At 48.4% G+C, this 225,223-nt stretch overlaps 3 protein-coding genes and 1 long non-coding RNA gene across 6 annotated transcripts; 2 read left to right on the top strand and 2 right to left on the bottom strand.

Moving 5' to 3' along the window:
* Positions 1–5,232: 5,232 nt before the first annotated feature.
* Rpl26l1 (ribosomal protein L26 like 1) lies at positions 5,233–11,979 on the bottom strand. Of its 2 annotated transcripts, none has more exons than XM_020183582.2 (4): positions 11,871–11,979; positions 11,341–11,517; positions 6,443–6,583; positions 5,233–5,554 (listed from the first exon to the last, which is right to left on the bottom strand). In XM_020183582.2, exons 2-4 carry the CDS (start codon positions 11,506–11,508, stop codon positions 5,426–5,428), a joined length of 438 nt encoding a protein of 145 aa, XP_020039171.1. In that variant the 5' UTR covers positions 11,509–11,517; positions 11,871–11,979; the 3' UTR covers positions 5,233–5,425. The 2 variants fall into 2 exon arrangements, with proteins under 2 accessions (XP_020039171.1, XP_073914706.1); XM_074058605.1 differs by having other exon boundaries at positions 11,875–11,931.
* A 6,243-nt stretch (positions 11,980–18,222) lies between these two features.
* Ergic1 (endoplasmic reticulum-golgi intermediate compartment 1) lies at positions 18,223–125,902 on the bottom strand. 2 transcript variants are annotated; one of them, XM_074058603.1, is made up of 10 exons: positions 125,774–125,902; positions 72,659–72,720; positions 66,858–66,930; positions 55,890–55,984; positions 51,896–52,020; positions 42,733–42,837; positions 39,098–39,158; positions 34,368–34,468; positions 30,784–30,906; positions 18,223–20,155 (listed from the first exon to the last, which is right to left on the bottom strand). In XM_074058603.1, exons 1-10 carry the CDS (start codon positions 125,791–125,793, stop codon positions 20,048–20,050), a joined length of 873 nt encoding a protein of 290 aa, XP_073914704.1. In that variant the 5' UTR covers positions 125,794–125,902; the 3' UTR covers positions 18,223–20,047. The 2 variants fall into 2 exon arrangements, with proteins under 2 accessions (XP_073914704.1, XP_073914703.1); XM_074058602.1 differs by lacking the exon at positions 125,774–125,902 and adding an exon at positions 103,248–103,469.
* LOC141418161 (uncharacterized) lies at positions 124,434–169,588 on the top strand. Its single transcript, XR_012442870.1, has 4 exons — positions 124,434–124,795; positions 147,699–147,820; positions 166,263–166,294; positions 168,240–169,588. It is a non-coding gene; the product is annotated as an uncharacterized lncRNA (long non-coding RNA).
* Positions 169,589–177,054: 7,466 nt separating this feature from the next.
* Dusp1 (dual specificity phosphatase 1) lies at positions 177,055–179,924 on the top strand. The gene is made up of 4 exons (XM_020176933.2): positions 177,055–177,672; positions 177,936–178,081; positions 178,354–178,573; positions 178,964–179,924. The coding sequence occupies exons 1-4, from the start codon at positions 177,306–177,308 to the stop codon at positions 179,332–179,334; spliced, it is 1,104 nt and encodes a 367-aa protein (XP_020032522.1). The 5' UTR covers positions 177,055–177,305; the 3' UTR covers positions 179,335–179,924.
* The last annotated feature ends 45,299 nt before the right edge of the window (positions 179,925–225,223 follow it).

Here is a 225,223-nt window from a genome sequence, read left to right as displayed (position 1 = left end):
ATAACCCATATACATGTAAGCTGGCTGGGTCCTCAATAATTTTTTTATTTAATCTAATTTATTTATATTGGCTGTACTGGGGTTTGGACTCTTTTAATTTTTTTGGTGGTACTAGGGTTTAAACTCAGGGCCTGTGCTTGGTAGGCAGGCACTTTACCACTTGAGCTGTGCTCTGGGTACTGGAATTTGAACTCAGGACCTTGCAGTTGCCAGGCAGGGGCTGTACCACTTCAGCCATGACCCTAGTCCAACCTCAATAACTTTCTTTTTAAAAATTCCTTCCTTCCTTCCTTCCTCCCTCCCTCCCTCCCTCCTTCCTTCCTTCCTTCTTTCTTTCTTTTTTTTGGTAGTACTGGGGTTTAAACTCAAGGGTCTACACCTTGAGCCACTCCACCAGCCCTTTTTTTGTGATAGGGTTTTTCAAGATAAGGTCTCTTGAATTATTTGCCCAGGTGGCTTTGAACCATGGTCTCCCTGATCTCTGCTTCCTGGGTAGCTACGACTACAGGGTGTGAGCCACTGGCACCCAGCCTCAATAATTTTTCAATATGCAAACAAGTCTTGGGAGCAAAATGTTTGAGAAACCTGCTAGAGGAAAAGCCCCGGAAGCAATCCCAACAGTATGGCGTGCACAAGAGCTGGAGAGAACACTACCCCAGGCTGCTGAGGAGTCCCTCTTTCCTAAGCCCAGTCCTGTAAACAAACACAGAGCAAGGAATAAACAAATATATCAATAAAAGAAAAACTTAAACAAAAAAACCCAGGCATGCAGAGTCAGAAAGCTATGGAGTCATAAAACTCCTTTCCAAGCTAATCTGAAATCTTAGAAGTTTCTAGAGAAGCTGAAAACTTGAGGATTCATTACTCAGCTGGGCGCTGGTGGCTCACGCCTGTAATCCTAGCTACTCAGGAGGCAGTGATCAGGAGGATCTCGGTTCCAAGCCAGCTTAGATTTGAGAGACCCTTTCTTGAAAATATTCAACGTAAAATAGGGCTGGTAGAGTGGTTCAAGTGGTAGAGCGCCTGCAAGTAAGTGTGAGGCTCTGAGTTCAAACTCCAGTACCACAAAAAAAAGTTCATTCCTCATTAGTCCAGTACATATACACAGAACATGCTCAGTAGGCCACTGAGACAGCAGTTATCACTTTTTTCCTCTCTCTCTTTTAAAATTTATCTTTTATTTAGTTTAGCAGTACTGGAGCTTGAACCCAGAGCCTTGTGCATGCTAGGCCCCCAGCCCATGTTTGTATTTTGTTTGTGTGCTTGTTTTTGAGATGGGGTCTCATGACCTTTGCCTGCAACTCACCTCCAACTTGCACTCCCCCTGCTTCACCTACCTAGTAGCTGGGATTAGAGGCATGCCCACTATGCCTGGCAGCAGCTATCAGTTAAGTCCCTGGCCTATGCTATCCACTGGACCAAGCGCTTTACATTACCTGCACTATTGATATTATTAATTCCATTTTACAAATGAGGAAGAGGCTCTGATTTGTGACTTACCCTAAGTGTAGCTAAATAGAGCTGGAATCTGAGTGGGTTTTCCAGCTGGTAGAGTGACTCAGGTGGTAAGCACCTGCCTAGGGAGTGTGAGGCCCTGAGTTCAAATTCCAGTGCCGCCAAAAAAATAAGAAAAAGAAAAATGAATGTGGGTCTTCATATTCCTGTTCTCCCCACTTCAAGTAATAAGTGAGCATATAAAAACCCTACATTAGGGCTGGCGGAGTGACTCAAGTGGCAGAGCACCTGTCTAGCAAGCATGAGGCGCTGAGTTTAAGCCCCAGTACAGCCAAAAAAAAAATATATATATATATACATATATGTGTATATATATATATATGTATATATATATATTTACACACAAACTCCAAATTATATATCACTTTACAGGAGTCATCTGTTGCCTTCAGTGGGACCTTTGAAAGACTGTTGTAGAATGAGCTGCCCTTGGAGCTGGGGGTATAGATCTGTGGTAGAACACTTAACTAGCATGTGGGAGGCCCTGGGTTCCATCCCCAGCACTTGGGTTGGGGGGAGCAGAGGGAAGAACAAGAACAAAATCTATAGTAAGCTGCCTCCCTAGGGATAAGCTGGGCTGAGCTTAATTCACTTATTTCTGATGGACAAACAATGTTTGGTTTCCCATTTGTGCATGTTTACATTGTAATTACAGTGTTCACGCAATAAATCAACTTTATATATCCATTTAATTAGATTTTGATGACCTCCTTTCTCATGAAGATGTCTTATGGATCAAATTTTCACTAAAAATCCAATTGTATAAGCATACAATATTTCCGGAAGGATACAAATGAAAGATTAGTAGCCATACTGGTGGTTAAGCTACGAATGTCTCAAAAAATAAAAAAAAGTGGATTAATGACTGTCCCTGGAGGGAACTGAGTGACCAAAAGTCAATGTGATAAAGAAATTTGCTTTTCGCTATCTACCTTTTGTACTTTTAAATTTTTGTATTACTTATTTTTGCAGTTCTGGGAATTGAATCCTGGACCCCATACATACCAGGTAAAGTGCTCTGTCATGGAACTATACCACTTATTTTAAATGCTGTAATTTAAAGTAATGAGCAAAGACCCAAGCCAACACCAGGTGGGAACTGCTCAAAGCCCACAGCATTGGCTGAGAATAGTGGATTCCTGGTGAATAGAATTCTATCTGGCTCCTGCAGAACTCCAATTATTTGCCTACCCAACTCCTACCCAGAGCTCTGTGGCTGAACATCTCATATCTAAGTGTGATCAGAAAACAGACATCCAAAAGCAGTTCTCTTCAGTTTGAAAGTTGGGGTCCTTGTTGGTTGCCGATGGCCCATGACTGTAATCCTAGATACTTGCGAGGCTGGTACTAGGATTATGGATCCAGGCCAGCTGCCTTTAACTTTTTCATTTGAGAACCACGCTTTCAGGGCTGGAAGAGTAGCTCAAGTGATAGAGTGAGCGCCTGCCTACTCAAGTGAGAGGCCTTGAGTTCAAACCCCAGGACTGCCGAAAAAACAAAACAAAACAAAAAACGGTATTTGTCTGCATTCCCTTGAGTAAAACGTCCCTCTACAAATGTTAATCAAATCATTGCCCATCTTCTTTAAAAGACAACAGGTGTTCTGAGCTCTCTGCTTTTTGCACAGTATCCTGAATAAGAAGCCTGGCAACCCTATAAGGGAGGTACTAGTTTTATCTTCATCCTATAAATAACAACTGTGAGACCCAGAGTTGTTGAGTAGTTTGCTCAAGGTCACACAGGTAGGAAATGAACAAGCTGGGACTGGAATTCAGTTTGCGGCTCTTAATCACCTAGCTCAGCATTAGTGGTCAGGTGATTTGGATGCCTGTGGAGGGATCACAGCTCTCAAAAAGCTCTTGCCTATTATGTGGATTGCAGTCAGTGGTAGAAACAAGCCAAATCTAGAAGACATCATGATTGAAATTCACTGATGAGCATAACGATTGGAGCCCCGGGCTCTGACCCGGTAATAGAATTACAGTGAGGGGTTGGAAAGTTAGCCCACCCTGAAATTTGACTTTTATGCAGCTTTTGGAGCTCTAGACCATGTGCTGTTGAGAATGAGGACAAAACTCAAACTAAAAAACAGTAACTACAGACCTTACTGGTTAACCTACTCATTGTACTCATTAGACATAGCATGTTAATAGTTACATAGCTGTCATGTGACAGGCAACCCCTCTGTTTTATAATCTACATTTACCTTACGTACATATTCATCTAGTTTTCCAAATTTATGTTAAGAAACATACAAAGTTCATGTGAGGTGCCTGAGCACACACACACACACAACCTCTTATGATACAGAATCTCTCTCTGCAATATAGAAACCTCTAGACAAAAGGGTGAGAACTAAATTGCAGGCATCAAAGCCACTCACAAGATCAAGCAAGCCTGGTGGGCTGCTACTCAGTTTTCACAACTTAAAGATAAGTATGGTTGGGCATGGTTAATCCCAGCACTCAGGAGCCTAAATCAATAGTATTTTGAGTTGGAGGGAGCGGGGCTACATAGCAAGATCTTGTTTCAAAAAACTAAAGGGCTGGTGGAGTAGCTCAAGTTGTAGAGCACCTACGTAGCAAGCATGAAGCCCTGAGTTTAAATCCCAGTACTGCCAAAAAAAAAACCCAAACAAACTAAAAACAAGCTTGGAGCCAGTGGCTTATGCCTGTAATACTAGCTACTTGGGAAGTTGGGATCAGGATCGAGGTTCAAGGCCAGCCTGAACAAATAGTTCATAAGATCACATCTGCAAAATAACCAGAGCAAAATGGGCTGGAGGAGTGGGTCAAGTGGCTTGATTTGCAAGCACAAAGCCTGAGTTCAAACCCCAATCCCACCAAAAACAAAACGCAAAACCATTTCTAGCTTCTTATATACATACATACAGAGCAGAAAATCACAAAAAAACCATGGGCTAAGGGTTTGGCTCAGTAGTAAAGCACTTGCTTAGCCTGTACAGAACCTGGGTTCCATCTCTAGCACCACAGAAAAGAAAGGCTGTTTGGTGCACTTTAATCAGTAAGATGATTTTTTCCACGGGCAGGAGGATTTTAGATGTGATTTTGGAGTAAGTCTTGAAGTCACACCTGCAACCTAAAACTCAGATGCCAGTGGGGGCTGGATAAGGACGCAGGTGGGCGGTGCCAGCTCCTAGCTCCACCCCCTGCACAGGAGGAATAGAGCCCTGCACAGCCAGGATCCTCTGTAGAGCACATATCTTAAATGATGTGGAAATTTGTAAAAACTACAAAAATATAAGGACAAACAAAATCTGAGTCAAACCTTGCCACAGGCTGCTAGTTTTCTGAGTCAGTTCCAGAAGACAGCCATTTCAGTTACATGGAAAAGGTACTTGTGAATTCAAGACCTTGGGAAGGAGAGCCTGGCCAGGGAGCTTATAAGAGATTTGGTTTGATTAGTGTGACAAAGAGGAAGCTGGGTAGTACAAGTCAGGAGGCCAGAGATGTGAGTACAAACAGCACCAGGAGCTTAGCAGGCCTTGAGGGTGCCAGTTCCTGTCATGACAATACCTACTGGGGCAAACCTCTGGCTCAGGGACCAAGCCCTGCCATTTCCACTTGGTGGGCATATGGGTACAGGCAGGGGCAGGGCTGCTCTAATCCTCCACTGCTATTGTGCTGCTCCACACATATGAAAGACTGGCAAAGAGGATGGAGAAGATGGATCATGTATAAAACCATGCAAATACCATTTAGAATCAGGAAATAGTTCCAATTTTTATTCACAAAATTATTAATTGAAATTGCAAAACTAGACTTAGAGTTACAGATAATAACAAAACAGGTGGTCAATAAAACATTCCAGAGACACCTTGAAAAGTTCCAAAACACCACAGGCTAGGCTAGAGTTCCCCACATAACCTGTGGTTGCATGCAGTTTCCATTCACTCTTGCATTTTCTCAATGAGTTCCTCCTTATATTTGCCTTTTTCTTTCCCAACCTGTCGAGACTTGGCTTTGCGTTCAAGAATTTTTTTTCTGTCTTTGTCCAGTTTTAGCCTGGTGATTACCACCTGTTTCAAGAAAACAAACAGATCTTTATTTTTTTAAGTGGGAATAAGTTATAACCACCATCATCCTGAATAGAGCTTCCTTACACAGTAAAGAGCAGCTTAGGTCCCTTTCCTCTAGCCAGCCTCCTGTCCAGGAATTCCCTAAGATCTCAGGAAATCATTTAGATAGTTCAGTGATATGTTATTTGGGTTGGAAATTTTGTTCATTATCCCTGACAAGAAGCATTGCTTAAAAAAAAAAAAAAAAGTCTGCATTGCAGAGACCATAAAGGTAAGTTAACACCTAGCCATTCTGCCTTTAAGGATCTGAAACTCAGTAAAGAGAGAAAGACCCTGCAACACAATACAAAATGATAATGCAAAGGCAGAGCAGTGTATCCTATTGGGTGGGTATGAGGGCCCTTCTCCCCCGGGACACTGTGCAGAAATGATCCTGGAATACCTAGAGTACTTTTGCCACCAGCAAGAGGACAGAACAATCATCAAGAATGGCAAATGAGACAAGGGCCAAGATTCTTTTTAAATTTTTGGTGGGACTGGGATTTGAACTCAGGGCTTTGCGCTTGCAGTTGCTCTACCACTTGAGTAACACTTCCAGTTATCTCAGTTTTCTCTGGTTATTTTTTTTTGGAGACAGGGTCTCAGGAACTATTTCTCTGAGCTGGCCCCAAACCTTGATCCTCCTGATCTCAACCTCTCAAGTAGCCAGAATTACAGGTATGAGCCATCAGTGCCTGACTAAGAGCCAGAATTCCTGATGTCAAGCTTGCCTAACCTACTTCTACGTCCTTCCCTCAGTCACCTACGCAAACAGTGGCAACATATCAACAACTCTAACAGTAATGCTACACTACACGGCTGCTGCCACCACATAGTCAGGGACCTTACCTTGCTTGGGTGAATGCCCACGTGGACAGTTGTGCCATTGGCCTTCTCACGCTGCACCCGCTCGATGTATATGACATATTTCTTTCTGTATACCTGGACTACCTTGCCAATTTGCTGACCTTTGTAGTGTCCTCGAACCACCTACAACAAATTACAGAAGAGGATCTCCCCAGTTTTAATTCATGACCATCAGGAGGAAGCTAATTGTCAGGAACACATAGAGTAAATATGTAACTTTTTGTCCAAAAGCAAGGTAATCTTAGTAATCAAAAGCCATATGCCATTTTTATTATGCTAGGCTGGCTGGAAAATTTTCACCTATTTCTTTTCTTCTTACAAAAACAAAACAAAACAAATATAAAAAACTAACCTCCATGGGCTATGATAGTCATCACAGAACAAGTCTCAAGAATAAGAAACTAATCCATTTCAAGATCTAAATACAAAAGAATCGTTAAAGAAATTATACTGACAGTGCCAGGCAATCATTCAAAAACCCATGTTTTCAAAAAAATATTTTAGGGCTGGGGACATAGCTCAGTGGAGGGAGTGCTTATCTAGCAAGTGCAAGGCTCTGGGTTCCATCCCTAACACTCCATTAAAAAAATATATATAACCTGTAAAAATTATCCAGATAAGCACTTTAAAGAGAAAAGTAGAAAGCTATACACACTCTGAATTAGATGGGCATAGATGAGACTGATATATGGAGGATGGAAATATATATGTAAATATTGACAAAAGCTGTCTAATTAGGCAGGCAGAAAATAGCCTCAGAGATCACAATCAAATTAAAATCTCATGGGCTGCTTTCCTGTACTAAAGATCTGATTTGCTTAAAAGAAACAAAAAACAAAACAAAACAGAAAAACAAACTAGAGGGCTGGCAGAGTGATTCAAATGGTAGAGGACCTGCCTAACAAGCATGAAGTCCTGAGTTCAAACCCCCGTACTGCCAAAAACAAACAAAGAAAAACTATGGTTTTCTTGAAGGTCCAATAAACAGCAGATATAACATATAACTGATTGACAAGTACAGAGGAAATTCCACAAAGAACCCAAAAGCCTGCAAACTCCTGCATTGTCTACCTAGATCATTCAGCTCACTTTTCAAGGTGATTTTCAGACTGAAGAGGACAGCCATGCATGCCTCATTGAAAACACCACCGGACACGTTTGGATGGTCATGCCTTCCCAGAGGCATGGAGCACAGGGAAGGAAACAGATTTCAGAGGGAAAGCTTTACGTTTGGAACATGTTGGATTTAAAGCATCTGGTGTCATACTAGTGGAGAATTGGATACACTGGTGGAAGGCCACATGGGTCAGCAGTAGACATGGGAATCACCCGGAAATGTAATTCAAAGCCTAGTTTTGCTCAGGGAGCTGGTGGTGTGAGAAGTGACAGAATGCAGAAACATGAAAAAGCCAACATCTTGGAAGACTTTAAAGGAGAAACCACAGTGGCTCGAGAGAAAAGGAAATCACAGGAGTGTGGTGTTACAATAGCCAGGAAAAGAATATCAAATGCTGTGGAACCACTGAGTGCAAGATCAGGTATTCAACATGCTTGACAAGGCAGTCACGGGTGGAGTAGTGGGGGTGGAAGCTGTCCACAGGACAGTAATGAGTACACCATGAGAGAAGGCAAGGTGAGAGAGGAGGTGAGATTCAGAAGATAATACGAAAAAGCTGGGTGTGGTGGTGTGTGTATTAGTCTCTATTATTTAATCTGAGTTTCAGTTTCTTGCTGTCTATAAAGGAAGCAACAACTGATACCTCGTGGGCATTCAAAAATGGCATCTTGCTGGTGGAGTAGCTCAAGTGGTATGAGCGTATGTCTGGCAAGTGTAAGGCCCTGAGTTCAAACCCTGGTACTGCAACAATGGTGTCTTTATTTCTCCTTCCAGTCAATACTTTTTCATTTATTTTACAAGTACTTACTGATTCCCTGCTGAGTGCCAGGCTCTACACTGACGTGAGGCAACAGACAAGACAAATATTCTGGCCTTGTGGAGCTAAGTCTGAAGGATAGTAGGCAGTTAACAATAAATATGCTAACATGTAATCTAACTGGAATAGGGGACATAAGAACTTACCGGGATGACTAAAAATAACCTCTACTGTGACTAAGGTAACGGCTACCTGGTTTTTATCTGCCAAAACTGACCTGTGAGTTTTACTATATGTAAATCATGCTTGTTTTTTTTCTTTCTCCTAAAATGACCTCAAATGATGTTCATTGCTATGAAGAAAAATAAAGGATGTAACGCTATACTACTGATTAAAGGATCTGAGAAGGCTCTCTGAGTAACTGACATTTAAGATGAGATCTGAAATCACTGGCATGAACTGTAGATAGAGCATGGGGTTAGTAGATGAGACTGAAGAGGTAGGCCAGCACGAGATCACATAGGGCCTACAGCCAACAATTTTAGATTTTTAGATTTTATAGTATGCACATCAAAACGTGTGGATAGAAGACTGATTTGATCTTCCAGATGACTCCACTTTGAGAATGGTCAAGGCTAACAGTGGAAGCTGAAATGGCTTGAACTAAACTGCGAACAGTGGGACTCTCGACTTATTTTGGAGACAGAATCAATAAGACGTGGTAGTAGATTAGAAGAGGGAGAATGAGGAGAGTTATTAAAGGTAACCTAGCCTGGTGCCAGTGGCTCACAGCTATAATCCTAGCTACTCAGGAGGCAGAGATCAGGAAGATCGCAGTTCAAAGCCAGCCCTGAGCGAATAGTTCAGGAGACCCTATTGTGAAAAAATTCATCACAAAAAAGGGCTGGTAGAGTGGCTCAAATGGTAAGAGCAACAGTCTACCAAGCAGGAGGACCTAAGTTCAAACCCCACAGCGATGCCAAAAATGGAAAAAAAAAAAAGATAACCTAAAGGTTTATGGTATATGCAATGCAACTGTGAAAACATAAGTATCATTTACTGAGATGTGGAAGATGAAGGAGAATCAGATTTTGGAAGCAGTGTGAGTGTTAGGATGAAGAGTGTTCTTTAATAGGAAACTGGAGATGTCTACAAAGGATCTAAATAGAGATTTCAGCAGGTAATTAGATCTGTAGGTCAGTGCTCAGAAGTGATTAGGCCAGCATATATAAGAGGAGTTGCCAGCATAGAGCACACATTTACAGTTTTGAGAATAGAACATCACCTATTATTGTATACAATACTTAGGTAGAAAACACAGAGCTGGAGATGTTAGACCAGGCTCTGATGAACTCCAAGGTTAGGCAACAGAGAGGACATATTGCCAGTAAAGGATGTTGAGAAATTGGAAGTAAACTGTGAGCATGAAGTGTCAAGGAAACCAAACAGACCATTTTAACTGGGGTGGTGCCACCCATACCAAATGCTGTTGAAAAGTCAAGTGTAATGATGAGACCAAGAGTGTCCTCTGAATTTAGCCAGAAAAAGGTCATTGGTGACTTCAACCAATAAAGTAGTAAGGACAGGGATGATACTGGAGGCCAAGAGTTAATGGGAGGTAAAGTGTAGACAACTGTGTTGAGCTTAGCTATGAAATGAGGAACAGAGAGTAGTGGCTGGAAGGGAATGTGCAGCTGAGGAAGACAATCTGAATTTTTCATTTCTTTTGCAAAATTAAAGAATCTAACATTGAGTTTGCATTTCCTAGGCTGAAATGGGCTTAGGCACATGACTCTCCTTTAAATGAGGCATGTACTTTCCAGGTTGACATTTTCTTATCAACTCATCTTTCTTACTTAATTTGCCTACCTAGTCCCTATAGGCATTTGCCATTCCCCTATTCTAGAACACATCTGATGGGAAGGATCCAGAAGAGGTTCAAGCCATTGATCACACCTTTGAACTCTTCCCATTTACTCCTGTCACGTTCTCAGCCTAAACTTACCCTTAACACATCCCTCAACCGTCAGTGCTGAGTCCCAGAAGACACATCAAACCACTTCAACTTTTTTCTGTAATGAAAGTGACACTAAAGCTTATTAGGAAAGGAATACACTGTTAAGAGACTGAAAGTGGTTGTCTCCAGAGTGGGAAGGAGAATGAAGGAACTCCTTCATTTTAATTCATTTAATTCTCAACTGGGAAAGGGAGACCCAATGTTATATCCCAGGGCACATACGGTAGTATGTGGAAATATATTTGCTTGCCACAATGACAAAAGGGACTATTTAGTATTACTGCCATCTAGTAGAGAGACTAGGGATGCTGCTAAACATTCTACAAAGCACAGGACAGCTCCACAACAATGACCAGGTTCAAGGTGCCAACGGCTGAGAAGGTGCAAACCACACTGAGATTAAGATGCCCTACCCAAAATGTGAGCTCCACCCGAACAGGGGTTTTATAAGTTTTGCTCACGGCTGTGTCTAGAACAATGCCTGGTAAGTGCTCAATAAATATTCCTTCCAGGGGTGAATCATTTGCCCCCACTCCGCTTTCCCTCCCACACATCCCAAACTTCAGTTACAGAGAACAGAGGGCTGATACCCACATGGTAACTAAGGGCTCCAGTATTTCATAATTTTGCACCTGACTTGCTGCTGCTTCTCCATATTCCCTGCCAACCCCTGTCCATCAATCCCACTAAACTCCGAGACACCAAAACGCTACTTACTCTCATACTGGTTCAAAGGGCCACCCCCAAGCAATGCCTGGCAAACAAAAAGCCGTGAGTTAACCGAAAGCAGATTGTATTACTGTTGTTAAAGCAGGCACTGTCTGGCCTTCATCTCCGATCTAGCACAGCTGCAGCCACAGGCCTGCGGGGCCTCGAGGGCCTAAGTCTCTAAGTCCTCCAGGACCAGGGTCATAGGATGCACTCAAGCAGAGGCGGCGGCCGGACGGCCCACACTAGGTAACAAGGAGGCGAGGAAGTAGCGCACACACCTGGACCTCGTCGTCCTTGCGGATGGGCATGGAGCGCACGTTGTACTTCTGCCGCAGCTCCTTGGAGAGCGGAGAAGACATGATCTTCCTGCGCACGTGCGAGGGGGCATTGAAGTGGCGTTTGCGGTTTTTGCTGCGGTCCGAGGTCACGAAGGGGTTGAACTTCATGGTGGCCGTCTGCAAAGAGCAGGGAGGGAGGGGCGCTCAGTGGGGTACAGGTGCCTCTTCGCCACCCAAGACACTGCTCCCCATCCCCGCGCAAGCGCCCAAGGAGGAGTCGTGGCCTCGGAGATGGAGAACAGGGCACGTGAGTGGCCTGGGTGTCACAGAGTAGGACCGTGCTGGGGAGCACATGCCTGATCACAGGGGCTGGGGGAGGCACGGCGCCGGGGCGCTGAACGAGGGAGGCTAGGGCCGGGGATCGCGCAGAGAGACCGCTGCGGGTAGTGCGTGTTCCCACCGCACGCTGGGGAAGGGTGGCACGGGGCGGTGGGCTTCAGAATTCACGAAAATCACAAGCATCAACTCACCTACCCCGCGCCGGCGAGCTCAGAATGCGCAGGGCCGGAAGTGACGTTTACTTGCCGGCGAAAGCACAGAAAGATAAGAATGCTCCGTTCCTGCAGGACAAAAGTAGAATGGCACCCCCTGCTGCATGGGGTGAAATCGCAGCGCCATCATGGGGAGCCCGACTGGCCATCAGTCTGGAAAGCCAGAGTTGGGATCTCTGTCTGGTGTTAAAGACCTGTTTTTACCTATTTCTTGATTTTTTTTTGGTTTTGAGGATTAATCCAGGACCCTCGTGCATGGTAATGACCCGCTCTGCGAGCTACACCCAGCCATCACTTACTGACGTCCTTTTAATAGGCATGGCCATAGTCTCTCACCTACCCAAACCCTTTTTTTTTTAAATTTTTCCCGTTACCCACCAGAAGTCGTGGATATGTACTGTACAGCTGTCCTTAGTATTCTGGGGGACTGGTTCCAGCCCCCCCATACCAAAATCCAAGGATATTTAAATCTCTTCTATAAAATGGCATATTTGCATATAACCTACATACATCCTTTAGTCAACTTTAAATCATCTCTAGATTACTTATACAATTACACCTAATATAATGCAAATAGTTGCTATATTATATTGCTTAGGGAATAATGACAAGAACAATAAACCTTCACATGTTCAGCACAGATGAAAAAAAAAATCCAAATATTTTCCATCTGTGTCTGGTGGAAGTGAAACCTACCCAGGCAGAGAGCTGACTGTATATGGTTCAAGTGCTTTAAACACCATGATGCTCCTTCCAAATGCCATCTGCGACTGGCCCCCAAGTTTGGGGGCCCTACCACCATCCTACAAAACCACACAGTAGGGCTGGAGTGTTCAAGTGGTACAACGCCTGCTCCACAAGTGTGAGGCTCTGAGTTCAAACTGCATACTTCAAAAACAAACAGGCAGGGTTCTGGTGGCTCACTCCTGTAATCCTAGCCACTCACACAAGATTAGGAGGATCTCAGTTTGAGGCCAGCCCAGGCAAACGGTTCAAGAGACCCTATCTTGAAAATACCCAATATCAAAAATGGCTGGTGGAATAGAGCACCTGCCCAGCTAGCATGAGGCCCTGAGTTCAAACCCCAATACCACCCAAAACAAACACCCATGCAGTGGCAAGCCTGGGTTAAACCTGAGTTAATTAAAAATAAATTGAATTAAATTATTTATTGGGGCTTGAATTGAACCCAGGGCTTCACACATATTGCACTTGATGGAACTTTATAATAAGGAACTTGGTCTCATCAGCTTTATTTTCTGAACCATCACTGTTATCAATGTTGGCTTTTTCTCTGAAGCTTCACTTCTTATCTCACTGATAAATTCTGAGAGCCAGGAGAGAGCTGAGATTCCAAGCATGGACTTGAGATTCGGGGAGACCGGACTTCAAATCCCAGTTCTATTTATTGGGATTTGAATAATTCTACTGAATGACACTCCCTGCCCCTCACATTTGAATTTAAAGCAAGCACTTTCTCCCTTCCCAGAGATTTTAAGAAGCACCAATGTTTGAGGATCGATTTGAATCAAACACCTGGCCTTTGCACACCTGCGTCCTGGTTGTTTAGTCCTGGGGTTGTGGAGTCAAACCTGGACCCAAGTGTCTCTTCCTACTGCTGAATTTTGGGAAGCTGCCTGTCTCAGTTTCTCATCTGTAAAATGGGGATGGTCTTAGTAGGCACCTTGGATTGTTGTTCTGGCGATTGAATGAGTTCATCCATTTAGAGTGTTTAGAGCAGTGTTGGCACACAACCCTGAATTACAACCAGACTTTTTTTTTTTTCCGTACTGGGGTTTGAACTCGGGGCCTACACCTTGAGCTACTCCATCAGCCCTTTTTTGTGATGGGTTTTTTTTGAGATAAGGGCTTGTGAACTATTTCCCCGGGCTGACTTCAACCACGATCCTCCTGATCTCTGCCTCTTGAGTAGCTAGGACGACAGGCGTGGGCTACCGGCGCCCGGCTCAGACATTATTTCTAATAAAAGCGGAGGCTTACGTTTGGGGCTTGCTCCAGGATAATCCTAAAGCCATCCCTCACATTCCTGCTTTGATCATTAATCCCGATGATGCAAACTGTTAGCTTTCTGTATTTGATGTAAAAATGTGCGATGAGCCACAGTGGCTGGATCACGGATCACGAAATATGCTACCCTCACTTTCCTTTTTTTTTTTGACAGAACTGGGGTTTGAACTCAGGGCCTGACGCTTGCCAGGCAGGCGCTCTCACTGCTTAAGACACTCCACCAGCCCAATGGTGAGAGTTTTGGAATGGGCCTACTCGGGTTGCTGGGACTAGCCGGCCACCGCTCCCGCCTTCTCGCAGGCCCCGCCCATCCCCGCCCCGCCCACTGGGCCTCTCGGCCCCGCCCCGCCCGGGTTTTGAGCTCCCTGTAGGCAGGAAGTCAGCCGCATGCGCTGAGGCCATTCCTGGCTGGTCAGATGGATAACCCGCGTGGTCCCTGGGCGTGAAAAGTCTCCCTCCGGCTGCAGTGCTGTCCACCATGGGGGTGCCCAGGCTGCAAGGGTTGCGGGGGGGTGGGGCGGGGAGGCAGTCACTTTCCATGGCAGCCCAGGAGCAGCTGCTAGCGTGTGTGTGTGTGTGTGTGTGCATCCATTCATATTCTCACCTGCTCCGCTATGCATTGACTCGTCCACAGCACATTCACTTACTAAGTCCTTCACCTACTCAGCCGCTCACATGTTCATCCATTTGCCTTCACCTTTTTTGATATCTACATGGAGCCAGGTACAGGGCTTGATTAAAAAGATCTGGGGATGACTCTGCCACTGACCCCCAGTTTGTCACAGGTCATTTTAAAGGGGGTGGGGATTTCCCCTCCAGCTCTGATCCTTCCCTCTTCCTAGTTCCAGTTTTCTTTTTAGACACAGGCTACATGATCTTGGGACTGAGGAGGAACCACTGGAGTCAGACAGACCTGGGTTGGAATTCCAACTTTACCATCTGCTGACCAGTATGAGTTATTAAGTCCGTTTCTCCCTTCCTAAAAAGGAGATAATACCTACCTGTAGCAAGAATTAAAAAATTATTTATGACAAATGGAAATAAAAAACCACAGTTCTCATTTGATCCCTATTGCTATATCTTTTTTTTGTTGTTTTTTGTTTTTTGGTGGCACTGGGGTTTGAATTCAGGGTCTCATGCTTGTTACAGAGATGCTCTACCACTTGAGCCACTTCGATAGCCTTTTTTGTGTTGGGTGTTTTTGAGACAGGATCAAATGATCTATTTGTCTAGGACTGGTTTCAAACTGAAATCCTCCTGATCTCTGCCTCATGAGTAGCTAGGATTACAGGCATGAGCCTCCAGCACCTGGCTTCCATCCCATTTCTTCCCAAGTTTCACTCTGTCTGTGATTCCCCCCACCCCAAGCAAGATGGGCTTTGACACTTGAGCTTGTCTCTTTGTGACACACTGCTCCACCCCAGGAGAGGGGGAAGTCATTTTGCCCAGGTTACCAGCAATCAACCCAGTTCTCTATGGGTTCTCTATAATCCTTTATTTAAAAATCTTCCTACATGAAACCACTGTGATCCACATTGGGGTAGATAATGGGAGAAGTATATTGAAAGGAGAAATCATAATTTTACCCTTTCAATGCTGTATGTCAACTTAAAACTCAGCTACCAGTCTTTTGACCCTCTGCCAGGCTTTCTTGTGGAGAAATCTCCATTTTCCTGGCAGAAACCATATCTGGACATACACCAACTTAACTTTTCCTGTTTTTGGCTTCTCTAATGCAGAGAGGTCGGACACTTACAATGTGAATAGCGAGTACAGAGGCCTCCAGCACTGTCAAGTCTTTTCCTGTGGTCATGTTCATACCTTATTGAGGGGCATTTTGAGGAGGAGGTGACAACTTTGTCAGTTTCTCCAGGACATTTAACTTAGGGTTCCCCCATCAATCATATTTCATTGGCTTAACTAGAATCTCCTTAAATCACATTATGACAGCATGGAGCACAGCTGGTATAAACAGGTGTGGAAACATGCATAACTGAAGACTGGAACTTTGAAATCAGGAACTTATGACATGGCCAGGCACCAGTTACTCACACCTAAAATCATAGCTACTCTAGAGACAGAGACCAGGAAGCTCAAAATTCAAAGCCAGCCCAGGCAAATACTTCAAGAGACCCTATCTCAAAAATGCTCACCACATAAAAGGGCTGGCAGAGGGGCTCAAGTGGTAGAGTGCCTGCTTAGCAGTACCACAAACCACAGCCACTTTCATGTATGGAGTCTTCGGCTTGAAGCTAAACATGCCTGTGTTCTGGAGAAGATTCTATTTTTTGTGGGAATCCCAATATGGAACAATCGCCATTTCTGAAAAGTTACCATGGAGCAGGAACATGTTTCCTGCATACACCGCTTTGTTCTGACGCATTATTTCTTGCACATATTACGTGTACATGTTATTTCCACAGAAGCCCTACAGTTAATGGTGCTGGTACAGTCTGGGATCAGAAGACTTCCAAATTCTTTGTGTCCCACCGGGAAGAGTCCACGGCAGGACACGTGGGTGTAAAGGGAGTTTATCAAAGGTTAGGAAAGGAATATACAAATGGGAGCGTGGTGGGCACAGGTAGAGTCTGCTGAAAAAGCGTGCTTCTGTTCTTCAGGTGCTTTAAATCCTACATAACCTATGGGACGGGGAGATCCAGGTGATTCCCATGCAATAATCAATGAGTGGGGTGGGGCATGGGTGTTCCCTGCCAGGTGAGGGCAGTTCCTAAACCAAAGCATGGTTAATCTAAGATGTAGTATTTTTCTATGAGTCCTGAACTTTCCCTACTTTAGCCTACCTCACTATGAAGTAGTTTTGTTACTGTCCCCATCTTTACCCCAGGAAACTGAGGCACTAAGAGACTAAAGACCCTGACTGAGGCTACAGTTAGAATGCAGCAAGGTTCTGCAGGGGTTCAATAAGGATCAGCTTAATCCAGAGTGTCCTGGCTTTCTGAGCATGCTCACAGATCACCCCGCAGCCCACTCCCAATCAGAGTGCTCAACATACAACATAATCGCAAACATTTGGAAGTGCAAAAGAGAAGGTAGTTGGCCAGGGTGTGACTCGGTGGTAGACCTTGCCTAGCAAGTAGAAGGTCCTCGGTTTGATCCTCAGTATTGAAGAAAAATGAGAGAAAATAGGGCTTAAGTACAAGTGGGAGACACAATTCTTTTGGTTTTCATAAATGCTTGAACACATTTTGGGTCCTACAAGTGTCTGGACTATTGGTCTGCACAATAGGACTGTAAGAGGTGCTCAAGTTGCTTTTGCTGAAAAGCACTCCTTACCTGAGCCCACAAATTAACTAAAAACAGGAAAAGCCTGGCATCTTTGCCTCCATGTTTTATCTGTCTTTGCTGTAAGCCATTCTCTTTACAGTCACTTTATAATCACTTTGGATTCCAAAAAGGACAAAACTGATAATATCTTTATGACAATGAACTGAAGCCACCTGGAGCTGCCACCCTCCAGTGAGGACAGTTATCCCCAAAATCCTCTAAACAGTAACCTGATTGCTCCCTCCAGGTGATAACTTTTCAAAACTGGATCAGACCACCTGCCTGACCAAGATTGCTGGCCCCGACAGTCAAGAGACCAACCAGACTGTTTATGCATACCTCTGTCCCCTGCCCCAGTTCTTTTGTCTGTTTAAACCTATAGCTCATGTCTGAATCCCAAAGATGGCTAAAGATTAGCTGAGTGCTTACTCTGCCTCTTCCCATAGCATGTCCTGAGCCGTTTAATAAACCTCCTTTCTCTGCCTTCACCATGCCTTTTTATTTGGCATTTAAAGGTGGGTGGCCAGAACTGGCATATGGAATCTCAGGAGTTTGGGCCTTGGGTCCAAACTCCAGTTTTAGGATTACCTTACCCATAGACCTTCAATGACATTATGATCCTCTCTCTGCCAATAATAAATATATGGAATTAGGGTGCCAATGGTCAAACATGATGACAATGAACCCCTTTTCTAGAGCCTTCCTCAGCCCTCCATAGACATGATCCATATAGAACACAGACAACTGGAATTTCCTGAAGGTCAATGGTTTCTAACAGTTAAGTATCCTACGTGATTCCTTCAGTTCTCAACAGACCTTCTTTTCAAGATTTTCAGCATCTGCCCTCACTCAAGAATCAAATTCCATTCTCATTCTTTTTTGCAGTACTAGGGTTTGAACTTAGGGCCTCATGCTTGCTAGGCAGGCGCTCTACCACTTGAGCTATTCCTCCAAGCCTCCATTCTCATTTTGATTCTAGCTTCCAAGCACAACCAAAGCAGAAAGAATCACACAGCAATCCTTCTGAAAATCAGCTTTTTAATCTATTTGAACTCAACAAGTGGGGAAAAACTGAAATATTTTTTCCCCTTGAGATTCTGTTTACAAGAATGGGTCAGAGGTGTCTCTTCCATGGGAAACTGACATCCCCTATGTCCTCAGGTTTTATTTTTAAAATGCCTAAAAGTGGGATTTCAACTCATGTGCATGCCACACATTTCCTGCCGCCACCCCACCCTGCCCCACCCTCTACAGGTGCACATATTCACACACCAAAGGGACTCCTTCTGTAAGTGGGGAACAGAATGTAAAAAAAAATTCCATCCAAGTTGCCACAGACACCAGAAATAACCAAAGGCAGTCCATGAGCGCATCACTCAACTCATATGCAAAAAAGGAAGCTTTGCTAATTGGAATTCAAGCCAAAAATTACAAATGGCAGAGATGTGAGCTGTCCATATAGATAGTTTTAAAAAATCCTTCTACTGGAAACTCCCCTTCATTACAAAAGTATGCAAACAATCTTGATCTAAATGAAAAACAGGCAGGTGGCTCTCTCCATGGGACGTGAGGGCATAGCTAAAATTCCCTGGGTGGAATTCATGCCTGGACCACTGGCTCTCCCTTTTAGGACAAAAAGGGAAGGATGAGGGGGAGCAGCAGAGTAGGGACCCACCTGGGGAGCAAGTGGGGACACACTGGAGCCCCCTAGTGGGCTGGGAATGTGTTGGTGTGTGATTAGCCAATGGGAAATCTATGTCAAGTGGGCCAAAATGGGCTGCAGAGACGGTCAAATGCTCAGAGCCCCTGCGGAGTCTGGAAGGCAAAAGTCTAAAGAGAAGGGCAGGTCCATTTGCTCCACACAGCTAAGGCCTTGGGACCGATGGTAGCTGTCTGGGAGAAGCCCAGCCATGATTTTTGAGGGTTACGGAGAAGGATAGTTCCATGTGGACATTCAGTACACAGTTCATGTCTATGTGGCCCTCCAGGGATTGTTTCCAGTTACACAACTCCCACCCCTGCCCTTGCAGAGCCCACAGAGTGGTGGGAAGGCCTGGAGTGGGAGCCAGCCTCTCCACCAAGAAATGCTGTTGCCACACAGCACAGCAGCCGAGGCACATTGGTGTGTGTGGGGCGGGGGGGAGTTTGTTCAGAGGAATAAGGACAAGAAAGGAAGGGGTATCTGAGACCTGCCTCCTGACTGGTGGGCAGATCTGAATCTCCACCACTGTTGCCAAGCTACTGGGTATCTGCTTCTTGGAAGAATAGGATGGGTGGGGACAAGGAACATGAGGCCTGGGCTCTAGGATGGGCAGGAAGGGATGGGGCAGAAGTGAGAGTTGCAGCCACAGTGGCAAATCTCAGGGGCTTGCCTGGGAAGTACCATCCTTTGTTGAAGGCGCCAGGTGGAAGTGAGATCCTGATGCTGGGACCTCAAACTGGCTACCCGGGGAGAAACCAAGTGGGGACTGTGTCCAAATGGCAGGGGCTGCGAGATTGTCAAAGCCTGGGTGGGAGCTGGCAGTTGGGGACTCTGGACTGTTTCCCAAGAGGGGATTGCTGCCCTCCCAGGAAAGGTCCCCAGTATCCCTGGAGTAACCCTCTGTACCTGACTCTGGGGCTTCCCAGGGAAAGGAACACTATAGGTTCAGGTGGTTTAATTTATCTAAAATTAAACATGGGGAAAAAGAGGTAGCTGAGGAACCCGAGCCACCCCTGCCCCCCCACCTCCCACACACACTTTGGGATGCAGCCAGATCCTAGGCCTGAGGGCAGAGGGAGACAGGGCGCCGGAGCAGGGCAGGTGGTCTCCCTGGGTGCTCGGCCATTGGCAGGGCAGGATGTCAGTGCATCTTGCCCAGCTGGATCTTCTTCCAGGCCTCTGAGGCTGTGAAGATGCACGAGTCCAGAATGCCCGCCACAGTGAAGGTCCCGCCTATGATGGCACAGATCTGAAAGAGGGTGGGGGAGGGAACAAGTCAGTGCTGGAGGGAGCATCAGGCCACACCTCTCCAGCATCACAAGATGAACGAGCTCTGTATGTGCAGACACATTACCCCATGATGCCCACCATGCCTGCCACCTGGTAACAAACGGCCTGGAAGGTATGTAGGGCTCAAAGAAAACCACTTGTTGGATGATGACTTTAATAATAATAAAAGTAATTATCACCAATATCGGCTCCTTTAATTCCCATAGGAACTCTGAATGAAGAAGAAGACTATTAGACCACTTGACGGGTAAGGGAAGTTCCAAAGTTCACCAAGTAAGTAGCAGAGCTGTGACTTGAACTCAGGTATGTCTTGACATTGGAGCCTGGGGTTTCAACCTCTATTTCAAGATTGTCAACTGTTTATGATCGCATTTGCAGATGAAGGGATGGAGGGTCTGAAAGGCCATGCCACTGGCCCAAGGTCATACATAGTCAGGCAATCCTGGGACTTGAATCTGGGTCTGACAGATCCAGGCCCAGTGCTGCCTGTGACTGAGATCTGCAGTGGGCTCAATTGGCTGGCCTGGCCTGGATGGCCTGGGACTGGAAACAAAGCCCTCACACACAGGGGCTTACACTGTATGGTGGGATAGGCAGCAAGCCAATATACCAAAGATTGCAGGATTACAACGATGGCAACCACTACAGAGCAGTGGGAGGCCTACAGAGCTGTCAGAAAGCTTCTATTAAGGACAAAGTTCCTAATAGCACTCATGACATTTGGGTCATAGTCATAGGGGCCTTGTACCTTGGAGGATGTTCTGAGGCATCCCTGGCCTCTACCAATGAGATAATAGTACTATCCACCCCCTCTTGTGACAACCAAAGTGTCACCAGACATGGCTAAATGTTCCCTGGAGGTCAAAATTGCAGCTGCTGAGAACAGCTATACAAGAAGAATGATGAATGTGGCCTGTGTGTCTGTACCTTATGAAGTACAGAAATTATGACTTTCTGTTACGTCATAACAACAACAAGAGCACTCTCTCTGTGGACATGGTCCGAAGTGCTCAGGTCTACCCTAGGATGTTGGTACTACTGTATTGCTAACGAAACTGAGTCACAAGAGACCCCAAACCACTTGTCCAACACCACAGCAAGTGGATGAACTAGGGTTCTTCTTCTTCTTTTTGTTTTTTTGAGACAGGCTTTGTGTAGATCAGGCTTCCCTCGAACTTAAGATTCTCCTACTTCACAAACTGGGGTTTGAAATGTTGGAGTCTGTGCTGTGATCTTAACATGACACCTTCCTGCATCTTAGGCATGAAATGCCTCATCTAGTTGAATTACATATGGTCAAAACTTGGAATATTCAATTTTACTGTGTTTCACTTTTAGTACAGTATTCAATAAATTCCAGGAGATAGTCCAATGCTTCACCATAAAACAGGCCTAACTGCAGGCTACCATAAGTGTTCTGATTATGTTTAAGGTAGGATGGGCTAAACCATGGTGATGGTTAGTTTAGGAGCATTAGTGTAAATTTTTTTTGTTTTGTTTTATATTTTTGTTTTCTGAAACCATGTCTAGCTGCATAGCGCAGGCCAGCCTCAAACTCACCATCTTCCTGCCTCAGCCTCTGGAGTGCTGGGATTACAGATGTGTACCACCATGCCTGGCTGTAAGTGCATTTCTGACTCGTGATACTTTCAGCTGATGACAGATTTATTGGAACATAACTGAATCTTAAGTTGAGCAAGCCTCTGTACTAACTTTACTTCGAAATTGTCAAAACTCCATTTGTAACTTAATCAAACTAATGTTTTTTTACAGAAAAAAATTTTTATGTTGGTTACTATTCTGATATCTATTATACAGGCCTGGAGGCACTGTGGGTGGACAGCCAGCTACTGACACACAACGCTGCAGGACTCTGGGAAGTGGGAATGCCTCAGGAGATAATTGGTGCCAGGAGTGGGAGGCCAGGAGACCCAGTGAAGGCAAGAGGGAAGGGCAAGCCAAACTGGCATTTATTTTTAAAATGATATTTCCATGAGATGAGGTAAGCAGAGGCTTGCAAGGCCCAAGAAAGACAGAAGGCCTGTGTGGATGGGTCGTAAGTGGAGCAGCTGGCATTCCAGTAATAACAGCCCAAGAAACTGGAGCAGTCCCTGGGGAGTGGAGAGGCTTGGGGACGCTGGGGGGATTAGGATGGAGTGTTTTCAAGCAGGCCAGGCCTCTCCCTGCTACCTCAGCGCATGACACAGGGCCACTTTTCAGGGAAGGTGACAGCAGGGGAGCTGGTTTATTTCGGTACAGTGATCAGATGATGGGAGATTTTATACCACAAAATGCTTTTAGAGCTTGGATCAGAGGAGAGGAAAATGTGACTTAAGTGCAAGGGAGCAAGAAAAAAAAATAAACACACACACACACACATACACACACACACAATCTTTATTCATCTCCATACAACTTGGAACCCCAGGCTTATGACTCACATACACCTGGCACCCAGTCTGAAGACTTCTTTTACTGGGCTGGCCCAGGGCAGAGGGGGACAACACAGGCATTAGGGGTATGCAAGAAAACACAGCCTGTGGGGAAACTGAGGCCCTGGGAGCAAAAAGCTGCTAAGTGACTGGCCCAATAACTGAAGAATTACGGTCAGCCTTAAGGCTGAGGGGGCCACTGTAGTGAGCCTCCTCATGTTTACTGATGTCACTCAACCCAGCAACATGTCCCCCATCATTCTGCATCTGTTGAAGGGGCTGGCTTCTGGTGGACAGCAGAGGTGTGTGTAGGGTGAATCCTAGTACATTCCAGGGGGCCTCAAGGCTGAGAGAATTTTAGCAGCCTGCCTCATGCTACCATGGTGCCTTGCTTTCATGACAGCAGGCCCCCTTGCCCTCAGGAGATACATTCCAAGACCCCCAGTGGCTGCCTAAAGCCACTGAGTACCCTATATGTATTGTTTTTCTGATACATATGTACCTGTAATGTTTCATTTATAAATCAGGCACAGTAAGCAATAATAATAAAATAGAAAAATAATATACTGTAATAAGTTATTTAAAAATGTATGAGCCACTTATTTCTGGAAAATTCCTAACTGTAGGTCACTGAAATCGTGGATGAGGGGGACCACAGTATTTTATCTTTAACCTGCTGCCCCCCCATCCGTGAGGGTCATGACAAGAGGGTCCTAGGGGGCTTGAGGCATGGAGATCCCTGACACATTAAGCAGAGGACAAATCAGTTCATGGAAGGACAGGACAGCAAGATTTTTGGCAGACTTTGCAGTTGCCCTGCACTTAAGCCCTCTGGGGCCCCTGCACTTAGCAGCCCATGGGTCAGAGAGGTGGCTATGGCCTCAGGTAAGGACCAGGACTGATATGATGAGGAACCTCCCTCTGGAGCACAGTCCCTTAGGCCACTGTTTCAGGAGCTCCTGGCATCTCACCCATACCTGATTGCTTAAACTCTCCTAACCCTGAAAGCTCAAGGGAGAGAAGACAATAGAAGTAAATGGTATTCAGTAGGTGCTCAAGATGTGCTTGCTGAATAAATAGAAGAGATGGTGAACAAGAGGTAAAGAATGAATGAGGAAGGCTTAATGAGTGACAGTGAGTGAATGAATTATGTGCTTTGAAGAGAATTCCACACTCAGGACTGAGGCAGAGATGACTCCCCCATGGGTGTCATCTGGAAGCTGGGGAGGCAGGGCTGATGCAAAGGTGGGCATGGAGGAGGCTCAGGATGGGTCCAGCAGGAGGCATCTTCCCCACCTTATGGCCACCTTCAGCCCTGCACCTAGGCATTGGAGCCTAGAATGCAGGAAGTACTGTGATGCCATGGGACACCTGGCTTCAGAGTCTGGCTGAGCTCAGCTTGGACCCCTCCGATCTGTGTACCTGTATGCAATCCTGTGCCTCAGTTTCCTTACTTTTAAAAACTGGAAGCTTACTCCTCACCTCTTAGGGTTAGTGTGACACACATCCATAGCAATGTCTGTGCCCTCCTCTCTCCCCATTCAGCCCCCAAAGCAGGGGGACCAGCTGGGGTGAGAGGAGCTCCCTCTGGGGGAAAGTAAGCAAAACTGCTGACCCAGAAGGGCCACTGCAGCCACTGCCTGCAACCCTGCTCTGGTCAGCAGCCCCAGCCTCAGAATCAAAAGCAGGACGATTGGATATCCAGGCCCCAGCAAGTCTGGGAGAAGCACATTTACTGGTATTCATCAAAAGTCATCAATAACACTCCCTTTATTCTGACCCAGCAACTTCCTTTCTGTGATTCTTCCAACTTCCCGACCTTCTACTGTGACTAGGATGAAGTCACTCATCTAATTTGAGTTGTAGTGTTTTGTTTTTGCCATGCTGGGGGCATGGGAACCCAGGACCTAGTGCTTGCCAGGCAAGTGCTCTACTCCAGCCTAACTTTAAAAGGGGTGTGTGTGGGGCTGGGGTGGGGCTCAAGTGGTAGAGCACCTGCCTAGCAAGTGCAAGGCCCCAGCGCCATCACCAGGCACGTACACACGTGTCTCGTTTACAGTTTAATTATGGCCCTCAATTCCTTATACTATGGCTGCATTCCAAGCACACTGGCTAGTGAGCTGAATTCCTGTGTTTTTCCACCAGCACTAGTGTCTTCCCTAGGCTGTGACCACTCCCCAGCCACCGTTCATTCCCCTGAGGCACAGTGATCACGCACATCACTGTAGAAAGGGCAGTCCAGGCTATGGGACAAACACTCCTGAGGTGGAAGCTAGCTCTGTGACCTCAGCCAGAAACTGAGCCTCAGTTTTTCCCACCTATGAAATGGGGCTGTGGGGGACTTTGTTGTCCAGGTACCTGTGGGACCACAAGTGCCAGGAACTGCTTACCCCTTTCCTCATCCAGTCAGCCAGCCCGTGGCTTTCAAGGCTTGTGGAAAAGGCACAGTCAGAGAAATAAATAATGAATCGCTGGTTCATCAGATGCCGCTGGCGGCAGACAGACTGGAGCCGCAGATGAGAACACCCAAGTCGTAGGGGCAGTGGCGGGAGGGAAGCCAATGTCGGTCAGAGAGCTTGCGGTGGAGGAGGGGCGGGGTGGTGGTCTCCAACCACCTTGTCATGCCTGCCAGGCCCCCTCACGCTTACCCTTAGCTCAGGAGCCTGGGGGAGAGCAGGGTCCCCTTTCCATTATTTTTATAATGGCTTCAGCTGCAAAAACATCCCCCAGCCCTTCAAAAAAGTCCACATTGGTTGACTGTGTACAGACCTAGGGTGGGACTCTCCCTTTTCATTAAGTCCTTGTGATAAGGTGACAGAGGCTCATACAGGGAAAGACTGGTCCAAGGTCACATGGCTACCAAGGACTGAGGGGTCACTAAATCCAGGTTTGGGAGGCTACAGAGGGTCTGCTTTTGCTGAGACCACCCTGTCTCGCTTCCATCCTAAAGCCTGCCCTTTATGCCTTTCCTCATGTCCCAAGAGCTGCTAGGTATGATGCTTGCTTTTTCCATTCTGCTATAAAGAGGTTTACATGACAATTATCCTGAAATAAGGATTTCCTGAGTTTATGAAGAAGTTGTGCAGTTTTAAAAACAAGCCTTGTAGAGGGCAATCCCCAGGGGCTCATGCCTATAATTTTAGCTACTTGGAAGGCTGAGATCGGGAAGATCATGATTTGAGACCTGCCTGAGCAAATAGTTTCTGAGACCCTCATTTCCAAAATAACCAGAGCAAAAGAGACTGGAGGTGTGGTTCAAGCAGCAGAGTGCCTGCTTTGTGAGTGCAAAGCCCTGAGTTCAAACCCCAGTCCCACCAAACAATGAAAAAAACAAAAACAAGAAAGCCTCATTTGCACAGTGAAGCTCACTCTGTCTTAATTCACTTTTCTCCTCAGAGCTCACCTTAGAAAAGCAAGCACCAAGCGAGCGAGCGTCTCTGTTCAAACCCAGGTGGATCAATCTGTCTCCATCACACCACCTTCTGATCTTCTCCAAAGTGTTTTGCATGTTTCCAGACCTGAATCGCCAAGCTCGTAATTTGGGTTGTGTCATAGCCCTTGGATAACAGAAATTACCTTGGAGAAGGAGGACCAAGGTACACACCCTCCATCTGTTCATTTGTTGTTTAGCACCTATTTATTATCTGCATGTGCTACCCCAGGTCTGGAGACCAGAGATGACTGAGACATGGCCTTCCTAGAGCCCCCAGTCATAGGAAGAGAAACACAGGCAGAAGAAAGAATCCAGGTTGTCCATAAAAGGCTTTGAAATGTCCCCATTCCAGTGGCAAGGTGGTCCTTTTTCAGCTCACACAATCTTAGTGGGTAAAAGCTTCTAGTTTTCTTTTTTTGTGCTAGGGTTGGAACCCAGGACTTCTTGCATGCTGAGCACATTTGTGGTTCTGGGGTGTGAACTCAGGGTCTCACACACATCTAGGAAGCCACACCCCAGCTCTTTTTGCTTAGCTGTATTTTTCAGATAGGGTCTCCCTTTTGCATGGGTGGCCTCAGATCTTCCTACCTCCACTTTCCATGTAGCTGGAATTATAGATGTGCATCACTGTGCCTGGCTCCTCTTGCTCAAATTTTAGTTTGTCTCCAGACATTTATTAAGGCCTCCTCGCTACCCTGGTTCCCTCCCCTTGCTATCTTTTGTTTCTGGCAAGTATATGCAGAAATTCAAATAGAAGGACCAAAGAGAATCGGATTTGGGCAAGAAAACTTGCAAACTGTCAGCCACTCAGCTTAGGCAGACAGTTGGCTTCTTTTTATGGTTTGCATGTGTGTGGCTGTGATTTTACAATATCATTTTGTTTCCTGCTATGGTATCTCTGTCCCAGGATGGAAGTCACTGTATCAAATGATCCTGGTATCCTGTATCAAGGGCTCCATGACTTTTGAGGCCTCCATGCTGCAATACCCTTGATAGCCCTTGTTTTGGAAGATGACTTGAAGTAGTGGAGGGAAAGGGATGTTGCAGAGGCAGACATGGGGATCATTTGCCAGCTGTGTGAGCTTGGATGAATTTCTTTACCTCTCTGAGCCTCAAGTGGATTCATATATAAAACATTAACAGTATTATCTACTTAGAGAGCTCCTGGAAGGATTACAGGGGGTGATTGTAAGATTTTCTGATATACAGTAGATCTTAATAAGGGTAGTTCTATTTCTTTTTTTTTTTTTGCAGCACTGGGCTTTGAACTCAGGACCTCATACTTGCTAGGTAGATGCTCTTACCACTTGAACCACTCTGCCAGCGCACTTTTGTAATGGGTTTTTTCGAGATACAGTCTCTTGAACTATTTGCCTGGGGCTGATGTTGAACCACGAAATCCTCCTCATTTCTGCCTCCTGAGTGAGTAGCTAGGATTACAGGCATGAGACACCAGTGCCTGTCTCTATGATCACTTCTTTAAGCAGCTGTGCCTTATTCTTCTGTAAACACCCACGTCCAGGCCAGGCCCTATGTTGGATGCTAAGGATACAGAGGTAAATTGGATCCGGAAGTCTTAATTGGACCCATCTCTATGAAGTACAGTCTAAAGTTTGAGGGGCTGTTTCACAGATAAGCAAAGTTGGGGGGAGGGTGGCAGAGAGAAGCACAGGTGGGTGGGCTCACTAGAGCAGGACCCCCTCATTCCCAGGGCCCCACACTGCTCGTCAGTGTAATGAGCTGCCCAGCCTCGAAGCACACGAGGTTTTGAACATTATCATACAGGAGGACGTCACTGGCACCCGGTACTTTTTGGTGGGCAACGATTGTCACAGCCATACCAGCCCAATCTGGCACTTCATGACTTCTGGGTATTCCCCCAAAATAAATCACGAAAGGAAAGTGATACGACATCTCTGAACCCATCCAATCTGTCATCACAATCCACTTGAAGGCCATCTCAAAAAAAGTTTCGTCAAGTGGCAAGGCAGTAGACAAATCTGTGTGGTGGGAGAGGGAAAGGGAGGGGCTTGCATGCCGTCAAGTACAACCTGTTAATTCCTTCCATGGAGGAATTTTCTGGTAAGAGCACAAAACACAGGTCTGAGCAAGGTGCCTTGGGGGCCTAGAGAGAGGTTTACACTAGCGGGTGGAAGACTTCTAGAGGGGAAATTGCTCAGGGTCAGGATTAATAAAGCCACTGTGAGTGACAAGGCCCTGGAAGGCATCCCAGAGTGAGTCAGGTATTCTATACTTGGAAAAGCATCCGGGCGGCCCCACCTGTCTCCCCTGCCCATCTGCAGAGCACCCACAGCTGCTCCTTCAGCCCTGCAGTGACACATGACGACATCCTGGCCTAAGCCCCACTTTATCAGCAGCCCTTCCCAGGGACTATTTGCAGAGGGCCCCCCCACTTGGAGTTTGACATTTCACACACAAGTGTTCAACTTTAAAAAGAGAAGGGGAAGCTAGGGCAGGTGCCTGCACTCCACCCAGCCCACCCACCTCCTGCAGGCTCCCGGGGTCTTTGTGCTGTGTGTGTATGTGTGCATCTGAGTACAGCATCAGCCCCACATCTGCGGCCTCATGACAAGAAGCTTTGAAGCGCTACAATGACGCCATCTGCCAGAGACAACCAGCTGGCTTAGAAGCTGACCCCTCTGTTGCCATGGCAACCAAAATGTGGGGTGGCAGTGGCGCAGGCCTTCAGGAAACCTACCAGGCTAATGATGTCAGGAGGCTCCCTAGCCTGCAAGTTCAGGGCCTTGTGGTCCATACTCAGGTGGAGGTAGATGGGACAGAGATGGTGGCCAGGCTGGTAGCCAAAGGGAGAAGGGAAAGGAATCATGGTGGTATCTCTGGATTGTAAAGGAAGGGTCTTCCCCTGTGGCTTCATGGAAAAGTTCTCCCAAAGTCAATGGCTCACCTGGACCTGAGGAGCAGGCCACACCTGCCCGGAAGCACCAGGGCAACTGCGTGTATCTTAGTGTCTGGCTTACTCTAGGTATGCAGTAGGAGCAGGGTAAGAGTATGAATCAGCACATAGCTGCACTTGGGGTGTGCTACCTTGAGGGATCTTGGGTAAAATCACTCGCTCACAAATTCCTTGATTTGGGGGCCAAAAGGTTTATACATCTTCCTGTAGAGTGCTGGACCAATTTACCTGTGTGCCAGTAGTGTATGTGAGTTCCTCAGCTTTACTTCTTCCCAGTCTGTGTTGTGAGTGACAGGTTTTTCATTTCAGCGGTCTGAGAGGATTGACTTGGGCCTTGTCCTTTTCAATCTTATTTTTCAATTGCACGTGAACTTGATCTTTTCACTGTCTCCTCTGTGAACAGTTTGGTCCTTAACCCTTTTTGGTTAAGTTCTTGCTGATTTGTAGTTCTGTATATATAATTCTAAAGATGATCCCTTCTCCTGTGTGTGATAACTATTTTTTTCCAATCTCTATGTGGCACTTTTGCTTTATGTTAGGCACCAAAAAGAAGTTTCTAATTTTTCTGTAGTCAAAGAATGGCAAAAAGCTGTTGAGGCTTATATAAGCAGACTTATGACACCCTCTGTATCCACCTGACTTTTTATATATGCAACAATCTTCTTCTATGATTTCCTTTGAGTCTCACAAGGCCCTGGGAGGTAGCCAGGCAAGGCCCATTAGTCTTATGTCCTAAGTTAGAAGATGGTCTTGTCTGATTGCTTTGCCACCCAGTGCCCACTCTTTCCTCTCTGAGTAACTGGCTGGATTTTTCTCTTGAGGAATATCACCCTTCACAATCTTTGTCTCTGTGGTCTGGATTGGGTTGGCTTTGGAGGGGGCACAAGACCTAGGCCTGGTCAACCACAGGACTCCATTTTTCAAGCCACAAGGATGGCCCGGGACCTGAGAACACTATCTTTTCCAGGATTTGAGGTGGGATTACTGAAGAAGTGGTAACTTCTGCTAAATTCTGTTTAAGAATAAAGCCAGTAGAGATGAGGGCAGATCAGAAAGTCTGAGGAGGAAGGGGCAGAGAAGCATAAGGGCTTGCCAGTGCTGTTCTTGTCTATGAGCTCAGTTTTTCACTCTGAAAGGTAGGATAAGAATCACCCTGCCTCTTCCTCCTCCGCTGACTCTGGCTGACCCAGTGTCTCCTAAGCCTCTTGGCTGGAACAGGGCACTATGGCCCTCCTGTTCTGTCCCCAAGGCCCTTCTGAATGGAAGACCAGGAAACTGTAAGCTTGATAGATATAGTCAGCACAGAAGAAAACCGACAACAGCCTGAGTTTGCCCAGAGGGAACTGGACGAGATCCAGACAGCCAAAAACAAGAAGAGAGCAAGCAGAAAGCAGAAAGAAAAAAAACCTGACTCTATGAGCAGTTAATAAGACATGAAAAAATGAGTTAAATCTTCACTGTAAAATTTACACATAAAAGGATAAATCCTGCTAAGAATGATTTCTTTAGAAAAAAAAAAAACCTGAGCAAATCATCATTTCTCCTGGGGCCATAGGGAAATTTGTTTTGAAAATTAAATAGACTCAGTGGTAGTCCCCTGGAAAATATTGTCTAGGTGAAATGCCATGGACACTGATGTGTTTCTGATGACATTTCTTAACATCCTTGAGGTCAAAGCCTTCTATGTTCAGCTGGGGCTCAGCAGATTCTATCCGGTTTTGAACAGGTAAAGGCCACCACAGGAAGGGGGGTGCGTGGTGGCTAGCCATGTGTCCCTGGCTACTCACTGTGGTGATGAACCTGTACAGTGGCTGCCGTCTCTCTGTGTACTTGACCGTGATGGGGCTGAGGTCATAGCGGAACCAGATGGCAGGGATGATGCGGCCTGTGTGGCTATAGGCGACATACTCCTGGAGTAAAGGAAAAGAGGGGGATGTGAGAGCCAGAAGCACAAACCAGGCCTCCCAGTGGGTGGAGGATAGATTGCAGAGGCAGCCCTGGAGGAAGGGTCCAGCATTGGAGCCAACATCCTCTCATACCCCTTCTTCTGAGGCCTTTGTTTCTGCTGTCAGCACCCTGATGGGCACACATGGCTGGAGGCATTTTTGACCCCTTTAATTATCGGGCAACTGACTAACCTGGAAGGAGCACCAGAATCAAACATACATCTACAAGCAGAGATATGCAAGGAAGAGCGTGAACAAAGGTCTATTCACTTTCCAACTCCTGGGCCACACAAAGCCCATCCATCAGTTTATTCAGTGGTCTTTCTGCTGGGGGGCAAGGGGCAAGTTAGCTTGAAGGAGGCAGATATAACACCATCCTCAACATGGCAATATGTGTGTAGGACAGAGGGACATGGAGTGCTGAGGGGGGCATGAACAAATGGCCAGGTTTCCCAAGGGGAATCTGAAAGACTCACTCAGAAGGGGATATTCTGAGCCACACATGACAGATAAACAGAAGTTCTAACTGTTATGCATGTGTGTGTGTGTGTGTGTGTGTGTGTGCGTGTGCACGCACATGTGCATAAAGACCTTGTGGGAGTAGAGTTAGTGTCCTCAAAGGAAAATCAATCCCACAGGGATCTGGAGAGCCAGAGGGCTGTGTTCCACTTCTCCCCTATGTCTCATGGCCATGAGTTCCAATCTCCATGATCTATAGAATTTCTTCAGAGTGCTGAAAACTCCAGTGTCATTCTTACTTGTCACAACAAATGGGGACCAACCCTAGGCATCCCAATCCCAAATGCTGAGCCTGAGCAGCTCAGGACAACACTGAGCTGACATTCCTACAGGCTGGCTACTTTTTGCTCATAGGGCAGGCTGGGGCCAAAGCCACAGAGAATGCTGAGCAAGCTGTCCTGGCCACCTGGGCCCTCGCCAAAGTCTTGAGGAAGAAACCTGAAGCAAAGGAAGCTCAGCTTTCTCTAGGAAGAGCTGAGGGGCAGAGTGACTGTGTGCATCACAGTCCAGAGCTGAGGGGCAGAGACAAAGTGTGAAAAAATAGCAGTAGTGTCACCCAAAACTTTGTGGCTGAGCAATTTGAAAACACGGCCTCATCAAGGGAAGGAAACCAAAAACTTGAATGAGATTGATGTGCTCACTGTACAGGAATGAATATAGAAATTTTAAACTAGCCGGGGCCACATGGGAAGGGGATTAGGAAGGAGTGAAGAGGACTGGAAAAGGCAAATCAATTGCAGCTGTAATACACATATGCATGGGAACAATGCAAGGAAACTCCCTGTGTAGCTAACTTTATCTCAAACTAGCAAAACATCATGTTTCTTGTTTTATCGTTTATGTTTTTTTCTTCTGAAAAACTGGAGGACAGGAGGGCGGAACAGGTTCTGCCTGGGGTGGGAGTGTGGTTGGCACTGGTGGGAGGGGGAGGTGGCAGGGAAAAGGGTTGGAGGGTGAATATAGTGCAAACAATGTATACACATGTGTGTAAATACAAAAATGAGACCTGTTGAAACTACTCCAGGAATCAGGAGAGGGGGGATGAAAGAGAGCAGTGCAGGAGTGGGGGCTGGTGGGGGGAATTCAAGTATGACATATTTGAAACATTGTAAGAACCTTTGTAAATGCTACAATGTATCCCCACCCAGCACAATAATAAAAAAAAGAAAACACAGCCTCATTTGACAGCAATCTTAGGAAGAAGGTACCATGCTACAAATGAGTAAACTGAGGCCCAAAATGCTGTATGGTGTGGCCCAGGTCCATAGCTAGTGATGACTGAGCTGGGATGTGACATGTGCAGTGGGTCCAGAGCCCACGCAACTCCTGCTTAGGTCACATCTGATCATGATAAGCCGTCTGGTAATTGCCCTCAGCACTTGAGGGTTACAATGAGAGGCTTGCTAGGGTTTGAATGTCCCCACAAGGTCTGTTTCTCTGTTTATTTTTTGTAGTTCTAGGGACTGAACCAGGAACGTGAGTGCTCACACGTTCCTTGTGAGCATGCCACACAGTGCTTTCCCATAGAGTTACACTCCCAGCCCTAAACCCCTGTGCTAATTGTATTTGGAGGTAGGGTCTTTGGGAGGTTATTAAGGTACATGAGGTCATGAGGGTAGGGCCCCAGGGTACCATGGCTTTACAAGAAGTGGAAGGGAGACCTGAGGTAGCATACTTGTTCTATGGGATGCCCTCTGCTACGTCATGATGTAGCAAGGTTCTCACCAGATTCTGATAGATACTGGGGCCGTGCTTTTGGACCGCCCAGCCTACAGAACTATGAGACAAATCGACTTCTATTCTTTGTACATTACCTGCTCTCAGGTATTTTGTTATAGCAACAGAAAACAAACTAAGAAAGATGCTCTCTGTGAAATGATGAATAAGGCATAGGAGTTCCTTGGAGAGTTATGCCGGACCAGGAATATAATGTGAATCAGAGTCAGAGTGACTTAGGGACCCTAATCACTGACAGAGAGCAGCTCCCAGGATGGCAGACTGCATGGCTCCCTTATTCGGCCTGAGAGGGTGACATGAAGAGGCCAGGCTCTGGAGCCCAAGGAGAGCCTGTTCTAACCCTGCACTCGTGTGGCTCTGTGGCCACCTCTCAGTGCCTGGTGGCCAAATTTGTAAAATGGGCATAATAACAGCTCCAGCATCAGAGCTGTTGTGAGAACTGAAAACAATGACAGCAGGAGAGAGTTTGGCATGTCAGCCATAGAAAGCACTCAATACACAGTGGCTCCTCCTCCTGTGGTTGCTATTATTATTATTGTTAATTGAGCTAAACAATGCATCACTTGTAAAGGGCCCACCCTGGAACAGCAGAAAAAGGAGAGCCCTTATGTAAGTGAGAAAAATCATCCATTAGGGCTTGGCAGAGCCTTTCCACAAACAGGCTTCAGACATCATGGCCAGGCCTCTGCAGAGGCCTCAGGCTGACCTGGCTTGAAATCACTAATTGATGGTCAACCTGTTCTGTTCCTCTGTCACCCTCTGCTTCCCTCTGAGACCTGCCTACTTCCCTATGACTTTTAGCGCTGGGGTCCTGGGACACATCAATGGCCAAAGAATCTACAGCAGGCCTCGTGTGAGTTCTCAGCCTTGGGATTTTGGATAAAGGGATTCTGCCCCAAAAGTGGACACATCATCCCATGCAGATCAATCAGGCAGTGAAGGACCAGAAGACCTTGAGGAAGACCTTGAGGCATTGGCAACCCCTGAGACCTTAGCAGCAGCCCCTGCCTGCTCTTTCTCATCCAAGAGACAGAGCCTGGCCACAGCCACCCCAGCCCACAGGCCTGAAAGGAATCAGCAGAAATTGCCAGGCAAGTCACTTGTCACTTCTACTCTCCGCCAGCAGAGGGCACAGCTGCACAGGCTTAGCCCGGCCTCTGCCCACGCACCTTGTTGGCCACCGTGTACTGGTAGGAGTACCGCTGCTTGCCATTCTTGTCCTCGTACACTGTAGGCACGATCTTCAGGATGTAGTCGTGGGACGCCAGGGCTGCAGGAAGGACACAGCAAGATGAAGCAGAGCATGGGCACTGCTTGGCTGACAACTCTTTCTATGATATTTCAGCCTTAATCCCAAACCCTCTTGGTATTGCAGGGGATTCTTTCCCTCTTTTCATTTCCAAATGACCTCTCTTCATCTTCTTCCCATGGATGCCAGGAAACAAGAAGCTCCTCCTGTTAGGATTTTTATTTCTGCATACCCAACATTAAAATTCTGGAAATAACCCAAAATCTCTTAAATAGGGCAACCATTACAGAGCCAGGGACTCATGCATGTAATCCTAGCTACTCAGGAGGCAGAGATCAAGGAGGACCACAGTTCAAGGCCAGCCCAGTCAAATAGTTTGTGAGACACCAATTCAAAAAAAAAAAATACCCATCACAAAAAAGGGCTGGCAGAGTGGCTCAAGGTATAGGCCCTGAGTTCAAACTCCAGTAATGAAGAAAGAAAGAAAGAAAAAAAGAGTGAAAGGAACCAAGTTACAGCCAGTGTGTACCGAAGGCTCCCACAGACTCTCTAACGTGTGTGACTATGTAGAAGGATAAGTTAGAAAGATCCCTAGGACACACTGACCTTCAGTCTCTGGGGAAGAAGGCAGGATTTGAGAAAGATCTCATTTCATTGTGGGTACTATTTGGCTAGTTTTACTTTTAAAATAAACTGCTTTCAGTTTCAGAAAGAAAGAGCCTACTAACAGAAAAACTACATCTACAAAGAACTGAGAGGTTTCTTTTCTCTTTGTCAGTGAATGGTCACCACTTCTACCTCCACTCAGCCCTGTGATATCTCAACATAACTCTCACTGCCTCTCTTCAGCCTGGAGGGCGGAGGCTGCTGAGGACAGGGACTATGTCTTACTCATCTCCCTGTCCCCAGAGCCCTGTGCAGGGTCTGGTACGGAGAGGATGGTGGCAAATGCTGACTGAATGAATGAACAGATGGAAGGATGACTGGACAAAGGTATGAATGAAGAACAGATGAATCAGCTATTGATAAGCATGAGGTAACCGGAACCGGACACTAGGCCAATAGAAGGCCAGCCCAGAGCTGCCAGAGCTCACCCGGGAATTCAGGGATGCTGAGAAAGGCCCAAGCATCATTGATTATGCCTTCTAGAATGTGGAAGGGAACCACAGAGCTAAAACAGCAGGGAAATTTAGTCCTGTGGGCTCTAACGCTGTTCTCATCCAGCTAGTCCTGTTCTTGGACTCACCTGTAAGAGGGTAAGGATGCACACTTTGGGTTCCCCACATATTCCCTCTCTAGCTCCTCCTGTTTCTGCTGTGTCACCTAAGGAAATGGACAGGGCTTCTGGAATCCAGCTGGGAAAACCTGGGACTGGCCCTGTAGCCTCAGAGGTCAGGGCCAGGAAGGTCCCAACACTCCTTGTTCACCCCATAATGGTTCTTGAGAGGCCAAGCACCAGGATCACCTGGGATGAAAAGCAGACACTAGGCCTCGTCCCTGAGGAGTCCCTCTCAGTGGGTCTGGGGTGAGCTTAGCATCTGTGTTTAAATCAGGAGTGCAATGACTCCCTTGACGTGAGGTGTCCCAAACCCCAGGTGTTTAACTCCAGGGTTAAAACCTAAATGAAAGAATGACTGCATTACCAAAATCACACCTGTAATATTTTTGTTAGAATTTGTACTAAACACAGGTAGACACAAAGAAAATATAAAAGTCACCCTTATATCCACCATATGCAGAAAATTGTGCACGTCCTCCTCACAAACATACTGCCTGACACGTGTTCCCATGTGTGCTCATGTTTTCCTCCAGCATGACCAAATCATGAACACCATGAACGCACGTCTGTTTCTCTGAGTCACCTCCACAGCCCCCAGTGCCAATAGTGTCTGGCACACAGCAGTTACTCAATACACATTTGGTGCCTGACTTGTGAGGTCCTGACAGGTCACCCATATTCCATGATGAGGGTTCAATGACTTACCCAGTCAGCCCCTATGGGTGACGGCGATGCGGTTTTTCCTTTTCACTCTTATAAACAATGACCCATAGATACTATTTTCCTAGAACTTTGTACTCTCGGGGTTATTTCCTTAGATTACTGTTCTATGAGTAGAACTGATGATTCAAGGCAACAACCACTTTTATGCCTTTGATGCAACTTGCCAAATGTCCACTGGAGACACAGCACTAAGTCACACCACATACATCCCGGGTTAGTTGACCATTCCCAGAGACTGATGGCACTGGCTGGTCCTGGCAGGCCCATGTTCCCTCCCTGTGTCACTCTTTCCCTCTCGACATCTGATTATGAAACAATTTAAACAGAAACAATGGGGAATGATGGAATGACTTTCTGTGTGCCCACTTCCTAGCCTTGGCAATTACCAACATAGAGCCAGTCTTGTTTTGTCTCAACCTCACCAGCAGGATGGGTTCAAATCTATTTATTTATTAATTTATATTTTGGGGTGCTGGTGATTGAAACCACCTCCTTACACATGCCAGGCTACTATTGAGCCATGGTCCTGGTCCTCATATCTGAGTTTTGAAACTGGTAGCATACATGTAGACATACATTTTAAGCTAGTCATACGTATATATATTTAAAACCAGTAGCATGCACATATATGTATATGTGTAAATATATATGTATATACATGGATTTTAATCCAGTAGCATTTGTCTGACTACATATGTGTAAGAATCAACACCATCATGCTTGCTTTGATTCCAGTTACACCACTCAGTTCCATGAAACCTGACGCAATTCGGTCACCTTAGACTCTGCCAGTAGGACCATGTTTCTGCAGTGAGCTGTAGTGACCCCGAGGACAAGAGCTAACACTTACTGAGCACTCGTTATATGCCCATCTGGGCACTAAAGACTCTGCATGCCCCTTACTAATCCTTATGGCAAGGCTGGAAGGTGGCGAGGCTTTTCCCCACCATAGAGATGCAGAAACAGAGGCTCAGGGTAGTTAAACGACTCCCTAAGGCCATGGGTAGAGAGGTCCTCACCACCACACTGCAGTGTCACCTGGCCTCTGCTGTGCCACAAAGGTGGTTGATAATAACCTCTTATCATGGATCCTCTACCTGCACACTCTGGCCACTGGGCTGGGTCCTGGGATAGAGCAGTGGGCCAAGGCAGTGCCCCCAAGTTCATGGAGCTCCTGTTCTAATTGGAGTGACAGATAAGAATGATGGACCAAAAGAACAGGGTCGTGTGAGGCAGTGGTATGAGGCAAGAAGAAAGACAGGCTTATTACTAGGTGGAGGACTTCAGATAGGTGATCAGGAATGGACTCTCTGAGGTGGTGGCATTGAGCCACCACCTGAATAGCAAGAAGCAGTCCCCATGCGAAGACCTGGGTGCAGAGGGACCTCAAGGACAAAGATCCAGTGAGTGACTGAGCTTGGGAGCTGAGGTTATGAAAGCCAGCTCTCTCTGTGGCTGGCTGCTGCCTGATCTTATGCATTTTTCTTTCCGTGTCAGCCAGCCTAAGATGGCTTTCCTGGGTAGCCCCAGAGGCATTCTGGTCATACCCTCTACCTGCTCTCACACTCTGGGACCTTCCTAGTGTGACCTTCTTCAGTATAGGATAGCTGAGGGCCTTTTCTAGCTGCAAGCCTATAGGGACCACCTTAGAACAACATGCAGCTCAGACACCAGGCAGGCCCATGGCATTGTTTGCCAGTGAGGAAGCACTTCTGTTTACTCATCCATGGTGCAGGCAGCACATATGCTGGAGAACAACTGAGCAATGTCAAGAGCAAAGGACACTCTATGTATCACAGGCATCACTGTCATGGTAAGAAATGGAGACAAGGCGGTTCCGATGGATAAGACACTGCCGTACTAAGGCGGGCTGAGCTGCAGGTGGGCGAGCGTCACCATTGGATGGTATAAAAAACACTCATGCCAACTACAAAACTGAGAAGGCCATCTGTGCTCTGGAAAAACGAGAATGACTTCCGCTTATGGATGTGGCAAGGAAAGAAAGGTCTGATTTGCCAGGAGGTGGGTCATGGGGTGATGGGAGCATAAATGTCTTTTAGAAAATGATGACAATAGTCACATGGGTAAAACCATGAGTTCGGGTGAGGGGACAGGAACAGGGAACAGGTCCCTCAGGGTCCACCCAGTGGTGGGTTGGCTCGAGCAGACAGGCATCCCAGCCATGTGCACAATTGTGGAGGTGCAAGCTGTCCTTAAAAAGAGAAGACTCCGGGAAAAGCCACTGATTTGTGGAAGGGGTTTGAGCAGAGGGGAGGGGTCAGCTGGTCCCACCTGACTGGCCACCTGCCAAGCTGTTCCCATGGTGGATTCTGGCTCTGCCATCACTCCTGTGGGATCTTAGGTAACTATCATCTCCACTCAACAATGAGGTGGCAATGCCACAGTAACAGTAACAGCTGGTATCCATGTACCTGCCCCAGGAACAGCTGCTTCCTTCCCTGTCCCTCTCCCTCGGATGGGGACAAGTGTGCCTTTCTCACAGGGTGGCTGTGGGAATGGAGCGTGTGTGGATGGCTTCCGTGGCTGGCAGCACATGCCCCATAAGCATTCCCACCCCTACCTCCCTTGTTCTGGTGCCACCTGTGTGGGAACCTGGAGAAAAGGGCCCCTTGGGGTGGGGTACTTACGGTTGGAGGTGAGTCTGTCTGCTCCCCCGAGAGCATTGAAGGCGCCATGGACGTTCTGGACCTATGGAGAAGTACAGTGGGTGCTGGTCCCTGGGAGGCCACCATCTCCAGGGCTGGCCCTGGCTGTGGGAGACTTGCCAGGTGCCACCTGTCCTGGAGGTCTTACTCAGGTGGAGACCCAACAGGTTTGTCTCACAGAGAAGTTGTGAGGAGCAAGAGACAGCATGGGCTGGGTATACAGTAGGTAATAGCTTGCCTCCCACCTTGAGCACCCAGTATGTGCCACTCTGTCCTGACCACTTTGTGTCATTTCATTTGATGCACCAATGATGTATCATTGGGCCCATTTTACAGAAGAGGAAACCAAGGCTCCAAAACTTGTCCAGCATCCAGCAGCTGGCTGAGCCAAAGTCTGAATTCAGATCTATCTGACTCCAAGCTGAGCTCTTCCTATGAAGTCATGCAGAAAGCACAAGTGTAGGTGGCTTCTAAGTTGCGGCATGCTCCTCCTGAGACCCTCACAGTCTTCTGAAAGGCCCATGAGGAGCTGGGCCTCAGCGGAGAGCAATTGTGATGTCTCCTCCGCAGGGCAGGGTGGGACTATGCCCTCCAGGCAGGGGCTGGTGGTGAGTGGGGTTAACCATATTCTCAGAGGATCACGGGAAATCAGGTCAGCCTCCAGGAGTGTTGAAAGCATGGAGAGGCTGCACTTCCTGGAGGAAGTGACATTGACACTAAGATCTGGGGGAAGGCTAGACGTGACTCAGGCAAGCGGCCCCTGCCCAGGTGGCTTCCTCATGCTGCTCCCAGGAGGCTGATGTGCACTGAGCCCTGAACACAACTGTGTGCTTTCAACAAGTGGGCAGAGCAGGATAGGAGAGTCTGGCCATTTGCTGCAGGGGCGGAAAGTCAGGCCTTGATCCAATCCACGAGGTTGGTGGCTGTGGATTCATGAGGCCTACCTCGTGTCCACCTGCATGACTATCTGATCAACAGCTGTCTTCCCTCCACGCTGGAAGCTCCACATGGCCTCACCAATGCATGTGGAGCCCAGCTCGTGATAGGTGTCATAAATTCTCCTTCCTCTCTCCCTGTTTTTTTTTGGTGGCAATACTGGAGTTTGAACTCAGGTTCACGTTTGCTAAGAAGGCACTCTACCACTTGAGCCATTCCACCAGTCCTTCTTTTGTGTGTTGGGTATTTTTGAGATAGGGTCTTGTTTTTTGCCCAGGCTGGCCTTGAGCTGCAATCCTCCTGGTCTCTGCCTCCTGAGTAGCTAGGATTACAGGTGTGAGCCAATAGCACCCAGTCCCCTTTTTTGTTTCTTGGAGGCATGGTTTTGTTATGTAGCCCAGGTTGGCCTTGAACACATGATTCTCAGTTTCCTGAGAACTGGGATCACAGGCATGCACCACCACACCCAACTTGGTAAATATTTCTTAAACGGGCAGATAGACAGTGGATGGAAGGACTGACCCTAAGTACACTTTTGAAAATCAGCATTCCTGCACACTAATAACGGAGCACAGCACAGTTGCTGTCACTCCTTTTGGCTATGTGCTCGTGATGCCTTGCCCCACCTCCTTTCCACCCCATTCTAACTTGCCCTAGTCTGGGCCCTCACGTTCCTTCCAAGGAAGGCCTCAGCCCTTCCTTCACCCCATCTCTGATCATGCCTTGTGGGTCCTTTTCCTTACAACATGTGGATGCTCTGACAGCAACCCAACCCAATACCTTCCTAAACCACCATGGCCCCCCATCCCACGTGGACCCCAGCTCCAGATTCTTCTTTCAGTTCAGTGCTGCTTCTGAGCTCTCTGTGTCTCCGAGCAATCGTCTACCTCAGACCTCTGGCCTCTCACATACAGATATCATTAAGAGTCACCAACACCTGCTCAGCAATTTTTCTAAAGTAACCTTGAGAGTCTTTTAATATGAAAGTGAACAGTTGGATGTATCATAGCATGGGTACTCTACAAAAGGGGTGATATGCAGGATGCTCCTTTACCTGGGACTCCCTTCCTTGTCCTGGGCCTGGTCAAGTCATTATTACCCTTTGGGGCTTAGCTTGGTATCACCTTTGAAGCCACCTCCTCTGGGAAGCCCTCCCTGATTCCCAGTCTGGGGCCATCCCTCCCCCTCATTCTAACATCATTGTCTAGAATCCTGTCCTCTTGTCTTTAGCACTCCTTGCTCTATGTTGTCACGTTTATTTACACTCCATCTTTCCTCTGTGAGGATGCTCAAGTAGAGAGCCTGCCTAGCAAGCACAAGGCTCTGAGTTCAAACACAAGTACCATCAAAAGAAAAAAAACAAAACTGGGCATGGTGGCCCATGCTTGTAATCCTAGCTATATGGAAGGTCATAGGTAGAAGGATCACAGTCTGAGGCCAGGCCAGGCAAACAGACAAGACCCTACCTGAAAAATAACTAAAGCAAAAAGGGCTGGGGGCGTGGCTGAAGTGGTGAATCACCTGTCTAGCAAGTGCAGAGTCCCTGAGTTCAAAACCCAGTATTGAAGCCGGGTGCTGGTGGCTCACGCCTGCAATCCTAGCTACTCAGGAGGCAGAGGTCAGGAGGATTGCGGTTCGAAGCCAGCCTGGGCAAACAGTTCACCAGACCCTGTCTTGAAAAAACCCATCACAAAAAAAGGGCTGGTGGAGTAGGCCCTGAGTTCAAACTCCAGTACCACAAAAACAAAAATAAAACCCAGTATTGAAAAAAAAAAGCCACTTATAACACATGAATCCAGTGATCCATTTACCCATTCGTTGAATTAATCAGTTCATGTGGACTCTGCCAGTCAACTCCCAAAGTCCCACTTCTCAAATGCCACGAACATAGGACTGTAGGGATCGTTTCCAGCATGTGAAATTGGGGGACCTACTTGAACTGTAGCAACAGTACCTCTGCCTTACTGCTCCATGTCTAGCTCTGTAGAACGGGGACAACGCAGGGAACGAAGTCTTCTAAGAGAAGACGTGGTGAAGAGGGCCACCTTTGACAGGTGCTGGCCAGTTTCCCAGCCTGGTCTTTGCTTTAAACTTTGTGGCTGTCCTGAGGGTAAGTGGAGGCTCAGAGGCTGCATGGCTGGGGTTGGGACTTGGGCCCTGACCCAAGCCTGCTTGATGAGGCCCTGATGTCTTGACTGAGGCTGCCATGTTAGGATGAAGCATAAGGCCCTCACCAGAGGCCAGCACTCTAGGACCTCCCAGCCTCCAGAAACATGACCCAAATAAACCTCTACTCATTACAAATCACCCAGCCTGTGGCATTCCATTACAGTAAAAGAAAATGGAGTGAAATAGCTATGAAGGGGAGTGGGCCAGACTCTGGTGTCAGACAGACATGCTTTGGTTCTGGCTCAGCCTTCATGTCTGTAAAATGGGGTGCTCCACCTACCTCCAAGGCTGCAAGGAAGAGAGGACCAGCCCTTACTACTTTTTCAGTAAAAGTAAATCCCAACCCCCGAGGGCCTCAGGTCTGCACCTGAGCATTTCAAGTGGCCAGGCAGAGTCAGAGGACAAAACAGAGCCTCAAATGGGCAACTCCTCAGGAGGGAGGTCAGAGGGCACCAAGGACAGTTCCGGTACACCCACTCCTGACCATGCCACCCTAAGTGTCCCCTGCTCACCTGTAGCGTATCCCCAAAGGACAGCTTGTGGATGACGTGTGTCATGTCCGGGTTCTGTGGCTGGGCTGTGGCACTGTGTGTGGACACGTGGAAATTGCCAGGGACCTGGGGAAGAATGCAAATTTAGGAGTTTGGTTGACTGCTCTGGGATGAACTGCCGGTACTGTGTGATCCAGGCACAGAGTGAGCACTGGGGTCAGACAGACCTGGGTTTGGATCCTGGCTGGTATCATTTCCAACTGTGTCACTCTGGAGTCACTTCCCTTCAGGGTCCTTGTCGGTACAATGGAGACACTCAGTATCCAAGGAGGGGACTGGGACAGCCCTGTGTGAGACTGTATGGGAAGTACCCACATGGGCACCTGGCACTGACGCCAGGACTCAAAATGGTGGCTCTCCCGGCCATCTACCTGGATTCTCTTGGTCCCACGGTGGGCTAGGAGGTGACCTTTGGGCCTACAAACCAGCAGGGCTTCCCCAAACTCTAAACAAAGACTGTCATCTACGTGAATCTGCTCCTCACCATAGACAAGGGTCCCTGAAGGACAGACTGCAGATGACCTGCCTTCTTTCTGGGTCTTGAGGCCCTTGCAGAGCCTGGTGGTGACAGGCGTGGCTGAGTGTGTGTGAAACAGAAGAGGCTGATGGGATTGAACCACGCTGCAGAAGGAGGAGGATTCTCCCATGGTGCCTTGTTTCAGTCAAAGGCCACTGCCCTCCTCTTCCCCTTCCTCCCCTTTTCCTTCCCCTCCCTCCTCCCCTTCCTCCCCTTTTCCTTCCCCTCCCTCCTCCTCTTCCTCCCCTTTTCCTTCCCCTCCCTCCTCCCCTTCCTCCCCTTTTCCTTCCCCTCCCTCCTCCCCTTCCTCCCCTTTTCCTTCCCCTCCCTCCTCCTCTTCCTCCCCTTTTCCTTCCCCTCCCTCCTCCCCTTCCTCCCCTTTTCCTTCCCCTCCCTCCTCCCCTTCCTCCCCTTTTCCTTCCCCTCCCTCCTCCTCTTCCTCCCCTTTTCCTTCCCCTCCCTCCTCCTCTTCCTCCCCTTTTCCTTCCCCTCCCTCCTCCTCTTCCTCCCCTTTTCCTTCCCCTCCCTCCTCCCCTTCCTCCCCTTTTCCTTCCCCTCCCTCCTCCTCTTCCTCCCTGCTGCTGCTCAGGCCCAAACCCTGGGGCCATCCTGGAAACCTTTCTCTCCCACCCAACATCCCACCCACCAGGAAGCCCTGTCAGTTGTACCTCCACATCACAGCCAGCATTCCACTCTTCTCAGGTCATAACTGCTCCCTGACAACAGCAGACCCTGCCCTGGGCGCCCAGCCTCTGCCCTAGCCTTGCCCCACCAAGATGCGACAGATGGTTTTAAACCCTACTTTTGACATTGTCACTCTTCTGCCAACCCCCCCCCACGTCTCTCAGTGCTATGTTTGGATGTGGCAAGTCCTTAAGGGTTCATGTGCTAGAGACTGGGGGTCCTCAGTGTGGTGACGTAAGAGGAGTGGGACCTCTAAGAGGTCCTTAGGCTCTGAGGGGCCCTGCTCTTGGAAGAAATTAATACAGTTCTTATGGGACCCTGGTTAGTTTTTTTTCCAGTCTATCATATCATCACTCTTGCCTGTATGCACTGCACTGTAATGCCATCAGCCATGACGTCCTTATCAGAGGTCAACTGATGGGGCCCAGAGCTAACTAAACCTCTTTTCTTTATACATTTCCTAGCATCAAGTATTTCATTATAGCAACGGGGAAACTGACTAATGGACAGTCTAAGTTCATACATAGTCTCATGTGTGTGCTCTGGCCACTGGCCATGCACTCTGTCCCAACTTCTCCACACTCTCCTCTACAACTCTCACCTCTGCTCACACTGCCTGCCACACTGGCTTTCCTGTTGTACTGGGAACGCTGCTCAACATGAGCCAACCTCCGGGCCTTTGTGTCTGCTATGTATTCCAGGAACTCTCTCGTCCCCAGGACTTTCCCTTTCCCCCCTTAGGGCTAAACACAGCTGTCACCTCTCAGGCCCAAGTTCTTGTCCACCTGTCCACCTGACCCTCACCCCCCAGCCCTCTTACCTGTTACAGCACTCATCTACCATCCTACACTCATCTCGTTCCTTTCTGTCTCCTGCAGCTAGAGTGGAAGCTCTGGGCCTGCAGGAATTTTTGTGCACCGTGTCTCCAGATCCCCAAATCACAGCAGGCACTCCATATTTACTGAATAACTAATGGACATTTAATTCACTGGTTCTGATACCAGACACTTCCCATTATACAGACAAGAAAACCGAGGGTCACAGCAGAGAAGAAACCTGCTAAGCTCACACATCAGAAGCTGCATGGTGAACTCCTGTCTTTGGGACACGCTCCTCTCTCACTGATGTCTGGTGCCACTTATCTGGGCTGCTGGCCACATGAAGTCAGTCCTTTAGTGGGTGCCGGGTTTGGGGAGAGGACCCAGACATGAGTCCAGCCCTGGAGGAGCCCCTGACCTGCTGCAACACAGACTTAGAAAAGATGGTGAGACCTGGGGGGATGCACACTGATGCAGAGGGACATACAGGTTATGGAGCTGTGCGGCCAGCCCTCAGTTGCACTGGAGGTGCAAGCTGCGTTCAGGGAGGGCTTCTCAGGAGAAAGGAGACCCTGGTGACGAGGCACCAAATACAAGTCTGAATTTCTCAGGAAGATGGGGAAAGACATCCGGGCAGAGGGAACAGCAGGAACCCCGAGTAGAGAGTAGCCTGGGGGTGGTAGCAGCAAGAAGTAAAGCGGCACGAGAAGGAGGTGGGGCCATTTGTCAAAGACTCCAAATGCCACCCTGAGAAACCCAGGTTTATCTAATTCCAGCTCTAGCAAATGGCTCTGGAGGAGGAATGTGGCTGGCAGCTCAGTGAGGAGCAGTCCAACAGAGACTCTTGTCAGTGTCTGTTTAGTCAAAAGTTGTGGACCCTCTGCAGCAACGTCCCTTTCTTCAGCAGGGCCCTAGCTTTGGCCTGCTACCAGACGTATCAAGCTGCCAGGGCATGTCCTTGCTACAGCAAGCTCAGTTGTGTATGCTGGGCACTGCAGGGGATGAGGGACACCCTCCCAGGTGTAGGGTGCAGCAGGAGCGACAACCTGGCAAGGTCTCTCGGCAGCATGGCCCATTTCGGGGACTCAAGGACCCAAGGTCGCACAGTGGCTCTGAGTTCCACAACTGCAGCCGCTTGCCACTCTGAGCCTCGATTTCCCCAGGAGTTGGTCAGTGAGGACAATAACCTGAGAGTTCTGTGGACTCAAGAAGGTGCTGGTGGCTCACGCCTGTAATCCTAGCTACCTGGGAGGCTGAGATTGGGAGGACTATGGTTCAAGGCCAACCCAAGCAAATAGCTTGTGAGCCACTATCTCAAAAATGATAGAGCAAAATGGACTGGAGGTGTGGCTCAAATGATAAAAGCACCGGCCTAGCAAACATGAGGCCTTAAGTTCAAACCCCAGTGACACCAAAAAAACAAAAAAAAAATAACACCTGGACACATTTCATTACAAAACCTTCACAGGACTGGGGGTGTGGCCCAACAGTTAGAGCACAGGCCCTGGGTTCCATCTCGAGCACCATAAAATTAAAAAAGAAAAGAAGCAAGAAAAAAACCCAAACAGTTCTTCACACGATACCATGAGAACCAAAGTCCCTGTCACCTTTCCCCTCTGAAAGTAAGAAACCATGGCCACCCACGCTATGCCTGTCCTGCCAGTTTTTCTATGTCGTGGATTGGGCCACAGGCACAACTCGGCCTTGGGTTGGGGCCTTGACCTTCTGCTCCCAGGTTACGTGAGTGGAGAAGGCTCTTGAGTGTCTGCCACCTGCCGCTGGCCCAAGGGGCTGTGACTCAGTAACCCACTCCCGCTCACCAAGTCCATCACAGCTGGCTGAGTCACGCCAGCACATGCTGGGCTGAAGAAAGAAAAGATGACACTTTTAGAGTCTGTGACTTAGACATCTACGTCAGTGTCTCTGATGGATTTAAAGATTATATAGCTGGAGCCAGTCCTGTTCCCCGCTCACGGGGGTGGCGATTTGCAAGGTTGCCAGGAGGTCTCAGTCGAGGCTGGCTGCAGCTGGTGATGTGAACTGTGACATGTGGCTGTTGGTTAACTTCCCAGTGGATGGATAAGGGCCATGGGACATCTATACCTGATGCTGGGAGATGCGGTGAGGGCAGCTGCTGCCCTTGTCATCCCAGAAGGCTGTCACTGTTGGTTTCCTTATCTAGGCATGGCTCTCCAAGGAAGAGTCAGTGGTTTTGGGGCATCACTACAGTCTCCAAGGGCTCTGACAGAGAGAAACTCACGTTCACACAAGCCACAGGACATGTACGGTGTGCTGAAAGAGTCAGCACAGACTGAGGCTGAAGACCCTGGTGCCAGGCTGCCTGGCTCACCCCGGTGTGGCCTTTGGCAGTCCACTTGACTTGCTATGCTTCCCTCAGGGCTCTTGCAAGGACCAAAGACACAAAAAGGGCCAGGTAGGAGCCCAGTGAGTACTGGCCAGAGAAGACCTGGTGCTCAGTGCCTGCGTTCCACGTACACTGTACCGAGGTGACACCAGCCAGGTCATAGAAACATCCCACAGATGGGAGGTAAGGAAGGCTGGGAGAGGGGTGCCCCTGCTTGTCCAGTACCCACTTAATGAGGTAATTTATGTATCTTGACTTGGTCATGACTGCGTTTTGATTGTGTGAGGGCCCTGTTAATATTCCCATTTTACAGACAAGGAAATCAAGGCTCAGAGAAACAAACATGCTCAGAATCCTCAGTCAGCAAGCACAGGGGCAAGGATTTTTGAACACAGACCTGATTCCAAAAGGCAAATTCTGGTCATGCAGGGCCATGTAGGGGCCCAAACTCAGCCTGGCCAAGGGGAGCAGGTGGCAGCCATGGGCAAGCTTACCAAGAGGTGAAAGGCTGTGACGCCTGGCTGTCTACTGGGCTCTGGGCATGCAAACCTGAATAAACATGGCCCCTTCTTGCTCACTGTCTGGGGCACACATATTTGAACCCAGGTGACCGCACCTCCAGAGGGAAGGCCCCACAGCTGGGAGGTGTGAGCATGAGCACACATGCATGTTGCCTGGCTACCTTCAGTGTCGCCTAGCAGAAGGCCTTCCCCACAGCCCCATCTTGGGGCTCCTCCTTTATTTCTCACTCCAGCCCCTGCTTCACCATCTTCCTGGCTGTGTATTGTGCCTTAGGCACTTGCTTGTTCCAGTGTTGATTTCTGTGCTGGCTGTCACCCTGCTAGGACCATGAGTGCCACCACGGGCTTCTCTCTGTGCTGTGTGAAGTGCCAAGCATACAGTAGGCACCCAATAGTGTGGAAATATGAGTGAATTAGTGGGGTGGGGGCCAGTGGTAAAAGAAGTATAAAAACCCAAGGCTAGAGGAGGAATAAATAGCAGCCATGCCGTGGGGTGGCAATGCAGGAAGGTGGAGCTTGGCGGGAGGTTCAGGAAGGCTCCCCTGAGAAGCCCTTGTTTACTAAGCCTGTGGATGAGCAGTAGATCCCCAGGGGTAACGTGGGGAGGGAGAGGGTACAGCGGAGGAGCAAAGAGCCTGGGCCCACCAATTCTGCCAGTCTAGCTGTGCTGTCCCCAGCCCTGCCTTCCTGTCCCCCAGCCCTGATCTCCCACCTGGCCTTCCCCTTTTCCAAGCTTGCTCCCAACTTGTGGCCTGGATCCCACTCAAGGTCATGGCTCCACAGCTGCCTCCCTCCCTCCCTCCCTTGTCAGCTTTCAGTGCACAGGGGACAGAGGGCTCACCCCCCCCAACCTCACCTTCGTCATTGAAATATGCACACTATGGTCCAAGCTTCCTGTGTTACAAACTTGGACCAGTGTGGTGATGCTAAGAGGTGCTGACACCTTAAAAGGTGGGCCTGGTAGGAAGTTGTTAGGACATTTGGGGTGCTGCCCTGAAAATGGATTAATGGAGTTCTTATGGGACCCTAGTCACTCTTTAGCTGACCCTTTCTCCCTCTCCCTTTCCCTCTCTCTCTGTGAGGACTATGGTTTGAACTTAGGGCCTACACCTTGAGTCACTCCACCAGCCCTTTTTCTTTTGTGATGGGCTTTTTTGAGATAGGGTCTCTTGAACTATTTGCCCAGGCTGGCTTTGAACCATGATCCTTCTGATCTCTGCCTCCTGAGTAGCTGGTATTAGAGGTGTGAGCCACTGTGCCTGGCTCTCTCTCTTTTTCTAATGTGCCCAGGTGATGGAAACAAACAGGAAAATCGCATGTACTTCATTGCGTTAGGTCTACTCTTACCTCTGCACAGGTGAACAGGTAACACACAGAACAGAAAATTTGGGGTATAAATAGCTCCCAAGGAGAGCATGGCAATTGCTCTGCAATGACAGGGCAGAGGATGACACAGGAGAGAGCTACTGTGCAGTGGGCCTCCTGTCTCTTGAGATCTCTTCCTCTCATTCACACTCCTGCCATTATCATGTCATTCATCACAAGCCCTCACCAGAGCTAAGCAGATGCCAGAGCCATGTCCTTGCACATCCAAAACTGTGAGCTACTAAACCTCTTTTCTTTAGAAAGTACCCAGCCTCTGGTATTTCATTATAGTAACAGAAAACCAACTAATACAATGTGCTTTTCTAGATTCCAGGGACCAATCGCCCAGCCCTTGCTTCCTACTATCCGTCTAACCACTCCGTCTCACCACTCCGTCTCATACCCTTTGCTACCTGCTCATGCTCCCCACTTCTCAATGATGAAGTGCACTGGAAATCAGTCCTCAAACTGTGTATCTTTCAAGGCCTGAGGTTCTTAATGGTTTTGGTGCCACAGGCAATCCTTTGTCATTCTGATATGTATGCTTTAAATGCACAAATACACAGGACTGCAAAGGAAAGATTACATTTAAAAATAATTAAAATATTCACAAACATTTGAACATGATTCTTTATAAATGTTTCAAGTAAAAAGACCTAGGGGTAGGTCAAGTAATGGCTGTAACTTCAAAGTCGTGATGAGTGTCAACCACGTCTGGAAATTATGTGCAACAAACCATTGTGATGTGGTAAAAACACCAGCAACTTCTCCTGGTGGCAAAGTCATGGGCACTGCTAATACCACCATGGTTCACTGCCTACATTCACTGCAGAAGGAAATGCAAATAAAGGCATAATTTCCCCCCATCCAAGTTCATGAACCCCTGGCATCCAATCCACCCTCTTTGGGGTGTCTGCAGATTCATTTGCACCCCTTGGGGGTGGCAGTGGACCCAGATTTAGAATGAGGCTCCACACCCTCTTCCTGGTAAGCTTACTCAGACTGCCAACCCTTGAGCTGAATGTTGGGACAACCAGCCCTCTTGGGATTCTGATGCCATGAGTGCAAGGGTCCATGGGGCCGGAGTCTACATTCCCAAGTGATGTCAATGCTGTGCTCTGGGGGCCCTGCCCATGACCTCCAACGCCATCTGCCCACTGACGACCCCCACATCAACTTGCAGCCAGAGAGCTCCTCGAACTCCAGAAACACACCTCTAGCTCCCTGAGACCCCTAATGGGAATTCCAAATGACACCAGAATCAGAGTGCTGACTCCTCGCCTTCCTCCTTCCCCTCCAGCCTCTGTTCACTCAAGCTCCCCCATGGAGAAAGTGAAACGACCATGTCAAGATGAAACTGTCAGAGTTTCTTTGATTCCATGCTTGTCCTCACCCCCCCACATCGTCCTTGACTTCTGCTGCTCTTGGTCCCTCCAGTCCGTCCCCACGCAGTCCCCACAGTGGCATCTCTAGATGGCTCATTCTGCAATGATGTAAACGTTCCGATCTGGGCTGGCCACCCGCCAACTATTGCACTGAGCCCTTGAAATGTGCCTAGCAAGCCTGTGGGACAGAACTTCACATCCGATTTCATTTTAATTATGCTTCAGCAGTCTTCGGTGGCGAGCAGCTCCCCACTGGGTAGTGTAGTTCTAAAACATAAATCTGCTTACAGTGCTTAGAGCCCTCAGATGGCTTCCCACTACAACCACCAGAAAACCCAAAGCATGGGGCTTAGTAAAGATGCCGATCTGCAGGAAGCCCCCAGTGAGCTGCCCCTCCCAGCATCCTGCCTTGGGTGGCCCCCTCCCACCTGGAGCCTGGGCCGCACCTGATTTACTTTAACTCACAAAATGCAGCAGCAGCAACCTTCTCTGGGTTCTAGTCAAAGCCAAGACGGGCCTGTGACTTCTGCTACCTGGGAGTCTGGAGCTGCCAGGAAAGGAGTCCACTTTGCTGGAGTGCCATCCTTGCAGACACCCATCAGGATTGTGGGAAGGGAAGGCACAGGCCCTGTCTAAAGGAGGCAGCTGCTCCCAGGTGCCAGGTGATCGTCACTAGGGGGAGTATGGGCCCAGAGTGCTAGTCTGACTTTTAAGAGCTACAAATGTGGACTTCTGAGTTTTAACATGAGCTTGGCTGTGTCTAAATGCTGACAAGACAAACACAACTTGTCTTTGGGCTGGATGTGGCCAGTGAGTCTCCATTTCCGGCTCAGGGATCAAGGCTTAGGGGAAGTGCATTCTAAGCAGTGGCTGTAAGAGGACAAGCAGAAACCAGGAATGACCAGTGGCTCCACTTTGCTGGAACCGGGAAGGAGAGTCATGGGACATAGGGGTAGATGAGTGACCTCAGGCAAATACTTAACCTCTCTGGGTCTCAGCATTCTGTTGAATGGTACTACTGCACAAAGTTGTCTGGAAGCTCCACTGTGACAACACTGAGCTGGGCAGAGTGTAGGCATGTGCCTGTCAACTTGTGCTGGCTCTCTCCAGGGTCCTGCATCCTCCCAAGTATATTGCACTCATGGCCTGACTTGGGATCTGAAGCCCCTGGCTCTAGGGACAAAATAACAGTGATACCTTCTCAGTCCTCTGGAGCTGCCAAGGTACTTCAAATCCACCCTGTCTCACTGCTCCCTGCTCTATTCCCCACCACAGCACTCAGTTCCGACTGCAACACCCTCAGTGTGTGGATTGCTGTCTCTCCTCCCACTACTGACTGCACTGCCCCAGCCTGGAACCCACCCTGAGCATAGCAGGTGCTCGTGAAAATGTCTGAATGGATGTTTCCGGGGACAGAGGGGACAGAGAGGATGGGAGCAGGTACAAGGGCTCAGGCAGGGTCTCCATACCTTGTTGATGCTGAACTGGCCCTCGAAGCGGCAGCCGGCCCCATTGTTCAGCGGAATCTTCATGGAGTTGTCAATGTGGCCTACCTCGTGTCTGCCCATCTCATCCTGTATGTCCAGCCCGACCACTGTGGGAGCCAAGGGGAACAGAGTGTCACCCACATTCGGAGGGACGGGACCGGCAGGGGACGTCCTGTCCCCACAGGAGCCCCAATGCCATGCACACCTGCCCAGGGCCTGGGGTCCAAGATCACAGACACGAAGTCAGCCAGCAGAGGAGAGCAATGCCCCAAACCTTCCCATTTCCCCAGAAAAGCCACAGAACCCTGGCCCTGCCAATGGCTAGACAGCAAGAGGGGAAAGACTGGAGGAAGCAGTGGCAATGGGGCCAGGGATCAGCACTGCAGGGGCAGTGACTGCTGAATGTGAGACAGGGAACAGTAGGGGTTAGGAGGGACCATGGGGTTTGCCACACTGGGTGTCTGAATCCTTGATCTGCAGTTTACCAGCTGTGTGACCTTGGCTCAGCTACTTATTAACCTCAATGCCTCAGTTTCTCTTTCTGTAAAATGGATGTGATAAAAATTTAAACCTTCTAGGGAAAATTGTGAGAATCAAATAGTTACGAGGTGTAGAAAATGCTTAGAACAGGGTGTGATGGAAAGAAAGTGAAATAAATAAATAAATAGCTCAGCATCTCAGACTCTGGGCTCACGGGGTGAACAGGTCCAGCACTCACCCAATCACTCATCCTTCATCTGCTCACCCCCTCCTTTCCTCAGTGCCTCTGCCAGCCACATCCTATGCACCTGCTTGAGTACCAGACAGGCCCAGAGGGGAAAAACAGGCCCATTTTCCAGAGCTTGGGTGCTTTCTCTAGGTTCCTCGGGACACACATGGGAACACTATGGCCTGGAGTCCTGGTCCCGACTTCAATAGACTCTGTCGCCACACTGTGACTCAGCTTGCCCATCTGTAAAATGGGCAGGCCAGGGCCTGCTGCATTCCCCGAGATGGTCCAAGTGGCAAATAGGGCGAAGAATAAACTATTTCACCTCCCAACACCAACCCCAACCCCGTAACTACTGACATGTAGAGAATGCCCTGGCAGCACCAGGAAGTGGGCTGGAAGCAGAGGGAACAGCTGGAAATGATCTTAAGAGAGCCAGTCATACAAGGGAATGTGGAACAGCTGTGCTGCTCAGTGGGCGCGGGGAAGTACAGGAGGGCAGGTCCATAGAAGGGTAGATGACACAGCTCCAGGGTCTGTTGAATGAGGGTAAGGTCCAAAAAAACTCTAGCAGGTCCCCACCTGACTTCGCAGTCCCCCTGATCCTGGCCTGCAGACACATGTGTCCAGGTGTGTGTGCAAGGCTACTCCTTATGTGAAACTGTGACAACTAGAAGTAACCCAACTGCCTGTCAGCAGGGCAATGGCCCATGGAACAGCTAACCCTGTGACGTGGTGCAAGAGGTACAGAGATGATGCCAAATCCACGTGAGGAGGCTCAGAGCAGAGCAGCGCTGACTTCCAAGCCCTGGGACCTAACCTCTCTGTGCCTCAGTTTCTTCCTCTATCACAGCTTCATTGTGACACTTAAAGAAACTTAAAACAGCACTTACTATGTGCTCTTCTTGGGCCTTTCTATATGAACACACCATCTGAACATCCCCGTGGAGAAGATGATGTTATCAGCCTCTGCCCACATCTGGGAAAACTGAGGCACAGAGCTCTCACAGCTGAGAAGCAATGGAGCTTGGTATGCAATCAGGGAGTCTCCAGAGCCCACACCCTCCAGTAACTCTGCTCAGAAACCTCTCATCTTAATATTCGAACACAGCCAACGGATTCAGGACAGGGCTGGCCTGGAGTAGGCTGAAACAGTTATCATCAATATTATGAGTGTATAAGAAGAACTCCAAGACATTAGCTGAAAAGCCAATTTCAGAAAAGTCCATATCGCCATATTGTAGGTGCCAGTTATGAAAAAAGAAAAAAAAAGCATGATACTGTAGTCCCTCAGTATCCGTGGGGATTGGTTTCTCGATTCTGGGGACACCAAACTCTGTGCTCAAGTTCCTCATAAAAAATGGTGTGAAATTTACACATAACCTGGGCATCTCCTTCTGTATACTTCATCTCTAGATGGCTTATATTGCCCAATACTACATAAATAGCTGCTACCATGGGGGTATCTTAAGTGTCCCCCAAAGACCCATGTGACAGTGGCGTGCCACCAGCCTATGGTGCAACTGGGAGGTGGTGGAAGCTTTAAGAGTGGAGCCTAGTGCTAGGGAGGTCCAGTCATTAGGGCCTTGTCCCAAGGCCCTAATGTCTCCTTCCTCTCTCTCTCTTTTGCTTCCCTGACATGAGGTAAGGGCTTTGCTTCACACATGCTCCCGCCATGATGGGCGGCCTCACCACAGGCTCAAAAGCAATGGTGTCAACCAACTATGGATGGACTCTCCAAAACTGTGAGCCAAAATAAACCTTTTCTCTTTGTAAGTTGATTATCAGGTATTTGTTATAGTCACAGAAACCCCTGGCCCTGAAGTTCTTTTAGAGAACAGTCGTGGGTCCAGGCTCTAAAGGGTTGAGGTGACAGTCCTGCAGAGCTTGCAGGGCCCAGTGGAGAGCAGGACAGAGGGGCCAGCCCTGCCAGCAGCTGAAGACGGCTAGCATGTCCTAGGTCACTGCCTCCAGGCAGGCCAGAGTCTGGAGCCATAATCCTTTCCCTTCCTGTTCTTCGGGTCCCAGTCCTCTGGCCTGACTAAGAATTTCCTTGCTCCAGAGACACAAACCAACTCCTGAAGGAGGGAGGAGCTGCCAGATGAATTATTTTTCTAAATGAAAGAGAAAAACATTTTTAAATAAAAATAAATAAGACTGACCTATTTCAACAGGTTCCCTGGCTTAGGGCCTATTGAGGACTCAAACTGTGATGTCACTCTCACCAAAAGCCAAGATGTCTGTCTCTGTCTCTGGCTGGAGGCTCACACAATGTTCTGCCCTGGTTGTGCCCTTTAATGGGAAAGGGAGGGTTGGGAGGAGAGGAAGGCACATCAGGTTAGGTACCAGGCCCAGGCGTGGCAGAGAATCCCAGTTCCAGAGAGGACTAAGCCCACTTGTCTGCAAGTCTAGGGACCATGTCATCAATAAGTATTACTGAACCCATAGTGCAGATGAGGAAACTGAGGCCACTTTAGCCAAGGTCTTAGCTTCTGTGAGCAAAGGAGCCAGGATCTAACTTTTAAGAAGTAATTTACTGTCTTGGTTGAAGTAAACAAAAAGAATAAGCTTGAGGTAGAAAGGAAGTTTCTAGTCCCTTGCTGGAAGATGTCCAAGAGCCCTTTCACTGTCAGTGAACCATCCCCTACCCCGCCCCCAGATTCTGCAGGTATTGGCTGCTCACAGCCACACCCTTCTCCAGATCAGGCTTCCTGGAAGTATCTGCAATGCTTGGAAGGTCATGTGACTCCCTCTGCTTTCATGCTACCAGCCCACAGCCATCAGCCACTGATACGGATAATAACGGCCCTCTCCCATTGTTACCAGGTGAGATGAACTCTATGGCGTCATCCATGCTTCCCCGCTCCCCATAAGGTCAGGCTGATTGCATTTCGGCTGCACACTTGTACCTTGGCTCAACCTGTGGCCCCTCCTCCCTTACACCTTTCTCGTCTCAGTAAGCCACTTGCATGGGGATCTCAGGCTCTGCTTCTAAGAAACATGATCTGAGAGAGTCCACCATGGCTACCCTCTCTCCTGTGAAGTTTTTTGTGTCCTTTAGACCAAAAAACCTCCAAGAACATGTACACTTGATTACATTCGCCTCAAAAAAAAAAAAAAAGAGTGGGGGACATCACAGGCTACCTGTTGTGTGCAGCTGACCCTGTCCATCCAGCTATCCCGGTGTCTCACTGCTTCTGCACTCAAGGATGTGCCCTTACCAAAGGAGATGTCATACTGGAGCAGAGGGCTGTTTGGAATACTCACATTCGCAGTGCAGATTAGGTAAACTGAGGTTCAGACTGACATCAATTTTGCCCCCGCTGTCCTTGTCCGGATCATCAACGTAGAGTTCGTTCACACTGAGGGAGACACAAGTACAAAAGCTTTTATTGAGATAGAGGCACTGATCTTAGGTGCAGGGGACATCCAGGGGCCACCTCGCTTGGTGACCACTGCTGGGATGACTCAGACCCCCATCTGGGGACATCTCAGTCCCAGGGAAGCCAGACTCTTGTCACACGTGCAGTCTCCATATGCTGCCTTACCATGTGAAGGGAGGGCAGCTGCTCAGGAGGGAGGGGGCTAGGGGTAACAGCATCTTTTGTAGTCAGTCAGATTCAAGTTCAAATCCTGAATCTGGAACTTTCTGTTTGCTTCTGTGAACATGTATGTTGAACGGAGAGAAACTGCTCATTACTGATGGGTGGTTTGAACACTAAAATGAGAAAAGGGGCTCTTACTAGGGCTTAGGGCCTGGCACCAACAGGCATTCAGTCCTACTACCTCCTGTCGTGGCTCCCTCCACCCATCTGGGAAGTCAGGAATTCCCCAGGAGCTCATCCTTACAAAGCCTAGGGGTAGCCCCAGGTCGGCAACACGACCATAAGGCTGTATTAGCTTCCTGTGGCTGCTGTAACAAATTATCACAGCGTGAATGACTTAATAGGACCAGAACTTACTATCTTACGCTTGGATGGCGTTTTCCTCTGACCTCTTTCCTTTGTCTAGGAGCTCGTGGTTCTATCTGGCTCACCTGGCTAACCCTGGCTGCCTGCCATCTAAGATCATCAATGTAAGCACATCTTAATGTTCCTTGTGCAGGTAAGGTAACCAGGCTGCGTTCAGGGATGTAGACACCTTTGGGGTAAGGGTATCATTGTTCTGTTGTTCTAATGGCCACAGTTAGGGGGCATGTGGCTCTAGACAGCTACATCACCTTGCTGTCAGGGACAATACCATAGTGTCAAGATTTGGTAACAACACACATTTATTCAGTAAATACTTTTTGGGAACCTACTACCTGTCAGGCACCAGAAACGGCGACACACTAGACACATGAGGTTGTCTCTGTTTTCATCAGGGTTATAGACTCAAGAACCAGACATAACTCACGTCCTAAATAAATATGTTGCTACCAGCTATGATTAGTGTTTCACTGGACAGCTGCAGGATTCCGTGAAAGGACTCTGTAAACTTCTCTGAGATGTGGGCTATGGTTTGAGGATGAGTAGCAGAGGGGTGGGAAAATCCTGGCACCATGTGTGAAGGCCTGGAAGTGGGGAGGGCAGCTCCACTGGGGAACTGAGTGAAGTCACTGTGTGAGAGCAAAAGGCAGCATGGAATGTGGGCCATGACCAGGCGCAGCTCAGACCCAGACCTCGGTCCTTAGACCTGCTTGATGCTGAGTGCACCCTTATGCTCAGGTTTACCCTTAAATGGGTTTCCTCTGGCTGCTTCTAGGACTGAGTGGAGAGGCGAGCATGCTCCAGAGAGACAAACTGGGAGGCTGTTACAGTCGTCCAGGATGATGGCAGGCTGGACTCAGCAGGGTGGGATGGATGCAGGAGGACACAGGACCCATTCATTAGGTGAAGAGCTCTTTGAAGTGGATCAGAACTGAGGGGCTGGAGGGACTGAGTTTTAGAGGCTGTGCTGATGTTGGAGTGTTGTGGATACAGCTCAAGGAGCTGCCAAGGGGACCTCAGCCTGCCATGGGGGGTTGGGGACCCCATTTACAGGCCTGGCCTGTAGGGCACAGTGCAGCTGTAGGGCAGCTGAAGGGCATGGTGCTAGACATGGTAGGCTGTGGCTATTTTAAACATTCCTTAGGACGGCACCTGGGAGATGTCAGCCAGTGGTTACAAAGTTATAGTTAGAAATTTGGGTGTTCTCTATTACACAAGTCAGGTGACTATAGTTAATACATTAAATATTCTCATCACAAAGAAATGATAAATATTTGAGGTGATGACTATACAACTAATTAGACAATTTGATCACTCCACAGTACCTTTTTAAATTTTTTTTTTTCTTTTTGGTGATACTGGGGTTTGAACTCAGGGCCTCACACTTGCTAGGCAGGTGGTCTACCACTTGAGCCACTCCTCCAGTCCCCTTTTTAAATTTTTTTACTACAACTCCATCTTTATAGCCCTAGCACCCAGTGTGATACACCCTATGCTCAGTTAACAGGGATCAATGGGCTCAGAAAGACAGTCAAGGCCTGATTCTTTGTGGAAGCCACAAGGATATTTCTCAGGACTTGACAGACACACACATGGCTTAACCTTCAGACTGCTGGACCTGCAGCCCACTAAGCTGGGGTAGAGATGGGAGGCTCAGCAGGGTGGCCTACTATGTGCATCCACAGTACCGTTTCTGCTTCTGTGGAACGAATGTCCTGATTGCTGTTTTTCTTTTCTTCTTTTTAAAAATTGAGACAGGGTGTAGCCCAGGCTGACCTCAAACTCGAGATCCTCCTGCTCAGCCTCCAGGCCACGGGACTGCAGGCATGCCCCACCATGCCAGGCAGTAATCTCCACTTTAAAACTAGGAAATCAAGGTTCAGAGAAGGTGGTCCTATCCTCAAGGTCAGGGAATGGCTGAGCTAGATTCTCCCCCCAGGTCTGCCTTTCGCTGGGGCCCTTGATTTTTCCACAGCTCTCACTGCCTCCCTTCCCCTTCTCAATCTCTGGGGTCCAGGGAGAGAGGAGGGGAAACAGGGGCTTATCTTGGCAGCACTCAGTTTTGGGCCCAGATGGCTCAGAACACAACAAACAAATGCACCAGCAGAAGGTGGAACCAGAGGCCATTTCTCTGCAGCCAGATAAGACCCCTCCTTTGCCTTGGGCACCCAATTTCCACCTCAGCCTGACTTCACAACTGCTGAGGGGTGTTGAGTAATGACCTTGCTGGGTGATTAACACAATGGTCACCAAGGGACAGCTTCCCTTCCCAGCTCAACCAGACTCTTCCTTGAAACTGCTCACTTTTCCCACCTGGCCAGGCTGGGCCTTTGGGACTCCTAAGGGATTATGGGATGATGTCGTCCCCTGGCAATCCTGGGAGGTGACCTCAGTGCAGAGGTGAATCCCAGGTGTGGCCCTTGATGAGCTCACGTGTGGCTCCAGGGGGCCTTTCCTAGGCATCGACCCAGTCCTAACCAGAAGGACTGGAGCAGCCAGCTGCCCAGGGCCATAGGCCACCCAGAACAAAGGTACAGGGGGCAAACACAGCCCGAAGCACTTTGCAGCAGTCAGGGCGGGTCCGGTTACATAAGGCCAGAACTGGCGCCCCGGGCTCCTTCCTGGAGGGCCTGGGCTGCGGGATGGACACGGTTCAATCACCTGCACCACCCGATGAGGTCAATTTGGCGCCTTCTGCGTCCAAAGCAAATGTTCCAGGCCTGCTGGCTTTCTGCCACCACCAGTCAGGCACAAACCTGCCCACTGCCACCCCTTGGCAGGACAGCGCCAAGGCTAGCTGGCTTTATTGGCTGAACTGATTTTAAAAGGCCAACAGGCTGCTAGAAATCGGTCCACCTAGAGGAAAACTAAATGTTTTTTGTGGATTCGCTGTGGTTTGAGGACTCTCGCCAACTTGGCGCCTCCTGTTACCCGAGCAGAGGATGAGAAGACCCCTGGGGGTGCTGGCAAACAGATGTGGGTTCACCTGGCTCTGTCACCTAGAAGCTGGAGCACCTGAGACAAGTGGCTTCATCTCTTTGAGCCTCATGTGAACTGGAGAAGCTTTGGATGAAGTTTGAAAATAGGCAAAAGAAATATGACAATGGAAGTGTTGGCAGCGGGGTTATTGATTGGGAGGGGCAAAAGGAGCCTTCCAGGTGGCGGAGGCGTATTCTGCCTTGATTGAGGTAAAGGTTACAGGGGTGCAAACACAGAGGGAAATGCATCAAGCACCGCCTTTCAAATTGGTGCACTTTGCTGTATATAAGTTATAAAAGGCAGGAAAGAAAAGAAGGGAAAGGAGGGTGGGGGAGGAGGAAATGGGATGAGAATTCTGGCTGCTTCGCAGAGGACTGAGCCCAGGGCAGGAGCGCTGCTGAGTGTCTGCACATGTGTGTCTCAGGAGCACGTGCAGAGGGTGCGTGCATGCATGTCTCATCTCTTTTCTTGAGGACCCACCAGAGGCATTGTGGGGGAAGCCCAAGATGTCAGGGTTCACATCCTGGCTGCACCACCTCCTGGCTGATTGACCTTGGACATGTGAGTTTGCCTCCACTAGCCTCAGTTTACCCAGATGGAAAATGGGACCATCATAATACAGTTGACCACCCCTCTCCATATCTGCAAGTTTTACATCCTTGGGTTCAAGCGAATGTGGATCAAAATTTTTCAAAAAAAAAAAAAAGAAAGAAAAGAAACTGAATCTGTACTGGACACATACACACTTTTTCTTTGTGATTTTTCCTCAAATAATCCAGTATGGTGACTATCTACCTAGCATCTACATTGCATTAGGTATGGTAAGGCAGCCAATGACAATTTAAAATATACAGGAGGATGAGCTTAGGTTACAGGCTAATATTGTGTCATTTGAGCATCCAAGGACCAATCTGCCAAAGACAGAAAAGGATGTCTTCATCTATAATAGGGGTGCAGGGAGGGCCACAACAACAGAACAAGAGAAATATACTTAGCAGAAAGTAAGTACTTGATCTATATCCACCACCATCTTCATTTATTTATTTATTTTTGGTGGTACTGGAGTTTGAACTCAGGGCCTCACACTTGCTAGGCAGGCGCTCTACCACTTGAGCCACTCTGCCATCCCTTTTTTTGTGATGAGTTTTTTTCAAGACAGGGCCTCTCAAACTTTTTGTGTGGGCTGGCTTTGAACCACCATTCTCCTGATCTTTGCCTCCTGAGAAACTAGGATTATAGGTATGAGGCATTGGCACCCAGTAAGAAAATTTATTTTGCAGGTAACAACTTTTGTTTGTTAGGTGTTTTTAAAATTTTTTTGGCAGTACTAGGGTTTGAACTCAGGGCCTCACACTTGCCAGGCAGGCGCTCTTACTGTTTGAGCCACTCTGCCAGCCCTTTCATCATTATTAATATCAGTATCTAATGAGTCGAAAACAGCTAACAGTACCCATGCATGGCAGCACAGTAAAGACTGAATGTGTAGACGCGTGTAAGTTACTTAGCACAGCCCTGCCTGGTATATTCTAGGCCCCCCTAAAAGCTGGGAGATGTACCAGCTCTGAGCCCCCAGCCTGCGCCAGGGACAATGTTGAGGCTTTCACACGTGGCGTCAGCTTTCACATGCACAGCTAGCCAGTCGTGGATGGAGCTACTGTGCTCTTCATGTGGAGGAAACAGGGCTCAGAGAAGGATGAATGGCTGGCCTTGATCACACAGCCAGCAAGAGGCAGAGGGAAGATCTGACCCAAAGGCATAAAGCCCAGCGCCCTGCTCTCTCACAGTGTTGCCATATCTGGAGGGGACAGGGATCCATGCAAAGCTGAGGGGCGTGTGGCCTCCCGTTGACCTGTGATAATGATGTCACCATCTTTCCTGATAATCTTCAGATGTGCCACCCCATGGCCCCAGAGCCCACAGGGTATGTTGATGCTCAGGGATCCACTCCTTGTGTGTCCCACAAACCTCCCTCTGTCACCTCCACCTGCTATGCTTGGGTAGACAGTAGCGTGTCCCTACTCACCCCCAGTGTGAGAACTCCTCAGCACAGAGATCATGCACACAAACTTCTACAGAATGCACTTGAACCCAGGAGGGAGTTCTCTGTTAGAAGTCCCAGGAAGCAGAAGGCTGTGTGCGGGAGGGGGAGCAGGGGCACATTCCAGGTGGGGGATGCCATACAGAACTAGCGTGGCCTGAGTGCGTGGGGAGGGGATGGGTAAGAACTGGCCTTGTAGGGAGAGGAAGAAAGGGGTTTGGAGGAATGGGTGGGGGGACATAGGTGGAATGTAGCTGAGGGCCTTGAAATTCTAGTCTGAGGCGTGAGTCTGATGACATCCATGGAAAACAATTTTATTTGCTTTTAGAAGAGCACTTGAATAGTTCGGATTCCTGCCCAAAGTTGCTGACCTCCGTGCTTGACAATTTGATCGAATGGAAACTTCCACGTAGCAGTGAGGCCACAGTGAGGGATTAGTGGGAGGGGAGAGGAAGGGTGTAGGCTCCCCAGCAAGCATCCAGGACCTGGAATTTTAAAACCTGACTTCTCCAGCAAGTAAGAGTGCACCCATTACCCACCTCTGCTTCAAAGCCAGAGCCTGGCCCCCTCAGTCCCTCTGCCTTGGTCATCACCTTGCTCCTGACCAGGGCCTGGGCCTCCCAGTTGCCCCACCCCAAGCTCACTTTCATGAGATGTGACTTTTCTGAGGCATGAACCTGTCACTCCATGTTCAGAAGCCCTCAGAGCTCCCATTGGTAAGGACCAGGTCCTTAATGCCATACTGTGACATCCTGGCTCTCCACCCAGCCCTGGCCCACAAGCCAGGCTCACAGCAGATGAGCTGGGCTCATGAGGGGCCCTTCCAGTCCCTCCCTTGGTTAAGCTACTGGTCTCCCCAGTCTGGGCCAGCTGTGGGAACATGAGAGAATGTGATTCAGGGTAACCTCCAAGCTCCTACTTCCTGCTTCCCTCTGCTGCTTGCTACCACATCCCAGAAGGGTGCACCAAAGTCCTCCAGTCAATAATTCTGACCAAAGAGCAGCAGCTCCCACACACCTGGGGCTCCAAAGTCCACTGGGCAGAGATGAGCGAATGACAGGGCAGGGTACCCAGGTTAGGTTTGACCATTTGATAGACCTGGGTTTGACTCTGGATCTACCACTGACTAACCTCATGGGGGTTTAGTCTCCTGGTTCCTCAGTTTCCCCAGTTTTAAAGAGGGACTAACAGCATAGCAACTTCAAGGGCTTTTGTGACCATTAAACAGGATGACTATGATGAAATGTCAAGGTGAGTGTGTTAACCTGGCAAGTGGTCACTTGTGATAAATCATACCCGGACAGTGCCACGAGGCATGGTTTGCTGTAAATTATCAGTGGAGAGCAGTAGCTTCACTATTCTGTGAGTCCTTACCAGGTTAATAATTACTAGGAGCCCTCAGAGCCTGGGCAGTCAAAGGCTGGAACATTCTGTGGTTACCTTCTTGGAGGATGGGCTGCTCCCTGGAAACATGAAGCCACTGAACATCCTGTGGGGCCACTTTCCCAAGGATAATCACTGGCCTGTCCAAAGCCCAGGTTGGAACCCAACCACCCAAACAAACATCCCCCACCCCCACCCCCAGGGGCCAGGCCAGAATAAGCACCTTTTATGTCACTGATAACCACAGGCCTGGCTGCAGCAATGCTGATCCAACTGCGGTGACCTCATTTCCTTGGGTTACATTCTCATGGTGAGAGGGGGGCACTGACCCACTGCGGTCATAAACCCATCCAGACGCCCAAAGAAAGAGTTCTTCCCCAACTTGTAAGGCTCCTGGGGTCAGAGAAGCTTCTTTAAAGGGGTGGTCCTCTGTCCGCACTGCTTAAGTGCTCAGCCCCTGCCTACCCTCTTTGGGCAACTCCTGCCCCATGCTGAGTATCCAGCAGGAAGGAAGGAGGCATCACAGTGGCTGCATCTTCATGCATGGAACTGGAACAGGTCTACCTCCCTCCAGCCCTGCTGACAGTGGAACAGTGCCCAGCGGGACACAAGCAAATGCTTAGTAGGTGATCTGAGTTTTTCTGCCTCCTTGTCCCTCCTCTTACTTCCTCTTCTGGGATGCAGTGGGAGCACAGCATCCAGGAGGCTCCTAGGAGCCAGGAAGAGGAAGTCCTGAACAGGGAAGAGAGAGGAGAGGGAACACATTGTGCTTGCAGAAAGAAGCAGGCCGTGCCCTGGGTAAACAACACACACCGCCCTGGCTTGCTCCAAAGGCCCAACCCCAGTAAGCAGCACTCCTGAGCACATGACAGGTGGGGCCCACATGCCCACGTCTCAAGCTCTGACGTCAAAACTCACTCATCTGCAGTCCATGCCTCAGCACCTGACCTAACAACAAGCTGAGCTGACTAATGCCACCCTCAGGGTTTTAGCAGGAGGCTAGGGAGGCTGATTCTTAACTGTCCCCAGGAGGGGAAGAGGGGACAAGGAAATGATCATCCACTGTATACATATTACACGTCAGGTGCAGAGTGGCCCTAAAGCCTGCTGAGAGTCAGATGGGGAATTCATAGGCGATGAATAAGTGTGCAAAGATATAAACCAATTGACGCTAAGACCCACCAAACACTATGGTAAGAACCTGCGGGGTGCTGGTGACTCACGCCTGATCTAGCTACTTGGGAGGCTAGATCAGGAGGATCAAGGCTCCAGGCCAGCCCGGATAAATAGTTCATGAGACCCTATTTCAAAAATATCCAACATAAAAAAGGGATGGCAGAGTGGCTTAAGTGGTATAGCACCTGCTTTGCAAGTGCAAAGCCCTGAGTTCAAACCCCAGTGTCACACACAAAAAAGGACCTTTCAGCTGAATCATCTTTTTAATTCTCACAAAGTATCACAAGCCCACAGCATCCTCATTTTCTAGCTCCTGCTTTGTTTTTTCCAAAGTACTTATCCACTAATGGATTGACATGCAGTTGCCCTCTGTATAGGGCAGGCTCTGCTCCCACCGATCCACCAACCTTCAACTGAAAATATTCAGAGAAAAATTGGGTCTATATTTGCACTGTTTTTCTTGTCCCTATTTCCTAAATGCATCATAACAACCATGGACACAGCATTTGTATTGTATTAGGGATGATAGTAACCTAAAGATTTAACGTCTATGGGAAGATATGTGTGGGTTATATACAAATATTATGTCATTTTATAGACAGGGCTTGAGATATGTTTGGAGGATCCTGGGACTGTCACCCATGGATACTGAGGGATGACTGTAGTCCACTTTGATCTGCTTAGGGACCGTGTCCACAGCTGGCACCTTCAGCTTCTCTGGGCACGAATGTACACAAGTAGGCTGGCCCAGTGCCCCGGGAGCTCATGGTCAAGCTGTGAGTCCTGTTAAGACTTAGCAGTTACAGGGTCTTGTTTCTACCTACTGCATCATCTACCCTTCCTTACTTGCTTACTTTGCACCAGCGATGCATTTTTCTGTTCTTCACAGGTGATTCCTACCTTAGGACCTTTGCATTTGCTGGTGCTGCAGCTCACAACACAAATTCACATGCCTAAGTGTCCAGTCCATGCTGCTGTCATATGCATACTTGTCTTACCTTACACAGAACAAGTAGCTCTGCTAGCAGTCCCTGTCCCAGACAATATGATGCAGCCTGGAGAGACCAGCAGGTACTTGCCTGGCATACAGTAGGTACTTCCTAAAGTCAGCAGTCTCTGTTTTGCTTCTCTTCCACTCAATTCATGAGGAGCTAATCTGTGAGACTTGGCAGTGGTCCACATGTGCACAGAGGGGAAGATGCTTGCCTTGAACAGGGTCACCTCCCATTAGGGGTTAGCAGAGGGAACCACACTCTCTGAACCCTGCATAGCCAGGGCTCAAGCTTTAGGGTACCAACAAAGTCTTCCAGAGCCAGAAGTGAGCTTGGACTCTGATCTGTTCTCCTTCATCTGGCCAGCAACACTGAGGCCTAGCTCAGCAACTCATCCAGGGCCATAGCAAAGTAATTATCAAGCCAAGAATCAGTCCTGGGTCTCCCAGTGCCTGGGTCAGCGCTCTTCCCACTGGGGTTAAAAACAGGATCAGAGTGACAGGGAGGCAAACTGCCATATCAGTGGAGCGGAGGGCACTACATCCAGAAAGGAGCTCTGGAGACATGCAGGCCTGGGAGCACCATCTAACTGTGTGATCATGGGCAAGTCCCTTCACCCCTCTGAGCCTCAGTTTCTCCTATAAAGAGCCCCTTTCCTCCCAGGGCTGTTTGGAGATCAAGGTGGCAATGGTAGCGTCACCTCATCTGGGGCCAGGCAGCAATGTTTCCAGCTTCCCTTTGTCTTGGGGCTGAGCAGATGTAAAGGAAATTAAGAAATTCCATGAGGGAAAAAGAAAATTCCAGAGTTGAACAGGAGAGAGGGTGGCCAGGACTGGTCCCATGATGACTGTGTATTGTAAACATGGCAATGAAGAAGCTTTGAAGCCCAAGGCCAGTGTTTGAGGCAGGAAGCTCCCAGGTCTCTCAGGTCTTATCACACCTCCCAGGCAGCAAGGAGGGTGGGCTGACCAATTCTAATAGCATTCTGTGTCACACACACCTAGAGCGTCTCCATGGCTCTTGGAAAATTCTAGGAATTGGGGATGAATTAGACTGGGTCACCCACTGCCAGGAAGTCCACACTGACTTCCCTTGAGTGTGGGCCTGAGAATGGAGAGGGGGTCAGTGGAGGGTGGGGCCTGATGTCAGCAACCCCACCCCTCAGCAGGGAAGCTTCCTGATTCTCTGTGTTCTTTTAGCTCATCAACAACCCTGAGATGATTCAGAAGCAAAAAGGCCACTGGCCAAACACAGGGTCTGCAGAGATGAGCAAATGGTTTCTGTCCATCCACAGGCCCAAGGCCCCCAACAAACAGAGCCAAAGCTTTCTCTTTGCTTTGACAAAGTGATGTTCAATTTCACTCCAAGTTCAAAACCCTTTTATAAAACAGGTTTGGGATGCCTGTAATCCTAGCTACTCAGAGACCAGGAGGATCGCAGTTTGAAGCCAGCTTGGGCAAAATAGTTCCGTGAAACCCTATCTCGAAAAACCCTTCCCAAAAATAGGGCTGATGGAGTGCCTCAAGGTGTAGGTCCTGAGTTCAAGACTGCAAAAAAAACCCAAAAAAACAGAAACAAACCAAGCTTGGGAACAGATTTTGGACAGTTCAGAGGTTTCTGTCTCTTTTAAAACCCCCTCCCTCTTCTCGCCTGGGAACCCAGAAAGCCCAGAATGCCGTGTTAGGAAAGAATGACTTACACTTCTGTTGTGATGAATCCGGTGAGTTCCGAAAGGAAGAGGAAGAGGATGAAGAGGCAGCAGCAAATGGAGACTGTGAAAAACAACACAGAGTCAGAGGGAAGGGTGGTGGGCACAAGAGGGGAGGCCAGCCCTGCCTACCCCTTCCACTGCTCACAGGCCCCAGGACATAGGCCCCAAGGCCCCCTCTCACTGTGACCTTAGGACGAAGCAGCCCCAACTCCAGCAAGGTAGCTGCCACTGGTACTGACCTAACTCTGGCGTTAGGGCAGAAAGCAAGTCCCCCTCCACCAGCCTGGCTCTTTTCCTCAGTGTTTTCTAATATGGCAGTCGCCCTGAAGTAAAACTTGCGGTGGCTACTAAGGTGTTCTATGAAGTTTGAGTGATATGTATTTCAAAATTTGGAGTTCACATTGAATTGAATTGGATATAGATAAACATGGATGCTGTTTGGTTTATAATGGAATTACATCCCAATAAGCTTATCATAAGTTGAAAATAGCGTTAAGTCAAAAATATATAAAACTCAATCCAATTGAATTGAATTGAACTGAGATTTCATGGAAAAGTCCAGATTTCTGACTTCTGCAGACACCCGCCTTTGTTCCACACAGGGTCTGACTCCACCAGTTTGCCACCATTCCCTTCTACTTCCCTGCCTCTGAAGCTGCGGCGACGTGTTTGCCACCGATGGACTGTCTATATGCAGGTGGTCACTTGTGATGGCTCAATTGGGGATTTTTCAACTTTACAATGGGGTGAAAGCAACACACATTCAGTAGAAACTGCACTTGGAATTCGGATCTTTTTCCAAGCCAGTGATAGGCAGAACTCCATTTCAATGCTGGCCATGGCAGCAAGCTGCAGTTCCCAGCAGCCCCATGGTCAACACAGGGACTGCACTGCTGTGGTACAATGGCCTGCAGGTTGGTGAATTTCATATACTTTTGACTTAACACTATTTTCAACTTATGATAAGCTTATTGGGACATAATTCCATTATAAACCAAAGAGCATCCGTGTTTATCTATATCTATCTCCCTACCTCCCTTCCTATCTATCTACCTTCTTATCTGTCTTAAAAACAGCCAACAGGCATTCTGAATGTAGAAGGAAGTGAACAATATTTGTTGAGCACCTACTGTATGCCCTGCCATGGGTGTATCCAGAGACACCCTGTCATGTTACACTGACCAGGAAGCCCAGCCCACATTAGGGGTATAGAAATGGGGGCTCAGAGAGAAGATGACACTGGCCCTATTTGGGGGCATGTGAATCAGGATTGGAACCCCATCTTCTAAAGGCAAGTGCTGAGAAAAGGAACCCAAAACTTAGGCTCCAGGTGAAGGGTGGGGCACTCTCAAACTGCTCACTGAGTCTCTACAAATATGGGGGCAGCATTTAAGGGTTTTGCTTTCTTGAAAAAAAAGGTAATGTGTGCATATTATAAGAAAAAGTCCCAGCCATATAAAAAGCCAAACTGTGTGAGGTGGTCTCCTGATCTGACACCCTCCATCCCTGTGATAGTCTCGTGTCCTCCCATGGGCATATAAGCATCCATATAAATATTAATATATACACAAACATTAATGTGTTATGAGCACGTGCTATATAATGACCTATATATTATATATTAATGTATTGTTTATATAAATATATGTTTTCAAAATCCCTTTTTATCTCTAAATGAACAATGACATAACAGCCATACCCTTCAACCATGCTTTGCTAGCTCAGCAAGCTATCTAAACAGGCCCCACCTCAGTTTACACAGGAGCCATTTTTTTTTAATGGCGTGGAAATTAAGTGTAAATGTCTTCTCCAGCTGCTGCACAAATCCACTGGAGAAACTCAGCTGCCAACCTGCCTTTCCTAGCTTCTGGTCCCCCTCCACCCCCACCATCTATGGTTTTCACACTCTCTGGAGAAGAATTCTGCTGAACAGGCAGAGTATCTCCATCTGGACCTTGTATTTTTTTGGGGTGGCGGGGGGGTTGAACTCAGGGCCTACACCTTGAACCACTACACCAGCCCTTTTTTTGTGATGGGCTTTTTGCAGATAGGGTCTTATAAACTATTTGCCCCAGCTGGCTTCCAACCCAGATTCTCCTGATCTTTGCCTCCTGAGTAGCTAGGATTACAGGCATGAGCCATGGGCTCACTTTTCTAACCTGTGCCATGCAGGACCCACACCTCGACTCATTCCCACTATCACTGGATGCTATTATGCTGAACAGGTACAATCTAGGGAGTGGTTCTGATGGCCAATGCTGACTAGCTGTTCTCCCTGCCCTGTGCCTTCAGAGAGGCATGGCCCTAACTCTGTCCAGGCTGAAGGTGGGGCCTGGATGAGAAGTCCTCTTTCTAGATCCATTGTGCTTTTCTGGATGGAAGCCTGGCCTGGTCCACCCATCAGGTGGACATGATAAGCACCAAGTCTGCTCAGATGAGACCCAAGAAATGGCAAGAGCTGATCACACCTGCTTTATTATGTTGCTCTGTCCCCAACCCAGAATGGGCAACAGAGACAAGCTTTCCGTACCCATGGTGGCCTCAGCATCTAGCCAGTGGCTCTCAGACAAGGTATGAAATAAATATTTGTCGAAGGAAGGAATGCATGGAAAACATGAAGGCAGGTGGCCAGTATTCCTGCCAGAAGGGCCTCGGACAGTGAGGGCTGGATGAAGGTTTTCCATCCATGTTTGGGCAAAGCTTGGAGTCTCTCTGCCTCCAGACGTCTTCTGAAACTGACTCAGGCCCTGGCCAGCAGGAATGCGACCCCAAGAGAATGCTTGCTAGCTAGCAGGGAGTGAGGGACAGCTGGCAGAAGGAGCACTGGACTAGAGATTGAGCTCTGCCAGAAGGTTAAGGAACTTGTTCAAGGTCACATGGGCTCAAGGTCACACTGTGTAAGTGGCGGAGACAAAAGGTGAATCCTGCTTGGCTGTTCTCAGTAACCCTGCACTTTCCTTCAGTTATTAATAGCATCATTGCAACAGAACGAAATGGCATGTGTGTGAGTCTGCCGCCTGCTCTGCTGTGTGCTCAAGGACAAAGTTGAAGACCATTTATCAACAGGGTCCCAGCACTTGGCATGGGGCCCGGCCCCAGTCTCTGCTTAATAAATATTTGTTCACTCAGTGGTAGCGAGGGGCTGGCTTCCTGTGCCTCCTGCCTGTCCTCTTGTGTAAGGTCCCACACTGTGGTTGGGGACGCACATCAGCCCACTTCCCTGGAGGGCCACTTGGCAGGTCCTTGTAAACGGTGAAAACGCACATACCCTTTGACCCAGGAATGCCTCTCCTAGGAAAGTTACCTTACAGAAATCGCCATATAAGGATGCAGAAAGACACGGATAAGGATATCTGTAATGGCAACAGACTGGAATCAGGAAGGTCCACCCTGAGGGGCTGGTTACATAAACCACAGGTCAGCCATGGATGGACTAGGACACAGCTGGATAGAAGTGGAACCTTGATCCTGGTAGGAAGGGCATCCAGGAGGTATCACTGAAGAAACAGAGAGGAAGAATGTGCACACAGCTAGCTCCCTTTGTGAACGAAGCAGTGCTTTTGGTGTGTACTTAGAAAGTTCTAGAAGGGTACATACCTGATTATTGGGCACATTAGATGAGGGGAGGCTGCAGGGCTGAGGAAAGTAAGAGGGGACAGAGAGCCTTGCTTCTCATAACTTAAGCGAGCACTTTTCCTTTCGTGTTCCCCTTAATTTCCTTTCCTTGGGAGTGGTCAAGCTGTTGTGATTCTCCTTAGCCCCTAGGACAGTGACAAGTTGAGGGGCACTGTCCACACACTGAGGGCTTATGTGCCCACATCAGCCAGGCTTGATATCCCTTCAACCCCACATCAGGAAACTGAGCCTCAGAGAAGTGAAGTGACTTGCCCAAGGCCACACGGCCACTAGGTGGGAGGATGAACCCAGATCTGCTTGATGGGAAAGCATGTATGACATGCTGTCTGTTGTGTGTGGCTGCCTAGTCCTTTATCCTTCTAGGTCTCCTAAGACACTCATAGCCTCTAAACAAACCCAGCCGGAGGGAGGGCTGAAAAGGGCCAAAGGGAGGTGGCAGGGAGATCCCCAGACTCACCTCCCACCTGAGAATGGCCTCACCTGGGAGGCAGTGACACTAATCTGATTGGTCCCTGTTCTGACGCAGGGCTGGGGTCCGAGGGCCCACCTGCGTCCTACCTTCTACAAGCTGAGGCTCAGGAACTTCAGCTGAGTCACTTGGACTATGAACTCATTCTTTCTGAAAACTGAAGCGAAGGCATCCCCGCTCCCAGGGTGGCACTGGTTTGCTTTGGGGTATTGTTTAAATACACTTCCTAGTGGGGACTGATAATAGATGCAATACATGTTTCCACGTAGCCCTCTCCTGGCTTCCCCTTATGTCAGCATCATACATAACAACAGCACTCTCAAAATAACGTGATTAACCTTGATGCAGCACCTTAACTCAGCTCAGTCTTTATTTGGATTTCACCAGTTTTCTGTTTCTAGTCCAGGAAAATGACCCAGGATCCCACGTTGAGTTCACGCATCCTGGGTCCTTCTTCTCTCATCTGTGACAGTTCCTTGGTCTTGCCTCAGTTTTTTAAGGCATGTCCCTTTGGGAGCATCAGTCAGGCATCCCATAGAACCCCACCTCCTCCAATCTGGGATGTGGGTGCTTTCTCACGACCTGCCTGGGTGGTAGCTTCTTGGGGAAGATCCCACGGAAGTGTGGCACCTCCGCATAGCACATCGGGGAACATGACGTCCACGTGACTGATGACTGATGCCAGCCTTCCTCACTTGGGTGAGGTGGTATCTCCAGGTTTGGCTACAGTAAAGCTTCAATTTTAAATTTGTATTCTCTCTTCTTCAGCAGCAAGTTGCTACATCCAGCCCACACTCAAGGAGGGGGGAATTAACTCTGCCTCTTGCATAGGCTAGGATCTACACCATTATTTGGAACCGTTCTGTAAGGAAGACTTACCTCCTCTCCCCGCTAATTTCTATCAGTATAGACTCCCAGGCCTTTTCCTTCATTCTTTGGTTTGAGACCAACAGTGTGGCTAAGCTTATTACTGTACGGCTCTGGTCCTAGGTGAGCTCCTGCAGGCTCACAGTGCACCTTCCTGCCTAGCACAGGAACTAGTTCCTTTAACTGAAGAATGGTCTGTAGAAACCAAAAACTGTGACTCAGTTTTTGTGATTTGTTTTCAAAGCACATCAAAACACTGTTAGGAGAAACTCAACTAGTCCCAAAGGTATGAAAATGAAAGCAAACCTCTCTTCCACCCAAGCTTCACTTTCCTCTCCCAGGGCAACTATTACAGGTGGGTTGTGGAGTGCTCAGGCTCAGCAGTGTTTTGGGTTCAGAGTTTTTCAGATTTTGGAATACTCACATATATATATATATATAAATAGATAGATAGATAGATAGATAACATGGGATGTGACCCAAGTCTAAACACGAAATTCATTTATGTTTTATAGACACCTTATAATACACATAGCCTGAAGGTAATCTGTGTAATATATTTAGTGCACCTGTGTTTTGGCTGTGACCCATCACACAAGGCCAGGGGTGGACACTTGCAGTATCATGTCAACACTCAAAAAGTTTTGGATTTGGGGGTTGAGGGCGTAGCTCAGTGGTAGAGCACTTGTTCTGTGTGCCTTCCCCTCCCCCCAGCTTTCCTTCTTTCCTCCCTGATCTAGAGTTCTGCACAGAGGACACTCAGCCAGCTGGGGGGACATGTAGGGGTGGGGGCAGTGGCTACAGGGCAATTACTCACTAATGGCCCCGGTGTACGTTGGCTGCGTAAGGTCCTTGGGCACCTTCCTGTAGATGTCAAACCTGCAGAGAAGAAACAGACTAGGGTGAGATGGGCACAAAGTGTGGGCCTTGAGGCAGCAGGTAGGGTGCTGACTACATGCCTCCTGGGTCAGCAAGCCACAGTGCTTCCCCAAACCAATTCCTCATGCTCCTCCAGCCCACCTCTGATGAAGAAGTCTTAGGAGACCCGTCTCTGATGGAAGCCTCGCTCCAATACCGCCCTTCCCTTATTGTATCTTCCTCATGACACTTATATCCAAAGTCATCACAAATGACCTTGTCCATCTGTTTATGCTTCTTGGTTGGTCTTCTCCCTACCAGAGTGCAATCTTCCTGAGGGCAGGGATCTTTTGCTCTGGCAGTGTCCCCAAATCCTAACATGGGCCTAGCACTCAGTAGGCACTGGATCAGTAAATGTGGAGTGAACTGGACAGCTGAGCCTTGGGGGCCTCGGATGCCAAAGAACAGGGAAACATTCCATCTCTTGAGTTCTATGCTGGCACTGCCTTCTGCTCTGCACCTCCTCTCCACCAACTCTTCTCTCTCCTGCCTCCACCTCCTCCTCCTCTTCATGCACCCCTGCTAGCTCCTTGAAGATTTTTCTTAACTCTAGACATGGGCTTAGAATGAAATCCAGCTGGGAGCCCCGGTGGCAGGACTGGTCTTGTCTCCTTTGGTTTTCTTCCCCAGGAGAACAGCTACCTTTTTTTCCTGTGGCTGCCACCATGGCTGAGGGAAGTGGTGGGGTATAGGGGAAAAATTTGGAGTTTAATTCTGGCCCTGTTTCACCAACAACTATTGAAGCATTAAGGCCCTTGGAATCAGAGTGCCCTAGTTCAAATCTTGATTGGTTCTCTTCCTCACCGTGTGACCTGAGGCAAATGACTTTACCTCTTGGAGCATGAGTTTCCTCATTTGCAGAAATAAGACTACTCCTGCTAAACCCTGCAAAGCTACTAGGAGGAGTAAGGAAACACATGTCTGTAAAGGATTTGATGGAGTGCAGAGAGGGCTCCCACGCACTTGGCTTCTTTCCCTTCCCTTGAATGTGAGAGGCAGACCAGTGCTCACACAGATTTACTTATCAACAGTGCCCTCAGTCTACATACACTCCCAGGCTCTCAGGTATAACTTGACTTGGTGGAGAGGCTGGTGACAAGCCAGGGTGTGGTTCCTCTTTGATGACTGGGAAACAAACAAAAAAAAAAAGCGCCCTGCTAAACCCTTTGCAAGGACCTGGTAGTCTTGCATCAGGTCTGCTGCCCAACACGTGAACCTTGCTCACTTTCCTAAGCCCCGTCAGAAAATCCCTGGGGCTGCCAGGTTAAAAAGATCCCACTTTCTCTGCTACCCGTTTTGTGCTTATAACCCTAAGGGCATGGGAAACTAGGGCTGGGGCCTGGTCAGGAGGTTCTGTCCATGTTACTCAACTATCCATACCTACTCTCCGTTTTTATTCTGAAATGAGGACCCCCTTCAACCATGAGAGATCTAGTAGAGGTCTGAGCATGCACTGTGGGGTCAGACTGCCTGGGTTCAACCATGATTCCACCACTGTGTGACCTTGGGCATATCACTTAGCTACTCTGTGCCTTAGTTACTTTGTCTGTGAAATGGGACACCAGCAGTAATGACCCCACAGCACAGTGGTGAGGGCCAAGTGCCTGGGTTTGTAGAAGGCATTCCAAACCGTACCTGGCACCCAGGAAGTGCTAGGTGAGAACTTGAGGGTGCTATTATTGAGCCTTATTTGATTTACAACTACAAAGCACCTACTGTGTGCTAAGCCGTCTTTTAGGCACTAGAGACATGGAGATAAAAATTAGTCCTTAGCCCTGTGAACTGACTACTTAGCAACAGAGACAAGGAAAGAGGAGGAGTAAGAATGACGTGGAACTCCCTCGGGGGTCACCTGGAGGCACTGGAGGTCCCAGAGCCCCCTCACCAAGCCATGATGAGGCTTCCCTCATCCCAGAGCAGCAGGAGGAGGTGGGCAGAGGGAAAGAGGAGCCCAGGGAGTGAGAACAGCAAAGGCCAAGAGTAGGGCAGAGCCCAGGGTGCCTGGCACTGTGCTAACTTCCCCCATGGGACAGGTGCAGGGAACTGGAGGGAGGAGACCTGAGAGGCCCCAGTGCGAGGGGCCTGGGTGCCAGGTCACAACACTCAGCTAAGTGCTAGTGGAGGGGACAGGCAGGTAACCCACTGTGGGGGTTGTCAGAGGATGATGAACTTGGCTGTGGGGGATTGGGATAAAACAACTCCCAGCCCCACCACCGGGCTTCAGCTGATTAGATGCTCCCTGACTTACATTGGGTCAACAATGATTTTTGACGATGGTGTGAAAGTGATTTGCATTCAGTAGAAATCGTCCTCGGACTTTCGGGTTTGGATCTTTTCACACTGTATCAAGGTGTGGTCTGACCCAAGCTCAAGGCTGGGAAGTAGTAGTGAGTGGGGGAGATGAGGGGGGGAGAGGGGAGAAGAACTTACACTCTACAGTGTGCTGAATTCAGTATTTCAGCCACTCAGCACTTTACTAGAAGGCAGGCTTCGTGTGAGATGGTTTTGCCCAACTGTGGCTAACACAGCGCTCTGACCATGTTTAACGTGGCATGCTAAGGATGATGGTCAGAAGTTGGATGTATTAAATGTGTTTCTGACTTATGATATTTACAATGGGTTTCTTGGGGCACACCCCATCGTAAGCCAAGGAGCCTCTGTCAAGGAGCTGGTGGAGTTTGTGGGCTTGTAGTGGGGTGGCCAGATCTCCTGATTTTCCAAGAGAAGCTCAAAATTTCAAAATTTGGACAGAACTTCCCAAATTCTCAAATGTTGGGATGACACCATGCAGGAGAGACAAGACAGACTGCAGATCAAATGAGGTCCGGGCCCAGTTTGAGTCCTTGTAGGCTGACAAGCCCTGCAGAGCTCAAGGACATAGTTGGCCTTGTATCTTAGAAAAGACACCATAGGCCAGGGCAGAGGCCACAGGGGGTCTTCACAGGCAGTGATGTGGGGAGGGGGATGGCAGTGGGAGGGGTATTATCTCTCACTTTGCTCCAACTTGGCATTGGACATGCAGAAAACTGCTGTTGCCTTGCCTGACCTCAGTTTCTTCCAGGACAACATCTTAACCAAGCAAAGAACATGAACATCACCAGGAAGGAAACAGAGCACCATCGGGTGCCTCCTCATATGCTATGCCTGGGACGCAGAACATCACCACTGTGGGTGTCTCATCTGCCATGGGGAGTGCAATCTGTTCACAAAACAGCAGGCAAGTGCAAAGTGACAAGTGACCAGCATTTGTCAGAGTATGAGATAGAGGTTAAATAAAGACAGAGGAACTGTCTCACATTGGAGGAGACTAAGGAGACACTAAATCTGGCACGGAATCCTATTAGTTCTGTATCTCTGCCTCAGAAAAAGAATCTCTGGGTGAGGTCTGTTGCTTAGTCAATAGAACCGAATGATGTACTGTCCTGGTTTTGATAATGGTATTACGGCTACATGTGACAGTCAACTTTCCATTGCTGTGACAAAATAGCTGAGAAAATCAACTTAAAGGAGGAAAAGTTTCCTTTGGCTCATGGTTTCAGAGGTCTCAGGCCATATTTGCTTGGTTCCACTGCTCTGGGCCTGAAATGAGGTAGAACATCATGGCGGCAGAGCATGTGGCAGGCAAGGCTGCTCATGGCTGCCAGATGCAGAGAGAGTAAGAGCCTGGGGACACAATACACTGTTCCAAGGAATGTCCCCAGTGACCTGCTTCCTCCAGCCAAGCCCACCTCCTATAGTTCTACCACCTCCCAAGAGTCTATCAGCTCTGAATCCGTTGGTGGATTAATCCACTGTGAGGTCTGAGTCCTCATGATCCAGTCTGTTGCATTGGGGACCAAGCCTTTAACACATAACCTTTTGGGGACATTTAAGATCGAGACCATAGCATTTTGTAAGATGTTCACCTTTGGGGAAGCTTGGTTAAATGGCATAGGATAACTCTTTGTACTAGTTTTACAATTTGGGGGAAAAAGTCTGAAATTATTTCAAAACAAGTTAAAGATATTAAAAAAAAAATAACGGAGGACTGACAGAGTGGTTCAAGTGGTAGAGCACCTGCCTAGCAAGCGCAAGGCCCTGAGTTCAAGTCCCAGTACTGCAAAAATAAGTAAACAGATAAATAAAAGGTCCCTGTCTCACTTCTGGCCCCTTGGGAAGGGCCACCTGAACACAAGGTACACTAATAATGACTCTACTCCCACGTGACAGACCCACGCTGGAGAACTGTGGTGGGGTAAAGGGAGTGCTGAAGAGGACCCTGGTGTTGGGGCTGACCACAGCCAAGTGAGTCAGTAGCGAATGTCACTGAGAAACTGGGCCACCAGGAGTCTGGTGAGAACCCCAGGCATGTGACAGACCAGGAAGTGAGCTGTCCATCCTCTCTGACTCATACTAGTCAGTCCCTTGCCATGGTGAGTGCTCAATTGTGGCCACCCAACCAACAAGAGAATGCAGAGGAAGGGGTAAAGAGAAAGAAGGAGGGCAAGGAAGCCTTAGTACGAACGTACTACATGCTAGGGCCATTCTAGGTCCGCATATAGCATGTTCTCACGAGTGACTTCTGAGCTGGGGGTTGTTGTCCCATTTTACAGGTAGGGCTGAGGGGTTGTAGCTTGGCTAACTGAGCACACATCTACTCCCAGGCCTCATTTATGTGTTTGCTGCTTTTCCCAACGATGTGGGCACAGAGCGGGTCATTTGAGAGGACATACTTCTTTTAGGAGGAAAGGCTAAAGAACTGCACTGCATAGCCTTGGCCAGAGAAAGCTGAGGATAGATTCTTCATGACTGTCAAGTAAAATGAAATGTTCTCTCTCCCTGCCCTCCCACCACCTGTGAGGTCCTTCTGGGGCAGGCCTAGGCCTTTGCCTTTTAGCTGTCCTCTCTGCCCAGTCCAGGCCCTTGGTGAACTGAGCCAACAGGCAGGTCAGCACAAGGGTAAGGCCACAGACTGGTCTTAAAGACCAGAGGAAGCCAGGTGTGGTGGTTCATACCTGTAATTACTGCACTGAGGAGGTGGGGGCAAGAGATTTTTACTTTGAGGCCAGCCTAGGCTACCTAGCAAGACATTGTCTCGAAAACCAAAACCAAAACCAAAGTAAACCTAAACAAAAAATGAGAGGAAGACAGAACAGGCAATGGTTAAGGCAGGCAACAGGCATATAGCAGTTTCTTGTACAATACTGCTCTTTTTACTTTGATGAACATTTAGAAATTTTCACAGTGGAAAAAAAGACAAAAATAGGCTTAAATTAAAGCAAGAAAATAGTCCACTGGATTAAGAATACTGCCTGGATGGCAGACAGCAGACCCCATGGGACCATGGGATCTCCTGCCCTCAACACTCTCCACTGCTAGCTCTAGAAGGTTCCCTAAGATCACCGTGTGCCACCACTCATCTTTCAGAAAACACAAGTGTCAATAAGACTGACTTGCCCAGTTCAAGGTGTAATTAATCTCAAGACTACTTAAAATATCCAGGCACAGTGGTACACATCTGTAGTCTCAGGTACTCAGGAGGCTGAGGCAAAAGGGTCACTTAAACCCAGCCTGGGCAACATAGTGACTGTCTCATTTTTTTTTTTAAAGAGTATTTACAATTCAAACAAGCCTGTGAAAAGCTTGTGACTCCTTGATATAGCTCATGTCCTTAAAAGGCTGTATGACAGAAGTCCCCATTCTGGAACAACTGCCTCCCAGAGGAGTGTGGCAATGTCTAGAGTCATTTTCATCACCAGCACTGGGGTTGGGGGACACCAGGATAGCCCCTCAAGAGGAACAGTGATCAGCCCAAGGGGCCACAGTGCTGCAGCGGAGAGAGCCTGTTCTCTGTGGACTAGAACATCACACATGGGAACTCATTGTCAACCCTGTGTCCTCTGAGAGCCATTCTGCTGAGCGAGGTCAAGGCTGCAGCCTGAACCTGGGGTTACAGTCCTTCCCAGTCCCTTCTTGACTGAGAAGGCAGAGCTTACATGAAAAAAAACCAGGCAAAGGAAGCCACAGGAAAAAGATAAGGCCACCTGGACTGACAGTGTAGCTAATTACAGGGTGTAGTAAGTCTAAACGTCACTACTTTGTGCAAAATACAATGTCGGGCAAAGCCAGGCCTCTAGCTTCATCACACCTTGGGATAAGCCAGTGTCACGAGAACATATGTCAGCGCTGGTCCCAGACGTCAGTGAGAGCACGGATTTACTTCATAGAACACCTCTAGCCTATAGAGGGAGGTAGCTACACGGGCTGACCCCAAATAAACTCGATGTCCTCCCTGCTCTTAGGCGAGGAAGCTGCTGCTGGCAATGTCTGACTAATAGATGTCATCTGTAATTTCTTTTCATAGCAGAATGTCTCAGTTTGGCTATTTTAACTTTTCCTGGTGGGGACCTCATGTCTCCCCTGTTCTCATGCATGAATCTCGGGTCACTCTGGTTTGCCATCTGTGGGTGGCTCCAGGGCCGGACCGTGTGATGTCACTGTTTCCAAGGTTTAATGAAATTAGACACCATTTAGGAGCAAGTCATTGGAAGTGGAAGGTCATTTGTCCCCAAAATAGACATTAAGGCTCTTAGTTGGAGCTTCAGCCTAGTAGGCCCTGCCTAGCAAGCAGCCTGGCAGAGCCCTAGGTGGCGAGTGCCAGGAATGAGGTGAAAAACACACTCGTTCTCTTGCTCATTCGCTCCACCTTACTGAAAGCCACTAGAGCAGGGACGCGCTGGTGTGTGTGCACGGGCAGGAGTGGGCACGTGTGAGCACTGGTGGCGAAGGGCCCAGAGGCACCCAGCCGAGTGAGCCCTGGAATCATTCTTAACCCCAACCACCAGAATCCCGACCTTGACATCCAGACTGCTAATATGCGCTCACACCACTCTCCTCTCTGTTGAGTGGAATAAAAGTCCGTCTGTCTCCTGCCCAGGTGGAAGAGCTTTGTAAGAAGAATGATAATAATAATAATAAATAATAATGATAGCAACTGGAGCTCCGTGGCGACCCTCACTGTGAAGGCTTACTATGCACCAGGCCTCGGGCTTACACCGTGTATGCATTACCTCATCTCAATTTATTTATTTATTTATTGTGGTACTGCGGTTTGAACTCAGGGCCTCACACTTGCTAGGTAGGTGCGCTCTACTTAGGCCACTCCGCCAGCCTCATCTTATTTTTATAACCCTGTGTGGCAGATAATATCACTCCTCCCAAGATGCAGGGTGAGGATCTGAGCTCCCCAAGTCTGGCTGCAGGACATGCGCTCCTTTCCAGCTCCCACATGCCTGCCTGGAGGAGGGAGATGGGCCGGGAGGTGGAGGAGAAAGGTCTGGATTTGAGGGAGGCTGGCGCAGTGGCCCCTAGGACACACAGCTGTGTAATGCATTATCACTAATGTGATAACATTTTCTTGTCCACCACAGCCTTTGCAGGTCTCCCCCAAACCCTAGTGCTCACCTGGTGGTCTCTATCCTCAGCATGACCTCCCAGCTCTGGCAGTCCCCACTTCTGCCCCATCATTCTACAGTGACCTCTTCCATCCCAGAATATCCTGGCTGACCACAGAGTTCTGGCCTTTCCCCTCCTCCTCCTTCCCACAAAGACCAAGTCTGGTCAAAGAGGAAGAGGAGTGAATCTGACAGCAGGGCTTCCAGAAGGCCCCGAAGCCACACTCCGCACCCCAAGGCAACCTCCCCATCTCCTTGGGCTCTGAGCAGTCTCCTGGCCCAGCCTTGAGACAGCTGTAAGGCCTTGCACTCTGGTTGGGCTGGGGCGGGTTAGATTTGTCTCTGAGTCTCCTGTGGGTCATACAGGGCCTGACCATTAATGACACCCAGTAAATCCCACGTAAAAATATGAAATAGCTCTGCCCAAGGCTATGCACCAAAGCACAAGCTGTAACAGCAAACACCTAAAAATGGTCCAAACATCCCAACAAGGGGACCGATGGGTGCAAGTGCCATACATCCCCCACAAAGTGGAGGCTGACAGAGCTGCTAAGAGAATGAAGAATCTCCAGGACACCGTACGAGGAAAAAGGCAAAGGTCAAATGCTGCGTTTTGTGAAACTTTGTGTGTGTGTTTGTGTGTGCGAGGGTGGGGATAGTGATAAAAATTTTACATCCTTGTTTATATATTCCAAAAGAAAAAATAGAAGGTGAAACCAAAAATTTATACAAATGGTTAAGCTACAATTTCTAGGAGATGCAATAAGGTATTAAATATTCAGGGATAAATTTGACAAAGGTTGACGTAGATCCACATTCTGAAAACCTGAAAATGTTGCTGAGGGAAGTTAAAGTAGACATAAATAAATGTAGATGGAGCCTGGCACTAGCTACTCGGGAGGCAGAGATCAGGAGGATCTGGGTTCAAAGCCAGTTCAGGTAAAAGTTTGCGAGACCCTATCTTGAAAAACCCTTCACAAAAAATGGTTAGTGGAATGGCTCAGGTGCTAAGAGTGCCTGCCTAGCAAGCATGAGGCCCTGAGTTCAAGCCCCCCAGTACTGCCAGGGAGAAAGAAAGAGAGAGAGAGAGAGAGAGAGAGAGAGAGAGAGAGAGAGAGAGAGAGAGAGAGAGAAATGTACCACGTTCATGGGTCAGGGTTGGTAATTTCCCCCAACTGACTGATGGGTTCAACTCAATCCCACTGAAAGTCACCACAGGCATTTCTGTACAAATTGGAACACTGACTCTGAGACTGTCATGGAAATGCAAAGGACCTAGGAGAGTCAAAGCAGCTTTGAAAAAGAACAAAGTTGGATCTGAGTAGAGGAGTACAGGAGAAAATCTGCGATTTGAGGACAGGACTTTTTAGATGAGACACCACAAAGCATGATTCACTACAGAAAAAGGTGATATATTAGGTTTCATCAAATTAAAAACTTCTGCTCTTTAAAAGACTAAGGAGACAAGCCAGAGTGGAAAAAATACATGTGAGCCACGTCTGATGAAGGACTTAAATCCAGTATGAAGAACTCTCAAAACTCAGTAATAAGAAGGTTAACATCCCACTAAAAATGGCCAAAAGGTTTGAAAAGATGTTTCACCAAAGATTTACCAGCATAGGAAAAGTGCTGACGTCTCTGTGAGATGCTACACCTGTTAGAATGGCTGATCTCAGAGGATCGCATCAAGTGTGGGTAAGGAGGGGGAGCAACCGGAACTCTCCTACCCTGCCGAGGAGAGCTTGGCATTTTCTTGAAAAACTGAACACACACCATCTTAGTCCACTTTCTGCTGCTATAACAAAATATCCAAGGCTGGATAGTTTATAAAGAAAAGAAGCTTATTTGGCCTCATGGTGAGGGCCTTGTGCTATGCTGTGGTAGAGAACTGGAGAGGAAAAGGGTGTGTGCAGAAGGGGTATGTATGCGAGAGAGACAACAGGGAGGTGCCCAGCTCGCTTTGTAAGAACCTATTCTTAGTCACTAATCCAGTCTGATAAGACCTCACTCACTCCCACGAGACCCCACTTCCTCCAAGTAACCTAGTCTCTGAAGAAAATCATTAATCCATTCATGAGGATGGAGCCCCTGACACCTGCATGTTAGGAATGAAGCCTCAACAGGAGATTTGGTGGGGACAAACCTTTCTCAAAGCATGGCACACACCTGTCACATGATCCAGCCATTCCAGTCTAGGTACCTGCCCTAGAGAAGTCTGTGCCCATGTGGAGGTACCTGTATGAACATCGGTGGTAACTTCATTTGTAATAGCCAAACACAACTGCCAACAACCATCGACAGGCCAATGGATAAAAAGTACGGTCTATCATAAAACAGGTGTCAGCCAGAATAAGAAGCAATGCAGACCAGATGCATGTAACATGGGAATTCTCAGAACCACTGTGCTGAGTACAAGGTGACCTTCGGGACACAGTGAGTCCATCAGTATGAAATGCTAAAAAATGCAAATCAATCTCGAGTGACAGAGGATCACAGGTTTCTGGACAGGCATAGGAAACTTTGGGGAGTGCTGAGTGTGGTCACTATCTTGGTGCTTTCAAGGGTGGGCACACATGTCACATTGCTCCAATTGCACACGTTAAGTATGTGCCCTTTACTGGGGTGTCATTTGTACCTCAACAAAAGTGTTTCATTTTTAAAAATAATAGGCATGATTACAAAACATGCAATACATGATATAATCCAGGAATTCATATGATACTTCAAGAACAAAAAATACCCAAGAGCCTCATTGGGCATTGTCAGAGGTGGCAAGCCACCAACTCATTATTCTGAAAATTGGTAAACAAAGGGAAAATACTTACTTTTTTTTGGTGGTACTGGGAATTGAACCCAGAACCTCCCATGGGCTAGTCTTGATTTCACAATTCTATAGCCTCTACTTCCTAAGTAGCTGGGATTATAGGCGTAAGCCACCATGCCTGGTATAAAGTATTTATTCTGACTTTTTTCTTTGGGTGCAAAAGGTATTTGTAGGTAAACAATTGATGAGGGCAAAGTTCTATCTTATAAAAGAATTTCAAAGAATCAATGTAGGATAAATAGAATTAGAAAAATCATCACTGTGTGCCTTCTGGATTCAGGCAATGACAGGGAACTTTGTGATGGATGGACTGGACTGTCACTGCGTGGGTCCCTCCATCAGCCTCAGAGAGAAGGCTCCAGATATTCTGAACTGCTCAATACAAGCAAAAACTCACAGTGCCACATGGGAATGCTTTTTGCCAAGAAAACTGACCCTGGATCTAACCAAGGTTCAGATCTAACAGCCAGGTTCCAGAAAATGCCAGGAGCAGGTCATGTGGGGTCATACTGTGGGGGAGTCTATAGAACAATCCAGTTTCCTCAATAAATAAAGATCAGAGGGAAAAGTGAGATGTGTAACTGTTATAAATTTTGAGAACTTTAAGAAGCATGTTAATCAAATGTTATAGATACATCTTCCTGGATCCTGATTCAGTATAACCCTGACACTCTTCTCCCCAGCCTTCCAGGCAGTGTGGGTTCTGACCGATGATACTGAAGCAGAAATCTGCTGGAGCAGGAAACTTTGGGTTTTAGGATGAAAGGGTCAGATATCACTGCCACAAACCCCTTTACTTTCATTTCTATCTTACGGTATTGGATGCAAATGTAACAGCTGGGGCTGGGGCAGCTCTTTTGGAATCACAAGGGAAAAGTGTATATAACAGAAGAGATGCTGGACTAATCCCAGCAACTGCTAAACCTCCGGTCTTCTTGTTACGTAAGAAAAACCAGATACACTCTTATCTCTGTCTGCCACTGTTAGTTAGGGTTTATGTTACTCTAGCCAAGAGCACTCCCTACAGATAAAATGCAAAAGACACAGAGGAGGTGTGGAAGGGGTTTGACTTGGTGCTATTTGTCAGACAAAGAACTTGAGCAAACTGCCGTTCTCTCTCCAGGTGTCTCCCTTATCTGTGGCCCAAGTGTATGTCTAAAACTGTGCCATAGAAAAACATCTACTATGTTTATCCCTGCACACACTTCTGATAAATTTAATTTACAAAATAGGCACATAAGTTTAGCAATAATAACTAATAATAAAATAGGACAATTATAACATTACACTGTAATAAAATTGCTAGCATCACTACTTTTGTGCTTTGGAGCCATATAAATGACACTAACACGGTTACTCCGGTCACTGCAATGGTGACTAAGCAAGTAATGGGCGGGTAGGGTACACAGCATGGATACACTGCACAAAACAGCTTTCATATCCCAGGTGAGACAGAACAGGGCAACAGATTTTATCATACTACTTAGAATGGCATACAATATAAAATTTATGTCTTTTTTATTTGTGGAATTTTTCATTTACTATTTTTGGACCGACATTGACCACGTGTAAGTAAAACCTCACAAGGGGGCAACGGGGACTAATGTATCTGGAATGTTCCTCCATCACAAAGCAGCATGGCTTGTTCATGTAAGTTCATGTAAGTCTGTGTTCAAATGTCACTGTTGGAGAAGCCATTTCTGCCTGTCCACCAACTGAAATACTCCACTTTCGATGTCCATAACTTGTTCTTTTTCTTCACAGCCCTTCGAGTCTCAGCCTCTGTTACGTTATGTGGATTGGCCCTCTGCCTGCCTCCACCTCTCTCACAAGACAGCGGAACCTTGTTTGCCTAGAAAAGTTCCCAGCACAGAGGAGGCCCCAAAGACACAATGTAGGATAGGTGAAAGAGCCAGGGTCCAGGGACCTGAAAGCATGGTCCCTGCCTCAGAATCCCCCAGGAAGCCAGTTGAGTTTGCGGATTCCTGGGCCCTCCATAAACCAGGGTGGGGATGAGGTGGGCAGGAATCTTGACTTCCATAAAACCCAGTTTGGGAGAGGCCGGGCTCAGAGCCTGCCTCTTGAGCCAGGCAGTGCTTAGTGACCTAGTCTATCCCGCTGGGGCCTCCCCACCACTCAGGAAGCACCTTCAACAAATGTAGAAGCGGAGGCTCAGAGGCTAAGCCACTTGTCTAGGCTCATACAGCCAGACAGAAGCAGAATCAGGACTGGATCCTTGGTGAGAGATCTAGGGGCCTGTTCACTGATCCTCCTTGGCCTCCCCAGACTCCATGCTGGCCCCTGGAGGCCTTGGCTGTCTGTGCTCAGCGATGCCCTCCTATAAGGGGCCCACACCCCTCTGCGCCTCCCCCACCTGGAAATAGCCAGATGAGCTTAGGCACAGGAAAAAGACAGGCGGCCAGGGTTTGGACTGGAGTCTGGCTTCCCGCTTGTCAAGGCCACAGGCAGTGCCAGGTGGGGGTCAACAGGGGCCCCCGAAGTGTTTCCAAAACACTGGAAACAGGACATGGCCACCTGGCCCCACATGACCAGGACACACCAATATCCGTGTGCAGACGCTATAAATGGAAATGTATTCTTAGAGGGCAGAACATGAGCGGGGGTTTTCAAAACTGACCCATCATCGGATAAAAATACAGATGGTATTTAAACACTGCGCAGCAGAAGCTATTCCGGGGTTGGACGCTCATGCCCGTGGCTCCCCGCCAGGCATGGCCTTTCAGAGGCTTACAAGCGATAAACCGTTGGTGTCAGTGTTGCTCACTCTAGGAGGACACTGGGGGAGATGGCCAAGATTCCTGTAGAGGGTGACCCTCTGGGGGAGCACAAATGTCTGGTGGCTTCCACCGCCACCTCCCCATTTGATTCAGAGTTGCTCTGTGCTGTGAGGACACCTTTTGACAACATTCTTAGCACCCCAGGAAGTAAGTCAAGCCCAAGTTCTGAGTAGGTCTGGGGTAAAAGCAGAGGACAGGACAAAGACCCTCAGAAAGGAAGGAGAATGACATTTAATGCCTCCACATCCTGACTTGTATAGTCTCATCTGATCTTCAAAACCATGCAAGGTATAAAACCTAGGCCCATCTCTGTTTTTTTTTTTTTTTTTTTCAGTATTGGGGTTTGAACTCAGGGCCTACACCTTGAGCTCCTCCATCAGCCCCTTTTCTGTGAAGGATGTTTTTAAGATAGGATCTCCCGAACTATTTGCCTGGGGCTGGCTTCGAACTTCGATCCTCCTGATCTTGCCTTCTGAGTAGCTAGGATTACAGGCATGAGCCACTGGCACCGGCATGTCTCCAATTTTTTTTTTTTTTAACAAGAAAACAAACCTGAGGTTCAGAAAAGACTATGGAGAGACAGTAATTGTCTGACTAAGACCATGAATCTAGACAGACAAGTAGAAGCAGGGCTACAAAAGAAACAGTGGGCGGGGCCCCGGCAAAGGGACAGCTCCTACAAGAGTTCATGGTCCCTAGAGCCCAAGGCCACTCATTGAGGTTGGGGCCTCAATTGAGGTTGGGATTTGCACCCTCTGTCTGAGCACAAAGTCACAGCAGGGCTGGAGATTGTGGCAAAGGGGCCTGGATAGGCAGCTGTGTAACTTAGAAAGCAAGGTGTGGCTGTCACACTAAAAGGTGAAACTTTTCTAACAATCCCACACAGAAGGGCATAGGAAAGGGACTCCAGTGACCTCCTGGCCTGACCAATGGCCTGCATTTAGGTCCATCTCAGCATTGTCAGTTTCTCTGTAATAAGATGAAAAGATGACAGAGATCCAGGATCTGTCTTAGGAGACCTGTCTTTGGCTGGATAGCCCTAGTGTGTGGGTAGCATCTGCCTCTCCTCCCACCTACTGCTCCACCATCACCCTTTGTTCCCCAAGGCCCATTCTGTCCCAGCTCTGCACTCCTGCATGTGCCGTGTGCTCTTGTCCGCATCACCCCCCCACCCCTCTCCAGCTCTTTCATTCTTTCCATCACTGCTGAGTACTAAGTGCTGTCACAGGTGCTGGGCACACAACAGTGCTCAGACACAAAACTCCCTACCTTCACCTCACTTTCATCCTAGTGGGAGAGGCACGTTTAACACAAGAACATGAAGAAAAGGAAAAGAGAAGATGGAGATCTGAATTACATGAGTCAGCAGCCATGGGGGATATCCAGAAAGAGCATCCCAGCACAAGACAGAGCAGGCCAAAGGCCCCACGGCAGGGAGCAGACCTAGCGGGTTCCTGGGACAGCTGGAATTAGGAAGGGAGATCCAAGGACACCAGTAATTCTTTAGAACTCAGTTCACACATGCCCTTTGAGTTGAAGCCATCTCCAATCAGGTTCATGAAGGTGGTTTCTGCCACCTTCAATGCTTCTATGGCCCTTGGGCATCAATCTCTTGTCACCTTTATGTGCTATGCTGTCATTAAACGTGTGTGTCACATTCAGGAAGGAACAGCATACCTACCCTGCCTCATCTACACTGTCGGCGTCCTGCCCTTAAAGCTGTGGCTTCTTCAAGGGCAAGAAGTTGTCTTCACATCTTGGGAAGCCCAGTGCCTGGCCTCGCAGTGCTAAGTATGGACACCAGCTTTAAGCGATAAGACTATGGGTCTCTCCTGAGACAAAAGTTCACCTGAGATTGCAGGCGAGTCCCCTCAGGGAGCCACAACCACACACCAGCAATGAGACTTCCCAGAGAACATGGATGAGAGGCAGGCAGGAGAGAGCAATTGGGAGAGAAGGGAAGGGGAGCCCTCCCTTTATGTCCCCAACATCGGTCACAGCCTGTGCTTTCTCCAACAGCTCATAGCAGTGTTCAGGACAGCCCATGGGAGAAGAAGAACTACAAGGCCACTCACCAGGGAAGCATTCTTCATAAAGAATAAGCTGCTCCCTAGAGTCAGGACACAACAAACGTCCCAAATGCACACAGGCCCAGGCGCTGGTCACCCGACTGCTCACATCTGCAAGTGAGAGGTGACCAGGTATCGTGCAGTTCATAGAGGTGCACGTCTCCAAAGTAGAAAAGTCCCTACTGAGGTTCAGTGGGTTCTGGAAATGAGGCGTGGGCAGTGGGAGTGGGGGTGGGGGGTGGGGCAGCAAATTGGAGAGACCACAGAAATAGTCCCAGTTCAGTTTATGGCAGGAACAAGGCATCCTGGGGTGGCCACATCAGGGAAAGCCAGAAACCTGGGGGTCTTTCATGAACTCACCAATTAAAAAATAAAAGTATGGCAGAGCAAATATTCTATGTGTCAGATTTGGTCTGGGGACAATCAGCTTGTGAACTTGGCCTTAAACCTTGACCATGAAGTTTATTTCTAACAGAATAGATAATGGAGCTGAAAAGACAGCAAGAGGGCAAAGAGATCTAAAAGCTGTAGGGTTCCAAAAGTTCCTGGAAGGAAACCTTAAGACCATGGGCCCCCTGTGGTCCAGAGGTTTCACCTCAGGGATGGAGTCCAGTGGGTGCTCAGCTGCTAAGGCTGAGCCCTAACTCAGATGGATTAGCAGTGTCGACCAAGGACATGGGAAAGGGAGCATGAGAAGCACTTTCTGGGTATTTGCTGAGGCAGAGTCAGTCCAGACCCATTTTAAAGGCAAGAAACTGATGTGCAGAAAGCTGCCCTGAATTACCTAATGTCACAAGCATGACCTAGAGTCCCACCTAGGGTCTTCCCAAAACATCCAGATGCTCATAAGTCTCTAGCTTTTGGAGTTGTTATCTGCCAAAGCCTCGTCTTGGAGAGAAGCCATCTCTAAACCAGTAATGCAAGTCAATAAGGAAATTTAATTCTTATAGTGATTCATTTTATCCATGACTTCTTAGAGACAACACCTTTTCTAAACAGCAAGGGGCGTCAGAGCCCTGACGAAGCCATCTGATGCTGCCGCCTACGGCACACACACTGTCCCCATTGAGGGCTGTGAGCTGGCCAAGGGGCCTGGCACAGAGGGCACCTGGGCCCCGCAAGTGGCTCCCCATTCAGCCCACCCCTCCCCTCCCACCGGGTGACTCATGATCCAGCTTCAGTGCGCAGACTGCACAGTCTCCACTTTTACTTGGCTCCTGAGCAAAATGTACTTTTCCAAAGAACATTGATTCAAGGGAGCCTGAATTTTGCAATGCCCTGGCAGGGGTGAGGCCTGCCTTGCAGCACACGCTGTCCTGGATGTGGGGACCAAAGAATGTAGTTATCACCTTCCTTTCCTCCTCCCTCCTCTACCCCCACTGGGGGGATCAGTCCATTCCCTGGCAAATCCTGCCACTCCCCACAGCAGTCATCCCCTGCACAACCATTGCCTCCCTCTACCCCCCTGCAGTGCACACTCCTGGGTTGGGTTTCAAAGGACACCTAAGAGCACGCTTGGAAGGACAATTGGCAAAGATGAGATGATGGCTAATCCAGCCAGGGAAGCCCCTGTCCTCTGCAGAGTCCCCTCCCTCAGGGCATCACTGGGATTCGGGAGGAGCACAAGCCACTAGTGGCTCAACTACCAACCTGCAAACTGTGGATCTGTTCTTTGTCTAAAATAGTCTGTTCTTTAGGGCAGTTTTAGGTTCACAGCAGAATTGAGCAGAAGGTACAGTGTTCCCACATGCTACCCTCCCACTCACCACAGCACCCGTCAGCATCCCCCACTAGTAGCTGCACTTGTGATAACTATGGACCAACATGGCGCTACATCAGGGGTCACTCTTGGACTGTCCATCCTGTGAGCTTGGAGAACTGTGTAAGGGCATGATCCCCCCATTCCAGGGTCAACAGAGTAGTTTGCCCTGAAATCCCCTGGGCTTCATCTACTCATTCCTCCCTCTCCCAACCCCTGGTAACCATTGGTCCTCTCCTGGTCTCCCTAGCTTTGCCTTTTCTAGAATGTCACACAGTTGGCTCATACATACGCAGCCTTTTCAGATGTGTGTCTTTCGCTTAGAGACATGCTTTTAATTTCTCCATGTCTTTTCACAGCCTGAGCACTCATGGTTTTTCAGTGCTGACTAACAGGCCATTGTCTAAACGTAGTCCCCGGATCTTTCGGTCCCTGGGGATTTTCACAGCTGGTTGCTTGACTGCCTCAAGCATTAACTGCATGACTTTGGACAGATTCTTCTCCAAACCTCCAGTGTTTTCCACTTGTAAAATGGGAATAAATACTGCGTACCTCCAGGGAGTGGAGATGTAATGCGGAAGCTCATGTAAGGCACTGATCAGCTTCCAGCATCAGCAGGACTGCAGATGTTAGCTGCAATTACCACACTGCTAGCCCTGTGACGTCGCTGTCACTCAATGGGATTGTGGTGCCTTCTGATCTCTGCAGAGCAGCTTAGGAGGACATGGAGGCAATCCAGAATTTGGGCTCAAATCCTGAGTCTGCTTAGGCAGCTGGCTAGACCTCTCTGAGCCTTAGTTTCCTCATGTATAAAATGGGGGGGGGGTCACATTACATTCTCTCTTCTATGGTGGCTTTGAGAAACAAGGGAAATTGCTCAATGGAGTATGCATAAGCCTGTGGTATCCTGTTGGCACTCATGAAAGGCTAGGCCATTGCTGACTGACTGTGAACTGCCCATCTAAGTGTAGAATGAAGGCAGGGACAGGACAGTGTGTTTGAGGATGGATGGAAGCCCAGGTACTGCCCGCCATCAGGGTCACAGGGCTCCTCTTTGGGTTGAAACTGGGACTAGAAAGGTGTCTTCAAAGCAGCAGAGGGAATGGGGAGAGGCAGTGACCAGGAATGGGGGCAGCCACACCTCTGCAGTGGGCCAAAGCCTGCCTCCATGTCTTCTTGGTGCCAATGACAGCAGAAAGCTGAAAACACAGACCTTAGCCAAGGCCAACCAGCAGTTGTTCTCACAGCCTCCAAGGGACAGAACTAGGGAACAGGGAAAAGTTACCGGGCCACAGCAAATGGCTGACTGTGCTCACCAGCAAGATCCGTGAGACAGCTGGGTCTGAACAAGAAGTCCTGAACTCTCCTAAGAAACATTCTTGGCCTTGTTCAAATTGGATGCCCCACCTGGGAGACCCATCAACACCACTGTACCCAGAGTGCTTGGAGATGCTTCCTGACCATGCAGTGCCCGTGACTCTAGGAGGGATATGGGCTGTCAGGAGCCTCGCTTTCTAGATAGAGGATAAAGGTCACTCAAGGTGGCATTGCCAGGAGTGAGACCTTATACCCTCAGCTCTCAGATCCCGCAGCCTAGGTCAATACTAGGGTCTGCATACTCCACAGGTCTCCTGCTCTGCAGTGTCATCACCATTCTCCAGCACTGTCCACACAGTCATTCAGCATCAGCTTGATGCATTGGTGCCTCCTCTGCTATGATAGGATGGGAGTCAAACAAAGGCAGCACCTGTGGCCTGGAGTTAGGGTCAAGAAGAGTTCTGTCACAGAACAAAGCCTGCAGGCTTCCAGTCTCTGCATGGAAGACAGGCTGGAGAGGGCCCAAGTCACCGAGGGTCTGCTGTGGCCTTGCTGGGTTCAAGTCCCAGCTCCACCACTTGCTACCTGTGGTCTTGGGAAATTTACTTCTCTGCCCTGTGCCTCAGTTTTTCCCAGGCTATCAAATAGAGCCTGCCTCACTGGATTGTTCTGAGGGAGCTCCTAAGTTAGCACATAGACATACACAACGCCTGGCCCCTGTTACTGCGTGCTTTCTGTACCCCATGAGTAGAGGGTGCAGGGTACATGGACGATCAAAACATTTTCTCCTTCTCCAGGGAAAATGTCCTCTCCCACCAATGCCAGTGGTGGGCTGCCCCCTCACCTGGGGAGCTAGGAAATAAGACCAGAAAGAGGGACACATTGTGTTCCCCACAGGACCAAAAAGAGACAGAAGCCAGAGTAGCTGGTGAACCCTGGGACCAGCGGGCCACAGCCACCTTCATAAAGGCTGTGGGTGCCTCCTGCATATTCACCTCCTGTTCCTGGGCGTCTCTCCCTCTTCCCCTCTCCCCACTGCCCTTTCCTTCTCAGCTTTGCTCCAACTTGCTTGACCTCAATAGCACAGAGCTGAGGTTCTGAATCCCAGAAAGACTTGAGCATTTACATAACTAACTGGACTAAACCATGCAAAAAGAAAAGAAAAACAAAGGGAGTTTGTACATACACACTCAAATTGAGGATTCATTAAGCATTCACACACAGGTGTGCATGAGAAGGATCAAGACCATATCCAGGAGGGGAGCTCTGCTGGGAGGGGTGGAAATGGGCCAAAGACGGGAAAGTGGAAGCAGGATAGGAATATGGGTGTGGTTTGTTTATTTTGGAGGCTCTGGAGTTTGAACTCAGAGCCTTGCATTTGCTAGGCGGGTATTCTACCAATTGACCCACTCCACCAGAACTTAATCAAGAAGATAGGGTTCTGGGGGTGTGGCTCAAGTGGTAGAGCACCTGCTTAGCAAGTGCAAAGCCTTGAATTCAAACCCCAGCACTGCCAAAAAAGAAAAAGGACATAGATTACTATGTGATTTTATATGTCTAAAAATTTTTCAAAGCTTTAAAATCAGGTAATACAACAACAAAAAAGAATGAATCACTCATCTACATACCATGGGGGTGATGTCCATAGTTGTGACAGAAGGGAAGATGTCTTGTGCACAGGTTGTACAAGTGCAATCGTGTGACACTGGAGGACATGCAGTACTAATGCAGTGAGGCAAGTCAGGAGATGGGTCACCTCTTGGTGGGGGATGCTGACTGGGGAGGGGCCCAAGGGAAACTTCTGAGGTCCTGGGAACAGTCTGTACCCTGACCTGGTGTGCCAAGAGGAAACCGAATAAGTCACTGAGCTGTGTGTTTAATGAGAGCACTTTATGGTGAGCCAAACCTCAATTGAAAAATAACTTAAAAATAAAAAAGAAAGAAAATTGAATCATCAGCCGGTTTGGAAATCCTTTGCATTGGGTCAGGGACATACTGAATAAACTTTTAAAATCTCTTTCTATGCCAACTTACTAATGGATTCCTTCATCGTGTACATTGACTGTCTCCTCTGGGAGCAACCTTGAGCAAGGCACCACGGCAGATGCACAGGGAAACCTTCCAAGGCCCCAAGGACACTGGCTTAAGTCAGCACAACCCAGGTTAGGATCCTGGAATCTGCCTTCGTTTGCTGCATAGGCTGGATAAGTGATATTCCCCTCTGATAAACAAGTGTGGTCAGGATTAAAGGTGACAGGGTTCAGACTGTGCCTAGCACACAGTAGATGTTCAGAAAACTGGGACCTGTTAATATGGTCCATCCTTTAACCCCAAGAACAATGTTTAACCAACTGCATGGAATGATTAGTGGGTTGAGAAGTCAATTTAGTGGGCTGCAACTAGCATAAAAAGGTTTCAACAGAACAGAAAATATCTGTTTGTACTGCCTATAATAAGGGAAGCACTGTTGTGCCGAGGGTTTTGTTTTGTTCTGTTTTTGGTTTTATCGAGACAGGGTATTGCTATGTAGTCCAGGCTGGCCTCAAACTTGAGATCCTCCTGCCTTATTCTCCCGGATGCTGAGAATATAGGTATACATAACCATTCCTGATCTCATTGTCCAGCAGGTTGCATGATAAATGTATTTCTTATGGAGGGGAGATGTCAAAAGTGATTGAAAACTGTGCTCTGGCTGAGTCACACAGCACTGTGACATAGAGGGACACCTCAAGATGCTTCTCAGAGTTAAGGAGAAATAACCACACACTATGAGAACCATTCGAATGCTTCCAAGAAAGTCACATTCGTTTTTTGCTGCTGTTGTTTTTACAAAGAAATGCTGTGAGGCTCAGGGAAGAAAGAGTATGGACTGCTGTCTGAAGGAAGTGGTTTCCGATCTGGACCTACAAAAACTGTCATGCTTGAATTCCTGGAAGAAAGAAGTGGCTGGACCATGGGAGGAGTCATAGCCACCAGCCTGTCAGGCCCCAGGGCTCATCTGTCCCTCAGGAGGACAGGTGGCCCTGGGAGTGCTTACATGTAAGATGGCTCTATGTAGAGTCCAGGGAGGGCAGAAAATAACATGAATAACCTGCCAAAGACATTGTCCCTTTCCATTTCTCTTTCAAGTCTCTTGGTCAAGTTCAGAAATCTTATTTGGTGCTAGTAGGTCTTTTAACATCAGACAATCTCACTTTGGGGGTGGTGGTGATAGGGCTAGAACCCAGGGACTCTCACATGCTAAGCAAGTGCTGTACCACAGAGCTACACACCCCAGTCCCAATATAATGTCACTTTTTGGTAAAAAAGAAGAGCATGCTTCAGGCACTAAAGCTTCTGTCAGCAACAGTCCGTGGCTAGAACTTTCTTCTCACTGCCCCAACCCGAGATTCACTCCAAGACTCACGGTGGGTGATAATGTTTTCTATTTCTAGGGATGGTGTGAAATGTTTACCTTTTAAAACTCATTCATTCAGGTTTTTTTTTTAACCAAATGAGTCCATTTAAATAAAATATGCTGTGGCTGATAGCGTGGGTAGATGGAGATAAGGCAAAAATTGTGATAGTAGCCAGGAGTGGTTCAAGTTTGTATAATATTGGTGACAACTTCTCAAGTATGAGGCTGGGGAAGTTTATCATAGTTTGACATCAGTGAGTGCCAGGAAGGGCACCAGTTAAGTGTGCCTACATGCTGAGTAAGGGTGACAGTGCTCCGGAGGGGTGACCCAGGTCCCTTTCAAGAGAAGCCAAGGCTGGCCAGCCAAGTTGCTCTGGAGAATTCTTCATGGAAACAGTACCTTACAGTTGAAAAGTGTCTACATCTGTGCTGTAGAACATCAATGACATCACGGTCACTGTCAGCATCCTCTCATCAGGCCTTGACCTCAGTAAAGGCTTTCTGAAGATACCTAGGTATCCACAGGCCATTGGTTCCAGGACCCTTTTGGATACTAAAATTCATGGACACTCAAGTCCCTTATATAAAATGGCCCGGTAGGGGGGGAGCGGGAGGGGGTGGAGTGGGTGGTAAGGGAGGGGGTGGGGGCAGGGGGGAGAAATAAACCAAGCCTTGTATGCACATATGAATAATAAAAGAAAAATGAAAAAAAAAAAAAAAAAAAGGACAGCAAAAAAAATAAATAAATAAAATGGCCCGGTATTTGCACAGAACCTACACACATCCTCCTGTGTACTTGAATCATCTCTCGATCACTTGTGCTACATACACTGCAAGTAGTGGTCACTTGCTGTATTCTTTAGGGAATAAAGACAAGGAAAAATGTCTGTACATGCTCAGTGCAGGTAAACTTTTTGCCTGATATTTTGGGTGAGTGGTTGATTGGATCTGTGGGTGTGGGACCGAGGAGACAGAGGGCTGACTGCACTCACCTGTGTGGTCCCTAAAAGACAGTCTCCGCTCACGCTTTTCTTTCCTGCTCTTCATTGTCCCTCGTGCTCTCTGGGTAAACTTTGCTCTAGCATGAATAGCACTGAAAGGTCCCTCCACCTGCACCCAGCGTCCTCTCATGCTATATCTTACGTAACTGTAGGGAAAGTTGCAAAACTAAGAAGTTAACCCTTGGCACCATTCTGTAACTAAGCTGCAAATGTCCCGGATTTCACCAGGATTTCTGCTCATGTCCTTTCACTGGTCAGGATCCCACCATTTCATTTATGTGTTGTGTCCCCTCCACTCTGTGATAGCACATGTATGTTTCCTAGAGTCACTTTCTGTGGCTCTGTCAGAATGCCTGAGACTTGGTAACTTAGGAAGAAAAGAGGTTTATTTGGCTTCTAGTTCTGGAGTGTGGGGCATCCAAAAGCATGGTGCCAGTACCTGCTCAGCTTCTGCTGAGGGTCTCGTGCTGCTTCAACCTGTGACAGAAAGCGGAAGGGTAAGTGGGTGCACAGAAAGAGACAAAACACATGGGGCAGCCTGGTTTTCTAACAACTGGCCCTCGTGGTAGCTGATTCAGTCCTGTGAGAGTGAGAAGTCCCCCAAAGGTTGACATCAGTTGGTCTTAACAGCTCAGCCATCTCTGGGCCACAGTGGCCATCATATTCCAACGTGAGTTTTGGTGGTAACACAGGCAAACCATAGTGGCTGTTGTGGTATGCAGTGTACCGCACTCCCATAGCACAGGTTTTAAAAGCACCTGGAGCCAGGGAAGTGGCTCAAGCCTGTAATCCTAGCTACTCAGGAGACAGAGATCAGGAGGATCACGGTTTGAAGCCAGCCCAGGCAAACAGTTCTGCAAGACCCTACCTTGAAAAAAACCATCACAAAAAAGGGCTGGTGGAGTAGCTCAAGATGTAGGCCCTGAGTTCAAACCCTAGTACTGTACCTAGAAATAGGAAGAGCTTTGTCACTCTAGTGACTCTTCTCCCTAACCTTTAGGAAATCCTATGACCTTCCTAACCACATCCATGTACCTTGCCAGGACGCTTCCATGCTGGACTCAAAGAACTTGGGAATCTTCTGATAAAAGACTACACGTGACTGTAACACACAGACTAAGCCTCTGAAACCATGAACCAAAATACATCTTTCCTCCTTTAAGCTCCTTTTGCCATGAATTCTGTCACAGCAAAGAAAACTAATCAGTAGCATTTCTGGGTCGCACGTCATAACTGTATGCCATTCTCAGGGGCTTGCGCTACACCAGGGGCTATGATGTCAATGTATCTTGTGATGGTGACAGTGACCTTCATCACCTAGCTAAGGAGGTCTGCAAGATTCCTCGCTGCAAAGTAACCATTTTGCTTAGTAATGGCTAAGGTTTTGGGAGAGACACTCAAGGTGCTCTATGCAGCTATCTCATTTCTGCCTAAGTTTTTGGGTGCTAATTTTAGCATCCACTGGAATTTTTTTTTCTTTAGAGACAGAGTCTCCCTATATAGCCCAGGCTGGCTTGGCTACTGATTCTGCTGCCTCAGCCTCCTGCATGCTGAGATTACAGGCATGGCCCATGACGTCCAGCATCCCCATCAGTGGATTTTAAATGAAGCAATTATTACTGTGGTGTTCTACATTTATTCATTCCAATACTTCCCCTCCACACACACACTTTTTTTGTCTTAAAAGTCCTTGGCAGGATTTACTAATGTGCCACTGGGAAAATCTAGGCTTCGAGGTAAACCACATCTTTCTGTTTTTACTGAAAAATATAGTCCACGGCATCCCAAGACGTTCCAAGTTTTCCTTTTCTTCCTTCTTTTCTTCACATCATTCTGTATTATACATCGCTCACTTTTAGAGCTGGTGAGCACCAGGCTGGCCTGGTCAGGAAACAATGCCATGGCACTGATCTGAACTGGTCAGTGAGTCACCCCAGGGCCTTGACACTTGCATTACTTTCCAATTCCTAAGCATCAGGCACTGTACTAGATGCCTTTTTTTTTTACTTTTTTTTTCTTTTATTATTCATATGTGCATACAAGGCTTGGGTCATTTCTCTCCCCTGCCCCCACCCCCAAGGTGCCTTGACCCAAACAGCTTAATTTCATCTTTACATCAACTCAGTCCATTCTCTGCCGCTATAATGAATACCTGGTACTAGATATATATATTTTTTTTTCAAAAAAATAGTTTATTGTGCTCACACTTCTAGAAACTGCAAAGTCCAAAATTGGGCAGTCACATCAGGAAGACACATCTGCTTCAACTCATGGCAGAAATTGGAAGAACAGGTGCACATGTGTAAAAGAGAGAAGGGAGCTGAACTCTGGAAACAGCTAACACATTATCAAGAGAAAAGCATTAATCCTGCCCAGTGTGGTGGCACACAGTTATAAACCTAGCACTTGGGAGGCTGAGGCAGGAATATCACAAGTTCAAGGTCAGCCTGGGCTACATAGAAAGGCTCTCAATAACAACAACAACAACAACAACAACAACAAAACAAACAAAAAGCATTAATCCATTCATGAAGGTTGTACCTCTAATTCCCAAACATCTCACTCTAGGCCCCACCTCTCGATGCTGCCACATTGAGAAATTAACACACAACCTGAGTTTAGGTAGGGACAAACACAATTGAACCATACATCAACTATCTTCTCATTTATGATGAGGAAACTTTTATTCACTTAGCCAGACAATATTTACTGCCTGCAAGAACCAGGGCCCAATGATTGTGCTGAAGTACAGGAGTGAAGGAAACTGGGGTGGCCAGGCCTCTGAGGATGCGCTTCTCATGGAGACAAACACAGGGGAGTTGGGTGTCCTGAGATGGTAGAAGCTGGGGACAGACACAGGATGGTGGGACGAGTATGGGCACCACAGGCTGTGCGTGTGAGCTCAGGACGGGCACTCCTACCAGAGGCCTGAGGAGGGGAAGGAACCAGCAAGCCAAAAGCATTCTGGGAAACACATTCTCAGTGGAGGCAACAGCCAGTGCTCAGCTAGGCTCCGAGCTGGCATTAAACCATCCTGTGTGACAGCAGCCAGGGGCACTGTGGCCAGAGTATAGGGAGACAGACAAGGTGAGGTCAGTGAGGTGGACGAGGACAGCTTGCCTGAGGCTGGGGCAATGGCTCTGGATGGTTCTTCTGTTGCATCTAAAGCAGGGCACCAAGTGCCCAAATGAGTTTCACCCGGAGTCACCCCAGCGGTTAGCAACAGAGCCAGGTTCTAGCAGAGGTTGGCCTAGCCTACGTTTACCCTAGCCAGGCCCTTGCTCCGCCACAGAGCACCAGCCCAAGTCCTAAGGCAGAGCTCCAGGACACAAAGAAACACAGACGTGGCTCAAACCCTGAACTCCCCCACGCAAGGTCATTCAGAAGCCCACTGCAGAGCTCTGCCTCCAGAAGCACCGTCTTTCTCCTGGCCCTGACCCCAGGACCCTTGCTCGGCACCAGTGCAGAGACAGCTTCTTCTCAGGCACCCAAGTGGCCTGGATTCTGCCACACAAGCCTCAGAGCAGCCTGTTTCTTTCAGGGTTCCAAGGTCTGCTAACACTGTTCCCAGCCCTTCCTCTTGTGTGTTCATATTCAATACAGCACTGTGCAGTACTATGAGCACAGACTCAGGAGCCAGGGAGTCTGTGTTCTGATCCCAGTTCTTGGGGGGGGTGGGGGGGTATAGCTCAGAGGTAGAGCATTTGCCTTCAGATCCCAGTTCTGCTACAGGTGCAGGCTCAAGTTAGGCATGTTAGCTAACCTCTCTGTGCCTCAGTTTCCCCATGAGTAGAATGTTCATCAGTGACAGGTGCTGAGGATTATCTGAATCAACAGATGTGAGGCACTGTTCCATTGTGGACCTTGGATTTTTTGCATCCTGGCCATGGAACCGAGAGTCTTGCATGTACAAAGCCTGTGCGGTACCACTGAGTCACAGCCCAGCCTCCGCTTCTCCTTACTAACAGTAGCATCAGTCCTTCAAGGGTTGCCAGCACTCCTTGGCAGCTCCCCCATCAGGGCACAGAGCCCACTGCCTCATGTACCTATGCTGCACGTTCACTTCCGTCCCTGGCATGAAGCCCGGTCCTGGATAAACGCTGTTTGTTGAAGGCATAAATAAGTAATGAACAAACACATAGGAGGGTGAGATGCTGAGTGTGCGTCAAAGGTAAGACTGAGAGCTTGTGATAAGTCAGGACAAATCCTATGGACAAAAGTGCCTCTGGCAGAGCTGAGTAATTAAGAGAAGGCCTGTGGGCCTGGCACAGCTAAGAGCCAAGAAACGCAGCAGGAGAAACAGCTGATCACCAGCCTGCAGAAGACAGAGCCCAGCACACTGGTCATGGTGTCTGGAGTTAGTGACACCTCACTTTCAAATCCCTAAGCTATCCACCTGTCAGCCACACTGTCATCTTGGCAAGGCCAGTGCCCACAGCTGGGCAGGCTGTCCCCTGCCCAAGGCTGAGAGTGAGGGTTAAAATCCAGTCCTGTGCTCAGCTCCAGGAAGTGGAAGGGCTGTGGGGGCTTCAGAGGCGCTGAAGGGGAGCTTTGAAAGTGATCCCCCAGAGGTAACAGAGAAGTGACTGCCAACACTGCCGACCTGCATCCTGTCTCCAAATCTGTTTTAGCCCACAAAGTGGAGCCAACAGGGCAGCTACCTACCCCTACAGGTGGCGGATGGCAGGGTCAGCTCTGAGATACCCTAGAACTGTGCCTGGTACATAGCAGGAGGGGAGTGCATTTGTCAAACCAGTAAGTGAAGGGACAAATGAGTGGGCTAACTTGCTGAACAGATGTCACTCTTCCTTGCCTTTCTCTACAGACAGCCTGCATATGGGGTCCCCACACATAGTACCCACACAGCGGGCTCCTGCACCAGACTGAACTCTAGTGAACCCTCACCCCCTCACACACACAGGCTGGAGGAAAACAGAAAGGGAGGCAGGTGACCCCACACTGGAATGCAGCCTTTCTCAGTCAGCTGGGAAGGGCGATAAGGAGGTGGCTATGGGAACCATGGGGAAGGTGGGGAGCCCATTCACACAGAACAGGAGGATCTGGGTATGGGGTGGCCTGGGAGCACAGTTCCTGAATGACTGGCTGGCCGGGGCCTCAGGCCCCTTGGGAACCTGCACAGCCAAGGGCAGTGTCTCATCAAAACAGGAAAATCATAGAGGAAAAATGCACGTCAGTGGTCTGGTATTTACAGGGAACGGCCCTGCTGCAACCCAAGGACCAGGAGGAGGGACAGGGAGGGAATGTGAAGGGGCACTAAGGGGAGCAGGGTGCTCCTGGTAAGACTGCACTGTCCCCCAGCCCTCCAGGGTCTCAGGAAGATAGGAGGGCAAGTCTAGATGGAACTGCCTGAGAAGAGACAGGAGGACCTTAGAACTCATGGCCAGAGTGGCTCCCCTGGCTTGGCCTTGTGGCTGTGCCTGTAACCACACAACGTGCTCTGGACACCGAAGGTGCTCTGCAGTGTTATCTGTAATGTAGACAAGCCAGGACTTTGGCTCCTGCACCAGCATGCAGGAGCCTTGCAATCCTAGGACAGCATGGAGTGGCCCTTCCACCCACAGGGTGCTGGCGAGGTCAGGGAGGTGGACTTGGACTGCAGGCACCCGCAGCCTCCTCCTCGCTTCTGGATTGGGTCAAAATCGTCATGGCCACATGACCATGGGACACTCAACAAAGGCGCCTCCACTCCACCCTGCCTACAGCTCCTGGGACACATTGTCCTAGCATCTGTGCCTCTGTTCTGGGACTGCTTTCATCCTGGATGCTGGTTTGTCTAGATGGCAGCCCTGAGCTGCTCCTCTGGTGTGTGGCTAAAGGGCGTGAGGGTGGGGGTGGGGTGATGGTACAGACCACCCTGTCATGTGGACACCACAGGAGGCTCTTTGGTCCCCTCTTTGCTTATGGTTCAAGGTGAACTTTCCAGCTGGGTGCTGGTGGCTCACACCTATAACCCTAGCTATTCAGGAGGCAGAAATCAGGAGGATCATGGCTCAAAACCAGCCTGGGCAAATAGTTCAAGAGACCCTATCTGGAAATACCCATCACACACACAAAAAAAAAGTCTGGTGGAGTGGTTCAATGTGTAGGCCCTGAGTTCAAACCTCAGTCTGCGAAAAAGAAAAGGTAAACTTTCCATGAGGATCTTCTCATTGCTCACAACACATCAAGGGCCAAATTTCTTAGGATAAAAAGCAAACTCCTTACTGTGCCTTCTGAGGCCCTCACAGTCTGGCCAAGTAACTCCTTCAACCCAGGTGCTCTCCAGCTTGTCCTACGGCCACTTTGCCTGTGCTCTTCCTCCACGTGGGTCTCCGTCCCTCCCTCTCAATGACTCCTGGGATTTCTTAGACACACAGGGATCACTGCTGTGAGGTTTCTCTTCCTGGGACACAAGGGCCTGTGACTTTCCTTCAGAGCCCTCACAGCAACCCATAATTACAAATTGAACTGGATGTTTGTTTTAATTGCTGAAACCTTAAACTTGGTGAGGGCAGGGGATCTGTCCCTATCACTCATGGCTGGACAGTGCCTGGCACAATGTACCATGGACATTTGAACATGAATTGGTAAGTGAACAAATGAGTGACCAAACAACCAGGCGGATGAAGAGTGAAAATGAAGGTGATGCAGAGAATAGATGGGAGACCCAGATGTTGATGGAGGGAAGCATGAGGGGCTGCCTTGGGTCCTGGGGGAACAGGGGACGCTGGAGAAGGGCACATGGCTCTGTGGCTGTGGCAGACTCTTACTGCAGTTCATGTGTACTGTCGCGTTAGCCTATGGTAACAGATGAGGAAACTGAGTCCCAGGGAGTTGAAGCCCCTGAGTCCCACAGCCAGGGAAGGGTGAGGCCAGAGCTGTGGCTGCTCCCTGCTGCACACAGGTGGTGATGGTGAGCTCAGATTCAAGGGCAGCAGCCCCTACCCCACTATCCTTGCAAGGAAACAAAGAGAAGCATCTCTGTGGACAGGAACGCTAACTCCTGAGTGAGGATGGTGAGTGGCAGTGACCCGACCATGCTGGGGGTGTCAACACAAGCAACCCCAGCCAGATCTAATGGAAGCATCTCACCAGCACGAGCTGTCTGTGCCATTGCCCACGGAACAGGCACTGTCATCAGTCCCATCCACACCCACCTGAGCAAACAGAAGCTACAGGGTTCCCCGGCCCAATTTAAGACTCATAAACATGCACTGCTCTCCCTACTATCTTGCTTCAGCGAGCCCCGCACGCACCATGTCCCAGGGTTTGCTAGGAACACTATTTGTCCAAAAAGCTTTTAAATTTCTCAGCTGTGGCTTTCCTGTTGGGGGGGTTCTTGGGAGCATCCCACACTGTCTATGTGCTTGTAATACGTTCAGGCATTTGTAGCGTATCTGCCCCATTAGCTAAATGGGGACACTGAGGCAGGAGGATGAGGGCACAAGCTAGAATTCAGTCTTAAGTGGGCCTCCATCCATATCCAGTCTCCACAAGGATCTGAACAAGAAAGGGCCATCCCAGAAGGGAGAATTCGTTCTCTACCATCTTAGGGAAATGCGTGGGCTTTTAGTTTTTCCTCCAAGCCCCAGAGACTTTTCACAGTCATCTGATCCTTTTTCATTTGCCTCAAAACCCCTTCTGCTCAAGAATCTGCTATGGTTCCCCAGTGCCTGATACGCTACTGAGTGCAGATTCATTGTATCCCTCACTGCCATGCCCATCTCCCAAACTCTCAGTGGGTACAGAGGCCTCCACTAGAACTTCATGGTGCTACCTCCTCTCCAGGAAGCCCCCAATTCACTCCCTATTTGCTTCACTTCCAGTCAAGCACTATTGTAAGTGTGGCCTTGACTCCTCTCTGGCCTGACTGAACAAACCTCAGCTCACCTTTCCAACAGGGCTCTTTGCTTCTTGTGAGTCAGGTTCAAGTCCATCTGCATGGGCCTGGTGTTCAGCTAGTCTCAGCTTCTGCAGCCTGCTGCCCCTGCCTTGCTCTCCAGCCCCGCCACTCTCAGGAATGTCTGCCTCCCAGGACACAGGGTCACTGGTAAGGCACATATCTTCCCTGGCTCCCCCTGCCAAGAGGCTGTGAACTCACTCACTCACTCATTCACTCATTGTCTTTTTTTAATTGGACGGATGTGACTTACAATTTAATAAGGGACGCTTGATGAACTGAAGGTCAACATTTTCAAAACATCACTCGAGGTGGAAAATGTGAATCAAAGAAACATCTTGGCAGACACGTTGAATGTCACAAGAGCCAGCAGCTGCTGGACTGCCCAGACCATCCTGCAGCACGGTCTGTGCCAGTGCCCCTCCCCCAGGGAAGCAGCTTCCCATCCAAGGCCAGTCCCAGTCCTGGGGGTGGCAAGGACAGATGCCAGGCACACTCCTCCCACACTGAGGGTTCCACCTTCCTGATGCATACCCTGGTCAGGTCACCATGTCCTGATAGTTGACCCCTGCCTTTGCCTCTGAACTGGACTGGACTCCTCACCCTGGCACCAAACCAACTCTACTCACCATTAAGGTCTAGGGTGACCGTCGTGGGAGAACCTTCCCGAACACTTGCACAATGCTGGACCTAAACATCCCCAGAGTTCTCTGGACATTCTTACTTAGAAAATTCTCAATCGTGTGCTTGCCCATATTCCCAGGTGGAGTGGGTACGCCAGCCTCTATACAGTGCAAGGCACACAATACGTGCTCAATAAATGACTGCTGCATGCGTGAATGGGCTAATGAGCCAGTAGGTGCTGGAGGACTGAGTGCCTCAGTGGAAGTGCTTTGCGTGGGAGTTTTGGCCCCACTGAGCCACCAGTGAGAGGTGCGGGGTGTGGAGTCACGAAGGGCCCAGGATTCTCTGGGAGGCAGGTAGATGTGCTTCCTCTCCTGCACCCTGGATAGTGCTGTCATCCCAGCCACCCAGCAGTGTGGGAAATGCCATTAGGGAGAAGAGGCCCACTTCTGCACCTACCCGAGTGCCCCCAGGCAGCTCACTGAAGGGGTCCATCTGGGGAGCTCGTGACTGAGTGACCCTCACCCTCAGTAGTTTCATCTGTATAACGGGAACAGAGCAATTCTGGCCCCAGCACCCTGTGACACTCGCTCACTTCAAAGGAGCTGAGAAGACTGCTGAAGACTGTGCACGTGGCTTCTGTCCCTGTTTCTTAAATTGCTTTTGAGGGAAATCTCATTCAGACAACAGCAACAGACCAGCAGTTACTGAACACTCCCGACACTCCCAGAAAGCAAGGTGCACATCATCCTGCTTTTCGAACTGCTGATGGAACTCTCACAGGGACCCTGGAGGGGGGCACCATGCCCTTCTCTACCCTTCAGCAGAGGAAGCAAATGGAAGCCAGCAGGGTGGTGGCATTTGTCCCCATCTGAGCAATCAGCAGGGAGCATAATTCTTGGTCAGTGAGACCAGATTCCTGCTTGCATTTCTCACTCTCTGGAACATTCAACTATACAGGCGCTCAATATTCAGAGGCCCAGACCCTGGATCTCCAGATGGGGCTGGGAGAATCTGCATCTTACCTGGCAGACTGTCCCCAGCCAATGGCTGCTTCTACCGGAAGCAGGGGACACCCCCAAGTCACTGGGATGGCTGGGCCCAGGACACGTTGCGCACTGTGGTGTGACTTCAGTGCAACTTCTTTTTTTTTGTAGCACTGGGGTTTGAACTCAGGGCTTCACACTTGCTGCTTGCTAGGCAGATGCTCTTACTGCTTGAGCCATTCCACCAGGCCCCTTCAGTGCAATTTCTATCCAGGCAATGGTAACCCATGGCAAAGCAGGCATACCAGGTGAGAGGTCACACAGAGACCATGCCCCTCATCCCCAGGTTGGGGACCCTCAAGGGCCACAAGGACACTGATGGCCACAAACACACAGGACAACATGTGCTTACTCCACATATGTACACACTGGCACTTCTAGGACAGACAGTGGCTCTCCTTGGAGGTCCCCTCCCTCAGCCAGACCCACAGATCCTCTCTCCTCTGGGCTAGTACCACAGGGTGCACAGAAAGATTATTCTAAAAGGACAGTTGTTAACCTGCCACCACAGTTGTTCTGTGGCCCAAACACAGAAATATCTAGTCAAGCCCCATAATAATGTCCCATGGGCTGAGTACTGACTGGCTGGGTGCCATGCGGGTGACTTGCACACATCATTTCATTGAAACACTGCTGTCCCCAGGAGGAGGTAGTGTGCTAAGGGTCAAGTTGCTAGTGAACAGAGCCACAATCAAAACTGAGGTTCAAATCCGAGGGGGCTCTGCTCACCCACTAGGTGATTCTTATTAAAAGCCTTTAGTGTGCCTGGCACTGTCCCAGGCCCCAAGGACACAGTGGAAACAAGCCGGAGCCTATCTCTGTCCATGGGGGACTTTGGAGACGCAGCTCTTAATGTCTGGTCTCTGCTATGTGCCCAAGACCACTGGTTTCTTTCACAGGGAGCCCTGTCTGGCTCCCTATGTACATAGCAGAGGTCTTTTGAGAATGTGATCTGGGCTAGAGGCCAAGAGTCCTTTTTGATTGGACATCAGCCAGCAAACACCAGGTCCTGCAGGCTAGTCAGCCGTTACAGGGCACCTGGGTGGCCACACTGTGTTTTGGAAAACCAGAAGCTGCCCCAGGCCTCTTTCTCTCATTCTGCCCTTTCCCATGAAGTGGCCTTGATGGTCTTCAAGCTTAGGGCTCCCGTGGAGGCACAAAAATGCAACACTGCCTGCCCCCAGCAGACGCTTTGGCTGGCCCACCTCCTGGCAGGTGCAGAGCCAATCACAGCAGACCAGCCTGGGACTTCTAGACATCTGCTCTCTCCGGCAGCTTTATGAAGCATCTTGTGCAGAAGATTCCGGCTGGGGGTGTGGCTCAGTGGTAGACCCCTTGCCTGGTATGTGCGAGGATCTGGGTTTAGTCCCTAGCACCACAGGTTAAAAAAAAAAAAAAAGACCATGGGCAAATCTATCTGGGGAAGAATCATACCAGCCACTGACATTTAAGGAGAGATAACTGAGTCAGAGCTCACACACTAATGACCCATGATTCCCATTTTGCAAATGAGCAAAACGAGGCACAGTGAATCTTAGTAACTTGCCCTGAGTCACACAGCAAGGAAGTGGAACACTTTAACTGGGGAGTCTGTGTCAGGAATCTGGGCTCCTGACAGTGGCCTCTCTATTAGGTGGGGTCAATTTAGCTGCATTGCAAGAGTCCTCAGATTTTAGAGAAATCCTTGCTGAGGCTCCTGAATTGGCTACACCTGCCTTGCTGTGTAGGTCCTGGACCTCTGATCCTGGCCCTCTTCCCTCTCACTTTCACAGTCCAAGCTGCCCAGCCCTCTCTCTGCCTGTGGCCTAATTCATCTCAGGCTCCTCTGGCCCCATAAGCTGGTCCATTAGAAACCAGGGTACAAGTCTCAGTGGGGGCCTGGAGAGCCCATGTCCCATCTATAGGGATGGCCCCTCCTCAGTCTTGGCTGTGGGCTGCCATGTGGCCAGCAAGGCCCACTTTTCCAGAAGCATCAGAAACCCACATTTTTATGTGAAACAGTCTTATTCAAAAATGTTGACATTTACTTCAATTTCCTTTATTAATAGGAGGGTCCAGTGACCAGATCTGTGGGCATAATTCAACCCCAATGCCTGTTGCAACCTCTACTTGCAATCAAGACAGCCTGCTTCCTGGCCAGGGAGGAAAGAAGAGGGTTCTGACAGTGAATTAGGAACTGCCATGAGCCTGGGGGCTGTGCAGGCTCCTCCTTAACTGCATGTAACCCTGTTTGCAAGTCAGAAAATGGCTCAGAGAGATGATGTGAACAACCCGAGGACACACAGCAAGAGGCTGGCAGTGCCAGGATGGGGATCCAGGTTCACAAGACTCTGAAGCCCTGGGTTCTCTCCATCTGCTCTCCTGCCCCACCCTCTGCTCTCACCCCAGCCTTCGGCCCAGCCATCCCAATCTAGCTGGCAGCACAGGACAGCAGCTGTAGAGGGCTGACTTGTCGTGCTCCAGTGAGTATGGGGCAGGCAGAGGTCCAAATGGAGTGAGGTATGGTGTGGCCCTGCTTCGAGGGGCCTGGCCTGGGACAGGGTGGGGCGGGGCAGGCAGCCAACTTTCTCACATCTCTTGGTAGTAACTCATGGTTACTCAGCCCTGACAAACCACCTGGTTTCTAGCATAACCCAGTTTTGCACTGAAGCTGAGCTGTGGAGGTTGGAACCAGTCACAGCCACCTGATTGCTAGGCAGAACTCCAGCTTTCAGAACCTCACATCCTGGACTCCAGAGACACAGGGCTGGCTGATCCCATCTGGGGGCCCTGCTGCTTCCAACTGCACTGATCCAATGAGCCCAGCCCAAACCTTGATGTGTCCCAACACTACAGGCAGTCACTCCACCTGGAATTCTCACTTCTCACCTGGAAACCAGCAACAAATGCCCCTGCCTCCCCCACTTGTGTTAGGAACTCAAAGTGACAATATGCTGACAGAATGAGACCAAGGGATGTTCAGATGCTTGGTGAATGATTTCACTTGGACTCTCAAACTACCACCCCCCCTCCCTATAAGTGCCTGGCACCTGCAGCTTCTTTCCTCTTCAACTTTCAGAAACATGAGTGCAGACAGAGTAGAGGGCAGGTCTTGTGCAATGCTAAGGAAGAGAGAGCAGTAGAGACCCACAGCCATGTTACTTGGCAGGATGTGAGGACCCAACACTTAGCACGGTGTTTACAGGTGCCTCCTGCAGGAAACTTCAGATGCTCTTCAGTTTAGGAAGGTTTCCATCAGGCAGTGGATCTCAGCTCTGCCACTTTGCCTGCTGCTGGTGTGACCTGGACCCTGGAGTCCAGGGTAAGTTGCAGTGAGGCTGTTCACAGCATCTAGTAACAGCTTCTTAGCATGTGGTACAGGCATAATGCTCCTCCGCTTATGATGGGGTGAGGTCCCAATGAACCCACGTATAAATGGAAACAATCGGAAGTCAAAACATGCATTCAATCCCCTAGCCTACCAAATCTTAGCGCCTAAACACACTCAGGACACTTACGTTAGCATAGTTTGAGCAAAATTCCTTACATAAAGCCTACAAGCCTACTTTATAATTCAGAGTTTGGCAGTTCATGGAAGGGATTGAACGCTACTGCAACTGGAAAACAAAAGCTTGCACAGACGCACTTTCGTGGCATTGTAAAGGTCAGAAATTGTTAAGTGGATCCATCCTAAGTTAGGTCCACCTATACAAGAAGTATAGGATTCAAATTCAGAACCGCTGTGTTTCTTTGGTTCCTTTCCAGCTGTGTGCACCCCTGCCACAAGTCACTAAGCCTGCTGAGCCTCAATTTCCTCATCTGCAGACAAAACCATCATGCCCACACAGCTTTGAAGGGCTTTCCAAATTCTCAAATACCATCAGCTGCTTTTGTGATGGCCATGATCAAGTTCATTAAGATTGGTGGGGCCCACTTTGAGAGCTACTCTTGAAGCAGTGGGAACCCTTGCTCAGGGCGTTCCAGCCTGTCTGATCCTAAGAATTGCTGAGGACGCCTATAAAGAGTGCAGATTCTCAGGCCAGATGAAACAGGCTCTTTGGGGGCAACACAGAGCCCAGGTAACTAGGTAACCTGCCAGTTGGCTAGAAAGAGCACAGCTGCCCCCTCAAAGTTGCAAGATGGGCAAACAGGGTCAGGTGAGCTAACCAAAAGCATAAATTCATATGTGTGTGGTGGGGGTGGTCGTCAGAAAGTCTTGGGTTAGGGCTTGGGTCTGTGTCTTTGCCAGCTTTGGGACTGTGAGTCAGGCCCTCAACCTCTCTGAGCCTCTGTTAGAGAACAGTGAAGCCTAGCCCTTGGGCTGGTGTAAGGGCTCCATCTCTTGACTTCCTTTACTCAGTTTCTAGGGGCTCATGTACCACTTCAAGCAAGGGAAGCTCACAGACATAGGGTGCACCTGGTGGCCTCCTGTCAGAACAGGTAGTGTGCCACCTGCTCCTCCTCAGACTTCCCAATTCCTCAGAATAGCAGGAAGTTCTTTCCCATCCACCTTCAGGAGAAAACTAGAAACACTCTGCACACACTGACATACGGTTCCAATCAGCTAATTTTACAGGAGGCAGATGCTTCTGTCACATGAATCTTAGGGTTCAGAGTCATATCCCGGAGACCAGAGGAGGGATCACAGGCCCTGTGGCCACAGACTTGAGGTCTGAACCTGGCCAGCCAGCCTCTCCCTCCCAGCTCTGTTGCTCCTTCCTTCTACCCACATGGACATAGCACCTGGTGTGTGCAGAGACTGGGCCAGCACGAGGATCAGGGATGAGTGAGTGTGTTGGTCCTGCTTTGCAGAGCTCTGCCTCCACTTGGGCAGACGGGTGTGATGTGACAAGCCATCAAACAAGCATTGCCACTGTGCCAAGTAACTGCCCAGTGATCCGGAGAGCAGGGTGAGAAAGAGAAGCCACAGCCAGGCAAGGGTGGCGGGCAACCAGAGTGAGACTGCAGGCTGCTGGGAAGATCTATTTTGAGAAAGAGCACTGGTTAGCCAAGTAATCCATGAGCCCCCTCCCCAAAGGCCCATGTCACCCCCATTGGCTCTTTTTCCCTTTTCAGGGCTCCACATGGAAAATAGCCACCACACTGCAGTTCTGCGCACACTCCCTCTGGAACCACCCTGGGGGACAGACAGTATCAGTGCTGTTTCCCCAGAAGCCCCCAGCCCCCGCCATAAAGTGCTAAGTGGTGGAAGGAAAGTGATGGGAGAAGGGAAGAGGAGGGAAGGAAGGAAGGCAGAAGGAAACCCCACTTCTCTGGGCCTCCATCTACCCAGCACCCTGTGTTTTCAATTGGGGGGAGGAGGTGCACCTAGGGGAGGGGAGGAAGCCAGACTCCTCCCTCTGAGAGCCTGTCGCAACAGCCAAGAATCTCAGCGGTCAGTTGACAGTCATAATGCAGAGGGACTTGTGCTCAGGTAAACTGTTCTGCTCAATAATGGCCCCAAAGCTCAAGTTTTTAGCTCAGAATGTTGTTAGAACTGTTCTAGTTTATTCTTAGTTCTTGCTTGGAACTTACGGTGCCTAATTTATAAATGAAACTTTATCACAGGTGTGGAGGACGTGGTACTGTCCGTGGTCCCAGGCATCCACCAGGCGGCTGGATGCATCCCTGTGGACAAGGGGGTGCCGTGTCCTTTAGCTATCTCACGCCTCCTGCAGGGCCGCTGGGCAGCAGGACTGAGCGGCTGTAGCTCTGTGGGTCTCTTTGTGGCAGCTTTTCCATTTTCAAAGATGCTAGAAAGTTACCTCATGTCAATATGTGTTAAGTTAAAAAACCGAGTAATTCAAAGAAAAATTATGGGGCTTAGGGGTGTGGCTCTTAGCAAGGATGAGGACATGAGTTCAAAACCCCAGTACCACCAAAAAAAAAAAAAAAAGAAAGAAAGAAGGAACGAAGGAAAACAACATGTATTCATGTTGTTTAGAAATTTTAGGAGGGCTGGCGGAGTGCTCAAGTGGTAGAGCGCCTGCCTAGCAAGCATGAGACACTGAGTTCAAACCCCAGTGTTGACAAAATAATTAATTAATTAATCATTAAAAGAAATTTTAGAAATACGCCAAAAATCACAAAATGGTGGAAGGCGGTACATGGTGACTTAAGTCACCACGCAGAGATGGTCAGGTGGTCTTTAGAGAGTCTTTTCTCTTCCTCTGGGCACACCACCAGGCCGTATTTCCTGACTTCTCTGGAAGTTATGTGTGGTCAGGTCCTGAGCTCTGGACAAAGGTGTGTGCGCAAGCAGAAGTGATGGGGTCACATTTCAACCTGCCACCCAGTCTGCCACGTGCCCATGTGCCCTGGAGGACCCCATGTTCTGGGATGGAAGGAACCTGGTCTCTGAGACCCCAGCAGAGTTAGCTGACTTGGGTGAGTACAAAGGATCCAGGCCGACTCCAATTTCATGGTCACCCACGAGCCTGCTGGACATCCTGGTGCTTTTTCTGGGCTGAACAAGCACAGTTCTAAGGGCTTCACTGAGACAAACTCATTTACTCCTCATGACAGTCTTGGGAGCAGGGCAGAGTGTCATCAGGCTTACCTTTCAATGAGGTAACTGAAGCCCAGAGGGGCTTAACACGCTGCCCCCGGTCATATACAAGGAAACAATGAACCTTGAACCCAGGATGGCCAGACGTGCAAAGCCCCCGCTTTGCCTCAGTGCCATGCAGCCTCTGCTGAGTGCCTCACCTGCGGCTAGCCATGACCTGAGCATGTGAAGTAAAAAGCCAATGACGCGCATGGCACAGAGCCGCTGGAGACAGGAGAGGCTGCCGGAGTCAGGACCAAGATGGGCTGCAAGGAAGGGCCATCAGCTGCCTTGAAAGAACAGAGAGGGCTTCCTGGAGGAGGTGGTGCTGGAGGCTGACAGAAGAGTGTGGGTGTGGGTGAGACTTCAGCAGGTGCAGACAGGTGGGGACGCTGTCTCACCCAGAGCCAAGTGCCATCTCCTAGTCCTCAGAAATGAGCTCTGGATAGGCCTGTCCACTGGAGGGGGCCTGAAAGACTCGGACAAAACCAGGAGACTGAATAGGAAATGAAAACCTCCCAACAAAGAAACACCCAGGACCAGATGGCTTCACAGCTGAGCTCCATCAAACTTTGAAAGAATTGATGCCAATACTTCTCCACCTCTTCCAAAACACAAAAATGTGCTAGGGAGCACTTCCTAACACATTTTATGAGGCCGACAGCACCTTAAATACCTAAGCCAGAAAAGATACACAAGACAAGAAAACTGTAGGCCAGTGTCTCAGATGAACACGGCATAAAACTCCTCAATCAAATGCTAGCGAAATGAACTCAGCAGCTCAGCAGCAAGATGTGCCACGCAAGGCTGGATGACAGCTGCAAAGCCACCCATGGCAACGCGCCAAATTCACAGACTGAAGGTCAAAGCCACCCGATCCCATTGCTGATGAAAAATCATTTGACTAAGTTCGACATCCTTCCACGATAAGAACTCTTAACAGTTCGGGCGCAGAGGGAATCAAACCCACAACTAGAACAATCTGTGGGGCGACACTGGCAGCTTTCCCATTGAGAGCCTGTAAAACGCAAGGGTGTGGCTCTCACCTCTTCAGCTCACTCCTACTGGAGGTACTAGCAAGAGCAATCAAACAAGGAAAAGAAACAAATGTATCCAAATCAGAAAGGAAGAAGTAAAACTTTCTGTTTGCAGATGACATGATTCCATCTGTAGAAAATCCCAAAGATTCCACCAAAAAAAAAAAATACCCAAAACTATTAGATCAGACATGTTTAGGACATAGCATCAACGTATGAAACCCCCTGGCATTTCTTTTTCTTTTTCCCTTTTTTGGTGGCATTGAGGTTTGAACTCAGGGTTTCATGGTTGCTAGGCACTTGAGCCACTCTGCCAGCCCCCTGGCATTTCTATATCATGTGAAAAATAATCAACAACACAATCCTACCTATGAGAATAAAACAACAATTTAGGAATAAGTTTACCCGAGGTGTAAGACCTAAACACTGGAAAACTGTAGAATATAGTTGAAAGAAATTGAACAGGACATAAATAAATGATGTTCCATGCCCATGGATCAGAAGAATCAATAGTGTTAAGATACTCATTCTGTGTAAAGCAGGATATAGATTCAATGCAATCATTATCAAAGTCCCAATGGCAACTTCACAGAAGTAGAAAAGCAATCCTAAAATGTGCATGAAACATCCCAAATAGCCAGAGCGAGTCGAATAAAAAAAAGGTAGTGACAGTGTACGCTATGATTTTAAATTATATTACAAAGCTATAGTAATGAAAGCAATATGGTACTGGTACAAAAACACTTAAACCTGTGGAACAAAAATAAATCCAAACATATATGGTCAACTAATTTTTGACGAGAACACAAGGAAGACAGTTTCTCCATTAATTGGGAAACCAAGACTTCCACATGCAAACAATGAAATTGGACCCTTATAACATATACAAAAATCAACTCAAAATGGGCAAAAAAGTGTAAGGCCCAAAACAATAAAATTCTTGACATTGGTTTTGGCAATGATTTTTGGGATATCACACCAAAAGATCAGGCTAGAAAAGCATAAATAAACACATACACAAATAATCGATATGATGTAGCTGGGCACCAGTGGCACACGCCTGTAATCCTAGCTACTTGGGAAGCTGAGATCAGGAGGATCGTGGTTCAAGGCCAGCTTGGGCAGATAATTTGCAAGATATCCAGAGCAAAATGAACTGGTGTGGCTCAAGCAGTAGAGCACCTTCTTTGCAGCTGTGAAGCCCTGAGTTCAAACACCAGTCCCACAAAAGAAAGAAAAGAAAAGAAAGAAAGAATCAATGCAATGAGAAAGCAGCCTTGCAGACTGGGAAAAAACATCTCTGTAAACAATATATCTAGCAAGGGGTACTATTCTAGATTTATAAAGGCCTAATACAATTCAACTGCAAGAAAACAAGTAGCCTGATAGGGGGTCAGATTCAGATCAGCAAGATGGCTGACACTGCTACCAGTACCCACTCTTGCTATTCTTAGGGTTGGTATACATTCCAGAGTCGGGGTTAGGGGTAGGAGGAGGCACTGGCCAATGTCACCAAGAACTTCTTGGGTTTTTAAGAGCACTGGAGCTCCAGTCAGGTCAAATCCCAGCCCACAGGGAATGGGCGCAGTGCTCTGTGGCAGCGTGAGGAGAGGTGACCCACCTCTCCACTAGGAAAGACCTAGGTGAGGAATGATGGGTGGGCGGGGAGCGGGGGGCAAGGGAAGCAGGGCAGCCAGATTAAGGGGACTCAGGGTCTGGGGGCTTACTGCGAGGCTGCATGCAGAAGTCCTACACACTGTTGCATCTTCACACACCTGCCTCCGGTCTAAACAGCATGCAAGCTGCAGTGTGGACATGGATGAAGCCATTTCAAATTTGAGCTTCTTTATTTCAGCAATGAGCTAACGGGAGACACTGACTGTCATACAGGGTCCCTTAGAATGCTTCTGACCTCCAAAGGAGATTCCTGCTCTAGAGTTTGGGGACAATGGGTGACATCGTCCCTTCCCCTTTCATTGCCACTGTCCCATTTCTCTGACAGTTTAGGAATGATTTCTGTGCCCATCCCCTTCATCACCAGAAAGTATCAATTTGTTGTCCTCTGCTAAAATTGAATAAAGTTAATCAAAAAGATGTAGCCTGATCAAAAACTGGGCAAAGATTTAAATAGACATTTTGCTAAAAATGACAAAAATGGCCAAGAAATACATGACATGGGGTTCCATATCACTAATCATAGGAAAAATGCAAATCAAAACCACGAAGAGATACCCCTCTCAGCTGTTAGGATAGCTGTTACCAGAAACAGTGGACAGCCTGGCACCGGTGGCTCACGCCTGTAATCCTAACTACTGGGGAGTCAGAGATCAGGAAAAAAGCAGTTGGAAGTCAGTCCAGGCAAAAAGCGAGGCCCTATCTCAAAAATGCCCAACACCAAAAAGGGCTGGTGGAGTGTCTCAAGTGGTAGAGCGCCTTCCTAGCAAGCATGAGGCCACAAGTTCAAACCCCTGTACCACGAAAAAAACAGCAACAGAAAACAAGTGTCGTGAGGGTGTAGAGGAAAAGGCACCCTCGTACCATTGGTAGAAATGTAGATTGGTACACACATTATGGAAAATAGGATGGAGGCTCCTACAGCAATCAACAACAGCAGGGCTGGAGGCATGGCTTGAGTGGCAGCACACCTGCCTAGCACGCCCAAGGACCCGAGTTCAAATTCCAGTACCAAAAAAAATTATATGAAACTAGAACTACAATATGACCCAGCAACCCCTCTTCTAGGCATAGACCCACGGGAAACGGTGACCACCTTGTGGAGACACCTGCGCTCTCTGCTCAGGGCAGCATTACTCACGATGGTGCAGATGTGAAGACCGCGTAAGCCCATGTTGACAGGTGGATGGATAAAGAGCATGCGTTATACAGGCGCAATGGAACATTACTCGGCCTTGAAGAGAGCAGATCCTGCCATCTGTCACAGCACAGGGGCATCTGGAGGACACTAGCTAAGTGAACTAAGCCAGACACAGAAAGAGCAATGGTGCGTCACCATCTCACTTGTATGTGGAATCTAAAAACTGGGCCAAATACATAAAGAGGGTTGCTACTAGGTTTTGAACAGGGTGGGGTGGGGAATGGAAGGGGGAGGGGTTGGGGATAGAATACCCAGGTAAGGGACACAAAGCCGCAAATGCACAGGGTGCACATGTGGAAAGAGGGGTGCACTATGGTTGAGTGTGGTGGCGGTTTGTCACTAAAGGTTCACGTGAGGTTGGTTTGGTTCTCAGCATGGTGAAGTAAAGAGGTGGCAGAGCCTTGAAGAGGTGGAGTCTCAGGGGAGGCCACTGAGGATGGTGGCCTCAGAAGAGACTGAGGCAGTTCTTGTGGAACCCCAGGAGGGGTTGTTATGAGAGCCCCTCTCATCCCTCTCAGGGTCTTATATGTAGCCCAGGCTGGCTTCATACTCATGATCCTTCTGCCTCAGCCTCCCCAGTGCTGGGATTATAGGTGTGAACCACTGCACCAGTTTATAATCTCTCCCTCTTGCACATGGTCAGCCATGATGTCATCTGCCACAAGGTGATATAGGCAGCTGGCCCATGCAGAGCCAGTGCAATGATGTTTGCACTTTCAGCCTCCAAAGCTATGAGCTAAATAAACCTATTTTCTTTATAAATTAACCTGCCTCAGAGATTTTGTTACAGCCATAGCAGACAGATTCATACAGTAAGTATGTGAGAAGATAGACATGTTGAGTTCTACTACATAAGCCTTTTACTGTACATATGTATGCATCTTATAATATCATGCTATACAGCTTAAGTATACACAAAAAAATTTATTTTAAAAAGGAAGACTCTGGGACAAGTCTCATGCCCCTTAAGACACTTCCCAGTTCTGGGTGAAATATTCCTTTCCAGGTTTCTCTCATAACTGGGTTCCTATAACCTTCATTGTCAGCTATTCTTATAAAAGGTACAGGATACAACCCAAAGCTTGTAGGGTGGGGGATCAAACTGGCTATATCCCCAGCTTTGCCCCACCTAAGCCACAGGTCTGTGATGAATGGGAAATTGGGTTGTGCCTACAACCTGATGGTCACTGCCTGACTCCCTGCCCACCCCCCCCCCCAACTCATGCCACAAGGCACAGGAGGCATCCAAGGTGCCCACTGCTGCAGGGCCTGCAGACAGAGTAGAAGGAGGTGCTGGAAAGTGGTATGACATGCACACGGGATTTTAGGCACTGGTGGTCCACTTCCATCCAGGAGGGTCAGTTTACAGTAAGGGAGGAGGGAGACAGACAGACAGCCGATCAAATGAGCTACACACAGCCCTCTCCAGATCCAGTGAGGTCACGTGGATCTCAAGTTCTCCTGAGAGAAGTGCCTAGAAGGCAGAAGGTGCTTTACTGATGAGAAAACAGACACACTCAGGTTGAGAGACACTGATTAGGACACCTGGACTGTCCTCTTTACGACTGCCAAGGTCAAAAAAAACAAGGAAGGGCTGGAAACTGCCCCCAACCAGAGGGGCCTGGGAGGCAAATGCCAGATGGGGTCTTGGATTGGATCCCACACATTAAAAGGACATTGGTGGAATCCAAATGAAATGTCACCTACTTAGCAATTGCATGTCAGGGTCTGTTTTTTAGCTGGAATGAACGAACTCAACGGGGAACGTGGAATGAGGTACAGGCAACCCTCTGTATATCTTAGAACTTATATAAATCTAAAATTATTTCAAAATTGAAAATTCAGAGCTGGTGAAGTGGCTCAAGTAGTAAGAGCACCTGCCTAGCAAGCGTGAGGCCCTGAGTTCAAACCCTAGTACACCAAAAAAAAAATTGAAAATTCAGTTCGTTTTTAAAAACAAGAAGTAAAATATCAGAACTAAAATGGAAGTCTCCTGACTGGCTCCGAGCTAGTCCCTGACTTCTAGAATACTGCCTGGGACAAACTAGGGCAAATATGTTCAGTCAGCAGCTGACCCCACCACCCCACTGTGCCTGGCCTGTGGACAGGGCTTGCCGCAGGAAGTACCACCCGCCTCTCTGCAGCTCTCCTGGTACAGCACGGCCAAGCAGTAAATTCCTGCTCACAGATAACCTGAGTGACAGGAAATGATCACCCAGGCCGGGCCTTTCTCCAGTGACCCAGAGCCCCCCTCCAAAAGACTTCCATGGCAACAAAGTACAAACATGACAACAGATAACAGCGAACATTGGGGTGTCAAAGAATTGGCCCCAAGAAGACCTACTCCTTGCAGGGCATAAAACTGTGGTTGAGGAAGTCAGCTCTGACATCACGGACACGCAAGAGTCCCAGCTACATCACTTACTGTTGTGTGACCTTGGCTGAGTCTTCCCCTCTCTGTGCCCAGGGCCCTTCTGAGGCAGTGAGAATAATAAATGGCCAAGATTTGGAAAGGACCTAGAAGTTCATCAACAGGTGAACAGATAAAGAAGTTGTGTGTAAGCCAGGTGCAGTGGCTCCTAGCTACTCAGGAGGCAAAGATCAGGAGAATTGCACTTCAAAGCCAGCCCCGGGCAAATAGTTCCTGAGACCCTATCTCAAAAACCCTTCACAAAAAAGGGCTGGTGGAGTGGCTCAAGGTGAAGGCCCTTAGTTCAAGCCCAGTAAAAAAAAAAAAAAAAAAAAAAGAAGTTGTGTGTACACAGAGTGGCCTAAAAGGAAGGAAATCCTGTCATCTGTGACGAGATGGAGGAACCTGGAGGACATTACGTAAAGTGAAGTATCAGTCACAGAGGACGGATATTGCATGGTTCCACATACATGAGGTCTCAAAAATAAGCAAGCTCCCAGGAGCAGAGAGAAGAATGGTGGTGGCCAGGGCCTGGGGGAAGGGGAAGGGCAGTGTTCAATGGATATAAAGATTTGGTTTCAGGCTGGAGGTGTGGCACAAGGGACAGAGCACCTGCCTAGCAAATGCAAAGCCCTGTGTTCAAACCCCAGCACTGCAACAACAAACAAAGTCTGGATATGCAAGATAAACACATCCTAGCAATCCGTAGAACAACATGGGGCCAGAGTCGACCATCCTCCAGTGAGTCCTGAAGTCTGCTAGGAGGGCAGATTGAGAATGTCCTTACTGCATTCTTAAAATTTGGATTAACAAGTGGATTAACAGGCTTGCGGAGTGGCTCAAGTGGTCGAGCGCCTGTCTAGCAAGCATGGGACCCTGAGTTCAAACCCCAGTACCGCCAAAGGGAAAAACAAAAAGCAGATTAATCTATAGTGACTATACAGTGACAGCTTTTTGGGGTGCTGGAGATGTTCCACATCTAGGATGGTGGCAGTGATTACATGATAAATATTTCTTAAATTTCAAAGAGGAGCACACTAAAAAAAAATGTCAATTTCATCATAAGCTAATTTAAAAAAATAAAAATCTAAAAGTACTAATAATCACCTTTCCATAGGATCAGTGACTTTAAGTCAACACATTACAAGCTTAGGAACTATTAGGCAATATATAAGATTAGTATTACTTCCTCTCCTCCTCCAAAGAGACCCAAGGTGCAGACCAGAGTGCAAGAAAGTAAAGCTAAGCCGGGTGCTAATGGCTCACACCTGTAATCCCAGCTACTCAGGAGGCAGAGATCAGGAGGATCGAGATTCAAAGCTAGCCTAGGCAAATAGCTCATGAGACCCTATCTCAAAAAAACCCTCACAAAGATAGGACTGGTGGAGTGGTTCAAGGTGGAGGCCCTGAGTTCAAGCCCCAATACCTCAAAAAAGAAAAAAAAAAAAAAGAAAGTAAAGCTAATCTTACAAGGGCCACTGTCATACCAATAACCACACAGGTATATGTGTGTGTGTCTGTACCTCAACTCTCTCTCTCTCCATCATCTCATCATATGTATCTATCCTCTCTCCATCACCTCACCATATCTCCGTCTCTCTGTCCATATCTATCTGTCTTTCTTTCTCTCCCTACCCACCTACCTATCTACCTACCTTTCTACTTAGCTACCTACCTCTCCACCTGTAGCCTGAGATTATACTTAACTTTAATTACAGCCAGCCCTTTTATCTTGGATAGGGATTCTACCATTTGGATAAATAGAACAGTCAGTCCATTTCAAATGGATCAGCTGTATGGCCAGGCAGTTTGCAGAAGAACAAGGGGAGGGAGATTATACTGTCAGATGTGGCAGGTTCTCAGGGGCTCCTCGAAGCAACAAGAATTTCAAGGGGTCAATTTCTCTGGATGTAAAACAGGAGTAACAGTGACCGCTCAGAGGCGAAGATATTTGCAGAGCACCCTACATACCCCGTGGCTCTCAGAAGCACAGGGAATGCTGAGTTTCTCCTGCCTCTCTCATGGGCAGAAATTTTTTAAAGTGTACAGTTGTGTTGGGTTTTCCTTCTATGCTATGCTTTTGCCACACAGACAACCAATGTAATTAGGTTAATAGACCTACATGTCTACTATTCTACAATGAGGCTAATTACCACTTCCTTAAAGGATCAATTAGGGCTCATTTACCAAACTGTTCTGAGAAACAGCACACAGTGCCTTAGGCTATACATGAGGCAAAAGAAATGGGCTCCTTCAAGAGACCAGTTCCTTTTGTGCAGGCCTTCCCAGAGCCTTAGGAAGGCAGCCAGCACTGGATGGAGAAGCAGACCAGAAGAGATGCAGGGTCAGGTCAGTCGTACAGAGCAGGGCCTTATAAACTTTCACATGTGTACAGATCACCCGAAGTCTGCTAAAACAGACTCAGATTCAAGGTGGGTGCTGAGATTCTGCATGTCCCATGAGCTCCTGGTGATGCTGATATTGTCAGTCTGGGAACTTCACTTTGAAGGATAAGGATATTAAAAAAAAAAAGTCAGATCCCAGCAGAGCATAGTAGCCACGCCAGTAATGCCAGCTACTCAGGAGGCTGAGAGCAGAAGAACCCATGAGTTCCAGGCCAGCCTGGGTAACTTATGAGACCCTGTCACAAAATAAAAAGGGCTGGGGATATAGCTAAGTGGCAGAGTGCTTGCCTAACATGTGTGAAGCCTTGGGTTCAATCCCCAGCACTACAGAAAGTCTGAATCCTTACTGATCATCTTACTGGTGGGGAAAGTAGCTTTGCTGAAGGTTACAAGGGAGGGATGGGTAGGACCAGAACTTGGCTACCCAGCTTTGCCCCCTCAAGGCTGCTTCTCTGGAGACCACAGTCCTACTTGCTATTGGTTCTCCCAATTTAGAAAGCTTGAGGCCCTGAGTTCAAACCCCAGTGCCGCCAAGAAAAAAAATAAAGCTAAAGGGCAATCCTGCTTAGTCTTGGTGAGGCATTAGAGTCATGCAGAGAGACTTAATCCTGACACCTGGGCTCTGATCCTGACTATTGGGGCGGGGCAGGGGGGAGTGTCGGAGCCCAGGCTTGGGGACTTTTAAACCTCCTGAAATGATTCCAGTGGATAGTCTGGGTTCAGCCTCACTAATTAGAGGTACTGGGTAAGCCTCACTCTGAATACCTTCCTCACACCTGTCTGCCTCTCTCATGGCTGTGAAGACCACCCAGCAGCAACTCCAAAATCAGATTGCAAAGAATTACCAGCCCGGTGGAATTTCACAAGGTCACTGCTGGCTAAAGCCCCACCTCAAGCCATGATGGGATCAGAGTCAGGAATGCAAAACCGCTCTGAAAAGGGATTTCCCATCTTATGGCAAGTCTGGATGAGCAGGTAGCATGGGCTCCTGGCTCGAAAGTCCCCAGTGGTCAGTGTGGAAAAACATGGGTCCTCCAGGGTGAGAGGCTATAAGCTGGTGTGGGGTCTTTAGCAAAAGATAATTTCAGAATCAGGTGTGAGGTCATGTGAAGGTATTTAAAGAAAAGAAAGAAGGATTTAAGCTTCAGAATGAGTACAATTGGAGAAGGATTAGTAAAAACAAGTCAATGAATCAATTAAATGAAGTTTCAGTTCTGTCTGAATTTAGTGAATGGAAATGAAAAAGTTTTTAAGACCGACTACAGGCACAGTGGAACTCTGGAACCAAACGACAGCATCCCAGGCCCAGGGATGCTGGCCTGATGATGGCCATGCCCTGAGCTCTGCCACACCTCAGTGGGCTCATCTGTGACATGGGTGACCACCCTGCCTACCTTGTTAGGTTGCTGGGGATTCAATGAGTTGACACCTGTAAGATTCCTACTCATGCCTGGCACTGGTAAGCGCTCAATTAAACACAAACCCTGCCCTTCTCCCATAATTCTCCCTCTGGTTTGATTTTTAAGTCTGTTGTATGTTTGCAAGCTTGCTGTAAAAGATGTATTACTGTGAGACTCCAGGAATCATTTGTGCAATGAGGCAGGTTAGAAACACAAGCATTCATGTTGGATACTCTGTTTTGTGTGAACTATGTACTCAGAGTCTCCTATGGTGACCTGGCTTAGCCTGGTGTATGACCAAGTGAGAGGCTATAGTGGTCTGCAGGGGCCCCATCAGACAAGGCTATGTGGAGCACTAAGGGAGTCAAGACTTTATTCTCAGAGCAAAGGGCCCATCTGAAGGCTGAAACCAGCACATCTCACCTGCCCTTGCAACTACCCTACCAGGTGAGGCCATGAGGTTACCATCCTTCCCTGAAATGAAGATACTGAGGCTCCAAGAGGGCAAATCAATTGCCCTTGGGCAGGGGCATACCCGGGTCTTTCAACTTAGGGCTGCCATTGTGAAGGAACCAGCTGCTGAACCTTCTTCCCGAAAGAAGGGCTCAAGCTCCAGGGAACCTAGGGCTGCCCAATGCTGTTCTTTCCCTTCCCCTCCTAAGCTGGGGCTGTCACAGCCTCAGGAGGGGGAGGTAGCAGGTGCTACTGATTCTAGGCCAGCCGGATCTGGGGACAACACCCACGGATCTAGGCCACAAGGCCAATTCTGCAAGTACAATGCCCAGCTATCAGTGAAACAGCTGAACAAGAGCAAAGCAAACACAAATAATCATTTAAGGCCCAGGATCCCTCCTCTGCATTCTACTTCCTCCTCAACCCCAAAACACAACTCAGAAAGGGCAAATTCGAGGACAAAGGGGGAGAGCCTTGGGGTATACCTCAGTGGTAGAGTGCTTGTTTAGCATGCATGAGGCCCTGGGTTTCATCCCCAGCGCCAAAAATAAAAGGATGCAGAATTCTCCACCAAGAGCTGCAAATGTGCACAGTAAGCAAGTCTGGCATATGCAATCACAAGTGCCTTTGGCTCCTTAAGACTTTGGAAGGTATATCCCATTGGGCCAAGGCATCATTCTAGGAACTGGAGATACAACTTTGAACAAAGCAGATATAAATCCTTGCCCTTGGGAGCTCACGTACTAACGGGAAAGAGAACAAGCATAATAATTAGTGAATTACATGATAGGAGCTTAAATGAAAGGGCACAAATAATGAACCCACTGCCAGAATTTAGTGGCTGCTTATTCTGTGTCTAAATGCTTCACCCATCTTGTGACAGTCTGTATACTCATCATGCTCATTTTGTAGCCAGAAAATACACCGGAACTACACAAGTTACACAGGTCCCTGAGCAGTGAGACATAAGGAGTGTCCACAGCCAAGGGCTGACTGTTTTAAGAAGAGTATCAAGAAGCCTGGTTTTCTCCCTGGCCTTGAACTGGCAGGGGTGGGGGTAGACAGCTGATCATCTTATGCCCCTTTGTACTCTCCATCTTTCTTGAAAGATCAGACAAGGTGGTGGGACCCTCCAAGATTTCCCTTCTCCCCCAAAGCTAAGGCTTCAGAGCAAACAGCCCAAAGTCCAATCCCAACTTCGTCACCTCGAACTATGTGGTCCAGGGCAAAGAATATCTACTCAGTGGGGTCTCCCTTTCCTGTGATTTCCAAGGAAGATTCAAACTCCCTCTCTCAGGGGACAAGACACAAAAGTATGGAGGCCAAGTCTGCTTATGCAGACAAATGGCTCACAATCCCACTTCTGGGAGTGCAGAAGGCTGGGCTACATGCCACCACCTCCCCATGATGGGGCAAGTGTCCAGGGCTGAGCATGGTGCGACACTCAGCAAATGCTTGATAAGTGTGGGGACAGTGGAACCTTTCTTGGCACCCAGGTCCAGACACCTTGAGATTACGAGATCTTAAAAGAGTACAGATCTCTGCACACCTGTGACTCACCCGCCAAGGGGCAGGTGAAGTGGTGAATCCATTCTTACTCTCTGTGTTGAGCCCAGGAACGTATTAAACACCTCATTCAGTAGGACCATCACTACCTCCGCACTCAGGACCTGAGGCATGCCCAGGGAGCCCCAGGGCAGCATCAGCTCAGAGCTGGGCCATGCCCCCTTTAAGTATCAATGTGCAATACAGGACTGGTGGCAGGCAGGCCTTTTCAAGGCCAAAGGCTAGAGCTAGCCCCATCTGTTTTCCTTATTTCATCTTACCTGCCCCCAAAACTTCCACCTGGGTCCCAGGCCTTCCCTTCTAGCACCCAGGAAGGGGAGGAGAGTGAAAGGATTCAAGGACCAGAAGCAATAAGGTCAGCCTGGCACTGGTGGCTCACGCCTGTAATCCTAGCTACTCAGGAGGCAAAGATCAGGAGGATCGTGGTTCGAAGCCAGCCCTGGCAAATACTTTGCAAAACCCTATCCACCCCCCCAAAAAAAAAAACAATCACAAAAAGGGCTGGTCATGGCTCAAGTGGTAGAGTGCCTGCCTAGCAAGCATGAGGCCCTGAGTTCAAACCCCAGTGCCACCAGGAAAAAAAAGCAGTGAACTCTCCAACAAGCTCAAAATCCCATCACACAGGGGCAGTGGAAGGGGCAGGAATCTTTACTGTCAGTCCAGGGAGGGGAGATTGTGGGACCAGGACTATTGAGCCACCTACATCTCCTATGGCATGACATTCCCTGCTGGTGTTGGTACTGCCCAAGAACTCCTTCAGTGGGGCTCCCTTGGCTCAAAACTGCCCTGAGTCTGCAGGCATTTGTGCAGGGATCCCAGTGCCAGCCTTGGGGCTGCCTGGAAGGAAACAGGAAGCTGGCGAATGTTTGCTATATGGCACCTGTGTCCAAATCCACGTCAGCTTGTCAAGAGGTATCAGAGGTCCCAGGCCACTGTCCTCTCTAGGTCTAAACCTGAGCGTGCCCCTGTACCATGGGGTCCTAGGAGCCCAGGGCACATTCCCTCCAGGTGGACTGTCACTGTCCTGTCTTATCTGCATAGTAAGAGGGGAGGGAGGAATCCCTCCTGTGATGGACAGAGGCAGTGGAATCCCTATTTTATGGACATGGAGAGCCCCTCACCCACTGCTGCCCTGCTTCTGAGCTGTAAGTCAAGCCGACTCTGCTGTGGGTGCCTCACACACTCAGGCCTTACAGGTGGGAACCTTATTTTTAGCCCCAATTTGCAAGTGTTGAAACCGAGACTCTGAGAAGGCTTAGACACTTGCTGGAGTCAGCCTGCTGAATGGTGAGGGGAGGTCTGAACCTAGAGCCTTTGCTCTACAATGCATGACGGTGCTCAGAGGGGGAAGCAAAAGCCAGGATTCTGTTAGAATCCTGTTCTTCCTAAAAAGCCCTGCTATCTTTCCAGCCTAGGCCCAGGTCATCATTGTCTAGGCTCTGGACCTCAGGGAATGTCTGGTGGAGATCCCTTCCCAGGCAGGCTTCCAGGATGCCTGGCCAGGCACAACAGAGCACCATGAGGCAGCTGGACCCCACAAAGGACCCATTGTGGTGATTGCAGAAAGCCAAGGCCAGACCTGCTGGCCCCTGTGCAGAGCCCTGCCCAAGGCTCCCAGGCCTCCTTCCCTTCCCACAGCGTTCCCACATCCAGAGCCCAGGGCCAGGGCAGGGCAGACCTCCCTCTGGACAGGCGTCCGAATCTGGGGGTCTTGGAGTGGGAGGAGGCTCAGGCTCTGGAAACCTAAATCTCTCCAGCTGCTGCCAGGCAGGATGGGGCTGCAAGCCCTGCGGATCCCAGGAGTGCAGGAGGTGCCCTGACCCACCTGTCAGCGGGGGTGGGGTCAGCTAAAGGACGGCTAGGAGAGGGAGGAGGGGGGGATGTTGGTTGGTTCCTAGCTGGGGGTTGGGAGGAAATCTGTTTCCCAGTTTTGGAGGCGGGATGCAAGGTGTCGGGTCGGGGTCAATGTGGGGAAGGGACTCTGCGGAAGGAAGGTGGGTGGGACTGTCCCCAGCTGCACGCGGGCTTCTCCGTGGCTCTGGCTGGCTTCGGGGACAGCGGGGGTCCCCGAGGGCCGGCCGAAGCGCGCACCGGGCGGGGGTGGGGGTGGGAGTGGGGTGGGTCTTTTGCACGGAGGGCGGGAGGGGTCCTCGGCCCGCACGCTCCACACTCACCTCCTGAAGTCAAAGGGCATCGTGCCGCCGCGCCGGGGGTGGGAGCTGTGCAGGCCAGGCGGGCCGCGTCGCCGCGTGGGTCCCAGCCCGCTGCCAACGCCTCCTCGGCCGCCCCGCCCCCGCCCGGCCCCCGCCCGGCCCCGGCCCCGGCCCCGGCCCCGGCCGCCCCGCGACGCTCGCCACTCGCCACTCGCCGGGAAGTGACGCTCCAGCAGCCCATTGGGCCACGCCGCCCCGGCCGCCCCTTCCGCCGCTCGGTTAAAGGGGCCCGGGGACCGGCCGTGGAGGGGCTGGAGACGAGGATCGCGAGCGGAAGGGAGGATACCTTACCCCCACAAAGAAATGCATGCATTCGTTCCTTGAAGCCTCCACTGCGTTTTCCTTCTTCTCTCCCCGGCCTCGGCAAATCCCTCTGCCTCTCACAGTCCTGGTGTGTTTTTGCATTTGTAAAACATCGAGCTGCGAAGATCAGATGGGATGAGCCAGGTTTGGATCTTGCACAGTGGCATCTCTGAGTGAGGACCTAATACTGTCGGGGGAAGGAATTGGGGGTCCAGCAGTCTTAGACTGGGAAAGTGGACCCACCTTCCCACCCTCCGTGCTTCTATGGGACAGTCACTGGGATTGCCCCAGTGCCAAACCCTTTCCACATCTGCATGGCAAGGTTGGCGACACGCACTCTCGTGGGCTTTTCCTGGGGATCAGATGAGAAAATTGGGAACCTGGCTTTGCAGTGGCTGGCACCTAGTAAGGGCTCCTTCACCTGAAGCTGTCGTGGTTGGCTGGGCAGCTATCTCTGCTTCCATCTTTCAATGAACTCCAACAGTTTTTCATTGAGTGCCTGCTCTGAGCCAGGTCCAGGCAGGACATGCAGCTGAGATCTGTATTGTGACTTGGCCCCAGGCTCTTTGGGCCTTAGTTGCTCAAAACCTCAGAAATACAGGGCAGCTCCCTCCTGATGGTTGGATTAGAGGTCATAGCAGTCGAAGTAACTCCAACTTGGGTGAGGGAAACTCATTCTGACTTTCTCTGAATTTCCCCCTGTTCTGCTACTGGCCCCTTCTTCAAAGCTGTAGTGATGTAGGGCTCAAAAAATCCCCAAGATGGAAGGTGGGGACCCATGTTCCAAAAGCAGGCTCAGTGGGCAGTGTCCTCGCCTCTAAATAGGGGGAAATGATACCAGATTTGAAAAAGGCAGCACAGCTTGGGGTCTGGGGTGGCATGGGGGTGGTGAGCCAAATGTTGGAGCACACCAGGGCCCCACAGTTCCCTCTGACCTCCCGCATTTCCCTCTGGTCACTCACTCACTCGACAAGCAGCCTGACACTCTGAGGTTGAACCAGAAACCTGGGAGCAGCAGGAAGAATTAAGGGGCCTTGCGTAGCCATTAGCCCTGTGCAGGAGGGAAGTCATGTGGTGGGTACATTTGACCTCATGTCCTCTCTTTTCAAACTATGGTGCACAGAGCAGCTACCTGGGCACAGATCGATTCCAGTCCCCAGCTGACGTGCACCTTAGCATGATTGCCAAGGACAGTGAATGTCTGGCACAGAGTAGATAGGGTTGACTAGTGGTGCTAGTTTTGCATGGAGATGATGCTCCCAGGTTTTGTCTAGGCATCTGGCGCTCAGAATGAAACTTACATGGCCTTGTTTCCCTTGCAGCTAAGTATGGCTGTGACAGAGTTCTGCCATTGAAATGTAGGAGTTAATGTCTTATGGTGGCTTCGGAAATAGTTGGTGTGTGTTCTTTGCCCTCTGTGTCCCTTTCGTCATCTAGCTGTCACCATCCTGGACCGTGAGGTGGAAGCCACATGGAGCAGAGCCTGGGTCTCCATCACTGAATGGTACCTGTCCTCAAACACCTACCCAGACTTCTACACAAGCTGGATATAAGCATCTATCTTATTTATGCTAGTGTTATTTTGGATTTTCAGACATACATCTAATACACCTGTCCAACCTAGTTAATTACTTGACTGCTCACATACTATGTGTGAAATAGGCCAATCCCTATTACCTGATCCCATGGTACCCTGTAGGTTTCTTTGGGAAAACTTGGCACAATTTATGATTAGATTAATGGGGCTGGTGGAGTGCCTTAAGTGGTAGAGCACCTGCCTAGCAAGTGTGAGGCCCTGAGTTCAAACCCTAGTACTGCCAAAAAATAAAATAAAATTAAAAAAATGGTAGATTATTTATTATTAGCTGGCTAATACCTACCTCCCATCCTGAATGGAAGCTCCCCAAGGGAGATGGCTGTCTGTCTGTTCACCATCCTGTCTAGAGCCTGCACATGGAGAGGGCAGAGTAACACGTGTGAAAGGCAGATTAACCATGGAATAGGCCTTCCCTTAGAGCAGAGAGGATGGAGTGGGGTGGGCACATTGAAAGTCGCCCTGTGGGGACTGTTAAGGTTTGGAAGCAGACTGGGCTGCCAAACCCAGGTAGCCCGTCCATGCACTAGACAGTGGCAGGTGAGCTAAGGAGAGCAGATTGGGTGCTGTAGTATCTGGGAACGCTCTGGATACTCTGAACAGGGGAATGACTGTTGAGTTTTAGGATTATTAGTCTTGTGGGACCCTATGGTGGTGAGCCTCCACAGTGGTCCTCGCCTCCTGGCATCCCCATTCTACCACGATGAATAGAGCTGCTCTGGGAAGCCAACAGGATGTTACGGAGTGACTTCTGAGGTTAGGACTCAGAAGACATTGTGTTTAGGTTCTCTTGACTCACTTGTTTTGGGACAAGCCCCTCTTCCATGTCCTAAGGCTACTCAAGCAGGATTCTAATAGGGAGCACTATGTGATGAGTTTTGCCAATAGCAGCAAGGCACTGAGGCCTCCTGCCCACCACCATGTTAGTGTGCCATCTTGGAAGCAGATCCTCAGCCCAGGTCAAGCCTTCAAAGCTACAATCCTAGCCTCCAGTTTAATTCAGCCTCGTGGGAGTCCTGAGCCAGAACCCCCCAGCTAAGCTGCTCCTGGATTCTTGACCCATAGAAACTAGAAGTTAATAAATGTTGATTTTAAGCCACAGAATTGTGGTGACTGGGTACAAGTAACACAGACTATCCCCTTTTGTTTTCTACCAGATCCTTCTCTCTACCTTTCTCCATCTCACCCCCAACCAGCCTGAGGAAATAGAAAATCACTTTTAGAGTCAGAAATACCTCTAGCTGGGTGAGCCAGACACATTGCTTAACTGGCTATGTGCCTGGTATGAATAAAAATACCTCACCTAAGGCAGGTGGCCTCTGAGACTGCCCCGGTGACTCTGCCTCCTGAGGCACACCCTTCCTGCCAGTGTAAGCTGGAGTTACCGTCCCCCTTCTAATGAACAGAACATGGCAGAAGTGGTGGCCATGTGGCTTCTGCGATGTAATTTATACAAGACTGCAGCTCTGTCTTGGACACTCGCACGCTGTCTCTTGGAGCAGTTGCCCTGGATAAGATGACTGCCTTGTCCTGAGGTTACCCTGTGAGACACCCCTGTGAGGACGCTTAAAGCGAATCTTTTTTTGTTGTTGTTTTTTTTGGTGGTACTTGGGGATGAACTCAGGACCTTGCACTTGCTCAGCAGGTGCTCTGCCACTTGGGCCATGTCCCCTGCCTTTTTTTTTTTTTAAGTTTTAGCAAGGATTTGTTTCAGTGTAACAGGATAAAGTAGGAAGAAATAGGGGGAGCAGGGGAGAGGGAGAAACATTTCCTGGTCCCCATGCAGGAAATGGAAGTAAAGACTCCTACTTTGATTATTTTTCTAATAGGGTCTCATGTTTATGCTCAGCTGGCCTGGCCCACCATCCTACTATTTACGTTTCCCATGTAGCTGGAATAACAGGTACACACCCCCATGCCCTGATTTTTGTTGGTTGAGATGGGGTCTCACGAATGTTTTGCCTATCTTCACCTCCTAAGTAGTTGAAGCGAATCTTCTAGGACATGACCACTATGTACATGAGCTTGGAAATGGATCCCGAAGCTTAGTCTCTGGACGACTGCAGCCCTAATCGACCACTTGACCATGGCCTCATAAGATGCCCTGAGCAGAGGCATCCAGTTAAGCCCTACCTGGCTTCCAGCAAGGTTGTTGGTGTTTGCTGTTTTCAGTCCCTAAGTTTGGGGTGATTGGTGATGCAGCAACAGACATTGTCTTGCGAGCTCATGTGAAGATGAAATAGCATGTGTCATGCCTGGCACACAGTAGGTGCCAATGAGATGCTTGCTGAATGAATCAATCCATAAACAAAACAATGTCCTATAATGTAGAAGGTTCTCTGAACCCATACGCCTACTCCCTTCCACCCACCCCTGCCAAAAACGTCACTGAAAGTTGTTTTAGGCAGAGGAATGGCTGGGTCAGATTGTTTTTTCTGTAATGGGAGGCTGGTTTGTGTTCCAGGGGTGTGGCTGGCTACGCTGTGGTCTGGATGAAGAGAGATTAAAAAATAATAATCCTTTGTCAGCTCAGAGAGGGCTCTGGGGTAACTGGCAAGTAGGTCTCTGAAGATGTGACTTTTTCTCACTCTGTTAAACTCTTGACCAACCAGAGATATTCATTCAGTGTACAATTATCCACCGAGCCCTGTTTATATAGCAGGTGCTTTGGATGTAGAAATGAAGGTGGCATCTCTCTGATTTCAAGATCTAGGGGAAGAGGCTAGCAAAAATGAGGAGCTAGGAACTAATGTCTGGTGCAGTTTTGTGTGGTAAGTACAGTGGTTAGAAGCTTAGGGCCTGGGAACTCCAGAAAGGGGAGGGCTCTAATTCCACCATAGACATGAATTGGTCTGAATTCTTTCAGACCAATGACATATATCATCTCAAAGCAATGCATACTGTCCATGGCAGGAGGAGGGTGGGTAGAGAGGATGGTGGAAGAGAGGGAGGGGAAGGGAAAAAGAAGGAGGAAGAGGAAGAGAAGAGAAAAGAAGAAGAAGAAGAAGAAGAAGAAGAAGAAGAAGAAGAAGAAGGAGGAGGAGGAGGAGGAGGAGGAGGAGGAGGAGGAGGAAGAAGAAGAAGAAGAAGAAGAAGAAGAAGAAGAAGAAGAAGAAGAAGAAGAAGAAGAAGAAGAAACAAAGAAGGGGAAGAGGAGGAAAGGAGGGAAAGGGAAGGAAGAGAGGAAGGAAACAGAGGTAGATGTGGATTTCAGGCACAGCTGAATCCAGCAGCTTCAACAGTTGTATCAGGAAAGTCTCTCCCTATACCCAGGTTGATCTCTTTTCTTCTGGCTACATCTCAACGTGGGCTTTCCTGTGGCTCTAGGCTGATGTTTCAGCTGAAGGTGACAGTTAAAAAAAAAAAAAAGATCACCTCTTTCCTAGCTCCTGACGTGTTCTTGGTTGACCCTCAGGAGCCCAGCCTTGGTCACATCCCTGCACAGCACTCCAGGGGAATGGAAATCCTGTTTGGCCAGGCCTAGGCTGACCTCTAGACCCCAGGGCATGGGATGGAGTCAGTTTCATTCCCCTCACACAGACTCCAGGTAGTGCTGCCAGAGAAGATGGAGAGGATATCGGGACACTAAGTTATCAGATGTCTTAACAGGAATTCAGAGAAGGTGGGAGGAGAAGAGAGAATGTGAACCATGAAATAAAGAACAAGTAGGAGTTACTCAGAGGGAGATAGACAAGCTGGGTGCATTAGTTACCTACTGCTGTGTAACAAATTACCCTAACCTTCAAACTTCAGACAAAAAACCCCAGGTTTTATCTCACAGTGTCTGAAGGTCAAGAATCTGGATTGGTCAGGGCTATGTGTTGAGGGCACCTAGAGCAGAGGATCCAGGCTCCCTCCTGTGGCTGCTGGCTGGAGGCTTTGGTTCCCCCAGGTCACTGCTTATGGCATGGCTTTCCCTAACACATGAGTGAGGAGAGAGAGAGAGAAAGAGAGAGAGAGAGAGAGAGAGAGAGAGAGAGAGAGAGAGAGAGAGAGAGAGAGATTCTTATAGTCTCTCTAACAGTGAATCCATTTGGCCCTGGACTTTTCTTTTTTTTGAAAGCTTCTTATTAAAATTTCAGTGTCATTACTCATTTTAGATCTGTTTAAGCTGTTTACTCCTTGATTTTGGTGGGTCATCCCTGTCAAGTAATTTATCCATTTCTTCTTGATTTTCATTTGTTGGAGTAAAGTTTTCAACATACTCCCTAATGTGGGGCTGCGTGCTGGGCAAGGCGCAGCCTCTCTGTCCCACAGCTGGCTGTGGCTTACATCACCCAGGACAGGAAAGTAAGTAGGGGCTGGACCGTAAAGGACTTTGAGTGGTAGAGGAGTGGCTCAAGCAGTAGAGCATTTGCCTAGTAGGTACAAGGCCCTGAGTTCAAACCCCAGTACCGCAAAAAAAGAAGTAGGGGCTTTGGGATTACTAGGCAGGCACTCTGCCACCTGAGCCACACCCCCAGTCCTTTCTCTTTTAGATTGCTTTGCAGATAGGGTTTTGTGGTCTTTGCCTAGGCCTGCCTCAGACTGTGATCCTCCTACCTCCACCTCCTGAGTAGCTGGGATGACTGATGTGCAATACCATGCCCAACTTGTTTCTGAGGTAGGGTCTTGATAACTACTGTCCAGGCTGGCCTTGAACCATGATTCTCTGCCTCCTGAGTAGGTGGGATGACAGATAGTGACAACTACCTCCATGTTAAGAAAAGACAGATAGATAGATAGATAGATAGACAGACAAATGGTAGATGGATAGAAGTGAGAGAGAATATACGTATATCTGCTTCCTGGCTCTGTTACCTAGGAAGGGCTAGAAACAATGACACACTGACCATCCAGATCTTGGTTCCTAAATATTGATCTCCACTAACTGGAACCAGGGCTCCTGGGAAAAGTAGTCGACTCTCAGGCTAGGACAGGGAATGTACCAGATGAATCTGCAGCGTTTTGGGGCATCAATAACAAAGACATGCTCAGTGTACGCTGAGGATATGTCAAAAGGACACAATAGGCTAGGTGTGATGGTATATGCCTATAATCTCAGCTACGCGGGGGGCAGAAGCAGGAGGATGCATGAGGCCTTTTGTTTAACTCCCCAATACCATAAATAGATAGATAGATAGATAGATAGATAGATAGATAGATAGATAGACAGATAAATAACTGACAAAAGAGCCAGCTGGAAGGAGCTGGAAGGAACCAAAGCTGGGAAAATTTCAATATCAGAATTAATAATGATTATACTGAATGATTACGTCTGGAAGAAAATAAGAATCTGTGACTTACATTGCTAAAACTAAACAAGTAGATAAATGAAATGAGCAGAAGGCAGAGCTGCCCCTCACCGTGAGATGAGAAGGAATAAATGTGGAGGGTAACAGATGCAGACGGGGTGTGTGCATGGTGGCAATGCTGAGGGCAGACTGCATGTTTGCTCCTACAGATGCTCTGCTGGTCCCTTCCTGTCACTAGGAGGGGACATAGCTGAGATGCTTTGAGTGTTGGAAAGCATCCCCCCAGCCTATGGAATGATTTGCCATGTGAAACCTCATTCCTCATGCCTATTAATCTGTCCTCCTTGGAGCCTGGAGTTGTGGTGTCTCCTCTTTGCACTGCCAGTGTCCGCAAAGTGACAGACACACAGTAGGTGCTCAAGTGATGTTAGCTGACCCACCCACCATGTGTGTGGAGAGATGTGTGTCCCCTCCTGCTGTGCACCAACCTCTGAATTGTACATGGACACTTACCCAGCAAACAAGCACATGTGTGTGTGCACAGTATTTCCACTCTATTTAAAGTGGTCAGATGGTCCTACAGCAGTGTGGGACTGAACTCTGTACCAACCCCCAGAAGACAGCGTCCTAATGTTCTTGTTGCATGTGAGAAGTCTCCTTCTTTGGACTGTTTTCTGAGTGTCACCTTCTTCCTCCTATGTCCTCACTGGGTCTCTGCATCCAGATAAATTTCCTGGGTGAGGTGCAGTTCAGTCTTGACTTTTGCTTGAGGCTCACCTGCCCGACTCTTTCCCTGGACACATTAACAGCCAGTGGCCCCTGCTCTGTTAATCTCATGATGTAATGTGCTTTGTAACATGTGATTGTGGTGGACCTGCATTTGCATCCCATCCCAGCCTCCCATTCACTGGTGTCAAACTGTGTGACCGAGAGGAAGTTACTGAACCACTCTGTGCTTGATTGGCTCACTGTTAACCAACGATAGTAATGCCTGTGTCTAATGGTAAATGATCTGATGGAGGTCTGGCGCTTGGTCTGAATCTGGCACACAGTGGCATGAAATGTCAATTTGCTCTCCCCTCCTACTTTCAGAAGTCTGGGGGCAGTTTAGATATAGGGTGGCAATTTTTGGTCTGTATAAATGGGAGCATTTGTTGAAACAGGCAATGGGGCGTGAACATTTACTATACTTTTCACGGGCTCTCTCTGGAGCTCACGAATGATGTCCCACCCAGGGAGTGCTAACCTCTGCCTCCAGCGGTCACAGGCTCTCATAGGCTGCCTGTGACTCAGCGCCACCTGCTTACTTTCCTCCCATCTTTCAACGTTGTCTAGCAGCAAGGGCAGGGCAGGGGCTGCCAGGAGGCTTTTCCTTGCATCCTCCTGTACCTGCCCGTCCTGCTCCTCGGCTGGACCTGGGGAGTCTATCTGGGCTTGTGTGCCCAAGTTGAGTGCGTGTCACCGTGCGTGGGTGGTACCACCTTGCGTTGGCCGTGCTGACGTCCAGGGGCAGGTGGGTCTGTTCTCCTTGCTGATGACTGTGCTGTGCTTTCTCAGGGTGGACCAGTGACGACTGGGTGTCAGGCTAAGCTCCACTGAGGAGGAAACAGAAAAGGTCTTTCTTCTGGGAGAGGAAAGGGAAACTCGTGACTCTGAAACAGGTCACTGCACCTCCCTGTGACTCTCTTCATCTGTAAATTGAAGCTCTGAAGGATTGGAGGTCCTCCCTCCCTACTTTCCTTCCTTCCTCCCTTTCTTCTACCTTCTTTCCTCCCTTCATTGCTGCTTCCTCCCTCTCCTCCCTCCCTCTTTCCCTCCCTTCCTCTCTCCCTCCCTTCCTTCCTCTCTCCCTCCCTTTCTTTCTCCTTTCCTTCCTCCCTCTCTTCCTCCCTCCCTCCCTCCCTTCCTCCCTTCCTTCTTTCCTTCCTCCCTCCATCTCTGCCTCCCTTCTTTCCTTCCTTTCCTTCCCCTGTCTCCCTTCCTCCCTTCCTTCCCCCTCCCTCCCTCCCTCCCCTTCTTCCCCTCCCTCCCCTCCCTTCCTTCCCCTGTAGGTGAGAAAGTAGCAACCAGCACAGGAACTCTCTTTCCAGGTGTAAGTGCTCTGCTCTCCACAGGTTGTGATGAGTGTTCTGAGCCCAATGATGCTTTCTGGTGCCTCCAGTTTCTAAGGTGCCCACATGGAGAAAGGCCAAAAGTGGCTCACTGTAACCTCAAGAGCTGCAGGACAAGATGTGGGGTCAAGGTATAAGAGAAAGCTTGGATTAGAGTCTAAGGTCCTAAGCCTTCCCAGTCAGTTCCTGCCTGTGTTCTCACAAGGAGTCCCATTCCCCACTCTGGCCTTGGTTTCTTCCTTGCAAAACAGAGCTAATGCCAACTTCACAAGCTTGTTGTAGGGTCAGTGTACAGTCTGTGGTCATGGGGTAGCCTCCCGCCACCCACTGCTTTGGATCTGAGTCGGGCTGAGTCTCAAGTCTCATCCTGTCTCTGGGTGTGTTGCTGCATAGAAGTGAGGACAATTGGAAACAAGGATCAGGGCCTCTCCTTGCTCTGTAAATTCTTTCCATTCACTTTTCACTTTTCCTCACTGTCTAAACAACCACATCTTTAGCAGAGGCTACACCAGCTTCCAATAGGAGTTAAACTCAAGAAATCCGCAAGCGAGTCCCACGAAGTGTCGTAGGTGCTAGGTGGACAGGATATAGACATCAACTGTATCCTGCCTCCAGAGGAGGAACTCCTCTCATTATTCCTGTATTATTCCAAGGGATTTATTATCCCAGGGGCCAGAATCACCAGGGGGCCATTGTTCTTTCTGCTCAGTTATCAAGAACTCTCAGCTGCCCTAAATCAGAGTTCTTGGAAGGGAATTGGCTTTTGTGAAATTTATTTTTGTTTGTACCAATTATTCAATTAAAGGGATAATAATTATTTACTTTCAAAAGTAACAGATTTTAAAAGATATTCAAACAGAAGAAAGCGTCCTCTATGAAAACTGAGGTCTCTGTTGCTCCCAGCCCCTCCCCAGCAGAGGCTGACTGTTCCTTCCTTAGACTGAGGTTTTTGGTGTGTGTGGGGGGTCCTTGGCCTTTGGGGAGGGAGGCATGTAGCAGCCACTCTGCTTTCCCAGTCAAAGCTCTGGATCCAGAATGGAAGGAGAACTTTGCAAGGAGTTGAGGGTCTCCCAGAATGCTGGAGGGAGGCTGCTTCCTCAAGGTCCTTGCTGGGAATCCAGTTTAGTACCTCCAGGGGCGCCAAAGCCTTGGGAAGAGGGGTCTACAATGGGAGACCTCTAACCTACTTTTGAGAGACACACTGGCCCTGTGACAAAACAGCTTTACAAATATTTATTGAGTGACTACAATGGGCCAGAAATAACCCTGGCCTCAGACTGAAGCTGGAATTAGGGTGACTGAGGAAGTGGATCTGCAAACCTCACTGTGTGAGCAAGTGGAAGGAGATAACATTGACCAAATATCTTCTCACTGTCAAGAGCTTTTGTTAGCGTATTTTTCATTTGTTTTTTAAGTGCACAAGTCATGGGGGAATCTGTTTTCCATGTAAAAATGGAAACATGACAGATAAGATCTACCATTTTGAGGCACACCTGCAGTCCTTTTTTGCTTTTAGGTTATCTTTTAAATACATTGAGAGACCCAGAGCCCAGGGCCAGCCTCAGAGAGCAATCCTCCTACTGGTGGTCTCCTGCACAGCTGGAATGACAAGCATGAACCACCATTCCCAGCTTACTAGTTTAGATGAGATCTTGCTAACTTTTTGCGTAGGCTGGCCTTGAACTGTAATCCTCCTGATCTCTGCCTCCCAAGTAGCTAGTATTGTAGGGCTAAGCTACTGTGTCCAGTTCTTCTAACTTTTTTTCTGTGCATTTTATATACGTGTGGTTTGATTAATTTATCTTTTAAGGTTAATAGTATCATGCATGCATCATACATATCTTTTTTTTTTAATTCTGGATTTTTTTTTTTTTGTATATAGAGGTCTACTCACCCCTCAGAGACCTAAGGCTTCCATATATAGTGTTTCATGGGATGCCCAGATAAACCCATCGTACAGATGAGCCCACAGAGGCTCAGGGTATGTAAGGGACTCCCCAGAGCAGGTGAGTTGTGAAGCAGGATTCAGATGGGGATTTGTGCTTCCAAGTTTAGGGTGTATGTTTCTGCTACAGTTGGGATCTGTAGTGTCCCTCAAAAGACCACGAGTCAGATGCTTAGTCCTCAATTTGGACCAATTGAGAGGTGATGGGAACTTTAAGAGGTGGAATCTGGTGGGAGGAAGCTATTTCATTGGGGTTGTGCCCTTGGAGGTGATATGGGACCCCATCTCCTTCCTTTCTTTTTGCTTCTGTTCACTGTGAAGTGGATAGACCTCCTCCACCATGTGCTCCTGCCATGGTGTCTTGTGCTGCCACAGATCAAAAGCAACACAGCCAAGTGACTATGGACTAAAATGTCTGGTACTGAGACCCAACACAAACTTTTCCCCCTTGTAAGTTGTTTATTTTGTCACAGTGATGGAAAGGTGACAATGCCCTTTACCTAGTCTGCCTGTGGTTGGTGGCCTAAGTTTCTTTTGACCTGTGATGTATCCAAAACAGCCATTTAAGTGGCAGATTGATGGTGATAGAAGGATCTCAATTGTACCCCTTCCCAGTTACTATGCCTCTCTGGCACCCCAGGATAGCATCTAAGTCCCTCTTCGTGGTGAGAAAGCTTCTTCTGGGCATGTCCTGTTAATGTCCCTAGCCTCGCCTGGTTAGGGCCGTGCTCTGCAGCCTGGTCACAGTTCTAGAAAACACAAACAAAACCAACCTCTACATGTATGGCTCCCTTTGTGCCATGCCATTTCCCTCCTCCCAGTCTTCACCCATGAGGTCTTCTTTGCTGAGAACGTCTCCTGGTCCTAGCCTCTTTTTCCCTTTATGACATACGAGGACCATCTTGTCATTGCCCTTCCAGGTTGCGTTAGTGTCTCCTCTGGTCTACAAGGTCTTGCACATGTTCCTATCAAAGCATTTCTCATCCCATTCTAACCACCACTATATCTGTCCCCCACCCTTGGGGGGAGACTCTGTGAAGGGAGGGTCACTGTCTCATTCACTTGTGTCTCCAGGCCCTCCACCAGGCCTGCACTCATGGTTTGTGGAATACATGGCTGCCTGCAGAACGAAAGATTGAGTTTGTTGTCTTGTGTTGGAGTTTCCAGGACGACGGGAACAAGACTAAGCACACAAGATGATAGTGCTGGGAAGAGAACTAGGGCCTCTTGAACTCTGCAGATGTATGATGACGAAACTGGAGCACATGTTCTCAAGCCATTTCCAGGCTCCATGACTTCTAATAGCTCCCTTATGCTCCCCTTTTTTGTCTCTTTCACCTGCTCTATAAGGCTGTTGAGGGGGATTTGTGCTGAGGTTTTCATCTGAAAACAGTCCCAGCAAGGGCAGGCTGAGCCCAGTGGCTTCATCTCCTTGGTGACATCCCTTTTATTCAAAAGGGCATCCAAACCCTTTGCTCACTTCTGAAACTGGCAGGGACTTCCTGAGGAGAGGGACTGGGGAGTTCACTCTTTGGAGGAACATTCGCCCCCTCAAGATAACGGCTAAACCACATTATCTCTAAGCAGCCTCTTGCCTCAAAATCCCAGTGTCATCTTTGTTACTGGTAGAACTGGGGGGGAAGCCCAAAGCTCTCACCCATTTCCTTCCACTTCCCCTTTCTCTGAACAAATTGGAGGGAAAAGCTCTCTTCATTTCTTCTTCTTTTTTTTTCTTAATATAATTCAACGCTTCTTTCCTTTGAAAGTACAAAAAAGTATTTTAAAAAGATGGAAAATGGACAGCAAGTCTCTAATAAGACCCCATCATATTTAGTGTCTTTTTTCTCCTGATCTTTTTTCTATATATAGGATTTTTTAAAAGTTAGGTGATATCATAATGTACCTAAAAGTGTGTGCAATACAGATGTACAATTTAAGGAGTAAATAAGAAAGAATGCCCATGTATCCATCTCTTAGCTTAAGAAATAGACCATCACCAACGCCTCAGAAGCCCTTGTACCTCCTGTGACCATGTGTGTCTCCCTCCCACTTGGGTTTTGTGTCACCCATTCCTTTACCTTTCTCTAGAGTTTGTATATCTATTGTATCCCAAGCTCTGCAATGTTTTTGACCTCTGTGCAGTTGGAGTGTATTCTTTGTACCTGGCCCTTTTCATTCATTCTCTGCAAAATTCACCTGTGTTTCTGTGAGGTCTGTAGTTCATTTTCTTTGCTGCACAGTGTGTGCTGAGTGTATATACTATACTCCAACTTGTCTGCTCTCCTGACGTTTTCATCTTTAAAACCTTTTATTACGCTAAATCATTAATGTGGGAGAAATACATGCAGCATACATTTTACCATTTTACTCATTTTTGAGTGCCTCGCTTGGTGGCACTGGCTGCACTCATTGTTGGGTGACTTTGCCACTCTCCATCTCCACAGTTTTTTTTTTTTTCATTTTTGCCAACTGAAACTCAGTACTAGTTAAACAGTAACTGTCCTTTCTTCTCTGCCCTGGCCCCTGCCAGCCACCATTCTACTTTCTGTCCCTATGAATCTGACTACTTTAGGGACCTCAAATAAAAGGGATCATACAGTGTTTGTCCTTTTGTGGCTGATTTACTTCACTTAGCACAATGTCCTCAAGGTTCATCCATGTTGTACATGTGTCAGTATTTCCTTCCTTTAAAAGGCTATATAATATTCCATTCTGTATATTATGTTCAATTTTTTTTTGCAGTACTGGGGTTTGAACTCAGGCCCTACACCTTGAGTAGGAGGATGGAGTCATCAGCTCCCTTTTTTTGTGTGTGTGATGGGTTTTTCGATATAGGGTCTCACAAACTATTTGCCCAGGCCAGCTTTGAACTGCAATCTTCCTGATCTCTGCCTCCTGAGTAGTTAAGATTATAGGTGTGAACCACCAGTGCCCAGCTACAACTGATATTTTTATATTAACCTCATTCCTTGAAACTGTGTTGAACTCACTTATTACTTCTAGTGGGTTTGTTTTAGACAGAACTGTCTTTTCAGAAATAACTGAGCAAAGATATTTTTACTTTTCCCCTTACATATGTGTACACACAGATACACACACACACACACACACACACACACACACACACTGCATTGTATATAAAGATGTTCCACAGCTAACGGTGGAGTTAATATCCTGATGAACCCATTGAAAACATTGTAATGAAAATGTGCTGAATCCACCTAATCTACCAAATACCCCAGTTGGGCAACATGGCACAGTGAGGAGCAAAGACATTTCTTCTTGGGATGGATTGCAGGCCCGGCCGGGAGCTGCGGCTTGCTCTGCTGCCCAGCATCAGAAGAGTATTGCGTGTGTATAGCCAGTCCGGGTAAAGGTCAAAATTGGAAGTACAGTTTCTTCTAAAAGTGTATTTCTCTCACATCACTGTAAAGCTGACAAGTTCTAAGTTCAGCCATCCTAAGGCAGGGTCTGCCCGTATGCAGCATATTTTGTTTATCTGTTTGTCCATATGTGGACACTTTGGTTGCTTCTGTCTTTTGGCCATTGTGAATATGTGCAAACAAACACGGTCAAATCTCTGCTTTTGGTATGTACCAGCAGTGGGTTTCCTAGACATATAGTAACTCTGTTAATTTTTTTTTCAGTACTGGAGATTAAAGGTGCTTGGTAAGTATTCTCACCACTTGAGCCACACCCCATAACAAAATATTTGTTATTTTGCTTTGGTGGAGGAGTACTGGGATTTGAACTCAGGGCCTCACACTTGCTAAGGCAGGCTCTCCACGGCTTGAGCTATGCCCCTAGCCCTTTTTGCTTTAGTTTTTTTCTCCCCCCTAAATAGGGTCTCATGTTTATGGCCGGGCTGGCCTGGACCATGGTCATCCATTTATGCTTCCCAGGTAGACAGAATGACAGGTGTGTCATATCACACCCAGCTTTTACTAAAAAGGTTGAGATGGGGGGTCTTGAGAACTTTTTGCCTTTGCTGGTCTCAAACCACCATACTCCTGATCACTGCCTCCTGAGTAGCTAGGATTACAGTGTGAGCCACTGCACCTGGGCTTGATTATGGCTTGTAATCTGATCTCTTATGATGGCTTTTGATAAGCAGAAATTATTTTAGTCAAATGTATTCATCTTTTCCTATACAGTAGTACTATCTGTATTTTGCTAAGATATCTGACTCTACCTGCAATCATAAAGATATTCTATATTTTCTTCTAAACCTACAAGCTCTCTGGGGCTTTTGATTGGAATAGCATGAGGATAATTTGCAGAAAATTGCCTTCTTATTCATGAAGATGGTATACATTTTTATGTATTATGTTTATGTTAATAAACCTCCATAATTTTCTTTAAAAACTTGTGCCAACTTATCTTGAATTCTTCACATTTGTGGTTGCTTTTGTAAATAGTATCTATATTCCTACAAATAGCTAAAAGTGTAGCCAGGCACCCCTGGCTTACACTTGTAATCCTACCTACTCGGGAGGCAGAGATCAGGAGAATCATGGTCTGAGGCCAGCCTGGGCAACAAGAGTGAGACACAAGAAAAAAGGCTGCCAGAGTGGCTCACATGGTAAGAGCACCTGCCTAGCAAGTGTGAGGCCCTGAGTTCAAACTCCAGTACCACCAAAAAAAAAAAAAAAGTACCCATAGTCACACTGTGCCTAATGTGCTTTTCCTCCTTGTATCATACGAAGACAGTTTTTTATTAAGGGTTACTGAATATTTGTGGAGAGAAGCAACTACTCTGCTACTACAGGACATTTCAGATTTCTTGGTATCATTTTGCTCTAGTCTCATTGGCTGTTTAGTTTTCCCATAAGAACTTGAAGTTTGGAGTCTGCCAACCTTGAACTGCAATCCCTGCTCTTAGACCGCATCCCTAACCCCTCTGTGCCTGTGCAGCATCTCTAAAGTGGAGGTGGTTACAGTCACTCCCTCAAGGGCTATTGTGATTGTTAGATGACACAGCAGGGTAAGAGCTCAAGGAAAGTTAGCTATTGTTATTTCTCAACACTAACTTTCACTTTCCTTTTATTTTGCTGGGTACTGATTGTTCCAGCTGAAATCAGTGTTTGGAAAATTGGGAAAGAAAAAAAAAAATCTGCATTTCTGTTTTCTGTTTTACTTTCTTTCCCTCTCACACTGTTCCTCTTCCTGTTCCTTGGCCTGGGTTTGATTCAGGTGGCCAGTGCTGACTGTAGGGCTTGCAGCCCCTCAAGTGGCCAGCAGAGTGGAGAGTGAGGGAAATTTCTTCCTTGAGAAGCCACCTCTAGGCAGCCTCCTGAGTCTGTTCCCTTCTTCCAACCCCCAGCCTCTGCCTGAAGTCAGGTCTCCTGTCTGCACCCCCATCTCCCTGCCTCTCCCCATATTCCCCCATGAACAAGACTTCACCCATCTCCATTCTGAGAATGCTACCTCCTGCTGAGTGCCTGACCCCCCCAGTGCCTTTAGGATGAAGTCTAAGCTCATTTGAGTCTGTTTTTCCAAGCCCTGGATGAACTGGCCTCCACTTAACAGCTCTATCACTGACCAGACTCCTGTGTGTCTTACACCTACTAGTAATTTGCAACACAAAATTGCTGAGTAGGAATCATTCTTCCATTTAACAGATGAGAGCACTGAGCCTCAGAGATAAAATGACTCTTCAGAGGCTCCAGAGTCAGGAAGTACAGAGCAGGATTTGAATCCAAGCCTCTAGCTCCCAGGCTAGCTTTGTTTCCCCCTATACTATGGCTTCTCTCAGCATACATACTGAATAAATACTGGTTAAACTGGAAACCTCAGTTGTTCCAGTTTAACATACAAATGGCTGTGTGAAGCCTGGCCCACTGAGTCCAGCTTTTTTAAACTGCTTTTGAAGAAGTGACCCTGAGAAGGTCTGAAATGGGGTAGGAAAAGGTAAAGGTCAAAACTACAGGCTGGAGTGAAGACAAAGCTGGGTTGTCTGGTTCTTCACCTCAGGCTGAGTTCCCAGTGCTGGAGTTAGGCTGAGCTTGTGGGCTGGGACAGTGATGTGGCTCATGGAAGGGGCAGGGCGGGGAGAGTGGCGAGGTAGGGGCAGAGGATGACTTAGTGAGGAGAAGGGGAAGTGATTACCACCAGGAAACAATCATGCCGAAACCACTCTTGGAGGATCATCAGACCATTCCTGACATGGATGAAGTTAAAAAATAGCAATACATTGTGGTTGGTTGTCTTGAACAGGACTTTGTCCTCCTTCCCACAAGGGAGAAGTTAGCTATGCCCTGAACCTGGGCGAATATTCCTACGGCGGGATTGGGATATTGCCCAAGAAAGACTTAGGGAACACACAACGAAACCATGGCCATGTCCTCTTAAAGACCACTCAGACACTTGGGTCAATGCAACAACAATCATTCACACTTCAAATGCACACTTACAAGGTCCAAGAGGGAGTCATGGCACAGGGCAGTTGCCTCTCAGAGCAGTTGCCTCTCAGAGCACTGTGGCAGGTAAGGCTTGTGCTCCACAAGGGAGCCTACCAAGCAGCCAGCTCATTCAGGCTGAGATTGCAGGAGCTCAGTCTGCTTGGGAGGGAGAGCTACTACACTGCAAAACCTCTCTCACTTGGAAGAGAGATCCTATGACAAGAAGAGGCAGATATAGGAGAGAGACCCTTGATGCTAGCATATGTTGCATTGGAGGATGTTGGAAACTGCACTCTGCTGAATCCTCAGCAGATGCCCTTTTTATATGTCTTTTTCCTCCAGGGTGTTTCCTTCCTATGTCCTTTAATCCTCTGTTGATTGGTTACACCTTTGGATGTATCCTAGGTGGGGGTCTGAGGCAGGCTACTGTAGACATCATCACGTCTTACCATGAGTGTCACCATATTGGACACCATATTGGGCGTTTCTTGGCTGCATGCCTCATCAGTCTTGCCCATATAGATGGCATCCTGGTGTTGGTGGCAGCTGATTATCTATAGTCCTGAGGTCTGGTAGCTCACTGATTCTGATTCTAAACTGCACTACACTCAAAATGCAGGCAAACTTTGCAGTATGTTAAGTGAGGCTTTATGTTCTCTACAGTGGTTTTTTTTTTTTTTTTATTTTAATAGGACTGGGGAAGGGACCCAGAGCCTTGGACATGTGAGGTACCTGAGGTACCTCCTCAGCCTTTGAAATGTAGTACTTAAATATTTTTCGTTTGCCTGGCCACTCAATCATCCCTATGAAAAGTGATCATCACTATTCCTTTTTTACAGAGGAGATTAAAGGCTCAGAGAGTTGAAGGGCAAGAAATGACAAAATCCAAGATGTACTTGGGGCTGCCCAGTGCCCCTACCCTCACCCCTCCCTGCCCCTTTGCCCCCATCTGCAGTCCCCTCTGCTCCTCCAATGCCAGGTAATTTGAGGGGAAGATAAATATTCTGCTTGATGTAAAATATTCCAAGAATAAAGGAGAAAGATACCACTGGGTGAACGTAACTTAGCCACTTCTACTGGCTGCTCATGTTCTAAATACCCAGGACCCATGCATTCCCTGCCTAAATATTCCCAAATCCATTTCCAGGACTTAGGTAGGACTCTTCCTGAGCCCCACCTAACGAGGATAGTCCTAGGGCTGAGGATGACCAAGGATGTGAGGATGGTGCTCTGGGTGTGAGGATATCAGCGAGTAGGGCAAAGAGAATTCACACTGGGCTGTCCATTCAGGGATCCAGAAGCTGGGTAGAGGCAGGAAGAAAAGTGGCGGCGAGCCGTGGTCAGGGGCATCCTTTTGCTGTCTTTCTCTGGGCCCTATAATGTCAAGGATAGGCCTAGCTGGCAATAGAATTATTTTTCTATGTATTTAATATACATAGGTCCACAGAAGAAATCGTTCAAAGAAGGGTAGAAAATGGTAAGATAAAGCTTATAGCTGGTGGAGTGGCTCAAGTGGTAGAGCACCTGCATAGCAAGTGTGAGGCCCTGAGTTCAAACCCCAGGGCCACCAAAAAAAAAAAAAAAAAAAAAAAAAGATAAAGCTTATAGGCCTGCCCCAGAGATAACCACTCAAGCTAGATTTCTGTTACTGTTATAAATACCTGAGGTATTTAGCTTCTAAGAGAAAAGATTTATTTTGCTCACAGTTTTGGTTAGCCCAGTTGCTTTTGGGCCTGTGGGGAGGCAGCAAAACATGGAGAGAGCACATGCATGGAGCAAAGCTGCTCGCCTGATAGTGCTGGGAAACAGAAGGAGGAAGAAGAGGTTGGGGGTCTCACCATCTTCTTCAAGGGCACAGTCTCAATGACCAGAAGACCTCCCACTAGGCTCCACCTCTTAAAGGTTCCACCACTTCCCACTAGTGCCAAACTGGGGACCAAGTCTTCAACACATAGGCCTTTGAGGGTACGTATCCTAACCATAGAAGCACTATAAAGAGTTTCTTGTGGTTTTTCCTGTGAGTCTGAGCCAGACCCCAGGGAAGGCCTGGGAGACAGCAGCATCCCAGCTTGACCACCAGCCAGATGCTCAGACTCTTAGCTATGGTTGTGTCAAGTGGGAAATGCCAGGATCAGCAAAAGGCAAAGAAGCCCACGTTCCTGGAGAGCTGGAAGGAGAGTTTCACAGGTAGTGTTCAAAATGGAAAGCCAGGGACCCAGTGGAAAAATAAAATTAGGGGAAATATCAGGAGTATTTAAATGGAGTTTTCAGAAGATGTGATAAGCCCTGTGCCACGTAACACCTTCCTCTGACTCTTCACAAAGCTCATTGAGGCTTCTGTTTCTGGCAATATGATAGACCAGATCATGATCAAAAACAATAAAATCCACACATTTGGCAAGACTTTTAGGGTTGGATTTGTGATGTAGGGAGAGATTGACAGGCTATGTTGAGACTGACCTCAGATCATGGGAAGGGCAGAGTGGGAGCACATTCCAGTTGGGTAAGGTGCCTACCTGCCCACCTGCACCCTCCCCCCTCCTTCCCTCCCCCCTTCCTTCCCTTCTTTCCTCCTTCCCTCCCTCCCTCCCTCTCCTTCCTCCCTCTCCTTCTCCTTCTTCCCTCTCTTCCTTCTTTCCTCTCATTCTTCCTTTCCTTCTATCTACTTACCTAACTACCTACCTATCTGTTATGTACTCACTCTTCGTGTGCAGAATGGATCTTGCTGTTCTTCAACCTAAATTTCAAATTCTCTTCTCTCTCTTGGACAGCAACATCAGTCCGTGGTAATCCAGGACATTCCAGGGATTTTTGCCTGCTATTTCCAAATCTCTATTAGCCCTAAAACAAGGCCTGGCCACGAGGAATGGCTTAATCATTGTTGAAGTGAACTGAATCTAGAAGTTTCTTGTGTGTTTGTTACAGATGGAAAAGCGGCTCTACCCATGAAGCCATCTGCTTTTGACTTTTCTTGTTTTACATTAAATGATTCTCTTCAATTACCATTCCCCCAGCTTCTATTGCATTTCATGATGTTTAGAGTGGCTCATCAGATCCCCAAATAACATGTTAAAAGAAGACATTATTATTGTTGAGCTCTATGTTGTTACTCTTGCTTAAACCTCCTGGTGGGTCATCGCCCCACTTAAATACCAGGTACTCATCGGGGTTAACCTCCCTGCTAGGCAGCTCCCTTCCTCCCCAACAGGGTCCACCCACACTGACCTCCTTCCACATCCTTGGGCTCTGACGCTTGCTGTACCTTCTCCTTGGAATACTGTCCACGTGAATCTGGTCAAGCTGCTATCACAGAATACCAAAGACTGGGTGGCCAAAACCACAAAAATGAGCTCACACTTCTGAGGGCTGGAAGTCCAAGATCAAGGTGCTGGAGTTTTGGTTGCTGCTAAGGTTTCTTCCTTGGACTCAAATACCTGTTTTCCCACCATCTCACATATGGCGCTGTGTGGGCATCACTGCTCTCCGTGGGTGTCCTGATTTTTAAGATTTTTTATTATTTATTGTTAATTAATTAATTCATTGATATCTCCTTTTCTTTCTTTTGGTGGGAGTAGGATTTGAACTCAGAACTTCATACTTGCAAAGCAGGTGCTCTACCACTTGAGCCACGCCTCCAGTGCCTTCTCCACTTCTTATAAGGACACTAAACACATTGGGTTAGGACCCATTCTAATGATCCCTCAGAGACCGAGGCCCTATCTGTACAGTCACATACTGAGGTACCAGGAGTTAGCACTTCAGTGTATGAATTTCGGAGGGGGCACAGTTCATCCCCTAACACTGCCTCCGACCTTTCCAAAGCTGGGTTCTTCTCCTGGTTAGATCTCAGCTCAGGTGTCCTCACCTCCAAGCAGGCTTCCCTGATTGCTCTCTACCAGTCAATTCCTCTATAATATAACACCCTGCCACTTCTTCCTTTGTACATAATCTGTGCCAGCAAATATTCAACGACCAGCCTTTTGTTGCAGCAGGATCGGGGAGGGGGGCTTTAGAGTGTTTTCAATCTCTGTGGTGTAAATCGCTCACCACAGCAGACTTCAATCTACTAACATGGTGTCAAACAGCTCTCAGTATTCCTGAAGATCTAGCGACCTGTTCTCTCGAGCAGGTGCAGGAACATAACTCACTCATCCTTCTTCGAGGCAATGTCTCCAAGTAGCTACAAGTTTCTGGGATGAAAGTATGGCTCAACACATTTTAGGTGAATAAACTGAATTCGTTCATGAGTTTGCCCTTGTTGGCTACTCTCACCTTTTCATTGGCCCTTTGTCTTTTAGACTCTGCAGTGCACTGCTGGAGACATCCAGGTCCTCAATGGCCATACATCCCCTCATGAATCTCCTACCAGATAACCCTAACCCTGGAGGAAGTCCACTGTCACGGGATTCCTGCAGGCAAGGTAATGTGCCCTCTGGTCCCTGCTCACAGTAGGGACCTGCTTCTTCCTCTGGCCCCCCTGGGGGCTACTGACCCAAGTACCTGACACACAGTGGGACTCACATGAGTAAGTGAACGAGTTCCAGGCAGGGGGAGGGGAGGCAGAGGGGGGAGGAGAGGCTCACCTACAATACAATCTGTTCAAAGGCTGGTCTCACCCAAAAGGAATGGAAGAAATTTTCTATCGGTGAAAGAATGGAGAAACTGATGAGTAATCAGATGCCTGGAGTAATGATGATTAAAGAGTGCTGGGGAAAGAGGTCAGAAGCCTGTGAGGGCCAGGAGAGCGCTCTGAGCTCTTGGTGGGTGGGACCTGACTGTTATCAGAAGATGACAGCTCTTCATTCCTGACCTATTAGGTCACAGGGTCAGGTCACTGAATGAGGAGGGCTGGGCTAGATGTCACCATCTGAGCCCCACCTAGATTCACTGCCTTTCTAGAGTCTGTCACCTGAAGGATGAGAGGGTTGGGGTTCCTTAAGGCAAGTTCTTAACCCAGGACAGAGTGATCTATCAAAATGGGGTAATAGTAAGGTGTCCCATACAATGATCAGGAGGGGAGTGGGGACGATGCTAGCTAGCATGGTGCTTGGTATGGCATCAAATAGGCACTCAAATAATGTAGGAGGACACTGTGAGTGTTTATTTATCCACCTGAACCAGGGATGCTGTTTCTGTCCTTGCAGTATCCCAAGAACTGAAAAAAAGTGCCTGGCACACAGCTGGCACTCAATACATGTTTGCTGAGGGCATGAGTGAGCCAATGACGTAACCATCTTCTGGTAACAGACCCAGAAAGACAGCTCCATGCCTGAGAGCTCAGTTCCCACCGTCAGTGCTGCAATCCTCCCCTTTCCCCGCCTGCCACCCAGTGCAGTCCTGACAGACAGTGACCACACAGAGCCTGTGACTGATGACTCTGTCCCTACTTCTCTAAACACTCACTGCCCAGGCCCATGGAATCCCAGAGAAGCTTGTCAGGGGGAGCTGATGACTTGGGGAGCAGTACAGTTGCACTTTCCCGTTAGCTGAGCACTGGTCAGCAGGTTGACTGGACCAACAGGTTCTGTTTGGGGGAGGGAATAGAACAGAACGTGCTGCCCCAAGGAGGAAGACACCACTCGGGCCTCCATGAAACAGGAAGTGAGCCCTGGCTAGTCCCACACAGCAGCCTCTCTTTGTTTGAAGGTCAGATCTCTCCTTCCTCTGACCTTGAGCCTGCCCTCATCCTGGGAAACCACTGAGGCCTCTGTAGTGAGTCTATGAATAAGGGCTCACAGAAGGGGTCAAGTTCATGGACAATCTAATGTAATGCTGTGCTAAAGAAGAGCTGAGTAACTAGCTGAGTACTTACTCTGCTTGATCCTGTGCTAGCTGAAATTATTCTATCTCATTCACTTTAAAGAGAACCAGCTGTTCCCCAGGCACTCTGCTCTTTGCTGGAGCTGGGCCTTTGCACAGACTTCAGACCCCCAGCCTGTGCCCCAGTCCCCTCCTTACCCAGAGCATTCCCCTCCATGCCCCGCACGTAGAAGGGTTCCATAAAGGTTGGCTTCTCTCTTCTCAATTCCTTGACCCTCTGTCTCTATCTCTTCTATGGCCCTTGTCCATTTGTCTTTATTTTTATTTAATTTTACTTTTTTGTGGTACCGGGTTTTGGACTCAGGGTCTACACCTTAAGCCACTCCACCATCCTTTTTCTGTGTTGGGTATTTTTGAGATAAGGTCTCATGAACTATTTGCCCAGGCCTGGCTTCCAATCATGATCCTCCTGATCGCTGCCTCCTGAATAGCTGGAATTGCAGGTGTGAGCCATCAGTACCCGACTGTCCCATTTGACTTCATGTCATAAATTTTGTCTTTATTCTAAGAACATTTATTGTCACAAATGTACCTACTATGGTGACAAAGGAATCAATGGCCTTCTGGGAGGGCACCAGACAGGAGATATTCAATTATTTGCCTGTAGAATTTATGGTCACCTCCAGCAAGAAATATCAGAGGAGAAGATGAGACCAAAAGAAAGACAATGAGAGAAGTTTCTGGAACTAACACTGATTGAACACCTATATTCTTCACCATCAAGCCTATGACGTAGTTATTGTGGTCCCCATTTTCTAGATGACAAATGAAGGCACAAAGAGATGAGGTGACTTGCCCAAGTTCACACAGCAAGCATGGTAGAGCTGGGATTTGAGCCCAACTTTCCAGTTCCACCATATGGGCAGGTGGATTGTCCCTGCAGTATGAGTATGGGGAGAACAGAGAGGATTTCAGGATGCAGCAGAAGGAATGGATCACTCCCAGACTGCTTTTCAGATGTTCTCTGTCATGGCTTCCCAGGACAGATGTTTGCTGGCCTGTGAATCAGCCCAGGCAACTCCAACACTTTTAACTACTTTCCCTTGAGGATGCTCTGCTTTTTAAGTAGCATTTTTCTTTTCTTTTCTTTTCTTTTTTTTTAAGTATTGATCCTGTCCTAGCACTTCCCTTTCACTCCCTGGCCCCAGGGTTTGGGTAACCTTAACCCCGCTGGATTGTGCAACACCCACAATGGCTCCAGGAACCCACAACTTCTCAATAATGCTGAACTGGGTGAAATTTCCCAGTAACCGCCTCCCCCGCCTGACTAACTCGACCTTCACTTGGCAGTGCTGCAACGCCCTGTTTTTAAGGAACCCAGTCATTTGGTTTAGATTCATTTGCTGTATTTTAATGGCTTTCTGAATCATTCATTTTTCTACTTTTGAACTGATTCACTCTTTGCCACTTCCTTGTATAGAAATCCAACCCCTCCTTCAATACTTAACACTGACAACCACCTTCCTCCAAAAATTATCCACATCTTTATCACCATGGCCCGCCCCCACTCCCCACCCTCCGCACCACTCATCTGGTATTTGTTGTTGTCATCATCACTGTAATGATAATCATACTAGCCAGTCACTTGAGTCATTTCTTATAATTCTCACCAGGACCCTGGGAAGAAAGTGATTATTATTTCCAATTTACAGACAATGAAACCGAGCCTTTAAACCAGGTGCCAGTGGCTCACACCTGTAATCTTAGCTACTCAGGAGGCAGAGATCAGGAGGATGGCAGTTCGAAGTCAGACTGGGCAAATAGTTCTGGAGACCCTATCTTGAAAATACTCATCACCAAAAAAGGGCTGGTGGAGTGGCCCAAGATGTGAGGCCCTGGGTTCAAGCCCCAGTACTGCAAAAAAGAAAAGAAAAGAAAGAAAGAAACCAGGTTTTTGAGAGTTTAAGTCTCTCATTCAAGGTCATTTGAAGGAAGTGATGAGGCTGAGATGCTGGTCTTGCTGCTGGACTCCAAATGGGTATTTTGAAAGGTCCTCTTTGGGTGGGGGTCTCTGCCAACGAACTTGGCTCTTGCTGTGGTGATGGGTTGACATCAGTCTCTGCCTGAGACTATAAATTTATGAAGTACTTGTTCCCTAGTGCACCGTACACAGTTCATATCCGGAAACAAATAGCTGGTGTTCCATAGACCCTGTTCCACAGCCGGAGGACTTCCTGTCTCTTCCTTGCTGTCAGTTGCTTATGAGTTTTTTTGTTTTTGTTTTTAGGTGGTCCTGGGGTTTGAACTCAGGGCTTCACACTTGAGTCACTCTGTCAGCCCTTTTATTTGTGTTGGGTATTTTTGAGATAGGATCTCGTGAACTATTTGCCGGGAGCTAACTTTGAACTGTGATCCTCCTGCTCTTTGTCTCCTGAGTAGCTAGGATTACAGGCGTGAGCCACGGGCACAGGTACTTTATATAATTTTATTTCTTATACTACCAAGTGCTCCGTAGCAATCTCAATGAATTTATCTTGAAGAAGCAAGTGTCAGGCAGGGCTTGGAAGATCTATCGGGTATGTTTTCTAGCTGAAAATCTTATATAGCAAATTTTCAAAAATTATCTTTATAGCTCAGGATGAATGCTGATCCCTTTCACTACTTTTTCTGGGTTGAGCTGACAAAACCTTCAGATGAAGAACTTGATGCAGGTGAATGGGTATCCACTATGGTCCAGGCCCTGTGCTCAGAGGCTAGTGCTGGAGGTGGAAGTCCTCCCTCTCACTCCTTCTGGAAGGTGAGCTCCCTAGTACCCTGAGAGAAGGCATATTCGGAGGGGACAGCAGGCATATTTGGAAGGCAATGGTCCTGTGCTGATGAAAGAGCACCTGACAGCAAAGACCTCAACATGCCAACAGCCTCAGAGAAGGGAATGCAAGTGAGTGACAGAAGAGAGACCTGGGCAAGACCGACTGCCAAATCTCTCAAGGCACATGAGAGGGCAGACCTTACTGGATGAGGAAGAGAAGGTCTGAGGATAAGGAAACCAGGAAGGGGCGGCATGCAGAGACCATTCACCTAATGCATTGTTGCTCCACTGCTGTTTAGCCTGTTGTCAATTGCTGGCTCTGCTTTCTTTTTGTTTTCTTTTCCCCAATGATCCTGTGCCCAGCCTGTCACCTGTAACTCCACAGGAAGGCTTTGTTTCGGATGGATCTTCTGTTACCATGGCGTATTGGCTTTGGGAACTTTGACTCTAGAGAACTGGCTTTGCCTTTGATCACAGCAGTCCATCAGGCAAATGCTGGCCTCTGGAGCCCGACCTTGCCTCCTGGGTAGCAGGGTCAGCCACCAACCTGGCTCTGGTATTGTTGATGGAGCCTCAGTCCACACTGAGCACCTTCTCCGCTGTTCTGCCCTAAGAATGAGGACAAGCACCTCTGTTTGGCAGATGGGGAGTTGAGGCCCAGAGATGAGAAGTCTGTCCCTCAAAGGCTCCAAGACAAGAACATTCCACAAGCATGCAAGGGACTCCATGTTTGGGGTGAACCAGTGAACTCTAACTCAGGAGCTTCATGACTGCAGGACTTAGCCAGAAGGGCAGGCATCCTATCCCAGTTGTCACTGGCAAGCATGAGGCCTCCCAATGACCGAGAGCCAGTGGCAGTGGTGACACCAGCAGCAAACTTTTCCTCAGCTTTCCCTCTGCCCTGGGCTTTTCCCCTTCCTCTTCACTTTCCTCAGCATAGTGAAGAGCCAGAACCCAAGCCAGACAGTCCGGGTGAGGATATCAACTCTGTCATTTACTGCCTGTATGACTTTGAGGAAGTCACTTTACCTCTCTGGTCCTCAGTGTCTTCATCTCTAAAATGAGGCTGTTGCTGGGCACCAGTGGCTCACACCTGAAATTCTAGATACTTGAGAGACTGAGATTAGGAGGATCATGGTTTGAGGCCAACCCAAGCAAATATTTCACAAGACCCCAACTCCAAAATAACCGGAGCAAAAAATGGACTGAACATGTGGGCTCTAGCAGTAGAGTGCAGGCACAAAGCCCTGAGTTTAAAAATCCCAGTCCCACCAATAAATATATAAATAGACAGATAGATAGATAGATAATAAAATAAAGGTGGACACTGGTGGCTCATGCTTGTAATCCCAGCTACTCAGGAGGCAGAGATCAGGAGGTTCGAAGCCAGCTTGAGCAAATAGTTCTTGAGGCCCTAGCTTGAAAAAACCCTTCACAAAAAAGGGATGGTGGGGTGGCTCAAGGTGTAGACCCTGAGTTCAAACCCCAGTACTGCAAAATAAATAAAATAAAGTGAAGCTGTTAATAGTATGTAATAAGCGATTCCTACTATATAGTATGTGGTGTACAGATGCTGCTCAACTTGCAATGGAGTTAGGTCCCAATAAAGCTGTCATAGACTGAAAATACTGTTAAATGAAAATGAATTTATAACAGCTGACCTCCCAACCCTCCTAGCCTCACCCAGTCTGCCTTAACTGTGCTCAGAACGCTGACAGTGGTCCCCAGCTGGGCACAATCACCCAGCACAAAGCCGGTGTTTTATGATAAAGTGTTGGATTGAACTCTGTGCTAAAAGCGAACAGCAGAATGGTTGGGTGCACTTTCACACTGTGGTTGTAAGTGGACTCATAAGTCAAGGACTGTCTGTATAAATATTACTAATCCATTTCAAAAACCTAATATCAGGGCTGGGATGTAGCTCGGTGGTACAGCACTTGCCTAGCATGCGTGAGGCCCTGGGTTCGATCCCAGCACCAAAAAAGAAAAGACAAAAAAAAAAAAACCTAATAGCAGCTTCCTCTTTCCTTGGATTGTGAGCGGTAAGTATATAAAAGAACAACTCTTTGGACAGAATAGTTGATTTTTCAGAGCTGCAAGCAAAAGGGAAGAGACTTTTTCCAATAAAGATATGCTGTGGTCTCCATTTACAAATGGAGCTCCACGAGGGTAAGTAAATTGCTTGAACTTGCACGGACAACAAGCAGCAGCGGGAGGATTTGAACCTGGGCCCATCTGATGTCACAGTTCGTGTCCTTAATCCTGATGCCATATAGGCAGTCCTGGTGGTCATGGAAAGGTCCAGTGCCTGGCTCTGCATTGAGGATGGAAATTTGAGTCACCAGCCATCCCTGGGGAGGGAGAGGAGCCCAACTTTGGGGCGGAATGTTCTACCAGATGCTGAGAGGCAGCTGCCAGCCCCACTGAGTCTCTTTCATGCTGAGGAAAGGGGGAGGTGAGAGCAAGGGGTAGCAGGGTCCAAGCCAGCGGAGCACAGTCTGGACCAGGGCCATACTTGCGGGTGATGTCAGGCTCGCACATCTGGCTTCTGGAATGCTGAGGCCCCGGAGGACGGGCCCAGACTTCTGCTTCTTGTGGAAGCCTGGCTCCTCCTCTGAAATAACCCAGCTGCTTTGTTCAGAAAGTTCTAGAGCTTCCTAGGGCCTCCAGGACAAGCCCCGGTGGGGCCATGACACGGGCTTTCCATGCTCGATGATGAGCATAGGTGTCTGTGAATGAAGTAACAAAAGTAGCGAAGTTGTGGGGCCAGAGAGCTGATAGGGTACCCTAGTTCAGTGCCTCAGTTTCCACATCTGTTCTGTGGCAGGGTCTGGGATAGGGACAGTGTGCTGAGTATCAGGCACAAGGTAGATTGCAGTCAATGCTTGCCAAGAGGCTCCCTGAATTGATGAAGGGCTGAGCAGGTGTGTTTCACAGTGTCCCCAACAGCAGGACAGTGTATAGGTGGCAGCTACCTTGCAGATTGACTGCCAAAAGAGGCTGAGCTTGCCTTCCCTCTTCTGGCTCCAGCTTCCACCTGGCACCAAGGAGAATGAGGGCCTGCCCAGCTCTGAGCTGAGGACGCAGAGTAAGGAGAGGCTCTGCTCTTTGCCTTCCATTCTGCCTCTTGACAGCGGTCTCATTTTGGTGCATGGGTTGGTTCTACCCGGGAAAGTTTGGGACTGGCCACTGTGACTTAATGACATGAATGATTCATTTTGGTCCCTGAAGGAACAAAAGCCCAGGTCTTCCCCAGGCACAAGGCAGCCTCTGCTCTAGCTGGCTGTCCCTTGGTGGGGAATGAGTCAGCCCTTCATAGGGGCTCTGATTTTCACTTCGTGCACTCCCTTTCTCTGAAACAGGCTGCAGTTTCCTCCTCTGCTCCAGGGGAACAGGTGAGCATAGGAAGGGAGGCCTGAAAAGAGGAAGTCAGTCTGAAGCTGAAGGGAACAGGCTTTTCAGGGAAGGAGCATTGAGGCTCTCTCTGTCTGCCTCTTTCTCTGCCCAGCTGAAGGCGGGGCCTGCAGCCTACAGTCCAAATTCCTTACCCAAAAGTGGAAAAAACAGCCCACAATTCTACAATCTGCTGGAATTTTAAAAAGTATCCTTGATGATATGATTTGCCTACGGGGACAAGCCAGTGTGTCCCCACTTGGATAAACCACACAACATCAATCTCCTCACCTGCAAAATGAAAACCACCCTGTGGAACTGGCAAAATTGTCCCAGGCAGCAAAGAAGACATAAGGTGAAGCCACCGATCTGGTCACCTTGGTGGAATAACCCTTCCCCAAGTCTCAGAGGGGAGCAAGTCTCTGTGCTGTGTCTTTCCGCTCCTGTAAGAGGGCTCTGCTCATGTGGAAGGCAGGCCTCAGTCATAGGAAGGCCCAGAGTGACTGTACAGGAATTCTGAGGAGTGGTCCAGAGTCACAAATCCCACACACACTTCCTTGAAAGCTCAGCTGAGATGTGAGCATAAAAGAAGGTAGTGAGTTCAAGCAGGATATCCTCAGGGCCATCACCTCAAACAGGGTGCCTGACATGCACTGACTCACTTCCCCTCTCTGGGCCACAGATTTTTTTATTATTATCAGTTAAATGGAGATAATTCGTACCTCACAGGGCTTAGCAATTTGGACACAGCTTAGTGGTCAGAGGCCTGGCTCTTGGAATCACATAGGCTGCTGACTAGAAGAATGAGGTTATCTCATCACGTAGTACCTGGTTTTAGATGAGGGGACCATAGTACCAGCCCAGAAGGTACATGTTGGAGGTTTGTGGCATTCAGTGACAGAAGGTGACTCTAGCATATAGCAGGTGTTCAATTAATGCTAGCTCTTATGAGGACAAGGATGCTATTGACCCAAAAACAGAATCACAGTCTTAGCCATCAAATGGTCATGGAGATCAGAAAATTATTTTATTTTTTATTATTGTGCTGGGTGGGGGTACATTGGGGCATTTATAAAAATTCTTTCAACATATCAAATATGTCATACTTGAATTCATCCCTTCCACCATTCTCCTTTATTCTCCTTCCCCCTTCCTGGAACAGTGTCAACAGGTATCAGAATCTTATTTGAGAACATTTCCTTGTATTACCAAGGGGGGTGTGGAGGCCCAGAGAAGAAAAAGGCCCAACTGGAGGGAGATCATCACATGTTGGGGGCAGAGCCAAGATCGAAGCTTGTTTTTCTTCACTCAGGACTGTTGGTGCCCTTCTTCACCAGGGCACCAGGGCCTTTAAATTGAGAACACTCACAAGCCTCACTTTCTCCAGAGGAATCCTGGGAATTATCCCGAGATTATTATCCAGGGCAATAATGAAGGGCAATAATTCCCTCTAGAAAGTTCTGGAGGGAATTAATAGCAGCAACCGGGATGTACCAATGCCTTTCAGCAAGCTCTGTCCCATGAGTCAGGGTGACAGCTCAGTTGTGAAAGGCCATCCAGCCATATGAGAACCCATGTGCTTACATGTACAAGCATGTGACTCAGAGACATCTATCTTAAATAACAGCAATGGCCACTGTTTGGTGCTGACTCTATGCTGAGGACTGTGCCAAGTGTGGGTATCTCACTAATCCTCCTGGCAGGCCTGGGAGGTGGGTCCTCTATGACCCCAGCAAACTGAGGCACAGAGAGGCTAAGGAACTTTCTGAAGGCCCTGTTAGCTAATCCCTGGTGGAACTGGAACTTGAACCCAGGCAGTGTGGCCAGAGCCTGTGACTTTGCACACTGGCCTGCTGCTCCAGTTTCTCCTGCCTGCCTCACCCCCCTCGCTGACAACTCACCCTTGGCCTAGCACTTAGTTGGGGCTCACGAGTCAGCAGGCATTTTGAAACCCTACCATGTGCCAGGGGCTGAGCCTACTAGGATGCTAAGAGAGGTGAGACCAGGCTTGGGGGAGGCTTGGGCTTGGGCAGGTGGCCTTGACTGGGCAGAAACCAACCTGTCCACAATCTGCCTCCTCTTGGGAACTGGAGGTGCCAGGGTAGCCTCTTTGGAATGCTCAGCCAGGTGAGGGTGACTGGGGTCATATTCAGGGATTCTGATTCCTGTTCTGTGCTTGCTGGGCAACTTGGCCAGCCCCTGCCCCTACCAGACCTTGTTTCCCAATCAGCATAATGAGGCTGAGAGTGGAATCAAGGCCCTCCAAACTATTGCTGTTGTTAATTCCATGAGTCTTTGAGGGACTGAGTGGCTTATCTCAGCACAGAGGGTGAGAGGTGAAGCTAAAGCAGAGTCCCTAGGGCCCCAGGAGTGTGGTCTCTTCCACTTGTACTGGGCTCTGTACTTCTTCCACCCTCTGCTCTGTGGTCTGAGTCGCCTCGTGACAAATGGGATAAGATGGTTAAGCAGGCTGCTGGCACCGTGGTAGGAACCTCAGGAAGTACAGAGCTGAGAAGACTTCTAAGAAAGAGGGAGGTGGGAGGGACATATTTGTCCTGGCTGCAGGGACAAGAGGGCTAGAGGTCAGCCTGACTTCCTGCCCAGAGGCTGGCCCTTGCAAGAGTCCCGGCCTCCAGCCCAGCTTGGCTCAGCCCATGCATGAAATTGCTGAGGCCCTGCTGGTGGTTGTCTTTCTAGATCTTTCTCTGGGCCTGCCTTCTTGGCCTTCCCAGGAACATGGTCGAGGCGGGCCTGAGGAGAGATGACCAGGGCAGGGAGAAAGCCCCAGGTCCCTACACCAGTCAGGAGTGCTGACAGCACCATGGGCCTGCATTTTAGGTCAGCAGTCTTGGCTCAGCACCTTTTGTGGAGATGCTGGTTATTTTACCCAGCTGTGAATGGGAAATAATCACACTTCTATCTGCAGGTAGGCAAGGCCTCAACTTCCCTTAGCACCTGGCCTAGAGTGAGCACCCTCAGGACAGCAGTTCCTGTTCTTCCAGGTGGGGAACGGGTGCTGCTGCAGGCAGCCTGGGCTGGACCAGGGACTTCCTGTTGACTTCACCTTCCCAGAGTCTCACCTAAACCACAGGCATTACCTGAGCTACTTCTCGGTGCCTAGCAGGGAGACTCCGGAGACAAAGGCTTAGGGACAGTGTGGAGTGGGGGCTGAGCCCTTGAATACTGTGGGCTCCTGAAATAGGGGCCTGTGTGGCCAAGGTCCCTGAACCTGGCTTCAGTGTCATCACTGACACAATGCTCTGAGCACGGAGTGGCCTTTGTACTAGCTAATATAGCCCTTGGTGAGCCCTCTGCACCACTGCCTGGAGCTCTCTGAAACACCCAGAGGTGGGGGCTCTATCAGGGTGAGGTCACCAGGATGACTTGTCTCCATGACCATGACCTACTGGAGCGCCACAGCCAGCTGGCTAAGGAAGCCAGGACACTCACCCCCACCTCCATCCTGACCCCTCTAGTAACCCACAGCTTCTCAGTTATCCTGATCTACTAGGGTCCCAGGCCGCCAAGCCTGAAAGGGGCTCAGGGACTTTTAACGGGGTTTGGAGGGCTTAACCTGGCAGCTTAGCATCTGCAGGCTTCAGCTCCCCAACTGGCTCCTCTATTGACCTTTCTTTTCCAAGTCTATTTATGGGTGTCCAGTCCCTTGAATAGGTAAAAGAAAAGGGAAGTGATGTGTGGCTTCTTCAACAGCTGGCAAACCATTTTCAGTGTCATTAATTTTAAAAATGATACCTGCTTAGAGTTCACAGTGCCAAGGCTAGAGCATTAAAGCTGGTCCTGGAGGGCAGTAGTTCTCAGCCCCCACTGGACATCAGGACACTAGGGAGGATTTAGAAAAATCCCCAAGCCCAAGCCTCCACCAGGCTCGCTGCCTCAGAAGCTCTGGGAGTGGGACACAGGTGCAGGACTTCCTGAAGACCCCAGTGTGCAGCAGGGGCTGGAGCGATGCTCTGGGCTCCCTCCTTGGGGCTGGGATAGGAGCAGGGCTCCTGCACGTGCTCTGGGGGTGGAAGCCAATTTGGCCGGGAGACTGTGTTTCAACTTCACAGTGCTGCTTGATCTGGGAAATGGATGGTCAGGGACATAACTTTATTGTCATCATAATGTCACAGTCTCTCTTTCCTCTGGGGAAGATCACTGTGTCAGGCTAGGGTATGGGTGCACTTCACATTTCCCCTCTGTCAGTCAGAGAGCTGTGAATGAGAGACTGCAAGGTGCCATGGCCAGTGACCCAGGGATGGCCCCTGTGAAGAGCCTACCAGTGCCTCCTAGAGCAAGTCAGCCCCGGCCACACCTCTTCTGTCCATTTCTACAGAAGATTCTGGAAACACTCACCCTGTTTGGGAATGTAGAGTTTTGACAGTTGGGTAGCTTATGAATAATATACCGTGTGTGTCTGTATTTGTGTATCTGAGTGTGTGTCTATGTGTCTTTGTGTGTATGTTTGTGTCTGTGTTGGTGTGTGTGTCTCTATGTCTATGAGTATATGTTTGTGTGTCTGTGTTGGGGTGTGTGTTTGTGTGGGTCTGTCAGTTTATCTGTGTCTCAGAGCTGTGAGGTATATCTTGCTCACCTTGTATCCCTATTGTTCAAGCCACTATGGCCTGTGACAAGTGTCAACAAGTACCTGCCCAAAATCAGGGACTGATGGCTCACACCTGTAATCCTAGCTACTAAGGAGGCAGAGATCAGGAGGATCCAGTTTGAAGCCAGTCCACACAAATACTTCACAAGACCCTATCTTGAAAAACACCTAACACATAAAAGGACTGGTAGAGTGACTCAAGTGGTAGAGCACCTGCCTAGCAAGCCTGAGGCCCTGAATTCAAAGCCCAATACCACAAAAACAAAAGCCTGTTTTTATACACATACAAAAACATGACTGTAATCGAGGAACTGTGGGGAGGCATGAGGGAGGGGCTAGAGGGAAATGATGGACATTGCGTCTATGTATGAAGGTGTCACACTGAAAGCTTTTGAAAAAATTGTGGTGGACGTGGGGAAATAGAGGGGACCAATGTACAGTATATGCCTGTGTGAAACACTACAGTGTTACCCTTTCATACAATTAACATAGCAAATAAAAATGCATATTATAAACAATTAAACAAACCTGGCATCAGTGGTTTGAAGCCAGCCCAGGCAAATACTTCATAGGACCTTATCTCGAAAAACTCATCACAAAAAGAGGGCTGGTGGAGTGGCTCAAGCGGTAAAAGCGCCTGCCTAGCAAGTTCGAGGGCTTGAGTTCAAACCCTAGTGCCGCCGAGGGTGGGGTAGAGTTGGGTGGCAATTAAATAAGGAAACAAAACAACAACCCAAGAACCTGCCCAGCAAAGGACCTTGAGCAGCTGAGGTTTCTCAGGCCCTGCCTCAATGACCTCATGTAAGGTGTCCCTGCTGCTCCCATCCCAGCTGAGGAGCAGATTCAGAGGCCAAGGAAGCAAGGTGGTGGGGTGCCCTTTACTGCCCAGCAGCCTTCCCAGAGCAGACCCAGGGCCAGGCTTGTTTTGCCTGACTCCCCACAACCACTAGACTTGAGTGCTTCACCTCTCTGGAACTAAGGAATAAAATAGTGATCGTGACACTAATTAGTTGGCTTGCTGCTTACTATGAGGACTTTGCTCTGTGAACTCCTGTCCTCCTCACACTTCAAACAAAGCGAGTCTTATTATTCCGGTAATGGGTACCAGTCATCTGTGAGCCCATAGCCTCCAGGATCCAACCTTATTTGAGAAAAGGCCCAGTCCTTTCAATGGCCTGTGAGACCCTGATCATCATCACCTCCCTACATTCTGCTGCAGCCATACTGGCCTCCCCTACCTCTCTCCTTCCCTCCCTTCTCTCCTCTCTCTCATTAACCTATGTTTATCATTCAGACACATTGGATTGTCCAATCAAGGTTTCCATTGACCTAGCTCTTCTCTCTTCTTCTGTCCTCTCCAATCTTCTCTGACAGAGTAGATTCTCATTCACATGCAGTGGGGCTTGAACCTCTCCCCTCCTCCCCTCCCTTCCCCACCTCCCTTCTTTCTTTGAAATCAGTGCCTCACACTCATTTTACCACTTGAGCCATGCCCCCAGCCCTTTTCTTTCTTTTTTCTTTGTCTCACAAGAATGTAGATCTCAATCAAAGACCTCACTACTGAGATAAAATCCATCAGGGTCATTCTGTCTCTGCTTGGCTCTGACTGTCCAGTCATGGTTACTCATTAATGTCGCTACCCTTAAAGTCCCATATAGCCTGGACTTTGCTCTAGGACTCTGAGAATGGTGACTACACTAAAGCAGACAGCCCAATCCATAAACCAATCCTATGTAGTGGGCTTTGCTATATTATCATGACTGACGCACAGAGAGCCCTCTACGTCCAAAGAGGTGGCAACTCTCTCAGCCAATCCCAAGCTAGGAAGGCCTCCTGGGTTGGGTGTAAACTGAAACCCAAATTGAACCTTGAGCTCTTGCCCTCTGTGGCTCTGGCTCCCTGGTCCTAGCTTGGGCAGGGAACCCCACACTAAGTCTGTCTAAAGCCACAGGGACAGTGGGGGAAAACTTAGTAGCCATTGACAGAAAGAGCAATTTATGGCTTTGTTCTTTTCTTAAACTCCCAATCTCCCTTTGTATTTAATATCCTGTGAACTTTTATTCCCGAATCTTGACTAAACATCTTGAGCTTAACCTGTTGGCCTCAAAAAAATTGAGCAGTTGTAATCAACTGTGTACTTTTATTCAGAATTAACACAAACCCAGTCCACTCAACCCCATTCATGCAGCCACAGAAAATGATCTTAAGCCCAATAGCAGGAAAAACCCCAAGAAGAGGCCATCCCAGTGTTAAGAGCTGTTCCTGAGAGAGAGGGAAAGCAGATGCTCTCTAGCAGCTCGACATCTTGACACTGATGTGGACACACTGTCCCTGTAAGTTTTGGACAATAATTTTGATCACAATTATTTGATTTTTAAAATTAATTATCAGTATTGAGACATTAAAAAAAGTAAATTGAAGTTCTCTTACATTAAGTTCCATGAATATTGTAAATGTTCTCATGTTAGTTAATGGACAGAATTAATAAAATACTATATTACCATAAAAAACTGAAACTTGAGCTGAATATATGTATATATATGTATGTAATTATTATTATTATTATTTGGTACTGGGGCTTGAACTCAGGGCCTTCACCTTGAGCCACTCCACCAGCCCTTCTGTGTAATGGATTTCTTCGAGATAGGTTCTTGTGGACTATTTGCCAGGGGCTGGCTTCAAACTTCGATCCTCTTGATCTCTGCCTCCTGAGTAGTTAAGATTACAGGCGGAGCCACTGGACCCTGGTTAGAGTTGAATCTATTTTTAAAGAATGGATTTATTGTGATATATTTTAAATATTATATAATTCACCCTATTAAGGTATATAATTCAGCATTCCCACTCCAGCCCTAGGCAGCCACTATTCTACTTCCTGTCCCTCTGAATTTGTCTTTTCTGGACATTTCACAGAAGCGGAAGCTATGATATGTAGTCTCTTGGGTCTAGCTTCTTTCACTTAGAATAATGTCTCTGAGGATCATGCATAATGGTGCCATGTGTTGTTCCTTTTTATTGCTGAATAGTATTCCACTGTATGGATAGGTCAAATTCATCACTGGATGGGCATTTAGGATATTTTCTTTCTTTCTTTTGGAAGCACTGGGGTTTGAACTCAGGGCCTCACACTTGCTAGATAGGTACTCTTACCACTTGCCAGCCCTGTCTTTTCTTGTGTGATGCATTTTTTCGAGATAGGGTCTCATGAACTATTTACCCAGGCTGGCTCTGAACTGTGATCCTCCTGGTCTCTGCCTCCTGAGTAGATAGGATTACAGGCATGAGCCACCGGCACCTGGCTAGAATATTTTCGATTTGGAGCTATTATAAATAATGCTGCTATGAACACTGACTCACAAGTGTGTGTGTGGATGCACCTTCATTTCTCCTGGGTAGACACCTAAAAGTAGAGTGTCTGCGTCATGTGGGATTTTGTGTTTAACTTTTTGAGGGTTCTCCAAACTGTTTCAAAGAGGCTGCAGTATTTGAGGATTCTGTTTCTCTGCAACCTGGCTCACATTCGTCATTACGTGTTTTTTGATTATAGTCTTTATAATAGGTGTGAAGAGTAGGTCCTTGTGGCTTTCATCAGCATTTCCCTAATGACTAGTGATGAAGAGCACCTGTTCACGTGACTGTTAGCTGTGGGAATAGCTTCTTTGGAAAAATGTCTGTGCATGTCTTTTGCTCATTTTTTAAAACTATCTCTTGCATATTTGTTTACTAAAGAAAAAGCATATTACTGACATGCAGGTTAAAACGTAAGGTTACATGTATTTGTACTGTAGAAACACTGGAAATAAATCAACTAGCAAATCCAGTCCTCATGGTTCCTCGAGAGGAAGGAGAATTAAACTGTCTCTGGGATGTTTACTTTTTAAATTATTATGATTTTTTGACACAGAGTCTCTCTTTGTAGCCCAGGCTGGCCTGGAATTCACTATGTAGTCAAGGCCAGCTTTGAACTGGAGAACCTCCTGCCTCAGCCTGTCAGGTACTGGGATTACAGGTGTGTAGTTCTTTTGCTTAGGATTTTTTTTCCAGTATTAGAGCTTGAACTCAGGGCCTACACCTCAAGCCACTCCACCAGCACTTTTTTGTGATGGCTTTTTTTTGAGATAGGGTCTTGTGAACTATTTGCCCCAGCTGACTTCGAATGCGATCCTCCTGATCTCTGCCTCCTGAGTAGCTGGGATTACAGGCGTGAACACTATGTCTAGCTATTTTGCTGAGTTTTTGGTTGGAATTTTTTGCCTTCTTACTGAGTTGTAGAAATTCTCTGAAAATACTGGATACAAATCCTTTCTTGAATTTTGTTTTCTCAAATATTTTCTCCTAATTTGTTTCTTTTCTTAGTGGTGGATTTGTGAGGTATAATTGACAAATAAAATTAACACAAATATAAAAGAGTATATTGTGATTATTTGGTATATGTAGAAATTGTGAAGTAATGATTGTAATGAATGTAGATAATACACTCATTTAATGATGATTTTAAGTACAAAACCTTCTTTCTTTTTTACAAATCTTGTGTTTGTGTTGTACCTAAGAAATCTTTGCCTCGGCTGAAGTTTTGAAGCCTTATCCTACATGTGTTCTTGCAGAAGTTTCATTGTTTTAGCTCTGACATTTAAGTCAAGGACCCATTTCAAGTTATTTTTTGTGTAGGATGTGAGGTAAGGGTCTTAGTTCTTCCTTTTGCCTGCGATGGACAGCCAATTATTCGAACACTGTTTGTTAATCCGGTTATCCTTTTCCCTGGTGAACTGTCTTTGCACCTTTGTGAAAAATCAATTGGCCATGAATGTATATATAGGTTTATTTCTGGACTCTCGGTTCTGTTCCATTGATCCATGGTCAACTCTTTGCCAGGGGGCCAGGCTGCCTTGGCAACTGCAGCTGCATAGCAAGTTCTGAAATCAGGAAATGAAGGTCCCACAGCTTTGTTTTTCCATATAAATTTTAAGATGGTCTTGTCAAGTTCTACAAACAGTCTGTTGGAATTTTGATAGACAGGAATTGTGTTGAATCCAGAGGCCAATTTGGGGAGAATAGAATCTTATTTTTTTTATTTTTTTGCGGTACTGGGGTGTGAACTCAGGGCTTACACCTTAAGCATACCACCAGCCCTTTTCTGTGATGGGTTTTTTTTGAGATAGGGTCTCATGAACTATTTCCCCAGGGCTGGTTTTAAACTGTGATCCTCCTGATCGCTACCTCCTGAGTAGCTGGGATTATAGGCATGAGCCACTGGCACCCAGCCGAGAATAGACTCTTAACAGTATGAAGCCTTCCAACTTAACGACATGGAATACCACTCCCTTTATCCAGGAAAACTTTGTAATATTTAGTATAGAATCCTGCAGTTGCTGTGTTAAACTTATCCCTAAGTGCCTCACCATTTTGGATGCTATTATGAACGTTTTCTTGATTTCGCTTACTGTTGCTCACTGCCCAGCTATAGTGACAAAATTAATTTGTTTATTGGTCATGCAACCTGTGCCCTTGTGGTACCTATTAGTGCTAGAAGTATATTTCTTTTGGATTCTTCAGGACTTTGTACATACAGGATCCAAGAATTCTTGTTATTCAAGAGTAAAGATGCTTTGACTTCCTTTCTAGGCTGGGTGCTTCCTCCCTGCTTCTTGCCCCATGGGCTACTTCCTGCTCTGAGGTGTCTGTCTGGAATGTTCCCCTCCAGATAATCCGCTGCTCACTTCCTCACCCACTCAGTGTCTCCTTGAACGTCAGCTTCTCAGGAAGGCCTTCTTTCCTAGAACACTGGCTTGAAGTTGAAAACCACTCCACACCCCACTTCTGTGCACTGCACTCCCTAAGTCTTTTCTTGCTTTGTAGTTCTCATTTGGACTTTCTATACAAACAGCCAGCCCTCCATGTCTGTGGGTTCTGCTCTGTACATTCAATCAACTGCCAAACCAACATGGAAAATATTTGGGGAAAACTGCAGCCGTAACTGAACATGTACAGATTGCTTCTTGTCATTATTTGCTATACAGCACTGTAACAACTATTTACACAGAATTTACACTGTATCAGGAATAGAGGAGATCTAAAGTATACAGGAGAATTGATAGGCTGTCTGCACATACTACTTTACGTAAGGGACATGAGCATCCTTGGATTTTTGTGTCTGTTGGTGGTCCTGGAACCAGTCCCCACAGACACTGAGAGATGACTGCGTATGTATGACAAGTAATATATTCATTCTATACATTTTTGTCTATTATTTATAGTTACTCCTAATTATCTTTTCTTTCTTTCTTTTTTTGGCAGTACTGGGATTTGGACTCAGGACGCTGTGCTTGGTAAGCAAGTACTCCACCATTGGAGCCACTCCCCCAGTCCTCTCCTAGTTATCTTAGTGTTCATTTATTGTTCACTAATGATGTCCACACTAAAATGTTGACTCTAGACAGGGCTTAGAAACATGGTCTCTTTGTCTTCCCTCCCTCACCTGGATCTTGCCCCAGAACTGGGAGTGGGGTCCGGCAGGGGTGAGCTCAAAGCTCAGCCAGGAGTAGAGGATAGGGGACTGTGGCAAAGATGACATCCCTCAGAAGCACTCATCTCCCACCCTCCCCTTTTCTGTCTTCTACACCTGAGCTGATGCCAACTCCTGCCATTGCTCTCGCCTCCTGAGAGCTGAGGGAATTTCCTGTGTGTCTCTCTGCTTGCTGGACAATGACATTGAGGCTGGGGTGTGTGTTGCTTATCTCTTTTCTTTTTTGGTTCTGGGGATCGAACTCAGGGCCTTGCACATGCTAAACAGGTGTTCTACAACTGAGCTATAATACCAGTATACGACTTTTTTTGTGGTACTGGGATTTGAACTCAGGGCCTACACCTTTAGCCACTCCGCCAACCTTTTTTTTGTGATTTTTTTTTTTTTTTAGATAGGGTCTCATGAACTATTTGCCTGGGCTGGCTTTGAACCGAAACCTTCCTGATTTCTGCTTCTTGTGTAGCTAGGATTACAGGCGTGAGTCACCAGCGCCCGACTCCAGTCTACTACTTTAGCAAAAGAAATGACAGCAGTTTCCCAGGACTAGGCCATGCTAACGACTCTCGGAACTGAAAACCATTTAGGACAGGTTTACACAGTCTTGAATTTGGTACTGTTACCAGGTTGCTGAGGCCTTGGTTTCCTGTAAATGGGCACCTCCTTGTGAGGACAGTGTGAGGATTAATGAGCTGGCAGCTGAAAGAGACCCAGCCCACAGTGACCACTGGGTCACCTAAACAACCTCTGCTGTCTTACCCACAACTTCCATGTTTCCTGAGACCACCCTGAGGCCATGTGACTGGGCCCCACATTTTATTATGAACAATTTCAGACGTACAGAAATACCGAGATGATACCATCTATGCATACCCTTGTTTTCATTCCAGCTTTTTTGAGATATAATTGACAAATAAAAATAGTATACATGTTTTTTTTTTTTTTTCCCTTGGTACCTGAGTATGAACTCAGCCTCATGCTTGCTGGGCAGGTGCTCTACCTCGAGCCATACACACCCAGCCCTAAAATAGTATGTATGTAAGATGTACAACGAGCTGTTTTGGTATACCCATACATTATGAAATGGTTACTGAAATCAAGCTGCTTACCAGAACATCACCTCACATGGTGAGAACACACGATCCACTGTCGTATGGAATTTCACGTAACATCATTGCTATCTATTGTCGCTATGTGGCACATCAGAGCTCCTGAACTTGCCCATCTTGCATAACTGAAACTTTGTACCCTTGAACCAGAATCTCCCCACTTCCCCCACCTCCCAGCCCTGCCAGCAACCATTCTATTTTCTAGTTTTATAAACTCAGCCCTTTTTTATATTTTGAGCTCAGGGTTTCACGCTTGCTAGGCAGGCCCTCTATCACTTGAGCCACTCTGCCAGCCCTGTTTTGTGTTGGGCATTTGTTCAGATAGGGTCTTGTGAACTATTTGTCCTGGCTGGTTTCAAACCTTGATCTTCTTGCTCTCTGTCTCCTGAGCCACCAGCCATAGCTGGCTTTAGTTTTTATATAGTTGACTTTATTAAGCTTTTCTCTTATTGTTTCTGAATTTTGCATCTTAAATAGACTAAAAAAATTTCCATTTCTAGGGGTGAAGAGGAGGACGGAGAATGATGGAGGGGTAAATCTAATTAAGATACATTGTAAACACATATGTAAATATCACAATGGCATATTTTAATACCTGTAGGTCTACTCCCACTCACTGCCCTTTTTTTTTCATTTTCCTAGCTATTTTTGATTGTTTATTACTTCATATCAACTTCAAAATCAAGTTAAGTCAAGAAAAAGCCAAAATACAACAAATCAAGCTCCTTGGCATCGTCACGAGGACTGTGTTAAATCAATATATTTAGTGGGCCAAATAGACATGTTTGTGGTATTGAGTCATCCTTTGCAGGAACAAGGGCCAGCAAGGGACACCAACGCCTCTCAACATTCTCAGGTAGTGGCCCTGATTCTGCACGTCTTCCCTCATACCCATAGCACACACCTTCATGAACATGGGTGGGGGTCCAGGGTGTTCTCTCCTAAAGATATGCTGATGCCCTAAGCCCAGTACTTCAGAATGTGACATTACTTGGAAATAGGGACTTTATAGAGTTAATCAAGTTAAGATGAGGTCATTAGAGTGGTCTTTATCCAATACCAGTGGTGTCCTTATGGAGAGGGAAATTTGGACACAGACACTTGTACACAGACAGGCCCCATGTGAAGATGAAAGCAGAGGGCCAGTGTGGTGGCCATGCCTGTGACCCCAGCAGTTGGGAGGCGGAGGCAGGAGAATCACTAGATTGAGGCCATTCTGGGCTACAGAGTGACACCCTGTCTCAATAAAACCCCAAGAGCTGGGGTATAAGGCACTTGCCTAGCATAAGAAAGGCCCTGGGTTCAATTTCCAGAAGCACACACACACACACACACACACACACACACATGCACATACACACACAACACACACAAATAGAAAGAAAAAAAGGAAAGAAAGGAGAGATAGGTGACATCTATAAGCCAAGGAATGCCAGAGATGGCCAACAGACAAGCCATCAGAAAGTTGGTGAGGCACAGGGGACAACTGTTCCCTGAAGACTTCAGAAGCACTGAAGTCTGCCAACACCTTGATCTCAGTTTTCTGGCCTCCAGAAATGAGAGATGAGAAATTTCTGCTGTTTAACCTCTCAGTCCGTGGAACTTTTTATGATGGCCTTGTATATTAATATAGGACCCACAGGACCTGGGATGACCTCTGAGGCCAGAAGCAAGCACACAGGCATTTGGTGCCTTCTTGGCCTGAGCCCGAGCAGGTCCACCCAGCCATTTTTTGCCTGCCGTGGAGTTGGACCAGAGAAGCCATGAAAGCACCAGAATGCTGGAGATGTGACTTCACTCTCAGCTGTGGCCAAACCCATTGAGGTCACAGCCAGTGAATGAATCATCTGTCAGACGAGGCTCAGTGAGTCAGGGAGGCCAAGCAGAAAGTCCTAGTTTGGGCCATGACTCCTTTTCCCTTTCTTCTGGAGCCCAGAAGGAGCCCCCTACAAGTTATCATCCCAAGATATAAACAGTGAAATGGTGCAACACACCACGCTTGTGCCTCGCCCAGTGTGCTCTGGAGAGATAAGGACAAAGGACTTAGAAAGCAGAGGGACAGAGAATTTGATGTGTGCCTTGGACATGTTTGCTAACCTCTCTGGGCCTTGGTTCTCTCATCTCTTCACAGGGAGGAGGTACAGGTCCCTATCTCTCAGGGTTAGTGTCATGATCATCAGGTACTTTAAGTACTTGATGAAGAGCCAGGCTCACGGGCAGTACTCAATAGAAATTGTCAATAATTACTAATAAGAATTGTTCCCAAATAACTTACCCACAAAGGCAAAGCTGGGACACATAGTCTCTGAGTCTTCCTTTGGCTATGGTTCTACACACACTGTGAATAAATTTTCTTCTTCCTTTCTATAAGGAAGTAACTGGAATAGACAAAGTATGACCTCATTTGCTCCAGCCAACATTAATTACTAAGTGTTTTCTAATTATGAAAAGGAAATTGTATCTCAATTCATACTCTGTTTAAAAAACCAGAGGAGAGCTGTCATCTCTCCCTGAGGCAGGCGTCAGTTCCCCCAGCAGAGCGAGGGCTGGGGTGTGGCTTGGGACTATTGCTGGCAGACCATGTCCTTGGTTCAGGAAGAGGCCTGTGTGAGTCATGGAGGCCCCGCTGCTCCTGGCCTCCTTTTCACGTGTTTGTCCAACAAACGGTGCTTTGAGGTGTGTGCTGGGGACCAAGAAAGGCAAAAAGCCATTTCACTGCTCCCAGGCTAGAGGGAGACAGAAGTGATCACTGGTGAGGATTGCTTCCCACATTGAGTCTTTTGGGGTTATTGTTCCCAAGACAAATGAATCCCTCCCTCCTCGGTGGTCTTATGGACTATGACTGCTCCCACTTTATAGGGAGGAAGCTGAGGCCTCTAGGAGGAAGTGGTAGCAAAGGGAGACCCACCTCACAGTGGTATTTCCTCCAGACATCTGCATTCCATGGCAGCCTGTCTGTCTCCAGGCATCCTTTCTGGCTGGGCAAGGTCCCCCTTCCTGGTCCCCCAGTTTCCACCCTGGCACTAAGCACCTAAGCTCTACTTGCCTGTCAACAAGCCTGTTTCCTGTCAGGGTGGTTGTGGATTGAGTGAGTAAAGCCTTTCAATTCTTTTCCTTCCTAGGCCTTTTTACTTTATTTACTGGATCTAAGCCTTGTCACTAACTTATACACCATTAAGGGAGATAATGTCAATTAATCACTACATGTCCTACTTCTAAGTCACACTCCACTTGAGGCAGGCATCAGTGGCTCACACCTGTAATCCTGGCTATTCAGGAGGCAGAGATCAAGAGGATCAAAGTTCGGAGCCAGCCCAGGCAAATAGTTCACGAGACCCTACCTTGAAAATATCCAAAACAAACAAAAAAAAGGTTGATGTAGTGACTTAGTGGTACAGTGTCTAGCTAGCAAGTGTGAGGACCCGAGTTCAAGCCCCAGTGCCTTCAAAAAAAAAAAAGAGAGAGAAAGAGAAATGTTAAAAAATGAAAAATGTGTCTTCCACACAATAAAATAAATACATGATAAAAGCAAGTACTGCTTTCAAATGCATCCTCAGGAAGATTTTATAAATATTAAATAATAATGGAATTTTCTAAACACTTGCCCTTAGCCTTGCCATTGTTCTAAGGTGCCCATGAGCCCATGTCAGGGGCTGGGTAAGTATTACAGTCTTTGTTCCACCTAATTACCTTTTACCCTAGTTCAACAGCAGCCACAGACATATGCAAATAAACGGGTGTGGCTATGTGCCAATAAAACTTTATTTACAAACACTGATATTTGAATTTCTTATAACTTACATGTCACAAAACATGAGGATTCTTTTGCTATTTTCCCCCAACCATATAAAATGTGTTAGCTTGTGGCTTGTACAAAAAGAAGCAGGGGACTAGATTCGGCTTGTGGGCATTCCTCCCCAGTCTCTAATTCTTGTGATATTCATATCAGCCCAATCAGATCAATATTCTTCTTCTTTTTCCCAATGACGAATCAGTCTCAGAGAAATGAAGCAACTTGCCAGTGCCATGCAGCTGGTAAGCAGGCAAGCTGGTATTCTAACACACATCATCTAATTCTAACTTTTTTGTTTGCTTGCTTGTTTTGGGGCAATACTGGGGTTTGAACTCACAGCCTCATGTTTGCTAGGCAGGTGTGCTACCACTTAGCCACTCTGCTAGTCCTCTAACTTAGTTTTAGCAACAGGACTATGGCTCTAAATGTGGTTGCCTTTTTTGTCTTTTGCTCTTGGTTACAAAACTTACACATTTTAGTTGGAAACAATTCAAGCTGTACAGAGTTAAAGGGAAGAAAATGAAAGGAGCTCCTTCACTGCCAGATAAACACTGTCAAAGGTTTGAATGCATAGCTCACACCCTGCTGACTTGAGTTACAATGTTCTGAACACTGTGTGACTTGAACAAGTTGCCTAACCTCTCTGAATCCTTGTCTCTCAAATGAGGGGGCTGACCTAGATGACACAGCTCCGTAGGTCCTCCCAGGCCCTGATGGTGGAGATGTGATTGTAAAAATTGTGCAATAGCAACTGGCTGTGTCCTAATGCCTGGGTATAGAGGGCAAAGCCACCCCTTGCCAGCCCCTCGGGGTGGGCCCAAGTGGCTACTGAGTCTCCCTGTCTGTGGCTCAACACTGAACTACTGGAGTCTGAGTCAGAGGTGTGAGGACGCTCCAGACTCTGTTCAGGGCTGGGGCCAGAGACCTCTGCTGGGCACCCCAGGCTAGCTGGGAGCCAGAGGCCTCAGGCAGCACTGCTGAATAGGGCTTGCAGGGACCAATGCCCCAGCAGGCCAGGTAGGGTCTGGGTCTGAACCTGCATCTGATGGTTACCAGCTGTGTGACCTTGGGCCTGTCCCCTTTCTGAGCCTACTCCCTTGCCTGTGAATTAGAGACGACAACCACCTCCACGGTCATTGATGAGGTCATGAAATGACACCTGTAAGACACCTGGCAGCAAAAAGAGGCTTAGCAAGTGTCATTTCTACTTCTTCCCTTCTGCTACTTTTCAACAGTGCACTTAAAAACACTACTATGTCACAAATTGTGGACCTACTAAGTGCTGGGCACTGTGTGAAGAGGAGAAAAACAATCCTACCCTCAAGGTGACAAGTTTTCAGTCCAGGGGGAATAAGACAGGGATCTAAGTGACAGTCACACCCTCAGTCTATAGGGACAAAGCCCTCAGCCCAGGGGAGGCAGAAGCTTGGAGAAATCAAGTCCTTGCTGGCACAGCTCTTTCAAGGGGTCTGAAGGATGGGAAAAGGTCATTGAAGAACACAGGCTCTCCAAGTTTTCCTGAAACACACCAGAGAAATCAAGACGGCCAGGGGAGGCCCAGCATGGTGAGCTGTGGACATGGAAATGGGAGTCATAGGTGATTACTGAGTAAGAGCAGAGTTATACTTTGGATCTGGAGCATTCCCCCAAAGCCTCATGTGTCAAAGGCAATGCCAAAATGCAGCTACGTTCAGAGGTGGGGCTTTTGGGAAGTGATTGGACCATCCATTGATGGCTTTGTATTGAATGGACTGCTGAGAGGTGGTGGGAACTGTAGAAGGTAGGGCCTAGTTGAAGGGAGTGGGTCTTTGGAGGCATGTCCTTGGGGACTCTATTTTGTTTTGGCCTCTTCCACCCTTAAGGTAGCTGTTAACCATTAATGATGGGTGAGGCAACATAAAGACAGGGGAATTATAATCTCTTAATGAATATTTAAAGGGCCAGACTCAGACATTGGAAAGAGAAAGGAAAAACTGAAAAGCCAGAGCAGCTATTTGGCTGCTCATCTCCTTTTAGGTCTTAGTTAGAAGTACAGAGAAACTTAAGGTGCTATCTGTATGACCTTCCTCTTTGAGACTTAACAAAAGCTGCAAAGCACCTTGGATGGCTAGAGGGAAAGGCTTTTCTGGCAAAAGGAAGTCCTAAAGCACACCTATTGTCCCTGAGTTTTGATAGGCCTGGATGACATCTGCCTGTTTTAGCCCTCATCTTAGGCACCCAGATTCATTATCGTAGTGATTAGAGGTCGTTAGACATGAGCAGTGTAATATGAGCGAGTATTCCCCCAGCTGGGAAAGTATAAGACTAGAGATGAGGGCTGCCATTTTGAATCTTTACTCCCATTTCCTGCACGGGAAGCAGGAAATTATTTCTCCCTCCTTTTATCTTGTACTAAATTCCTTTCCTAATAAACTTGACTATCATGTTTATTACATTTTTGCATTTTGTCTGAATTCTCTCATTGGACACAAGAACTGAGAAGACACCAGTGCTAAATTTTATGGTACCACCCCGTTTCCTGACCTGACTTAAGGTGAGCCTCTTGGCTTTGCCACACACTCCCCACCATAATGTTTTGCCTCAACCTAGGTCCACAATGATGGAACCCAGTGACCATGGACTGAAACCTCTGTAACTGTGAGTCAAGATAAACCTTTTTTTACTTACAAGAGGTTTATCAGGTATTTTGTCATAGCAATAGAAAATGAATGACACAGGAGCAGCCACCACACAGCACAGGGGAGACAGCAAAAGGGCTATGGATGCTGATAGAGGAAATGTGACTGTCTGAAATTGCCCCTTCTCTGTGTATACCCTTTTTGGGTTGGATCCCCACCTCGCCTTGTCTCAGTTTTACTTACATAGTATTCCCAGTTTATAAATGGAGAAACTGAGGCTTGGCAATGGCAAATCACTTGCCCAAAGTCACAGAGCACTAAGCTAGGGCCCCACCAATGTGAGACAAGTGGTTTGGCAAGACCACATAGGAGCCTACAAGGACACAGGCCCTTGTGACCCCAAGACAGAGCCATCGTCAACTTTGAGAATAGGAATTGGACAGGGCTTGTAGGCTGGTGCTGGCCCTGCTTGCATGGTGTCCCCCAAGTCCCTAGAAGTAAATGTTACCTTTCTCTCCATCTGTCCCAGGAAGGAGGAAGTGCAGGCTCAGCAAGGCGAAGTGACTTACTCCAGGCCACACAGTAAAGGTGGGAAGCCCAGGCCAGGCCTTCTGGCTGGTCCCTTTCCCTATGCCACGCTGCCTCCAGGTTTATTCCTAGGCCTGTCCAGAAGCAGGAAGAGCCCAGGTCAGACAAGCCAAGCTCTCTCACTCAGCATCCACTCACGCAATCTTGCTTCACTGCCCTCTGTCAGCCAGGTCCATGGCACCAGCCCATTACCCCTTCTGACCCTGTCTGCAGTCAGAAGGCCATCCCTACCGCCCCGATCATGGGCTAGGCGGGTTGTACCTTCACCACTTGACACCAGCCATTGTGTGACGGTTGGTTCCTAAGCTGGGCCTCTGTCCCACCCACATCTATGGGGGTCTCAGAAGCCATTGCCTTGTGGTGACTTCCTCACAGGCTCTGCTGCCAGACCCTGAAAAGCACAGTAGCATGATGATACTGCTCTGCTGGGAAGGGGAGATGCAGAGTCAGTGAATCCTAAGGAGAAAGGGTGAGGTAGGGCCTGGCTCCTTACACCTCCAGTCTCTCTGCTTGGGAGAACCACTAAGCAGGCTGTCTGCCATACACACCAAAACAGATGTGGCTTTGGAGGCTCAACAGAAGAAAATCATAGCCTCACCCAACAGCAAAAGTGGCCCTGCATGGGGTCCATTCTGCTCTGTGCTCTTGCCAGCAAGAGAGGAGAGGAAAAATCCACAGAGGCCAACAGACGCCTGGCTCCAGCACCAGACTGTGCCATACCACTGTGATGTTTATATTAAACATTTTTCTCCTTGAAAAATTTGGGTAAAGGAAGGTATAATGAATGCCCTTGGTAAAAAGAAAAATTCGGATAAATCAAGCCGGTATGCAGTGAAAAAGACAGCAGCTGTAACATTCTATGATTCAACACAAGAAGTATGTGGAGGTCCTCAGCTGAAAAATAAGTAGAATAAACAAATGAAGGAATTTTTTCATTTGTCTTGCTCTCTCTTTTAGGATACAGGATGAGTGGTGCTGTTTGTCTTCCATCAGTGTTCAAAGGAAGGCAGAAAAAGCCCTTAATAAACAAAACCAAAAACAACCCTCCACAAAGTACCCAGTTCCTGAACTTCTAGAAGAATCCAGGCGTATGAGTGAACACGTAAGATTAGGGTGGCAATGCAGAAGTGGCCTCTGGTTATACAATTCACAGAGCAAAGACCAAGGTGGCCGGTAAAACCCTTCCCCCAGCAGAGGGGAAGAAGCAGCAGAATGTTCTTGACTCTGAACCCCAGCTGGGTGGCGCAATGTTCGTGTGTGTGTGTGTGTGTGTGTGTGTGTGTGTGTGTGTGTCTGTCCAGCTCGGCGGGACACTGCTGCGCCGAGCGGTACCTGGAGCCCAGGGCGCGGACAGGACAGGGGTCTTTCCGTTAGGGAGCAGGGTCCCGCACCCGCCTCAAGCGCCCAAGGGACTGAATTGAGAAAACAACCTGTGTTAGGTGACGATCAGGGAGTGGCGAGTGGGGCCAGATGGCTTCTGTTCCTTTGGAGCCCACAGATCAGGAAAGTAGGTGCTCCATCAGCATGAATTTATGTAATGAGAGAGATGGAGAAGCTGGATGTGAAGCCAAATGACAAAAACGTGCCTAGCGGCCCCTGCGGGGCGCTCTTGAGCCACGCTACAGGTCGCCCTGGTCCCCTTCAAATGCTCACCCCTGCCATCCACACCCGACCTTGCGACCCTCACCCCCGTATCCCCAGTCTCTTGACTCTTCCTTGGCTCCAACTCTTGCAGCGATCACCTGGGTAGGAATAACACTTTTTCCCCTGAGGGTTTGATTGGAGGTATATTCCTTGTTCAGTGTAAAAATTTTTGAGCACATTAGAGAAAAGTCTGGGAAACAGAAGATGCCTGAGCCTCCACTCACTTCAGCCCTTCTTGGTAGAAGCGACACGAACATGGACAGAGTAGTTCACTTTTCTCCGACCAAGATCCAAGGCTCTTCTCTGCCGCGCCCTTTCCTCCCCCACCCCGGCAATGTGACACTGGGCAAGTCAGTCACTTCTCCTTGGGGACCTCAATTTCCCGATTGTTAACGAGGAGGAAATATGAGAAAGGGGCCCAAGTGTTTGCAAATTTGTGGCAGGCCCTTTCCGATCGTGTCGTGGGCAACGGGGGGCTCAAGACAGGGAATCGGCGCGGGCCGGTAGCACACGGCGCGCTCCCCGACCGCTCGCGTCCCGAAGGTCAGCCCTGGGCTGGCAGCGCACCCTCCTCCGGGCTGGCCTCGGAGGGCGGCGCGAGCCGGACAGCAGGGCGGGGGCCGGGACGCGAGCCAACACGCGGCGAGCTGCCAGGGCTTGGAGGCCGATGACGTCTTTGCCTCTGGCTTCGGCGGCGCCAGGCGGGGCAGGGCGGGTGACGTCACCGCCCCATCACGTGACCACCATTCAAACAAACAAACCAGCTCCCCCCGCGCTGTGGGCCCGCCCCCCCGGGAGGCCGCATATAATCGCGCTTCCCCGAGCCGAGCGCGCAGCGAAGGACGAACTGGCTGGAGTTTGAGCGCCCAGCCGGAGGGACAGGCAGGGAAGCAGCGAGGAGCCCAGAAGTCCCACACAAACCCCGCTCAGTTCAAGGGCAGGTTTTGATTCGGCGCAGAGCCCCCAGGGTCAGGCTTTTCCTCGAAGGTCGCCGCCCCGCTGTTGGCTTCCGAGCACAGACAAAGCGCCGGAGGGTCGAGCACGCTGGGGGCGCTGAGGCCGGCCATGGTCATGGAGGTTGGCATCCTGGACGCCGGAGGCCTGCGGACGCTGCTGCGGGAGCGAGCGGCTCAGTGCCTGCTGCTGGATTGTCGCTCCTTCTTCGCTTTCAACGCCGGCCACATCGCCGGTTCGGTCAACGTGCGCTTCAGCACCATCGTGCGGCGCCGGGCCAAGGGCGCCATGGGCCTGGAGCACATCGTGCCCAACGCGGAGCTGCGCGGCCGCCTGCTGGCCGGCGCCTACCACGCTGTGGTGCTGCTGGACGAGCGCAGCGCCGCCCTGGACGGCGCCAAGCGCGACGGCACCCTGGCCTTGGCGGCTGGCGCGCTCTGTCGCGAGGCGCGCGCAGCGCAAGTCTTCTTCCTCAAAGGTACGCGCTCGGGGAAGATCGGGGCTGTGCGGGGACCCCTGGCTCTCACCTCCGGGCTGGGGTTGCCCCATCTGGAGCACGTGGGCGCCGGCCTCCCATCTCACCAGACTTGTTGGCATTGTTTGGCTCCAGCAACAAAGACTTGCCTGGGCCTCTGCCATGTAAACTCCTAACCCCTGGTGGGTAGGTGGGGGGAGTTGTCTTGAGGTGTGCTGTTCCGGTGATACTAATGGAAAAAAAAAACCCATGTCTTTGTATTCCAGGAGGATACGAAGCCTTTTCAGCTTCTTGCCCGGAGCTGTGCAGCAAGCAGTCGACCCCTATGGGGCTCAGCCTTCCCCTGAGTACAAGCGTCCCTGACAGCGCAGAATCAGGATGCAGCTCTTGCAGCACGCCGCTTTATGATCAGGTAGGGATCTATGCCAGAGGGAAGGGGGAAGAGCCGGCAGAGGCCTGGAAGACTATAGAGTGACTGCAGCTTTATTTATACTAGAGGAAACACAGGGATTTTACTTATACCATTGCCAGTGGACTTAGTCCCTTGCTTATTTATACTTCATTAGCTTTGACAAGGTCACCCAGTATCTGACATGCACTTTTCCAGCAGGGAGTTTTGTGGGTGTGGGCCCTGGTGTTGACTTTGAGCAAGCTTGACGAGTGTGGGAATTTTCTGGATTTCAGGGTGGCCCAGTGGAGATCCTGCCCTTTCTGTACCTGGGCAGTGCCTATCATGCTTCCCGAAAGGACATGCTGGATGCCTTGGGCATCACCGCCTTGATCAACGTCTCAGCCAATTGTCCTAACCATTTTGAGGGTCACTACCAGTACAAGAGCATCCCCGTGGAGGACAACCACAAGGCCGACATCAGCTCTTGGTTCAACGAGGCAATCGACTTCATAGGTAAATGGAATGGATGCCTGGGACCTCTGCCCACCAGCCTCAATGGCAAGGATGTGAATGAGCTTCATCTGAGTCTTCCTCCAGACATTAATACCAGTCTGGCTTGAGTAACATCCCTGCAAGTCATGGATTTGTTGTCCCTCTTTACAGAATAGCAAACTGAGGCTCAGATAGTTGACTTGTCCAGGATCAGTCTGCTAAGTGGAAATACCCAGTCTGGGTTTAAATTTCTTGTTCTTTGTACAAGTGCCCATGTGGTCTCCCTGAACAGTGTCTTGAGGTGACATTGACCATCTCTGGACAGGACATACATGGCATTTTTTAGATACCCTGTACCTAGGCTTGGGTTGTTCTGAGCTCTCGAGTAACCAGCCGCCCTTTGCTTTTCAGACTCCATCAAGAATGCTGGAGGAAGGGTATTTGTCCATTGCCAGGCGGGCATTTCCCGGTCAGCCACCATCTGCCTCGCTTACCTCATGAGGACTAACCGCGTGAAGCTAGACGAGGCCTTTGAATTTGTGAAGCAGAGGCGCAGTATCATCTCCCCCAACTTCAGCTTCATGGGTCAGCTGCTGCAGTTTGAGTCCCAGGTGCTGGCCCCACACTGCTCAGCCGAGGCTGGGAGCCCAGCCATGGCCGTGCTTGACCGAAGCACCTCCACCACCACGGTCTTCAACTTCCCCGTGTCCATCCCTGTCCACCCCACGAACAGTGCCCTGAGCTACCTTCAGAGCCCCATTACGACCTCTCCCAGCTGCTGAAGGACCGTGGGAGGACTCCAGGCTCCTCGAGGGGACAATGCAATAATATCTCCAGGACCGGCTCATTATTTAATTTCACCCAAGTTCCAAACACACATTTGCTGAACCCAGGCACATTCGGGACCAATATGTGGTGGGCACATCAAACCCCTCTGACAGAACAGGGCAGAAGAGAAAGGACTCAGTTGTGTGAGCCTGTTTTATTTGCTCCTGTGTTTTCTAGAAAGTTCTTTATGCTTGACATACTCACCAGTATTACCATTCCCGACCCATACATGTATGAGACTATACCTTATTTATTTTTGTGTAGGTGGTCTGCCTTCACAAATGTCAGTGTCTACTCCTAGAAGAACCAAATACCTCAATTTTTGTGTTTGAGTACTGTACTGTCTTGTAAATAGAGCCTAAGCAGGTTTGTTTCCAGCACTGATGGAAAACACCAGTGTTGGGGTTTTTTTTAGTTGCCAACAGTTGTATGTTTTGCTGGTTATTTATGATCTGAAATAATATATTTCTTCTTCTAAGAAGACATTTTGTTACATAAGGATGACTTTTTTATACAGCGGAATAAATTATGGCATTTCTATTAATCTCAGAGCTTTGTTTTTTTGGCACCCCCATTTGATCCTTAGGGGGAAGCATTTGGACCAGGGCCCCAGGAGATATGCTGGATCTGATCCCTTGGTCTCATGAGATGACTGGGTTGCAGGTAACATGGATGAATGAGATGAAGTGTGCAATACCAGGTGCTGCAGCCAAGGTGTTAGCATAGAGTCAACTGCTCACCTGTGTCCTTTGTGACCCAGCGATCCCAAGTGTCCCCAGAGTGAGGAAGAAAACACTTCTGCTTACATTGCCTTTTTCATTAAATACCTTCCTGGGATAGTATAAAGTCTCCCTGCCCTTTCTGAGCTGTGCTATAGTTAGGAAGAGGATGAAAGTTTGCCAAAGCACTTGACACAAAAGTGTTCCCTGCCTTCCCCAAGAAACTAAGCCTCTGGCCAGCCACCAGTGGCTCATGCCTGTAATCCCACCTACGTGGGAGGCAGAAATCAGGAGGATCATGGTTCAAGGCCATGTGTAGGCGACAAAAGCCAGACCCTATCTCAAAAAAGGGCTCATGGAGTGACTCAAATGGTAGAGCACCTTCCTAGCAAGTGTGAGGCCCTGAGTTCAAACCCCAGTACCACCAAAAAAGAAAAAGCAAACCAAAACAAAACCAGCATTTCCCTTCCACCCACTCAACCAGGTCTTTGCAGGTGGAAATGTGAGACCCCAGCAGAGCAGGAGGAGGGAACTGGGAACCTATAATTTGTCCCCTAGTTCTAAACCTTTGGATCTTACCACATACCTGTCTTACATGGCTGTTTTTGTTTTTGACAAAGCTTTTATTTCTGTGAAAATTAGTACAAAAGAAATCCAAATACCATAAGCAAATGAAATGTAGAGAAATCACCTGCAATATCAACTCCCCACCCCACGTTAATGTTTTGGGACATCTGTGCCCAATCTCTGCATAGACACAGCATTTTTGGCAAGCCACCTCTTCAGGTCTCTTGCTGCTCTTTATGTAATTTTGTTGAAGATAGGCAATTAAATCAAACTTGCTGCAGGGCAATATTCTGAATTTTTACTCTCTTGCCAAATAGGCTAAGACAGAAGGTATAATTGGCTATAAACCCATGATCCAGCGTATGCTGTGGAATTTAAGAACGGCGAGGCTCTTAGCCACCAGCCCCTAGCTCCTGCTCTCCCCCTGCTTGTTTCTGGACAAAGTGCTGTGAAAAGCAGAATGAGAACATCACACTCGCCTTCTCTAGCACTGTCCCTCACCATGGTCCTTGCCAACCCTGCTGTTCAAGGTCTTGATAGAATCTGTTTTTGACCTCTCTCTACTGACCCACCTGCCACTTGACTTTCAGGGCCTGAAAGATCCTCGTGTTCTAAGATGTGAGAGCTTACCCGGGGCTGGCAAAGTCATTTCCTTTGGCTGGGTTTCCAATTGATGGCAAGTGTGTTCATGCCTTTCAAAACAAACCCGACCCAGTGATTTTATCAAACCCTAGAAATTTACTATTTCAAATCTCTCACTTGGTGGAAATATACCAGAAACAGCCCATCTGTGGCAAATGTCGGGGCCACAGTCCTATGGGCTTGAGCCTTCATTTTTGACGTGGCAGGCTCTGGCTGAGCCAAAATTAATCTCCAGTGTGATCCACTCAGTGGAAAAATACAGCGCTGCCTAAGGGAGCCACCAGTGAACACAGCTCACTCACTTCTCCCAGCTCCATCCCAGAACTAGAGACAACCCCTCTCCACACTTCAGATCACCTATGCTCAGGCCCTCCAGAAAATGTCACACTGCTTTTCTTGGGACAAAATCAGTACCTCGTGATAAAAATACCTAAACCCTATTAAGATGGTTGTTTCCCAGGGAGAATTGAAATAGAAACCTAATCATTTAATACTCATGATATGATAATAACAACTGTTAGTTTTAGAAGTGGCTACATTTACCTGACTCTGCTCCTGTTTGCATTCAACCTTTAACAGCCACACTCATTTTATAGCTGAGGCTCAGAGAAATGAGGTAATATGCCCAAGTAGACGACCTTGCAGAGAAGGGGAGGCCAAGTCTAAATGGTGACTGGGACCAGAGGCAGCTTGAGGGAGCTGGGAAAGATGAGCTGTGTACCCAACCAGACTTCATTATAATTTTGGGGTGGGAGAGCTAGTTATTCATGAGGGTCTCAGTTTCCTCATCTGTGAAATGGGAACAATTAAAAGTTGCTTCAATTATGAGAAGGAAATGGGCCCATGAATCTAAAGTGCCTGGCTTGTCGTACATGGGCTCTGGAGAACCATGGTGACATCCTTGCTCCCAGTGACTTCTGGTCTCAGTTTTCCCACCCCATAAAACGACAAGTTTGCACTGGATCTCATGGGTAAGATTCCTCTTTGCTCTCTAATTCTAGGATGTGGAAAACGCATATTTAATGCTCTCCTGTGGATTCCAGGCATCCCTGACATTAGAATATTCCAACCTTCAATGCCTCCACCGCATCCTTTCCGGTTGGAATTTTGCAAATCACAGCTATTTTGCCTTTACAGTCTCTGGCATCCAAACCCCTCATCCCCCGGCCCATGAGAGGATGACATCATGGTGCCTACACCTTTAAGATTATATAAGCCTGGGATCCTACAGTGGCCTCCGTGCCCATGGTAACACGGAGGAGTTTCCCTTTTGTGAGGAAAGCTGTCATGTCGCTTCCTGCTGCTGACAAGTCAGTTTGGGAGATTAAAATAAGGGGGGGCGGGGTGCCTCTGAGAAGTGCTGGCTGTGGCGGTTTCTGGTTGCTGTACACAGAGGCAAACAATGCCTTGCCAAGCTGGTGGCCCCGCCCAGACCCAGGCCGAGCCTGGGTTTCCCACACCTCACCGGGGTGGATCCAGGTCACCCCAAGTTGTTTTTCTCTGCAGGTTGCGTTCTGGGGAATAGGTGGGAAGGCTGCCCACCACTGGGGACTTTTCTGGGGCTGTGCAGGCCAAGTTTGTTGGAGTCCAGGCCAGCCTGGATTACAGGGTGTCAGCTCAGGATGCTGGCTTTGTCCTGTGGAGAACAAAGGGTCTGCCCCTTGCTGGGACCACAATGTTCACACAGTTGCGCTCTGCTAAGGGAGGTTCCTTTAGTCTGCCTTTTTTTTTTTTTTTAGTGGTGCTGGAATTTGAACTCAGGGCCTACACCTTGAGCCACTCTACCAGCCCTTTTTTGTGATGGGTTTTTTTTCGGGATAGGGACTCTTGAACTTTTGCCTGGGGCTGGTTTTGAACCATGATCCTCCTGATCTCTGCCTCCTGAGTAGCTAGGATTATAGGTGTGAGCCACTGGCACCCAGCTCCACCTTTTTCTTGACTGTGACTTTTTAAGCTAAGCAGTAAGCCCACTCATTCATTGATTAATGCAGTCAACAAATATTTACGACTCTATGGGTCCAGAGATAGCTGGTGCCAGCTCATAAGTAGCTGGGAGGGGGAGATTATGAATAAGATGCCTGGAGATAAAGGTGACAGCTATGCAGGTGCCATGGTGAAGGGGCCACTGTATATCTGGGTGATGAGAGAGGCCTCTTGGAGGGGATGACTAGCTACACTATGGCCTCAGAGAAGTAGCCTAGTTGTTGGGAAGCTGGGAAATGGGGTTCCGGCCCAGAAGGCACTAAAGATGAGAGGTTTGAATAGGACCTTTGTGACCAGTGGATAGAGCACCTGAACTGAGTTGGACCTGTGTTCAAGTCCTGATTCTGCCATTTTGTAGGTGTGTGTAAGTTATCAAATTCTTCAATCTCAGTTTCCCCATCTGTAACATGGTACAACTATCCCCGACCTCCAAAGGCCCTTTTTAAGGATTAAATGAAAGGCAGTCATCTCTGGGCAAATCACAGAGGCTTGGGAAAGGTTTGATGTCCTTGTGTGACTCAGCTGGTCCCCATTCTGTCACTGAGCCACAGTGCCCCTCCCTCTCCAGAGTGTCCCTGCAAAAGGAAGTAGAGAAGTGAGCTGTCCTGCCAACGTCATGACGACCTGGGGCAAGGTGCTTCCCCTTTCAGAGCCTCAGTATTCTCATCTGTAAGACCTACCCGAAGTGAACTTCATCCAGCCTCCTTTCCTCCCACTGCCAGCGCTAAGGCTCCTCAACCTTCAAGCCAGGGAAGCTCTGGACACCCTGGGCTTCCTTCCAGGTGACAGTACAAAGACAGAGCAAATCGATGCTTTGTGGGAAGGGCAGAGAGGGGTCCTGGACCTTTGGGATGCAGGTTGGTATCATGGAGATGTGACTGGTTCTTACAAGAAGGGCTCTACTAAAAGGCACGGTGGGAGCACCACATACTAGTGACATCTAGGTCTACCCTTCATCTCAAGCACTGCAAAGATGGGGCTTTAAATTTCCACCATGACTGACTTCATTCATTTGTTCATTCATTCATTCATTCCATAGGCACGTATTAAGTACCCATGGTTTGCTAAATCAGTACATTCTAGCATAATAAATCAAAGGAAACTCTGAGATCCTCTTCCAAATTCCTGTGCCAGAACTGATAGGTCAGTTGAAATCTATGTGACCTTGCATTGATTGGTTCTCCTCTCTGCGCTGGTTTCCACGTGTCTGAAAAGGGACTGTATGAAAGTATTTGCTTCTCTTGGTAGTTGTCAAGATTAAGTGAAGTAGTGTGCACAGCATATACCTGACACCATGTAACAACACACCTGACATCGCTGCTATTACCAGGAGAAGGTGAAAAACAGGGAACAAATCATTGTCATTCTGATTTTACCTCTAGTCTACATCTTTCCCTCAATGCAGACTTGAGTAAGTAGCTCCCTAGACATAGCCATTTGTTTGTCAAATAGACTCCTGAATCTGGCAATTCCAGTGACAAACTTGATTTACCCCCAGCCTCACTCCTTCATTCTTCCATTAGCTCAGATCAAAAGCTTTGCAGACATTCTTCACTCTTGTCTTTCTGTCATAACTTATATTTAATTCAAACATAAATTAAGACAGGTCCATTTTCAAAACATAGATCCACTTCTTACCATTTCTAAAATGACTTCTTTGATGCAGCCACCATCACAGTCTTGCTTAGGGTAAGCTGGTCTCCGTGTCTCTGCACTGTCCCTCTCTGTTTATACTCAACCAGAAGCAAAAACAACTTCTAATGTTGCATTTAGTGTGTATCTTCTGATGACAAAATTCCCCAGTTTCTGTTTTCCTACAAATATTTTTCTTCACACACAGTTTTCACTGGGCAAGAACTTCTGGCTTTTGACCTTATTTCTTTAACCACATGGAAAATACATCCCTTGTTGGCAGGTAAACAGATGGAACTGAAGATTATCATGGAGTAAGCCAAGCTTAGGACAAAGGTTGCATATTTTCCTTCATATGTGGAAGCTAGACCTAAAAGATAAATGTATACATAAGTGTATAGATGATCTTAGATAGATAGATAGATAGATAGATAGATAGATAGATAGATAGAGATAGAGAACATGGTTGTAATAGAGGGTCTGTCTGAGGGGACCAGAGGAGATGGAGAGGAAAAGAGAATGATAGTGAATAAGGCTCTGAGTATCTGTTTATGAAGATGGTATAATGAAATGTACTGAAAGGGAAGCAGGGTGATAGAGAAAGAGTAAGTAATAGAGGGGGCTAATCTTATTTTTTCATCCTTTTTATTATATTATTGTACTGGGGGTGCATTGTGACATTTACCAAAGTTCTTACAATATATCATAGTTGAATTTACCGCCTCCATCACTCTCCTTTATCCCTCTCCTTCTATTCCTGGAATATTTCCAGCAGGTCTCACTTTTCCATTCAGATGGGGTTAAATTTATTAGATTAAGATATATGCATGTGTAAAACACCAAGGCAAAGCTCTCTCTCTCTCTCTCTCTTTTTCTCAGGGCCTCACATTTGTTAGGCAAGTGCTCTACCACTTGAACCACTTTGCCAGTCTTTTCTGTTGTTGGGTATTTTCAAGATAGGGTCTCTTGAACTCTTTGCCCAGGCTGTCCTCAAACCATGATCCTCCTGATTTCTGCCTCCTGAGTAGCTAGGATTATAGGTGTGAGCCACTGGCACCCAGCTGGCAAAACCCTCTTGAACAATCAATATATACTTTAAAAAATGAAGACCAGGAAGGTAAAACAGGTCCTGTGTCAGGATGGGTACCAGTGGACAAGGGGAGGGTAAGTGGAGAGGGTGAAGGAGGGCAGATATGGTCAATGTACTTTGTATACTTACATGAAAATAGAACAGTGAAATCTGTGAAATTGTCCTAAGAAAGGGGAGGGGATGAGGAAGAATGATGGAGGGGGAATCTAATTGAGATACATTGTAGGCACATATGTACATGCCACAATGAACCCCCTACACTAATATATGCTAGTAAAAATTTTTTTTTTAAAGAAAAACTACAGCCCTTGTCTTCTGATTTTTGTTGTGTTTGTTAGGAAGTCCCTCTGTGGATAATTGTCTTTTGTCTGGTAGCTTTAGGAATTTCTCTCTGTCTTTGTGCCTTTCATTAGTTTTGGAGATTTTTCAGCTATGATTTCTCTACATTCTTTTTATTATTATTATTTTATTTTTTAAATCCCCAATTAGCTGACTTAATTTTTTTATTGTTTATTCATTTAATCATATGTGCATACAATGTTTGGGCCATCTCTCCCTCTCCACTCCCCCACCCCTTGTCTCCCTCCCTTTTCCTCTGCATCCCCCTCCCTTCTAGGCAGAACCTGTTCGCCCTCTTCTCCAATTTTGTTGAAAAGAAAACATAAGAGATAATAAGAAAGATAAAGTGTTTTTGCTAGTTTGAGATAAAGATAGCTATCCAGAGAGATTCCTAGCATTGCTTCCATGCACTTGTGTATTGCAATCCACATTGATTCATCTCTACCAAACCTCTTCACTACTTCTGGGTCACTTTCCAGGTGGCCTCTGCCAGTTTAAAATTACTTTATTCACTCCTCTGCAGTGGGCACATCAAACACTTTCAAGTTTTAGGTTTCCTTCACTTTCTCTACGCTCTTTAACAAACTATATTTATTTTAATGTCTGTGACCACCAACTCTCTGAATTCTCTTGTGTTTATTTGCATTGCCAACTTATTTTCCTTGCATTTTGATCACATTTCATGTCTGGGTATTTCTGACTGAGTGTGAGGCATTATGTTTGAAACATACTAGAGATCATTTGAGGATTCCCCTAAAGAGGGTCTACTTTGTTACAGGTATTTAGGGGTCTTCTCTTTCTTTTCCTCCCTCCCCTCCCTGCCCTCCTTCCTCCCTTCCTCCCTCTCTCCTTCCCTCCTTCCCTCCTTCCTTCCTTCCCTTCTTTTTGTGGTACTGGGTTTGAACTCAGGGCCTTTTGCTTGCTAGGCATGTGCTCTACACTTGAATCACACCCCTAGCCCTTTTTGGCTTAGTTATTTTTCTAATAGGGTTTCATATTTATGCCTGGGCTGTACGGGCCACAATCCTCCTATTTAAGCTTTCTGTGTAGCTGGGATGACAGACACGTGCCATCGTGCACTGTTTGATTGGTTGAGATGGGGGTCTCATGAACTATTGCCCTAGCTGGCCTCAAAATGTGATCCTTCTGATCTGCACTTCCTGAGTAGCTAGGATTACAGGTGTGAGCCACTGTATTCAGCTAACCTGTCACTCTTTAAATTTCAGAACTGGCAGATATCCTTTGGGGAAGAGGCCCCAAGTACTGGGATTTTCTGCTGGATTGTGATTCCACAATTCTCTACTGTCCTTTTAGTGCTCTAATGTCTCAAACTGGAATATTTTAATGTATTTTGTTCACTGTCCCTGTCCTCAGCCATGTGCTTATTCTGGATTGAGTGACTTTTAAACATCTAGAGTGTTGGGATGAGGCTGACCAGTGATGAATGGACAGGGTAGGATGACTACAGATGATGATAACTTGCTATACATCTCAAAAAGGGAACAGAAAGGGCTTTGAATATTCCCACCATAAAAAAATGGCAAATGATTGAGAAAGTATTTAGAATGATTTAAACACTCCATATTGTATATGTGCCTGGAAAAAATCACAAGGAACCCCATTAATATACATTTAAAGCTTCAGTGTCAATTAAAATGAATTTCATTTACATTAAAAAAAATCCAGACTGAAGTTTTTTAACATATCTGATCATTTTTATCCTGTATTTAAAACCCTTCCATAGTTGCCATCTCACTCCGAGTCAGATCTACTCTTCTCAGCGTCCTGACTTGTCTTTGTTGGTCACGCGCTGGCTGGATGCCTCTTCTGCAACTCCTTTCTGCATGGGCAGAGTTCCCTCCCCCTTCAGGGTCCCTGATCTGCAGGACTGACCTTCCTTCCTGTCCTCAGGGCCAGCCCTCATTTCTGTCAGTTCTTCCTTGAAAAGCCATCACCCCCTCACCTGTTTATACCAGGCTCCTTTTCTCCAGTCCTGGCACCCTCCCATCCCTTTCTCTATTCTGTTTTCTCCATGGCGCTCACCCCTGAAGTTTACTTATTGGGCTAGGGTCTGGCTCTCCACTGGGAGGAAGGTAGGGCCTCCTCTAGTCTTGCTCACTGGCAGACACCTGGGATCCCAGCTCTGTCTGACATGCCTGTGCAATGATTAGTGAAGAAACTTTGGGCCATGCACAATTCCTTCCTCTTTGGGTGGGTCCTGGGCCCTGGCTCAAGGGGGAAGTGATTGTTTACTGCTCAACTAGTCTCTTTCCCTTCCACATGAGGCAATTTCCCGTGGAGACCTTTCTGTTTGGTGTGCAACTGAAATAAATGAACGCACTTCGTAAGCAGGAAGCAACAGGCGGGTTTTTGGCTATCCAAGATACAACCATGCTGGCGCTCAGCTGCTGGGATCAGGGCTGTTGCTGTGGAAAGGACCATAGTGGGAAATCTGGCTTAGGAACTCAACTCTGAGCCCCAGCCTCCCACCACTTCCCCCCATATTTCCTCCCTCTTGTCCGAGGGAGAATTCCCCATGCGTGTGCCCCTACATGAGACGCAGAGGGCCTCAGTGATTCATGGGGAAGTCTGAAGACTTGCTTGGGGCCTATGACTCACAACTTCTCATCTGGTAGGAAGACTCCGTGTCCACACCAAATCTCCTGGAAGTGTCCTTTGTCTAGTGATCATTGGGGATTCTCCTTTGGACTCCCTCAGAGCTTTCAATAGTCACCTTCCTGGCACTCATGGCTTTGTGTAGTCTGTTGCTCAAGGCATGAGAGGGAAGGGGGGAGGAAGTAAGGGAACCGGGTTGCCTCTTTCAGATCGTGGGTCACCTGAAGGCAGGATTGTGCCCCTCACTGTAAGGCTCGTGGATTGTTGGGGGAAGTGAGGGGTTGAATAAATGAAGGAGCATTCTGAGGGTCCTTGTTCTATGTCTTATCAGACTAGTACAGCTTTGCAGTGGTGGAGTGGGGTGGGTGATGGTGTCCTGCTGTGGATGGTGCTAAAGGGGCCAACACATGCAACTCTGGTCAAGGCAGGGCTCCAGCCTGCCTGTGGCTCAGCCCTAAGACCAGTCCCTGCTGACCTGAGAACTGCCAGGCCCTGCATGAGACAATGGGCACACAGACAGAAATGACACAGCGCCCGGCCCTCAGCCTCTCCCAGAAATGGCGAGACTGGTGGGCTGGACTTGGGACATTAGCATGGGTCCAGGAGGGGTAGATGAGGTGTGGGCAGGGTCAGAGGGTGAGGAGATGAGGGAGAGTGTGTGCGGACAAAGAGCAGGAAGACTTCCTAGAGGACGTCACCCTTGAGCTCTAGAGCTTGGAGACATGAACCAGGAAGGACTCAACCCTAGAAAGTTCAGGATGGTCGGGAGCCAAATTACTAGTGTTCAAAAGATTTTATCTATTTATTTTTACAGTACTGTGGTTTGAACTCAGTGTCTACACCTTGAGCCACTCCACCAGCTCTTTTTTTGTGATAGGTTTTTTTCAAGATAGCGTCTCTCGATCTATTTGCCCAGGCTGGCTTAGAACCACGATCTTCCTGATCTCTGCCTCCTGAGTAATACTGGGGTTTGAACTCACGGCCTCACACTTGCTAAGTAGACACTCTAGTACCTTCCAGCCCTGTTCAAAAGATTTCATGGAAGGAATAGTGGCCCCAGGATTTGCTCCAGGCCCAACCTCCTTGAATTCCCAAGAGGGTTCCTGCACTAGTCCAGTTCTTGTGCAAAACAGATCAATGTCCTGGGCTTCCTGTGCTGGCTTGGATGCTGGCAGACTTCCTCTCTGTGTTGCCATGAATAAATGTCCTGGCTATTCTCTCACTGTGAGGCCGATGAGAGTCTGCGGCTGGCCTCACCGACCACCCTCCTGTAACACAGCACCATCCTCTCCACCACTTGAGCAGGAGCCTAAGGCTTCAGGTGGGAACTTTGGGCACTGGCCCCAAGTATAGTATCTTTGAGGACATGCCAACTTGGGCTGGTCATAACTACTACATGAGAACTACATGCAGGGTCCTGGGAAGGGAACTTACGTGACCTGGTGTGAGACCATTGTTAACTGACCATGTAGAGTAGAGAGAATGGTTGCCCACCAGTATCTGCTCTTTCTTCTTTTCCTTCCTTCCTTCCTCCCTCCCTCCCTCCCTCCCTCCCTTCCTTCTTTCTTTTCTTCTTTCTGGTTCTGGGATTGAACCTGGGCTTTGTACTTTCTAGGCAAGCTGATCTTGCATGGGCCACACCCCCAGTTCTTTTTTTTTTCTTGATAAAAATTTTTTTGTCAAGTTTATGTCTTACATTTCCCAGCCTCCCTTGCAGTCAGACTTGGCAATTTGAGTACAACTTCCAGGGAGTCTCCATTAAGAGAGGAACAAGCTGGCACTGGTGGCTCATACCTGTAATCCCAGGTACTCAGGAGGCAGAGATCAAGAGGATCACGGGTCAAGCCAGCCTGGGCAAATAGTTTGTGAGACCCTATCTTGAAAAAATCCTTCACAAAAACGGGCTGGTGGAGTGGTTCAAAGTATAGGCCTTTAGTTCAAACCCTAGTACCAGAGAGAGAGGAGAAAGGAACAATGCTTTTCTTTCTGTTCCCCTTTCCCCTGCCTTTTTTTTTTTCTAGTGGTACTGGGATTTGAACTCAGGGCTTCACACTAGCTAGGCAGGTGCTTTACCACTGATCAATTCCACCAGCTCTTTTTTGTGTTGGGAATTTTTTTGCAGTACTGGAGTTTGAATTCAGGCCTACACCTTGAGCCATTCCACCAGCCCTTTTTGTGTTGGTTTTTTTCGAGATAGGGTCTTGTGAACTATTTGCCCAGGCTGGCTTTGAATCATGACCCTCCTGATCTCTGCCTCCTGAATAGCTAGGATTACAGGTGTGAGCCACTGGCATCTGGCTGTGTTGAGAATTTTTTATATAGGATCTTATGAAGTATTTGCCCAGGTTGTCTTCAAACAGTGATCCTCCTGATCTCTACCTCCCAAGTAACTAGGATTACAGGCATGAGCCACCGACACCTGGCTCTTTCTTTTCCCTTTTGTCCTTCCTGTTGTCTAGAATATAGAATTATGGCTGGAGCTGAGGCACCCATTTTGATCCATGAAGTGATATTAGGAATGATGACACAGCAGAGAGACAGGAGTCTGGGTCCCTGAGGACTGTTAAAGGAGAAATTCTGCTGATGTTTTTATACCTCTGTGATACCTTTTCTCTGAAACCATATTTTCAAGGATGTTTGCATGGCAAATAGCCTGACTGAGAGAACAGAGGTATTTCTCCGGGACATGAGATCGATTTATTTCCTGATCATAAGTTCAAGGCCAGCTTGGACTACACAGAAAGACCCTGTCTCAAAAAGCAAAAAAGTAAAACCAAACAAAAAGATAATTCCTTTCTCTGGGACAAATGTCGGGTAGATTTCTACAGTCTTTTGTAGTACTTATAAATTAAGTGTTTCCCAGTTCAAACCTCAGTCCCACACAAAAAAATTACTATTGCTAGAGTTTTATATAAATGGAATCCCCCTTATTCGCATGTGTTACATTCTAAGACACCCCCCTCAGTGGTTCCCTGAAACTGCACATCATAACAAGCCCTTATATGTACTTTATAAAAATGCATACATCTCTTACTGCTTGAGCCACTCTGGCAGCCCTTTTTTGTGATGAGTTTTTTGAGATAGGGTCTCACAAACTATTTGCTGGGGCTGGCTTCAAACTTTGATCCTCCTGATCTCTGTCTCCTGAGTGGCTAGTGGAAGCCACTGGCTTCCACCATGGATGAACTTTTCAGCTTCTCTTTGGATCCCGGCATGGATGTACTGTTCAGCTTCTCTTTGGCACATCTGAATTGCCAGCATTGGCACTTGTGTGCTTTGGAACCATTATTAAGTTCAGTAAAGTTGCTGGGTATAAGCACTGTGATACTATTACAGTCAATTTGATAATCAAGACAGCTCCTGAGTGACTAATAGGTGAGTAGCATATACAGTGTGGATACTCTGGACAGAGCAGGAAGGTGCAAGATTTCACCACACTACTTAGAATGGTGTACCATTCAACACTTAGGAATTATTTCTTTCTGGAATTTTCCATTAAATTGTTTTTGGACCACAGTTGATTGCAGGAAACTGAAACTGTGGAAACTGAAACCATGGATAAGGAAGGGGGTTACTGTATACCTCAGATCTGACCCAAACTGTGCACAGCACACACCTGACCATCTGCACTGGCCCTGTGGAACTTGGGCTCAAGGGAATCAGTGCAAAGGGAAAGCCTGTACTGCTGGCCATCTATGAGTGATAGAGCCCTTTGTCTCTGACCCAAGGGTCTTGTGTCTTCTGCATCCACGGAACTGAGGCAGGACCAGGCTTTAGTTTGTAAGTAGGTAAAAAGTCTCAGAGCCTTCGTGCTTCTGGTGAGGACACCATGAAGAAGAGCCTATCAGTAGCCCTGGTGAGTTTAACACTCCCCCTTTCCTGACTCTATTGAGGCAAAATTTGTTTTAATAAATACATTTAGTTTAAAGGAAATTTGACAAACTTATACAGCTTTAAATATTTTTAAAGTTTGAGAAATGTATGTGGAATGTATTATACCTGCCAACATCATCACGATAGAAACATTTATCATAGAAAATTCCCTGCAACCTTCCCAATCAGTTCCTCCCCTCTCGCCAGCCAACCAGAGATCCACTTTCTGTCACCATACATAAAATTTGTGAATTCTAGCTGAGCACTGGTGGCTCATGCCTATAATCATAGCTACTCAGGAGGCAGAGATAAGGAAGATCGAGGTTGGAAGTCAGCCCCTGGCAAACAGTTCTATCTGGAAAAAAAACTATCACAAAAAAGGGATTGGTGGAATGGCTTAAAGTGTAGGCACTGAGTTCATACCCCAGCACCAAAAAAAGAAAACTGTGATTTTTAGTGGGGCACTGGTGGCTCACTCATAAAATCCTAGTTATTCTAGAGAATCAAGGTTCCAAGCCAGCCCTGGGCAAATAGTTCCTGAGACCCTATCTTGGAAATACTCGACATATAAAAGGGCTGGTGGACTGTCTGCCTTGCAAATGTGAGGCCCTGAGTTCAAACCTCAGTCCCACACAAAAAAATTACTATTTCTAGAGTTTTATATAAATGGAATCATAGTATACTTTTTCGGGCGTAACTGTGATTTTTTTTTTTAGATGAAATCCATGCTGTCATATAAGTAGTTGTCTTAAAATTGTTTTAATGGACTTTATCTTTTAGAGCAGTTTTAGGTTATGGTAAAACAGACAAGACAGAGTCTCCTCTGCTCCCTGCCCCACGTACATAGCTTCTCCCACAATCAACACCCCCACCAGAGTGAAGCATCTGTTACAGCCATGAGCCTTTGCTGACACGCCATTGCCCAGGGCCCACGGTTTACATTATGGGTCTCTTTTAGTGTGCATTCTGTGACTTTGGCCAGATGCACAACAATACATGTCCACCCTTGTGACGTCACACAATAAAGGAGGCAACTCTCCTTGCCCCGCTTTTCCTCAGGGACAAGATGTGACCCTTGCTCAGAGGCGGGCTGCTTCCTGCTTCCTGAACACACTGCTTCTTCTTCCTCTTCTGGTTCCCCTCAGAGAGCCTCAGCCAGGCGGGGTGGGCTGTGGGCAGTGTTTCCTGCTGAGAAGTGTTTCTGCTCCAGCCTGTGGCAGTGGCCTCTCCAAAAGGTGCTGGCCTCAAAGTCCTGGCCCCTCTTCTAGACAGAGCACCTGGCCTCCAGCTCCACCACAGACCAGGGCTAAGACGCACAGACCAGGCTGGGCAGGGGACCTGGCTCAGGAGTCACCTCATGCTGGTTTCACAGGATGCTAGCAGCAGACAAGGATCAGACCTGGGGAAGAGCAGGTGGTTTAGAAATAATTTTACCAAGTGCAAAGAGCCAGTTTAGCAAAAGTCTTCTTGGGGGTGCTGTGAGAGCTGTGGAGGAGCAGGTGCAAAGGTGGAGAAGACGAGGAGAACAGTCTGAGAACGGGAGGGCCTGACCCTGGAGTCGGGAGTGTGAGTGTGTGTGTGGGAGTGTGCGTGTGTTGAAGGGTGTCGGGGTCAGTGCTTATGTTGGTGTTGGGAGGCAGTGAGGGTCAGGCCACCCCATGATTGTCCAGGTGTCTACTCGCCTGGCTGGAGGGAAGGCCTGTGCCGCAGAGTGGTGGAAGGGTCAGGTGCTGGCTGAGGTAGTTGCATGGAACTGCCTTCCTCTGTGTCCTTGGTTGGCCAGACCGACAGAGCTTGTGGTCATTTAAGGTGCTGGCCAGGGCAGGTCATCTGGGACCCACATGGCCTAGGCCTTCCAGGGGCAATGGAAGCTATTTTTAGTGGCCTGGGCTAACTCCCAAATCTTGCTGACTATTTCTGCACTAAAAGATTGCCCTGAGGATAAGGAAAATATTCACGTCAAGAATGTCTGCATCCAAGGGCAACTTGAGGAGACCAGGACAAAGGAATTCTGGGAGAACTCACAGTGCTGAGTGCAGCATCAGCTTAATCATTCTCACTGTCCATCCTGGTGTGCCTGGGACTGTCTGGGGTTAGTACCCAAAGGTCCACATCCAGGAAACCCCCAGGATGGCAGGTCACCCTGCTTTGTCCCTGAGTTCTAGAGACTAAATAACAATAATAATACTGTACCATTTTCGAGAATGTTCCCGATGATGCATGCAGTAGGTACAGTAGACCTTGATATCCCCAGGTCTATGGCTCTAAGGAGCCGCCATTGAGGGAAACCTGCACACGCTCGGGATGCAGAGTTCAGTGCTGGACTGTGGAGGCTGGATTCATTTCCCACACCACCACCCAACTTCCCCTAAACACAGGCTGCTTGTCAACAAGTCTCGAATTGTCACTTTATCACTTCAATTAAGCACATTCATTTACCTTACTTTTCGGGCACCATTTGCTTTTTGGGAGGCATACTGTATTTTCACAAAATAAAGGCGGGGAAGCACTCAGCAGATCACACAAAGACTGAAACACAACTGACCATGGCGCTGGGGCTACAGAGTTCTCCACACCCACTGAGCTGCGCAAAGCCAGCACAGGAATTTCAAATGTTGGCTTTTGAAATTTCTTTTGATTATTTATGTATTTATTTCTGAATAGGCTTTGTCGAAACTGCAGGACACAAATCTGGGAATAAGGCAGGCTTTCTGTCCTTACTGTCCTGTTAGCCCCATTTACAGAAGAGGAAACTGAGGCACAGAAATTTACTGGCTGCTGGACAGCTGGCATTTAAACTGCTGTTCAGGTGCCAAGGCCCATGATACTCTAGGGGAATATAATGTCCTTGGACCCGGAAAGCCTGAATCCAGGCCCTTCCCAGCAAGGCATCCAACCTGGGAGAAATCTTCTCTATTTGGCCAGCGGGTCGTGAGGATTAAGCACAGGAGGTCTTGGCTCCCATCTCTGGGGCTCCTGTCTCTTTTGGGGATGGCAAGCCTTGGGCCCATTTAGTTGTCCTGAGGTCAACACCACGTGTGGCCTATTATCAGAAGGGACCCAAATTGCTGCCCTCTGGGACACCCTTGACAGGAGAAGGGACAGAGAGGAGGTGCTTGCCAGTCAGCTGCCCCGGCTGTCGGCCTTGGGCGTCCTAGATCTCTCCTGGGTTCCACTTTTCTTGACTGTAGAATAGGCTGATTGCTGCAGGGCTTGGAAAGGGGTCCGGGAGATCGCGTGGGATTTGGTTCCCCTGCCACCGGGTTCGCTGCGGACTGCGCAGGGAGCTGACATGCGCTTGCCCGGCATGAATGGAACGCGACCGGCCCCGCCCGCCCACAGACATGCGTGTTCCTTCCACGGGCCGCACGTCAGCGCCCAGCAGGAAGGGCCCGGCGCCTCCAGCTCCCAGCGGACCCCTCCGGCTGGGGAAGTGGCCGAACAATAGGGCCACTCTACTGGCTGCCAGGCTGCACTGAGGGACCTGTGCGCGGGGCCTGGATCTTCATCCCAAGCGGATGTGAGACAGGGGGCTGCATAACCTCATTTACTCTCAGCCCCCCGGGGAGGGCAGCTGTCGCATCTTGCCAGCATCTGTCATCTTCCAGCAGTGGCTTTGGATGAGCGTGGGATCCGGAGAGGCCTGAAACCTTGCTGAGTACCCCAGCAAGCACACGGATGCACAGACTCTTAACGAAAGTTGGGCTTGAACAAGACCTGGGCTCTTCCCAGGTCAGCTGTGCTTTCACTCCAAGCCCATTTTACAGCTGGGGAAAGAGAAGCTGCAGGAGCATTCCATGCGCACAGCAGGCACCTCTTGGATGCGCCAAAAAAACCCCACTTCCACTCCTAAGCAAAGGGGGAAGTCAGATGCACTCTGCGTTTCCCCGCGTAAAGCGTTCTCCAGGTAGTCAATGGCGAATGAGGGGATGTTTCCATTTACAGATTTTTTCCTTCCTTCCTTCCTTCCTTCCTTCCTTCCTTCCTTCCTTCCTTCCTTCCTTCCTTCCTTCTCTCCCTCCTTTCTTCCTTCCTTCCTTTCTTTCTTCCTTCTCTCTCTCTCCCCCTCCTTCCTCCCTCCCTCCCTCCCTCTCTTCCTTCCTTCTTTCTTCTCTCTCTCTCTTCTTTCTTTCCAGTACTGGGGTTTGAACTCAGAGTCTACATCTTGAGCCACTCATCAGTCCTGTTTTTTTGTAATGAATTTTTTTCAGATTGGGTCTCACCAGAAACTATTTGCCTGACCTGGTTTCCAACCTCCATCCTCCTGATCTCTGCCTCCTGAGTAGCTAGGATTACAGGTGACAGCCACCATGCCTGGCTGATTTATTTCTCCTTAAAAATGTAAGTGAAATGATAGAATTAGATGTTCATCGTTCCACTTCTCAGCTGGTCACATCACAAAAAGCCTCGCAAGCAGACAAATTGAGCCTCCAATGGAAGAACGTGGCACTGCCTTGGACTTGGGAGTTTGCCAAACCACCGAGTCCTTAAATTCAACCAGCATTTCTCAGGAGCTACAGGGGACGGAGGAACAGGTCAAATGGCACCTCGGGATGCCATTTGTCAGCAGCAAACTTCAGATGTGGGACACTGTAGACAAGCCCCACGTGTCTTCTGCAAATTAATTGCAAGGAAAAAAAACCCCAGAAAGACAGAAACGATAAATAAAGGGAGGAGAATTTGGAGAGTAAGGCTACTTGGAGACATTTCAGCCCATGATCGTACTGGGACTTGGCTGGAAACACCCCACGCAAATGAAAACCATTGTGAAAGAACTAGGAAATCTGGATAGAGCCATAAGACTTGCCTGTCTGGGGCCTGGTGATCTGTTTTGAACCCTGACTCCCTCGAGATCAGGTGGCTTGGGAATTCTGACTTAGAGGAGTCACATCCTTGAAGCTTCTGCAAGTGGGTGGCCCCAGCTGTGTGAGTCAGTGTGTGGAAGGAGGGAGTGGGGAGTGAAGAGATGTCTCCCCTCTCTTGCTCTTCACACTCAGGGTCATCTTTTTGCAGTGTGTGCATCTTCTAGGTTGCCCTGCCAGATCGAATCTTTTTGTTCTGCCTGTCCAGAGTCTAGCATTTAAAATTAGACCCTTTCATCCAGGCCTGCTGTGATGCTGCTGCCTAGGGAACGGCATAAACAACTGCCTTTTGCTGGGAGACAGAGTGGGTCTAGTCTAGGTTGGCTCGACACTGCCGGCTCCCAGCTCTGGGAGAACAAGCTCTCCTTGCTGAGGTGCAACAGTGACCTGCACTCCAGGCCCTTGGTGGCCCACAGGGCTGTTGCTGGGACCCAGAAGAGCTCTGTGTTCCCTTCTCCAGATGGTCCTTACATTTCAAAGATGGGGAAACAGAGCCCCATGAGCCTTGCCCAAGGCCAACCAGCAAGCTCAACATCCTCCATAACGGTTTTACAAAGTTCTTATTTCAAGTGGGCCACTTCCATTTTAATAGGTGCAACTGTGTTTATGGAAGATTGGAGGTCTGACCATGATGGCTGGCATCTTTCTACACTCCTGCTTCTCCATTCGGGGAGTTGATGCTGTCCATTTCTTGGGCATCTTTCTAGAAATGGTGTGGCCAGCCTTTCCTAGCAGGGTTCCGCGAAAGAGCCAAGTTTCAACGCTCTGTGCGTAGCTCCTTGGTGTGTGAGGAATATGCTTTTCTCCTCAGCATCCCTGGGCAACCTGAGACCATGGGCATGTCATTTTTTGTGATCTCTGCCTTTCCTCCAGGTGGTCCTGCTGCACAGATTTCTTTCCTGTTCCTTTATCTTGGGGATGGCCTACTGTGAGGACATGGACAGTTCGCTGTGTGTTGTAGCTGTGTGGTGCCCATGGTGCACATGCCTGGAATTCACTTTGCCTCTTCTGGTGGGCACCGAGTGTGCCCAATCCTCCAATCCTTGGCCTCCATCCACCATGCTTCCATGAGGACCCTCGTGCACACATGTGAAGATGCCTGTGACGTAAGTCCCTATAGAAGCAGGACCGTGTGAATTTGTGTCAGAGCTGGTCTCAGGACACAAAGGTTTTGCAACCAGTGGGGCAGAACCTGGCTTAGGCTCACTGTCACAGGCTGGACACACAAACAATCAGGAAGTTAGTAGACAGCAAAAATCCATATGTCCAGGGAAAGGAATGAACGGTAGGTGTGGGGACCTGTTCCCATTTAATACAGAGGCTCAGAGAGGTTAAGTTACTTGCCTGGGGGCACACAGTGGGTAAGTGACAAAACATGAACATGAACCCAAGGAAGTCTGACTTTAAAGCCTGTGCTCTTTTGGCTCTGTCACCTGATGGGCTAAAAGTCCCACCGGAATGGCGGTGTGTCAGCCACCTCCAGCCCACCTCATTCACACAACTGTGTTTGCTCGGCATTTGCGCTGTGTAGTGCAGGACATAGTCTATGCAACTGCACATGGCGACCCCATTTGGTGTCCACTTTCTCTCAACACCAATCTCTATCTGCCCTTAAGAGTGTGTGTGACCAAGCTGGGCACTGGTGGCTCACATCTATAACCCTTGCTACTCTGGAGGCAGAGATCAGGAGGATCATAGTTCCAAGCCAGATAGGACAAATAGTTCAAGAGACCCTATCTGGAGAATACCCAACCTAAAAATGGCTGGCAGAGTGGCTCAAGTGGTAGAGTGCCTGCCTAGCAAGTGTGAGATCCTGAGTTCAAACCTCAGTGCGGCCAAAAGAAAAAAGTTTGCAATCATAAAGCAGTCACTTCTTGAATTCTTTCTCTCTCTCTCTCTTTCATGGGCCTGGGGTTTGAACTCAGGGCTTCACACTTGCAAACAGGCACTCTACTGCTTGAGTCAGGCCTCCAGTCCATTTTTCTCTGGTTATTGTGGAGATGGGGGTCTCAAGAAGTATTTGCCTGGGCAGGCCTCAAACCTTGATCCTCCTGATCTCAGTTTCCCAAGTAGCTAGAATTACAGGCGTTGGACACTGGCGGCCAGTCATGCATTCTTTCTTTCATCTGTTTTTTAAGTAATTGTTAGACACTGTTAACATCAGAGCAGAGAGTATTTTCTGCCTCCCTGTGACTTAGAGGCACCTGCAATCCAGGAGGATGAAGTTGACTCTGTTGGGCTGAGGATCAGGGAAGGCTGCTTGGAGGAGGAGGCAACTGGGCTGGGCTCTTGTTTGTCAGACAGGAGCCAAGTGCAGGGAAGACTGGTTAAGGAATGGCATTTCAAGCAGAACAGCTCACTGAAGGCACAGGTGTGACACAGGCAGAATCACCAGTGAGTGGGTGCAGAGAATGGGGGGAGGATCTGGGAGACCAGGGCCTAGAAAGGCAGGCGGGGACCCTGGTAAGGCTTAAACACACACAGCATATGCAGAGGTGCGAGGTGCGGCAGGCACACAAGGGCCTCTGGACCCCCTGCCTGTGCTTACATACTGCTAGGGCAGGGTGACCTTGGACTCCACGGGGGAGTGCAAGGGTTGAGGTAAGATCCGTATGAGGGGTCCTGCCTTGGGACTGTGGATGCAGAACCTGGAGAACATAGCCACTGGCTGTCCCCAGCAGTCTGTGTGCACCTCATCTGCTATGGCCGCCCCTGAGGTCAGGTCTAGCTAGCTGACCTGGGAATGTCCTGGGTGTGGATGTTACATGGAGGGGCCGGGCAAGGACAGCCTGGCTCAGCCAGCTTGGCTCGGGTGGTGGCATGAAGATTGCTGGGAAACTCCTTGCCATCCCAGGTGGCCGACCTGGCTGTGGGTGGGACTGGAGAATGAGGCTGCCATTGAGTGCCCCTGTCAGCCTGTGTCTAGTCCTCCATTCACTTTGCCTCCTTTAACTCCTATGGCACAGTCCAGGATGGCCACAGGCCCAGTTTGCACAGGTGAGAGAAGTTCCAAGTTCACGGCCAGCAGCCTGAAGTCTTTCCGTTCTTCATCTGCACTTCAGGCTCATGAGAAAGTGGAGGTGGAGGCTGGGGTTCACTGCCCAGTGGGCATAGGAGAGGTGCCTTCCAAGTGTGAGCTGAAGGTAGTACCTTGGGGAAGTCTTCAGGCCAACCTCGTCTAATTTAAGCTTTTGTAGCACCTATTCCAGGCCTCCTCCCTTTGCATATGCAACCTCTCTCTGGAATGTTCAGATTCTTGTCTGTCTACCTGGCAAACTCTTATGCATCCATCAAAACCCAGATTAAGCAGCACTTTCTCCTGGAAGCTGTGCATGAGTTCACCCTAGACAGAACCATCCCTTCTCCCGCTGGACCACCTGTATCCCTCAGGACATCCTTCTATCATGTCCCATTCACAGCGAGCCTCATTATGTGGAGGCTTGTCTGTCTCCCCCACTTAATAACTCGTACTTTGAGGGAGGGACTGTTCTTGTACACGATGGAACCACAGTGCCTTACTACAGGATCCGCACACGGTAGGCGCTGTGGAATTGAATTGCCGTCTGTTTGAATAGCACAGCTAAATGTTTGTTGATCCAGGACTCTTCAGCACTGTTTTAAACACTCGTCACACATTTAGTTCTCACAACAGTCTCACGAGATTGGATTATTGTCATCACTACTTCACTGAAAAGTAAGCTGAAGCTCAGAGAGGTAAAATAACCAGCTCAAGGTCACACAACCAGGAAGCAGCAAAGCCAGTAACTGATATAGTGATGTTTCCCAAACCAACATGAGATGATTCAACTGCTACCCAGATTTATTTGTTTGTTTGGTGGGACTGGGGTTTGAACTTAGGGCCACACAGTTGCTAGGCAGGTGCTCTACCACTTGAGCCACTCCACCAGCCCTTTTTTTTGTGATTTTTTTTTTCTAGATAGGGTCTCAAGAACTATTTTCCCTGGCTGGGTTTGAACTGCCATCCTCCTGATCTCTGTCTCCAGAGTAGCTAGGCTCACAAGCGGGAGCCACCACTCATGTGGTACTTTTATACTTATGACTTCACTATTCAACTTTAGTTTTAAGACAATATTTATTTGTTCATTTTACAACTTTTAAATCGTTGTGTTTATGTTAATCGGGGGTGGGGATACATTCCAGTATTCCCACAAAGAGCAAAATCCACTGCTAATGAAGTCCCTTAAAGAAAATGGTAATATTTGCCTATAACCTGTGTATCCCCCCTCCATGTTTCAAATTGTCTCTGGATCATCATACTTAATACGATGTAAGTGCTGTGCCCATAGTGCCATTGTTCAGGGAAAACAAGGGAAAGTCTGTTCATGTTCAGTATTGACACAAGTTCAAGTCCAGGCTGTCCTTGAACTCCAGACCCTCCTTCCTCAGGCTCCTTAGTACTGCGTGAAGGCATGTGCCACAGAATGAACTCAAGCACAATTAAAAAGTTTTTTCTTTTACCTGGAGTTGGTTGGATCAGTGGATGTGGAGCACACATATACAGAGATGACTGTCCCACAGTCATATATATGTACAGGTGGCACTGGAGTTTGAACTCGGGGCTTCACACTTACTAGGCAGGTGCTCTGCCGCCAGAGTCACTCTACCAGCCCTTGTTTGTGTTGGGCCTTGAACCATAATCCTTGTGATCTCTGCCTCTCAAGCAGCTAGGATTACAGGTGTGAGCCACTGGCCCCGGCACTATGTGTGTATTTTGTTGTTGTTGTTGTTCTATTAAAGCAGGAACTCTCTCATTATTGTTGTGTTCTCAGAGTGGTGCCCAGCAAACAGTAGGTGCTCAGTGTTTGGTGGGCACACGTGTATAGGCGGTGGCTGTGGGTCCGCAGAGCGGCCAAGCCCAGCCATCCATAATTGGGAAGACTTGAGCTTGTCCCCAAGCGGCTGAGCAACCCGAGCTCCTCACAGCCCAGGCGGCTGAAACCAAAAACGCAGCTGTGATTACTCACTCCCCAGCCCTGGCAACGCTGGCAGCCAGCGCGCTCTCCGCCCAAACACACCACAACACTGCAGCCCGCGTCGCCAGGGCCCCAGGTGCAGGGGCCGCCCTGGCATTTGGGAGCTGACCGCAGCTGAGCTGGGAGGGCACTGGGGGAGGGGCAGCAGTGGGTGTGGGGAGGTGGGCCGAGAGCCACATATGGGGTCACCCGGCCTGGGGACAGCCAGTAGCCAGGGACATAGGAGGCTTCTGAGGACAAAGTGAGCCTTGAGAGAAGCTGTCTTGAAAACTGAGCTCAAAGCCGTGAAAAGGAAAAAGTCCTCTCCCAAACTGAAGCAGACCACCAGGCTGTAAAATCCACTTCCCTGACACACTGCTGGCAGGAAAAGCGACTTCCTTCCTCTTTGTGTTACAGTAACCTTATTGGAATATCACTCACGTGCCCTGTGAGTCACCCATGGAAAGTGCATGGCTTTCAGTCTATTCACACCTGTGCTCTCCTCGCCACAGTCAGTTTGCAAATATTCTCATCATCCAAAAGAAGCCCCCTGCCCCTTAGCAGTCACTATTCCCACCCCGCTCCACTCCAGATAGCCAGTGCTGGTCTGCTCTCCGCCAGCTTCTGCACATTTTATAGAAATGGAGTCACATAATAGTGGTCTTTTGTGACTGGCCTTTTCCCCAGCATAACGTAGTCAAGGTTCGTTCACGTTGTAGCATGTACCAGCACTTTATTCCTCTTTACGGTCAAATAATATTCCATTGCATGGATATACCACAGTTTATGCATTCATCCTTTGATCGATGGGCATTTGAGTTGCTTCCCTTGGGGGCTGTTACGAATAACACTGCTGTGAGCGCTCATATCTGAGTCTCTATGTGGATGTATATTTTCATTTACCTTGACTATGTACCTAGGAGTAGGATCTGCTTTTTTTTTTTTTTTCAGAATTCTTCACTTTTTGTGGAGCTAGGGGTCAAAGCACTGAGCTAATAGTCCAAGTCCTGCAGGAGTTTTTTGTTTTTTTTTTTTTCTTTTGGCGGCACTGGGGTTTGAACTCAGGGCTTCACACGTGCTAAGCAGGTGCACTACCACTTGAGCTTCCTCGCCAGCTAGGAGCTACCTTTAAAAAAAAAAAGTCCCCAAGTTAAAATACGTGTAGTATGGAGTGGATTGAATTGTCAGTACAGCTGAGAGGACACATGGGTTTTGCGAGAGCTATAGACACGTCTGGAACATGCTAGAAACTCAATGACTATTTTTGAACAAGTTCCCAAATTCTTATTCATTCTGTTGTCCCCAGAGGAAAGGTCCAGGGTGGTGTGAGAAAAATGGGTCTCCACTCATTCACTTATTCACTCACTTACTCATTCAATAAAGTAGCATGTAGTAGGTACTTAACTGCTCTCCCTGAACCCCACATGACCCAGGAAGGCAGCAGGGACTCTTTCTTGTCCCTGTCACTTTCGGCATTAAATAAAATTCCCATGTGAGACACCTCTCGTCCCCAGGAGAGAAGCAGCAGTGGGACGTGAAGGCTGCATTTTTGGGGGGCCTTGGACCACCTTTGAGGTCACATTTTTTTGTCTAACATTGAGGACTTCTATTCTCGTGGCTGTTGATGTATTTTCACAAAATTCCCCTGTACTTCAGAAGTCAGTCTGAGTGGTGCTGGGAGCTTCAGAGATGAACACAGGCCACCTTGGCTTGGTGGGCAAGACACAGGCCCACCAGCAGCCCGGGGGGTGAATGCATTCAGGGAGGCCTTGACGCTGCAGCTGCCCTTGGGGGCCCCTGAGAATAGCATCTATGTGCTTCATGAAGTTGTCAGACACATTTTTTTTTTTTGATGATACTGGGGTTTGAACTCAGGCCCTCACACTTTCTGGGCAGGCACTCTACTACTTAAGCCACTTCTCCAGCCCTGTTTAGTGTTGGATATATTTGAGACAGAGTCTTGTGAACTATTTGCCTGGGCTGGCTTCAAACCTCCATCTTCCTGATCTCTGCCTCCCGAATAGCTAGGATTACAGGTGGAGCCACCAGCGCCCAGCTTTTCATACCCATTCTTACTGCAGGTCCTAGTGTACTGTCTGCCACGGAGTTTCAATGCATGTCTAAATTTTAAAGATGATGATTACATATTCACCTAGAAATATTTACTGAGCACCTACTAAGTGCTAAGTCCTCACACAGAGGGACATGGAGGCAAGTCAGGCTTAACCTTGGCCTTCCAGAGCCTCAGACTCACAAGACGGGAAGCCAAGGAGACAAGCCCAGTGCCCTGTCCTTGTGTCTCATGGGGGACGATACAGGAGATACACTGCTCTATTCTGTCTTCATGATTCTCCCCATTTGGGGATGTAAGCACTATGCACTTAGGTGTTACACATTTTTAGTCACACATCTTCCAGATATTCTGTTCTCACCTGGGTATGTAATCCTAAACATTAGTTTTGCTTTTAAACATTATACTTTTCTCATTCCAAAATAAGATATTTTGTTTCTTTGAGCTTCCTCATTTTCCACAAAATATTTTATCTTTTTTTAAAAAGGTGCTTTTTGTACTTGTGATTTCAATAGAAGTACTTTTTTTTTTTTGGTGGCACTGGAGTTTGAACTCAGGGCCTCATGCATGCTAGGCAGGTGTGCTATCACTTGAGCCATTCTGCTTGCCCTTTTTAGTGTTGGGCACTTTTGTGGTAGGGGCTCATGAACTATTTGCCCAGGCTGGCTTCGAACTGGCCCTCCTGATCTCTGCCTCCTGAGTGGCTGGGATTGCAGGCATGAGCATCAGTGGCCAGCTAGTTGTATATCTGCAATGGGGACAATCTGGGCAATATGGAAAATAACTATGTAGTTAAAGTACTCCCGCTTTTGCACCACCCAGAGACAGGAATTACCCCACGCTGCTGTCCTTCCTTCTGCACTTGGCTCTAGGCTGTGGCATTACAGGTAGTCTCACACAGAACATGGCGTCTTGTATTGACCTTGGCATTGAACTCAAATGGTGATGGAAGGGGCTTAAGTGTCCCTGCAGGAGGCAGCCTGGATTTGCTTCCTGTCTGGGTCACCTGCTTAGCTCACAGTGCCACTCCACACAGGAGCCCGGGCGTATGAGGCCGGCCCCTGGCCGGGAGGGTCTCTGAAGGAGCTGGACAGGAATTGGGGCTGAGCCCAAGGGTAGGGAGTTTGCCTGGCTGCAGCCCCTGGGATCCTGCTCCCTCCCTTAGGGGGTGCGGGTAGAGAGAGAGCAGGTGTATTCCCATTGGGAGGGGTGAGGGTGGAGCCGGCCTCCACCCACAGCAAAGGTTCTAAATCAGGGCCCTGGATCTGCTGTGTCAAATGACAGCTGAGAATCCATGGGACCGGTGTCCTCTGTCTGTGACTGGGTGTGTGTGGGGAGGTGAGGTGCGAAACAGCCAAGACTCAACACCCGGCCTGTCTGGACTCGAAGGAACATCTCAGAAGAAAACCAATCCACTGGTCAATCAATAAGCTAGGCCCCTAAGATGGGGAGCCCAGACTGAAGTGGAAGTTCTGGTTCCCTTTAGTCAGTAGTGGAAAAGAAAGAACTGTAAGAGTGTGGTGCTGGTAGTGTTCTCTAAGAGCTCCCTCAGCAGTCCTAGGAGGTGGGTGTCACTGTCCCCGTTACAGGAAAGTGGAAACAGGCTGCAGAGTGAAGCAACTTGGCCACACAGGGTCAGGGTGGCCCTGAGACCTGCTGTTAACCCTGATGCTCTTCTGCTGCTGCCCCTCATCCCGCCTGGCTGTGGCGAGCTGTTTGCTACTCTCCGAGCACTGAGCGTTTTGACAAATTCCCCCACCAGCCTCCTGGTCCCAACTTCTTCATCACTGCAGGCAGGAAACGTGGGCTCCTCATCTCAGCTTCCCCACCCAAGCCTGGCCCTTGCGTACAAATATTTATCTAGAAAATGAGTAAACACAGAGGAGACCTGCAAACAAGCCAGGCTGGCCAGGGCCCTCTACAGGATGTCTGCATTTGCGGGTACATTGTGCGTATAGACAGACTGTGTGCGCTGGTCAGATGCCCAGACTCTGGAGCCAGACTGCCTGGTCTGAAACTCTCAGCTTTTTAGCTGTGTGACCTGGAGCAAGTTCCTGCCCCTCTCTGTGCCTGTTTCCTCTGCAAAACAGTGAAGTGCTAAACAGTCCATCCCTTATCATAGTGCAGCAGGACTAGCATGAGATAGCTCAGTGCTTGGCATGCAGCAAAACCTTCCAGAGTACAGCAAAAGATTGGGGAAACTGAGTCACAGTTGACTTTATGACAAGAGAGAGGCTCTTCTGAGGAGGTAAGAAGTCAATTGTTCTGGAATCCTCTGCCTAAGACCTTTCAGGGGCTCCTCTGCTGCCCTCAGGTGACTCAGGGCAGGCTTGTGCCTGCTCCAGGGGTTCATGAGGCTCCATGCACCTGGAACCCAAAGTCACCCTTTGTTTTTGTTCCCAGCCTCTGCTTGGTCCCATCTTCCCCATCCTGGCCTTGTTATCCCTTCCTTCCAGCAGTCAACCCCAAATCCTGGAGCTACCCTGGATTCACTTATCTCCCCATCCTCCCCCTAAAATGTATCCTCAAACCAGCCACCTCAACTGCCTCTACCAGCTGGGCCTATCCACTCTGCTTCCTCACACAGGCCTCTCTGCCCAGCTCTCCCAGGGCCTTTGCACCTGCCACTCCCCTCTCCCCTGCGTCTTTTCCCAGGGCCAGCACCTTTTCTTCCATGTTGTTGCCCCCAAAGTACAGCCTTCGAGAGGCCTGCCCTCACTTCCACAAGCTCCTGCAACCTTGCACACACACACACACACACACACACACAAGGAAGGGAGGGAGGGAGGGAGGGAAGGAGAGAGGGAGCAGGGAAGGGAGGGAGGGAGGGAGGGAGAGAGGGGAGAAGGGAGGAACCAAGGGTGGAAGTTGACTGGATGAGAGATTAGAGTGGAGAGATGGACCTCACGTGCTAGGATATTTGGGGGACATCCTGTCTGGCTGCTCCAAGATGGCCAGGGCACTGTGGAACATGAGGGCAGGAAAGACTTTGTAAGAAAATGTGTAGTGCTTTATGCATCAGCAAAGTGTGTTGTGGAACCAAGAGGCAGAATTCAGAACACACCCTAAAGTTTTTCCTCTCACTGGAAAGACAAGTCAGCTTCTAGAAAGTTCCTCGGGTCTGGGCCAGTCCTGGAGATCTGCTTCTACTCAGCAGAGGGTGTGGACTGGAGCAGGCCCAGGAATGCTGTGGCTACAATTAACTCGCTGCGTTCACCAGCTTCCCGACAGAACACGAAACCAGAGGGAAAAACCCACGAGGCCGTGGATCACAGCAGAACTTAGCAACAACACAACAAGCCAGAGCAAACCCGGTCTGCAGCGAGGTGCTTTCCGGAGGCCCAGGGCTGGGAACTGGGCCACTTTGCCACTGGGGCAACTGAGGTACAGCCCTAGGGGCTCCCAGGACTGAGCCCTCCATGGGCAGACAGAGATGGGGTGGCTGGTGCGTCCCTGTTCTCCTGCGCAGTCCCCTTGGCATCCTGATTTGCTCTTCTGGCTGATGGGGTCACTACATCTTCACCCTGCCTGCGAGCCCACAAGCAGACAGCTGAGTTGGGACCCTGTTCTCAACCAGATCCCTTTCCCAAGTCAACCTCACACTCTTGGCCCCTGTGGTTGTCGTGCACCTGGTGTTGCAGCATATGGAAACCCTCAGGGATTCCCACTTCACAACCCTGTCACTCCTACTTAACTCTTAGCTATTTGTGTGCTCGGGGGTCGAGGACCCCAGGACTGCCTGGGGAGGGGGCAGAGCAGCAGGGCTGGAGAAACCGCACTAAAAGGGGCATCTCCATCTTGTGTTTTCTGCTGGGAGAGGAGCTTGATGATAGGCAAGGCAGGGCAGGAGTGGCTCAGAAAGCCATTCTGATCAGATCACATCCCATCTGGAAGTCTTTGAGGCAGGTGGCCCATACATGAGGAAAGAGAAGCCCAGATTGCGGCTCAAGGTCACTCAGCCCAGAAGAGGACAAGGATGGTGAGTCCAGGGCTTGTGAGGAGCAGAGAGAGGACAGCCTCTGGTGTTGTCCTTCCCTGGGGAGTTCAGGGAGCAGGGTCCTCTCCAGGCAGGGGCCCCTCCAAGAGGAGCTGAGGACAGGAGCTGCTGGCGGGCAGGGACGTGAGACTTAAGGGCCCTCCCTATGGTGAACTCACCTGGGAACTCAAGGCAGGGGCTGGGAGTTCAGGGACCTGTCCTCCCTCTGCAGCAGCGTCTGCCATTGGGTCTGCTTGACACTTGTTGCAGGGGCAGAGAGTGAAGGCAGACTGTCTCTCCCTAGGTGCTTGGCCTGTGGCATCCTCCCTCTGTCCTCAAGGACAGAGTCCACGATGGCTAGCTCAACTTGCTAAGCATCCAGCCTTTCCTCTGAAGACCCTATGTCAGGTGTTAAGAGGCAGGGCGGTGGGGACTGGCCCTTCTGAAGCGCCAAGTCCCCAGGATGAGCCCCACTTGCTAGCCTTGTGGCCTCAGGCAGGTAGCTTCTCTGTCTCAGTATTTTGTCACGTGGGAGCTGAGAAGATAGGGACCCATAGGGCACGTTCCTGGCAGGCACCCCTATATGCAGCCCTTCCTGCAATAGTACCCTTGCCATCCTCCCCACCACTGTATCTACTTACACACAGTGTCAGTTCTCAAAGTGTGGTCTCCATGCCACCAGCAGCAGCATCACCCTGGAGCCTGTTAGTAATGAGAATCCAGCAGGAGTGGTGGCTCCCCCCTGTCATCCCAGCCACATAGGAAGCTCTAAACAGGAGGACTGCAGCCTAGGTTAGCCCAAGCATAAACGTGACACCCTATTTGAACAGTAAAGCAAAAAAGGCGGGAGACCGTACAGCTGATGTATGGATTAAGAAAATTAGGGACATATACACAATGGGGTTTTACTCAGCCATAGGAAGAATGAAATGATGTCGTTTGCAGGTAAATGGATGGAACTGGAGAACTTCATGTTAAGTGAAGTGAGCCAGGCTCAGAAAGGCAGGGCTAAGGCTGTAGCTCAGTGGTTGAGTGTTTGCCTAGCATGCCAGGGGCAATGGGTTCGATCCCCAGTACTGCAAAAAAAAAAAAAAAAAAAGAAGGACAAAAGTCCCATTTTTCCTCGCATGTGGAAGCTAGACTTATAAGATAAATGTATACATAAGTGCAAAGATGACCTTCTACACACACACATAGAGACCATGATTGCAAGAGTGGGTCTGTGTGAGGGACTAGGGGGAGAAAGGAGAGGAAAAGAGAGAGATTGAAAAGCATCGCATCTGTGTGTGAAGATGGAAGGAAATGCCCTGAAAGCTGTTGAATAACAGGGCAGCAGGACACCAGAGAGAGCAACGGGTGGAGAGGGGGCTAATCTGATTAAAGTACAACTTTGAGAAGAACCAGGGCGAGCTCCTCTTGAACAGTCACACACTGGAGCAAATGAAAGACAGGGAGGGAACAAGGACAGTTCCTGTCCTCGGTGGGTTCCAGTGGACAGGGGAGGTTCAGCAGGTGAGTGTAATGTGCTTTGCGTATGTGAGAAACTGAGCAATGAAACCTGCTGACATTGTCCTAAGAAAGGGGAAAGGGATGAGGGAGAATGATGGAGAGTGAGTCTACTTAAGATACACAGTGAACCACCTACAAGTAATATATGCAACTAAAAATGTTTTTTAAGGTTACAATGGGGAATATGGGGGGGGGTAAAGAGCTGGGGGCTAAGTGGTAGAGCACCTGTTTAACAACTACAAGACCCTGAGTTCAAACCCCAGTACTGACTGCCAAAAAGAAAAATAATTAAAAATAAATAAATAAAAAGAAAGGAAGGGATGATGAGCATCTCCTGCCCTCCAAGACCTGGTGAACAGGGATTCTGTGTTTCCCAAGTCTTTTAGGGGCTTCTTCTTTTTTTGTGGTACTAGGGATTGAACTCAGGGCCTTCCTTGTGCTTGCCAGGCAAGCACCTCACCACTTGAGTCATATCCCTAGTCTTTTTTCTGTTTTAGTTCTTCAGATAAAGTCTCTTGTCGGGGGCCAGACTCAGGCTAAGATCTTCCTGTCTCTGCCTCACAAGTAGGTGATTACTGACATGTGCTCCCATGCCTGGCCCTTTGTTTTGTTTTGAGGCAGGGTCTTACTAGGTAGCCCTCGCTGGCCTGGAACTCTAGATTCTCCTGCCTCTGCATTCTGAGTGCTGGGATTATAGGTGTGAACCACCATTCCTGGCTCTTCTAGCAGATTTTGTTGTATGCTAATGTTTGAGCATCACCTGACTAGGTCACTTGCCTGCTCTGAAGCTTTCCATGGCTCCCCATTGCTGTCTGGATAAAATTCAAAGGCACTAACCAGCATTTGAAGGCTTCCTCTGATGGCTCTGCCTGACATTGGATGTTGGCCTGTCTTCCCAGTCAGATGATAGGCTCTGGAGGGTAGCGCCTGTGACACATACCCTGGACCTGTTTTCCTGGCACCCCACCAGGCTGGCGGACATGGAAGAGGGCAGGGGAGACGATGGCACATGTTGAGAATGTGTGCACGTGTGAACTGGGCAGGCTGCTTCACTGTTTGGAGCCTCGATGTTCTCATCTGTCTGTGCCAGCCGCAGTGACCGTGAGGATGAACTCAGACCAGCTATGCAAGGTGCTCAACCTGGTGCCTGGCAAACTTCAGGTGCCTGAGAATATAAGGAGCCCAATGTAGGAGATGGAGATAGGAGGATCAAGGCTTGAGGAGTGAGGCTTGGACAAAAGTTGGCAAGACCCTATCTCAAACTCAAGCCAGGCATGGTCTTCATGCCTGCAACCTCATGCAAGTGGGGGAGGTAGGAGGATCAAGGTACAGAATGGACAGCCTTTGGCCTGATCTTAGGCTGAGGCCTGCAACTGAGGGAAAGAACAGAAACTTCAAGTTCAAGTCCTAGGTTCACCACTTTTCAGCTGTTTCACCTCAGCCAAATGACTTTGCCTTTCCCAGCCTCAGTTTCCCCATCTGCAAGTTGGGATTAGTGGTTTCTCTTTGGGAGTTGAGGGAGGAGGTACTGAGATAAAGAGCCCCACTGGCTCTCCTGTCATCTGAGCCCCAGAATTCCACCACCCCACCCCTGCCTGCATCCTGGGATGCCCAGGCCTAGGCTGCAGAACAAGGAGCAAATGTTATACAGTCCTGCTGGTGCTTTTGTACGGTGACAGAGCCACAAGCGGGATGGAGAGGAGGAGCAGCTGTGTGCCAGCTACCTGAAGGTGCTGTCCCCAGCACTGGGGCACTGCAGGAGGCAGCTGGCCCACACACGGCCAGGGCCGTTCAAGAGAAACTGCAGGGCAGCTGGGCCTGGGCACCTCAGCACACCCGGGCCTCCAGGGAGTCTTGCCAGGTGCTAAGCCTCCCACTCTGAGATGTGGGCCAGGATTGTGGGAGGCAGGGAAGGGAGTAGCACGGGCAGAGGACCTACTGTGTGCTGCTTTCTGTCCTCTCTCCCGACAGCCTGGCTGGGGCCAAACAGTTATTAAGTAGCTAGGCCTCAGGTCCATGTGCTTCTGGTTCAAATCCTGGCACCGCTCGTTCTTAGCACAGGTGGGCCTGTTTCACCATGAGGCTCCTCATCAGTAAAACAGGGATGTCTCATGGTAGCAGTCATTGTCATTTCTTCTGTTTTACATGGGAAGGTGAGACCACGGAGGTCCAGAGCTCTTGGACCCATCAGCGGCACGGGTGCTTTGAAGTCGGTCTGTAGGCTCCACAGCTACTCTGGAAGCCATCATGTTCCAAGTTTAAGGATGGACTTGGGTTCTCCCTGTCTCTTTCTGAAGAAAATCGTTCAAAGTTCAACAGCTAAGCTGGACATGGTGGTGCTGAGACAGGAGGATTGAGAGTTCGAGGCCCACCTAGGCTACATACCCTGGTCACAAAATAAATGAACTAACAACCACCACCACAAACCCCCAAAAAGTTCAACAGTTGCTGAGCATCGCAGAAGGCTGGAGAGTAGATAAGGGAGCTCTATGGCTGGTCACAGGGGCCCTGCAGTGATTCTGTGTCTTGATCCTTGTGTGTCCTTGGTCCCATCATGTGCTTGTTACCTCTCTGCCTCGAGTCCCACCACTGACCCTTGCTCACTTGCTCCTGCCATACTGGCCTCCTGAATGTGCCAGGTGAAGTCCTGTCCTAGCTTTCGTGCTGGCTGTCTCCTCTGCCTGAAATGACCTTCCCAGACCTGGACATCACTCGTTGTTTTCCTGCCTTTGTTGGTTTTTTGCTTAAATGTCCTGCAATTGAATCTCAGTATTTAAAGAGCACCCATGCTCCCCCAGGTCTTCCCTAATTGCCCTCCAGGCCACACTGTGGTCCCCTACAGGTCTCATCTCAGCTGACTCGTTCTGGTCCACTTAGCAGGGGACATGCTCAAACCGATGGCCAATTAATTGGTTCCAAGTGTAGATAAGGGTGTGGCTAATTGTCCAGGACGCACGTCTTGGCACTGAGTGCTTTGTGGGGCAACAGAGAGAAAAGGACACGTGCCACCACGGAGCTCAAGGTGGTGGGCAGCAAGCTGTAAATCCTGACCAGAGGTGATACAGTCTCTTCATCTCCCTCACTACTCAAATTTCTTAAATATTATTTGGAAAATTTTCAAATGTTGCAAGAAAGTTCAGTAAATGCTTCTGTGCCCTTCACCTAGAACAGTGGATCTTAGGCAGGGGCTATTGCTCCATCAGGGATATGTCTGGAGGTATTCTGGGTTGCCACACCTGGGCGCTGCTACAGGTACTTGGTGCCTAGATGCAGGGAAGCTGCTGACTTTCCTATAAAATACAGGTTCATCTGCCCCACGTCAAGGAAATTTCCTTTCATGGTGGAGAGCCCCAGACCTGAGTTCAGTTGAGATCATCAGCCATCACGTACCCCTGTAGTGGCCCCCTATGGGCGTCTCCCCAAAATGCAGAACCAGGATGTAACCACAAGAAAACAATCTGACCAAGCAGACTGAGGCCATGATAGAAACAATGTGCCCGTACGCTGCAGAAATGTCAAGGTTGAAAAAGAGAGAGGACTGAGGACCTAGCTGTTCAATGTTAAAGAGAGAAAAGAGAGGTGACAGCTGAGTAGCCCTTGATCCTGGCCTTGGTGTCAAGTGGGAGAAAGAAATGCTGTCAAGGATATTAATGGGACAGATGGCAATATCTGGATGACCTCTGTCATCAGGTCATCGGATCGTATCAAGGTCTATTGAATTAGTCCCTATGGGGATTAACCAATAACATGGAGGAAGGTGTTGGAGACCATCCTAGAACCTGCCCAGCTCCCCACCAACTCACCCCCACTGACGATTCCTACCAAGGCCAAATGACTCTCTATTGCCCTTGTTCTTTGATGAATCTGACCTGATGCTCCTGGCATCCATTGATGAAAAATGAATTTTGCTGTGATAGTTAACAAATGATTTTACATGCCTGTCAGTCCCTCTTCATTACTAGAAGGCATTTTTCTGTAGGGAAAAGCTTTCTCCCTCCCCATTCTATCTTCCTTCCTCCCTCCCCTTCTTTTGTGTGTGCTTTTTTTCTATTGGGATAAATTCATGAATTACTGTTATTGCAATGGATTGCTACCACTGCCATCATTACTCAAAGGTCCCTTATGAGTCAGTGCTCAAATTGTCCACGGTGGGAACAGTGGCCTCTTTACATTGGACTGTGTGTCCCTTTCTACTTCCTTATTTTCTGCCAAAGCTTGATGTTCCTGGAATCTAGAGGGTAGAGGCCAGGGGTGCTGCTCACTGTCCTATGACACATACGGCCACCCCCCCATGTCAAAGATTTATGTAGTCCAAAACGTTGATAGTGACAAGGGTGAGAAGACCTAAACTGGCCAATGGTTATGTTTAGACTCATCTCTCTCTCTCTCTCTCTCTCTCTCCCTCTCTCTGCCTCTTATACACATACACAGGCACACATGCAGCAATCAGCATTCACGTGTTTCAATATATTTAAATAATATATTTAAATCATAAACACACATTTGCTTACGTCAAATCCAGTCCAACACCGCAGGCTTCTGTCTGGTCTTCCCCTTCCACATGTGTCTCCCTGGGGAAAACCCTGCTTCCAGCATCGGGAATATATTTGCTCTTTTGCTCGGGGCTTCCATACCGCAGAACGGCTTGAGGCTTGGTTAACTACCATAACCCTATAAGGTGAAGGTCAGGTTTTCCTTCCAGTTTTGCTGCCTTTTGCAGCCTGAGGTTGACATAGTCTTCAGGCTGTGCTGAAAGGGATTTATTCTTTGTCCCCTGTCTGTGGCATCACTGATGTCACAGTGGTATGGTGTCCATTTGTGTATAGTTAATTTGCCTTTATTGGCAGAGTCATAATGACTGACCATATATACATGATAGTCCTACAAGATTATATGGACTGGAGGAGTGTCACCCAAAGGCCCATATGGTAAAGGCTTGATCCTCAGCATGGCCATATAGCAGGGTAACAATATTTAACTGCTGGGGTCTAGTAGGAGGGTCTTAGGTCACTGGGGACGTGGCCTTGAAGGGGATTGTGGAAATCCAGTCTCCTTTTGCTTCCTGCCACCATAAGGTGATCAGCTTTTCCACCACGTCTCACCACAGGTCCAGATGCAGTGGGTCTGCCTGCCCTACCATGGACTGAAACTTCCAAAACTATGAGCCAAGATAAACTTTGTCTCTTTGTAAGTAGATTGTCTCAGGTATTTTGGTACAGTAATGGAACACTAACACCCCTAGTGATATGGTAGTGATTTTAGTTTGTGTCAGGACACTGTATGATGTTTGTACACAGTGACAGTCGCTGAACCGTGCATTTCTCAGTAGACCCATCATTAAGAGGTATGTGGCTGTGTTTATTTGGGATTTTCCTTTCTTCCTCCCTCCCTGCCTCCCTCCCTCCCTCCCTCCCTCCCTTCCTTCCTTCCTTCCTTCCTTCTGTCCTTCCTTCCTTCCTTCCTTCCTTCCTTCCTTTCTTCCTTCCTTCCTTCCTCCGTCCCTTCCTTTCTTCCTTTCTTTCTTGTTAGAGACAAGATCTTGCTATATAGCCCAGGCTGGCCTTGAACTCACAATCCTCCTGTTTTGGCCTCCTGAGTGCTGGGATTACAGGTGTGCACTTGGATTTCTGATTATTCTTATTGATTGGATTTAAATCTTTCTTCCCTCTTTGACTCAGAACCCCTGGATGTTGGACAATGTCCTAAGCTAAAAATGCTGTTGGGGAAGGGAAACAGAGATGATGGTATGCTTCTGGGAGCTGCTTCTGCTTCAGGGTTTCCCAGACTGTGGGCTGCACCCAGCAGAGATGATTTCACTTGGGCTTGTCATTAAAGAACAGTAGATTAGCTTGGCGGAGTGGCTCAAGTGGTAGCCTGCTTAGCAAGCAGGAGGTCCTGAGTTCAAACCCCAGGGCTGCCAAAAAAGATCTTCAAACAACATAGAAAGTCTCAGGCTACTGTGACTTTAACTCCTCATCACATATGCTGATTTCCCTTTATAATTAAGAGTGGGGGGTGTGTCACAGACCTGCAGGAGGCAATGCTTTTTAGGTAGAAGATGGGACACTGTTCTGTGAATTTTTCTGTTTCTATTTGTTTCTTGGAGCCAGGCTGCCTAGTTTCACATCATAATGTGCTGCTTTCCAGCTGGGAAATTTTCCGAGTACATCAGGTGCTGTGCCTCAGTTTCCCCATCTATGCAATTGAGACAGAGTGGTGCCCATTTTATGACATTCTTGGCAGGGTCATGGGAAGTGCTGGTTATATTCATTTTTGTGGACATTTTTATGGAAAGAAAATGGTTCCAGTTTTCCATCAAGGACATTTCTTGATCCTCCGTTCAGTTCACCGCTGTGCAGATTTTGCGAAAGTCACCAAAGCCAGGGGACTGAGTTGGATTAATAAAGCCCTGCCTGGCTCTTATTTAACCAGCTCAAATAACTTACTGTGTGCCAGCCACTAATAAAGCCTTTTATGCATTTTTTGAATTTTTGCAACAACCCTGTGAGGCATGAATTTTTGTTTTCTCTTTTATTTAGCCAGAGGACTAAGGCACAGATTGGTCAATTAACTAGCCTAAAATTTCCCTCCTAAGAGGCCAATTTGGAATGTGTGGCTCCAGAGCCGTGTTCTTGGCTGCACAGCTGGGCAGGCCCCTTTCAGTGAGGGGAACACCGAGACCTGGAGATGGAAGGAGTGTAGCAGGGACTCCAGTGGGTTGGGGCTGGGTCACAGGTTAAGCATGAGGGTGTCTCTGGATGCTGCTGAGAGATTCTGAGTTTAGGTGAAATAAATGCAGGACTTTCTTGTTCTCTGAATGGTTTGGCTGGCCCTGCCAGGACACTCATGCTCTTTTGTCTCACAGTCAGCAAGATGTCCCTCACGTGGATACATTTCTCATGGTGGACCCCTGCCCCCTTGCGGGAGAAATGAGGGCTAGCCTGGGAACCACAGGATTGAGGGATGGAACTAGATGTCAACCCCAGGGCCAGGCTCTTATATTTGGTCTCACTGAATCTTCTCAAGCACCCTGTGATGTAAACATTACTCTCCCATTTTACAGATGAGGAAACTGAGGCCCAGAGAGGTGAGTGACCTGCCCCAGATGATACAGCTATGGAGATGCAGGGACAGAGTTTGAACAAGTATCTACTCTCTCCCTCATGGTCTGCTAGCTTGAGGAGGGCTGGGTGGAAAGCTGAGGTGCCACTTCAACTCCAAGGTTTGGCCCTGATGGCCTATCACATCCCATTCTTTTGGCCACAGGCACTGGCTGGGGGTAGCTGCGTGATTCAAGACTATCCAGTGCCACATGTGTTAGTTAGACTTTTCGTGCTGTGACAATATACCTGAGCAAAACAATGTAAGGGAGGAAAGAGTCATTTCGGGTCACAGTTTCAGAGAGTTCAGGCCTCTGCTGTGAGCCTGTAGTAAGGCAGAACATCATAGCAAAAGTGTGTGCTGGGCCGGGTGCTGGTGGCTCAAGCCTGTAATCCTAGCTGCTCAGGAGGCAGAGATCAGGAGGAACGAGGTTTGAAGGCGGCCCAGGAAAATAGTTCGTGAGACCCTATCTTGAAAAGACCCATTGCAAACAGGGCTGTTGGATGGCTCAAGCAGTAAGAGTACCTGCTTAGCAAGCGTGAAACTGTGAGTTCAAATCCCAGTGCTGCAAAAAAAGAAAGTGTGTGCTGAAGCAAAGTAGTTCACCTCATGGCTGCAGGAAGCAGAGAAAGAGAACGCCTGTGGCCTGTGCTAGGTGGGGAAACCTTTTTTTCCATCTGGGCCCTAGCTTACAGAATGGTCTTCCCCATGGATAATCATCTTTGGAAACCCCGCATGGACACACCCAGAAGTGTGCTTTATTAGTCTCCTGGGCGTTTCTTAATCTAATCCACCTTACCACAGACACTGGTTCAGGGGTAGTCATATGACCCAAGACTGGCCAATCAATGCTAAGGCATTGATTTGGGGGTGGTCAGGTGATGCAGACCCCCCGCAATCAGAACAACTGCCAATGGATCCTTGAACAGATGTCTGATGTCACCTGCTGGACAGGAATGAGGAGCCAGGTGCAACGTTGGGCAGCTCAGGATCACACTGACCGGGGAGTGTGTGGAGAGTAGTGAGGTGCTGGAAGCTTCGCCCAGTGAGGGAGGCACCCCCTGAATGTTTGCTCACATGCCAGGGATAGCCCTGCTGGTGTGTGAGCCCTGGAGAGGCTTGGAGTGGGTGTCTGTTTCTTGCAGCCAAAAACCCCTGGGACTTCTGGATTCTGATGCTTGGGTCTTTCCCCTAGAATAAATTGCTTCTTTGTATGTTCACAATCCAAATATCCAACTTTTCAGTAAAATCAAATACACAAAAGAGCCCTTGGCAAATTATAAAATGATCCTCTCCTTCCTTTCTCCTCCCCCACCCCCCCTTTTTTTGTGGCACTGGGGCTTGAACTCAGGGCCTACACCTCGAGCCACTCCACCAGCTTTTTTTTGTGGTGAGTTTTTCGAGATAGGGCCTTGTGAACTATTTGCCTGGGCTGGCTTCAAACTGTGGTCCTCCTGATCTCTGCCTTCTGTGTAGCTAAGATTACAGGTGTGAGCCACTGGTGCCCGGTTCCTTTTCTTCTAAAAATAATAGCAAAGACTCCAGCTAGGTGCTGTGCCAGGCATCACAGACACTCAGTTGAGTAAGTCATGAAGCCAGTCCTCCTGGAATCCATAGCCTAGTTTAGGAGCCTATTCATAAGCAGCTAATTCCCTCCTGTGCTAATTGTTGTGACGACAGAGCTCGGTACCTCACATAATTGGAGCTGAGGAGTCAGTGGTGTCATCCTGCCTGGGTGTGGGATGGATCAGAGACTGTGAAGCCAGAGCCCAGATCCCAAAGATGGTGGGGGAACTGTTGGGGTGAAGACGCTTGGGTACATATTTGGAACAGAGGGCTCAGCCTGGTTAACGATGTGCGACCTTCAGAGCAATGTGAGTACATCAGTGCGATGGAGGTCAGAATGCAGGTTTGGGAGGCTGAGCACAAGGTTGGAGGATTCTGTGCCTCAAACTGGAGGATAAGCCAAAGTCTGGAATTGGATCCATACCACTAGGAGATGCAAAGGAGCCTAACAAACAGCATGATGTGTCAGATTGCACCTGGGAAGGTTTCTACAGGAGCCAGCTTGGAGGGGCAATCGGGCATTGATACCTGAAGATGATCTTCAGTCTGGCTCCCCAGACTCTATGTCCCAAACCTCTACTCCTGCCAGAGGCAATCAGCCCCATGAACTCACTCCTGAACCATCTGGGGCCTGGCTCCCCAAGAGAAAGGCACAACCTGTCACTGAGCAAACTCTGGGTCCCTGAGTCCCCTTGATTCAAGGTCCTAACCCAGCTCTGTCATTCTCTGGCGAGGTGGTCTTGGACAAGTCACTTCTTTTCCACAAGCATCTGACTACACCATGAGAGGAGGTAAAGGCTTAGTTATGGCACAGCTGGTGAGAGTCCTTCATGCCTTCCTTGTCTAGGCCTTGTTTGTGCATGGAGTGGGTGTTTGCACCCAGTTTCCCAAACTCCCATAGCTCCTGACTGAGTCAGACCCTCGATGTGTTTTGATGTCCTGCTCTTGGCTTCCGGGACTCCACCCTCTCCCTGCTCTCTCCAGGAGATGTTATAGGTCACGTATTGGGGTTCACTCCTCATTGCTTTGTGCACACAAGACATTGCCAGAAAAGCTGATGGCATATCCCCAGCACTGATATCTTCACCTGCCCTGGATGGCCCCACACTGGAGGACATCCTGGCTGAGGTCATTGCTGCCATCTTTTCTCTGATCTTCCTGTGGGTCAAGGAGCCAACACAGATTCAGATCAAATAGTCTCAGTCACCCATCTATCAATTTCTTTCTCCATCATGTGTCCATCCATCCATCCATCCATCCATCCACCATTCTACTATCTATCTATTCAGCTTCCATCCTTCTGCCTGTTCATTCGTCTATCTGTCCATCGATTCATCTTCCCTGAGGTCTTATTCTGTGCCACACACAGTGCTAGGCTCTGGGAGAAAAGGATGGCTAAGAATGTTAGCATGGTGGACAGAGTACAGGGTGTGGGGGATGGGGGCACGAGGCCGGAGCGATCCACGGGGTTTGGGGTCTGTATAGTGTGCTTGGGGAGACAAACATTCGTAAATAGACATAGTACCATGAAGGAGGGAGACAGAGCAAGGTAACAGGGTTTGTGGAGAGTGGGGCCCCGGAGGGATGTGGCTGACCTTGTTGTTGGGTGGGCTCAAGAGCTCTGCAGGAACTGCAGTCAGAGAACTTGCAGAGCCTGAGGAAGGCCAGCCCTCTTGTTGGCTCTGAAGCTTCTGGGGCACAGAGTACCACTAACCCACATTGGGAAGGCCTGGGTTCAAATCTCAGGCCTGCCATTCCTGAGTAAGAGCTTTTTGACCCCTCCTCTTAATTTCACTGTTTTAGACTTCTCTTGAGTGATGCTGACAAAAGACATAAAAATAACAGTGGACAACCCAGCAGGAGCCAGGCACCTAGGCCAGGCTAAATACCACATTAATTTTCTTTGTCCAGTCTCCCTTCTCACCCTTGGCCTGGGAACTTCCAGGACCCCTGGAGCCCCTGCCTTGGCTTTGTGTCCTCGCTCCCACATCTGGGCACCTAGTAAGTGCTCAGTTAGTGACTATTGTGGCTGCTGCCAGTTGATGGACCATTTCGTCTGTGCCTTGAAAAAGTGTGGCAACTGCTGGCATTTCACATCCTGCACCTGCCAGACCCCACACCAGCTTTGCCTCTTCCCTGTGACGTCATGGTCAGCACCTAGAGTCTTTGTGTAAGTGTTTCCCTCTGGTCACCTCCTGCCTCCCTTTCTTTGGTTACTTGGTCACATTGCCTTGTTTTATTTTCTCCGGATCCTTGCCAGGATCTTCAAAGGCCTTTCATTTATTTATTATTTATTTAGCTTGGAGGTTCCAGAGGGCACAGCCTTTGTATTGTTTCCTATGTACTTGAGATTCAAAGAATAGAGCAAGGCGCATAGTAGGTGCACAAGGCACATGTGAGAGAATGCAGGAAGGAAGAGAAAGGGGAAGGAAGTAGAAGAGATGAAGGATGTCAGCAGAGGTCTGTGTAGGGGCAGAGGAGAGCCCAGGCCTCCTCCTCCTCTGCTTCTTCTCACAAGAGTGGACCTGGCGACATTGTTGGGGTGCCCAGGAACCATCTGTTGATGGAGTTAGCAGGTCCGGAAATCCTCTGGGGCGCCTTGACTCAGCCTGGTTTCTCACCAATGGTGTGAAGAATTCATTGTAAAGAGCTGTCATTTGGACACCAACAAGGGTACTGTGCCGCCACCTGCTGGACACCTGGGAAAAGGGCCTTTCTGTCATCTATGGAGCCCTTCCTGTGGCCTGGACATTGGTACATAAATGCCAATGGTGACACTGATAACAACAGCTATAATTAACGGCCACTTTGTGTCACACACCATACCAGGTATTTTTTTCCAGGCAGTTTAAAGACACAATATCTTTAATCTCCAACAGCCTTGATTGGTGTTAGTCTTGTATTTGCGCAGACAGATGAGGAAACAGAGGCTTATAGAAAGACTGGCTTGGCACAGGTCTCACAGCTAGGGCCTGGCCCAGTCTGGATCTAATCCAGGTCTCCTGGCCCCAAAGTAGGGCCAAGGGTGTCCTGGAGAGAGTCAGAGAGGACAGAAGGGGCAGGGAGAGCGGGAGAGCCCTGTGAGGCACAGTGAACTACCAGGAAGGTTCTCCCATGTCGCTCCCTCCTGGGTGCCCCAGCTGTTACCAGGTCTTGCTGTCCTGGGGACATCCTTCAGCCTCCCTAGGCACACACACCCAAGTGGGGAAACAGAGGCACTTGAGTGGAGAACTTAGACCACTACTTTCTAGGAAGTATGGGGCAGAGGACAGCATGACTCCAGACCTGGCCCAGTGCCCTCGGGGACACAGCCAATTTGCCAGAGAAGGAAGGGAAGGCAGACTTGTGCCCTGGTTTTCATGACCTATGTCAGTCTCCTTAGGTTCAGGAGACTGGGGGTCAGGTTGGCAGAGTGGGCCAGTTGAGTCTTCGTGGGCTGGATTCCAGGGGTGTGCTTTTTTTTTTTTTTGTGGTACTGGGGTTTGAACTCAGGGCCTACACCTTGAACCATTTCACCAGCCCTTTTTTTGTGATGAGATTTTTTTCAAGATAGGGTCTCATGACCTACTTGCCAGAGCTGGCTTCGAACCTCAATCCTCCTGATCTTTGCCTCCTGAGTAGCCAGGATTACAGGCGTGAGCCCCTGGTGCCTGGTGGGTGTGCTCTTAAATGATGGCTTTCCCAGGGTCAAGGGCACCATCTTTGGCTGTTAGAAAGTATCTGTAATGGAGACTGTCAGAAAGACCAGTACTGTTTTTCTGGCTTTGATTTTCCTGGCTCTGCTGCTATCTAGCTGTGATCTTGGGCAACCTCCTTCACCTCTCAAAGCCTCAGTTTACTCCTCTGTGAAATGGGACCAACCATAGTCCTGACAGAATGTAGTGAAAACATGTACATAGAGCCCTGAGCACACAGTAAGTTCTCAGTAAATTGAAGCACTTTACGGACACACAGCAGCAATGTCTTGTCAAGGCTGAGAGGCAGGCATCATGTTGTGATGACTGCACAGTTGGGGAAACTAAGTCACTAGGTCAGGAAGTGCCTGGATCCAGGTTGCAGCCTGGGGAAGCCTCCTCCCAGCCACCTCCAGAAATGCGTCAGGCTTCTGTTGCTGGTTTCCTTTCTCCCCACCCCTCATCAGGCAGGGGCTGCTGGCAGTAGCCCACCGCAGCCAGGGTAGGCTCCATGGCCGGGGGAGGGGGCTTGCATCCTTCTCAAAGATAACACTACCTGCCTTCATCTCTTTCGGTTAGGAGCAGGCACACTGCACGCTGCACAAACTTCCTATGTGTTTGATAAATGACCCGTGTTTCCATGTGCATCCATTTTACTGATGAGGGAACTGAGGTTTGGAAGGATGGGGTCATTTGTCCAGGGTCCACAGCTGTGTTGAGATAGGACCTGCACTTGCCCCCATGGCATCCAGAAGAGAAAGCTCTTGGTGTCTGGGTTCCCTGGCGCTGGGCTAGCTCCCTCAATGGCAGGCAGCAGGAAGCCCTTCCCATCCCGCCTCCCTAGAACTAGGACACACTTTGACGTCAGCACATTCACATTCCTGCCCTCCAGCCCCAGGCGGGGCACTGATTTCCTCCCTCCAGCATTGGCATCACAAACAGGAAGCCAGGTCACGGGGCAGGGCTGGGATCAGGACATCAGGAGGATGGGGTCAGCATCTCTACCTGCTATTTGTTGCTAGCAGGTGGATACCTGGCCCGGGAGGCTGGGGCGGGGGGGCGGGGTTCTGTGGTTCTGTGCCTCACGGGAGGACTATACTATCCCCAAAACTATTCACAAAGGGCCTTCTACTCACAAAGGGCCTCTGTGACTGCATCATCCATTTTGGTCTCCTGAGCCTTGCTCTGACTGGGTGGCTTGGCTCTCATGTGTTATAGTCAGTCTCGCTGATGAACGATGGAGCACTTCCTATGGCTGTGAACATCATGCGTCCTGGCATTTAATTCACAGCAATCCTTTCATCTTCCTTTGAGATGAGGACATCGAGGCTCTAGCAGGTTATGTCGGTTGCTCCAAGTCCCACAGTTGTGTGTGTGTGTGCGTGTTGGGGTATGTTGGGGTTGGGGGGAGGCAGGAATTTGGCTTAGAGTAGTCTGGCTCAGTTTCCTTACCAACTCAGCCCCGCAGATTTGCCAGGAAATGCAAATCTGATAGCACCTCTTTTGCTAAGCTCTTCCGTGGCCCCTCTTTGCCCTTGCTCTGCCTTGGTCTCTTGCTACTGCTAGCCCCCCACTCCCACCCCAATTTCTTCCTTTAGATATGCCAAGCCACTTTTAATTCATGAAACCATTCTTGTCTTTTCACCAAGACCATCTTCTATATGGGAGAAATCCCTTGGCCAAAGGGGACGAGGTTTGAATCTGATCACAGAACTAGTTCACACCCAGGTCTGGCTTCTGAAGCCTGGTCAGCCACAGTGAGGCAGAGGAGGGGCTGGGGAACCTGCATGTGGATCTTCTAGGCAACTCTGAGACCCCTGAACCCCTGCGTCTCTCTGGGCTGTTCAATGGGCTTCGAGTTGGCACAGAAACTGCAAGACATTTGTGTTGGTTTCTACCCATTGGGCTCTGCCCACCCAGAGCCACCAGCTTCACCTCTCCTGTGGAACAGCCCAACTTCTTGAGCTCCTCCACTGGGGTCTGCAAAGGCCACTTGCTTCCCTCTTTGCCATCACAGACGTGTTTTCCATACCCCAGGGAGGGTGAGTGCAGACAGTGGCCTTCATACCTGGCTGCATCAGAATGTCATGGAACATGGTGGAGAGATGGATGCGGGCTCATCCCCAAGTCTGATTTGGGAGGTCTGAGTGGGGCCCTAGAGTAGACAAGAGCCAGGTGCTCCTCCAGGGAACATACTTTGAGAACCCCTGGTGTGGAGGAAGCCAGGTGCAGGGTTGGCCAGCAGGTAGACAAGGAGTGAGAAGGGGATCACCAAGTTCCACCGGGTACCATGCTTCCCATTCTGCCTCCACAGAACTGGGACACGTCTGCTTTGATGTCAGGATCAGTAGGGGAGGACTCAAGCCCGGGGTTATTCTTGTCTACCTGCCATGCTCTTCCCCTGAAGGAGGACACTTGAAGTGCCTGGCTCCTCCTTCCTGTTTGCAAACCCTTCTTTCAACTCCAGTAATTGTACAGTTACCCAAAGCCAGTCATGGTTAGAGAATGTTAAAAAGAAAATTCCAGAAATCAAACCTCCAGTTTTCAATTGTGTGCCCTTTTAAACAGCATGATGACATTGTACTCTGTCCCACTTGGGACGTAATTCACCCCTTTGTCTAGTGTATCCATGCTGTATATGGTATCCATC

Source organism: Castor canadensis, chromosome 16 (genome assembly GCF_047511655.1).
Source record: "Castor canadensis chromosome 16, mCasCan1.hap1v2, whole genome shotgun sequence".
NCBI lineage: Eukaryota > Metazoa > Chordata > Mammalia > Rodentia > Castoridae > Castor > Castor canadensis.
This window is presented reverse-complemented; position numbering and strand designations above follow the sequence as displayed.

Coding starts and splice junctions, on each gene's coding strand:
- Rpl26l1 (XM_020183582.2), bottom strand. CDS start 11,508: ATGAAGTTCAACCCCTTCGTGACCTCGGACCGCAGCAAAAACCGCAAA. Junction 6,584..11,340: donor GCAAGGACGACGAGGTCCAG/GTGTGTGCGCTA, acceptor AATTTGTTGTAG/GTGGTTCGAGGACACTACAA. Junction 5,555..6,442: donor TGGGCATTCACCCAAGCAAG/GTAAGGTCCCTG, acceptor TTCTTGAAACAG/GTGGTAATCACCAGGCTAAA.
- Ergic1 (XM_074058602.1), bottom strand. CDS start 103,300: ATGCAGATGGACTTGAACCTGACTCACAAGAAGCAAAGAGCCCTGTTG. Junction 72,721..103,247: donor CAAAGAGCCCTGTTGGAAAG/GTGAGCTGAGGT, acceptor TCTTCTCTGCAG/GTTTGACATCTACAGGAAGG. Junction 30,907..34,367: donor AGTACACGGTGGCCAACAAG/GTGCGTGGGCAG, acceptor CCTTTACTCCAG/GAGTATGTCGCCTATAGCCA.
- Dusp1 (XM_020176933.2), top strand. CDS start 177,306: ATGGTCATGGAGGTTGGCATCCTGGACGCCGGAGGCCTGCGGACGCTG. Junction 178,082..178,353: donor GCACGCCGCTTTATGATCAG/GTAGGGATCTAT, acceptor TCTGGATTTCAG/GGTGGCCCAGTGGAGATCCT. Junction 178,574..178,963: donor CGAGGCAATCGACTTCATAG/GTAAATGGAATG, acceptor TTTGCTTTTCAG/ACTCCATCAAGAATGCTGGA.